This window comes from Oncorhynchus gorbuscha, linkage group LG01 (assembly GCF_021184085.1).
Source record: "Oncorhynchus gorbuscha isolate QuinsamMale2020 ecotype Even-year linkage group LG01, OgorEven_v1.0, whole genome shotgun sequence".
Classification (NCBI taxonomy): Eukaryota; Metazoa; Chordata; class Actinopteri; order Salmoniformes; family Salmonidae; genus Oncorhynchus; species Oncorhynchus gorbuscha.
Genome location: NC_060173.1, coordinates 51965585 through 52237466, shown reverse-complemented (window position 1 = coordinate 52237466; position 271882 = coordinate 51965585). Strand labels below are relative to the sequence as shown.

General features: G+C 43.3%; 10 protein-coding genes and 2 long non-coding RNA genes across 18 annotated transcripts; 2 read left to right on the top strand and 10 right to left on the bottom strand.

The window, feature by feature from the left end:
* Positions 1 to 6112: 6112 nt before the first annotated feature.
* Positions 6113 to 21923, bottom strand: LOC124039719 (creatine kinase U-type, mitochondrial-like). Its single transcript, XM_046355995.1, has 10 exons — positions 21799 to 21923; positions 19462 to 19674; positions 18158 to 18356; positions 17197 to 17292; positions 15930 to 16151; positions 15689 to 15774; positions 11163 to 11286; positions 9695 to 9829; positions 8333 to 8458; positions 6113 to 6918 (listed from the first exon to the last, which is right to left on the bottom strand). The coding sequence occupies exons 2-10, from the start codon at positions 19608 to 19610 to the stop codon at positions 6811 to 6813; spliced, it is 1245 nt and encodes a 414-aa protein (XP_046211951.1). The 5' UTR covers positions 19611 to 19674; positions 21799 to 21923; the 3' UTR covers positions 6113 to 6810.
* A 7685-nt stretch (positions 21924 to 29608) lies between these two features.
* On the bottom strand, positions 29609 to 32676 carry LOC124039754. Of its 2 annotated transcripts, XR_006839630.1 has the most exons (4): positions 32521 to 32676; positions 30268 to 30383; positions 29979 to 30077; positions 29609 to 29834 (listed from the first exon to the last, which is right to left on the bottom strand). It is a non-coding gene; the product is annotated as an uncharacterized LOC124039754 (long non-coding RNA). The 2 variants fall into 2 exon arrangements; XR_006839629.1 differs by having other exon boundaries at positions 29609 to 30077.
* A 37434-nt stretch (positions 32677 to 70110) lies between these two features.
* On the bottom strand, positions 70111 to 71775 carry lg01h11orf96 (linkage group 01 C11orf96 homolog). The gene has a single exon (XM_046323479.1). The coding sequence runs from the start codon at positions 71348 to 71350 to the stop codon at positions 70973 to 70975; it is 378 nt and encodes a 125-aa protein (XP_046179435.1). The 5' UTR covers positions 71351 to 71775; the 3' UTR covers positions 70111 to 70972.
* A 22452-nt stretch (positions 71776 to 94227) lies between these two features.
* Positions 94228 to 114276, bottom strand: alkbh3 (alkB homolog 3, alpha-ketoglutarate dependent dioxygenase). 2 transcript variants are annotated; one of them, XM_046355838.1, is made up of 10 exons: positions 114055 to 114246; positions 113546 to 113657; positions 113181 to 113284; positions 112973 to 113007; positions 112801 to 112848; positions 112432 to 112535; positions 104458 to 104546; positions 103817 to 104026; positions 100608 to 100706; positions 94228 to 95070 (listed from the first exon to the last, which is right to left on the bottom strand). In XM_046355838.1, exons 2-10 carry the CDS (start codon positions 113619 to 113621, stop codon positions 94954 to 94956), a joined length of 882 nt encoding a protein of 293 aa, XP_046211794.1. In that variant the 5' UTR covers positions 113622 to 113657; positions 114055 to 114246; the 3' UTR covers positions 94228 to 94953. The 2 variants fall into 2 exon arrangements, with proteins under 2 accessions (XP_046211794.1, XP_046211802.1); XM_046355846.1 differs by lacking the exon at positions 94228 to 95070 and adding an exon at positions 98039 to 99522 and having other exon boundaries at positions 114055 to 114276.
* Positions 114277 to 122247: 7971 nt separating this feature from the next.
* Positions 122248 to 147861, bottom strand: LOC124039640 (very-long-chain 3-oxoacyl-CoA reductase-A-like). The gene is made up of 11 exons (XM_046355826.1): positions 147553 to 147861; positions 135591 to 135637; positions 134890 to 134965; positions 133027 to 133134; positions 131696 to 131760; positions 131231 to 131275; positions 130489 to 130523; positions 129578 to 129659; positions 127177 to 127242; positions 126671 to 126820; positions 122248 to 123957 (listed from the first exon to the last, which is right to left on the bottom strand). The coding sequence occupies exons 1-11, from the start codon at positions 147728 to 147730 to the stop codon at positions 123802 to 123804; spliced, it is 1008 nt and encodes a 335-aa protein (XP_046211782.1). The 5' UTR covers positions 147731 to 147861; the 3' UTR covers positions 122248 to 123801.
* A 1362-nt stretch (positions 147862 to 149223) lies between these two features.
* Positions 149224 to 180887, bottom strand: LOC124039636. Its single transcript, XR_006839609.1, has 5 exons — positions 180614 to 180887; positions 176967 to 176984; positions 168515 to 168698; positions 162291 to 162403; positions 149224 to 149751 (listed from the first exon to the last, which is right to left on the bottom strand). It is a non-coding gene; the product is annotated as an uncharacterized LOC124039636 (long non-coding RNA).
* A 19713-nt stretch (positions 180888 to 200600) lies between these two features.
* Positions 200601 to 216754, bottom strand: LOC124039586 (apoptosis inhibitor 5-like). Of its 2 annotated transcripts, none has more exons than XM_046355730.1 (14): positions 216435 to 216754; positions 215401 to 215562; positions 215082 to 215175; positions 214346 to 214411; positions 213792 to 213943; positions 209442 to 209648; positions 208814 to 208918; positions 208616 to 208705; positions 208021 to 208205; positions 206255 to 206348; positions 206021 to 206077; positions 205842 to 205921; positions 205302 to 205411; positions 200601 to 201165 (listed from the first exon to the last, which is right to left on the bottom strand). In XM_046355730.1, exons 1-14 carry the CDS (start codon positions 216507 to 216509, stop codon positions 201086 to 201088), a joined length of 1557 nt encoding a protein of 518 aa, XP_046211686.1. In that variant the 5' UTR covers positions 216510 to 216754; the 3' UTR covers positions 200601 to 201085. The 2 variants fall into 2 exon arrangements, with proteins under 2 accessions (XP_046211686.1, XP_046211676.1); XM_046355720.1 differs by having other exon boundaries at positions 205266 to 205411; positions 216435 to 216753.
* A 252-nt stretch (positions 216755 to 217006) lies between these two features.
* On the bottom strand, positions 217007 to 230441 carry LOC124039594 (sorting and assembly machinery component 50 homolog A-like). The gene is made up of 15 exons (XM_046355743.1): positions 230263 to 230441; positions 227451 to 227561; positions 227181 to 227282; positions 226990 to 227077; positions 226745 to 226851; positions 226343 to 226473; positions 226117 to 226204; positions 225732 to 225860; positions 225130 to 225201; positions 224921 to 225007; positions 224630 to 224700; positions 221586 to 221653; positions 221357 to 221503; positions 217765 to 217906; positions 217007 to 217509 (listed from the first exon to the last, which is right to left on the bottom strand). The coding sequence occupies exons 1-15, from the start codon at positions 230344 to 230346 to the stop codon at positions 217464 to 217466; spliced, it is 1473 nt and encodes a 490-aa protein (XP_046211699.1). The 5' UTR covers positions 230347 to 230441; the 3' UTR covers positions 217007 to 217463.
* A 345-nt stretch (positions 230442 to 230786) lies between these two features.
* On the bottom strand, positions 230787 to 232238 carry si:dkey-42p14.3 (EF-hand calcium-binding domain-containing protein 10). 2 transcript variants are annotated; one of them, XM_046355782.1, is made up of 4 exons: positions 232100 to 232238; positions 231337 to 231501; positions 230981 to 231071; positions 230787 to 230850 (listed from the first exon to the last, which is right to left on the bottom strand). In XM_046355782.1, the coding sequence occupies exons 1-4, from the start codon at positions 232200 to 232202 to the stop codon at positions 230808 to 230810; spliced, it is 402 nt and encodes a 133-aa protein (XP_046211738.1). In that variant the 5' UTR covers positions 232203 to 232238; the 3' UTR covers positions 230787 to 230807. The 2 variants fall into 2 exon arrangements, with proteins under 2 accessions (XP_046211738.1, XP_046211749.1); XM_046355793.1 differs by having other exon boundaries at positions 232034 to 232171.
* Positions 232239 to 232314: 76 nt separating this feature from the next.
* lg01h12orf73 (linkage group 01 C12orf73 homolog) lies at positions 232315 to 234139 on the bottom strand. Its single transcript, XM_046355804.1, has 3 exons — positions 233873 to 234139; positions 233294 to 233433; positions 232315 to 233102 (listed from the first exon to the last, which is right to left on the bottom strand). Exons 2-3 carry the CDS (start codon positions 233399 to 233401, stop codon positions 233001 to 233003), a joined length of 210 nt encoding a protein of 69 aa, XP_046211760.1. The 5' UTR covers positions 233402 to 233433; positions 233873 to 234139; the 3' UTR covers positions 232315 to 233000.
* Positions 234140 to 234233: 94 nt separating this feature from the next.
* Positions 234234 to 245504, top strand: LOC124039602 (G/T mismatch-specific thymine DNA glycosylase-like). Of its 3 annotated transcripts, none has more exons than XM_046355754.1 (11): positions 234234 to 234388; positions 234672 to 234742; positions 235527 to 235750; positions 236155 to 236354; positions 236604 to 236673; positions 236965 to 237100; positions 237267 to 237349; positions 237460 to 237554; positions 237818 to 237992; positions 244726 to 244857; positions 245034 to 245504. In XM_046355754.1, the coding sequence occupies exons 2-11, from the start codon at positions 234687 to 234689 to the stop codon at positions 245177 to 245179; spliced, it is 1317 nt and encodes a 438-aa protein (XP_046211710.1). In that variant the 5' UTR covers positions 234234 to 234388; positions 234672 to 234686; the 3' UTR covers positions 245180 to 245504. The 3 variants fall into 3 exon arrangements, with proteins under 3 accessions (XP_046211710.1, XP_046211719.1, XP_046211727.1); XM_046355763.1 differs by having other exon boundaries at positions 234235 to 234388; positions 244726 to 244851; XM_046355771.1 differs by lacking the exon at positions 234672 to 234742 and having other exon boundaries at positions 234344 to 234388.
* A 12930-nt stretch (positions 245505 to 258434) lies between these two features.
* tdg.1 (thymine DNA glycosylase, tandem duplicate 1) lies at positions 258435 to 270904 on the top strand. Its single transcript, XM_046355705.1, has 10 exons — positions 258435 to 258586; positions 263970 to 264139; positions 264368 to 264672; positions 264850 to 264919; positions 265189 to 265324; positions 265490 to 265572; positions 265659 to 265753; positions 266049 to 266220; positions 266478 to 266622; positions 269440 to 270904. Exons 2-9 carry the CDS (start codon positions 264076 to 264078, stop codon positions 266597 to 266599), a joined length of 1047 nt encoding a protein of 348 aa, XP_046211661.1. The 5' UTR covers positions 258435 to 258586; positions 263970 to 264075; the 3' UTR covers positions 266600 to 266622; positions 269440 to 270904.
* The last annotated feature ends 978 nt before the right edge of the window (positions 270905 to 271882 follow it).

Below are 271882 nucleotides of genomic sequence, written 5' to 3'. Positions count from 1 at the left end.
AGACAGATAATATCTCAGTTCGTCATTAATATCAACCATAAAGGAAAAGGGCAAAGTATGAGACTTAATTGTCTAAAGCAGGGATGGAGAGTGAGCTAGTGAGGAAGGCTGCAGTGAGTTTGCTGGTCAATACATATACTGAACATGTAATGGTAATGGTGGCCAGTAAATCAATGAATAAAAATGTAATGTTGACAAATTAAACAAATTGTAGACCTTTAATCTTTTCCAACATGTCAGACGCTTAACTTCAATTAAATACAAAACATTTCATTGTTAACTTTGTCTTTATCCCTGGTTCATTACAGAGCCTCTTCAGTGTAGATGGGGTACAGCATACATTTTCAACAACAAAGGCCGCACTTCCAGTTGGTGTTCTTTACTCTGTTGAACTCTTGTGTCTTCATACCTAGTTACAGCACATGGAACCACCGTTGGCATGCAATACAGTCAATCTAAAACAAAACAAAGCGTAACACGTTATAAATAATATCAAATATCAACGCAGTACGACGAATGACGAATTAGCCATCCATTGTGTTGTATCATAAATTGTCTTACATGCCATCACTGTTGTCAAAAGATTATAAACATGTTAAATAAAGTTACTAACCCAGTCAGTCTTTGAGGCACATCCAGGTTCTTTATCAGTGGCACACATGAAGCAGTTGTTGGCTTTGTTGAACTCTGAAATCATAGGCATGAACTGAACATATGGCTGTCCCACACAACTACATAAAAATAAAGTATTTACATTTACTTTGAATTAAATGTTATTACACACCAGATATTTTTAGCATATCCTCAGCCATTGCTTTTCGCAGTTGCTCCATGTGTTTTTGAAGGTTCAATATCAGTTTGGGAGAGGATGTTGGGGATGTTCTGTGCAACTTCCTTGGCCATCTACACCAAAAAATAAAATAGTGTTTTTGACCAAATTGTCACATAACAACTAACCTGTATGGAAGTCTGTGTGTAGCTGGTGTATAGGAGTCAGGCGCAGGACAGCAGATATGACTAAATAAACATATTTTACTCAACATGAAATAATTTCAATACAAAAACAGAGCCCACAATAACATACCTTCCTAAAATCACTCACAAACAAACATGGGGGATCCGAGTGTTAAATAATGAACAGTTAATTGGGGGATTGAAACCAGGTGTGTAAGACAAAGACAAAACAAATGGAAAATGAAAAGTGGATCGGCGATGGCAAGAAGGCCGGTGACGTCGACCGCCGAACGTCGCCCGAACAAGGAGAGGGACCGACTTCGGTGAAGTCATGACATAACCATTCATTATTGAAAATATAACTATCAAACCTGCATTACAAAGACCCCACAGCTGAAGGTGTCCTGCTGCATGGTGGGAGTTATTTCCCCTCCTTTCCACTTTATGTCCGCCCAGTCGTCTTTTCCATGGCAGGATCTTCTCATTTTGAAGTATTCTCTTTTTTATGTAAATATAATGGAATTATGATTAGTTATAGTCTGTCATAGTTGAAGTGTACCTATGATGAAAATTACAGGCCTCTCTCATCTTTTTAAGTGGGAGAACGTCCACAATTGTTGGCTGACTAAATACTTTTTTGCCCCAATGTATGCAGTTGAGAAATATAATACAATACACAATACAAAAGTCTATATACAGTGTGTGCAAATGAAGTAAGATTAGCGAGGTAAGGCAATAAATAGGCCGTAGTGGTGAAATAATTACAATTTCGCAAATAAACACTGGAGTGACATGTGCAGAAGATGAATGTGCAAGTAGAGATCCTGGGGTGCAAAGGAGAAAAATAATAATAATAACAATATGGGGATGAGGTAGTTGGATGGGCTATTTATAGATGGGCTATTGATAAGGGAATTTATATGTTTAAAGAAATGACTAAAGAATTCCACCCTGAAACATATAAGACTATATTCCAATAATACATGTGTGGGACAAGTTAAGAGGGAGAAATATGTGGAGAAAACAGAGGCTGGTAGACTACACATGATAACTCTGAAAAAGCTGACAACAGGAGGGCCCTTCCAAGGCCTCTCTAATCTAGGGAGGAGAGGAGAGGAGAGTACGGCGAGAAACTGCAAAGGCTGGTAGAAAAGTGATACAACTGTGTGTGTGTGTGTGTGTGTGTGTGTGTGTGTGTGTGTGTGTGTGTGTGTGTGTGTGTGTGTGTGTGTGTGTGTGTGTGTGTGTGTGTGTGTGTGTGTGTGTGTGTGTGTGTGTGTGCATAGAGGGGGTTATAAAGAAGAAGAATTTTGGTTGACTTTAGCGCTCTCATGAATAAACAACAATGAACCTTTTGCAGAATCTGAGTCTTTGCCTAATTCTTATTAACCCTAGCTTTACAACCTAGGGGGAATTGGTCAAAGCTACAGTGATATCATCATTGGGATTGAAAATTCTCGTGACAGCTATGTACAGGTGCAATGATCTGTAAGCTGCTCTGATAGCTGATGCTTAAAGATAGTGAGGGAGATATGAGTCTCCAGCTTCAGTGTTGTTTGCAATTCGTTCCAGTCATTGGCAGCAGAGAACTGGAAGGAAAGGCGGCCAAAGGAGGAATTGGCTTTGGGGGTGACCAGTGAAATATACCTGCTGGAGTGCATGCTACGGGTGGGTGCTGCTATGGTGACCAGTGAGCTGAGATAAGGCGGGGCTTTACCTAGCAAGGACTTATAGATGACCTGGAGCCAGTGGGTTTGGCGACGAATAATGAAGTGAGGGCCAGCCAATGAGAGCATACAGGTTGCTGTGGTGGGTAGTATATGGGGCTTTGGTGACGAAACGGATGGCACTGTGATAGACTGCATCCAATTTGCTGAGTATTTTCCCAGTTAGAAATATTAGGCCATGCATCAAATAACTACTTTCATCAGAAAAATAAACCCTCAAATGCAATATAGCATTTTGTAAGTTATCTGCAGGTGGCTTGTTGGGAACACACTCAAATATCAAGTCATCAGGTTATGTAAACTGCGTTCTAATTCTCAACGTAGAAGGATTTGTCTTAATGTACAGTATATGAAAGTGATGCTATGAAAAGGATTGACTGAAAAATCACTGCCTATTACTGTGATTAAAAATAACTTATGAAACATTGTTTTTCATGAGGCCCACCTGTGCACCTTCCTTTAAGCACCTCTGTTCGAACACCTCTCCTGTCCTTGATCCATTCCACATACAGCCAATTGCAGATCTTTTCAGTGTCCATGTGAAAGATAGTTATTGCGAGGATGGAACATTTGTTGACTTAAACATATTTTTTAACACCCATGTAAAATGAAGGCCTGCAAAGCTTACATATTTAAGTCTAATAGCATGATATGAAAGTAGACAAACATCAGAGTGTGCGATATGAAGGTATAGTCAGTGGAACATTGTTTGAGGTCAGTAGGTCACATGACCAAGGAGCTATTGAAATTCTACATTTTGATAAATTCATGTAAAACCAATGTGAGATGAAAATTGACAAACTAAAGGGTGTGCAATATAGAAGGGTAGTCAGTGGACATTCTGAACCTTGTTTGAAGTTACCAGGTCACATGACCAAGGAGGTATTGAAATTCTAAATTTGGAAAATTTCATGTAAAACCATGTGAGATGAAAATGGACAAATTAAAGGGTGTGCAATGTGTAGGCCCACTGAGTGGACATTCTGAACCTTGTTTGAAGTCACTTAGTCACATGACCAAGGAGCTATTGAAATTTTACATTTAGAAAAATTCATGTAAAAACATGTGAGATGAAAATGGACAAACTAAAGGGTGTGCAATATAGAATGGTAGTCAGTGGACATTCTGGACCTTGTTTGAAGTCACCAGGAGCTATTAAACTTTGAATGTACAAAACGTTTGCACTTTGATTACGCTCCCTAACTAATTCAACTTGGAATACAAGCTGCTGCTCACATTTCCACATGTTTATTAGCTTTGGAAAGCGAAGTAATGTCCAAATCATGAAAATAAGACTTCTGCAATGGTGTGCGCAATTTTTCCAACATCAAGACACTTATTTGGAGTCTGTGACTCTAGTGGTTAGAAAGCTATTGAAGTTTGAAAGCGCGAATATCCGTCGAATATCCAACCTGAAACCTTCTTTACCTCGGTGTATATCTGATAGTCACAGCGAAGCAGGCTAACAGGGCAGTAGAACTCACATTTCAGCGGGTCTTTTTCAGACTGATATTATGACCTGTGACATGGTTGGGGGGAGTGACCCCTGCTTATGTTTTTTCTGCGTAGATGTCGCATAATACGGTGTCAGTTTAGAAGGTCCTCGTCAAAATGTTTGAATTGATCATTAATGTACTTTTGGTCGGAGGTGGTCACACCTGCTGAGGTTGTGATTTCAGGTATTAGGCCAGACACTGTTGATTGCCTCAGTTGTTGGCAAAGAAGTTTACTGGCCAGTTCCTTATACTCATCGTGGTTTTGTATGGATTTTAAGTGAAGGTCCTCTGATAAAATTCCATCTGTAAATCAAATCAAATCAAATTTTATTTGTCACATACACATGGTTAGCAGATGTTAATGCGAGTGTAGCGAAATGCTTGTGCTTCTAGTTCCGACAATGCAGTGATAACCAACAAGTAATCTAACTAACAATTCCAAAACTACTGTCTTATACACAGTGTAAGGGGATAAGGAATATAATGTGATTCTCTCTTTATAGAGGCCTGCTGATGGCGTGGTTGAGTGCCTCTGATCAATGTCGTTTATAAGGTTAGCAAGTTCTGTAATATGCCCTGACCTCTTATTCATGCCGGCGTTATATAATATGATCTGGCCACGTAGGTGTGCTTTCAGCGCTTCCCATAGGGTGTACATTATTGTCTCTGAAAGCCGATTTAACAAGTGACATCAATAAGGGATCATAGCTTTCACCTGGACTCACCTGGTCAGTGTGTGTCATGGAAAGAGCAGGTGTTCTTAATGTTTTGTATACTCAGGCCCTGGTTACATCTTACAACTGGTTACATGTGTTTTATGTGTGTGATCTAATCAAGATGATCCAGATACAACAAGTCCCTGTCTACCTCAAGTAAGTGGTCAGGAAGATAATCAAAATCAGTCATTTTCATGTTCTACACCGGTCTAAAAATGTGGGCACAATTTTAACACAGGTATAAAACAGGACTTCTGTGTGCTATGATGAGTCTGTGCTTTCTGGCTTGTCATTGTTCCCGTGCGTCCTGCAGCTCCACTGAAGGCTTGAGGATTAGTTGGCTGTGCACAGACAAAGCCCCCCTTGGAGTTCCTAGTTCCCGTTCCTCCATAAGGCAGTTGCCATGGCAACGTACCATTTCTCCCTGTGAGACATGGGAGGAGGACCAAGATCTGCAGACTGCAATGTAAAGCTGACGGAGGCGCTTCAAGTAGCTCGGCTGTATTATACAGGGTTCAGTAGGCACCAAACGGAAAAAGAGCGGGAGGAACTGCTTATTTCTGTTCTCCGTTGCAAAATGTTTTGCTATGGTGTCAACAACCCAGATTTCAGTAACACAACATGCCGCTCCAATGCTTTTCAAACGATCACTGGTTGGATAGAGAGAGAGGGATTCTTAAAACCTTGTAATACAAACACTTCAGGGTTTATTTGCAGCTCTGAATAACACAGATGCTGTCGCAATGTCAATGTTCAGCCTTAGGAACAAGACAAATTGTTCCCCTAGTTTTCTAGCACATATTATGTTACAATGTCCAATAGCCTGGCTGGCAGATCTGAAGTCAGTCGTCAGAGACAGTCCTCTTGTTAGAACATCTAGTATCAAAACATGTTATCACTTCTTTACCCGTTTTTAATGAACAAGTCTTAACGATTGTAGTAGTTGTGCAACATTGTGAATGCTACTCAGATTTATGACCTTAAACTGCACGACAGATTGGTTACTATGGCGCCCATCCACTGTAATAAATCACTCAAAGCATTGCTTTCATGATGGGATGAAATCACGCACACGCAGACACACACACACACGCGCGTGCACTTTGAACAGTTACAGGTTGCAATGTGGTCGAGTTCGACACAATTCTATAAGCCTATGGGTCAACAACACACGGGCACGTGACAGGTTTATAATATTAATGACAAATGAGAGAGGAAATGTATTAAAGACATGGTTCCTTTAATAAGATCTGTCCACGAATGACATTCAATGGTGGGCTGTAATGATATTGCTGCTTGATACATACAGTACATCATCGAGCACGGAGCACAGTAGTTTAGCATGAGTTATTATTAGTACGACTTAGTTCAACCCGTGTCTTATTAGAACCTCAGCATACAAACCCCTAAGAAGTATTTTCAGGCCAACATGGTTGTTGTGCTGCATTCAAGTCCATTCAAGTCGTCATCTATCACTACATGGTTACACTCTGGGTGTAGACAGCCACAAATGGATGGATTACACTACCGTAGCAGTGTCAGTATAGCATGTAGCCGTGTTCCTCCACATCCCGATACAGAGGGAAGACGAGGAAGTAGTAGTATCGGACACACAGAGTATAGGACATGCTGTAGTCTAGGTGTAACAGGCCTAGGTGTCAGGTTGGAGGCTGTTAAGTAGAAGGAGTCCCATTGCATATATTTGCATTGGGATTAGAGCTATGGCTATGCACTAGAGCATTCTAAATGTGCATTCCTACCGGAGTGTAACGCTCTTGGAGCATTTGGTGCCATTTTAAATTCGACATCTCAAACAGAGTTGGGACTAAATCTGGACATTACCTATGGCTCTGAATGGGGATGAGACAGACAGGTCGGTAAGAAGAGGTATATCTGGGTCGGAGGGGGTTGGGCGGTCTACTTCTTGAATGGGGGAGGGATTTTGATGTCCTGACCCTTCTCCAGCTTCTTCTCACAGTCGATCAGGTAGTTGACGCCGTCCACCACCGTCTGCACTAGCTGGACCTGATCACAGAGAGAGAGAGAGAGTCAGTGGGCGCGTTGGAGAGAGAGAGAGACGACTGCATCACAGACCGCGCCAGATCTCACAAGATCCAGTTAACACATCAACTAAGCACATCGAATGACATAGGCCGAGCAATGTGATGCCCGACGGCGCAGTCGATGACGTGGCACAGGACCAATGGTTGCTGCAACATCTGCAATGAGGTCAGCCCGGAGTGTTCGAGGTCGACCGCCTTGCAGCAGAATCCCTGATCGACGGTTCATCTTGCATCCCGAATAACTGCCCGTTATGTCGTCCAGGTCAGTGATTCGGATTCTGAGCCCTGCTTAAACCGATAACCTCAATCACGCGGACAGAGACTGTGGACGGTCGAGAGTTGTCTCGCTCTCTCTCTGTTCCTCACCCTCTTACGCTTTTGTTCTCTCTTTCCCGCATTCTTTCACTCACAGACCTTGCATTCCTCACCGATTGGTTCAGGAGAGCTGCAGCGTGTGTGCGCCCCCCCGTACCTGGTTAAAATAATCAACCGCATCGTGATTGGTGTGTGTGTGCGTCTAAATGCAGTGTTCGTGGAGGATCTACAGGTAAGTGCCAAATTTTTAAGGAAACACCGACATAAAGCGTCTTAATAGGGCGTCCGGGCTACCACGGGCCGCCAGAACAGCTTCAATGCGCCTTGACATAGATTGTACAAGTGTCTGGTACTCCGCACACATTGTGGCTCTCCAGGACCCACGCCAGCAGCACACAGTACAGAATAGTCCCATTGTCTTCTTTTATCTATGTCACCAAACCTCGCATGCAGACACAGGCATGACAGCATGACTGGGTACACAAGGGGTTACACAACACACAAACAGAGGCAAGAGGGTCTCGCTCTCTCTTCGAGACACTGTTCAAGCCTTCCAGTACAAGCCATGGCCGCATCTCAGTAGTCTAAAACGGCTTCCTCGCTTGTGTCCTCTCATTTATTATACAGAGCTGTAAAGCAAATGCATTTGTTACTCTTCACCGTATTGTTTCGGCCCACCTTCTCAGATTCTGAATAACAGCGTATGACTTGCCTTCTTAAGCCCTTGGCTCCTAAGGAGCTGAGGCCATCTCAGTCGGTTCCTGGCAAGTTTTTCCAGGTCGTGCCTTAGCTGTAATATCCTCATTTGGGATAATAACTGTTATTGCATTGCCTTGTATTGTAGGCACAGGTAAAGGAGAGGAGTGGAGAGTACGCCATTTTTGACTATTTGAGATGCACCCCGTGGCCGTGTGTGTGTGTGTGTGTGTGTGTGTGTGTGTGTGTGTGTGGTGAATTTTCCCCTAGTACAGATCTAGGATCAGCTTCCCCTTCCCAATCCAAACTGACTCAAGATCAGTGTCTAAGAGAAACTTCACCCTACACTATGTATTCCTTATTACCTCTGACTGGCCCAGTCTGTCCAGGTTGGAGATGTCAAAGGTGCTGCCCACGGCTGCAGTGTCCACTCCTCCGGTACCTCTCTTCTGCAGACGCAGGTTGTCCAGGATCTTTGCGAAGCGGGGGTCCTGCAGTGGGGTCAAAGACACACACTTTTACAGACGCGCCATTGAGAGCATCCTGTCGGACTGTATCGCCGCCTGGTATGGAAACTACACTGCCCTCAACTGCAGAGTTCTCCAGAGGGTGGTGTGGTCTGCCCAACTCATCACCAGGGGGCACACTGTCTTCCCTCCAGGACACCTACAGCACCCAATGTCACAGGAAGGCCAAAAAGATCATCAAGGACACCAACCAGCCGAGCCACGGCCTGTTCACCCCGCTATCATCCAGAAGGCGAGGTCAGTACAGGTGCATCAAAACTGGGGCCGAGAGACTGAAAAACAGCTTCTATCTCAAGGCCATCAGACTGTTAAATAGCCATCACTAGCCGGCCTCCACCCAGTACCCTGCACTGAACTTAAGTCACTAGCCGGCTACCACCCAGTTATTCAACGCTGCACCTGAAGAGGCTGCGGCCCAATGTACATAGACATGGAATCACTGGTCACTTAAATAATGTAACTTTAATAATGTGTTCTACTGTATTTTAGTCAATGCCACTCAGACATTGCCCATCCTAATATTATTTATCTCTTAATTCCATTTTTTATTTATTTTTTACTTGACTTAGATTTGGTGTATTGCTGTGAATTGTTAGATACTACTGCATTGTTGGAGCTAGGAACACAATCATTTCACCACACCCGCATTGACATCTGCTAAATATGTGTATGCGACCAAAACAATTTTGATTTGATTTGATTTTGACGGGGCACAAAAACGTAGGAAATGAAGAGATACTATCTGAAATTGTCCAACAGGAAACCCTCGTTTCCGATGTAAAAACGTTTTGCTAGGGTGTGCCCTCACAAGCACGGACCTGGTGAGCGAGGGGAAAGGGATTTTCAGAAGACAAATGGGCCTTGAATGACTGGCAAGCGGGGATCTTGTTGGTCGCTGGTGTGAGGGTATAAAGGTTTGTGTGTTCGTGAGTGTGTGAATCTGTATAGGGGCCAAAGATGTATTATCTTAGTCAGACGTCTTGTAAAGAAAATGTATCTTGTGTCAAGCTTTTTTAAGTCACAATAGGCAACATTATCTGCCAATGTAGTCAGATAATGTATCTTGGTAAGAAAAAAGTCATTTAAAATGTATTAGCACTCAAAACAAGATAAATAAAGATCTAGGTAAGACCGTTTTTGCCGTGTATATTTGTTGAGGCTCTGAGTAGATATTGCTGTGTGTGTGTGTGTGTGTGTTACCTTGCTGAGCTTGGGCAGATTGACGTGTACTCCAGCGCGGAGCCCAGTGCCCAGGTTGGAGGGGCAGGTGAGGATGTATCCCAGTCTCTCATTCCACATGAACTCCCAGCCTTTCTCCTGGATAAGCCTCTCCACCTAACCAAACATGACATGATGAGATCTTGAGATTAGATGAATACTAGATTGTCATTTGTCTTGCAAACATAGACTGTCGATCAGCAGCCATATAGTGATCGGGTGTGGGTGTGTGTACCTTTGTCTTGTCCAGACATCTATGATCTTCAGAAAACCCAGGTTCTTGTACGCTACCATGTTTTATTGTGGGTCCTTCACATGGAATGTCAACTTTGGGACGTTATATATATATATATATAGTATGTACTTCAGGAAAGTATTCAGGCCCCTTGACTTTTTCCACATGTTGTTACATTACAGCCTTAATCTAAAATGGATTAAAACAAATTAGAATCCACAGCAATCTATACACAATACCCCATAATGACAAAGTGAGGTTTTTAGACATTTTTGCAGACGTATGCATTTTTTAAAGTATTATATATATGGATCCTTTGCTATAAGACACTAAATTGACATCAGGTGCATCCTGTTTCCATTGATCATCCTTGAGATGTTTCTACAACTTGATTGGAGTCCACCTGTGGTAAATTCAATTGATTGGACATAATTTGGAAAGGCACACACCCGTCTATTTAAGGTCCCACAGTTGACATGGCAGAGCTAAAACCAAGCCATGAGGTCGAAGAAATTGTCCTTAGCGCTCCGAGACCGGATTGTGTCAAGGCACAGATCTGCGGAAGGGTACCAAAACATTTCTGCAGCATTGAAGGTCCCCAAGAATGCAGTGGCCTCCATCATTCTTAAATGGAAGAAGTTTGGAACCACCAAGACTCTTCCTAGAGCTGATCGGCCAAACTGAGCAATCGGGGGAGAAGGGCCTTTCCAAACCATGTTCAATCAATTGAATTTACCACAGGTGGACTCCAAGTTGTAGAAACATCTCAAGGATGATCAATGGAAACAGGATGCACCTGAGCTGAATTTAGAGTCTCATAGCAAAGGATCTGAATACTTATGCAAATGAGGTATTTCTGTTTTTTATTTGTCATAAATTTGCAAACATTTTTTAAAACCTAATTTTGCTTCGTCATTATTGGGTGTTATGTGCAGATTGATGAGGAACTGCACTGTACTAATACCTGTGTGTAGTGTCGTCATTGCTACTGTTTGGCTATTGCTACTGTTCAATAACAGTCCTCGCTTTAACAATTTGGCGTCTCCTGCTTCTAATGAGGAACTTGGAAAAATTAGATAAATAACGTGTGTGTGTGTGTGTGTGTGTGTGTGTGTGTGTGTGTGTGTGTGTGTGTGTGTGTGTGTGTGTGTGTGTGTGTGTGTGTGTGTGTGTGTGTGTGTGTGTGTGTGTGTGTGTGTGTGTGTGTGTGTGTACCTCCTTCAGGCCTGTGCAGAAGCGGTCAAACACTCTCTTCATGTTGCCTCCCTTCTCCATAGAAATGACCCTGGTGTGGTCCTCCTCATTGATCCAGATGAGGAAGGTCTTCGTGTTGTTGTGCCTGAGTGGAGATGGTTTAAAAATCACAAAACACTCTCTTAAATCAATACTTCCAATTTACTTTTTGAAATCAACGGATCCCACCGCTGCCACCAGCGTACGTAGACTCGTTTTGGGGGAGCTGAGCTCAACCATTGATATCGATGCTTTTCCTTAATGTTGGGTAAACAAAAAAAAAGAAACACGGTGCTCGGAGCCCTCGTCATAATGGATTGAGTGAGACAAGATCAATATACGACTCAGAGATCATTTTCCTATTCTCCATTGCACCAGCTCGAGTTGATGTCCCGGGTTCCGTTTAACATACATGTAGCTGCTTCATAACTTCATGCACACAACACAGAGGTGATGGTCGCCGTCTACAGTATTGCCATATACGCAGTAATCTCACAGTAATGCATCGTTATGCATACAGTAATGCAATACAATTAAAACATCTCATTGTAATTGCACTGTAATGAATTGCACTCAGTAAAAACAGACTTCCTAAAAACAATTAGAGAAAGTAATGGATCGGTCTGGAGCCAGGAGAGCAGAGGGCAGGATGAAAGGAAGAGGGCCGTCAAACGGAGAGTGAGAGAGGGTGAATTATGAAGGAGAGGAGACGAGTGTGGTATGATGTAGGCACAGAGGGGGGGGGGGGTAAGCTATTTCTGGGCACCAGGCTATTTCTAGACACCGGCTGAAACTCAATTCGGTGAGGGCATTGTCTGCAGGGCCACAGCCAGGTTCTGAGTTTTCAGCGAGGTTTTGGATGGGGGTGAGAGGGGGTTTACTTTCTTATAAACGCAAAGAAAGTCAAAGCTCATTTACTGCGTTTCTATACAATTTACAAACTCTAAAATGTCTTTTGGAGAACAGCAAAAACAAGCAAAAATGACCCCAGCCATTATCACATTGGTTGCTGTACTTCATTCACCTCAGTCAATCTACAAACACATAGCCAATTGTCTTTTCCCACATTTTGTTATGTTGTAGCCTGAATTTAAAATGAATTAAATTGAGATTTTTTTGGTCACTGGCCTATAAACAATACCCCATAATGTAAAAGTGGAGTTATGTTTTTAGACATTTGTACAAATTCATTCAAAAATAAAGATGAAATGTCTTGAGTCAATAAGTACTCAACCCCTTTGTTATGGCAAAGCCTAAATAAGTTCAGGAGTACAAATGTGCTTAACAAGTCACATAATAGGTTGCATGGACTCACTGTGTGCAATAATAGTGTTTAACATGATTTTTGAATGACTATCTCATCTCTTTACGCCACACATACAATTATCTGCAAGGCCCCTCAGTCGGGCAGGTAGCCTAATGGTTAGCGCGTTGGGCCAGTAACCGATAGTTTGCTGGTTTGAATCCTGAGCTGACCTGGTAAAAAAAAAATCTGTTGTTCTGCACCGGAACAAAGCAGTTAACCCACAGTTTCCCGGGAGGCCGTCATTATAAATAAGAATTTGTTCTTAACTGATTTGCCTAGTTAAATAAAGGTTAAATAAAAAAATACATTTTTTTTTTTAAAGCTGTGAATTTCAAACAGATTCAACCATAAAGACCAGGGAGGTTTTCCAATGCCTCGCAAGTGCAGACATTGCATATACCTTATAGCATGGTGAAGTTATTAACACTTCGGATGGTATGTCAATACACCCAGTCACTACAACGATACAGGCGTGCTTTCTAATTCAGTTGCCGGAGAGGCCAATGGTGTCTAAAACAGTTACAGAGTTTATTGGCTGTGACAGGAGAAAACTGAGAATGGGTCAATGACATTGTAGTTACTCCTCAATACTAACCTAATTGACAGAGTGAAAAGAAGGAAGCCTGTACAGAATAAAAAAAAAATTACAAAACATGCATCCTGTTTGCAACAAGGCACTAAAGTAATACTCCTAAAGAAAAATGTGGCAAAGAAACTAACGTTGTGTTCTGAATACAAAGTGGTATGTTTGGGGCAAATCCAATACAACACATTACTGAGTACTACTCTCCATATTTTCAAGCACAGTGGTGGCTGCATCATGTAATGGGTATGCTTGTAATTGTTAAGGACCGGGGAGTTTCAGGATAACAAATGATGGACCAGACACTGGGAGATTAATTGATCTTTTAGCAGGACAATAACATAAAACACAAGGCCAAATCTACACTGGAGTTGCTTACCAGAAAGATGTGACTTAAATATACTCAAAGATCTATGGCAAGACTGGAAAAAACTACCCAGAAAAACTCACAGCTGTAGTCGCTGACAAAGGTGCTTCTACAAAGTATTGACTCAGGGGTGTGAATACTTATGTAAATGAGATATTTCTGTCTTTAATTTTCAATAAATTTGCCAACATTTCTAAAAACATGTTTTCACTGTCATTATGGGGGATTGTGTGTAGATGGGTGAGATTATTTTTTATTTAATTAATCCATTTTGAATTCATGCTGTAACACAACAAAATGTGGAATAAGTCAAGAGGTGTGAATACATTCTGAAGGCACTGTATACAATTAGCCGCTGCTAATTATCTCACACTTACACTGCACTGGGGTTAAAAACTATAATTGACAGAGCGATCTATTGTCAGAAAAAGTATTTTATTAACAAAAAGGTAAACAAATACATTTGCTTTACAGATTCAATTTTTTTGTTGTTGCAGTTTTACAGATAATTTCCTGCAATTCTACACATTTTACCATGCCGTTTACCACGTTAATATGATACCTGAGCAAGAGTGACTAGCTAAAGCAATGGGGGCCCCCTGGAGGTCAGGGCCCCTGGGCATGTGGCCTGCGTGCCCGGTCAGTAATTCAGCCATGATAACTAGAAATGTAGATAGCTGGCTAGACTAACTGGGCTCATTTACCAATTTAAAACATTTGAATTGACTGGTGCAATGGGTTAGTCGAGTGCCTTTCTATAGCTAGCTTTCCATCCAATTGGCAACAGATTTGAATGTGAATATTCTCAAATCCGCATTAAAAACAAGAAGCGTGTTTTCCCCTCCAAAGATGTTTCCGTCAAATTGGCTTGTTGCAGATAAAATGCTGTATGTGGTGAGGTAGTGTACATAAAATAACCTTTTGCATTTTCAACTCTACTGATGGTTTTGCTCACAATTTTTTTTTGCCTTATATGGTAAGTGTGCCCACTCTGGTATTGGTAAGTGCACACACCGCTACCGGCACACTGTTGGCTAGAATGCACCTGTAGCCTACCGGATGAGATTATTATTATTATTATGGACAAAAGAGCGAGATTACTTTTGTTTGTCAAACAGCAGTCAAGCATCGATCATCATGTCACCAGAATAAGACCCTCTATATTTATTGGAAAGGAGCATCAAGATCACCACCTTGCACTTTCACCACCCTGTGAAGTTCATCATCATTTATTGAATCTTATTGCCTAATAAACTGCATTCTTTCCCAACAAATCAGTGGGAGGACCACACAACATGCCACCGTGTGACTCCAACTTCGATAGGATAGTTATTATAGAAATATTTGCGCATGAAAGCGTTTCCACTGACATTTCTCGCATAATTCATTTTACTGATACAAAACAAATCCCACCTTGTGGAGCGTATTTTGTTTTGTAGACATTTGGAAAGTTTACCGAAAAATTTCCTGCAGGCCTGTCATGAAATTGTACTCTACGCGCATAAAAAGGTTGGATGGAAACCTGGTTAGTGAGTGACATATAGCAAGAGAAAAATAGTCCAAATGAAATCAGGAAATCTGTAATCAATTGAGCTGTTTTTGCCCAGGAGATCTCAGTCATGTAATTGTACATTAACTAAGATGTTAGATGTTTGGTGCAGTGTTTCTAAAGTGAACAGAACAAAATGTACATGAAAACTAGTCTTTTCTCATTGAATGACAACAAACACGTAATTAAAGAATCCCTACTGTTAACCAATCACAGCCGAAAGGGTGTAGACTTCATCTACTGAACTGGGACCACCCTCAAGAAAAAAAGAGGTGCTCGAACAGCAAAGAATTTAATTTAAAAAATGCACCAAAACCAACACAAATCTCACAACATTTTGTCAGAATATATGCGCGAACAGTATCAACTGGGAAGCATACAGTAAGCTATAGTAGTACGGTGGCCTCTCGACAAACTTAGAGTTACGTGCCTTGCTCAAGGACACGTCGACAGATTGGTATTCGAACCAGCGACCTTTCGGTTACCCGACCAACACTAACTGCTAGACTACATGCCGCTGATGCACGTTTAAGGCTCAATCTAGAGGAGCTACAAGCTAGTGGGCATTATTTTGCTAGAAGAGTCATGGTGATGTGTAGCATGAACTGTATGCAAATAACTGTGAAACAATCAAATTCAGCCCCCAACTGTTATGACTGTTAATGACCACTAAGGGTCCTATCTATAACTAACAGGTGCTTACCAGATACCGCGTGCGTCTGGCCAATCACGAGCCATCCCCGAACAGGTCAGCAGAGGAGACACGGGTTTGTCAAACAGGAAGTGGTCCTGTGTCAACATGGTAGAGACAGGAAATGCGGTCTTAATGAAAGTGGAGCAATATCAATGTCCCCCCCCAAAAACAAATCCTTGCTATTATTTCCCTTTTCTCACTCTCCTTTATGTCCGTACAACACGTAAAATGGATTGGCCTCTTGACTCACGTCGATGAGCTGCTGCTGCTCCTGGTCTGTCATGTGGGTGAGGCTGTAGTAGGTCCCCGCCAGGTCCCCCTTCAGGCCAGCCAGGGCGTCAACCACCACCCTTTCCACCTCGCGGCGTTCCGCCCGGGTACACGCCGGGGGCAGGCTCAGCCCCCTGATGCTACGGCCCGTCCTGACCCGTGACGACAGCACGTAGCGCTCGTCAAAGTTGCCAGACGTGAGCTGCAAGCGGGGAGAAAAAAAGAAAAAAAAGAATGAATGGCGTCTCGTAAACAGTATCACAACACCAGCATTGATGGGAGGACATTTGTGAATGATCTATGATCCCCAAAGAGCAAAAGGGTTTAAGCCAAGTTAAGACATGATAGTTTCTATATTTTGTTCCCTTAACAAATGATTTGTATGCCATATAATTCATTGTAGCTTATAATATATTCACGTAACATAGCATTCCAGTATGCGCAATGGGATGTACTGCATAATTATATAATATTAGCTGGTATAACTGATTAGTGTAGTGCATTGACTGTATATGAATGGACAAAGACAACGTCACACCATTCATTGCTATGTGACGACTCTATGGCGCATTTGAAGCTCAGGAAGTCTGTTTTTATCTTAGTAAGAAGTCTCATGGCTGGGATTCTCAAGACATAGCATTTGCAGCTTAAGCTACTCCAGGAAGTGCTGTTGCAAGCTGCGACCAGGGGAGTATGACTGCCCCGTCTCATGGAGCACCTCAAGTTGAATGCCGACCGGGGTACTGCAGGCTGCAACTAAGCTATCCTTATAACTTATTCTGTGTGCGATTTTAAAACAATTGGTTCAAGGACATACATCCGGTGTAATAGAAGCAATTATTGATACCATGATTGTCTTCGAATTTGTTCTTTATTTGCATGAAGATCGACCGCGAAGATTGCCATTTTCCCATTCACTACAATAGGGGACCCTGCTTCATTAAATCAACAGCCTCGGTGGGCCTTGAACTTCATGGCTTCAATGAAAGGGGGCAGTCGTTCTCCCCTGGTGTAGTGTCCAGCGAGTGAATCTGTCCACCTTCTAAACGTTAGATAACTTCACTGTCACATCTAGGGTAGCGTCCCAAATGGCATCCGACTCCCTATGTAGTGCACTACTTTTGACCAGGGCCTGCACCCTATTCCCTACGGGGTCTGGTCAAAAGTAGAGCACGATCAAAGGAGTAGGGCGCCATTTGGGACGCAAACCCTATACTGTGGTTTTCAGTGAAGTTGCATCTCTATACCTTGCTGGAGTCCAAGTCGGTGGGATGGGTCATAATCTGAGGGTCGTAGCCATTGTGCCGCTCCTTGATGACTGGGTCAAGGAGGTCTGCAAACACCTGAAACCCCCACATCCACATCAGAGGTCTGACCACATAATATCATCATATAGCCTACAACAGTTGTCACACCTATAAACTGAAAGGATGGGAGTTCTTTAAATGATCATTGTCACTTTATAAACTACTAGACGGGCTTACAGTATAGTATTGCAATGCAGTTGAGTTAAGCAATAAGGCCCGAGGGGGTGTGGTATATGGGCAATGTCCACTCACTGGGCGGGGCACTAATGCACAGTCATAGCCACATGATGAGACAGAATATCATCTGCATACGAGTGAGGAAATAATAATGATATCACTTTCTATTTTGAGAACCTTTCAAGCAATGAGATCCCAAAATGACACGGTCTCCTTTATCCTAAAACCAGCACCCCCGCTGGTGCTGTCGCAGTGGGCCTCAGTCTAAAACAGGACTTGAGGGTTGGATGTGCCTTGTAATAGAATGTGGTCCATGAACCATTGCACTCGCTACTGATCATTTTAGATGCCAAAAGTGTTATATAGGCCACAGGGTAGTCATTCATTCTCAATGTCTCTGAGATAAATGTAGACCATTGACTAAATTGGCTATTTATGGCAAAAGCAATTGCTTTTCTTTGTCGTTAAATATGCTCCACAACTTGACCTTCAACCGTACATTTAAGGGGTGTCTGAAAATGTTACTAGCTGTCAAATCCTTTCTTCCTCCCCGTGCTCATTTCCCCAAATCCTCACCTTCCTCTCAAAGCTCATTGGAGGATGAGGTCCAAAGGGAGGGACTTCGGATCCTCTCCTCCTACTCTTTGAGAGAACAAACACAGCCTACGGCTTCACTACACTGACCTTGAACTACTGCCTCCAAACTAATGCCCCTTGCTCTGACCTCGTATGACTCCTCATCCCCTGCCACCATGCCCACGGTCTTGATGAAGGGGTGCCCGGGGTTGTCCACGCCAGTCTGGATGGCCTGGTCCAGGGAGTACCCGTTGGGCGTGGTCTTGTCCACCAGCTTGGCATAGATGGCTGGGGTCAGGTGGCTGGCCATGCAGTTGTTGTGCTTGCGTAGGTCCGGGTACTCGGCACTGTCAGGACACAGTCAGTCACTCACCCCCCAAAAATTGCTATATCATTGTAACTGAGAAACAACCACAAGGACAGTTTAAAATTCGAAATGAAATTGGAAATGTGCACATGACTAATTAGAGTTCATTATTATGATGCTCCTGAGAATTATAACCTAAGACTCACTGCAAGTCAACACCTACACAGATTTCAATCTATGGCTCTGATTGTTAAGAGATAGCTATAATTATAGGTTGGTTACCTGTGCTTTTCTTTGGCATAGCCTACCACTAGGCTTTTGGTATGTACTGCATGCATGCGCTATTTATACACCTGGCACAGAGCGATGTCTTCGCCAACGACATAACAGTGTATAGTAGCCAAACTTGATACAATCTGGTCACACCAGAAGTTGAGCATTCTTTTTGCAATCTGGTCACACCAGAAGTTGAGCATTCTTTGGAAATGGAATATCCAATCATTCTTAATACACATTATGCAATCAGATTTTCCAGCTGAGCATTTTGTCTACAGCACCTCCACTCGGTGTTGGGTTTGCGCTAGATTGTGCTTATCATTAGGCCTATAAAGTCACAAAAGCAGAGTTTTCCCTGACCCCATGCAGGTCATATAAGGTCGAATCTAGACAATTCCACAATGGTTCAGGAAAAAAACCTGTCTCATCAACAACTCAATTAGAACATATCAATGTGGCCTAGTATTTGTTGGCAAAACATTCCCTCGTGGAACCATGTAGCATTCAGAGAATGATTTAGAAAATATGCATATTTAATTATTTATATCTATATTAATTATTAATCATTAGGCATAAAGAACATGTGGTGCAATATAAATTAAATATATCTCGAGAATAAACTGGTTTAGGTCGGGTTATAAGTTTTACAAATAGGTTAGTTTATGATCGAAAGACTCGAAATGCCACATTCGTCTCCCAGTCGCTGGCATTGCTTTGATAGTCAAATTATTTCATTGAGGTCAGCATATTATTCACGTATTAAGCTACTCTATCTAAATACTTAATGGCAATGTGGCAATACGCTCTCGCACGTTTCATGGCTAAACTGAAAATGTCCATCTATAGCAGTAAAGGGCGTCGTGGTTTACCTGGCGGGGTACACTCTCCGTGCTTGCGCTCCGGCGGTGACATGTTCACGATTGAGCAGAAAGCCCGCTGTCAAAGACCCGGCTCCAATTAATGACAGAATCCTCACATTTCGTTTGGAGGACAACATTCTGGCGAAGTTGTTTGCCATTCTTTTATATCCACAGTTCAAGAGGTAGGGATGGATGAAAGGGAGCCTTGTTGATGCTAAGCGTCTAAAAGGAAAGGATGAAATCAGAGAGAGTGGATGAGTGAGACTGGAATAGACGAGACTGCGTGAATGCTAAGGGGTCCAAGAGAGTACAGCAATAGACGAAGCCGTCTACACTAACGCAGCTGTAGGTTACGCTGTAGTCTGTCTGTATTTCCCCCTCCCATAGGTCTACACACTGGACACATAATTACTTAATTTAGTTGTGGCTAGACGGTGAAAGCAGGGTGCAATGTGCATCTGTGGATTTTTGGATATACTCACGGACAAACGTCCCACAACTACAAGTAACCATGCAATGCGTCATGGATGGGTGTAGTAGGCTTTGGCAAGCGCTATAGTTGAAATTCATGTGAATTTCATTCATGTGAAATTCGAGCAAATCGATAACTCTTGACAATTCCTTAATTGGATTATCAATCAATGTATTGGGGTTTGGGTTTGCGTAATTACCGACCAGTCACCATGTATTGCAGGAACCAAGAGTTTAGAAAGGGGCTGACTTTTACCAGGGATTAAGGACAAGTATAGTGACTACCTTGCCTTTGACATAACTTTTAAAGATGCCTAGAAAAGCACACAGTCCTGTTCAGCTACAGCCTAATTCAACTGAATATATAGGCTATGAAAGGGAATATTAGTACAGTACTCTATTGCCTTAAGCGATCATGTCATGGTATATAAACGGGCTTTATTGAGTGGAGATCCCTCTCAAAACGATCTGCATGGGTAGGTACTTTATGCCATCACGTGGGGGAAAAAAACAAGAGCATTACTGTAGAAAACCAAAGGCATTATTCTGAGGGAGACTTGTAGGAAAGGCTATTTCGTAGGGGATAATTCAGTGATCGAGACATGAAATGAGGAAATAGCAAGCTTACATGGGTTATCTGATCAAAGTTCACAAGAGGAAATGCTGCAAGAGGTGTTTTATATACAGGCCTATTGTAATTCCATTGCAGGATAGATGATTGCATAACATATGCTTTTGCAATATAAAGTTAGTTAGTATTAAAAGAGGAAATGCATGACCAAAAGTGACCAAAAGTATGTGGGCACCTGCTCGTCGAACATTTCATTCCAAAATCATGGGCATTAATATGGAGTTGGTCCCCCCCTTTGCTGCTATAACAGCTTCCACTCTTCTGGGAAGGCTTTCCACTAGATGTTGGAACATTGCTGTGGGGACTTGCTTCCATTCAGCCACAAGAGCATTAGTGAAGTCAATGTCATTGTATGCTGTGGCGTTAAAATGTCCTTTCACTGGCACTAAGGGGACTAGCCCGAACCATGAACAACAGCCCCAGACCATTATTCCACCTCCACCAAACTTTACCTTTGGCACTATGCATTGGGGCAGCAAGCGTTCTCCTGGCATCCGCCAAACCCAGATTCGTCCGTCGGACTGCCAGATGGTGGAGCGTGATTCCTCACTCCAGAGAACGCGTTTCCACTGCTCCAGAGTACAATGGCTTTACACCACTCCGGTCGACTCTTGGCATTACACATGGTGATCTTAGACATGTTCAGCCATGGAAACCCATTTCGTGATGCTTCCAGCGAACAGTAACAGTTCTTGTGCTGGCGTTGCTTCCAGAGGCAGTTTGGAACTCAGCAGTGAGCGTTGCAACTGAGGACAGACAATTGTTACGCCCTACACGCTTCAGCATTCGTCGGTCTTGTTCTGTGAGCTTGTGTGGCTTACCACGTTGAGGCTGAGCTGTTGTTGCTCCTAGACATTTTCACTTCACAACAACAGCGCTAGCAGGGCATACATTTGACAAACTGACTTGTTGGAAAGGTGGCATCCTATCATGTTGCCACGTGGAGTCACTGATCTCTTCAGAAAGGCAATTCTAATGCCAATGTTTGTCTATGGAGATTGCATGGCTACGTGCTCAGTTTCTTTTACACCTGTTAGCGACAGGTGTGGCTGAAATAGCCAAATCTACTAAATATTTAGTGTAACTGCAATAAATAATAATCGTTAAACACAATACAGTGCAGAAACAATTGCAATTGAGTTAACATTCATGGCAAACCAATTCTAAAAATGTGTACATTTATATTTTGGAAGACAATTCTTGTGGCACACTACAGATGTAAAATATATGCAGGATAGTCTCACCTTGTTGCAGTACCCAGGTACTGGATGGCACTGCCTGTTGATGCCTTTGGCTGCCTGGCAGACCTGTGAGAGGCGTGGTGTCTCCTTATCTCCCTTAGAGTGGATTGTGCCTACCAGAGAACCTGATAAGACACATCATGACTAAGAATTTACATGCTCCCCTCCCCCAATACCATAATATCTAACCATATATATATATGGCATATTTAACTCCCAATAACCTTATAGGTATCTTATCATGAATGATTATCCTATTATGCAGATTATTTGGGTTTCAGGTAAGGGTAGATATTATGGTATTGTATGCATAGTGTGTATACATATATATATATATATACACACTGACTGTGCAAAACATAAAGAACACCTGCTCTTTCCATGACAGACTGACCAGGTGAATACAGGTGAAAGCTACAATCCTTCATTGATGTGACTTGTTAAATCTATTTCAATCAGTGTAGATAAAAGGGAGAAGACTGGTTAAATAAGGATTTTTAAGCCTTGACACAATTGAGGCATGGATTGTATATGTGTGCCATTCTGAGGGTGAATGGGAAAGACAAAGTATTAAATTGCCTTTGAACGGGGTATGGTTTGTGTCAAGAACTGCAACGCTGCTGGGTTTTCCACACTCAACAGTTTCCAGTGTGTATCAAGAATGGTCCATCACACAAAGGACATCCAGACAACTTGACACTGTGGGAAGCATTGGAGTCAACATGGTCCAGCATCACTATGAAACACGACACCTTGTAGAGTCCATTAAAAATGAATTAACAAAAACAAATGCGCTCGCTCTCTTTCTCGCCCATCTACACACAATACCCCATAATGACAAAGTGAAAACATGTTTTTAGAAATGTTTGCAAAATATTTAAAAGGAAATACAGAAATATCTAATTGACATAAGTATTGACACCGCTGAGTCAATACTTTGTAGATCACATTTGTAAGTTTTTCTGGGTAAGTTTCTAAGATCTTTCCATACCTGGATTGTGCAACATTTCCCTATTACTATTTTCAAACTTCTTCAAGCTCTATCCAATTGGTTGTTGATCATTGCTAGATAACCATTTTCAGGTCTTGCCATAGATTTTGAGGTAGATTTAAGTCAAAACTGCAACTCGTCTACTCATGAACATTCACTGTCTTGTAAGCAATTCCAGTCTAGACTTGGCATTCTGCTGAAAGGTGAATTCATCTCATCTCCCGGTGTCTGGTCGAAAGCCAACTGAACCAGGTTTTCCTCTAGGATTTTGCCTGTGCTTAGCTCCATTTAGTTTCTTTTTTATCCTGAAAACCTCCCCAGTCCTTAACGATTACAAGCATATCCATAACATGATGCAGCCACCACTATGCTTGAAAATATGGAGAGTAGTACTCAGTAATGTGTTGTATTGGATTTGCCCCAAACATCACACTTTGCATTCAGGACAAAAAGTTAATTGCTTTGCCACATTTTCTGCAGTATTACATTAGTGCCTTGTTGCAAACAGGATGCATGTTTTGGAATATTCTGTACACATGCTTCCAACTACAATATTGTTTGTCCATCCTCAGTTTCTCCTATCACAGCCATTAAACTCTGTAACTGTTTTAAAGTCACCACTGGCCTCATGGTGAAATCCCTGAGTGGTTTCCTTCCTCTCCGGCAACATAGTTTGGAATCAGCACCTGTATCTTAATAGTTACTGAGTGTATTGATATACCATCCTAAGTGTAATTAATAACTTCACCATGCTCAAAAGGGATATTCAATGTCTGCTTTTTTAGTTGTACTAATCTACCAATAGGTGACCTTCTTTGTGAGGCATTAGAAAACCTCTCTGTTCTTTGTGGTTGAATCTGTGTTTGAAATTCACTGCTCTACTGAGGGACCTTACAGATAATTGTATGTGTGGGTTACAGTCCATGTGTCCATGTGACTTGTTAAGCAAATGTTTACTCCTGAACTTATTTAAACTTGCCATAACAAAGGGGCTGAATAACTGCAACTCGGCCTGACACACTAGACCCACTTCAATTTGCTTACTGCCCCAATAGATCCACAGACGATGCAATCGCCATCACACTGCACACTGCCTTATCCCACCTGGACAAGAGGAATACCTATGTAAGAATGCTGTTCATTGACTATATCTCAGCATTCAACACCATAGTACCCTCCAAGCTCATCATTAAGCGCTGGGCCCTGGGTTTGAACCCCGCCCTGTGCAACTGGGTCCTTGGACTTCCTGACGGGCCGCCCCCAGGTGGTGAAGATAGGAAACAACACCTCCACTTCGTTGATCCTCAACACTGGGGACACAAGGGTGCGTGCTCAGCATCCTCTTGTACTCCCTGTTCACCCATGACTGTGGCTACGCACACCTCCAACTCAATCATCAAGTTTGCAGATGACACAACAGTAGTAGGCCTGATTACCAACGATGATGAGACAGCCTACAGCGAGGAGTTGAGAGCCCTGGGAGTGTGGTGCCAGCAAAATAACCTCTTGCCCAACGTCAACAAAACAAAGGAGCCGATTGTGGACTTCAGGAAACAGCAGAGGGAGCACCCCTCTTTCCACATTGACGAGACCGCGGCAGAGAAGGTGGAAAGCTTCAAGTTCCTCAGCATACACATCACTGACAAACTGAAATTGCCCACCCACACAGACAGTGTTGTGAAGAAAGCGCAAAAGCGCCTCTTCAACCTCAGGAGGCTGAAGAAATTTGGCTTGGCACCTAAAACCCTCAAACTTTTACAGACACGCCTGGTATGGAAACTGTACCGCCAACGCATCACCAGTGGCAAACTACCTGCCCTCCAGGACACCTACAGCACCCGATGTCACAAGAAGGCCAAAAAGATCATCAAGGACCACAACCACACGAGCCACTGCCTGTTCACCCCGCTATCATGCAGAAGGCGAGGTCCGTACAGGTTCATCAAAGCTGGGACCGAGAGACTGAAAAACACCTATCTCAAAGCCATTAGACTGTTAAATAAACATCACTAGCACATTAGAGGCTGCTGCCCTATATACATAGACTTGAAACCACTGGCCACTTTAATAAAGTGAAACCAGTCACTTTAATAATGTTTACATATTTTTCATTACTCATCTCATATGTTTATACTGTATTCTATTTTATTCTACTGTATCTTAGTCTATGCCGCTATGACATTGCTCGTCCAAATATTTATATATTCTTAATTCCATTCCTTTACTTTAGATTGTGTGTATTGTTAGATACTACTGTCCTATTTGTCACGCCCTGACCTTAGAGAGCCTTTTATTTCTCTGTTTTTGGTTAGGTCAGGGTGTGATTAGGGTGGGCATTCTATGTTTTCTGTTTCTATGTTTTCTATTTCTTTGTTGTTTTTGCCATGTGTGGTTCCCAATCAGAGGCAGCTGTCTATCGTTGTCTCTAATTGGGGATCATATATAAGTTGTGATTTTCAGTTTGGTTGCCTGACAGAACTGTGCGGTTTTGTTATTTTGTTGCAGTGTTCAGGTAATATTAAAAATCATGAACGTCTACCATGCTGCACCTTGGTCTCCTTCAACCCACCAGCGCCGTTACACTGTTAGAGCTAGAAACACAAGCATTTTGCTATAAAAATCTGCTAAACGCGTGTTTGTGACACCTACAATGTGATTTGATTTGAATACTTCTTGACTCAAGACATTTCAGATTTAATTTCTATAAATAATTTTGAAAAATGTCTAAAAAACATTATTTCACTGATTTGTGGTAATGTGTGTAGGCCAGTGACAAACACATCTCAGTTTAATCCATTTTAAATTCAGGCTGTCACAACACAATACAGTGCAAAAAGTAAATGGGCGTGTACCTTCTGTAGGCACTGTACCACTGATTGTCTGTCGTTTAGGATAATGTGCTTTACAGCTCTGACCTTTGAACAGGATAGTCTAAATCAGAAATCACCCTATCAGGTGCCTTTTATCACATATACTTGCTGATAAGCAAAGGACAATGGAGTTGGCCAGGAAAAACCTGGACACTTTTAAAGCAGTTAGATTTACTGCCTGTTCACTGTGTCCAGTCATGAACCAAAACTGTGATAAAATCATATAACTAGCAGCTTGTTTAAAAAATGGTGTCAGGTACAGACATTTTAACTAGAAATGAACAAAATAAGAGGTTTATGACATAACAGAACTGGTTTGCATGATCAAGCCTTGCCTGAGAACTAAATTATCATTTTAGCTCCCAAACCAGGGGTCACGACTCCATGTGGGGTCAACTGATAAGAAGACGGGGTTTGTGGGAGAATTTCCAAAATCCTGAAGAAATGTTTTTATGGTTGTGCTTGATTCAAAGCTTCTCAAAGTCAGGGGGTGTGGTCAACAGTTTACACCTCTTATACAGTACCAGTCAAAAGTTTGGACACACCTACCCATTCCAGGTTTTTATTTTATTTTAATTATTTTCTACATTGTAGAATAATAGTGGAGACATCAAAACTATGAAATAACACATATGGAATCATGTAGTAATCAAAAAAGTGTTAAACAAATCAAAATATATTTTATATTTGAGATTCTTGAAAGTAGCCACCCTTTACCTTGATGACAGCTTTGCACACTCTTGGCATTCTCTCAACCAGCTTCATGAGGAATGATTTTCCAACCAAAGGCTTTGATTGAGTTCTAATTTGAAAATATGAAGTATCCTTATTCATGTCACTAAGGGAGAGAGAAGAACATTTAGAACATTTACATTCCGTCAAAATATTTTATTGTTAGACATCAGGGATCCTGTGGGGAGGAGTGAGGAATTTGGGGCAGAGGTCAGGTCAGATGAAGTGAGGAAGAACAGATATCACAAAGGTTCTGTCTAGCAACAGAGATGTATTGGCTTTTCAGATGTGTTGGAGACTCAGCATAGGAGAAAGGATTAAATATCAGTACTTGTGTTAACATGTTCTTTGTCTTATGCAGCTGTATGTGGGTGAATAAACTTGGTTTGAGCTTTACTAAGCATCTGTCCATTTTTTATTCTGTTTATTTAGAACCTAACAGCTTCTATCTATGTAATTGTCTGCATCATTTCCAATCCCTCATATATTATTGTTCAAAAACTATATATACACTGAACAAAAATATAAAACTCAACATGCAACAATTTCAAAGATTTTTACTGAGTTACAGTTCATAAAAGGAAATCATTCAATTGAAATAAATGAATTAGGCCCTAATTTATGGATTTCACATGGGCAGTGGCACAGCCATTGGGGGGCATAGGCCTACTCACTGGAGCCAGGCCCATCCACTGGTGAGCCAGGCCTAGCCAATCCGAATTAGTTTTTCCCCACAAAAGGGTTTAATTACAGACATAAATACTCCCTCTTCCTCCTCCCCAGATGATCCCACAGGTGAAGAAGCCATATTTTGCGGCCCTGGGCTGGCGTGGTTACACGTGGTCTGCAGTTGTGAGGCTTGTTGGACGTACTGCCGAATTCTCTAAAACAATGTTGGAGGTATAGAGGAGGTAAAATGATGCTAAGGGTATGGAAATTAACATTAAATTCTCAGCTCTGGTGGACATACCTGCAGCCAGCATGCCAATTGCCTGTCCCCTCAAAACTTAAGGCATCTATGGCATTATGTTGTGTGACAAAACTGCGCCCAGCACAAAGTGCACCTGTGTAATGATCATTCTGTCTACTTAGCTTCTTGAAGTGCCTAATGTTAGCAATTAGCGTTAACTAGCTAATCCTATCCTTGCCATGGTGGACTAGCTAGCATGTCATCACCCATGGGTTCTGGGGAAAAGTCTGACTATATGAACGATGAGCTAACGCAACTAGCTAGCTAAACGTAAACTAAATATCCGTGCCCTGGTGGGATAATATTAGCTAGCATGTCACCACGTGGAAAAGTGTGACTACACGAATGGTGAGCTAACGTTAACTAACTGGCTAGCTAGCTCACAAAGGACTTGTTGGCTCAATGTTTTCCCATAGAAAACACAAATGGTTTTGTTCCACGAGTGCATTTGTTGTACATGATTAACCAAATGACCTGTGAAGTCAGTTATACATGCCAGCAGGGATGGAAATTAAGCTAGCCCGAGGCTAGTACTTTTCAAACTGGGATAGTAGACAATGTGCCCAACTAGCCTGATACAACAGTGAAATGGCTAGTAGAGAATGTGCCAAACTAGCCTGACATAGCAGTGAAATCTTGCCTTTGCAAACATGGCATGCCACAGATTTAGGAAATTAATGTTACCCGGGCAAGTAGAAATTGTGGTCTGCTGGCCGTGCCCAAATCCTTATGTTACATTCCCTACATGTCAGTCCCTTTCAGACGATCCCACTATCACTGTTGGTCCTCCTCAGTGACCTCACGGCTGAGGGTTTTCATTTTCCTCTCGAGAATTATAATCAGAATTACAGTCATATAGCTCATCGCAGTACTTCAACTCTTCGAGCAAATAGTACCCTAGACTGTCCTGATCATCTAGTTGAGCCTTCCAGATATTTCCTCCATCCCAGCAGAAATGTCCCATCGACATAGTAGGATTTTATATGTTGCAGATATACCAGTTTATTTGACCATTACTATAGTCAAGTCTGTGGGTTATGGCATTTCAATATACAGTGGGGCAAAAAAGTATTTAGTCACCCACCAATTGTGCAAGTTCTCCCACTTAAAAAGATGAGAGGCCTGTAATTGTCATCATAGGTACACTTCAACTATGACAGACAAAATGAGAAAAAAAATCCAGAAAATCACAATGTACGATTTTTAATTTATTTATTTGCAAATTATGGTGGAAAATAAGTATTTGGTCAATAATAAAAGTTTATCTCAATACTTTGTTATATACCCTTTGTTGGCAATGACAGAGGTCAAACATTTTCTGTAAGTCTTCACAAGGTTTTCACACACTGTTGCTGGTATTTTGGCCCATTCCTCCATGCAGATCTCCTCTAGAGCAGTGATGTTTTGGGGCTGTTGCTGGGCAACATGGACTTTCAACTCACTCCAAAGATTTTCTATGGGGTTGAGATCTGGAGACTGGCTAGGCCACTCCAGGACCTTGAATTATTATTATTATTAAATGGTTCTTACGAAGCCACTCCTTCGTTGCCCGGGCGGTGTGTTTGGGATCATTGTCATGCTGAAAGGCCCAGCCACGTTTCATCTTCAATGCCCTTGCTGATGGTAGGGTTTGTTACTTTGGTCCCAGCTCTCTGCAGGTCATTCACTAGGTCCCCCCGTGTGGTTCTGGGATTTTTGCTCACCGTTCTTGTGATCATTTTGTCCCCACGGGGTGAGGTCTTGCGTGGAGCCCCAGACCGAGGGAGATTATCAGTAGTCTTGTATGTCTTCCATTTCCTCATATTTGCTCCCACAGTTGATTTCTTCAAACCATGCTGCTTACCTATTGCAGATTCAGTCTTCCCAGCCTGGTGCAGGTCTACAATTTTGTTTCTGGTGTCCTTTGACAGCTCTTTGGTCTTGGCCATAGTGGAGTTTGGAGTGTGACTGTTTGAGGTTGTGGACAGGTGTCTTTTATACTGATAACAAGTTCAAACAGGTGCCATTAATACAGGTAATGAGTGGGGGACAGAGGAGCCTCTTAAAGAAGAAGTTACAGGTCTGTGAGAGCCAAAAATATTGCTTGTTTATAGGTGACCAAATACTTATTTTCCACCATCATTTGCAAATAAATTCATTAAAAATCCTACAATATGATTTTCTGGATTTTTCTTCTCATTTTGTCTGTCATAGTTGAAGTGTATCTATGATGAAAATTACAGGCCTCTCTCATACTTTTAAGTGGGAGAACTTGCACAATTGGTGGCTGACTAAATACTTTTTGCCCCACTGTAGATGTTACCGTTTTAGTAATCAACTTAGCTAGGCTAGTAAAAGTAACTTTTTTTGTGTTGTCTTTCAGATGGGAGGACAGAAAACCCAGTGACAGCACTCGGGTCTGCAGCTGCCATTTTCCAGTGGGAAAATATACCAGGAAAAGGTAGCTCACCCACCATGGCAGAGAGGAAGATCCAGACTGTTGATTGGGGAATGAGAACACACAATGAGGCATGAGGATTGGTTGTTGAGGGACCACTTGTCACACATTGTCCAAGGTGGGTTTGTGTTATGACAAACGGTACATTTTCTGTCCAAATAAAGATGTTGATACGGCACTGACCAAATGACTCTTTTTGTTTTCCAGTCCAACAGGAGTGAATCCCTCAGGCCATCCAGTGCGTGGACATCCTGTACCTGTAGAGATGACAACAGATCGAGCCTGTGGACGGACAGGTCAGTAACTCATCAAATGTGAAACAATATTGTGTACAACAGTGACTTTGAAGAGATATCTGCGCGGTATGTTTGTGTCATGACTTAAGATTGGGCGTTGAGGGACCACTTGTCACGTTGTCAAAAGTTGGTATGTGTTACGATTGGATGGTGATACGGCATTGAAAAATACCTACCATTGACCAAATGTCTCTTTTTGTTTTCCAGTCCAACATGAGTGCATCCCTCAGACCATCCGGTGAATGGGAATCCTGTGTCAGTCTGATCCAGTTGTGGAGACTACAGCACAAGCCTGTGGATGAACAGGTCAGCAACTCAAAATATGATGCAATATTGTGTAAAACAAGGATTTGTAGATGCATAGGCATTTTGATGTTTCAGACATGAGGCGTGACATGCCGAACATCAGGCTCACCCCACGAGAAGCAGTACACGATCAACGTCACCTTCAGCAAGGACCTGTGATGGATGTGATGTCTCTCCCATCCTTAAGCCGGGTGGACACTACACGATTTTGGCCCCGATTTAGCTGTCCCAGACAAGTTTGAGGTTGGAGAAAAAAATCCTCATGTCGTTGCCTACAAAGGGGCGAGCGGCCATCGCCGACATTCATTTTATGCGAGAGGGTCAGAGACGCAATCTGAGGGCTAACGATCTCGCCTTTGTGCTATTCCAGACGGCCCAAACATGTCGGCACAAAATCTACAATGCTCTGTAGTGTGAGATGTGCAACGACAAGTTTTGAGAACGGTGATCAGCAGAGAATAACATCGACGAATGCACGGATACGATGACTGAGTTCATCAGGAAGTGTATAGGAAACGTTATACCCACTGTGACTATTTGAAACCGACCCAAACCAGAAACCGTGGAGAGATGGCAGCACTCGTGCAAAACGGAAAGCGCAAACTGCCGCACTTAACCATGGCAAGGTGACTGGGAATATGGCAGAACACAAAGTAGTGTAGTTATTCCCTCCGTAAGGCAATCAAACAGGCAAGATGTCAGTACAGAGCTAAAGTGGAGTCGCAATTCAACGGCTCAAACAAGAGACGTATGTGGCAGGGTCTACAGTCAATCACGGACTACAAAGAGAAAACCAGCCACGTCGCGGACACCGACGTCTTGCTTCCAGACAAGCAGTGATGTGCAGACTCAGGACAACTGAGCGTTGGAGAAATATGCAGATGTAAAGCGGAGTCCGTCATTTGCTTTCTAACGATCGTGATCTTTTCCATCACACAACCCCTATTTTGCCTTGCCATACAAAAGGGATTGAATACTTTCAGCTTTCATTTTGTATTCATTTGAAAACACGTGTGTCGACTTAATCTATTTTAAATGAAGGCTGTAGAACAACACAGCGTGGAAAAAAGTTGAGGGGTGTGAATACTTTCCGAAGGCCCTGTATCATTTTTTACCTTGTGGGAAATGGGCCTACATGGATAGGGCTAAATTGAAATGATTCTTACAGAATAAATATGAAAATAATATGCTGGATACATTCAGTAACATGATATGAATTTCCCCTGGACAATGCGGGGTAGGTGCAACATAAGAAGAAAATATATACCACGGTTTGTGTGAGAGGAGTAACTGTTGTCTCCAAGTGGCCACATACCTCTGCAAAGTGTGCATTGATCCTAAGTCATTTGGATGCACTTTGATGACTCAAAGAAGAGTTGTCAACTATAAGGTGCTTTTCTTAGCTCTCCTTGCTGTGCTGTTGAGGATCTAAAGCGAGCACACTTGTAGTTGTTTTGGTTGGAACACAACCCTGCATCCCCGCACTCACACAATTACTGCAGTGTTAAGCTTTCGCAATGCATTTCAGGGAAAGTGATCGTAAATTTCGTGAGAATAGAAAGAGGTCACGAGTGTATTCCGGTGCTAGTTTTCTTCACAGTAGACAGTCTCATTTGGTTCAGCACAACGCAGGGTGTAACGACTTGTCATCTTGTAACTGCACATCAAACATAGTGATCAGAAATATTGACACTGTTTTATGACGTGAGTTTTATTCTATGGAAATGTACACATTTGGACTCAAGTGTTTGGCTTGCATGACATCAAAGCGGTATTTATTACAGTCCTCAATGTCTCAGCTTTCAGAATACAGTCTTCTTAATTTATGGCATTTCACTCAGACAACAGAACATTTGCAAAATTTGACCAATTAGCGGTAGTTATGGGGGCAACTTCTTATCGCGCAACGTGCTCAAGGTCAGAACAGCTGTCAGTCAAAACCCATACAGGGTTGTGAAGCGCAGAGCCAGAGCTCTGACGTCATGTATAGTATGTTACTGTACACCCGCTGTGTTCCAAATGAGGCATTTATCAGTGTCCAAATCTGCCATTTTTAACCGAATACAGGTATGAGTGTAAAGGGCTACATCCTGGTTTTAAAAAAAACCACATGTCCAACTCACCTGCCCATCTTTTGCCTGTGCAGCAGGCGATTGGACACCTGCTTGTGAAATGGCGTCTCCATCACCTTTTTGGTCCGGGGGGCATGTCGATCTGAAAAGGGCAGATTTCCTCTGGGTCAACAGTGCTAACAAAACCTTTTCCCTTGTTACTGATGCTATGAGCTCTTGGAATGCCGAAGTATCAGGGAATACATACTGGCGAATAATTAAGTATCAGAGTGTCTCTTTACCGCCACCTTCTGTCGTCTGGGGGCGTTTGCGCTTTAGTCCCTCCACGGCTGAGACAGGCTCCTGGGCATCTTGGCCTTGTTGGAGGGGCAAATGGTCTCCTGGTTGAACAAGTTCCTCCGGAACTTTATGACCTCTATGGACCAAATAAAGTTGTATTGAATGGAATTGGACAATCACAGTATGATGATCTAATAGATGAGATGGAGGATGGCATTGAAATTACTTACCTTGTACAGCCTGCTTTTTTTTGGGGGGGGGGGGGGGGGGGGTTCAGAAGCTGGTTTCTCCACAGCAACACAGAACCTTGGCCCGTTCATAGGACAAACAGAGAGCAATATATGGGTGATTACTAAGATCATACTGTACATCTAGCCAGACAGGACTGTGAATGTAGCCATATTGTTTCTGATGTAGTACTATTGAAGCCATATTTTATTTGATCTGATTTTACAGCTGTTACAGAATACAAAATAAAATCCTGCTTTAGCTCACATCCTTGGCATCTCTATCTGGCGGAGACTCTGGGATGCTTCAGTCATGCTCTGATGGCGAGTCGACTTCCCACTCCTAACACACAACAGAGGTTCGTTAAAGAGGGCTATATCAAATAACATTTTATTTGTCACATACACATGTTTAGCAGATGTTATTGCGGGTGTAGTGAAATGCTTGTGTTTCTAGCTCCAACAGTGCATTAATATCTAAAAGTGTACTAACAACAACAAACACACATTCGTGCACTTCACCAAGGACACACTTGGAACGGCCATTCTGTAAAATCCACACAGCTGCACCACACCAGATAACACCTAGGTGAATGAGCAGAATGCCCCTTTTGGTACCAGAGGCAACTCTCCTTCTCTTTCTGGCGGAGCGGTCGTGTAGCTCCTGAAGTTGCTCCCCGCAGGCGGAGGCCATAATGAGGGAGAGGGGAGGCGAGGAGGGAGAGATGCTATCCATGGCCATTGACTCGTCGCTGAAGAAGTCCGAGGGCAGCACGGCTGACAGGGCGGCGGGCGGCTGCATGCCCAGGCTATGGTAAACATCCACTAGGACCCTAGGGGTGGCTGTCAGGAACCTGTCAGCACACAACCATCTGTTATAACCTTAGAGAACTGCGCTATTCTCCTCATCTCCTTAATCTGCATTCAACCCCAAATGTTAAGTCAGATGTCAATAGAGGGAACTTGATCCGGGGAGGACCTCGTCTTGCAGGAGCCTGGCGAGGAGCACCGGGTCTTTCGTTAGAGAGATTATCCTCGGCATATCAGCCATCTGGGGAGAGGGAAATCAAAGCCTATCAATGACTGTTTTGTTTGGGTCGTGGAGGTAGCTATGATTAGCCGTTAGCGAGTTTCCTACCTCCTCCACCATCTGCTCCACATCCAGTAGTGTCGGCCTGCTGCTCCAAGGGGAGGAGTTGGCACATCTCGAACCTGAGCACCGCCTGCAGCTGGCACCTAATAGACACATCAGTGTTAGTCATGGGCCGGAGCCACACCGGAGTAAAACCGTTTGAAACAGAGAATAACAATGAGCGTTTCTTATTGGACCATTCCAGGTAATCTCTCCCTGTTTCAGTCCGTTTCGTGCTTAATAAACACAACCCTGTATTGATCGGGTATTCAACTCTAAAAGGCGCTGAATGTTTAATCCGACATCTGCATTGGCCGTGCAGCATTTGCAGTTATACGGCCTCTGCAGAAGTCAGGGCATTCATGCTTCTTACGCTTCGTGGAGCAGCGAAGAGCTGTTGGGAAGGAAGGAATTTGTGTTTATACAGGACCTCACTTACGAGCCCCTAACCTAACCACTTTTTTATTGATCGAGTCACTGGTGCTTCCTGCTTTAATTTTCGCTTGTAAACAGGAATCAGGAGGATAGAATTATGGTCGGATTTGCCAAATGAAATACACTTTTGACTACGCTAATCTTTATGAAATATTCTGCCAATGAGTATAGGCCTAAATTATCATCATATTATCATTTTTGCAACAAAAGCTGAATCTGAACCATGAGACTATGGGTGAGCCCTTTGGGTGCAGAACACTGTTGTGTGTTGTTGTGGTGACAGTAGACAGACAGTAATCGGTTCAGTTGAATTATTACAAGAAAATGTTTTTCCGTTTCGATTTCTTTAGGCATTAAATGCACTATGTGGGTTGATTGCTGTAATGACACAATAAAACAATGAATAAAAGTCCCATGATGGTAGTGACTGCCCATTACGGTTGATATTTCTTATTTTACCTGTTAAGTTGACTGAGAACACATTCCATTTACAGCAACGATCTGGGGAATGGTTACAGGGGAGACGAGGGGGGATGAATGAGCCAATTGGAAGCTGGGGATGATTAGGTACTCTTACGATGAGGGCCATGGGATCTTCAGTGACCAGAGTCACTGAAAGACAGTCACTTAACCATAATTTATTCACATTACATTACTTCAATCAAATATTTCAGTTGTGTATATTACATGTTTCATTTGATGACTTTATTATTTCATTCCATGTCATCATCTCATCCCTATAGAGCTGCTGGCTATGCTGTCTGACAAAATCCCTATTTTAGTAGGTCTTCAAAGTAAGTAAGACATTTTATGACTGCTGAATACCAACTATCAATCCCTTAGATCATGTTGAGTCAGACAGATACACTTACGTTGGGTGTTGGGTCCAGCCGTGGCCCTGTCTCCCTAGCCTGGCTCTTCTGGGCCACGTTCAGGCGGGCAACGTTAAGCATCTGTAGCGAGCGGTTCATCGTCTTCATCTTCTGCCTCACCGGAGAGTGCTGGGCGCCACCTGCAGGCGGGTGGGGAGATGTGGAAGGGGAAGATGAACATAGTAACGAGCTTCTCGCCATTGTAGGTTTTGAGCTGTTACACATTTACATTTACATTTAAGTCATTTAGCAGACGCTCTTATCCAGAGCGACTTACAAATTGGACTGATTGCGTATCACAGAAGAATCGAAAGCCAACTGTTTAGATGAGACGCTCACTGATTAGTACAAAAAAGAGGCGTAATTTTATACTTTAGAGCCATGAGCCTTTCATATTGATAAATTCCCAACAGAGCTCACTGCGGGCATAGACCTATCATATGGGGGAAATGCAGCGCCAGTTCTTTACGTTTCTTCTGCGTCTTGTCGCTGTGGACCTGGGATGTAAGTCTCTGATAGAGCTCTGCCAGGCTGCTGACCAGATCCTGCTGAGAGCCCGTCAGCTCATCTCCCTGACCTCCTCGCTTTCACCCTCTGGCACCGCATGGAGCAGCCTAGACGGAGACAGAGAGACAGAGGGAGAGATACACACTGACTTACTGTAGAGAGTAAAAGTTTAGAGGGCAATCTGTGATTGCTACATCCATTTTTGGGCTTTAAATTCATGATTTGGACTTTAAATTCAGTGCATTCAGAAAGTATTCAGACCCTTTCCCCTTTTCCACATTTTGTAACGTTATAGCCTTATTCTAAAATTCATTAAATTACATTTTTTCAAATTACACACAATACCCCTATAATGACAAAGTGAAAACAGATTTTTTTTTAATCTTTGCAAATGTATTACAAATAAAAAACAGAAACACATAAGTATTCAGACCCTTTCCTATGAAGCTCGAAATTGAGCTCAGGTGCATCCTGTTCCCATTGATCATCCTTGAGATGTTACTACAACTTGATTGGAGTCCACCTGTGGTAAATGTGGATTTGGAAAGGCACACACCTGTCTATATTGAAGGTCTCACAGTTGACAGTGCATATCAGAGCAAAAGTCACGAGGTAGAAGGGATTGTCCGTAGAGCTCCGAGACAGGATTGTGTCGAGGCACAGATCTGGGGAAGGGTACCAAAACATTTCTGCACCATTGAAGCTCCCCAAGAGCACAGTGGCCTACCTCATTCTTAAATGGAAGAATTTTGGAACCAACAAGACTCTTCCTAGAGCGGGCAGCCCGGACAAACTGAGCAATCAGGGGAGGGAGTTGAACCAGAACCCGATTGTCGTGACTTTACTTTCATTAATCTGATGACATCCACTAACTACAGTGGGGCAAAAAAGTATTTAGTCAGCCACCAATTGTGCAAGTTCTCCCACTTAGAAATATGAGAGAGGCCTGTAATTTTCATCATAGGTACACTTCAACTATGACAGATAAAATAAAATAAAAAAAATCAAGAAAATCACATTTGACAGAGGTCAAACGTTTTCTGTATGTCTTCACAAGGTTTTCACACACTGTTGCTGGTATTTTGGCCCATTCCTCCATGCAGATCTCCTCTAGAGAAGTGATGTTTTGGGGCTGTTGTTGGGCAACACAGACTTTCAACTCCCTCCAAAGATTTTCTATGGGGTTGAGAAGTGTACCAATGATGAAAATTACAGGCCTCTCTCATATTTTTCAGTGGTAGTACTTGCACAATTGGTGGTTGACTAAATACTTTTTTGCCCCACTTTATGTGTAATTGTTACCCGATTAAATTAATCATGTAACAATGAACTCATTAGGAATTTTGAGCACCACGGAGGAGTTTGTTTAAAGAGCTCGCATCTCCTGAAACGTATTAATCATTACCTCTTATCATCATTCTGAACAGTTGTAACCTCATGTCTCTGCAAAAAAACAGCCTTACTCGTGATTCAGTGCTACACAATTTGGTTTAATTATTTATTTACTAGCTAACTAAATAACACATAATTAACATACTCCCTTTACACGAGCAAAGGTCCCTAGTGGACTGACAAAATATGGCGGCTTGTACGCAACAACATGGAGAGAGAGAAAAAGACACTTATCGCCGATACATTTCAGAACTATTCTCACAGTAATATAATTTGCACATGATCCGCCGCCCATTTTGAATACAAAATCATGAATGTATTGACGTATGAATGCCTTTGTTTGCAGTTTATATCTGTTGGAACCAGGCCTTCTTAGGAAGGATGTGAGTTGGCCTTTCAGCGCCACGCTTGTCAGGCTCTGAGTGTGAAAAAAAGGGTCCGGACCCATCTCTTCTACTGTTGTTCACTCTAGAAGCTAGCCAGCCAGCCGTCGACAGTTCCCATTGGGGTGATGAGAGTAGCATACAGTGATTGTCTGGAAGGTGAGCTTCTCACCTACACCTCGTGTTGATACTCAGCGTTCAGGATTCAGACCACTTTACACGGACAGCTGCTACCTGGCAATGTTCTGATCTCATCTGGGAAGTGAGGTATTTTCTTCACCTCGTGTTTACCATAGGTGGACTCCAAATCTAACCATTTCAAACATGTAGTTCCAGCTTCACATTTCCTGGTCTAATGTTAATTTCATTACCAAGCCTTTTAATGCACTCTGGCCAATAGGTTCCGTCAGTCTGACACTCTCTCTGACCTCACTTGGGGTGTAGCTACTTACTTATGCACAGTTTAAGAGACAGATTCTCTTATACCTCCTAAAATCACATTCCTATCTCAACCAAATTATTTTCATCATTTTTTTCATACTGTATGCACAACGTATTGGATGGAAACTTGACAGATAAAAGGGATATACTTTATAAGTTACAGTATTTCATCCATACAATTTTTAATGACAATTTTTTCATGAAAATAAAAACCAATATGACATAAGTTTTCTATAGCTCCCCACTGACCATTCCCCACCTTCTTATGTTGGAATTATTGTCAAGAATTATTCAAGCACAGATTCAACTACAAAGATCAGGAAGCTTTTCGAAAGCCTCATAAAGAATTGCAGTGATTGGTAGATGGGTAACAATAATATATTTAAGCACGGTCCAGTTAATAGTTATGCTGTGGATGATATATTAAACCACCCAGACAAATCAAAGATGCAGTCGTCCTTCTAAACTGAGCTACAGGACCAGAAGGAAATGTTTAGGGATGTCACCATGAGGCCATTGAAAAGTCAGACAATTAAGACCTGGATGAATAGTCGATACTAATGACGCAGTAGCAAGGTGTCATGACTCTCTCTCCTTGGTGAGAATCAAAGGTGACAGATAGCCATACCTCCCTTTCTCACACATGAAGGGGGGTTGGGCCGGTTTTATTCGTTTTCTTGATCTTCTGATCTTGTGTGAAGATAATGTTCGAAACACTGATCTTTACAGGAAACCTACTGATCATAACAGTTTGTTTGTTGAGGGCTGATAGTTGTCACCCACTTCCCTTGAAAAATAGTTTGCCCTACAGCCAATTCTGTCGAATCAAAAGAATTTGCAAAAAAACAATCAGATTTCGACAGAAATATGGCTGAGACGCAAAAAAAGTTCAAGGAGAGGGTGTACAAAAATTATCAGATTCATATTGCCATTGAGAAAATTCAAAACAAAACGAGACATGACCTTTTTCAAGGTCAGTCTCGCAAAAAGACGCATTCTTGTGTTCTAACTACCCGCTATTCAAAGCGCTCTGAACAAATTAAGGGACTTATTCACAAACATTGGCACATTCTAAAATCCGATGATAGTCTCGGTGTCACGTTCTGACCTTTATTTCCTGTGTTTTGTATTTAGTTAGTATGGTCAGGGCGTGAGTTGGGTGGGCAGTCTATGTTTGTTTTTCTAGGTTTTGGGAATTTCTATGTTTCGGCCTAGTATGGTTCTCAATCAGAGGCAGGTGTCATTAGTTGTCTCTGATTGAGAATCATACTTAGGTAGCCTGGGTTTCACTGTGTGTTTGTGGGTGATTGCTCCCATCTCTGTGATTGCACCAGATAGGACTGTTTTAGGTTTTCTCACGTTTGTTGTTTTTGTTAGTTATCTCGTGTAGTTTCTTTATAAATTAAAGAACATGAATAACCACCATGCTGCTTTTTGGTCCGCTTCTCTTTCACCAGAAAACCCCTACAGAATCACCCACCACAACAGGACCAAGCGGCGTGGTGAAAGGCAGCAGGAGCAGAATCTGGACTACACAACTTGGGAGGAAATAGACAGGTGGGCGGTCGACCCAGGGAGAGTGCCGGAGCCCGCCTGGGATTCGATGGAGCAGTGCGCGGAAGGTTACAGGAGAATGAGGTTGGCGAAGCAAGCACGGCGGTGCTGACGGAAGCCCGAGAGTCAGCCCCAAATATTTCTTGGGGGGTGGCACAGGGGGAGTGTGGCAGAGTCAGGAGTCAGACCTGAGCCAACTCCCCCCGCTTATCGTGAGGAGCCAAGGAGGAGCTCAGAACCAGAGCTGGTGTTGGAGGTGAGCGAAGCAGAGCCTGTGAAGGAGTTAATGGGGAGATTGGAGGAGAGAGATATGAGGGAGTTGCTGTGTTGGTGCATGAGACACGGAATTCGACCCGACGGAGCGTGTCGAGGATTTGATGACACCTGGGTCAGCTCTCCATACTCGTCCTGAGGTGCGTGCTAGTCGGCTGGTGAAGATGGTGCCAGCCTCACGCACCAGGCCTCCTGTGCACCTCCCTAGCCTTGCATGTCCTGTGCCAGCTCAGCGCTACAGTGCGCCTAGCAGTGCTAACCGTGGCGGGCGTGGTACTGGTCAGGCACCGTGCTATGCGGTGGAACGCACGGTGTCCCCAGTACGCGTGCTTAGCCCAGTACGCTACATCTCAGCTCCTCACATCTGCCGGGCTAGACTGAAGATCCAGCCAGGGCGGTTGGTGCCAGCCCTGCTCTCAAGATCTCCAGTACGCCTTCACGGTCCGGTCTATCCGTCACCACCTCCACACACCAGCCCTCCGGTGGCAGCTCCCCGCACCAGGCTTCCTGTGCGTGTCCTCGGCCTAGTACCACCAGTGCCAGCACCACGCATCAGGCCTACAGAGCCTTCTCCTCTCCAGCGTTGCCGGAGTCTCCCGCCTGTCCGGCGCTGCTGCCGGAGTCTCCCGCCTGTCCGGCGCTGCTGCCGGAGTCTCCCGCCTGTCCGGCGCTGCTGCCGGAGTCTCCCGCCTGTCCGGCGCTGCTGCCGGAGCCTCCCGCCTGTCCGGCGCCGCTGCCGGAGCCCCCCGCCTGTCCGGCGCTGCTGCCGGAGTCTCCCGCCTGTCCGGCGCTGCTGCCGGAGCCTCCCGCCTGTCCGGCGCCGCTGCCGGAGCCCCCCGCCTGTCCGGCGCCGCTGCCGGAGCCCCCCGCCTGTCCGGCGCCGCTGCCGGAGCCCCCGCCTGTCCGGCGCCGCTGAGCGCCGCTGCCGGACGGAGCCCCCCCCGCCTGTCCGGCGCCGCTGCCGGACGGAGCCCCCGCCTGTCCGGCGCCGCTGCCGGACGGCGCCCCCCCCCGCCTGTCCGGCGCCGCTGCCGGACGGAGCCCCCGCCTGTCCGGCGCCGCTGCCCCCCTGTGGCAGCTCCACGCACCAGGCTGTCTCTCTGTCTCCTCCCTGCAGGTGCTCCCGCCTGTCCGGCGCCGCTGCCGGAGCGTCCCGCCTGTCCGGCGCCGCTGCCGGAGCGTCCCGCCTGTCCGACGCCGCTGCCGGAGCGTCCCGCCTGTCCGACGCCGCTGCCGGAGCGTCCCGCCTGTCCGGCGCCGCTGCCGGAGCGTCCCGCCTGGTCAAGGTTTTGCGGCCGGAGTCCGCACCTTTGGGGGGGGGTACTGTCACGTTCTGACCTTTATTTCCTGTGTTTTGTATTTAGTTAGTATGGTCAGGGCGTGAGTTGGGTGGGCAGTCTGTTTGTTTTTCTAGGTTTTGGGAATTTCTATGTTTCGTATGGTTCTCAATCAGAGGCAGGTGTCATTAGTTGTCTCTGATTGAGAATCATACTTAGGTAGCCTGGGTTTCACTGTGTGTTTGTGGGTCATTGTTCCTATCTCTGTGATTGCACCAGTTTTAGGTTTGCTCACGTTTGTTGTTTTTGTTAGTTATGTCATGTGTAGTTTCTTTATAAATTAAAGAACATGAATAACCACCATGCTGCTTTTTGGTCCGCTTCTCTTTCACCAGAAAACCCTTACACTCGGTAATGTGTCTTCGGACCTTCCCTTGGTCGTATTCTCGCGGGGCAGAAATCTCAAAGACCAATTGGTACACTCTGATTTACCACCCCAAGATGTTCCTGAACAACGTCTATTTGCGCCACTACTGGATGTAAACTACAGGTGTAATGGCTGTGCTCAATGCAATGGCACTTATAAATGTAGATCCTTCAAACACCCACAAACAGGGAAACAGATCCCAATCAAAAGTGTTATTACGTGCTCCACAAAGGCAGTTATTTCTCTTATAACTTGTCCTTGTGGTAAAAACTATGTGGGTAAAACAAAACGTGAATTAAAAGTGCGGCCCCCATTCTCACCAAGCGGAGATTCCACCACCTGCGTCACTCCCTGGGGCTGAAGACCTGGGACCCGTTCCCCACATCTTTGTCGGCGACGAGGCCTTCCCTTTGAGACCCAACCTCATGAGGCCTTACACTGGATGCCAGCTGCCATTGCCAAAGCCTGTAAGGATCTTTAACAAATAATTTTCGAGAGTGCTTGGTCTTTGCCCCTCAAATGTCGATGCCTGCGTGAAGGCCACATGTGTTCTCCACAACTACCTGCGGAGGTCATTCCAAGAGCCGCTCCGGATGGAGATGGGTACGCCAAATGGTCACATACCTGATGTCACCAGGGCAGGTGCCAACCACACACCCCCAGACAGGCACTCCAGGTGAGGGAGAAGCTGACCACTTACTTCTCATCGCCAGCAGGTGAAGTCCCATGGCAGTATGCCGTGGAGTGAAACGGCTCTTTTAAGAGCCCCCTAACACAAAGGTTATTTTAAGAACCATCCACCGTTGTCCATAAAAAAGCTTTTTTTTTCTCCCAGATTATTTTATGTATCATTGTCTCTCTTCATTTGGAAGTTATATTTAACTGAAATTTGGGAGTAAAAACCACACCTTAATCCCTTTCCTCTCCCATTAACGTCAGTATTATACACACCTGGCATGGTACACCAGGTGAGCGGGAGCACTAATTAAGGTTATACGACATACAGTTAGTATGAAAACAAAGGGAAAGGGTAACCTAGGTAACCTAGGGTCCATACAAATAGTACAGTTTACCACCATGTTCACTGGCCTCACAAAATACAGGTGTCAAAAAACTAATTAGGATGAGAATGTGTTTTTACTTTCATCTGGTCTTAGATCTGCAAAGGTGTTGGGAAAAAAATAAGCAGATTAAGTCTAAATGAGATGTTAATAAACAAATGAAATAACTGACTATGAAAACATTACAATTTAATAAGTATTCAAGTACAGGAAAGAACATGACAGGTACAGTTGAAGTCGGAAGTTTACATACACTTAGGTTGAAGTCATTAAAACTCGTTTTTCAACCACTCCACAAATGTCTTCTTAACAAACTATAGTTTTGGCAAGTCGGTTAGGACATCTACCTTGTGCATGACACAAGTGATTTTTCCAACAATTGTTTACAGACAGATTATTTCACAGTATCACAATTCCAGTGGGTCAGAAGTTTACATACACTAAGTTGACTGTGCCTTTAAACAGCTTGGAAAATTCCAAAAAATTATGTCATGGCTTTAGAAGCTTCTGATAGACTAATTGACATCATTTGAGTCAATTGGAGGTGTACCTGTGGATGTATTTCAAGGCCTACCTTCAAACTCAGTGCCTCTTTGCTTGACATCATGGGAAAATCAAAAGAAATCAGCCAAGACCTCAGGACAAAATTGTAGACCTCCACAAGTCTGGTTCATCCTTGGGAGCAATTTCTAAACGCCTGAAGGTACCACATTCATCTGTGCAAACAATTGTACGCAAGTATAAACACCATGGGACCATTCAACCGTCATACCGCCCCAGGAAGGAAACACGTTCTGTCTCCTAGAGATGAACGTACTTTGGTGCGAATCCCAGAACAACAGCAAAGGACCTTGTGAAGATGCTGGAGGAATCAGGTACAAAAGTATCTATATCCACAGTAAAACGAGTCCTATATCAACGTAACCTGAAAGGCCGCTCAGAAAGGAAGAAGCCACTGCTCCAAAACCGCAATAAAAAAACAGACTATGGTTTGCAACTGCAGATGGAGAAATGTCCTCTGGTCTGATGAAACAAAAATACAACTGTTTGGCCATAATGACCATCGTTATGTTTGGAGGAAAAAGAGGGAGGCTTGCAAGCCAAAGAACACCATCCTAACCGTGAAGCACGTGGGTGGCAGCATCATATTGTGGGGGTGCTTTGCTGCAGGAGCGACTGGTGCACTTCACAAAATAGATGGCATCATGAGGGTAGAAAATTATGTGGATATATTGAAGCAACATCTCAAGACATCAGTCAGGAAGTTAAAGCTTGGTATCAAATGGGTCTTCCAAATGGACAATGACCCCAAGCATACTTCCAAAGTTGTGTCAAAGGTATTGGAGTGGCCATGACAAAGCCCTGATCTCAATCCAATAGAAAATATGTGGACAGAACTGAAAAAGTGTGTGCGAGCAAGGAGGCCTACAAACCTGACTCAGTTACACCATGCTCTGTCAGGAGGAATGGGCCAAAATTCACCCAACTTATTGTGGGAAGCTTGTGGAAGGCTACCTGAAACATTTGACCCAAGTTAAACCATTTAAAGGCAATGCTACCAGATACTATTGAGTGTATGTAAACTTCTGACCCAGTGGGAATGTGATGAAAGAAATAAAAGCTGAAATAAATAATTCTCTCCACTATTATTCTGACATTTCACTTTCTTAAAATAAAGTGGCCACATCCTGTTCAACGAGGTCCTCAGTGATCACTTCCGTGAGGTTCATAACAATCTCAGGTGGTCCGAGATCCAGAGGTGCTTCCTCCATTTCATCATCTTCCATGGCTGCACCGCTGGTGGTCATACTTGTGGATGATGTAGATGTTGTAGAGGGTCTCGCTGTAACGGTGGTGGTCATACTTGTGGATGATGTAGACGTTGTAGAGGGTCTCGCTGCAACGGTGGTGGTCATACTTGTGGATGATGTAGACGTTGTAGAGGGTCTCGCTGCAACGGTGGTGGTCATACTTGTGGATGATGTAGACGTTGTAGAGGGTCTCGCTGCAACGGTGGTGGTCATACTTGTGGATGATGTAGACGTTGTAGAGGGTCTCGCTGCAACGGTGGTGGTCATACTTGTGGATGATGTAGACGTTGTAGAGGGTCTCGCTGCACTGGTGATGGTAGCACTAGTAGATGACAGAGGGTCTCCCTGCACCGGTGGTGGCGATGTGTGTGCATATCTTATGTTATCATTTAGCTCGTTAGTAAATAAATAATCATATCAATTTATGAGGTCTGCATTACATTATTTTCTTCAGGAAGGCAGTGAAGTAGTCAAAAATATAAATAGTAAAGTACAGATACTACTTAAAGTACTTTACACCACTTAAGTACTTTACACCACTGAACCCCAGCTGAAACTGTGCCAGGCAAAGTCGGAATGCGACCCTCTTCTATTAGGACAAAAATGCATGATTCAGAACCGAGTATAGAACGAGACCCAAAACCTGAATGCGCCATACCCCCTTGTCACCGTCCTCATCGCCCATGGGGAAACTGCGCATGCCCGTCCACTTTTTGGACGGGCATGAGACAGGAGGTAAATACCTTCCCCTATACCTGGAGGAACTCTGCTGCAGGGGAGAAAAACTCCATCAAAGGCGCATTCACCACCAATGGTTCACTCTCCCCCGCAGAATCCAAAACCAGGGCTTCAGGCTTCCCCGGACTGAAGTCAGCCAATTCACACTCTGAAAACCCTCCAGAGCCAATCAAGGACAGTATATCATCACCGGAATCCGGACTCTAAACACTACAAGAGAAACCCGGAATGAGCCTCGGCTGAGATGACACCCCTATCAACTCCGACCACCAATCTTCCTCATGAAGACAGCCCGACTCCCAACGGAAGTTGAACCCAGCCGGAGACAGTGGTCACACGAACTGGTCCGAGCAAAGGCCTCCTGAGCGTGTTTCCACCCCTGGCAACATGACAGCACTCATGAATATCTTTCATTTTGTCAAGTTGGTGACCATCGTTGGTCATCCTTCCAAAGTGTGTTGCATGGTCCGTACTGAAGAGCTCAGTGACTTTCAACGTGGCACAGTCATAGGATGCCACCTTTCCAGCAAGTCAATTTTCTGTCCTGCTAGAGCTGCCGCTGGTCAACTGTAAGTGCTGTTATTGTGAGGTGAAAAACTTTGAGGAGCAACAATGGCTCACAGAACGGTGGGTGATATGGGGGTTGGAGACAACGTTTATTTCGACATTACAAAGAAAATATTTTTAAAACAACGGCTGTGTCGACCACTGAGCAACTGTGTCGACCACTGAGCAACGCGAGCATGGGCGAGGGAGCTGAATAGGACCGAGACTAAAGTTGGGGAAAGCTGAGCTTTATGCAAATCATCCGCGATATCGCGAAGTGAGTGACCAATCGATGCTCCCATGGCTATTGGATTAGCTGACAATGGCTGTTGATACATAGCACAATATATCTTGCACCCTGCATGTTAGCACCCTGCATGTTGCCACCTCCTGTGTGGATAGTGAACTGGAAAAGGAAATTATATCCTTTGTAGGAAAGTGGAAAAAACATAATCACAAAATAATACATAAAATACCTTTGCATCAAAACCCATCCCACTCCTTCAGTCACAGTCCAATCCAAATCACATCCCTACACAGCGGCCTCCGACTTCTTGTTAATTTGGCCCGTACAGTTCATCATATGTGCAATAAAAGTAACAAAATCTACAGCTATTTACACTGCCTCCACACAGGAGACCTGCTGGACAGCCCTGATACTTGCTACTGCAACATCCTTCCCCCTTACAGGGCATTTGGGGAAGTCAGGTTTTCTGTTTTTAACAACAACATGTACTTAACAAATTTAAATGTAATATTCAAATGCTGTTTTTATGCTTTTATGCCGTGTTTGTGTATAACATGATGTACACATATGTATGAGCTGTTTTTAATGCAAACGTGGCAACCCTTCCGAAAGAAAATGAGTTTCTCAAGTACCTACAGTGGGGCAAAAAAGTATTTAGTCAGCCACCAATTGTGCTTCGTAAGAAGCATTTCAAGGTCCTGGAGTTGCTTAGCCAGTCTCCAGATCTCAACCCCATAGAAAATCTTTGGAGGGAGTTGAAAGTCCGTGTTGCCCAGCAACAGCCCCAAAACATCACTGCTCTAGAGGAGATCTGCATGGAGGAATGGGCCAAAATACCAGCAACAGTGTGTGAAAACCATGTGAAGACTTACAGAAAACTTTTGACCTCCGTCATTGCGAACAAAGTATTGAGATAAACTTTTGTTATTGATCAAATACTTATTTTCCACCATAATTTGCAAATAAATTAATAAAAAATCCTACAATGTGATTTTCTGGATTTTTTTTCTCATTTTGTCTGTCATAGTTGAAGTGTACCTATGATGAAAATGACAGGCCTCTCTCATCTTTTTAAGTGGGAGAATTTACACAATTGGTGGCTGACTAAATACTTTTTTGCCCCACTGTATGCATATCCCAATGTTGGGATAATTGGCACTTTGTTATATTTAAATAATGTTATTACATTTATATTAAAATATTTATTAATGTGCATAAATATTGAAGGAACATGTTTGTTTACAATGTACAACTTAAAATGTGGAACAGGAATGACATTTACTCTCACGGGTGTCCAAGAATAACTATGGAAACAACGCCCCCAATAGGCCACCCGACCTGAATATAACCTATGGATTACAATAAAAAAGACCCAACTGCTAGGTCAACCCAGCATAAGTGAATAAAAAACAAACTCATGGTTAAATTAACCCATGTTTGGGTAATCAGGTTATTTTCAGGAGGGGTAGCCTATTTGGGGCATGGCTTTCAGATATTTTTATTTTTTTTGCAGTGTGGTTACGTTGGGGTTAAAGTTAGGGTTAGGTTTCAAATCAGATGTTATTAATTTGTGATAGCGCTAGCTAGTGACTACTGCAGAGCTGCCTCCAGAATAAGATTTAAAAATATATATATAATTGCTAACCTGCTGTAAATTTGTAGACTCAAAATGGTACTCCTGAACTCAAGATTTCTTACATCATAACCTCATCTAAAGCTCGGGTCATATGAATGATTATCAATTCACCTCCAGGGGTCAAAAACATCATCTCTCATTCAAATGTTGGCATCATGGAAACAATTACAAGATTGGTACTGTAACATAATGTCAAGTTATTAAATAAATCCTGTGACCTCTAGTCTCTGTTTCTCCATCTTCTAGCCTCCCTATTTAATTCACATTTAGCTTGAAGGGTTTTAATACCCGTTTGTGGCCAAATACAGATCAAGACAGCACTATGTGCCAGTGCTGACTGCTTAGAATAAGTGAGACAGAAATAGACAATGTGCCCTGGCACCAGACAAACACCAGACAGCAAAGCTCTTTTCCCAGCCTCAGTGCTCTTCCAAACAGTAAAAGAAGGGCCTATAATAGGACTGAAAATGTGGGTTGTGTCCCTCTGTTAGACATGTCACATAGTAGTATCAGTCAACAAAATGTGACCAGGTAGGCTATAAGGGTGTACAAGACTACTGAAGCTTAAGGCACATCCACAACCAAATAAGTTAATATCACCCTAGACACAAGCTCTTTCAGGGCTGGTTTCCCGGACAAAGACTAAAAGGGCTCTATTCAATCCATATGGAGGAAGTTCAGCGTTACAGCATTGACATTTAAAGGCAAAATGTCTTCAATTGTTCCGGACGCTAGTGGAGACTGCATTCACGGTAAACGCTGCACATGTCGGCTCATTTGGGAATTACACTTCAGCGATACATATGGTTTAGAGCCCTTAGCCTTAGTCCGGGACTAAACAAGCATTTTCAATGGAGAATCTACATGTTAAGTGATTTTTAGTCCAGGACAGTTTTATATTTAGGATTAATTCCCTCTTCAACAAGGTAAGCAGTGATGTGAGTGTAAGCAGGATTCAAAGAGTTGGCTTTACACAGTGCAGTGTTGTTTGAAGGTTTCATTCCAAGCAGTTGAAAATGCCAAGACTTCATATTTGTTCGTTCCAAACCCACGAAAAGTAGCTGATTGGTTTTGAATGTGTGTCATCACTGTCATGGTCTCGCCATCGCTGTCAGCTGTCTATGAGCAGATGACTGGCAGAGACTGCAGAAGGAAAATAGCTGGTCACTAGAGGCTGTTTTTCCTGTTCTGGCATGCTAAGTGAAGTGTTGAGAGACATTGCATCTCTCTCTCTCTCTCTCGGAAAATTCTCTCTCTCTCTCTCTCGGAAAATTCTCTCTCTCTCTCTCGGAAAATTCTCTGCTTCACTGATTTTTGGCTTTGATCTCAAACTTCATTCAATCCCTCTGGTTGTCCCACCATCCAATCACTGGTCAAATCAGAAACAGACACACTCCATATGGACTTTTGATCATAATTTACATGGGGCTCCCGAGTGGCGCAGGGGTCTAAGGCACTGCATCCCAATCCCTGGTTCGAATCCAGACTGAAAAACATCCGGCCGTGATTGGGAGTCCCACAGGACGGTGCACAATTGGCCCAGCGTCGTCTGGGGCAGGCCGTCATTGTAAGTAAGAATTTTTAACTGACTTGCCTAGTTAAATAAAGGTTATATTTAGAGTCCCTGTACACACATTTGGCACTGTCTATTGTGTCACCAAAATATCAGTTTCATCACAACCAAATGTGATATACATCAGTTGCACAACCTGAGTGTGTACTGGTTCTAAACGTTCCCACAAAGAGAGATGGTCTCTACACAAACAAGGAGCTTTTGGCATTCAAGGATCAATGATTATTGTTGACCTGAGACAGAACAGTTCAGTAACTTATGTATGGTAATTGAGCAATATATATATTTTTCTACTCAAATTTGAAATGCAAATGTCTTCTTTTCAAGCCTTTGAATGCAAACTAAGGTTCCAAGGCCAGTTTAGGTTTGTCTATCATATAGGCAGGTTGGCTGTTTATTAACAAAACCGACACGTGTGCAACTATGGTGCAAAACAGACAGGGTTGGCTTAGATTGTTGACAACATGTAAACTATATAACATCTCCAATGTAAATTGAAAACATAAACACATTTGCACAATTTGCACTTGTTGTCTTTCAAGTACATTGTTACAGTTGTTGGTTAGCTAGCTAGGGAATCTTAGCCATATTCGCATAGACGTGACATCAGTAAAAACACCTCAAAACAAGACATGGTTAAGGCCCTGCATCGCTGTGCGCGCTGTGCCACCAGAGACTCTGTGTCGAGCCCAGGCTCTGTCGCAGCCGGCCACGACCAGGAGGTCCATGGGGCGACGCACAATTGGCCTAGCATCGTCCGGGTTAGGGAGGGGTTGGCCGGTAGGGATATCCTTGTCTCATCGCGCACTAGCGACTCCTGTTACGGGCCGGGCGCAGTGCACCCTGACCAGGTCGCTAGGCGTATGGTGTTTCCTCTGACACATTGGTGCGGCTGGCTTGGATGCGCGCTGTGTTAATAAGAAGCAGTGCTGTTTGTTTGGGTTGTGTTTCGGAGGACGCATGGCTCTCGACCTTCACCTCTCCCGAGCCCGTACGGGAGTTGTAGTGATGAGACAAGACAGTAACGACAAACAATTGGATACCGCAAAATTGGGGGGAAAAGGGGGGGGGGGGGGAGAAGGAAAAAAAAAGACATGGTATCAAGAACAAGATCAAATGAGCTGAAATGAGCAACCGTGAGCTTCCTGTCATTGTTGCTAACTATCTGGCCATCCAGAATCACAACCGACGCCAGACAAGAGAAGCAGGTACGGGGAGTCAGACATTTATTCGGGAACAGACATGGAAGCAAGACAGGAACAGTGTGAGAACACAGGTAACACGAACATGAGACATTTAATCCCGAAGCAGGGAACACAGCTTGGGGACAGACATAGGGAAGGTAATGACACATGTAATTGAGTCCACGTCGAGTCCAATGATTGCTGATGCGGGTGACATGGAGGAGGCAGGTGTGCGTACTGATGGTGGCTTGAGTGCGTAATGCTGGGGATCCTGGCACTGTGCAGGGGGGAGGGTGGGGAGAGCGGGAGCAGGCGTGACACACACAGCTTTTTGCCCCATTGAAGTGAGCACATCGTTTCTGTGACGTTGTCAGCTAACCCGTCTCTATTGTAAACAATTAAGTACCCACTAAACTAGAGACTGCATTTATTAGCCTACTTTAAATATCAATAGATGGGATTATTAATAAGGGGGTTATCAGCAGAAGTGCACATATGGACACCCATGCACACTCTCACCCGAACAATGACAAGAACTCACTTTACATGATAGTGTACAAGCAGTGGGTGGATTTTCAAAGAGGTGCTTTGAAACTACAGTGAAAGAAAATTGTTCCAAAGCAAATATTGAGGTAAAAAATATCCATTAATGTGATTAGGTATTCTACATGAGTGGCTCAACAAAAGGTCTGGTTGGTGTCAGTGCTAGTTGTAGGCTTACGTGCCAAATGGTACCCAATTTCCTACATCACGCACTACTTTGTTTTGACCAGAGCCCTATGGGCCCTGGTCAAAAAGCAGTGCACTAAATAGGGAATAGGTTGCCATTTGGGTAGCAGACATCCAGGTAATTGGGCCAGCTGGGGAACGAGACTAGTTAAGACATGTTTCCAGCCCACTCACAGGCCCTTTTTCTGTGTGTGTGCGTGTCTTCCTTCCTGTCTGACAGTAAAAAATGTACACTGCCCTAAAGAAGGTTGTAGTGTATGTTACCCTGTTATAATGTATCAATTGAACAAAAAATACATTCAGCCAACATAATCATATAAACCTTAGAGAAATGGGGACAGAGTGAAATATCAAGGGCCATTATCTCCAACTTGGTTGATGGGGCGGCAGCGTAGCCTAGTGGTTAGAGCGTTGGACTAGTAACCGGAAGGTTGCAAGTTCAGACCCCGGAGCTGACAAGGTACAAATCTGTTGTTCTGCCCCTGAACAGGCAGTTAACCCACTGTTCCCAGGCTGTCATTGAAAATAAGAATGTGTTCTTAACTGACTTGCCTGGTTAAATAAAGTTAAAATCAAATATAGTTTATAATGATTGTACACTCCGTATGAACAGCATGTGTCAGGTACCAGATGTGGGACCAAGTCATTGCTTTACAAGTAAGTCTCAAGTCATAGCACTCAAGTCCCAATGTCTAGAAAGCCGGTGACGTCGACCGCTGAACATCGCCCGAAGAAGGAGAGGGACCAAGTCGTGACACCCAAGTCAAGTCCCAAGTCAAGACAGGCAAGTCCGAGTCAAGTATCAAGTCAAGTCACCCCCCAATAATCGAGGATGGCTATGGGGCGCAATCGGGCGATGTAGGCTTGCACACAGTCGCCCAACCTTAAAACACACACACACTCTCTCTGTGTGGTTACAGTATTCTGAATTCACCCGCCGACGATCCTCTGTATTGCCACGTACACTTTTTTTAATAGCATCATTTTTAATATCTGGGCTTGGGGGAAGGGTATCAAGTCAGGTCGAGTCATAAGGCTCAAGTCCAAGTTAAGTCACGAGTCACTGGTGTTAAAGTCAAAGTCGAGTTGCAAGTCATCATATTTGTGACTCGAGTCCACACCTCTGTCAGGTACAATCATTATACGTACACCTCGGGAACTGATAGACAAGTAAGATACAGCCATTCAAATCCTGTTACCTCTGATGTCAAGCTCAACAAAGATAGCGGTTGACATGACAGAAATGTTCTGTCTCACTAGTGTTGCACTTATAGAGAGGATTTCTGCTTATTTCCCAAATCCTGGGTAGAATTTCATCTCGTTAAGGACGGAATGACTGTCATCAAACAAACAAACTGTAGGTACGAATTGGAGCCCAAATCACATGTAGCAAATAGCATGACTGTAACGCCGGGTGAGTGAAATGAGTGAGGAGTCAGATGCAGAGAGCGAAATGAACGGGAAAACGCTTTAATGTCCTTCAAATCGTAACAGGTCCAAAACATGGGTGAATGCCCAAAACACTGGCGCTAAACCAACCCAAAACCTAGACGCACATTGGACAGCAAAAAAAACAAAACCAAAACATCACCAAACGTAACAACCAACAAGCTTAAACTTAAATAACACCCTTCCCAAAACCCCAACAAGGAACAGGTGAAAACAATTAGACAAAAACAAACGAAAAGGAAAAAGGGATCGGTGGCAGCTAATAGACCGGCGACGACGACCGCCGAGAGCCACCCGAGCAGGAAGGGGAGACACCTTCGGTGGTATTCATGACAATGACCAAGAGAGTCGTGTTCCTGAGGCATCAAATGAAAGAAAACGGACTAAAATAGGGAGGGACTACCTGAACTTGTCCATTAAGAATGTATCATTTTCGTTTTCTGTTGCAAAAAGTTTTGCTGTGTGACCTAATGTAATCTAAAATGCCCCCAGTTATTTAAAGGAAGTACTAATGAAACTGTAACCTAAACACTGGCACATTTCTCTTGATTTAATATGATGAGGCATGGGGTAAATACGAACTCAAAAAAATCTCCAGATTGCCTTACCCATTATTTGGGTTGTGCCTCAGAGGTGGGTACTGTAGGGGAGAAGGGTTCAATTGAGATTTTTTTTTTACATTCAGCATCACTCCATTAAGGGAAATATGGTTTTATTTCGAAACAAAGATATCTACATATATTTCAGGATGTTGTGTATCCCTGGAAATAATCAGAATTCATGTAAACATTGCAGTAAACATAGCTTGTGTGAAAGAAAAGGGGTCTCTTGGCACAACTTATCCTTGGTATGGAGTTAGTTGAGCCAGGACAGGGTTAAGACAGCTTCAAATTTCTGTACTGAATAAAATATTACCACTACTTAAAAAAAATCTGTGTCTATCTTTATTTCCCAAACACAATTCAACACTGTCACAATAGCTTATTTATTTTGTTGTCTTTTGTCGATAATGCCTTGTATTACGCCTGGGAAGAAAACACTTCAGTTTGCTCAACCATTGGCTCAACTTACCCCAAGGCCAGGGGCTCAACTTACCCCAAGGCAAACATTTGGACTATATTAGCCCAGACAGATACAAGGATGCACTTTCATGCTAGGTTTATGACCTTATATTGAAGCTTATAGAGACCCCAACTGATGTAGAGAACAATCGTTCAATTATCTTCTTTGGTTTAGATACAAACATCATGAAACAATAAATTAATTTGACTTATTTCTTTGAACATAATTTGCTTACCACTTTTTCCATGTGGTTTTTTCCTTTTCCTTCACAGACTCCATGAGATGAATACCTCTTCCTAAATATTTAAAAGTATTCATTTTGTGTATGGTTTCCTAGAAACAAAGGTGTCTCAACTTACCTCTTTGGTTCAACTTACCCGATTCTCCCCTACTGTATGTGAGTTTATGGGCAAATTGAAGTTGGATTCCCTTGAGTGGACAGGTCAGTGAAGAAACATGCTGTTAGCCAAGGCTGATGAGATACAACGGAAGCTTGCAATTATAGGAGTGTTTTATAGTACAACATTTACACATGTATCAGAGAAATGGGTTTGGGGGGAAAGTGGTTCAATTGTAAATAAGAGTCTGTTGTGATGTGTGTGTAGCATGAATGTTCCTGTGTGTGTGTGTGTGTGTGTGTGTGTGTGTGTGTGTGTGTGTGTGTGTGTGTGTGTGTGTGTGTGTGTGTGTGTGTGTGTGTGTGTGTGTGTGTGTGTGTGTGTGTGTGTGTGTGTGTGTGTGTGTGTGTGTGTGTGTGTGTGTGTGTGTGTGTGTGTGTGTGTGTGTGTGTGTGACTTTGACTCTCTCTACTGCAGTCCCATTTATGTGGATCGGGGCATGTTCCCTCCTCTGCTTCCTGAAGTCAACAATCAATTCCTTTGTTTTGCTGATGTTGAGGTTGTTGTCATGGCACCACAATGCCAGTTCACTTACCTCCTCCCTATAGGCTGACTCGTTGTTGTTGGTTATCAGGCCTAGAACCGTGGTGTCTTCAGCAAGCTTGACGATGGAGTTGGTGCCGCAGTCGTATCTGAACAGGGAGTACAGCAGAGAGCCGAGGACACACTGAGTCAGTGTGGAGGAGGTGTTGTTGCCAATCCTCACAGCCTGTGATCTGCCCATCAGGATTCAGTTGCAGAGGGTGTCCAGACCCAGGGCTCTGAGCTTGGAGGGAACAATAGTGCTGAATGCTGAACTGTAGTCAATGAACAGAATTATCACATACTGTAGCTGTTCCTCTTGTCCAGATGTGTTAGGGCCTTGTGAATAGTGATGGAAATGGCATCTTCTGTGGATCAGTTGGAGAGGTAGGTAAATTGGAGTGGGTCCAGTGTGCCTGGCAACAGACAAACAGCAACGCAGGTATAAATGCACAGGAGAAAATGGGGACAAATGGGAGACACCTGGTGGGGGTTGGAGACCAGCACAAGACAGGTGAAACAGATCAGGGTGTGACACCCACAGTTGTGTCAAGTTTGCTGGATTCATTTTGGTGGTGGACCATTCTTGATGCACACAGGAAACTGTTGAGCTTGAAAAACCCAGCAGTGTTGCAGTTCAACCGGTGCACCTGGTACCTACTATCATATATGTACCGTTTGAAGGCACTTAAATCCTTTGGTCTTGCCCATTCACCCTCTGATTAGAACACATACATAATCCATGTCTCAATTGTCTCTCGGCTTAAATATACTTCTTGAAACTGTCTCCTCTCCCTTATCTACACTGATTGAAATGGACCAGAAGCCATGGATTACAGGCAACATCCGCACTGGGCTAAAGGCTAGATCTGCCACTTTCAAGGAGCGGGACTCTAACCCGGAAGCTTATAGGAAATCCTGCTCTGCCGTCAGACGAACCATCAAACAGGCAAAGCGTCAATACAGGACTAAGATCGAATCGTACTACACCGGCTCCGAAACTCGTCGGATGTGGCAGGGCTTGCAAACCATTACTGACTACAAAGAGAAGCACAGCCGAGAGCTGCCCAATGACACAAGCCCACAAGATGAGCTAAACTACTTCTATGCTCGCTTCGAGGAAAATAACACTGAAACATTCACAAGGCCGCAGGGCAAGACGGATTACCAGAACGTATAATATGAGCATGCGCTGACCAACTGGCAAGTGTCTTCATTCACATTTTCAACCTGTCCCTGTCCGAGTATGTAATTCCAACATGTTTTAAGCAGACCACCACAGACCCTGTGCCCAAGAAACGCTAAGGTAATCTGTCTAAAAGACTACTGACCTGCAGCACACACGTCTGTAGCCATGAAGTGCTTTGAAAGTCTGGTCATGGCTCACATCAACACCATTATGGCAGAAACTCTAGACCCACTCCAATTTGCATACCACCCTAACAGATCCACAGATGATGCCATCTCTATTGCACTCCAAACTGCCTTTTCCCACCTGGACAAAAGGAACACCCATGTGAGAATGCTATTCATTGACTACAGCTCAGCGTCCACACCATAGTGCCATCAAAGCTCATAAATAAGCTAAGGACCCTGGGACTAAACACCTCCCTCTGCAACTGGATCCTGGACTTCCTGACGGGCCGCCCCCAGGTGATAAGGGTAAGTAACAACACATCCACCACGCTGATCCTCAACACAGGGGTCCCTCAGGGGTGTGTGCTCAATCCCCTCCTGTACTCCCTGTTCACTCACGACTGCACGGCAAGGCACGACTCCAACGCCATCATTAAGTTTGCCATTAAATTTGCCAATGCCAGTGGTAGGCCTGATCACCGACAACGACTTGACAGCCTATAGGGAGGAGGTCGGAGACCTGGCCAGGTGGTGTCAGGAAAACAATCTCTCCCTCAATGTGATCAAGACAAAGGAGATGATTGTTGACTACAGGAAAAGTAGGACCGAGCATGCCGCATTCTCATCAACGGGCCTGTAGTGGAGCAGGTTGAGAGCTTCAAGTTCCTTGGAGTCCACATCACCAACAAATTAACATGGTCCAAACACACCAAGACAGTCGTGAAGAGGGCATGCCAAAAACCTATTCCTCCTCAGGAGAAAATATTTGGCATGGATCCTCAGATCCTCAAAAGGTTCTATAACTGCACCATCGAGAGCATGGTTGCATCACTGCCTGGTATGGAAACTGCTTGGCCTCTGACCGCAAGGCACTACAGAGGGTAGTGCGTATGGCCCAGTACATCACTGGAGCCAAGCTTCCTGCCATCCAGGACCTCTATACCAGGCGGTGTTAGAGGAAGGCCCTAAAAATGGACAAAGACTCCAGCCACCCTAGTCATAGACTGATCTCTCTGCTACCGCACAGCAAGCGGTGGTGGAGTGACAAGTCTAGGTCCAAGAGGCTTCTCAACAGCTTCTACCTCCAAGCCATAAGAATGACATTTGATTTGATTTACACTGGTTTCACCTAGTCAATCTCTGTCATGTTCTTAATATTTTGTACACTCAGTGTGTCAACTCACCCTCGTTCTCTCACTTGTTGTTTTCAGCCACAGTTTTTGACAACCATCTACCTCCCCACCACCACCAACTATAATAACCTGTCATTGGAACTCCTTTTGCCTAGTGGTGGGGTTTCGAGACAAGCAACCTGTGCAACCAGCCATAGAGCAAACTGTCATTACATCATCTGGCTCCAAGGATCTTCCCTAAGAGACCAGGCCATTCCCCAAACTATTTAATCAAATGTAATATTGCAATCCGTCTTTGTTGTTCATTCGGTTAAGCCTGTACTCGATTGAACTGATATTGGGCTCCCCTGAAAAAGAAGCTGTTTATACCTGGTGCTAATATATGGTTGTCGTCATCCGATCAAGATGATCCAATCACTATTTGATCAAGATGATCTACGTCTACACATGGCATTAAAATGTGTCTCGTCTGTCCACCATGTCTGCATTGTGACCAGGTTTTCCTGGTCCAGATCCGTCTATACTTGGGAGCTATCGATACATAGTGCGTCCCAGACTATCTCCGGAGGAGGTCAAAAATATACGATTATAATCAGTTCGCAGTGTCTTTTTTGATCGTCTACACCTGTCTAAAACATGTGAGCACAATCAGGCTGTGGGCGCAATCAGGTCAAAGGACAAATGTTAGCAGGTATAAATGGGGCTCGGGATTCTTATCTCAATGGGACTCACCTTGACTATCCTTTGGACAAGGCATGGATGCTCAAAAGGCAAAACAATGCAAAAATATTAATAAGCACAGCACAAGCAGAAGTTCTGTGCATGTTGCCTTGTTGTTTACTCCCATTATTGGCACGAGTCTTGTCCCCACCACTCTCTTTCCCTGTGAGACTCCATCTGATCTGGAACTGAAATCTTTATGTAACAGAACAGACTGTTACATAAGAAACGACAGAACAACTAATGATTCCACAGTACTGCCCAGAACAAACAAAAAAAACATTTCATTGGAACACAAACACCTCAAACAAACATTAGGCTTAACAGTTTTTGGAGACATAGGGTGAGATAAAATATTAGTTATACTAGTGTATCTCAATATTCAAGTGGCCAAAATACAGCAGCACAGTGAGGATCACCAACTGTGAAACATCATTAACGATAAGGAAACTGAACATGTTGTTGAGCCGGAATGGTTCCTCATGATCAAAATGTCAGAGGGAGTTAGCATCAGGAGGAATGAAGCGGTGTTGAGTATCAGCCTTGGAGGGAGGTGTTGCCAAAAGCGAAGGGTGGGGGTTGTTTTTTGTAAATCACATTTTTATCACTACTTCCCATCTCCAGGGCAACAGTATAAAAAGTAGGTTGTTGGAGAAGGAGAGTGAGAAAGGAGACATGAACTAGAGTGGCCAATCTGTCACCACGACACGAGCAATGAGAAAAACATGTATCTCTTTCTTGCTCTCCTTCTTTCTCTCCCCTCCATCCCTCCCTTCCCTCAAGTCCTGCCCTCTGATCTGTGAAACAAATGTTTGTTGACTTGCATGGTCTGGTAAAATGAGAAGAACAAGTATGAGATATATGACACCTATAGAAGGTCATGGTAAACACAATGATTAGCCTGTTTTGGGGTTTCTTGGGGGGGCTGGTGGGGTCATTGACTATTTATATGCATCCAGCTGTCTGGAGTGCTGGGTCTGTTTACGACATTACACGAGCAGGGTCACCAAGCAGGCTCACGACCAAATCACACACCATTGGTGTGGAGTGTAATAGATCATGCATGTGCACAAGCATAGAGGTGGATGCACCCATAAACTTACACACACATGCACACACGTGCACATGAGGGTGAGTGAAACAGTTATTCCATCAATCTTCAAATGACGAGAATAGTTGTGTGCAAAAAGGTCTCCACAAATACCATAACACTTCATATTAATGCTCATTTAGGCTTGATTAAATAAGCCTCTACAACATTTTTTGTCTGTCACTACATTTTAGTTGTTGTTTTAGTTGTATAACTCGGAAATAAACATCTACAGTGTATGTCAATAATGATTACTAAGATAATGAGCTATGATCTAGATAGCTAGTTAGCTATCTATAGCCAGACAGTGTATTCCCAATCAAGGTGATGAGGCTGCCTTTGTTAAGACGGCTGTTTCTAGCTTCTAGCTCCTAAGAAACTTTGCAGTATTTTTTTGTGTGTGTTATTTCTTACATTATTAGCCCAGCATTATTTTGGTGTTATTCCATACAGTTGGAAATAACTTTTGGATATCAGAGCAGCGGTAACTCACCAGCATTACGACCAGGAATACGTCCCAAATTGGATCCTTTGTTCGTACCCCCCAGGGCAATTTAACTTATTCCAGAGGCTGCATCAAAACACTGCCGGCAGAGAAGAGGTATTTGGAATGGACTTCTAGTCCGAATCAGGAGGCGTGCACACCATCCATCGCTTCCCAGTATATTACTCGCTAATGTTCAGTCTAAGGTATAAAGTAGATGAGCTCAGGGCGAAGATCTTCTTCCAGCGAGACATCAGGGATTGTGACATACTCTGTTTCACGGAAACATGGCTCTCTCGGGATATACTGTCCCCGTCCATACAGACATCTGGGTTCTCAGTACATCACGCAGACAAGAATAAAGAACTCTCCAGGAAGAAGAAAGGTGGTGTATGTATTTAACCAGGTAGGCTAGTTGAGAACAAGTTCTCATTTGCAACTGCGACCTGGCCAAGATAAAACGTAGCAATTTGACACATACAACAACACAGAGTTACACATGGAATAAACAAAACATACAGTAGAACAAAAGAAAACAAAAAGTCTATATACAGTGAGTGCAAATGAGGTAAGTTAAGGAAATAAATAGGTCATGGTGGCGAAGTAATTACAATATGGCAATTAAACACTGGAATGGTAGATCGACAGAAGATGAATGTGCAGGTAGAGATACTGGGGTGCGAAGGAACAAAATAAATAAATAAATACCAGTATGGGGATGAGGTAGATAGATAGATGGGCTGTTTACAGATAGGCTATGTACAGGTGCAGGTGCAGTGATCTGTAAGCTGCTCTGACAGCTGGTGCTTAAAGCTAGTGAGGGAGAGATGAGTCTCCAGCTCAGTCTTCCAGTCATGGGCAGCAGAGAACTGGAAGGAAAGACGACCAAAGGAGGAATTGGCTTTGGGGGTGACCAGTGATATATATCTGCTGGAGCGCGTGCTATGAGTGGGTGCTGCTATGGTGACCAGTGAGCGGAGATAAGGCGGGGCTTTACCTAGCAGAGACTTGTAGATAACCTGTAGCCAGTGGATTTGGCGACGAGTATGAAGCGAGGGCCAACCAACGAGAGTGTACAGGTCGCAATTGTGGGTAGTGTATGGGGCTTTGGTGACAAAACGGATGGCACTGTGATAGACTGCATCCAGTTTGTTGAGTAGAGTGTTAGAGGCTATTTTATAGGTGACATCATGGAATTAGAGGATCGGTAGGATGGTCAGTTTTACGAGGGTATGTTTGACAGCATGAGTGAAGGATGCTTTGTTGCGATATAGAAAGCCGATTCTAGATTTATTTTTGGATTGGAAATGCTTAATGTGAGTCTGGAAGGAGAGTTTACAGTCTAACCAGACACCCAGGTATTTGTAGTTGTCCACGTATTCTAAGTCAGAGCCGTCCAGAGTAGTGATGCTGGACAGGCGGGCAGGTGCGGGCAGTGATCGATTGAATAGCATGCATTTAGTTTTATTTGCGTTTAAGAGCAGTTGGAGGCCACGGAAGGAGAGTTGTTTTGCATTGAAGCTCGTCTGGAGGTTAGTTAACACAGTGTCCAAGTAGGGGCCAGAGGTATACAGAATGGTGTCGTCTGCGTATAGGTGGATCAGAGAATCACCAGCAGCAAGAGCAACATCATTGATGTATACAGAAAAGAGAGTCGGCCCGAGAATTGAACCCTGTGGCACACCCATAGAGACTGTCAGAAGACCGGACAACAGTCCCTCCGATTTGACACACTAAACTCTATCTGAGAAGTAGTTGGTAAACCAGGTGAGGCAATCATTTGAGAAACCAAGGCTGTCGAGTCTGCCAATAAGAATGTTGTGATTGACAGAGTCGAAAGCCTTGCCAGGTCAATGAATACGGCTGCACAGTGACGTCTCTTATCGATGGCAGTTATGATGTCGTTTAGAACCTTGAGCGTGGCTGAGGTGCACCCATGACCAGCTCTGAAACCAGATTGCATAGCGGAGAAGGTATGGTGGGATTCGAAATGGTCAGTAATTCTTTTGTTAAGTTGGCTTTCGAAGACCTTAGAAAGACAGGGTAGGATAGATGTAGGTCTGTAGCAGTTTGGGTTTAGAGTGTCACCCCCTTTGAAGAGGGGGATGACCACGGCAGCTTTCCAATCAGACGATACGAAAGAGAGGTTGAACAGGCTAGTAATAGGGGTTGCAACAATTTCGGCAGATATTTTTTGAAAGAGAGGGTCCAGATTGTCTAGCCCGGCTGATTTGTAGGGGACCAGATTTTGCAGCTCTTTCAGAACATCAGCTATCTGGATTTTGGTAAAGGAGAAATGGTGGGGGCTTTGGCGGGTTGCTGTGGAGGGTGCCGGGCAGTTGACCGGGGTAGGGGTAGCCAAGTGGAAAGCATGGCCAGCCGTAGAGAAATGCTTATTGAAATTCTCAATTATAGTGGATTTATCAGTGGTGACAGTGTTTCCTAGCCTCAGAGCAGTGGGCAGCTGGGATGAGGTGCTCTTATTCTCCATGGACTTTAGTGTCCCAGAACTTTTTTGAGTTAGTACTACAGGATGCAAATTTCTGTTTGAAAAAGCTTACCTTAGCTTTTCTAACTGCCTGTGTATATTTGTTCCTAACTTCCCTGAAAAGTTGCATATCATGGGGCTATTCGATACTAATGCAGAACGCCACAGGATGTTTTTGTGCTGGTCAAGGGCAGACAGGTCTGGAGTGAACCAAGGACTATATCTATTCCTAGTTCTACATTTTTTTGAGAGGGGCTTGCTTATTTAAGATGGTGAAGAAGGCACTTTTAAAGAATAGCCAGGCATCATCTACTGACGGGATGAGGTCAATGTCATTCAAGGATACCCCGGGCCAGGTCGATTAGAAAGGTCTACTCACAGAAGTGTTTTAGGGAGCATTTGACAGTGATGAGGGGTGGTCATTTGACCGCAGACGGATGCAGGCAACGAGGCAGTGATCGCTGAGATCTTGATTGAAAACAGCAGAGGTGTATTTGGAGGGCGAGTTAGTTAGGACGACATCTATGGGGGTGCCCGTGTTTACTGATTTGGGGTTGAACCTGGTAGGTTCATTGATAATTTGTGTGAGATTGAGGGCATCAAGCTTAGTTTGTAGGATGGCCGGGGTGTTAAGCATGTCCCAGTTTAGGTCACCTAGTAGCACGAGCTCAGAAGATAGATGGGGGGCAATCAATTCACATATGGTATCGAGGGCACAGCTGGGGGCAGCGGGAGGTCTATAGCAAGCGACAACAGTGACAGACTTGTTTCTGGAAAGGTGAATTTTTAGAAGTAGAAGCTTAAATTGTTTGGGTACAGACTTATATAGTAATACAGAACTCTGCAGGCTGTCTCTGCAGTAGATTGCAACACCGCCCCCTTTGGCAGTTCTATCGTGGCGGAAAACGTTATAGTTCGGAATGGAAATGTCAAGATTTTTGGTGGTTTTCCTAAGCCAGGATTCAGACACGGCTAAGACATCTGGGTTGGCAGAGTGTGCTAAAGCAGTGAGTAAAACAAACTTAGGGAGTAGGCTTCTAATGTTAACATGCAAGAAACCAAGGCTATTACGTTTACAGAAGTCAACAAATGAGAGCACCTGTGGGGTGGGAGTGGAGCTAGGCACTGCAGGACCTGGATTAACCTCCACATCACCAGAGGAACAGAGGAGAAGTAGGATAAGGGTACGGCTAAAGACTATACGAACTGGCCGTCTAGCACGTTCAGAACAGAGGAGCAGGTTTCTGGGCACGATAGCATAGATTCAAGGCATAATGTACAGACAAAGGTAAGGTAGGATGTGAGTACATTGGAGGTAAACCTAGGCATTAGATAATGAAGAGAGAGATATAGTCTCTAGAGATGTTTAAACCAGGTGATGTCATCGCATATGTAGGAGGTGGAACAACATGGTTGGTTAAGGCATATTGAGCAGGGCTAGAGACTCTACAGTGAAATAAGACAGTAATCACTAACCAGGACAGTAATGGACAAGGCATATGGATATTAGAGAGAGGCATGCGTAGCCAAGTGAACATATGGGTCCAGTGAGTGGTTGGGCTGGCTGGGGACACAGCGATTCAGACAGTTAGCAGGCCGATGCTAACAAGCTAACAGTTAGTAGGCTGGGGCTAAGCAAGCTAGCAGCTAGTAGACCGGGCAAGCTAGCAGTTATCAGCCCGGGTTAGCAGTTACAGACCGGGCAGGTAAGCTAGCAGTTAGCAGGCCGGGGCCGGAAACTAGTAGTTAGCAGACCGGGGCAAGCTAGCAGTTAGCAGACCGGGTTAGCAAGGGCTGGCAGTTAGAAGACCAGATTAGCAAGCAAGCAGTTAGCAAGGGCTAGCAGTTAGCAGACCGGGCAAGCAAGCTAGCAGTTAGCAGACCAGGTTAGCAAGCAAGCAGATAGCAGGGGGTAGAAAGTTAGCCTTTGGGGGGCGTCGCGATGGGGGTAAGTCTGTTTTTGCCTCTTCGTGCGGTGACGTCGATAGACCAGTCGTGGAATTAGTAGGGTTCCAAGTAGCTCTAGGTAGCTAGCAGGCCTAGCTGGTTAGCATAATGGGCCTTCAGCGGGCGTCGCGCCAGATTATGTCGGTATTCCAGTCGTAGGGGATCTGCGGGGTTCCACCCCCGTACCGTCTATAGAAGAGGTCCGGATATTGTAGCCCAGGAGTATGCTTCGGTGGTAGCCCAGGAGTATTCTTTGGTGGTAGCACAGGAGCCCTGGCCGGGCTAGCTTCAAGCTAATTTGTGCTTGCTCTGGGATGGAAACACTAGCCAGGAGTAGTCATCCGGGATTGCGGTTAGCTAGTTGAGGGGATGTCATAAGGTGAATGCACCAATTTGTAAGTCGCTCTGGATAAGAGCGTCTGCTAAATGACTTAAATGTAAAATGTAAATGTAAATCCAGATTGAAATGTTCAGTTTGCGGTAGGAATCCGGGGATAAAAATAACAAGTCCGTTATGCTCTGGTTAGAGTCACGTTGTTCGAACTGACGAGAGCTTTCCGAGCTGAAGGTTAGCTGATGACCGCTGGCAATGGTTTGCTGACTGATAGCTGGTAGTTAGCTGGCTAGCTTCAGTTGAGGGATTCCAGATCCGAAGTAAATACACTGCTCAAAAAAATAAAGGGAACACTAAAATAACACATCCTAGATCTGAATGAATGAAATATTATTATTAAATACTTTTTCTTTACATAGTTGAATGTGCTGACAACAAAATCACACAAAAATTATCAATGGAAATCAAATTTATCAACCCATGGAGGTCTGGATTTGGAATCACACTCAAAATTAAAGTGAAAACCACACTACAGGCTGATCCAACTTTGATGTAATGTCCTTAAAACAAGTCAAAATTAGGCTCAGTAGTGTGTGTGGCCTCCACGTGCCTGTATGACCTCCCTACAACGCCTGGGCATGCTCCTGATGAGGTGGCGGATGGTCTCCTGAGGGATCTCCTCTCAGACCTGGACTAAAGCATCCGCTAACTCCTGGACAGTCTGTGGTGCAACGTGTCATTGGTGGATGGAGCGAGACATGATGTCCCAGATGTGCTCAACTGGATTCAGGTCTGGGGAACGGGCGGGCCAGTCCATAGCATCAATGCCTTCCTCTTGCAGGAACTGCTGACACACTCCAGCCACATGAGGTCTAGCATTGTCTTGCATTAGGAGGAACCCAGGGCCAACCGCACCAGCATATGGTCTCACAAGGGGTCTGAGGATCTCATCTCACTACCTAATGGCAGTCAGGCTACCTCTGGCGAGCACATGGAGGGCTGTGCGGCCACACAAAGAAATGCCACCCCACACCATGACTGACCCACCGCAAAACCGGTCATGCTGGAGGATGTTGCAGGCAGCAGAACGTTCTCCACGGTGTCTCCAGACTGTCACGTCTGTCACGTGCTCAGTGTGAACCTGCTTTCATCTGTGAAGAGCACAGGGCGCCAGTGGCGAATTTGCCAATCTTGGTGTTCTCTGGCAAATGCCAAACGTCCTGCATAGTGTTGGGCTGTAAGCACAACCCCCATCTGTGGACGTCGGTAGGGTAACAACCCAGCAGCAGGACCGCTACCTCCGGCTTTGTGCAAGGAGGAGCACTGCCAGAGCCCTGCAAAATGACCTCCAGCAGGCCACAAATGTGCATGTGTCTGCTCAAACGGTCAGAAACAGACTCCATGAGGGTGGTAAAAAATAACATAGAGAAACTGAAGTTATTTTGTTTACCCAACCTAAAATACCTCACAGTCAAATGCTGTCCGCATGACTTCCCAAGAGAATTCACTTCAGTTATAGTCACAGCCGTGTATATTCCCCCTCAAGCCGATACCACGACAGCCCTCAAAGAAATTCACTGGACTTTATGCAAACTGGAAACCACATATCTTGATGCTGCAATCCAATGGCTCAGACACGAGACATTTGTGGCAGGGTCTACAGACAATTACGAACTACAAAGGGAAAACCAGCCACTTTGCGGACACTGACATCTTCCATCCGGACAAGCTAAATACCTTCTTCGCCCGCTTTGAGGATAACCCAGTGGCACCAACGTGGCCCACTGCCAAGGACTATGGAGGCCGACATGAGTAAGACATTTAAGCATGTTAACCCTCGCAAGGCTGCCGGCCCAGACGTCATTTCTAGCTGCGTCCTCAGAGCATGCGCAGACCAGCTAGCTGGAGTGTTTACGAACATATTCAATCTCTCGCTATCCCAGTCTGGTGTCCCCACTTGCATCAAAATGTCCGCAATTGTTCCTGTACCAAAGAAAGCAAAGGTAATTGAAGTAAATGACTATCGCCATGTAGCACTCACTTCTGTCATCATGAAATTATTTGAGAAACTAGTAAAGGATCACACCTCTACCTTACCTGATGCCCTAGACCCACTTCAATTTGCTTACCGCCACAATAAATCCACAGACGATGCAATCGCCATCGCACTGCACACCACCCTATCCCATCTGCACAAGAGGGAGACCTATGTAAGATTGCTGTTCATTGACGATTGCTCATCATTCAGCACCATAGTACCCTCCAAGCTCGTGGCCCTGGGTCTGAACCCCGCCCTGTGCAACTGGGTCCTGGACTTCCTGACGGGCCGCCACCAGGTGGTGAAACAACACCTCCACTTTGCTGGTCCTCGACAAAGGGGCCCCACAAGGGTGCGTGCTCAGCCCCCTCCTGTACTCCCTGTTCACCCATGACTGTGTGGCAATGCACGCCTCCAAATAAATCATCAAGTTTGCAGACGACACAACAGTAGTAGGCCTGATTACCAACAATGACGAGACAGCCTACAGAGAGGAGGTGAGAGCCCTGGTGCCAGGAAAATAACCTCTAACTGTCACGTTCTGACCTTTATTTTGTCGTTGTTTAGTATGGTCAGGGTGTGAGTTGGGGTGGGCCGTCTATGTTTGTTTTTCTATGATTTTGGGATTTCTATGTTTCGGCCTAGTATGGTTCTCAATCAGAGGCAGGTGTCATTAGTTGTCTCTGATTGAGAATCATACTTAGGTAGCCTGGGTTTCACTGTTTGTTTGTAGGTGATTGTCTATGTTAGTTGCTTGTGTCAGCACAGTTCTCATTATGGCTTCACGGTCGTTATTCGTTTATTGTTTTGTATAGTTTGTATTCAGTGTTCAGTGCTTTCTTTTATTTAAAAAATCGCCATGAACACATACCACGCTGTATTTTGGTCCGCTTCATACGACGATCGTGACACTAACTCAACAGTAGAGGGAGAACGCCCCTGTCCAAATGGACGGGACGGCAGTGGAGAACGTGGAAAGCTTAAAGTTCCTCGGCGTACACATCACTGACATCACTGGGTGGACCATCTGAAATGGTCCACCCACACAGACAGTGTGGTAAAGAAGGTGCAACAGCACCTCTTCCATCTCAGGAGGCTGAAGAAATTTGGCTTGGCCACTAAAACCCTCACAAACTTTTAGAGATGCACAATTGAGAGCATCCTATCGGCAACTGCACTGCCCGCCACCGTAGGGCTCTCCAGAGGGTGGTGCGATCTACCAAACGCATCCCCGGGGGCTAACTACCTGCCCTCCAGGACACCTACAGCACCCGATGTCACAGGAAGGCCAAAAAGATAATCAAGGACTTCAACCACACGAGCTGTTCACCCCACTATCATCCAGAAGGAGAGGTCAGTACAGGTGCATCAAAGCTGGGACCGAGAGACTGAAAAACAACTTCAATTTCAAGGCCATTAGACTGTTAAATAGCCATCACTCACCGGCTTCCACCCGGTTACATAACCCTGCACCTTAGAGACTGCTGCCCCATATACATAGACTTGGAATTACTTGCCACTTTAATGGAACACTAGTCACTTTAATAATGTTTAAGTAATGTTTACATACTGCTTTACTCATCTCATATGTATATGCTGTATTCTACTGTATATTTGACAAGGGCACTTGTTGTGAACTGTTAGATACTACTGCACTGTTGGAGCTAGGAACACAAGCATTTTGCTACACCTGCAATAATTGGGCTCCCGAGTGGCGCAGCAGTCTAAGGTACTGCATCTCAGTGCTAGAGGCGTCACTACAGACACCTAGTTCAAATCCAGGCTGTATCACAACCGGCTGTGATTAGGAGTCCCATAGGGCGGAGCACAGTTGGCCGGTGTAGGCTGTCATTGTAAACAAAATAAAATTTCTTAACTGACTTGCCAGGTTAAATAAAAACATGTAAAACATATGCTAAATATGTGTATGTCACCAATAAAATGTGATTTGATTTGAAACAGCTGAAACTAGCTAGCTATATGTTTTAGTTGATAAGACTTGTTGGATGACAACACATAATGAACCTTAGCTTGCTAGCTAAGTTGAGCTAACAGGCATTTTGCACTGGTTTTAGTCATCAATCTAGCAAGAGGCAATATTTTATTAATGTTGTAGTGTGTGTGTGTGTGTCCCAACCCCCAGAAAGCTATGACCCTTGGCTTTCACCTGGAATTGTTTATTTATGTCTGAGAGAAAAAACACTTTTCAACACATATGATTTAGTACACAATAAAAGTATAATAAAACATATAAATATGACAATATGATATTTTTTTTAAATGTGTGAATGAATATGCCTAAATATAGTTATAATCTGTTTTAGGAATATCTACCAAAAATATTTCACCTTTTCAATTACTGTACTAAACACATTAGTGATAGTCCAAATCTGTTACATTTGTGAACTTCTAAATAAACATTTGGGCCATTTAACCTCTTGGAACTACCCATCCTGGATCCGGGAGAATTGTCATCAACTACACTAATTAGCATAACGCAACAGTCAAAAAATATTACTAGAAAATATTTATATTCATCAAATCACAAGTGAAATATAGTGAAACACAGCTTAGCCTTTTGTTAATCACCCTGTCATCTCAGATTTTGAAATTATGCTTTACAGCCAAAGCAAGACAAGCGTTTCTGTAAAAACATGAAATAGAGTTCTGATTGTGTTCTCAACAGTACAATACTGAGCATGTGACCTCAGAGATGTGTGAAATTGTACATTAAAATTTGATCACTTTAAACTTTTTCAAATTATGGAATTTTCACAATGCCCTCAAATTACATAATTTCCAAGCATTCCAGAGGAGCAGGCTGACAGGTAGCGGTACCCTGACCAACATATTACTTCAGATCATTTTATGGCGCATTTAGCTGTTGTATAAAGAAAGGTTTGGAAAACAGGGAAGCCTTTTGCCTGTCACTTTTAAGAGTCAGTGGCCCATAACATATAACACGTTTTTGCAAATTCGTAACATATTGTACTTTTTGCTAATGTGTAACATATAGTGTGAATTTTAATTCTTAGCTTAACATAAATGGGTGATGGACATTCACAAATGAATACGTACCGTACGAAACGTAATATATCCTACCAACAGGAGTGTCTTGATTTCCTTACAGAATAATACAAAATGCCCTGAGCCCAGGTTGCGCTAATAGGAATATTCCAAGTTCAGACAGAAGGGGGAATCAGATCGCTATGATCTCCAGGAACTTTATTCGTGGTTTATATTTTCACTTGTTGCATAACTAGTACTGCCTGTTGATGTTTAGGAGGCAGCTACAGTAACTGGAAGATACAAACTGAATATGTTAATATTTTATTTCACCTGGGCGCTTATGTACCCTGGTACTATCTGTAGCTCCCGTCATCTATAGGTCTCCAAGGGACAGCTGAAGGTTTCATGAAAACTCAAGAGGACACTATCCTTCCAGCAGGGTTTTGTTATGGTTTTGCTTGCTGACGCAAGCTGAACATGATTTAAGTGCGTCATGAAGCCAGTGAGCGTGAAGAAGAAGGTCAAGTTCCTCAGTTGAGTGTTTATATATGAACCAGAGGAGTTTGGAACGTGGAGGAAATATGTGCAGAGAGATGTGATTTAAGGATGTGCATTTGCGTGAAAAAAAGCTGTGCACCCGTTGAAAGAGGCTGTATGCAGAACCTTTGATTCTGGGGCTGCTCCTGAGACAAAAGGGGTCCCCTAATTGGACAGAAATATATGCATATCCTATCCTATTCTCTCATGAGGTAATAGATCGATTCCTATTATATCATATGAACCATTCAGCTAACATTCAAACCAAAATGTTATGTAACTAATTAACAACTAACTTCTACATTGTATCTTCAAGTGTTCGCATGTGAGCAAAAGAGAAAACAGGTGGATATCGTTGCAAATATTTATTACACTTGAAGCAAACTAACAAATATGGATGTAAAACAATGTAAAAAAATTATATTCATCTTAGAAATCAAGTGTGACTTTAGAAGTCAAACGAGAACGACAAAATAATATTTGTAGATTTGCTGTTACAAACAAAATAAGAGAATAAATATTTTCACATCTGGAAACGCATGTTTTTGTGAGTGTCATTCGCTAGCTGTGGAGCTTAACATAGAAATAAGAGCAGTGCCAAAACATTGCAAAGTAACTCCTAACTTCAGTTAGCATTGAGTAGCTTTCCATACAGAGTTCAGTCAGTCAAATCTGAATGAGCTGTCTCTTTCAATCATGACTGCACTTGGAGAATCTGTTTGAAGCAGAATACAAAACAAGTACAACATAGAAAAACAACATTGTCCTTTCTTTTATAAAAAAAGGATGGAAAAAGACATTCCACATTTAACACATTTCAAGTTCAAAGCCCCTTCTGGCCTGAAGTCCTCGCCAGTAGAAAAGGAATAGATCTGAAGAAGAATCTCTGAAGTGGTGTATTCAACACTGCATCATAGCTTATATTCTACACTTAGCTTCTCTAAGAGGCGTTAGCAATATAACCAGCCAGTGATATATATTACAGGGTAACGTTCTTTACAAAAATGTGTCATGCATACCGTAGCCACATATATTGGTATGCTAATATATGTGTATGTGGAAACATATTTTCAAGGAGAATGGCCTATATGCACAGGAGTAGCTTGGATATCAGTTCAGTTTAGTTCATTGGGCCCCTGTGTGAAGCAGAAATGGAAGGGAAAGGGGCTTGTGCCAGGCAGGGTGCGTACACTTCTCCACAGGTCCTGCCCGTCAATGGGCAGAGTCAGAGTCACTAGAGTCCAGGCTTTGCTGTGTGGCCGTGGGAGTGCGTCGACCAGTCGTCGGACAGTAGAGCGCCTGCGTGCTCCGGCGAAGGTTCTCCAGGGACTGCAGGAAAGACCGGCGTGCCCTCTCCTCTTCCAGGGGCGAGGCGCCCTCCTCCTCCACCTCGGTGATCTCGGCGAAGGTGACGGGCTGGGTCTTGAAGCGGGCCTCGCGGGCCCGGCGGGGGCGGCTCTTGCCACGGGCGTGCCCCTTGGGGACGGGGAGCTGCTGGGGGAACTCCTCCATGGTCGAGGAGAGAAGATGGGCAGGTAGCATGTGGTGGAAGCCCTGGGTCTCCATGGGCATCTGACGGACAGCAGCCATGTATGGAACACTGGGTGTGAAAGCAGGTGGAAAAAGCAGTTGTTTTGCTCCTTCGTATGCTATTGTCCCACAGTTCTCCCTCTCTCTCTCTCTCTCTCGCTCTCTGGTGCCTCCTCTATTGTCAGATGCTCTTTCTCAGGAAAGACGGTGAAGCAAAGTTCTCTTAACCATACCAAAATCTCCCAAAGTCCTGGATGGTAAAACTCTGTGTCTGTACCAAAGAGCTGCTGTATCAGATGTCGGCCTCTTTTTTCCAATTCTCTAATCTTTGAGTCCTTGTCAGTACTGCAGTGCCTGTGCGAGCGGAGGTTGCTACATATGTCCACTCGTGCTGTAAGCTGTTCCTCCTTGTTGTTATTGTTGTTTCTCTATGTCGCTGTATCTGCCTCAGTCAGCGAGTGCTACTGACACAGACAGCTCCGGCACTGGCTTTTATAGCGTCGTCTCACTACCCACTCAACTTTACTACTCCACCCCCTTCCCTCTCGGGCTCGGTCGTCACTAGTTAACACAGCCGCAATGCCATAATGCCTATTTCTACAATTTCTCTTCTTAAAATCTGATTTTTAAACCTAACCTTAACCCTTACCTTAACCACTCTGCTAACCTTATGCCTAACTTTAACCTTAAATGAAGACCAAAAATAACATGTTTGTTTTCAATCATTTTTACGATAGAACACATTTGACTTTGTGGCTGTATTATCTAGTGGAAACCCTCGATATCTCTCTGTGCCAAAATCAAATCGCTCCTTCTCAGTCATCGTTCCAGCTTCCATAGCAGTTGCCCCGAGTCAGTCTCCCTAAATAGAAGTGAGAGAGGAGTAAGAGAAAGAGGGGTGTGCCGTGTGGTCGAGAGCGAGAGAGAGAAAGATGGATGGGTGGGTGGAGAGTGGGCACGAATGAGAGTAAAGGGAAGACTGAAATAAACCAAAAGATTTAGAGGTTGAGGGTCCTAGAGGGGCATGAGCTGTTACTCTTCCAAATTGTTGGGGGAAACATGTAGCTAGTTACCTGTGCGTATATGTATGCTAACAAGCAAAGATAAACCGTGGCATTAAAGGGCAACTGTACTTCCTGATTTGGCCTCATTTTAGATTTGGTTCATTAAGAAATGCTAGCGGCCATGACTTAGTTGGTTTTGGGAAGTGTTTTGATGTGTGTGTCTCTTGTGTGTGTTCGCAGGTGGGAAGAGTTACACAAATTATTTAGCCAATTAGGTTCAGCCGGCTGGTGTGCGACCGTGGCAAAATTGGTTTGATTTGGATAAAAGCGTCTGCTAAATGGCATATATTATTATATTATTATATTATTTTGGATAGTCTATCTCCGGGTCTAGATTTACCACGCGTTGCGATTGGGTCGCGTTCAGCTGCACTCCAAATTGATGATTACCTTTGGGCACGTGGGCAGGATTGAAACAAACCCAACCTTCATTTACGTTGTGATGCAGTCACGACCACAAAACTCAGTTTTGGACGAGACTGATAAACAAATGATAAATGATCCTATTTACACTTTTTTGGGGTCCATTTTGACTGTAGAATCAATGTTCCTGACTCATATCAATGCCACTTAGGCTGTTTTCTAAATGGGAAGCTAAGATTATGGTCTAATGTTGTTATGGTCTAATGTTGTTATGATCTAATGGTCTAATGGTCTAATGTTGTTATGGTGTTATGGTCTAATGGTGTTATGGTCTAATGGTCTAATGTTGTTATGGTCTAATGGTCTAATGTTGTTATGGTCTAATGGTGTTATGGTCTAATGTTGTTATGATCTAATGGTCTAATGTTGTTATGGTCTAATGGTCTAATGTTGTTATGATCTAATGGTCTAATGGTCTAATGTTGTTATGGTCTAATGGTCTAATGTTGTTATGGTCTAATGGTGTTATGGTCTAATGTTGTTATGATCTAATGGTCTAATGTTGTTATGGTCTAATGTTGTTATGGTCTAATGTTATGGTCTAATGTTGTTATGGTCTAATGTTGTTATGGTCTAATGGTCTAATATTGTTATGGTCTAATGTTGTTATGTTCTAATGTTGTTATGATCTAATGTTGTTATGGTCTAATGGTCTAATGTTGTTATGGTCTAATGGTCTAATGTTCTAATGGTCTAATGTTGTTATGTTCTAATGTTGTTATGTTCTAATGTTGTTATGTTCTAATGTTGTTATGGTCTAATGGTCTAATGTTGTTATGGTCTAATGTTGTTATGATCTAATGGTCTAATGGTCTAATGTTGTTATGGTCTAATGTTGTTATGTTCTAATGTTGTTATGGTCTAATGGTCTAATGTTGTTATGGTCTAATGGTCTAATGTTGTTATGGTCTAATGTTGTTATGATCTAATGGTCTAATGTTGTTATGGTCTAATGGTCTAATGGTGTTATGGTCTAATGGTCTAATGTTGTTATGGTCTAATGGTCTAATGTTGTTATGGTCTAATGTTGTTATGGTCTAATGGTCTAATGTTGTTATGGTCTAATGGTCTAATGTTGTTATGGTCTAATGTTGTTATGTTCTAATGTTGTTATGGTCTAATGGTCTAATGTTGTTATGGTCTAATGTTGTTATGATCTAATGGTCTAATGTTGTTATGGTCTAATGTTGTTATGGTCTAATGGTCTAATGGTGTTATGGTCTAATGGTCTAATGGTGTTATGGTCTAATGGTGTTATGGTCTAATGGTCTAATGTTGTTATGGTCTAATGTTGTTATGGTCTAATGTTGTTATGGTCTAATGTTGTTATGGTCTAATGTTGTTATGGTCTAATGTTGTTATGATCTAATGTTGTTATGGTCTAATGGTCTAATGTTGTTATGGTCTAATGGTCTAATGTTGTTATGATCTAATGTTGTTATGGTCTAATGTTGTTATGGTCTAATGTTGTTATGGTCTAATGTTGTTATGGTCTAATGTTGTTATGGTCTAATGGTCTAATGCTGTTATGATCTAATGGTCTAATGCTGTTATGATCTAATGTTGTTACGATCTAATGTTGTTATGATCTAATTGTCTAATGTTGTTATGGTCTAATGGTCTAATGTTGTTATGATCTAATGGTCTAATGTTGTTATGGTCTAATGTTGTTATGGTCTAATGTTGTTATGGTCTAATGGTCTGATGTTGTTATGATCTAGTGTTGTTATGATCTAGTGTTGTTATGATCTAATGGTCTAATGCTGTTATGGTCTAATGGTCTAATGTTGTTATGGTCTAATGTTGTTATGGTCTAATGGTCTAATGTTGTTATCGTAGAATGTATGCACACATGACTGTAAGTCGCTTTGGATAAAAGCGTCTGCTAAATGGCATATATTATTATTATTATTATTATTATCAATAACTAGGCATCATTGTTTAGACTTTTCCTAGCTTTATGTAAAGTTTGGTGCACTCATTATGGATGGGTGAGCTGTATCTCTTTGCTGGACATAATGCATTCCAATGAGATATCATAGGGTCAATGTACAGGGCAGGTTTCATGTCACATTTCTTGATGTTAACACAATTTATAGAACCATATTGTGTATAATTTTTATCAACATGCATCAGTGAATGATTCTAGAATATTTTCAGTGTTTTAATGCAATATATTTGAAATGGCTCCAAGATCAAGCAATTCGCACAGCATTCTGCATATTTTACCAGCATTCTGGTAATATTTAGTTAAATACATATAATTGACATACGTGGGCCATCATTTTGATGTGTCCTCATTGTAACACACATTTTAAGCCATTATTGGTCTTATTACACCAATTATTTATTCAGCTATGGGCATGCAAAATCATTGCAGTAACTCCACATTAAAGTGAATGGCGACCATCTTGAAAATATATAGCTAAAAAAACATTCTCAATGGGTCTACTTGTTCTGGGAAATGTAGTACAGTTATCATCTAGGGTACCATAAAGCACATCCCAACACTCAATATACCCCAAAATGCGTACATGTATGACCTTTGACCCCCCCCCCCCACCCGCCCACCCAAGGTGGGCCCATAGAGATGTCATTGCCATTTCAATAGTTTCATACCTTAATTTGTGTTGTATTATGAAGTTAATTACATATCAATTACCTTCATTTGAGAAGACTGTTCCCAGATAAAACATATTTAATACCCTCAGTCTTGTTGGCTCAACAAACCGCATAGGGTCATAACATATAATGCAGTGATAACCACATTCAGCTACCTCCGATGATGTTATCATACCAAAATATAACCCACAGAACATGGACCTCAATAAAAATAATGAGACCACCACTCCAAAGCGGACAAATATGTGAAATTTGGCCTTCCGACCCATGGATTAATAGGAACTGGCAGGGTCAGGGACGTCCCTAGGCCCTAGCTGGAAATGTCATTGTTGGCATGGCAACGCAGAGCCAAACACAAGGAGTCCACCAGGCAACACCCAGCGCAGTACATACAGTTGAAGTCGGAAGTTTACATACACCTTCGCCAAATACATTTAAACTCAGTTTTTCAACATTCCTGACATTTAATCCAAGTAAATACTCCCTGTCTTAGATCAGTTAAGATCACTTTTTATTTTAAGAATGTGAAATGTCAGAATAATAGTAGAGAATGATTTATTTAAGCTTTTATTTCCTTCATCACATTCCCAGTGTGTCAGAAGTTTACATACACTCAATTAGTATTTGGTAGGATTGCCTTTAAATTGTTGAACTTGGGTCAACCGTTTCGGGTAGCCTTCCACAGTAAGTTTGGGGAATTTTGGCCCATTCCACTGAGTCAGGTTTGTATTCCTCCTTGCTCCCACACGCTTTTTCAGTTCTGCCCACACATTGTTTATAGGATTGAGATCAGGGCTTTGTGGTGGCCACTCCAATACCTTGACTTTGTTGTCCTTAAGCCTTTTTTCCACAACTTTGGAAGTATGCTTGGGGGTCATTGCCCATTTTGAAGACCCATTTGCGACCAAGCTTTAACCTCCTATTTATTTTTTCTCTTCCTGGTTTTGGAGCAGTGGCTTCTTCCATGCTTTCAGGTTATGTCAATATCGGACTCGTTTTACTGTGGATAAAGATACTTTTGTACCTGTTTACTCCAGCATCTTCACAAGGTCCTTTGCTGTTGTTCTGGGAGTGATTTGCACTTTTCGCACCAAAGTACGTTCATCTCTAGGAGACAGAATGCTTCTCCTTCCTGAGCAGTATGGCGGCTGCGTGGTCCCATGGTGTTTATACTTGCGTACTATTGTTTGTACAGATGAACGTGGTACCTTCAGGTGTTTGGAAATGGCTCCCAATGATGAACCAGACTAGTGGAGGTCTACCATTTATTTTGAGGTATTTGCTGATTTCGTTTGATTTTCCCATGATGTCAAGCAAAGAGACACTGAATTTGAAGGTAGGCCTTGAAATACATCTACAGGTACACCTCCAATTGACTCAAATTATGTCAATTAGCTGATCAGAATCTTCTAAAGCCATGACAACATTTTCTGGAATTTTCCAAGCTGTTTAAAGGCACAGTCAACTTAGTGTATGTAAACTTCTGACCCACTGGAATTGTGATACAGTGAATTATAAGTGAAATAATCTGTCTGTAAACAATTGTTGGAAAATTACTTGCGTCATGCACGAAGTAGCATGTGATTGTAAACTTCCGACTTCAACTGTATTTGCATAGCTGTTGTCATCCCCTTCAGTATTGTCATCTTGACTGTAATGCATAGCGGTAATAACAAAAATTATCTAATGTGTCTGTGGATTTGATACTTGCTATCCGGGATCTTCGGGACGTCCCTAACCCATTGAAGTTTACATTTAAAATGGTTAAGGTAAGGGTTTATGGTTAGGAGTTAGGGTTAGTCTAGGGTATGGACGTCCCAACGATCCCAGATAGCAATAACCCTGTGGATTGAGGCACATCATCTCTGAGGCAGGTTTGTCAGTGCTGCAACAACATTGACCCTTATGGACAGTACATTTACGGCTTTGATGTCATCCTAGGGTTATGGCAATGACGGCAGGTTCTAAAATGGTTTCATCATGTACTGTATTCTTAGGATGAGACCTCAGGAGAATTGGAAGGAGACTAAGTTGCCGTATACCAATACCCTTCACTTAAAACACACATCAGGGGTGTATGTCGATGTAAAGTCGTAAATAAACCCTACACCTCTCAGCTCTATTTTTGGTAACTCAGCAGTAAGGTCATTCCCTCAGCCCACCAGTTGCCATTCAAGTGATATCACACTCACATGACATTCTTGTTTGGCGGTAAAGACCATGTGTGTGCACTTGCGTTTGTGTGTGCATCTGTGTGTGTGTGTGTGTGTGTGCGCAAGTGTGTGCAACTGCATATGATTTACTACTTTTGTATCCACCCATGCTCCTAGACGAATGAGCAGTTTGCACAATGTTGGCCCAGAGACAGGCTTGTTGGGAAAGACTTGAATGTGCCCTCTGTGGCACATTGTTTTTCCTATGATGATCTGGCACATGTCGATGAAGTTTTGTAACGGGGCTGTAAAAACAAGTAGAACGAACGAGAGGAGTCTCGGACTGCTCAATTCTATCTTGAACACAGTTTTGGCTGCGTACACTCGTAGACAGAAGGGTTCTTAGAATGTCACCATAGGAGAACCCTTTTTTGATTCCCGGTAGAACTCTTTTTGGTTTCATGTAGAACCCTCTGTAAAGGATTCGACCTGGAACCAAAAATGATTCTTCCAAGGGTTCTCCTATGGGGAGAGCTGAAGAACCCTTTTAGGTTTCTAGATAGCGTCTTCTTATCTAAGAGCGTAGCTATGAAACCTCATTAATATAATAATATAATATATGCCATTTAGCAGACGCTTTTATCCAAAGCGACTTACAGTCATGTGTGCATACATTCTACGTATGGGTGGTCCCGGGAATCAAACCATTAAAGACGACAAGGTCGTCGGGGCGGATGGAAAACCAATGTCTGTTTTTTAATTCAAGGGTGGGCTTGCCTTTCACTTTCCATTGGGTAGATTAAGTAATGCCAGATGGTTGGAGTACAGCGGTCTATGGGGGAGCAGTGTCACACGGCTCAATAGAGGCGATCCTCAGAGCGGAGGGACTGCAGAGAGGGAGAGGATTGTTTTTCACTCGTTATGTCATGCCAAGGCCGGAGGACAGAGGAGGCTTGTCAATCTGTCTGCGTTTCATAGTAATATATTAGCTACTGTATACAAAAGAGGTCCTTGCTGTATGATAAAAATGTAATGAGCAAATGGTTGCGGAGACGTTAACCTAACGTTGTCAAACTCATGTCAAAAAAGGGAAAGGGCATGCTCAATTATACACTTCACAACGCATCAGTTATCTGCACAAAGATCCAACACTTCTAGATTACGGAGATGTAACTCATAGATCGACAGGTAAGGGTGCTCTCGAGCGGCTAGATGTTCTTTACCATTCGGCCATGAGATTTGCCACCAATGCTCCTTATTGGACACATCACTGCACTCTACACTCCTCTGTAAACTGGTCATCTCTGTATACCTGATGCTAATTTATAAAACCCTCTTAGGCCTCTACTCCCCCCTATCTGAGATATCTACTGCAGCCCTCATCCTCCACATACAACACCCCTAATGCCAGTCACATTCTGTTAAAGCTCCCCAAAGCACACACATCCCTGGGTTGCTCCACTTTTCAGTTCTGTGCAGCTGGGAACAGGCTGAAAAAAAACCTCAAAACTGGACAATTCTATCTCCTTCTCTTCATTCAAAGACTGAATCAAGGACACATTTACTGACTCTTGCTGCTTCGCGTGATGTATTGTTGTCTCTACCTACTTGCCCTCTGACATTTTCAACATGTCTGTAATACCAACCTGTTTCAAACAGACCACCATAGCCTCTGTGCCCAAGAACACGAAGGCATCCTGCCTAAATGACTACAGACCTGTAGCACTCACGTCCGTAGCCATGAAGTGCTTTGAAAGGCTGGTAATGGCTCACATTAACACCATTATCCCAGAAACCCTAGACCCACTCCAATTTGCATACCGCCCAAACAGATCCACAGATGATGCAATCTCTATTGCACTCCACACTGCCCTTTCACACCTCTACAAAAGGAACACCTACGTGAGAATGCTATTCATTGACTACAGCTCAGCGTTCAAAACCATAGTACCCTCAAAGCTCATCACTAAGCTAAATACCCTGGGACTAAACACCTCCCTCCGCAACTGGATCCTGGACTTCCTGACCTGCCGGCCCCAGGTGGTGAGGGTAGGTAGCAACACATCTGCCAAGCTGATCCTCAACACTGGAGTCCCTCAGGGGTGCGTGCTCAGTACCCTCCTGTACTCCCTGTTCACCCAGGTACGACTCCAACACCATCATTAAATTTGCAGATGACACAACAGCGGTAGGCCTGATTACCGACAACGATGAGACAGCCTATAGGGAGGAGGACACAGACCTGGCCAGGTGGTGCCAGAATAACAACTTATCCCTCAACATAACCAAGACTAAGGAGATGATTCGACAGGGCTGTATTTGAGCAGGTTGAGAGTTTCAAGTTCCTTGGTGTCCACATCACCAACAAACTAGAATGGTCCAAACACACCAAGACAGTCGTGAAGAGGGCACGACAAAGCCTATTCCCCCTCAGGAAACTAAAAATATTTGGCATGGGTCCTCAGATCCTCAAAAGGTTCTACAGCTGCAAAATCAAGAACATCCTGACTGGTAGCCTCACCGCCTGGTACGGAAACTGCTCAGCCTCCGACCGCAAGGCACTACAGAGGGTAGTGTGTATGGCCCAATACATCACTTGGGCTAAGATGCCTGCCATCCAGGAAATCTATACCAGGCGATGTCAGAGGAAGGCCCTACCGCACGGCAAGCGGTACCGGAGCGCCAAGTCTAGGATCAAAAGGCTTCTCAACTTTTTTTACCCTCAAGCCATAAGACTCCTGAACAGGTAATCAAATGGCTACCCGGACTATTTGCATTGTGTGACACCCCAACAGCTTTTACGCTGCTGCTACTCTCGGTTGATCAAATATGCAGTCAGTTTAACTATACATTCATGTAAATACTACCTCAATTAGCCTGACTAACCGGTGCCTGTATATAGCCTCTCTACCGTATATAGCCTCTCTACCGTATATAGCCTCTCTACCGTATATAGCCTCTCTACCGTATATAGCCTCTCTACCGTATATAGCCTCTCTACCGTATATAGCCTCTCTACCGTATATAGCCTCTCTACCGTATACAGGCTCTCTACCGTATACAGCCTCTCTACCGTATATAGCCTCTCTACCATATATAGCCTCTCTACCGTATACAGCCTCTCTACCGTATATAGCCTCTCTACCGTATATAGCCTCTCTACCGTATACAGCCTCTCTACCGTATACAGCCTCTCTACCGTATACAGCCTCTCTACCGTATACAGCCTCTCTACCGTATACAGCCTCTCTACCGTATATAGCCTCTCTACCGTATACAGCCTCTCTACCGTATACAGCCTCTCTACCGTATATAGCCTCTCTACCGTATATAGCCTCGCTACCGTATATAGCCTCGCTACCGTATATAGCCTCGCTACTGTATATAGCCTCTCTACCGTATATAGCCTCTCTACCGTATATAGCCTCTCTACCGTATATAGCCTCGCTACCGTATATAGCCTCGCTACTGTATATAGCCTCGCTACTGTATATAGCCTCGCTACTGTATATAGCCTCGCTACTGTATATAGCCTCGCTACTGTATATAGCCTCGCTACTGTTATTTTTCACTGTTCAACTGTTCACCTTTTGATTTAACTTAACAATTGCATTGTTGGTTAGTAAGTAAGCATTTCACTGTATTTGGCGCACGTGACAAATAAACTTTGATTTGATTTGTGCTGTTGTCTGTTCCATGTTGTGTTGCTACTGTGTTGCTGCCATGCTTTGATGTTTTCTAAGGTCTCTCTTTCTGTAGTGTTGAGGTGTATCTTGTCGTGATGCGTGTTTTGTCCTATATTTTTATTTTTAATCCCAGCCCCCGTCCCTGCAGGAGGCCTTTTGGTAGGCCGTCATTGTAAATAAGAATTTTCAATTAATAAAAAATAATAATAATAATATATGCCATTTAGCAGACGCTTTTATCCAAAGCGACTTACAGTCATGTGTGCATACATTCTACGTATGGGTGGTCCCGGGAATCGAACCCACTACCCTGGCGTTACAAGCGCCATGCTCTACCAACTGAGCTACAGAAGGACCAAAATACATTTTGCAACTCCACAGAGAAATCCTATTAGAATGACGTATTCCCATTTTATCAAGAGGCACACAGTCTTTTAAGAGGATCAGACGCAAATCCATCACCACAGATGCCGGATCAAGAATAAATTGTCTGTAAGATCACTTGAGTGCATCTAAGTATGTTATTAGAACGATATCTGAAGGTATTTGTCCCAGCGTGGGAATGTCTCCCCGGCACGGAGCCCTTATCTATAAATAATCTTGTGGATCGCTGGTGTTTTCCAGGGTGAGTCTGATCTCTGAAGGAACTCTTACTCCATAGATGGGCTATATTTTCTTACCCCCTCTCCATCATCCCGCCCCTTTACATGCATTCTACATGGAGCTCACACACGTCGTTTATATACACACACTCATAAGATCGAGGACACACGACCCCACACACACAATGTATGTACTGTACACACACGCTCACATCTTGTGTACAAACACACTCCCTCTCTTTCTTTACTGTGGTGTTATACACACACAAATTCTCCCGCTCTCCTTCCCTTCCTCCCTTTCTTGGTGCCCTGACATTTGCAGGGTTACGATGGCGATGGATGCTGAAATGGTTCTTTAGTTCCACATAAGGGTTATTTGGCATGTAACCATAGCAGAAGCCTTTTTGGTGTTATATAGAACCCCTTTTTGAATGTTCTATAAAGAACCATGCACATACGGGTCTATGTGCATGCGGGTCTAAAATGGAACCTTTATGGTGCTATAAAGAACTCTTTTTAATGGTTCTTTATAGAACCTTTATGGAGAATGGTTATTCATAGAACCATTCTCAAATCGCAGAAGGTTCAACAAAGAACTGTAGAACAGTACAGGGTTATTTTCTCTGCTTAGCCATATGACATTGTTAAAACGGTGGTAGTTATTGAATCAGGTACGTCAGCTCTGGAACAGCTGAGGGTCTCTGAGGAGAGAATTGAGAACCACTGATTTAAACAATTGTTCTCAATTGACACGAGGCCAACATTTTTAACATGTACTGGCAAAACACAACAGATTTGATCAACTGGAATGACTCTCTCACTCCCGGTTGCACAAAAAGACCTGTGAGCAAACAACACTCCAAAATATTCTAGTGAGCCGCCACCCTTATTTTTTAAATTATCAATAAAAGAGGAAATAACTATTTCTGAACTCTAAAGAACCATTGAATTGCTCAAAAATGGTTATTTGGGTCAGTATGGTTCCACATAGAACCATCCCCTTCCCAAAGAACCCGATAGGAACCCATTTTTTTGTGTGTGTATATCGAGAGCTGCTGGGTCAGGAATGTGGCCTGTTCCTCACCTCGGACCAGACCTGTACTATTCTCACTCACACACACAGAAAATCTAATCAAATCCAAATCAAATGTATTTGTCACATACACATGTTTAGCAGATGTTATTGGAGGTGTAGCGAAATGATTGTGTTCCTAGCTCCAACAGTGCAGTAGTATCTAACGATTCACAACAATGCACACATCTAAATGTGATAGAATGGTATTAAGAAATATATATCAATTAGGACGAGCAATGTCGATTGGCATTGACTAAATACAGTACAATACAGTATAAAAGGTGCCTTCAAAAAATATTCAGACCCCTAGACTTTTTCCACATTTTGGTACGTTACAACATTATTCTAAAATTGATTCAATCGTTTTTTCCCCCTCATCAATCTAAACACAATACCCCATGACGACAAAGCAAAGACAGAATTTTGGGCTTCAGGGCTCCTAACCGACCGTGCTATTTTGCTTGTTTTTTTGTGACTTATTTTGTACATAATGTTGCTGCTACCATCTCTTACAACCAAAAAGATCTTCTGGAAATAAGAAATACTCACCTTGAACTGGATGAAGAATTTCTCTTTAATGAGTCGGACGAAAGGGATTTACTCCAGACACCCGAGCAGGCCCTCATCAAAATCAAATCAAATCAAATGTATTTGTCACATACACGTGTTTAGCAGATGTTATTACGGGTGTATCAAAATGCTTGTGCTTCTAGCTCCGAGTGCAGTAATATCAGTAATATCTAACAGTTTCACAATACATACCCCAAAATACACGTACATCTAAGTAAGGAATGGATTAAGAATATATACACTACCGTTCAAAAGTTTGGGGTCACTTGGAAATGTCATTGGTTTTGAAAGCTTCATTAAATTGTACCCCCAAAGCACCAGTCTCAATGTCAACAGTGACGAGACTCCGGGATGCTGGCCTTCTAGGCAGCGTTCCTCTGTCCAGTGTCTGTGTTCTTTTGCCCATCTTAATCTTTTGCTTTTTAATGGCCAGTCTGAGATATGGCTTTTTCTTTGCAATTCTGCCTAGAAGGCCAGTATCCCGGAGTCGCCTTTTCACTGTTGACGTTGAGACTGGTGTTTTACGGGTACTATTCAATGAAGCTGCCCGTTGAGGACTTGTGAGGAATCAGTTTCTCAAACTAGACATTCTAATGTACTTGTCCTTTTGCTCAGTTGTGCACGGGGGCCTCCCACTCCTCTTACTATTCTGGTTAGAGACAGTTTGCGCTGTTCTGTGAAGGGAGTAGTACACAGCGTTGTACCAGATCTTCAGTTTCTTGGCAATTTCTCGCATGGAATAGCTTTTATTTCTCAGAACAAGAATAGACTGACGAGTTTCAGAAGAAAGGTCATTGTTTCTGGCCATTTTGAGCCTGTAATTAAACCCACAACTGCTGATGCTCCAGATACTCAACGAGTCTAAAGGCCAGTTTTATTTCTTCTTTAAAAATAACAGTTTTCAGCTGTGTCAACATAATTGCAAACAGGGTTTTTAGCCTTTTTAAAATGATAAACTTGGATTAGCTGACACAACGTGCCATTGGAACACAGGGGTGATGGTTGCTGATAATGGGCCTCTGTACGCCTATGTACAGTGGGGCAAAAAAGTATTTAGCCACCAATTGTGCAAGTTCTCCCACTTAAAAAGATGAGGCCTGTAATTGTCATCATAGGTACACTTCAACTAAAATCAGGGGGAAAAATCCAGAAAATCACATTGTAGGATTTTTAATGAATTTATTTGCAAATTATGGTGGAAAATAAGTATTTGGTCACCTAAAAACAAGCAAGATTTCTGGCTCTCACAGACCTGTAACTTCTTCTTTAAGAGGCTCCTCTGTCCTCCACTCGTTACCTGTATTAATGGCACCTGTTTGAACTTGTTATCAGTATAAAAGACACCTGTCCACAACCTCAAACAGTCACACTACAAACTCCACTATGGCCAAGACCAAAGAGCTGTCAAAGGACACCAGAAACAAAATTGTAGACCTGCACCAGGCTGGGAAGACTGAATCTGCAATAGGTAAGCAGCTTGGTTTGAAGAAATCAACCGTGGGAGCAATTATTAGGAAATGGAAGACATACAAGACTACTGATAATCTCCCTCGATCTGGGGCTCCACGCAATATCTCACCCCATGGGGTCAAAAATGATCACAAGAACGGTGAGCAAAAATCCCAGAACCACACGGGGGGACCTAGTGAATGACCTGCAGAGAGCTGGGACCAAAGTAACAAAGCCTACCATCAGTAACACACTACGCTGCCAGGGACTCAAATCCTGCAGTGCCAGACGTGTCCCCCTGCTTAAGCCAGTACATGTCCAGGCCCGTCTGAAGTTTGCTAGAGAGCATTTGGATGATCCAGAAGAAGATTGGGAGAATGTCATATGGTCAGATGAAACCAAAATAAAACTTTTTGGTAAAAACTCAACTAGACGTGTTTGGAGGACAAAGAATGCTGAGTTGCATCCAAAGGACACCATACCTACTGTGAAGCATGGGGGTGGAAACATCATGTTTTGGGGCTGTTTTTCTGCAAAGGGACCAGGACGACTGAACCGTGTAATGGAAAGAATGAATGGGGCCATGTATCGTGAGATTTTGAGTGAAAACCTCCTTCCATCAGCAAGGGCATTGAAGATGAAACGTGGCTGGGTCTTTCAGCATGACAATGATCCCAAACACACCGCCCAGGCAACGAAGGAGTGGCTTCGTAAGAAGCATTTCAAGGTCCTGGAGTGGCCTAGCCAGTCTCAGGATCTCAACCCCATAGAAAATTTGGGAGGGAGTTGAAAGTCCGTGTTGCCCAGCAACAGCCCCAAAACATCACCGATCTAGAGGAGATCTGCATGGAGGAATGGGCCAAAATACCAGCAACAGTGTGTGAAAACCTTGAAGACTTACAGAAAACGTTTGACCTCAGTCATTGCCAACAAAGGGTATATAACAAAGTATTGAGAAACTTTTGTTATTGACCAAATACTTATTTTCCACCATAATTTGCAAATAAATTCATTTAAAATCCTACAATGTGATTTTCTGGATGTTTTTTCCTCATTTTGTCTGTCATAGTTGAAGTGTACCTATGATAAATTACAGGCCTCTCTCATATTTTTAAGTGGGAGAACATGCACAATTGGTGCCTGACTAAATACTTTTTTGCCCCACTGTATGTCGATACTCCATACAAAATCTGACATTTCCATCTACAATAGTCTTTTACAACATTAGCAATGTCTACACTGTATTTCTGATCAATTTATGTTATTTTAATGAACAAAAAAATGTTGCTTTTCTTTCAAAAACAAGGCAATTTCTTAGTGACCATACTGTATATGTCAGAGCGGCATTGGACTAAGATAGTGGCATAGTATAGAGTACAGAATATACACATATGAGATGGGTGATGCAATATTTACACACAATTAAAGTGACTAATATACCGTAGAATATTATAGAGTACAGTTTAAACATGAGATGACTAATGCAAGATACGGAGACATTATTAAAGTGGCTAGTGTTTCATTTCCTTAAAGTGGCCAGTGATTCCTAATCTATGTCTATAGGCAGCAGCCTCTGATGTGCTGGAGATGGCTGTTTAACAGTTGGTGGTGTAGTATAGAATACAATACAGTATATACATATGAAATGGGTGATGCAATATGTAAACACAATTTACAATGACTTAAGACACCATAGAATAGTGTGGAGTGCAGTTTATACTTTTGAGATGAGTAATGCTAGATACGGAAACATTATAAAAGTGGCCTGTGATTCCTAATCTATGTCTATAGGCAGCCGCCTCGGATGTGCTAGTGATTGCTGTTTAACAGTCTGATGGCCTTGAGATAGAAGCTGTTTTTCAGTCTCTCGGTCCCAGCTTTGATGCACCCGTACAGACCTCGCCTTCTGGATGATAGCAGGGTGAACAGGCAGTGGCTCGGGTGGTTTATGCCCTTGATGATCTTTTTGGCCTTCCTATGGCATCGGGTGCTGTAGGTGTCCAGGAGGGCGGGAAGTTTGTCCCCGGTAATACATTGGGCAGACTGCACCACCCTCTGGAGAGCTTTGCGGGTGTGGGCGGTGCAGTTGCCGTACCAGGAGGTGATACAGACCGACAGGATGCTCTCAATTGTGCATCTTTAAAAGTTTGAGGGTTTTAGATGTTAAGCCAAATTTATTGAGCCTCCTGAGGTTGATGAGGTGCTGTTGCGCCTTATTCACCACGCTGTCTATGTGGGTGGAGCATTTCAGTTTGTCAGTGATGTGTCTGCCGAGGAACTTGAAGCTTTCCACCTTCTCCATTGCGGTCCCATCGATGTGAATAGGGGGGTGCTCCCTCTGCTGTTTCCTGAAGTCCACGACCACTGCCTTAGTTTTGTTGATGTTGATTGAGAGGTTATTTTACTGGCATCACACTCCAGAGCCCTCACCTCCTCCCTGTAGGCTGTCTCATCATTGTTGGTAATCAAGCCTACTACTGTTGTGTCGTCTGCAAACTTGATGATTGAGTTGGAAGCGTGCTTGTCCACGCAGTCATGGGTGAACAGGGAGTACAGGCAGGGGCTGAGTACGTATTCCTGTGGGGCCCCAGTGTTGAGGATCAGCGAAGAGGATGTGTTGTTTCCTACCTTCACCACCTGGGGGCGGCCCGTCAGGAAGTCCAGGACCCAGTTGAACAGGGCGGGGTTCAGACCCAGGGCCTCGAGCTAGATGATGAGCTTGGAGGGTACTATGGTGTTGAAGGCAGAGCTTTTGTCAATGAACAGGATTTTGAAGTAGGTATTCCTCTTGTCCAGATTGGATAGGGCAGTGTGATGGCGACTGCATCGTCTGTGGATCTATTGGGGCGGTATGCAAATAGAAGTTGGTCTAGGGTGTCAGGTAAGGTGGAAGTGATATGATTCTTAACTAACCTCTCAAAATTCGTGATGACAGAAGTGAGTGCTATGGGGCGATATTCATTTAGTTCAGTTACCTTTGCTTTCTTGGGTACAGTAACAAAGGTGGACATGTTGAAGCAAGTGGGGACAGCAGACTGGGATAGGGAGATATTGAATATGTCCGTGCTCTGAGGATGCTGTTAGGGATGCCGTCTGGGCCGGCAGCCTTTCGAGGTTAACGCGCTTAAATGTCTTACTCACGTCGGCCACGGAGAACGAGAGCCCACAGTCCTTGGGAGCAGGCCGCGTCGGTGGCACTGTGTTATCCTCAAAGCGGGGAGAAGGTGTTTAGTTTAGCGTGTCTGGGAGCAAGACGTCGGTGTCCGCAAAGTGGCTGATTCTCCACTTTGTAATCTGTGATTGTCTGTAGATCCTGCCACAAACATTTCGTATTGAGCCGTTGAATTACGACTCCACTTTATTTCTGTACTGACGTTTTGCCTGTTTGATTGCCTTACGGAGGGAATAACTACACTGATTCTATTTGGCAATATTCCCAGTCACATTGCCATAGTTGAATGTGGTTCGTGCTTTCAGTTTTGTACAAATGCTGCCATTTATCCACAGTTTCTGGTTTGGGTAGGTAAGGGTCACACACACACGGTAGACAAAAGTCTCTGTCTGAACCTGTGTGTGTGTGTTGATGTAGTTTGATGGAAAGGAGTCGTCTGTCTGAGAAATTGTGCCTATCGGTCACTTCGTTCACAGACAGCAAGCCTCTCAGCAAAACACAGCAGGAGCCTGGAGGTCATGACCATGCATACTGCTCACACACACACACACATATCTACACAATGTGTCCCAGTTTCCATCAGCCCATGAATGTGTACTTTTTTTTGAGTGCATTCTATACCCTGTCTCTTATCACACATCAGAGGACATGGTAACTCCCTTGGGGGTGGTTTCCTGGACACAGATTAAATCTAATCCTGGACTAACAAGTATTTTCAATAGAGATTCTGTTTAGAGTTTACTTTTTAATCCAGGACTAGGCTTAAATCGGTGTCCATGAAACTGCCCCTTAGGGTTAAAACTAAAATCTACTAAATCAACTGAACCCCAGACTTCTGGCCTAGCAACTTGTCAATAGATTTTTGCAAATCTTAAGGAACCTGTAAGCAATATGGCGGGAACTCCAAGGCTATTGGAAAGCTAAAATGAGCCATCATCATGTTGCGTAGGGAAGAAAGGGGCCAAGGGTCATGTTCAGTAGACACAAAACGGGAAAAAAAACGCTATGAAGCAAAGTGGGAGGCATAGGCTATCAGTAGGCCCACTTGTCCAAGGAACGCTTGTTTTTGTTTTCCCATTGCAAAACATTTTGCTACAGTGTACCATGATGAACATTACCCTGGACTGCATCTCCTCAGTGCTCTCAGTGTTGCATAGTTGATTGTCAAGGCAACGACAAGTTGGCTAAAGCACGAATATAAATCAGTAAACAATAGCACTTTAGCATAATTCCTGTTTGACGCAAGCCGAAGACCCTATCTTAGAAGCAAACATGAGCCTTATCACGTGAACTGTTTCTAATGAAAAGTAGGCCTTGTTTCTGGGTTCAGAGATTACCTTGTGAGGGACATTTCTGTCCGTGAAGACCAGTGATAGCACAATACACGTCACGGACTACTGTAATAGCATTAACAGTAAAGTCACTGGGCTGCCCACATTAAAAAATACTAGTTTACTATATAATACAACAGTACTTATTCTAGAATTATATAGGAAACTGTAGTATACTATACTACACACTGTGGTATCCCTTGATCATGTGTAGTACTTACTATAGAATGTTGTAGTATACTGTAGAATTTATGGTAAATATTACAGTTTTTAATGTGTATATACACTGCCCATTCCCTTCCCCCATATCCCAATTTCTGCCACTCATAAGAGAGGAACCTACATGCTAAGAATAGACCATATTGTGTTCCCTACAAGTTACAGAAAAGAGCAGAAGCTCTGAACTATTCATTAAGACCCCAGTCCTACTTACCTACAGGTTATGTCGAATGTACTTGTATTGTATAAAGTATTTTAGTATTTCTCCAGTAGGTTTCATGAGGGAGAAAACGTCCACTTCTATGTCAAAGATAAAAAATAAAAATACTACAGTAAATAGTACAGTAACATCCCCAGAAACACAACAGTAAATACTACAATATACTACAATCCGCAAAAACAATTACTATAGCATAAGTTATGTTATTACAGTATTTATACTGTAGTTAACTGTAAATACTGCAGTATACTACAGTAAATACCAGAGTACTACAGTAACATCCACAAAAACACTACAGTGACTACTACAGTATTTATAACATAGTACTCTATAGTATTCTTTTCATGTGGGTGAGTCCAGGCTATTTGGGAATCCAGTGGCTCCCGTGGCTAACACTCGATACCACAAGGACCCATTTCCGGCTTGTAATAACAGGTGTCGGGATCAGGGGCTAGCACACAGCGGCTAACGTAGTAATTATCCGCATGAAGTTTCTGTTCACATGCCAAAAAACCTTTCCAATACCAAGAGGAAACATCGACAAGGAATAGATAAAGCTCAAAAAGCCAGGGAGATACTGGAAGGTAGGGTTTAAAAGTGCTCAAGAGATGAGAAATTGGATTTGTCCCGTTCGAACATAAACATGTCAACTATGTATATAAATGGAATATGTTCCAAAGAATTAAAAAAACAAAAGTGATGCTAAAATAAATATGCTTCAATGTTTGAGCCTATATTAATTTTACATTTACTGTAAGGGGGTGCAATACAATTTGCTGTAAGCCTATATACTTATTTATTTTAGCGTGTCAATAGAGTATAATGGAAATGGAAACAGGAATGGAACGTTTTAGAGATATTACATTTCCTGTCTAGGAACTTTAAAGCCCTTATATAGGGGAGAGTGGGGGTAAGTCATGCCAAAAGGTTAGTTTAGCCACCTTGTTTCTAGGAAACCATACACAAAATGAATCATGTGACCAAATATGTAGGAAGAGGTCATGTCGGCTGTGACGCAATAAACCGCAATTGAATGTATTTTCAAATATATTTATTGTGCTATAGATTTCGTGACGCTTGTTCTAAACCAAAGTAGATTGTTTTTACACTTTCATACATCAGCTTCAATATTAGGTCTTAAAAAACCTAGCATGAACGTGCATCCTTGTAGCTGTGTGGGCTGATATAGTCAAAATGGTTGCTTTGGGATAAATTGTGCCAAGGTTCCATTTGGCTCAACATACCCCATACAAATTATGATTACATTTTTGTCAGTAATATGCATAGTATTTGAGCAGTTTGTCATGCATAAGAACTCAAGATCATGCATTTTTTTTAAAAACGTGACGGTAATGTTTCATTCAGAATATACATTGTAGACGTGGAAAATCTTACCACCAAGGTGGGGATACGCTATGTTTTAAATTCGGACGAATTTGGATACACAACATCCGGAAATGTATGTAGATATCTTTGTTAGAAATTGTATTCTCAAACAAGAGCGGTATACAAGCGCTTTACCCACAAACACTATCCCTATCCATTTGTACACAAGAGTTCCACCTTCAACCTCTCTCTAGGAACAAATAGTCCCACCACCGTGTGGGCTGGCCAGGGTTAGCTCCACACACACACACACACACACACACACACACACACACACACACACACACACACACACACACACACACACACACACACACACACACACACACACACACACACACACACACACCCCTGCTCAACCAAGGGGCTTTAACCTGTTACACAACATCCCCGTGCTAGCCACCCACGCATGTACGTGCTTCACACAGAGCAATTATTCTTCAAGGGATGTTCGTTGCAAAGTGAAGGTGCCAAGGTGGCGCCCACTGAACCCACAGTGTGACTCTCCAAATGTACTGGGTGTCTGTCTGACAGGAGAGCAAACAGAGTACTACCTCTCCTCCTTCTCCTCTCCCTTCCAGGTCAGTCCCAGAGGAATAAAGGGGAGGAGGCACTGGGTAGTGATTTGGGGTGCCACTGCTCATTAAGTGTTTGGGAACACATTATTACCTTCATTAACTGTGTCAACAAATCACGATGGGAGAATAACTCACGGGCGAGGGCCCAGGCCGGGCAGTTTATACTAGAACTGAAACTAGTTTAAACTGAAAAGTCTTAAGTCTCTACACTGGCGGCAACAGTAGCCTAAGAAAGTGAAGCTTCGGATAAGTCACTGCCAATGTGGTTCACCAGTGTCAACACCTTGAAGTTTATCACCCTCATATCATGGTGTTTCTTTTTCTCCTCTCTTTCAAAGCATAAGCAACATATTTTTTCGAAGCAATGTGATGGATGCTAGTGCCTGCAGGACATTGCAGGATTTCACTTGTCCAGATCTTTTCTATCAGTGGCGGAGGAGGAGAGAAGAAAGGGATATGACGCCAGTTTAGATTATTGAGATGCACCCCTCCAACCAGAACACAGGGTTTTGTTCAGTATGCACAAAAGAAAACGGGGTGAAATGAAGATAAGCTGGTTTTCATTTTCCATTGCAAAACAGGTGCCCTAATGAACATGAACCTGGGGTGTATTCATTAGACATCCAACAGAAGAGAACTGACTGAAACGGGGTTGTTGAGACCTGAACTCATTTTCTTTTGCAGAACGCGTTAAAACATTGGGCCCTCATGAACATGGCCCTGGTCTAAAAACTCTGGCACAAGGAGAGCTTCTGTTTGCAATGATGCCGGCAATATATATTGTACTAACACCTATTAATAAATACATCTTCTAATGACCTGAGCTGCTGTGGTATGACTGGATTACGTGCTTTGACATGTTGATGTAACCTAGTAGCCAGAGATTGAGGTCGTGTCTATATATAAACATATAGTAGTGCATCTGCATGGAGAGGTCCATTCAAAACCAAAATTCTCATCAGTCAACCGTAAAATCTCACACACTGTACAAGACTCAACGATATCCTAACAGCAGGCCCGTTCACTTCAAAACACATCATCAGACTGTTTGCTCTTGCTTGCTTTTTGGGCAAGAGGACACTGATATCTTGAACGTGAAACTGTATAAAAAAATATATATATGGACCGAATGCCCCTTTCAGTGTGTTGCAAAAAAGTACATGTATTACTGAGATTTAACAGCTTTCGTTAAATAAATTCAAACTTACGTCCCATTTAATAACATACGTTTCTCTCTCCAACATTCAGGCGCGTGGTCGAAATGAGTATTACCTTACGTACATTTGCATGTCAACACAAATTAACCAGATGGATAACCAAATTAAGAGGAGACATTCTGCTGAGGTTGGGGGTAATGAAATAGGCTACTGTAGTTACAAGGGGAGAGGGGAGCCCTCCATGGTCCACGGTCATGAAGGGGAAACTTTCCCCATGGTACTGAATATACAGGTAACTGCCAAAACAAATGTGTGGTTTGTGAGCTAATTAAGCAATTAACATCCCATCATGCATAGGGTCATGTAAAAAATTGCCCAATTGCCCATTATTTTGGCTACCATTGGTAGAAGAGATCTCAGTGACTTTGAAACAAGGGTCTCAAGAGGAGCATAGGGGGTTTAAAGGGTGTGTGTCTCGGTCACCAGATTTCACCCCAATTGAACACTTATGGGGGATTCTGGAGCAGAACCTGAGACAGGGTTTTCCACCAAAACACCAATTGATGGAACTTCTTGGGGAAGAAAGGCGTTGCATCCCTCCAATTGAGTCCCAGACACTTGTTGAATCTATGCCAAGGCGCATTGAAGCTGTTTCCGCGGCTCGTGGTGGCCCAACACCCTATTAAGACGCTTTGTGTGTGTGTGGAGTGTTTCCTTTATTTTGGCAGCTACCTGTATCACGTTAGTGTGGGGCCGTGACCCTCTCAGTATCAGGTCCAAGCTGTGACGTGTGTGTGAGGAGGACTGAGGCTAATTTATCTCTACATAAAACTTCACAGGCACTCAAATGGGACTTCTACATATCGAGGGTGAGGTGATGGGTGTGATGGCTATAACCATGTAACCACTCGGCCGTTGAATATGATATTATCGCGGTACGAGCTTACTCCAGAACACACTGTTGGGTAGTGTGGTAATGCATTAGTAATGCATTATAAAATGGCCTTGAAAATACACGAAAATGAAATGAAGGCATTTAAAATGAAATGGAATGGAATGAAAAGGTTGCAAACAGAAAGGCAGAACCGCTACCAACGGGTTTCTCCTGCTTATACACGGTGATAATGACAGTGAGAGATCTCTTCAAACGTCTGCAAGCTAACCATTTCACTACAGCCACAATAACGTCTGCTAAATATGTGTATGTGACCAATAAAAAAATAAAAAATGTATGATTCTCTCGCTCTGTTTTTAATTTACCAAACATTCAACACAACAGCTTCATCCTTTAGTGTTACAAAATAAAACGGGGCTATAATTTGGTCAACTTGGCCACTGTAGTTGTTCTTTCACATTTTATATAGCTGGGATGTTCTCTCGAAAGGCTACAAACCAAGGGGTATTAAATTATGACTTGTAATTGTAAATAGAATAACTACTTAAACAAAAGCTAAACGTGACACCAAAGAAATATGAAATAAAAGGCAACCAGGTAGAAAGCCAAAACTCCATATTTTCCTTTTCCTGATTAGTCTTCTCAAATAAATAAATGTGGACAAATTATTCAAACATATATTTTTAACTTCATAAGGCCTTCAGAGAACTTGACCCCCGTGAGTCCAGTCCACCGAAACTATAGGTGTCAAACTAATCCGTTATGGGATATATATTTAAGGCAAAATCTACCGTATGATGCAATGAAACAACAACATTGCTCTCCACATATTTAGTGAGCATAAGTAGACGTTGACAACTCCTCACATATCTTGTCAGGTGGTTTTAAGCTTGTATTTTTTCCTGATGTCAACACTCGTCTTCCTCACTATCCCATAAAGTGTATTTAACGATGTCCATCAAGGGCCGAGGTCATGTCCTCCTCCTCCACACAATCTCCCATTTCTACTCTTTATAGCAGTCCCACCCAGAGTGTGAAGGTGTTTGTGAAGGACAGTGTGTTTAGTGTTGGGGTGGTAGTCTGGCTCTTGGTCTCGGTCCCTCATGCTCTGGGTACATGGTGCGGAAGGTCAGGTTGATGCGAGGCCCTCGGTCGTGGTACTCTTTGGCCACTGAATGCTGTTGAGGACAACAAAAGCATAAAACAGTGCTGTGTATTAGAGAGACGTCACTGAACAGCGTTAGTCAAGTGCCTCCACTATGTTGGTTTTCCCTGTTTTAAACCACCGTCACTTTAAGGAGCCTTCCCATAGCGCAGTTAAGTCCAGAGACAAAACACATGCACACACTGTGTGCAACACAGACAGACAGTACCATCAGTCCTTTGTCCTACTGCTCCTTGGCCTTGTATCAGAGACAGGAGACTATTTAATTCTCTCTCCCTCACACACACACACACAAAATGTCTCACTAGTGACTTGGCAGACATAGTCGCACTTCTCACCTCCAACTTCAACCAAAATCAGATACACTGTTCGTTGTTAATCTACAAACTGTCGCCAGGGAACGAGTCTTGGCGAAGACAACCGCTCAGTCCGGATTTAGACGGGGGGTAAAGAGTTATCGCAGCGGTTACACAACAAGGATCTACGTCCCAGTCTAAATATTTAGTGTCTGTTTCAAACAGATGGCGAATTAACTAAGCGCTGGGTGGTTTTGTGTGAAAAGCAGCTTGAGTAAGTGGGGGGCAAGGTGGGGGGGCCAGACTAACTACGGCAATCCAATGTGTACTTTCCTGAATTCTCTGGGACGGGATTCCTGTCAGATGTTGCCATAAAACGCAGCGGACCTTTTTGTTTGTGTGTCTGAACACGTTTTTTCTCCCGCTCTCTTTAAATGAAGGAGTGGGTCTTTCAAGTGGCACTTCTCTAGGATCCAGTGTTGGGGCCAGGAAACTACGGGAACTGACTGTGGAGCGGGAGAACACGGGGTCCAGCAGGATTGGAAGACTCCACTGTCTTGACAGGATAAATGGCTCCTACCGTCCTAGTGACGGAGACAGACGGTCCGGCGGTGTGATCCGACCCGAAGACACACACAGTCATCCACACATACACCTATGACATCTGCAGATGACCACAGCCAAGTGCGCGCACTCTCACACACACACACACGTTGGTCCCCGAGAGCAAATAAATTGCTATCATTAAATCTCTGTCATTTTTCCTTCCCCATCACGCTCCCTATCAAATCCCTTGGTCTGGCTGTCAATCTGTCTGGGAGCTCTCTGACTTTACTTTCCGTCACACAGCATTCTTTGTGTATAATAGGGAAATGGCATAACCGTAACAGTCCTAAATATGTGCAGTTTGTTATGGGGGCTAGGGTTATAAAACTGCAGACACTGTTCTATCATTTCAGGTCACTGGAAGTGTATGGAGGTAGTCTAGACACCAGGTCTCTCTCTCTCTCTCTCTCTCTCTCTCTCTCTCTCTCAAGAAATCCTTGTCTGATAGAAAAGCTCGGAACGACAGAGCGAGACAGACACAATGTTCTTTACTTTAGAAAAAAGTATTTGCTGTTGTCTGATGACTCATAACCCACTAGGACTAAAGCCTGTTATGACATACCATGTGATTAGATCGCAACACGCACGGTCGCTAGCACTAGCAGTCGGCTAACTGGGTTGTTGTTGTTCCTGGCAAGGTCGATAGAGTATGATTTTGAATACCAAAACACTTCTATTGGCTTAGATCAGTGTTTCTCAACCTTTCTGCGCCAGGGACAGGCAAGCTACACTACCAGTGAAAAGTGTGGACACCTACTCATTCAAGGGTTTCTCTTTATTTTGACTATTTTCTACATTGTGTGAACTATGAAATAACACATATGGAATCAAATCAAAGTATGTTATATTTGAGATTCTTCAAAGTAGCCACCCTTTGGCCTTGGTGACAGCTTTGCAGACTCTCGGAATTCTCTCAGGCAGCTTCATGAGGTAGTCACCTGGAATGCATTTCAATTAACAAGTGTGCCTTAAGCCAATCAGTTGTGTTGTGACAAGGTAGGGGTGACATACAGAAGACAGCCCTATTTGGTTAAAGACCACGTCCATATTATGGCAAGAACAGCTCAAATAAGCAAAGAGAAATGACAGTCCATCATTACTTTAAGACATGAAGGTCAGTCAATACGGAAAATGTCCAGAACTTTTAAAGTTTCTTCAAGTGCAGACGCAAAAACCATCAAGCTCTATGATTAAACTGGCTCTCATGAGGACCGCCACAGGAAAGGAAGACCCAGAGTTACTTCTGCTGCAGAGGATACGTTCATTAGTTACCAGCCTCAGAAATTGCAGCCCAAATAAATGCGTCACAGAGTTCGAGTAGGAGAAATATCTCAATATCAACGGTTCAGAGGAGAATGTGTGAATCAGGCCTTCATGGTCGAATTGCTGCAAAGAAACCACTACTAAAGGACACCAATAAGAAGAAGAGACTTGCTTGGGCCAAGAAACACGAGCAATGGACATTAGACCGGTGGAAATCTGTCCTTTAGTCTGATGAGTCCAAATTTGAGATTTTTGGTTCCAACCACCATGTCTTTGTGAAACTCAGAGTAGGTGAACCGATGATCTCCGCATGTGTGGTTCCCACTGTGAAGCATGTAGGAGGTGTGATGGTGCTTTGCTGGTGAAACTGTCAGTGATTTATTTAGAATTCAAGGCACACTTACCCAGCATGGCTACCACAGCATTCTGCAGCAATACACCATCCCATCTGGTTTGCGTTTTTCAACAGGACAATGACCCATCTCACCTCTAAGAGCTATTTGACCAAGGAGAGTGATGGAGTGCTGCATCAGATGATGTGGCCTCCACAATCACCCGACCTCAATCCAATTGAGATGGTTGGGATGAGCTGGACTGCAGAGTGAAGGATCAGCAGCCTACAAGTGCTCAGCATATGTGGGAACTCCTTCAAGGCTTTTGGAAAAGCATTGCAGCTTAAGCTGGTTGAGAGAATGCCAAGAGTGTGCAAAGCTATCATCAAGGCAAAGGGCAGAGCTACTTTGAAGAATATGAAATATAAAATATACTTTGATTTGTGTAACACTTTTTTGGTTACAAACGTAGAAAAAGAGTAAAAAATAATGAAAAACCCTGTAATGAGTAGGTGTGTCAAATTCTGACTGGTACTGTACATGTTCGGTCATTTGTTCTTGGGGGACCATGATCTATAAATGAACATGAGCTTTAAAGCTAGCTAACTCAATTGTCAATATGTATTTGTGAAATGTAAATTGTGAATAAGAAATATCCCTAATAAATATAAACTCACTTTTACATTAATGTGTGTAACTTGACAACAAAATGTAATATATATATATATATATTTAATGTGTATATTGGTACTGTGTGGTTGGAGATATGTACTGAGTATATTGGTACTGTGTGGTTGGAGATATGTACTATACACACACATATATACCCACACAATGCAAAAATTACTTTTGTTTTCTGTTTTTAAATGTTTTCCATTGCGTGGCCTAATGAACACGACCTGGTGTTGTTGGGGCGTGTCCCTGTGTTTAATTGGCCTGGCTTACCTGCAAGTCATCCTGTGTGGGACACACAAGTTAAAAATATTGGAAACACTTGAGTAAATGACGGATACAAAGTATATTGAAAGCAGTTGCTTTCACACAGGTGTGGTCACGGAGTTATTTAAGCAATTTACATCCCATCATGCTTAGGGTCATGTATAAAAATGATGGGCAGGCCATTATTTTTGGCTCCCCACATAAGAAGACAATGCTCACATCCAACGGGCATGAGTGGAACAATGGTTTGATGAGCTGGGGACAGTAAGACAGAGACTGGGTTTTTGGGGACTACGACAGCTGATTTTTGAGGGCAAGGTTTTAATCATAAAAGCTGTGATTTTACCTGTGCTTTTATTAATCAGTTCTGTTTTTATCCCCCCCCGAAGGAGTATTTTAGCCCTGGAGCGGATGCTGTTCTACTTTCTGTGGGGAAGCAAGTGGGAGAGGCTGAGGAGGGAGGTGGTCAAGAGGCCCAGGTCCAAGGGGGGGAAAGGCTTGCCTGACCTCTACTTGTTCCTGGGCAGCCGCTACACAGCGTTACATCTGACTCTGGCCACCTCCCCGGTCAATAACAAGACACAGGCCCTCGCACGGTTCTGGCTGGGATCTTACCTCAGGACTCTGAGGCTGATCCCAGTCGACCTGCGAGCCCCAGTCTCTTTCATGCTCCCCACCCACTACGTCCAGCTCCAGAAATTTTTAAGACATTTCAAACTGGAAAAGGAAGCAGTCACGGTTTTAACTAAACACCGCTCTCTTCTCTCTCTTGTGCAGGAACGGGAACCAGTGTGTCCAGTGCGCGGGCTCGCTATAGGCGAGCCCACAACGGTCTGGCGCAACGTGGCCCATCCTGCACTCCTGAATCGGCATCGGGACCTGTCCTGGATGGTCGCCCACGAGATCCTCCCGGTCAGGGCCGTTATGCACTCACGGGGCATGGCGAGGACATCCGCGTGCCCCCGACCGGGCTGCGGCCAAGATGAGTCGGTGAGGCACATGCTCTGGGAGTGCAGAGCCGCCAGGGACCTGTGGAAGGAAGCAGGCCCCCTGATTACATCGTGTCTACCAGCAGGAGAGGACCTAACACCTCAGCTCGTGCTGTACGGGGTGGGCCGAAGGCCCATTCCACCGAAGGCCTTCACCAAGCTCTGGCCCACCCTCACGTGCCTGAAGGAAGCACTGTGGTCCTCCCGTAACCTGCTGGTAGCAAAAAGCGTAGAGACCACCCCCCAGGCAGTGGCCATGGTAGCCACGGAAGCCCTGGGGTGGTACGAACGGAAGGGGGCCTCGACCCCAGGCGAAGGGTCCCCCACAACACCCTAGGTCCCGGCGGCCACGGCCTGACAGCGCTGCGGCGCCTAGGGCGATGCGCCTAGGGGAGGGATCTCCTCTGGGCCCCGAAGGACGGGACGATGGTCTATTCGGGAAAGCAGGATGAGGCGAGTTTGATAAGGACTCACCCCGCTCCTGTACAAGTGATTGAAGACAGCCTTTTAACAAAGTGACTTTTTAACATGTTTTTCATGCCTTAAAAATGTTTTACCTTTGTTAGATCATCAGCACACATTTTAAATGGCTTTTACAGATTTGATGTTTTTACAAAGAAAGTACTTTTATTTATGGTTGTTTTCATTGATTTTAACAACATGTACTTTAACAAATTTAAATGTAACTGTCAAATGCTGTGTTTTATGCTTTGTTGCCGTTTTTATGTGTGTAAATGATGTAAAAAATGTATGAGCTGTTTTTAAAGGAATTGTGTCAATAAAACATTTCCAAAAGAAAAAATGGTTTGATGAGCATGAAAACAATGTTAACCATATGCCATGGCCATGCCGGCTCAGTCACCAGATCTCAACCCAATTTAACACTTATGGGAGATCCTGGAGCAGCGCCTGAGACAGCGTATTCCACCACCATCAACAAAACACCAAATGACAGGATTCCTCGTGGTAGAATGGTGTCACATCCCTCCAATAGAGTACCAGACACTGTCAGTTTGTGGTGGCCCAACGCCCTATTAAGACACTATGTTAGTTTCCTTTATTTTGGCAGTTACCTGTAGATGGTGTAGTTAGGGTGTGTCCCTGTATTTGATTAGCCGGGCTTACCTGCCAGTCATCCTGAGTGGCTCCTTCCATCATCAGGAGAGTGCCGTGAGTTAGAGGGATCCGCAGCCTCTCCACATAAGTGTAATCCCCGTCCTCCTCCTGACACACACACACGAGTACACAAACACACACAAATACTGAGTCAAGGGTACAAACTATCACCACATATCACCTCTGTATACTTACACAACTAGCACAGTTCATCTACATTACGATGGAGGAGTGTTACCACCTAGTTAGAAAGTAGCTGAATATAAACACTGATGTACCCACATGAAAATAAATACTACGGTATATTACAGTAAATACTAACAGTATTAACTGCAGTGTCTTTGGGGACTAAAGACTTAAGTCAGGCAAAAATATTAGAGTTAATACTGTTAGTGTTCTGTAGTATTTACAGTTAACTATATTGTAAATACTGTAGTAAAAGAACTGTATTGTATACTAAAGTAATTAATGTAGTGTTTTCATGGATTGTGGCGGATTGTAGTATACTGTAGTATTTACTATAGTGTTTTTGTTTTATTATCTTTGACATTGAAGTGCAGGCTTTCTCCTTGAGGAAACTTGGAGTAAGAGTAAAAGAGCAAATGTTTCATAACTTGTCGGTAGGACTGGAGTCTGAGCGTCTGTTCTTTACTGTAACCTGTAGGGAACGCAATATATGGTCTATACTTGGCATGTAGGTTTCTCAACTATGGGTGGCACAAATTGGGATATGCGGGAGGGGAATGGGCAGGGTACCTTATATGCAAATTAAACACGGTAGTATTTACTATAGTTAAAGTGTTGTGATTTGCGGACATTACTCAAGTACATCATACTTGAGTAAAAATAAAAATAACTTAACAGAAAATGTACTTAAGTAAAAGTCACCCAGTAAAATACTACTTGAGTAAATCTAAAAGTATTTGGTTTTAAATATACTGAAGTACAAAAAGTAAATAAATTGCTAAAATATACTTAAGTATCAAAAGTAAAAATACTTCAAATTACCTATATTAGGCAAACAAGACGGCACCATTTACTTTTTATAAATGTAAATTTACGGACAGCTAGTGGCACACTAACATGCTGACCAAACAAGACGTGCGCCCTCGTGCACCATTGCGCGCACGTTGATTTTGTTCACCCACACCAGAAGCTATCAGAACACACAGATTGAAATATCAAAAACTTTGAACCAATTCTACTAATTTGGCGACAGGTCAAAAAGCATTAAACATTTATGGCAATTTAGCTAGCTAGCTTGCTGTTGCTAGCTAATTTGTCCTGGTATATAAACATTGGGTTGTTATTTGACCTGACATTAACAAGGTCCTCAACTCCGACAATTAATCCACAGATAAAACGGGAAACCGAATTCGTTTCTCGTCATCTCTCCTCCTTCCTTCAGGCTTCTTTCTCATTCTTTGGACTTTATATGGCGGTTGGCAACCATATTTACAGCATTACTACAACTGACCGGAGTGTAGACCTAAGTTCATCTTTCAATCACCCACATGGGTATATGCTCCTAAAAAAACAATGAGGAGATGAGAGGCTAGACTTGCAGCGCGTTGTGCATCACAAATGGAACCAATTTATTTTTTAGCGCCTGGCCACGCAGACGCTCGCTGAGGCGCATGAGCAGTGGGAGTGCAATGAATAACGTACGTGTAAATGTATTTTGCAACGCTCGCGTATGGCCAGCATGTAACACTCGGGATGACCAGGGATATTCGCTTGATAAGTGTGTGAATTAGACCATTTTCCTGTCTTGCTAAGCATTCAAAATGTAACGAGTACTTTTGGGTGTCAGGGAAAATGTATGGAGTAAAAAGTACATTATTTCGGAATTTAGTGAAGTAAAAGTAGTCAAATATAAATAGTAAAGTACAGATACCCTAAAAAATGACTTAAGCAGTACTGTAAAGTCTTTTTACTTAAGTGCTTTACACCACTGATCATTTTACACTAAAACTGTAGTATTATACAGTAAACTAGTATTTTTTAAATTTGGGTAATAACATTGTATGGACAAGACTGGCAGACTACTTTCATATAGGTCTTTTTCTGGTTCAAAAGGTGGCTTGGGGTGGTGGGCGTTGAGACCATTTTAGAGGCACCCATTGTGGTGGTGGAGAGACATTTGTGCATTTTTATGGCAATTTCCTGCAATTCTACACATTTATCCATGAAGCAGAAAAGATTTTTGCAGTTTAAAGCTCATTTCCTGCAATACTACACATCTTACATTTAAAACTATGCATTTGTCATGGCTAATATCATGTCATTTTGCTCAAACATAAAATGAATACTGCTAAATGGTTTAGGGAATGTCTTGTTCTCCGTGACTGTCTAATTTCTATTTTGGTAATTGTTAGTTCTCAAAGATTATATTACTTTAAAAAAATATAGGTCCATTATCTTTTAAACATACTTTCTATCTAGTTTTAGTCATTTACACTGAAAGTGTTTTTCCATCCCCCCCAAAATAAATAAAAAATTTTGACACTGTTTGGACTAAGGCTACCCAAAAAAAGACTTGGGCAGCCTGCCCAAGGATGGAAATGGCAGAAGAATCACCGCTCATACGTGAACCCCTGTGAGTACTTTCCATTTCCATAGGGGGTACTTGGGAAGACCCATAGGAACATAGGCCTACTGGTAAAATCAACATATGAGGTATTTCGGGGGTACTCCAAACAGAGCGAAACCTCATCCCTACATGATTGTAACCCGTCCCTCTGTCTCTCCTCCAGTCTAACAGGTGTTGACTGCTTGTGGAGGCTGAACACTCATGTCCACCAGGCTGAGGGAGGCGATGGTGGGCCTTATATCCTCTGTCTCTCCCATCCCTCCATCTCCCTCCACACTCATGTCCCCCAGGCTGAGTGAGGTGATGGTGGGCCTTATATCCTCTGTCTCTCCCATCCCTCCATCTCCCTCCACACTCATGTCCCCCAGGCTGAGTGAGGTGATGGTGGGCCTTATATTCCCTGTCTCTCCCATCCCTCCATCTCCCTCCACCCTCATGTCCCCCAGGCTGAGTGAGGCAATGGTGGGCCTTATATTCCCTGTCTCTCCCATCCCTCCATCATCATGTCCCCCAGGCTGAGTGAGGCGATGGTGGGCCTTATATCCCCTGTCTCTCCCATCTCCCTCCACCCTCATGTCCCCTGCCTGTCTCTCATCCCCCCTCTCCCCCATGATCCCAGTCTTACCGGTGCAGGCTGCTTGCGGAGGCTGAACACCCTCATGTCTCCCAGACTGAGGGAGGCGATGGTGGGCCGGGTGCCCAGCGCAGCCTCATCGTCACTGTGCCAGCCGATGCTGTCTTTGCAGTTCCTATACAGGTTACACATCAGCGAGTTGAAACGGTGGCCACTCGCCTTCTCTACGGCGCAGCGCAGGGTGACCAGCAGCGGGTGCCACTGAGAGAGAGAGAGAGAGAGAGAGAGGGAGAGAAGGGCGAAAAGGGAGAACAAGGTTATGCACCGCGGCTCATGTTAGATATTAATAGTGCCCTTTTTTCCAACAGTGTTTCACCATGTTCACTGATTATTTATATGCTTAGCATTTCTTAGGGAGGTAGTAGGGGATAGGGAATAAGTATATAGATAAGCTGCTGTTGTGTGAGCAGTACTAGTGTACACATTGGCAGAGGAGAGTAAAAAGGAGGAACAAGAAGAGTGAGGTAGAGTGAACGCAAGAGTCCGAGAGAAATGGTAAAGCGCAAAAGTGGTTGAGGTGAAGGGGAAATACATGAGGAAATGGTCAAATCTCTTTTACAAGCAGGCACAATGCTCGTTCAATTCAGCTCCACTTTTCCAGTCATGCAGCAGGAGGTGCGGATATACCATACCTGTGCGTTGGCCTCCAGAGTAGAGTGGGCATACGTGTAAGGGAGTTCTCCATACCAGCAGGTTAACCTGGGCTCCTCGTAGGCCTCACCTATACAACACAGTGACCAATACAGTTACACTGCATGAATAACCTGTGTTCTTGAATAGACCCTAGTGATAGAAGCACATTGTCTGTACATACTGAGGTGCAGGCGCGCACGCACGCACACACACACACACACACACACACACACACACAAAACCACTTACTGTAGTGCATGTACATTGCACACACACAGAAATTAGTTGACTCAATAGATCTGGGCGGTCAGGGCCAAGTGAATCATCTCTAAACTGGTACTAAATTTGGCAATTTGACAAAAATGAGAAATCATGACTAGTTGGAGCTCTGTCAGGGACAAGAATAAATAGTGTAGTGATATAAAGTTGAACACATATGGACAGTAAACAACAAAACTGTATTTCAGGTCCCAGTAATGTCATTGTAAATGGTGATGTATACTTAAATATATACAGCACCAGTCAAAAGTTGACACCTACTCATTCCAGGGTTTTCCCTTATTTTTTACTATTTTCTACATTGTAGAATACTAGTAAAGACATCAAAACAATAAAATAACACATATGGAAATCATGTAGTAACCAAAAAAAGTGTTTAACAAAGCAAAATATATTTTATATATTTGAGATTCTTCAAAGTAGCCACCCTTTGCCTTGATGACAGCTTTGCACACTCTTGGCATTCTCTCAACCAGCTTCATGAGGTAGTCACCTGGAATGCATTTCAATTAATAGGTGTGCCTTAATTTGTGAAATTTCTTTCCTTCTTAATGCATTTAAGCCAATCAGTTGTGTTGTGACAAGAAGACAGAAGACCTATTTGGTAAATGACCAGGTCTATATTATGGCAAGAACAGCTCAAAAAAGCAAAGAGAAACGACAGTCCATCATTAGTTTAAGACATTAAGGTCAGTCAATGTGGAAAATTTGATGAAACTCTCTCTCATGAGGACCTCCACAGGAAAGGAAGACCCAGAGTTACCTCTAATGAACATATCCTCTGCAGCAGAGTTAACTGCATCTTAGATTACAGCCCAAATAAATGCGTCACAGAGTTCAAGTAATAGACACATTTCAAAATCAACTGTTCAGAGGAGAATGCGTGAATCAGGCCTTCATGGTCGAATTGCTGCAAAGAAACCACTACTAAAGGACACCAATAATAAGAAGAGACTTGCTTGGGCCAAAAAACAAGAGCAAAGACATTAGACAGGTGGAAATCTGTCCTTTAGTCTGATGAGTCCAAATTTGAGATTTTTGGTTCCAACCGCCATGTCTTTGTGAGACGCAGAGTAGGTGAACCGATGATCTCCGCATGTGTGGTTCCCATTGTGAAGCATGGAAGAAGTGGTGTGATGGTTTTGGGGTGGTTTGCTGGTGACACTGTCAGTGATTTATTTATAATTCAAGCCACACTTAACCATCATGGCTACCACAGCATTCTGCAGTGAGACGCCATCCCATCTGGTTTGCGCTTAGTGGGACTATCATTGTTTTTCAACCGGACAATGTCCCAAAACACACATCTAGGATGTGTAAGGGCTATTTGACCAAGGAGAGTGATGGAGTGCTGCATCAGATGACGTGGCCTCCACAATCACCCGACCTCAATTCAATTGAGATGGTTTGGGATGAGTTGGACTGCAGAGTGAAGGAAAAGCAGCCAAAAAGTGCTCAGCATATGTGGGAACTCCTTCAAGACTGTTGGAAAAGCATTCCTCATGAAGCTGGTTGAGAGAATGCCAAGAGTGTGCAAAGCTGTCAAGGCAAAGGGTGGCTACTTTGAAGGATATCAAATATAAAATATATTTTGATTTGTTTAACATATTTATTGGTAACCACATTATTCCATATGTTGTTTCATCATTTTGATTTCTTCACTATTATTCTACAATGTAGAAAATGGTAAAAATAAAGATAAAATCTTGAATGAGTAGGTGTCCAAACTTGTGACTGATACTGTGTGTGTGTTTGAGAAATGACCAAAAAACATAATTTGCATCCATATTTGGTAGTGTGTGGGCAAAGTAATGTGGTCATTGTTCTAAGTGCCTTCCACTGCTTTGTTTTACTCCAAGGGAGACATTTTCATAAACTATTCTGTACCATGAAATAGCCACCCCAAATGTGGTAAACCTGCAGTTCCCAGGTCATCTTTATAAAACCTTGCTCCATCGCTCTTTTCTATGGAAGCAAGCACTATTACATTTCTCAAAGAGCTCCATTTGGGCATTTCATAAAAGAAAACAGTCACAAAGCCAAAACGTTGTCCCACTGGTCCTCAAGTTGAGACTTCACAGTTCATACATTAGGCCCAAAGCAAATATTTAGACATGACTTCATTTATTATTGCTAAAAACAAAACCTTTCACTGTACCCATAAAAAATATGATATCAGGACAAGAATAAACAAAACTCTAGTTGGTCATGGGCTGAAACCCAAATTGCACCCTATTCCGTTCACAGTGCACTACTTTTGAACAGGGCCCATATGGTTCCAGTAGCAGTGCGTGGGTAAATTCATTCGGGAAGCCAAGCCAGGAAAAAAAGCCATATTACAACCGGTGTGTTGTGATAATTGCATTGTTTGCTCTATTACCCGTTAGTTTATACACCACCGTGATATTTCCTGAACAAAAATATGAATCCAACTTCAAATCAAAGTTTGTCACGTACGCCAAATACAACAGGTGTAGATCTTACAGTGAAATGCTTACTTACAGGCTCTAACCAATAGTGTAGAGGAAAAAAAGTTTGTGTGTGTGTGTGTGTGTGTAGGTAAGTAAAGAAATAAAACAGTAAAAAGACATTTGAGAAAAAAAAGTAGCAAGGCTTTATACCTGTTAGTCAGGCTTATTGAGGTAGTATGTACATGTAAGTATCGTTAAAGTGACTATGGATATATGATGAACAGAGAGTAGCAGAATCGTAAAAAGAGGGGTTGGCGGGTGGTGGGACACAATGCAGATAGCATGGTTAGCCAATGTGTGGGAGCACTGGTTGTCCGGGCCAATTTAGTTAGTATGTACATGAATGTATAGTTAAAGTGACTATCCATATAAGATTTACAGAGAGTAGCAGCAGCGTAAGAGGGGTTGGGGGAGGCACACAATGCAAATAGTCTGGGTAACCATTTGGTTACCTGTTCAGGAGTCTTATGGCTTGGGGGTGAAAACTGTTGAGAAGCCTTTTTGTCCTAGACTTGACACTCCGGTACCGCTTGCCATGCGGTAGTAGAGAGAACATTCTATGACTGGGTTGGCTGGGGTCTTTGACAATTTTTAGGGCCTTCCTCTGACACCGCCTGGTGTAGAGGTCCTGGATGGCAGGCAGCTTTGCCCCAGTGATGTACTGGGCAGTACGCACTACCCTCTGAAGTGCCTTGCGGTCGGAGGCCGAGCAATTGCCGTACCAGGCAGTGATGCAACCGGTCAGGACACTCAATGTTGCAGCTGTAGAACCTTTTGAGGATCTCAGGACCCATGCCAAATCTTTAGTTTCCTGAGGGGGAATAGGCTTTGTCGTGCCCTCTTCACAACTGTCTTGGTGTGTTTGGACCAATCTAGTTTGTTGTTGATGTGGACACCAAGGAATTTGAAGCTCTCAACCTGCTCCACTACAGCCATGGCGATGAAAATGGGGATGTGCTCGGTGCTCCTTTTCTTGTAGTCCACAATAATCTCCTTGGTCTTGGTTACATTGAGGGATAGGTTGTTATTCTGGCACCACCCGGCCAGGTCTCTGACCTCCTCCCTATAGGCTGTCTCGTCGTTGTCGGTGATCAGGCTCTTGTGTCATCAGCAAACTTAATGATGGTGTTGGAGTCGTGCCTGGCCATGCAGTCGTGGGTGAACAGGGAGTACAGGAGTGGACTGAGCACGCACCCCTGGGGAGTTCCAGTGTTGAGGATCAGTGTGGCAGATGTGTTGCTACCTACCCTCACCACCTGGGGGTGGCCTGTCAAGAAGTCCAGGATCCAGTTGCAGAGGGAGGTGTTTAGTCCCAGGATCCTTAGCTTGGTGATGAGCTTTGAGGGTACTATGGTGTTGAACTCTGAGCTGTAGTCAATGAAGTCATTCTCACACCGGTGTTCCTTTTGTCCAGGTGGGAAAAGGCAGTGTGGAGTGCAATAGAGATTGCATCATCTGTGGATCTGTTTGGGCGGTATGCAAATTGGAGTGGGTCTAGGGTTTCTGGGATAATAGTGTTGATGTGAGCCATTACCAGCCTTTCAAAGCACTTCATGGCTACGGACGTGAGTGCTACGGATCTGTAGTCATTTGGGCAGGTTGCCTTTGTGTTCTTGGGCACAGGGACTATGGTGGTCTGCTTGAAGCCTGTTGGTATTACAGACTCAATCAGGGACATGTTGAAAATGTCAGTAAAGACAGCTGCCAGTTAGTCAGCACATGCCTGGAGCACACATCCTGGTAATCCGTCTGTCCCCGCAGCCTTGTGTATTAGTCTTACTCACGTCGGCTACGGAGAGCATGATCACACAGTCGTCCGGAACAGCTGATGCTCTCATGCATGCCGCAACAATTTCAATGATTTTACTGAGTTACAATTCATACAAGAAAAAGCCTTAATCTATGGATTTCACATGACTGGGCAGGGGGCATGCCAATTGCATGCTCCCTCAAAACTTGAGACGTCTGTGGCATTGTGTTGTGACAAAATTGCACATTTTAGAGTGGCCTTTTATTGTCCCCAGCACAAGGTGCGCTGGTGTAATGATCATGGCGTTCAATCAGCTTCTTGATATGCCACACCTGTCAGGTGGTTGGATTATCTTGGCAAAGGAGAAATGCTCACTAACAGGGATAAACAAATTTGTGCACAACATTTTTGAGAAATAAGCTTTTGGGACTTTTTATTTCAGCTCGTGAAACATGGGACCAACACTTTACATGTTGCGTTTAGATTTTTGATCAGTATAAGTGTAACCGGTGTAAAGGGCTAACTAGTTAGCATGGCGCCCAAGTTGTGTTTCAATTGGTGACGTTACTCGCTCTGAGTCCTTGAAGTAGTCGTTTCCCTTGCTCTGCAAGGACCGCGGCTTTTGTGGAGCGATAGGTAACGATGCTTTGCGGGAGGCAGTTGAGGATGTGAGAAAATGGTCCCTGGTTCAAGCCCAGGCTGGGGCGAGGAGCGGGACGGAAGCAACATTGTTACATAAGGGCGAGACAACTAGAAGACAGTCACAGTAGGCAGTATAAATTCAACCACACGCTTGTTTCATCACAAAACCTGAGAGCAACATCTATCCGGTGAAGTCCACAAAGCAAATATTGAATGTAACAAACGGTTACATGACCTACAGCATGGTCAACAATTGAATGTTTTCAACATTTTCGGACTACTAAACAACTATTGATTTAGAACCATTGCAGAATTACTGCAAGTCGCAAAAAAAAACAGGACTGCTGCCGCAAACGTCTTTCCTCACCATTTCAACATCATCCAATCACCTATGCTTAATCTAATACTGTGACAACTTAAAGATACAAAAAACAAATTGTCTAATCAACTTAAGCTAATTATCATGTGGCTGTCCATAATACCGTTTTCAAATTAAATGTGTGCACGTGCATGTATGTGTGTGTGTATGTATGTATGCATGCATTCAAGTAGAAAAAAACATGTCACCCTACTTGTAGACTGAGGAACGCCAATGCCATTGTCCTCTTTCAAGTTAGCAAAACGGTCTATGACTCTGTATAGAGTAGCCTACACGAGTTTTGTTTTTGTTGACCTAGACTACGCTACTTAGCTAAAAGGCTTTGACGATGAGCCAGCTACTTAATGTGAGCCTACAATGTACATCTAGTTACATATTGAACTTCCATCCTCTCAGGGTAGGGGCAGATTTTAGCTAGCTAGCCACCGGAGAACGATACAATGAGATGCAACACTTCACGTTGTTTCTGTCAATGACGTTTTACTTTTGATGTGATTGGTGTGAAGCCAAACCCAAACTGGCTTCCCTTGATACTTTCTTTTGGTGCACTCAGTTTTGAGCTCACTCAGTTCATCTCAACGCTGATTGGCTTTTCTTTTATATTTTGTTTTTATCAAGGGAGGCCAAATGCTCACTGGCTTCCATTGCTATTGAATTTAAAGCTATGGGCAGCAACAATGTCATACACAGAGCAACTTAAAATCATTTATTATTTCTTTCTTTCTTGGTCAAATTTTGGGGAAAGCCTGGCTTCCCTTGGCATCCTAGCAAAAAGGCTTGCAGATGGCAAGAGTCATTTCCATCTTACCATCCAAAAGCATTGTATGCAGCCAGCAATACACTCGTATCCCCGTGGACCAATTCGTACCTTAAACATTTCCTCCTTAACTAGATTTAATAGCGAGAAGGCAGTTATAACAAACAGGGAAAATCTGCATAACTTTCTTTATGAAACACAATTTTCCACCACCACGGAAAATTCCATGGCAATTTCCACCAAAATGCATTGGAGTGCTAGTACCGGATGTTGCTTATCACATTCAGCCAATCAAGTTGCAGCAGTCTGTTGTTTACCCCCTGGCTGTACACAGGGCGCAACATCGGGATGTAGCATTAGCCACTAGCAAGGTGGCGGAAAATTGTGTTTCATAAAGAAAAGTATGCATATTTTCCAAATTCTTCTAGCCATTAACTCTAGTTAAGGAGGAAATCGACACCTTGGCAGCCTGACTGGAGAATGTTTTAGGATACAAATGTATTGCCAGCTGCATGGAATGTGTTTGGACGGTAAGACAAAACCCTCCATACCAGATCAATATCGCCATCTGCCAGCCTTTGGATTATTGGCATCCATGAATACACGCCACTAAGGCTCTGGTCAAAAGTATTGCACTCTTTAGGGAATAGGGCGCTATTTGGAACACAATCTTAGTCATGTAGAGCCTATTTAGAGTCTTGCTTGAGTAGGAAAAAGTGAGTCAATGTGCAGAAAGTCTAAAGAGGAGTGGGTGTATGTGTGTGCATATAGTGTGTGTGTGTGTGTAGTATGTGTGTGCAAATAGTGTGTGTGTGTGCATATAGTGTGTGTGTGTGTGTGTGTGTAACAGTAGCACCCCCTCTATTTCCTCTTGAACCTAGATGTCACAATTGACTCGTGTTGACACAATGTGAGGGGCAGTGGCTGGGCCATGTTCTTCCTACATATGCTTGTTGGGCTTAATGGTTTTGAGTCATGCGCCTCCTTCGCGTTGTTGTCGTCTGCTACTGTGTCTTGCTCAATGATGGAACGTGGCTGGATTCAATCCAACAGAGACCAATAGGGAATCTGATGCAACTTCATTCAGGGCTGGGTTCCAAGTCCACTTAAATGGTCCTTCCTTGTCTCTTTTCCTTCTGTGACCTATGGTTGGAAAAGACTTGTCCTGATCCAGTCCTTCCGTCATGTGGTGAAAATGGGAAGGAACGGTGGGTAAAGGCGGCTATGTAGATAACTATAGTTTTGGTTGGGCAATGAATAGCACGTTAGCTTGAGAATAGGACGTGTTGTCAAGATTGAATCCCGGATCAGCAGTACAGGGATGGTCGATCTTACATTGATACCAAACGTTCCATGACAATAATTTTATTTTTCCTTTATTTAACCAGGGAAGTCAGTTAAGAACAAATTCGTATTTTCAATGACGGCCTAGGAACAGTGGGTTAACTGCCTGTTCAGGGACAGAACGACAGATTTGTACCTTGTCAACTCAGGGTTTGAACTTGCAACCTTCCGGTTACTAGTCCAACGCTCTAACCACTAGGCTACCCTGCCGCCCCAACATTCTAATTGGGAGAAACTTCCAATGCCAACATGGCACCCATAAAAATAAAAAATTCAGTTTGCTCACATCTATAGGCTGAGTGTACAGTATTGGTCTGTGGTCTATCCTTGGGGACATGATTGTCGACCTACCTTGTCTGTAGTTAGTCTTTTGAGACCAAGGCAGCTCTGCTAGCAGTTTACTGAAGGCCCAGTCAGCCTCCTCTGGTGGTAGGAACCCATGGATCAGCCTCAGTCTGGGGGGGTAGAGAATTGTTGAATGGGGAAGCATACGGGTTAAGTGGGTGGAAGGCAGTAGCTGACTGAGATTCTGGGTTGTGTTCAGTAGACACAAATGGAAGGAAACAGTTTGAAATGGAGAGGTATTGTCTGAACCAAACATTTAAAAAGCACATTTTGATTTTCCATTGTGAAGCGTTTTGCTACGGTGTTCCCCTGTTGTCATTTATATGGTTGACCCAATGTCTATTTGACCTCCTTATGCATTAGATTAGAACTCACCTTGACACTCCTGATGGACCATGGCTGATCTCATAATCACCCCCCATTCTGTGGAACAGGAGCATGTGTAAAGAATTGTTGTTATATTTCCACTAGGCGTAACCATTTTTCAATTTGGGGTTGTTTTAATGACGTAGAGTAGAGAAGATGACTGTTTGATCAAGTTACTCACTCCATCACCTTCTCCATAGGGACATCTCTGACTGGCTGAGCAAGGGAAAGAAAGAAAGAAAGGGAAATGTATTAGTTGATCCTTGTCAGCCAAGGCCGATTTAATCTCTTGTCAATGGCGACACCTCAAATCAAAAACTTCTTCTCTATGAAAATATCTATTTATTAATATAATTAACACAATAACGCCCAATACTCCTTTTTTTAACCTTAGCGGGCTGTTGATACTCAAACATCCGCTGTCCCACTCCCCAACCAGCAGGTGGTGGATTGGCACTTGGTATCACAACAGTGCTGGAATTGGGAATTGCTCCTGCCAAAGAAAATGTATATGCTTCCATATGACCATTTAAAAACATGTATATTACCATGGATGTAATTCTCAAATGACAGTAGGAGAGTTGGACTTGTTTTCACAAAGTGTCTCAGAGTAGGAGAGCTGCCCCACCACCCATATAATCTTTCTTAATCATTAACATCTGAAAGGTAAAAACTGATCCTAGCCCAGCCTATTCCGAATCGCTTTGTGAATATGGGCCCTGGTCTAATTTAGTCTGCATGGCAGAGAGAAAACCTGTTGGACGTGGTTGTTTGGGCAGTGGTTTGGCCCAAGAGCCCTGGACCCTTGCACGCTGACGTTTATCCGACATCACATCAAGATGAGGACACCGATTGGAGGTCTGAAACTGGTCGAAACAAGCAGTCACATTTAGTTCGCATATACTGCCACACAGAGGCCAACTTTGTGTAACAACATCAAACTGCATGTTCACTGAGGCCAGCAAGCTGGTTGTGCTTAAATGCATTTCAAAAGTCATGTCGAATTCTGTTCCAATAACACAATGTAAAATAAAAAGGCATAGCATAAATTACATTATTTTATCAGCCACCAAGCTAACGTTACAATATAGCAAGCTAAGCGAATAGCAGCATTTGTGGCAACCCATTTGGAGTCCAATAGCTTGGTAACGTTACTTATAGTGCTAATTTACAGAGTGAAATGTATCACTAGATCAGTACATGGACTATGGTCTCCAACATATTTTGGTATTAAATATCACCTTCTTGCTTGTTGTTACTTACCAACAGGATTAGAACAATTTAAAAGCTAGCTATCCACATATCAAATTTGACAGCTCTACCCTGTGTTACTCGAAAAAAAATCCCCCTGAAACTTCGACAAAATTTAACGGTTCCTATTTAGTTACGCAATCCTCAACGGTCCAACAATTGTACAGTGTAGTCCCAAAATAAGTAGTATTATCTATTTCAAGCTGCAGATGTTATATCATATATATCACATGTATATATTAGTGCAAATTTAACGCCATGTCTTGTGTCATCAACCTTTTCCCCATCTGAATGTGACGTTGCGAGGCTGTTGCTCAGTAGGTTGGTTCATATGTCCATCAGATAATGAAATGTCCCACTTGAAAGCCTGACTTGAACTAGGTGCCGGTACTCAGCTCCATTGAGCTCCTGGGCAGATGTCTCTCCAATCTGTCTCCACTCGTATCTCAGGTTTCACTGAGCCTATTTCACTGAGCCTATTGACTTAAAATCAAATCAAATTGTATTCGTGACATGCTTCGTAAACAACAGGTGTAGACTAACAGTGAAATTCTTACTTACGGGCCCTTCCCAATAATTCAGATTAACCAAAAAATTGAAATAGTATAAAAATAGAAAAATAATAACACAAGGAATAAATACACAATGAGTAACTATAACCTGGCTATATACACAGGGTACCGGTACCTAATCAAATTCAATAGCTCGGAAAGTGGGGGAAAAAACACATTAAAAAAACACATCAAATCTGTCACAGCAAGGTTATTGAAACGCTCAGAACGTCAACTGACTATTTCATTGTTGATTCCCCCACCCCTTTTTATTTATGAAATACTCTTGAGTCATGAAAGTTCACTTTTCCACAAATCCTATTGGCTTGTTTCTTATTTTACTGGAGGAGCCCTTTACATGAAATAGTTTTGGGAACCTCTTCCCCATCAGAGTCCTAAAGACCACTAGGCAAGCTACCCTGCTGCCTTAAAAGCAGCACAATCAGCCTTCATCTCTGCCATGATTGACAGTAACATACCATCAACCACCATTTCAACCCTGCAATCTCATGCTCTCCTGCAGCCTCATCTTTGCAGTGCAATTATGTCTCAGATTTTTTCAAGAAAAAGATTGACACCATCAGTCACATGCAGCGTCCCGCAGGGGTCAGCCCTGGAGTCTATCTTGTTTTTAATTGACATGCTATGCCCCCTCTTGGGCAAATGCTCAGAGGTTATGACATCAACATTCACTGCTACGTTGACGATACCCAGGTTTAAATGAACAGCAAACCGGACACCCAAAGGTGTTAGATGGGGTTGAAGTCAGGGCCCTGTGCAGGCCAGTCATGTTCTTCCCCACCGATCTCGACAAACCGTTTCTGTATGGACCTCGCTTTGTGCATGTGGGCATTGTCATGCTGAAACAGGAAAAGGCCTTCCCCAAACTGTTTCCACAAAGTTGGAAGCACAGAATTGTCTAGAATGTCATTGTATCCTGTAGTGTTAAGATTTACCTTCACTGGAAATAAGGGGCCTAGCCCAAACCATAAAAAACAGCACCAGACCATTATTCTTCCTCCACCAAACTTTACAGTTGGCACTATGCATTCGGGCAGGTAGCATTCTTCTGGCACCTGCCAAACCCAGATTTGTCTGTTGGCCTGCCAGATGATGAAGTGTGATTCATTACTCCAGAGAATGCATTTCCACTGCTCCAGAGTCCAATGGCAGTGAGATTTACACCACTCCAGCCGATGCTTGGCATTGCGCGTAGTGAACTTAGGCTTGTGTGCGGCTGCTAGGCCATGGAGACACATTTCATGAAGCTCCTGATGAACAGTTATTGTGCTGACGTTGCTTCCAGAGGCAGTTTGGAATGCGGTAGTGAGTGTTGCAACCGAGGACAGACAATTTTTACAGGCTACGCGTTTCAGCAGTCTGCGGTCCCGTTCTGTGAACTTGTGTGGCCAACCACTTCGCGGCTGAGTCGCTGTTGCTCCTAGATGTTTTCACTTCACAATAACAGCACTTACCGTTGACCGGGGCAGCTCTTGCAGGGCAGAAATTTGACGAACTGACTTGTTGGAAAGGTGGCATCCTATGACAGTGCCATGTTGAAAGTCCCTGAGCTCTTCAGTAAGGCCATTCTACTGCCAGTGTTTGTCTATGGAGATTGTGTGGCTGGTGGCACAATTTTATACACCTGTCAGCAGCGGGTGTGGCTGAAGTAGCTGACTCCACTCATTTGAAGCGGTGTCCTCATACTTTTGTCTATGTAGTGTATCTGGACAAGAGGAACACTTATGTGAGAATGTTGTTTACTGACTACCGTTCAGCATTCAACACTATCGTTCCCTCCAAGCTCAGAGCCCTGGGTATGGACACCACCCTTTGCAACTCGACCCTTGACTTCCAGATGGGCAGACCACAGGCTGTGAGGATTGGCAAAACCCCCTCCATACTGACCTAACACAGGAGTATGTCCTCAGTCCTTTACTGTACTCCCTGTTCACCCACTCCATCATGTTCTGACGACATCATGGTTGTAGGCCTGATAACCAACAACTATACCCAACAACTAACAAACGTTTGTTTACATTCGAATTTCAATAGCTCCTTGGTCACTTGACTCAAACAAGGTCCAGAATGTCCACTGACTACCCTTCTATGTTGCACACCCTTTATTTTGTCAATTTTCATCTCACATGTTTTGACATGAATTTTTCTAAATGTAAAATTTCAACAGCTCCTTGGTCATGTGACCTACTGATCTCAAACAAGGTTCAGAATGTCCACTGACTATACCCTGACTATACCTACACTCTGATGTTTGTCTACTTACATATCATGCTATTAGACTTAAATCTGTAAGCTTTGCAGGCCTTCATTTCACATGGGTATTAAAAACAAATTGACGTTAACAAATGTTCCATCCTCGCAATAACTATCTTTCACATGGACACTGAAAAGATTCGCAATTGGCTGTATGTGGAATGGATCAAGGACAGGAGAGGTGTTCGAACAGAGGTGCTTAAAGGAAGGCGCACAGGTGGGCCTCATGAAAAACAATGGTTCATAAGTTATTTTTAATCACAGTAATAGGCAGTGATTTGTAAGTCAGATTGATGAGCATGATCCTTTTCATAGCATCACTTTCATATACTGTACATGAAGACAAATCCTTCTACTTTGAGAATTATAAAGCAGTTTCCATAACCTGATAATGACTTGATATTTGAGTGTGTTCACAACAAGCCTCCTGTAGACAACTTGCAAAATGCAATAGTGCATTTGACAGTTCGTTTTTCGGATTAAAGTAGTTATTTGATGCATGGCCTACTATTTCTAACTGGGAAAATAGACTCCTACGTCTTTTGTGAGTCAAATCCGTTTTCCAAAATGTATTTAGGTGCATTTTTGTGAAGAGGTATGAGGGTTGTGATATGGGTCATTTAATGGTCAAATCCATTAAGGGATCAATACATTTCTATATTGCTTCCCCAGTATCTGCATGAACCATCAGGCCAAGTGTTTTTGGTGAAGGAGGAATCGGAACACGCTGCACTCAAATTCAGGTCTTAGTTATTCCATGGTACTGGATCTAATACATATTAGCATTTTACATACATTCATAAGTGTAATGATTTTTTATTACATACTGTGAAAAACTCTCTTGGCTGCTGGCTCTGTCACTTTCAGACATGCGCAGAGCAAACTGAAAGGGGAACGGTAACTCTTGACTTGAACCACAGGGGTTCTCTGTAAAGAGAGAGTAATCCAAAAGGCACAGACACACCCCTTGACTTTCAGTTGGCACCGTTGACCTGTATGTATTCTCTCCTGATTGGCTCTGTGGTGCTCTGTGGTGCTCTGTGGTGCACAGTCTGGCAGTCTAACGAAAGTGCCAGAGGTATGAGGAGAGACATCCTCCTTTGTATTTATGACAACAAATATTTCCTAGCACTTTGGATCCTATTATTGGACAGTTAGAAGACACAATGCATTAATGCAAAACATAAATAAATACTAATTACTGTCCATGAGTAACCTCAACCTTGTGGTTCAATGAATGTTTGGGCCAATAAAGTGCCAACTCAATTCTACCACTGCCTAGTCTCTCATGCCCCTATGAACGGGGACACAGGGAAATGGTTTTTAATCTAAACCAGTCCTTTTTTACTGGAGGACACTAACCCCTATTTGGGGCTCTTTTCTTGACACACAGTAGCAGTTAACCAGATAAGAAGTCAAGAAGATCAAAAAGTAGATTGTTGTAAGAGTGTATTACATCCTGTGCTGGCCCCATTGTCATATCCATTCTGCATTCTGAGTGGTAAAATCACAGCTGAATAATGTCTCTCTGTATGTGTATACATTTTCCGCCAAGACAGAACTGCCAAAGGGGGTGGAGTTGCAGTAGATACAGCCGGCAGACTTCTGTCATGCTATCCAGGTCTGTCCCCAAACAGTTTGAGCTTCTACTTTTAAAAATCCACCTTTCCAGAAATAAATCTCTCACTGTTGCCGCTTGATACAGACCCCCCTCAGCCCCCAGCTGTGCCCTGGACACCATATGTGAATAAATTGCCCCCCATTTATCTTCAGAGTTTGTACTGTTAGGTGACCTAAACTGGGATATGCTTAACAACCCGGCCCTCCTACAATCTAAGCTAGATGCCCTCAATCTCACCCAAATTATCATGGAACCTACCAGGTACAATCCCAAATCCGTAAACTTGGGCACCCTCATAGATATCATCCTGACCAACCTGTCCCCTAAATACACCTCTGCTGTCTTCAACCAGGATCTCAGCGATCACTGCCTCATTGCCTGCATCTGTAATGGGTCCGCGGTCAAACGACCACCCCTCATCACAGTCAAACGCTCCCTAAAACACTTCAGCAAGTAGGCCTTTCTAATCGACCTGGCCTTGGTATCCTAGAAAGATATTGGCCTCATTCCGTCTGTAGAGGATGCCTGGTTATTCTTTAAAAGTGCTTTCCTCACCATCTTAAATAAGCATGCCCCATTCAAAAAAAATTGAACCAGGAACAGATATAGCCCTTGGTTCCCTCCAGACCTGACTGCCCTTGACCAGCACAAAAACACCCTGTGCCGTACTGCATTAGCATCGAATAGCCCCCGCGATATGCAACTTTTCAGGGAAGTTAGGACCTTATCGGCAGACTCAACAGCCTTGGTTTCTCAAATGACTGCCTCGCCTGGTTCACCAACTACTTCTCAGATAGAGTTCAGTTTGTCAAATCGGAGGGCCTGTTGTCCAGACCTCTGGCAGTCTCTTTGGGGGTGCCACAGGGTTCAATTCTCGGGTCGACTCTTTTCTCTGTATACATCAATGATGTCGCTCTTGCGGCTGGTGATTCTCTGATCCACCTCTGCGCAGACGACACCATTGTGTATACTTCTGGCCCTTCTTTGGACACTGTGTTAACTAACCATACAACTCTCCTTTCGTGGCTTCCAACTGCTCTTAAATGCAAGTAAAACTAAATGCATGCTCTTCAACCGATCGCTGCCCGCACCTGCCCGCCCGCCTAGCATTACTTCTCTGGATGGTTCTGACTTAGAATATGTGGACAACTACAAATACCTAGGTGCCTGGCTAGACTGTAAACTCTCCTTCCAGACTCATATTAAACATCTCCAATCCCAAATTGAATCTAGAACCGGCTTCCTATTTCGCAACAAAGCATTCTTCACTCATGCTGCCAAACATACTCTCGTAAAACTGACTATCCTACCGATCCTTGACTTTGGCGATGTAATTTACAAAATAGCCTCCAACACTCTACTCTACTCTACTCTGCAAATTGGATGAGTCTTTCACAGTGCCATTCGTTTCGTCACCAAAGCCCAATATACTACCCACCACTGCGACCTGTATGCTCTTGTTGGCTGGCCCTCGCTTGATATTCATCGTCAAACACCCTGGCTTCAGGTCATCTATAAGTCCTTGCTAGGTAAAGCCCGGCCTTATCTCAGCTCACTGGTCACCATAGCAGCACCCACCCATAGAACTCGCTCCAGCAGGTATATTTCACTGGTCACCCCCAGGGAAAATAAGTACTTAGAACTACCAATTATTATAAATATTAAATAAAAGTGTAAACACTGGACTGAATCCCCTAATTGTCAAACTAATATTAATGTACAACAATATGGAAGAGACATAACTATAGGTTACGCAATATGGGTGTATATCCACTGCACACTTCTTGGGTGTGTAATTGACATGACCAAGGAGCTGTTGAAATTTAAAACTATGAAAAATGTACGTTACACTGCTTGATTTTACAGCACACAAACAAGAGTGTGCAATATAAAAGGGCACATTCTGCACCATGTTTGAAGTCAGTAACTATTTAAATTTTACATATTGAAAAATGAATGTAAAGTCATGTGAGATTAAAATTGAAAAACTAAAGGGTGTGCAATGTGAAGGCCCACTGAGTGGACATTCTGAACCTTGTTTGAAGTCACTAGGTCACATGACCACTAGGTCACTATTGAAATTTAAAAATGTAAATAAATAATTTAATAGTGTGAGATGTAAATCGACCAACAATAAGTTTGCAGTGTATCTATACCATCTGGTTAGCTCGAACCAGTTTTGAAAATTTTAGGAGTAATGGTTAAATATCTATTGAAATTCGATCCTTTTGATTTGTCACCATGCTGACGGTCCCCAACTGCTGTTGGTGGACGTAAGACTACAGGCGAATATCCGTCAAATATCCAACCTGAAACTGTCTTACCTCGGTCTAATCCACCGCCATTTACGTCAGTCATACCATTTATTTGTTGCTTTGAGAAGGAACCTGCAGGTAAGCGTTTCTTTGGACGATTAATCCCATGCGGACAATTAATAAAACTTGGGTGGGGGTCCGAAATGGCACCCTGTTGGGATAAATCTTACCAGTGTCTTTGGCTATGCCGGATTAAGTGATATTACATGCTATTCTATAAAATAATTTTATCCGCAATTAATATTACCTGATTGAGCTAATCATGTAAATGTAATTAACTAGAGTCGGGACACCACGAAATAATATTTATAGAGCTGTTATCTTCAGAATAAACTCTTAAAGGCCTAGTAATATTTTACACCAATAGCAGTCAATATTAATCGTCATCTTAATTCAGTCTCATCTGAAAGTTGTAAATTCTTGGTTATCTGCACAAACCCTGGCTAACAAGTTGAATCAGCAATACAAAATGGGGTTTAATTATTTATTTACTAAATACCTAACTAATCACACAGAATAACATATACACATAATTAATCAATTTGATTACAAATTACGCCATAAAGGAAAACGTCCCTAGCGGGCGGAACAGGTATGACAGCTTGTTTCACAAAAGGGGCTGGGTTTTTGTGAAAGAGCGGGAAGATTGATGAACAAAGGGTGAAGCTGGGCTATCTTAAATACAATATCTTATGCATTTGAAATTACCGCCCATTTGGAAAAGGAAAATGCAATAAATATTTACTCTGAGCTGCACTTCAGTAGGTTGGTGGTAGATGGAAGGCCGTGTTGCCAAACCTGGTCCTTTGAAGAATGTCTCTGGTTGTCAATTGGATACGTTGTAGTAAAATTGTGAGAAAGATGATATACTCTGTCTGTTCCTTCCTAATCCTCGTTTGCAGCAACTGTTGCTAACTCAACGGCTAGTAGGTATCACTTCTGTGAATAAGAGTTCAACGTTCATACCATTCGCAAACCAAAGCTCACGCTGATGTTGGTTTCGTTCTGTAGTTATCTGAACCATTCTGACATCGGACCGTTGTCCCCACATCCTCGGAACAGGTTACATTGTCTTCAAGGCTTTATATAGGAAGGGAGAGGGCGTGTTTGAAAAGTTATAGCCCATGTCCCTTCACAGGGGCAGGCCACTGAGCAGAAAAAAATATATATATATTTTTATACCATCATGAATAATTTCATATTCAAACGTTTAAATTGAACAATTCCATGTGAATCCGATGTGTAGACTTTCCACTGTAGAATTTGTCATCTTATCATTGATGAGAATGTCTCAGATGATATCATATTCATTAAGTACCACTGCATATGTTCAATACATTTTTGCAAATGTAACATCAGTAGGGTAGAGAGGAAAAGGGGTGGAGTTATTGGACTGTCATAAACCTACCCCCAGGCCAACGTCATGACACCATTAAGGAACAGCCAACATTGAATTCTCTTTATTTTGTAAACAGCATAGTTCTAGTTCATTAATATTTAGAAAGCAAGTCAGGGAGGAAATAAAACAGACCACATTCTTTATTGTACAGAATTTCTCAAGTAGAAAGTTCAGATTAACTCGTACAGGTGCAAAGCAGCAAGAGTGACAGAGTACATTGCAATTCCAAAATTCCTGATAAACTGGTCTAGTTCCACACCTGAGAAATCTTCATAAGGCACCATGGTTAAAGTCTGGACATTGGTCAGAACAAGTCATACAGAGATCCAAGTCAAACATAGACCAACACCCAGACAAACAGTTGTGTATGTTGTTGAAGTCCCTCACCACTCCAAAAAGGCTATTGTGCACAATATATAGTATACAATCTTTGGCAGTAGTCTGAGCCTGTACGGCAATTGTATAGCATTAGCTTGCAATAGAACTACTTGAATGTGAAAGACTCCCTCTCATTGGACGTGATCAATGCCAGCATGAGCTGGAAGGCATGTGGATAAGAATGACATTAAGAAAAAAAAAAGTAAATTAAAGTTTAGACAACTGGAAAAAGAGAAATGGATCAGTGCAACAAATCCCACCATTATTATAATTTTTTTAAATACACAAAAAACGTAAATAGAGTGATCGCTTGTAAACTTCAGGCACAGCCAATGCGTTTACTGCGCGAAGTACCTGAAGATGTGCCTGCGGCTTGGTTTTACGTACATGTATAAAAATATATATATAAAAAAAACTAATTTGGCCCGCCACCATTCTGCTTACAACAGCAGAGTCAACAAAAATCACCCTGTTTAAAGGTCCAATGAAGAAGTCTCAATATCAAATATGTTTTGGGTAACAAGTAAATTGTGATTGTTAATTAAAATGGTCAAAAATAGTATAGGGCAATTGCTCAAGCAATGATTTTGCTAGGACTGTCTGGGAGTAGTCAGAGCGAGGAAGGGACTGAAAATTAGCGGTTATTGGCAGAAAGGTTTGGAACGCTTTCTTATTGGTCTATTAACTAATTTACTGCATGGTGACGTAGAAGACAAACTCCATACCACCAAAAGAGGCTGAAGTTCAGGCGGTCTTTTCAAACAGCATTTACACTAAAAGGGCATTTTCATTAACACAATTTCACAGTATTATTCCATCCTCAGTGTGGAAACTAATATAAAAAAGGAAAAAAAAATCACATTTGACTGCACTTGGCCTTTAAAGGTTCTTCTCTACAATCATTTTTTGTCACATAGAAAAATAACTATTCCCTGTGCTGAGAGCAGAGTATGTATTTGTCGCAGCCACTGTTAGAGCTGCCGTTTTGGTTAGAGACGTTGTCGCTGAACCACTTCATTCAAAAGGACGTGTCATGTGGCGGCAATATGGGCTCCAAGGAAGAAATCTGTTAGCGTCAACATACAAAAAGATCCTCAAAAACACACCCGTGAATCATTCGACATTACTAACTAATAGACAGAGTCAGGGCTAGTCAGTGGTTGTATGGTAGTTCTATGGTCAGCTTCCGTTCTGTTATATGGGGGGGGGGGGGGGGTGTTCTTATTCGCTCTTCAGCCTGTCACTCTTCCCGTTACTCTGGTTGGCCAGCTCCCTCAGCTTTCTCCTCTTCAGGTAGCCAGTACGCTGGGCTCTGTTCATCCTTGCCCCAAAGTAAATGACCAGGTTAATGGGCACCAGGACAGTGGTCAGCCAGCCCTGAGGACACACGGCCAAAAGGTCAGAGGTTAGTTGGCACTCAGTGTGGACATAAACACATTGAGGGAGTATTCACTATTCAGTGATGCGGAATTAGTCGCTTCTACATGACAAAAATATATAAAATAGGTCAGGTCTACACATCACATTTCTAAAACGGAAAGTTTGGCACCAAACGGAAGAACAACGACTGAAAAGGGAGGGACTACGTGGGGTGTATCCAGTTAGGGGTCTTTCACACCAAATTGGTTTGATGTGTTTTTTCCAGAACTCTGGTGCGGTTACCCCCTTGGGTATGCGGTTCGCTGTAGGTGAGAACACAGTCCGGACTAAACATTGTTTTTTTCCCCCCACCCCCGAGTTGCACAACTACTATTGGTTGTTTTGACGGCAAGCATTTGATGAAATGCATGCAGCGTCATAACTCGAGATCTCTGAAACATTGTGCGTAGCAGAACATTTATGAGCGCATCCGACGCAGATTAGGGGAGACGGGGTCACACTGTTTTAACGGCTATTGCGCCGGTTTCTCCTGCATGTCGCTGGAAGACCAAAGGGAAAATATGAAGGTTCGGACACAAGTGACGCTTGATGATAATCCTACTGTAAACAGATTTTTAACTTGATAACACTTGTCCAATAAATAAATGACCTGCATGGACACCCCCCCCCTCCCTCCCTTAGGAGATGAAGACCGTCGCAAACAGTGGCAAAACGTTCTGCAACTTATTGGACAAATTCAGGTAAGTCCCTCCAGGTTTTGTTCCATTTGGCTTACCATTTACTTCCTAGTGAATACACCCCTGGATTTGTCCAACCAGACATTTTTGTTTTCAAAGTCCTCCTCCCCTCCCCCCCCTCCTCCCTCTCTGCAGATGACTTCGTCAACCATTTTGAAAAGGTCGACGACATCCGATCCTCGTTTGCTAAGTCAAACGACACCGCTGGTTCTGCTCACACTGCCCTACCCTGTGCTCTGACCTCTTTCTCCCCTCTCTCTCCAGATGAAATCTCGCGTCTTGTGACGGCCGGCCGCCCAACCATCTGCCCGCTCGACCCTATCCCCTCTCTTCTCCAGACCATTTCCGGAGACCTTCTCCCTTACCTCACCTCGCTCATCAACTTATCCCTGACCGCTGGCTACGTCCCTTCCGTCTTCAAGAGAGCGAGAGTTGCACCCCTTCTGAAAAAACCTAAACTCGATCCCTCAGATGTCAACAACTACAGACCAGTATCCCTTCTTTCTTTTCTCTCCAAAACTCTTGAACGTGCCGTCCTTGGTCAGCTCTCCCGCTATCTCTCTCAGAATGACCTTGATCCAAATCAGTCAGGTTAAGACTAGTCATTCAACTGAGACTGCTCTTCTCTGTATCACGGAGGCGCTCCGCACCGCTAAAGCTAACTCTCTCTCCTCTCTCATCCTTCTAGACCTATCGGCTGCTTTAGATACTGTGAACCATCAGATCCTCCTCCACCCTCTCCGAGTTGGGCATCTCCGGCGCGGCCCACGCTTGGATTGCGTCCTACCTGACAGGTCGCGCCTACCAGGTGGCGTGGCAAGAATCTGTCTCCTCACCACGCGCTCTCACCACTGGTGTCCCCCAGGGCTCTGTTCTAGGCCCTCTCCTATTCTCGCTATACACCAAGTCACTTGGCTCTGTCATAACCTCACATGGTCTCTCCTATCATTGCTATGCAGACGACACACAATTAATCTTCTCCTTTCCCCCTTCTGATGACCAGGTGGCGAATCGCATCTCTGCATGTCTGGCAGACATATCAGTGTGGATGACGGATCACCACCTCAAGCTGAACTTCGGCAAGACGGAGCTGCTCTTCCTCCCGGGAAGGACTGCCCGTTCCATGATCTCGCCATCACGGTTGACAACTCCATTGTGTCCTCCCAGAGCGCTAAGAACCTTGGCGTGATCCTGGACAACACCCTGTCGTTCTCAACTAACATCAAGGCGGTGGCCCGTTCCTGTAGGTTCATGCTCTACAACATCCGCAGAGTACGACCCTGCCTCACACAGGAAGCGGCGCAGGTCCTAATCCAGGCACTTGTCATCTCCCGTCTGGATTACTGCAACTCGCTGTTGGCTGGGCTCCCTGCCTGTGCCATTAAACCCCTACAACTCATCCAGAACGCCGCAGCCCGTCTAGTGTTCAACCTTCCCAAGTTCTCTCACGTCACCCCCGCTCCTCCGCTCTCTCCACTGGCTTCCAGTTGAAGCTCGCATCCGCTACAAGACCATGGTGCTTGCCTACGGAGCTGTGGGGAACAGCACCTCAGTACCTCCAGGCTCTGATCAGGCCCTACACCCAAATAAGGGCACTGCGTTCATCCACCTCTGGCCTGCTCGCCTCCCTACCACTGAGGAAGTACAGTTACCGCTCAGCCCAGTCAAAACTGTTCGCTGCTCTGGCTCCAATGGTGGAACAAACTCCCTCACGACGCCAGGACAGCGATCACCACCTTCCGGAGACACCTGAAACCCCACCTCTTTAAGGAATACCTAGGATAGGATAAAGTAATCCTTCTCACCCCCCCCCCCCTTAAAATATTTAGATGCACTATTGTGAAGTGGCTGTTCCACTGGATGTCATAAGGTGAATGCACCAATTTGTAAGTCGCTCTGGATAAGAGCGTCTGCTAAATAACTTAAATGTAAATGTAAATGTAAAACCAGGGAGATGAGCGGTGGAGCCGTACCATGACTGCGTGGGGGAAGTAGCCGTTGGTCTGGTCCTGCAGTCCGATGGTTGTCAGCTCAGCAGCCACATAGCGCTCCGGGGTGGGCTTGTCCAAGGTGGGCTTCCTGATACGGGTCATCTTGGTCGCCACAAAGAAGGGCAGCACGCTCTGGAGGACAGAAGTTGGCTTAAAAATTAAACAATTTATAAAAACACGGCAAATGTAGCCACGTTAAAAAGAGACGAGTGACAGAGGTAAACAGCCTTGTAGCGTGAGCCACAAAAACAGAGGCATGACGGTAGGGTTCTGTGCTGAAGAGCAGTCAGGAAGAAGCCACGAACTGGAAAGCAACTAGTAGCGAACAGCACCGTGTTCAGTACACAAAACATTGCTGAACTTCGCAGATAAAATGCCAGAGAAGCAGGTTCGTTTTCTGTTTTTTTTTAACATAATACAAGTATCTGAACGGTGGCCAACATTGTGTCCTGCTGAATGTGGCCCAGGTGAACAGGCTAAGTACTCACCTGGACAATGATTCCCTTTGCCTTATACTCCTCCTGAAGTCCCCGGGAGAAGAAGTCTACAAAAGCCTAAAAGGAGCAAACAAGAAATACTGACCATTACACCTACGAGAGAAAGTGCTTCCCCTACTGAACTGTAAGACTGGGATAACCAAAAAAAATAACAATTTATTTTTTAACCACAGCTTTGCCATCATTTCTATATGTAACAAATCCTACTATGGAAAATAGTCCTGCAGTATGAGGATGGGCACCACAGGAGGTTGGTGGCACCTTAATTGGAGAGAACAGGCTTGTGGTAACAGCTGGAGTGGAATAGTATCAAATAAGTCAAAAACCATTGCTCCCGTGATTGATGCCATTCTATCAGTTCTGGACATTATAAGCAGTCCTCCCCTCAGCAGCCTCCTGTGATGGGCACCAATAACACCATTTGTATTGTGCTTTTCTATACAAGTAACAAAGTGCTTCACATCATTAAATAAAATAAATACTAACAAAAAGAAAAAAAAGTGTGAGAAGTACCAATTAAAATCTATAGAAAACAGGGTGTTTCCAGGGCGGATTTGCAATAAATGTGCAAGCCTGACCACCTCTGGGAGATCATTCCAAAGTCTAGGGACCCAAATTGAAAATGCCCAGTCACCTTTGTTTTCAACCTAGACTTTGGAACGGTTAGTGCTTTACAGGGGACCTCAGGCTATGTTTTGGCTCCTACAGGAGAGAAGTTCTGCAATGTAGGTTGGGGTCTAAACCAAATCTAGCCTTAAACTTCATTTTTATATAACATACACACAAAAACAAAATGAGAAAGTGACTGGCAGCCAGTGTAGAGCAGCTAAAAAAAAGAAAGCTTTTAAGTGTGATGTCACATTTCCTGGTGCCAGGTAAAAGCAGTACTGCAACATTGTGAAATAACTGGGTGGAGTGATTTCTGACAGATGGGTACACAAAGATTTACAGTAATCTAGGCGTGAGGAAATAAAAACCATGCATAACTTCCTCCAAAATCAGTCAGACTTGACTTATATTTCTTAGACGTTAAAAAGCAGGACCGGACCGGTCTAGAGCAACACAACAGAGTCACACCCACCTCTCCAGCTGGTCAACAAGGACGTTATGATCAATAGTGTCAAACACAGCACAGAGATCCGAAAGAACCTAGAAGAGAGCATCTACCAGCAGAGACTGGTCATTATTACAGACTTCCAATAAAGCCGTTTCCGTGCTAGGACGTGAGCGGAAGCCTGGCTTCATACTCAAATTACTTGAAAAACAACTAACATCTTGGATAAATAAAGGAAGCTAAGAGAGGAGTCTATAATTATTCAGGGAAGGGGGGGGCTGGGCATTTTAATTAAGGAGAGGTCAGACCAGAGCAATTTTAAAATCTGTCTGGAAAAGAGCCAGAGGTCAGGGAGCTATTTACAATAGACAGAATGCTGGGGCCAAAAGTAATAACATCTAGTGGTCTAGTAGTGATCACACCCAAGGGACAGGTCTTCAGTATCAAGGAGGGACTCAAAGAATCTGCGCAAAGGAGCACAAAGGAAGCAGTAGACAGTCAGGGTAGTTGTCGCAATTGCCTCATGACCAGAAACACTATGGGGCCCAGCTACTTTCAATATAGGATCTTAACTTTTCTGTAAAGAATCAAAAACAGTTTGAAGAGATCAGGGGATGCAGGCATGTCATTGTTGTGTGTAAGACACAATAGTCTTCCACAGAATTGGATTGTGGAAGTACTCAGTTCAGCGAAGTAGTTCACCCTTGCCTCTTCAACAGCAACAACGTAACTTCCCAAATCCTTAATTAGCTCAGAATACTTGGAAGTTAGCAGGTCTTCCATTTACATTCAGCGTTTCGAGTTACTTTTTAAAGCACGAGCGTGGCCATTTAACCAGGGTAAGCCACAGGCAGACAATTTTTGGGGGTTGGGGGGGATTATATCTGGTGGCTAGATAGCTAGTATTAGAGTTTGAGGTCAGGCTAGTGTGGAAGGCAGCCGGCGCATGGGAGAGAGAATCTGTAGAGTTCAAAAAGTACTGGCACTGAAAACCATTTTTAAAAAAAGGAATAACCTAAGGAGGCCCGAGATGAAAACAGGAACTGAATCCATCCTCAAAAGAGCAAGGTGATATGTAAAAAATAAAATAGAAATTATTTAAAGCATAAGTTTCAGCTTTGCCTTCATCAGTGCTGTACCATATCTGCTGCCACAGAGTCTGAAGTCAGCAGACATGTTACCAAAGCTGTTCCACCAAATCAGTGTGAAGACAAACTGAAATCAGTGGTAGGGGACAGAAAGGCATACTCAGACATTGACTAGCAGTTGTGCAGTTAAACGATGCAATGTATACAAAATGTGTGCATTTATGTGTGGAGGTCTAAGACTGGCACTTGCCTTGGAAGAGGAGTACACAGTCAGAAGAGGGACAGGGTACATGCCACTGGCAGAGGAGATGTTGAGGACCACACCTTTGGACCTGATACCACAAAAACCAAAAGGGAATTAGAAGTTGTTTTTTTCCTGCCATGAAGTGCCAAAAGAGCCTCCTGTCCATCACAAGAGTACAAGCAGCCTAGTGCCACTGTAGACTGCCATACACACACACTAATCAGTCGCTGTGCGGGTTGCCATGGCAGCGGCTTGCTTACGCATTTAGCACTCCGGTTGCTGCAGTGATGTAGTGATAAAGGGGTTGGTTTGCCCCTCACGGCACCAAATGTGCCCCGCCTTCCCATTGGCGCAGAGAGCCCATGTGATTCGTCAGAGCCAATCGGAAGAGGGTGCACTTTGTGTGAATTGAAAAGCAGCTGGTCAGATCGGGGAACAAAGGGATAGAAAGAAGCAGGGTAGGAAGGCATTCTCTGTATAACACTGTTGAACTCATGTCCTGAACATTTGAAGCCCATGTCTTCATTTCATGGTCATTCTAAAAAATAAAATTTTAAAAAATGGAGAACATTTAGGCTTTTCTCATGTAAGTTCCAGCGTTAGGACAGCCTTGGTGCCAGCCTGTTCCTTTATGAAAAAGGAACAGCAAGCAGTGGGATGATAGCTGAACAGACTGGTACCCAAAATAAAATTCGGTCTACAAAGGATTTGATTTAGTGTTTGTAGTTTTACAGTGCAGCACAGCTTTGTCATGTGGATGAGCGTGTAACACCCTTTTTTTAACGATTTACATCCGAGACAACCTTTTTGACCAGTCAGACACACTTGAACAGACTATCAATAGCATCAAAAATAAATAAAAAGTTATTGTTCATTTATAATGTGGCAATAGCACTTAAAGAAAAACACAAACTCACCTCTCCACCATTCTGGGTAGAACTAAACGAGTCATCTGAAACAGGAGCAGGGAAAGAAAGGTTAACTCCTGAACAAACAGTTCGATTAACACCTGACAAAACAGCATGGTCAGGAAGCACACGTGAAATAAGTCAAACAGGACACAATTTTATGTAAATATTCAACTTCAAGACAAATGTCCATTTCGATGGATGCTAACACGAACTATACATAGTTTCATTCTTTAAAAATAAAATACTGAAGTGGCAAGGGAATGAAGTCACACAGGACCAGCGAGGAAGTTCACATTACCGCTAGATTCCAACCAGCGGCATTATGGGAGATGTATAGCACACCGGTACATTTCAGCCGCGTAGGAGGCAAGGGCGAGCGAGAGAAGGAACGAGAGAAATCGGGGTAAGAAATGGTGGTGCGTGGGTGGTGAACACAGACAGCGTTGGTGTAGTTCACCGTTGCTCTGGGAACCACAGGTAGCACGGCAGCAACGGTGGCGGAGAGGAAAGAGGATGAAGAGGAAGCATGAAAGATGGGACGCCCATCGACATGCCACCTGCGCCACTGTACGGTTGACACATTGTAACACTGAACTTTGCCGCAGACCGACTAAAGTGCACACAACCTGTGCAATAAAAATAAAATAGATATTCATCTAGTTTTTCAGCTATGGTATAGACATGCATAGCTGGCCCGTGGTATAGATTTATACACACAGAACTGCTACAGAAGCAAGAGAACTCTTACCTGGCAAACGGAGGTCATGTTGACATTGATCATGTTGGTGATGAACTACAAGAAAAAGAACAAAGATCTTTGACACCTACTCTCCCCTCTTAACTCCAAATGCAAGTGCTTGCTACACAAAGTACAGCTAGGAACTTTGGCAATGTTAAACAGGCAGCCCTGTTCAATATTGATATTTTGCCCAATTACTGGTTAAAAATAAATAAAACGATGAGCCGATTGTTCAAAAGAACAATTACTGAATTTTGCTGCCTGTGTAAAACACAGCCTAATTGACACTCAATTGGTTTCGAAGAAGTCTCAAGTAACATGTCCCTCAACTACACTGTTGAGGGACATGTTACTGTTCCACTGGATGTCATAAGGTGAATGCACCAATTTGTAAGTCGCTCTGGATAAGAGCGTCTGCTAAATGACTTAAATATAAATGTAAATGTACACAGAATTAACTCCAGAGAAACTCACATTGTCCAGGTCAGGAATATGCAGGAAGTACTCAGGGTAGGGATAGGATATCCCCACATTATTCACTGTAAAATAAAAATAGAAGCCAACGAGGCAATTGTTACTGCAAATAAGAAAATTCTAACTGATGGCGTTACACTTCTGAACCACCAGGAGGCAACAGGACCTCAGAGAGCCAAGCATTCCATTTAAATATAGATTTTTTTTTTTTTAACGGGGCATATAGCCGCACCTTAGAAACTGGAAGAGCAAGCCAAGCAGCACATGAACTTATATGCCCTCAAAGAATTACCTGAATGCGAGTCACACCAAGAATGTGGACAGGCATCACTTTCTGTACGAACACATCCTAATAAAAACGCCTGAGGTAATTAAAATGACAGTAGTAGGCGGCTAATTGTAAATGACGACACTGCCCCAATAGCATACCACTCATATTGCTTTGGCTTCGTGTCTCCCAGGTAACTCCAGGGTTAGAACTCAAGACTGACTGTGGAATGTGTTGCGGTGTTAAGCAAAACGCTAACATGCATTCCACAACACGTTGTCAGTGTTCTGGAAATGTACTTAAAAGAATTGCAACAATGACAGAATTTTACACACTTCTGCACGATTATGGACAAATAAAAGCTCAATGGCAATAGTGTGTGCAAGCAAGAGTAGTTTCTCAGTGGTGATTATGAGACCGATGACAGTATGGCCTTGGCAGGGGAAGGATGTCATTGTAAATAAGAATGTTAACAGACTTGACTAGTTAAATAAATAATGAGTTTGTGGGTGAAATGTACAAAACATTAGGAACACCTGCTCTTTCCATGACAGACTGACCAGGTGAAAGCCATGATCCCCAATTGATGTCACCTGTTAAATCCACTTCAGTGTAGATAAAGGAGAGGAGACAGGTTAAATAAGGATTTCAAAGCCTTGAGACATGGATTGTGTATGTCTGCCATTCAGAGGGTGAATGTGCATGACAAAATATTGTATTGCCTTTGAACAGGGTATGGTAGTAGGTGCCATGCACACTGGTTAGAACTCCGCTTCGTTTTTCACGCTCAGTTTCCTGTGCGTCAAGAACGGACCACCACCCAACTGTTGGAAGCATTGGAGTCAACATGGGCCAGCATACCTACGGAAAGCTTGAGACACCTTGTAGAGTCCATACCCGGACAAATTGAGGCTGTGCCGAGGGCAAAAGGGAGTACAACTCAATCCTAGGAAGGTGTTCCTAACGTTTTGTACACTCAGTCTAAAGAGAGGATAGTGTAGTGTGGGGACAAGTGGTATACACAGCCACACGTTGACGAAGGCCCGACCAAAGGAACACCTACCCAGGACTCCGATCTCCAGTCCAGCCAGTCCAGCCTCGATCTTGGGGTAGATGTCCGACAGGCCAAAGTCCACGGCGATGGTCTTGGTCTCCACCTTGTACTGTGTCTCTATGGACAAGAGGCAAATAAAGAAGATTACACTCAGCAGTCACCCCATAAAAACAGATGGTACCCTTTTCAACAAAAATTCCATTGAAAAATGAGCAGTAAAAAGACAACTTCTCAAACAGGAGAGGGCGCCGTGTACCCACTAATAAAACCTGAAAACGCCCGACGCTCTCCTTCCATCGATATGCCTCCTGCAATTAGTATGTATAAAAAAACGTGTTTGTCTTTTTTCCCCCAAGAGGGGAAAAAAAAAATCCCAGGATGTGCCACTCAGAGAGGATACGCAGGCAAGCGTTACCACTGCTGGATAGGCTTGAAATTTCCACAAGACAGTAGAGAAGTCTAGTGGAGAGATACAAGGCTGGGCTGGAATATCCCCATGAATCGACACACCCTATTCATGAAGCTATATTTAGCTCGTGACATTCTTTTTTTTATATCCTCAAAGCGTCAAAGAATGTGGGGGAAAAAAAAAAGTTGGAATTAGTCACAGGGTTTGTTATGGGGATTGGGGCTGCCAGATTAAATAAGTTTGGGTTACCAGGTTCATTGTGAGCCAATTGAAGAAAAAAAGGTGACTAGAGTTACAGAAAAGGGATAGTTTGTTGGCACAGTGATTGGGGATGCCAGATTTGGGGGGGGTTAAGTTGCCAGGCTGATTGAGCGGGAGGAGTGCCAGCGGTTTGGAACCTTGAGCCCTGCACGTGACAACCCATCAGCCCACTCAATCGTCAGCACGACAGGGGACATCGCACCTAAGGTGAAGGCTTAGGAGACCAGAATCCAGTCGCTTTTACGGTTGCATTATCGGAAGGACAGAATGTCGAAGATTAGGGTGCCATTTCCCAAAATAAAAGGAGCATTCATTCAAACGCAGTGAGGAAACGAGACCACTGCACTTACGCAACCAAAAAATTTGTCATTTAAAATGAACACACTGACTAAAAGCGAGTTCCGGTATCATTTATACATTTAATATACGGCACCTGAGAAACAAAATTGCACAGCACTGAGAATTTCAGAGTCTTCAGCTCAACTAAATATACAGCCAACTCCACACCCCAAAAGTGAAGATAAGGGCTCCACCCAGCACAACCAGAAGAGGACTGGCCACCCCTCATAGCCTGGTTCCTCTAAGTTCTTCCTCGGTTCCGGCCTTTCTTGGGTGTTTTTCCTAGCCGCCGTGCTTCTACACCTGCATTGCTTGCCGTTTGGGGTTTTAGGCTGGGTTTCTGTACAGCACTTTGAGATATCAGCTGATGTAAGAAGGGCTTTATAAATACATTTGACTGATGGATGAGTGAAGGGCTAAGGGAATGGGGACAGACATGCGTCAAGGCAGGCCTGCCTATTTGGACATCCTCAACTTCCAGGCATTCCTGGAGGTGCGTGTGCGTATCCCAGTGTCGACATACACAGGCTAGCCTTTTAGAGAGGGCTGGAGAAGCTTTTTACAGTGGCCATATTTTGTACATCAGCAGACGTAGAGAGTTGGCTGACGAGGCACACACTATACTCCACCAATTAGCATGTCCAGACGGAAAGGGTCACACCTTTTGCTTTTAACACCTTTAAGTAGGCAAGTCAGTTAAGGAAAAAAATCTTATTTTCAATGACTGCCTAGGAACAGTGGGTTACCCTCCTTGTTCAGGGGCAGAACCACAGATTTACCTTGTCAGCTCGGGGGTTTGAACTTGCAACCTTTCGTTTACTAGTCCCACGCGCTAACCTCTAGGCTACCTGCTGCCCACTTACCAAGCTGCCTGGCGACATCATCCAGCTTGTCCTGGGAGCGACTGATGAGAATCATGGCGAACCCTTTACGGGCGAGCTGAGAAAGGGGAGCAAGACAGATGGGATGAGTAGACTGGAACAGTACACCACAATCACTGAAGACTATATTGAAACAGGGAACTCTACGGTTCTTTAAAAAAAAAAAAAGAGGGACTTACTAGATTCCTATTGAACCATGTCACGGTTACCTCGGCCAACTACGGTCTTGACCGAGCCTTCACTACTGCCCTAAAGACATGCATGGCCCATTGACAAGGGTGCTCCAACTCAGCATGGAATGGCGTGAGGAGCTGAGTGGTAGCCTTGTTACCACCGCTCTTGTTCTTCCATCCTCGTGGAGACGGGAAATCACCCAACGTCCCCACAAGGATAGTAAAACAAGAAATTCTTCCGGGTGGGAACATTACCCAGAAGGACAAAGGCTATTTTTAGCTTAGGGGTTAGGTTTAGCGTGAGGGTTACAATTAAGGTCAGGTGTAAGGGAAAATAGGATTGACTGGAAATCTTAGGTCCCCACAAGGACAGAAAAAAAACAAGTGTGGGTGCGTGCAAGAATCCTTTTAAAAGAATAGACCTGGAAGAGCCCCCACTACCATGGCCTGTGCGTCACTAAGCTTTTCCAATGGAGGAAATTAAATAAAGGGGTCATGCAGGAAACTCACCTCCTCCGCATAGACTTTACCGATGCCGTCTGTGGCTCCCGTCACAACTGGAGAAAGAAAAGAAAGAAATCAGTACTCATGGTTGCATGTTTCGTACAGTCGTTTTGGACCGATGCCTCGACTGAGCATTCAACTCAATACATCGTCAATGAGAGCCGATGAAGATGGTCCAAAGTGCATTACAGAGACTTGGAAATACAATGCCATTCAAAAAAGAGAAAAACAAAATGACTAGGAAAAACATTGATGTCACCAGATGACGTTAGCTAGCTAGGATTGAGGGGAGGCCACCAGATTTTAGCTAACCAATGTTACCATTGCTATCCATTTTTGACTAACTTTGCTCGCTAGTGACAACATTTCCATCTGTCTAAAGTAGAGTTCACATGCTGCTGGCAAAGTCGTTTCCTACTAAATATATGACTACTTTGGCAATGTCATCGTATTTCCAGGCACTATAGTGGAATTCAGACAGTCATTCTGGACAGAGGCGATCACCACTTTGGTGCCAACGAGGGCAGCTTGAGAACGTTCATAACGGCATAACGCTACAGAGTGACAGACGTGCAACCTATGAATAGGTTCAGTTTTGAAAAAATTGCAGCCTGGCTCCAAGTCACTAGATAACAGTGTATAACGCTAACATGTAGTGGGGAATATACAATATATTGGGGGTCCAACATAAAGTAACACACAAGTGTCATGTCATTTCTGTCAAGGCTTTCAAAGAAACCAATTGCAGAGAAAATTATAGTCTTAACCGAAATCATGACACCTTCATTTCTGGTCAGACTGCTTCTTTGGGGGATGCAAACAGCAACACAGTACTGTAGCCTTCACGGGTGACCGGATAGCAAACAGTAAAAACAAATGACAAAAAACAAATCAGCTGAGATGCACCCAACAACCTTGTTCATCCATTATCATGTGGTACAGAATAAAAACGTAAATCTAAATGTGACCATTAAGCTAAAACTACATTTTAAAACAAGGCCTCACGACAATGCTCTTTTACAGTTGGCTGAAGAGTTCCATTCAAAGTGGTTGCAAGAGACTAGACAGTGGCGGTAAAGGAGGATGGCTAGGAGGTAAAGGAGGATGGCTAGGAGGTACAAGGAGTCCGGACGGATGTTCCCTGTCATTCTCGGCTCGCTTTGTCAAGACGTTGTACAGCTATTTTTAGCCAGCCTTCTGCCCATCACCCCTATTCCATGCCTGAACAATCAGTCTCACACACCACTCTTGCTAACACTAACCAAAGCACCCAAATACAGGATTTTTAGGGTGGGTAGCTAAGTGGGCACCAATACGTACTATTCCCCCAGCACAAACCATTGTGCACTATGAAATAGCACATAGAAACCAACCCAGGGTTGATGAAAAGATTGACAGGTAGTAGCCATTCTCTGGCACAAAGCTGGAGGGGGAAACAAGGAGAGGGAGGGGAGGAATGATGACGAACAAGGAGCACGAGAGAAAGGAGGGGAGGGAGGACAGGGATCCTAGGGGCGGCTAAAAATAGAAACAGAGGAAAATAACGAGTGAAAGGAGGGAGAAGAAAGAGAGTGCAGTCAAAAGTGGAGACAGAAGCAGATTGTTTTTTTCCCCCCGCCCATCTTAAGAATGAAACACTCCTTGGCAGAAAAGCCTCAATGGGCAACAGACTGTGGCATCAGGCTGAGACTGTACACTCCCCTGTACAAGGGGCTACATGCAGAGTATGGCCAGGCTAAAGATGACAGTATACCAACACATCCCTCAAGAGAAATGCCATAGTGAGCTTCTGTACATGAGCAACAGAGGAGCTGTATGCTAGATAGTGAACCACGCAGTTGGTCGTGAGATCTATGCCGGATTAGGAATACACCAGGAGAGTGCATGATGCCTACACAAATTACACGTGTAATTTCATCTGAGTTTTTTTTTTTTTTTAAATGGTCGCACATGGTTTTGTGAACGCAACCGCATAGGTTCATTATGACACGGGCAGTGTTGTCAGGACTGGAAGTTCCTGCACTCAAGGAATCCTTGAACTTCCTCCCCCGCCCTGCTTCACCCGAGACTTGACCCAAAGTTCAGAGCACATACACCTAACTCAACAACACATTCTCTTTCGGGGAACAACGACCATACAGTCCCATGGATTGGTTGGATGAACCAACAAAACCAGATGGACAGAAAAAGAGAACGGAATGGGCCGGGGGGGGTAGGAGAGGTTCTGAATCTGCACCGACTGCATTCCACGGAGATATTAACATGTGGAACAAAGGGTATGCAACTCACTAGAAGTTAAATGCCGATGGAATCCCACAGGAACTGTAGGGCACATGTTTGTTTTCTCCTCCACCTGTCAGGGGATGAGTAGTGTCTGTACACTCAAGTGCATTACCGCTTACACTTTCACCACTGCGGGTTCTCATGGTCGCCGGAATATAGTGTGTTCCTGTGGGACTAGGAGACGGGAGACTGAGGGATGGGAGAGGGGTATTAACAAGACACAGGGTGAGTGGGAGGGAGTGCAATTGGTTGCATACCACGCCATCTGCCTACAGGAACGGTGAAGAGGAGAGAGGAGACGATGGGGCAATGGGAATATGAACTGGGGTTTGAACCCTGATTCCACCTCCACAAAAAATAATAATAATGTAAAAGACCATTGCTGATTCAAGTTAGTCAGATGGTTTCGCAGCTCAGTATGAAATGTAGCCGCTTCACGCCTCCCTTCTGCAACTCCTGAAGGGCTACACCGCTCCCTCATATCATAGGAGAACCATGTGCCCTCAAACTCATTTTGGCAAGGATGAGAAAAGGACAAATAAAAAAAATTTGGCAAGTGAATATCGTAATTCATGGTACCCGCACTGTATATGTGGCACGTCAGGATCATTATTCCCTATGAAGTGCACTACTTTTCAACTAGGGCCCAAAATAGGACTCAAACGTAGTGTACTATATAGGGAATAGGGGGCCAGATCATATGCATCCAGACTTGACATCCCGTCATCCCCATTGTGTTGTGCGCTACATCTACAATGACAGCCAATGTTAAGACTTGCAATTACTCATGCCAACCAAAATACTCTGATATGTAACAGAAACTAAATAAAATAGATTCAACTCAAATCTGTTAAGATCCTGGAATATATATATATTTTTTTATAAATAAACATACCACCCATTCAGTCAACATTTCCACACATTAGATCCGGAAAGGAACATTGTGTCCCTAATTTCCCCATTGTTAAATTCACACAGAGCAGGATTTTAAAATTACCCTCACGCGAGTGGAGCATTTACGGTCAGTGACGGCTGCAGACAGGAAAGAGCTACGCGAGCAGGCACACAAGTGACACCACAGCGACTGATGTGCCTAACACGGGGGGCTGGGGGGTCCTTTTTTTATGAACTCAAGCAACTTAAAATAAGGCACTAATCTATGGATTTCAAATTACTGGGGCAGGGCTGCAGACCACTTGGGAACCAGGCACAGCCAATCAGAATTGTAATTTCTACCCACAAAAGGGCTTTATTACAGACAGAAATAGTCCTCAGCACCCTCTGGTTACACTTGGTCTGTAGTGGAGGCCGGTTGGACATGCTGCCAAATTCTTTACAAACAAGGTTGAAGGCAACTTATGGTAGAGAATTAACCATTAAATCCTCTGGCAACAGTTCTGGTGGACATTCCTGCAGTCAGCATACAAATTGCACACTGACAAAATTACACATTTTAGAGTGGCCTTTTATTTTCCCCAGCACAAGGTAATGATCATGTTTTTTTCCCAGCTCATTAAAAACATTGAACCAACACTTTACATGTTGCGTTAATATTGTGTTCAGTGTAGAATGTCTCAGAGGCTCTGATGTGTCACTCCCATCTCCATATATTTACGACAATAACACATTTTCAATGCCATTTTGGTTAAGTTATCCCCTGGTGGGGGGGGGGGCTTAAATTGCACTCGGCGCTACACATCACGTAGCTGCTGCATATCGACGTTCCCACCTCAGAGGCACAGTGGAGCTGCCCCTGCCTGTCTCATACTCAATATTCATATTGAGGGCTAAAAAAAGGAGCACGAGTTAAAAATAGCAGCGAGGAGCCGAGCGCAGCCTCGTCTGGTTCTCGCCTGCCTGCCGCAGCACCTGAATACCAACAAGGAATGAATGGACAGAGGGGGTGGGGGGGGGACACACCAGTTATGGCTAAAAACGGGGTCTACTCTGCAATGCATCCCAAAAGTACAGAACGGCATTGGAGCAATCATGCTTATTTCAGCATCCTATTGCAGCACCGTTCATGGCTGTATATAATATAGCGCTGCAGCTCCAGAAAAACTGCGCAAATCAAAATGGGTGCCAAACTAAAAGTGGATCTCCATCCGTCACTAAAGCCCCAATGAACATTCGTGGAGAGGACGCGGTCTTAGTGTTGCCCCTCTCCTTTCATCAGGAGCGGTTAAGTCATTTGTCGTACCCCCGCCCCTCCTATCAACGAGCCAGCCCTCCCCTGGCAAAGAAAGGTGTGGTAGGGAGGCGGGCTGCAGTAGAAAACCCAACGCGACCACTATCCCTGCCTTTACCCACCTCAAACAAGTTGCTTTAAGTAGCAGAAAAAGCTGCAAGTCACGTGGGCAAAAAGTCGACAGCTACTGCTTTATGAGCCGAGCAAAAATAAATATACTTCGAGCCGCCCACGACCAAATATAGCGTCTATATTTGTGTACAGTGTGTAAAAAATTGCCTTCCAGTCACATGCTTGTTACCTTTCTTCATATCCCCCGTGAGAAGTTGCGATAACTTACTAAAATAAATAAAGAAATTAATTCCTTCCATCTCAATGGGCAATAAACTGCCGCAGATATGAATTTGATGACCAGAACAGGCTTTCCTTTACAACAGTGTAACTATGAATCACAGTGGCGGTCAGTGCAGTTTAGGATGCGCGATAGGACGATTATTTTTTTCATGAGCATGGCTTTATGTCCATTACAGCATGTTGGATGACTATCATTCATATTCCAGTCACCCAGTTCAATGTAACATCGATAGGTTTAGGCTACTATATGATACTCAAAATGTTACCTATACCCATCATAACGTTGCGATAACCTAGCCTATTAATGAAAGTTTACAACGTAGGTGCACACAGGTCGAGATTAACCTTGTGCGAGACTGACATTCAATACGGCTTTTCACAATCTTGAATGCATCAAACTTGTAATCATTAGTCCAGTGGCAAACAAGAGTTTCTATTGGACAAATTCAGGTATTTTTTTATCCCCATTTAATTTCACATTTAAGAAAAAAAAGGAAAAACAAAAATCAGTAGAATGAACACACCCCTGATCATAGCAGCCACGTTGTATTCATTCTAGCCTCCTCACATCCAATAAGGTCTTGGTTATGAAACATAGTGGAGACAATACTCCTCGTCGACAGTGTGTAAAGCTCTGCAGTTAGCACTTTTGCCAAGGAGGTAATCAATAACCCAAACTCAACTGTAGAGCTTCACAACGTCAATGCAGGTCTTTAAAGCCTTCCGTCAACGCTGAGCAAATCTACACAAGTTTCTCAGACAACCAAGACATCATAGGAAGTCTTTGCAAGAGGAGAATTGGGTTAGGGTTCAGAGTTACTGCCTAGGGATGTGCCGATTACAAAACCCAAGAACTCAACTGAAAGAGCCTGGGCTTTAAGGAAGTTCATTTATGATGCAATACAATCACAGGTGTTATCACATTGTGTTGTGCATGCAAATGCACCGATTGGTTCTGGGCATGTTGCGCTACCAAAATCAACAAAAACATTGTGCAGTTCTATGCAGTGAATAGTATTCAATTCACCGCATTACAACTATACTGCTACGGTGGGCTCTCCTAACTTGGTGAAATGTACTTCATGCACCTGTGCCCTTAAGCACTAACGCCACCCATTACTAAAATAAAAAAAGGTGGAATTTATTTTAGCCTAATTTAACTAGGCAAGTCAGTTAACACATTCTTATTTTCAATGACGGCCTAGGAAGTGGGTTAACTGCCTTGTAAAAATCTGTCGTTCTGCCCCTGAACCTTGTCAGCTCGGGGATTCGATTTTGCAACCTTCCAGTTACTAGTCCAACGCTCTAACCACTAGGCTACCTGCCGAAAAAATAAAAAAACCTGGCATTAAACAAAAGGAATTTGAAAACAGCAGGTTTACACCAGTCTCATTCATACACGTACCGACTGGTCTGAACAAGTGGACTGGAATAGCAGTATTTGTTTGATTGCATTTATTTTTTTGAGACTAAGTGCAAACATGGGCTATTTAAAAATATAGTTTAAAGAAACCGATGGAACTTCCTTTTCTAACAAATAAAGTAACACGAGTCGTGACAGCGGAGCGAGAAGTGGGGGGCTCGCAGAGGGCAAGAAATTAATGAGAAATTGATAGGCAGAAGGATAGAACAAGAGATGAGAAAGGCTGGCTAGGGAAGGAGTGACCGGGGCTTGAAATTAAGCGCTACAGCTTTCTCTACCCAGCAGCCCCGGCTGCAGCACGTGTCACAGCGCGTGTTCGTCACATGAAACGCAACGCTGCTCTCCCTCCCGTCTCCAACCATCCACCCCTCCCATTTATAACACTAGGGGGAAGCACATTCACAAACATAGATGGAGCTGCTGACCCTTCCTCAGTGACCGGCACATTTCATCCATATACAGTACCAGCCAAAAGTTGAAACCTACTTAAGGGGTTTTATTTTTACATTGTAGAATAGATGGGCACATCAAAACATGTGGAAAAAGTGTAAGATAAATAAAAATATATTTTATATTCTTCTAAAGTAGCCATCCTTTGCCTTGACGACAGCTTTGCACCCTTGAATTTTTCCTTAACGCATTTCAGCCAATCAGTAGTGTTGTGACAAGGTAGGTGTGGTATACAGAAGATATTCCTATTTGGTTAAAGACCAAGTCCATATTATGGCAAGAACAGCTCAAATAAGCAAAGAGAAACGACAGTCCATCATTCCGTCAAGATAGTAAAGTCAATCAATCCGGAAAATTAAACAACGTTTCTTCAAGTGCAGGTGCAAAAACAATCAAGCGCTTTGATAAAACTGTCTCTCATGAGGGCCGCCATAGGAAAGGAACACGCACAGTAACCTCTGCTGCAGGAGGATAAGTTCATTAGTTACCAGCCTCAGAAATTGCAGGCCAAATAAATGCTTTACAGAGTTCAAGTAACAGACAAACTGTTAAGAGGCATGAATCAGGACTTCATTTATTTTTTTAAACCTTTATTTAACTATGCAAGTCAGTTGAGGACAAATTCTTATTTACAATGACGGCCTAGGAACAGAGGGTTAACTGTCTTGTTCAGGGGCAGAAAGACAGATTTTTACCTTGTCAGCGCGGGGATTTGATCTTGCAACCTTTTGTTTACTAGTCCAACACTAACCACTAGTGTGCCGCCCCCAAATGGTCAAATTTCTGCAAAGAACCCACTACGACAAGACACCAAGAAGGAGACTTGCTTGGGCCAAGAAATGCAAGCAATGGACATAAGACTGGTGGAGATACGTCCTTTGGTCGGAGTAGTCTAAATTTGATATTTTTGTTTTCAACTGCCATGGCTGTGTGAGACGCAGAGTAGGTGAACAGATGATCTCCGCATGTGTGGTTCCCACCATGAAGCCTAGTGCTTTGCTTGTGTGATAGTGCTTTGCTGGTGACACATTCTGTGATTTATTTAGAACTCAAGACACTTAACCAGCATGGCTACCACAGCATTCTGCAGCGATATGCCATCCAATCTGGTTTACGCCTAGTGGGACTATAAGACAATGACCCAACACAACTCCAGGCTGTTTAAGGGCTATTTGACCAAGAAAGAGAGTGATCGAGTGCTTTATCAGATGACCTGGCCTCCACAATCCCCCGACCTCAACCCAAATGAGATGGTGTGGGATGAGTTGGACTGCAGCGTAAAGACAAAGCAGCCAACAAGTGCTCAGCATATGTGGGAACGCCTTCAAGACTGTTGGAAAAGCATTCCAGGTGAAGCTGGTTGAGTGTATGCCAAGAGTGTAAAGCGGTCCAAGGCAGAGGGTGGCTACATTGAAGAATCTCAAATATATTTTGATTTGTTTAACACTTTAAAAAAAAGTTACTACATGATTCCATGCGTTATTTCATAGTTAATGTCTCCACTATTATTCTACAATTTAGAGACGAAAAACCCTTGAATGAGTAGGTGTCCAAACTTTTGACTGGATGTGCATGTTCCTTACAATGAATGAAACACAGCACCTATTCATGACAAGTACACCAACTGAAAACCTTTGACATGACACTTTCCAACAACTTTCCCTTTATCAAAAGACAAATTTCCGCACAGCCTTAAGCTGTTGCCATGACAGTCATAACCAAAGTAAAAAGGGTCCTTTACATTCCGGAATAACTGACCAGTCTTCCATGTCACGCCGACACCAACCCCTGAATGGCTACACCCATCCCTTATAATATGTAACCATTCCAATCGATGAATAAACTCATTCAGCGATAGGGGATAAGATAACGGGATAAGACGAGCTAGAGGTTGTGTGACAAGTTGCTTGTCAAATGCCCTGTGGGAAGTCTCTGCCCCTCAACGGCTGAAACACAGCGCAGAGAACCTAGTGGGCCTAACGTTGAATCCAATGTCAATGACCTTTTCAGGAGCCACATCCTAAGAATAACCTTTCAAAGTCTCCTACACGTAGCGTCATCCGTTCGGTTAGATTTACAGAGGCAAAACCCCCTTCCCCCTAAAATCTTACTCCTTGGTTTGATCCATGCCTCTAAAAAAGGAATTAGATGCTTCTGTACTGCCCCCCCCCCCCCTCACACATGCAATATATATCATCTGCAACACACTGGTAACCTTATGCAAGATGTGCTGCTATGTGAACTAATGAAGAGGTGGGGAGAATTTCTACAAGACAGACCGGTGGAGTCTAGAAATAACTTATTTACGTCTCAAATAAATTTTAAAAAGTAGGGATCACTGAGCTCTATGAAAAGTATATTCATCCTACAGAATATCTTGGTCATTTCTAAAACACCCTCAACTATAAAAATTTTCCCCAAACCACAATGTCACATTTTTGGATATAAATCTGTTACTTATATATGCGTAGATCACTTGAATTTCATAACTATTGGAGGACACTACATACCACATAAGATGTTATCGTTAAGCAAGAGCTTTAGTCTTTTACAGACAATGGATAAGGCAGGAAAACAAGAGGGGATGCCTCCTTGAGTCAGGCAGGGTGTATGACTCCAAACCTACCCCCAGGGGTCCCCTCCACTCAGGGAACACAACAGCGTCGCTGGAGCATCCAAAGGAACACCAGTGAAATTCTTGCAAATCCCGTAAATCAAGTATGTGCACAAGAGATGTAGCCAATGTACTGGCAGGCTACAGCGCGACACATATGAAGGTTGAAAAAGGGGGCATAAAACAGAATGGAGATTTGAGAAAGTCTCCTTTAATGAATTTCTTCACTGGTGACCTTTTAGTAATACTCTCAGGCCTGTATCCCAGAACCAGATTAAGCCTAGTCCTGGACAACAAGTGTGCAATTGAAAAATCGTGTTTTTGCAAATGTACTTTTAAGCCAGCTGTATGCATATTGCAAGACATGGCATATCCAAAATGTGACGGTCCCGTTCTGTGAGCTTGTGTGGCCTACCACGTCGCAACTGAGCAGTTGTTGCTCTGTGGCCTACCACTTCGCGGCGGAGCTGTTGTTGCTCCTAGATGTTACCACTTCACAATAACAGCCCTTACAGTTTGACCGGGGTAGAAGGGCAGAAATGTGACGAACTGACTTGTTGGAAAGGTGGCATCCTAAGACAGTGCTATGTTTAAAGTCACTGAGCTCTTCAGTACTGCCAATGTTGGTCTATGGAGATCACATGGCTGTGTGCTCAATTTTATACACCTGTCAGAAGAGGGTGTGGCTGAAATAGCCAAATCCACTCATTTGAAGGAGTGTCCACATAATTAACCTAAGTGTGAAGACATAATTTACAAAAGTGTATGAATACACCTTTTTAGTCCAGGACTTCTGTCCGAGAAACCTGGTCCAAGATCAGTTCGTGTGATTTAAACAATGACCATATGAGTTGGCAAGAGAGCACAAACAGATGTGGGATCAGGCTATAAGAGAAGAGGCTGTAAAGTGACTTGAGAGTGAGCGAGCATGCATGCGTGGTAAACCTGGCTGCCAGACCTGTGCTTCAGGATCAGGAACCAGTTTCTCCATGCTCTGGGGCATTGTCACCGCCAACCGCTGTGCATACTCTAGGGACTGACATTGGAAATTAATGTGAGAAGAGACAAGTCAGACTGGTACTCCTATGACTGTTGGTTTCAGGGTGAGGCATGCATATTTCACAAGAACAAAAAATACCAAGGTAGCACTTTAAACAAAAAAATAGCACCCCCACAAAAAACATGAAATAAATCCAATTATCAGTCAGAAATTATGAATTATAACAGTATATAGTGATGTGGGCTAGCAGCATGCCGAACCTCAGAATGTGCAACAATAAATTCGGAGATGGGCTGCAAGGGTTATATAAATGGTTACATTCAAGCGACCAGTCAACGTGAGCGCCAAGACGTGATTTTGGGAACGTGTCGCAATCTATGACAAGGCAATGACCGATCACATAGCTAGAGCGCCGATGTACACTGGTACCCCGACGCATATAAACCAAGAGAACATCAAACTATGCCATTACGCATTCAATAAGCATTCCACCAATGCGACACATGTTGGAATCCTTCATCTAACGCACATGACCTTCATTTTAAACAAAATAAACAAAGCCATCAAACCCCAGAAACAACTTCAGACAAACGTACGTCGTGATGCAGAGATAAAAGCGTAGCATTAAAAACAATACACTGTCATCATTTTGGATAAGAGAACGTAAAGGATGGTATGGGGGGCGCTCGGAAAATTGCGCAGCAAGACGAGAACGCGCTTTTGCTCTAGACGCAGCAGTATTCTCTTAAGACAAGACTGGATAACTGGGTCAAGATAGGCCAAGGCTATTTCAACGAGACTAGGCTACACATTATGCAAAGGCACGAAACTAAAATGTCTTAACAGCGAATTTACTCGTATTTGACCAGGACGGCGACAGAAGCCCCTAGTTTGAACAAAAATAAATAAACTTGAAAAAAACACAGGATACGAGTTACACCAAATACAGCTGGCTGCTTAGAATGTGGGAAACTCAATTCAATTTCAAGCTAATTAGATATCGAAAAATTAAGATCAATCCATTTGATAACCCATTTTAGGTAGCCTATTAATTGCGTAAACAAAAAACATATGGCAACAATGCACGCATGACCAAAATATAGCCTGGGGTATATTATAAACTGTTGAATAACCTATGAACGTTAACATTACAGAGAGGAATCTATATTTGGGGTAAATCGAAATATAGGTCACGTCTTAATTGGGCGCATATATATATATATATATATCTCTCAGGTGGATGGGCTAATTTCGTTCACTGTGCCGCTGGATGAATTCTCACCCACATATTACCTATCGCTAAATGAGCGCACAACCTGCGGAATTTGGTTTGTAGTTTCTGTACTGGACATCTTCATCCTTTCGAATGGACGGCGAAAAACAATGCTGGTTCGGGGTCTGGAACTTCGGGTGCTGAAGTGCGGCTGTTGCACACTGCCAATAAACGTGATCTTGTTAACCTGTTAGGGCGTTTACGCGATAATCCTGATACGCAACTTAACTTTCTAAAGTCGGTGATACGTCAAATATGATGAGAATGCAGTATTTTCGTTGATGTATAATAAAGTTTGACTAAATAGCCTAATTTTTAAATGTTCTTGTCGAGCTCAAGCCTTCGTGACTTTTTGTCGTAAGGAATCCATGTGACCAACTCACCTGCCCATTTGCCCAGTTTCGGCGAGAGCAACTGGCCATTTCCCCAGACCCAAATCCGAAAACCTTGGAGGAGTCGGTGGAGCACCCACAAAGACAGTGAGGCCACGGTGAATGCGCCGACCCAGAAGAGTGGCGTCTCGGCCACAGGAAGCATGTCCTCCACGTTCAACGAATACATGACAGCTGTTTTTCAGTGACTCTGTGGAGACCTCAAATTTAGGCAATGTGCTCTAATTTCAAGACACAATGTGCGAATCCCTTTATAAGGAGGTTGTAGCATCACACTCCCACAACACTAGTCTATCCTGATTTAAACACACACCCACCACCTACTCTATAGCCTGCCTGCAAACCCACCTCTGCTCGTGATTGGTTACAACAGCTGTCTAACAATAGAAACGTCCCACCCTTTGGTGAATTTACATGCCAATCCCCAAGACTCCATTCCCATTCATGCATTGGGCGCATTCGTTTTCCATGTCCCGGTGCTCCGGGTAAAAGAGAGTATGTACATTATAGACGATTCCACTGGTCTCCATTGGTCTCCATTCCCCTGAGGCACAGGGCCATGCAAAACAAACGTGCCCAGTGTTCTTTATGAAGCAGGGTGGCTCAAATGTGGTCCTAGGTGAGGAGCGATTGGGCATACAATACGGAAACTTCTCTTCCGAGCCTTTCATTGGTTCCTGTTGTAACAGGTTTTTCAGGTTTAGTCAGGATTATGAAACCCTCCAAACCCACGTGTTCCAAAAAAAAACTGCCCACACCACTTTATGAATGGAAGGATGCTCCGATTGGTGGAACAATAATCTATCCACCCGCCTCCCGGAGAGTTTTGGGAAAGACGTCATTCGATTACGAAATCAGCTCGCACCCTTCTAAACATGACTCATTCACCCATTTTAAGCACCCTGATAACATTATATTGACAATTACAACAAGTGATGGGACACACCACACTGATAAACGCTTATATGCGCCCTAAAACAGAACAAACACATGCGCCCGTTTTTTTTGCTTACAAAAAAAGCATGTACCCCCAAAAAACTACAAACCCCATATGGCCATTTAATTATATTCTCACGATTCGCGAGACAGTTTACCCTAGTACGAGAAGACGAAACGAAGCGAGATTGTTTACTCCATCCAAAATCTGTACACGAAAATAAGACCACGAAGTGAGGAACATTTGTATGGAGGTCAATGAGAGAGTGCCGAATTTGGTCAACAAACAACATATCTGCTAATTTGCTGCATGAGGCTTATTTGATTGAATATATGTTTTGTAATTGTCAGGTTGTTATGAATGCACTGATATAAGTGAGAATGTTTCGGCGACTTTGGTTGAAAGCCTTTATATCGGAGTAGTACCTGTTGTTCACAAGCGACATCTGCCCTCTCAATGGATAGAATGGTCCCACATGTTCTCGCCTCCAGCTTGCCTTCCATCTTTCAGGACATGTATATCTCCATTGTTAGTGCGGTCACTCGATTATCTTGTCAATATAATATAAATTCTTTGCCATGGTACATTTCCCAAACACGGAAGAAAGAGATGGGAGGATGTGTGATTAACGGGGGGAAAGGTGTTTCCCCTTACATAAACACAGAGACCGTCAGTGGATGTCTTAATACTTTATTCCATCGCACTGTACATTTGTGAACCACACGACTCGAACAGGATTGTTAAGAGAATATGCGTCTCCTTGGCGGGATGACACGACTCGAGAGTTGGGCATTGTTTATGTTAAACGCATTAGCTTGTAATCCAGACAGAAAGTCTCACAACAGTCTAGCCTAGGCTGCTTTTGTCTTCAAGACACCCCCTCCAAAATTGGTAGTTCATTAAAACGGAGGCTATTCTTTTCATCCTGCTTAGATGACCAGGCGTATGAATAGGATGCCATTTAACGTGGCCAACTACAGTGTTATCTTATAAAGGTCCTTCAGAATTCATCTATAAATGAAAGACAGCAAAGAGCCAAATAAACACACCAATCATGTATTTTGACAGGATATTTCAGCATTTGAGATTTTATGAAGAGACGTTCCAAAAGCATCAAATGAATACAGCAATTCCATGTGTACATATTAGGATCTAAATACATGGATATATTCAGCACATTTCATATGTTACGTCCATCTGTACGAGTTGCACCTGTAGTTGTTCAAATTGCTCTCAGATCCCACCACAAACATCTGAAAAACAGTCATTCAAAGTAATACTTAATGACACCGCAGCCAAAAATAGAGGATTTAAAAAATAAAAATAGAAGAGAAATCAACAATTCATCAGCCCATTCACACACTCATATTCTGAATGATTTAAAACAGCAACAACCTCAATGCTGAAAATATGCGACAGCTTCTCAATCTCCAGCAAAGAAGTATACATATTTACCCAGCTATAACACAACATAACTCACAGCTGTCATTATCAGCCATGATTTCAAATATGACCATTTGTAAATGAAATAAAAACAGCAGCAAATTGTACAGATTCTTCACGACTGTGGAGCTTCTCTAAACAACCGACAGCTTCTTTTGGTACAAAAAAACATATTCTCTTTTGGAGAACATGTTGGCAACATGTCATTTTTCAACGGATCATCACGTCTGAAATTAGAGACAAGCATGTATTCACACATACCTATAGGCAAACACACACATCGATTATACATAAACACAAAGTGTTCCCAGTAACACATACAAAATATGGAAGTTACTGAAATTGCAATATCTCCTTTGAGGGGAAATATAAACAAAAGAGCATTGTGCAGTTGGAATGGGACAAACCCATTCAGAATTATAGAAAATATATGGACTCTCATCTTGACAATATTCTGAAACTCCTGGGTGTTGCATACATTTCCACTGAAACACACAGCCCTAGAAACACACACTCCCCTAGTATCGATACATTCAAGTGTGCCCATAGCCCATCCACATAATTGCTGACGAGGTGTCTGACAATGAAAACTGGACTGCAACTTTCCCTCATTTATGTCCAGTGCATATAACTTTGCACCCATTCTTTTTTATCACATGTGCATGTTTATCTCTGTTCTGCACTAAAAGTCCACATTTGACATTTGTTATATGCCAATCAATAATTTCCTTGATGTGTATGTGTTTAAAATAGCTTCCCACAGTCATACGAAGAGCGCTACATTTCAGCACCACCGTTCATTGGACAGCGACACTCGTCAACAGTCTCCACCTCGGCCACTCACACGTTCCCAGACTTCGAAACGTTTCCTCGATATCAATGCAGTTGTTTATAGAAAAAAAATCTAACTTTTTTGGGGTTCCAAAGACCGGTATGCACAAAATATGCACAGGGCCTGCATTTTTTTCGAGCTCTTCACTGCTACCACGTGCTGCACGTGCTTTAAAATTATATTTCAATTTACAGACCTGCACTTCAAGTATCGGATCAATTCTAACCTGGTCACACAATGAAACTGCCATTGGCTACCGAATTGCTCTAATATTTCACAACTTTTGAAACAGGCTTACAAAATATTAAAGTGGTAGTTGTACACCATCCTTTGTGTAGGAGTAATGAACAAAAGACTGGTGTCCTGACAAACGTCTGCAACATCTGTCACAGTACCACACACGCAGGGTTTTCAAATAGGCTACCACAAAACCGCCTGCTCCTTCACAAACGAGTAAACCGCGTTCTAACTGAGAAGAATAGCAATACTCTACAGATCCCAAGCATAGTCTTCTTGTCATGTAGGTTGCTGTGTGTATCAATCATTTCAGTTCTAACTTTATCAAACACTTCTGAAACTAACAATCTACTGGGCACACACTGGTTGAATCAACGTCGTTTTCACGTCATTTCAATTAAATGAAGTGGAATAGACGTCTGTGCCAAGTGGGAAGCAATTTACTATTGTCATACTATTACTGCACAGAACAAATGGCATTTTATGTGAAATTAACGTATTTTTATCCTCTTAAAAATTACAGTATGGTGATAATACACACACACACACACACACACACACACACACACACACACACACACACACACACACACACACACACACACACACACACACACACACACACACACACACACACACACACACACACACACACACACACACACACACACACACACAGAATAATTGTATAATTATAATAACTTTATAAAACAATCCCAAACAAACTAACCATTTTCTATTGTTTTAGTTTTACTACATAATTAAAGTCAATCTGAAAAATGACAGTACAATGATAATATTTGTGTGGTCAAATCAAATCACTAAACAAGGTCGTACATAAAGGCCACATGATTTTGCTAGCAAAAAAAAGTCTAACTGTCTACTGCTAAAATCGATTCCATTTCTTCAAATATTTTTCTAGCAAGATATTCATGCACACCCTTTTACAAGTATAGTCCCTTTCACAGACTCCTCTTACACACTGTACACTGTCACACACACACTCTCTTCAAACACACACGCACCCTTTCACAGACTCCTCTTACACACTGTATACTCGCACACACACACTCTTCAAACACACACGCTCCCTTTCACAGACTCCTCTTACACACTTTATACTCGCACACACACTTCCTTTCACAGACTCCTCTTACACACTGTACACTGTCACACACACACTCTCTTCAAACACACACGCACCCTTTCACAGACTCCTCTTACACACTGTATACTGTCACACACACACTCTCTTCAAAACACACACACTCCCCTTCAGACTCCTCTTACACACTGTATACTGTCACACACACACTCTCTTCAAAACACACACACTCCCCTTCACAGACTCCTCTTACACACTGTATACTCGCACACACACACTCCCTTTCACAGACTCCTATTACACACGGTATACTGTCACACACACACTCTTCAAACACACACACACACTCTTCTTACACACTGTATACTGTCACACACACTCTTCAAACACACACACTCTTCAAACACACAAACTCCTTTTACACACAGTATACTGTCACACACTCCTCTTACACACACACTCTATTCAAACACACACACTCCCTTTCACATACTCCTCTTACACACGGTATACTGTCACACACACACACTCCCTTTCACAGACTCCTCTTACACACTGTATACTGTCACACACACACCCCTTTCACAGACTCCTCTTACACGCTGTATACTGTCACACACACTGTCTTCTAACACACACACTCCCTTTCACAGACTCCTCTTACACACTGTATACTGTCACACACACTGTCTTCTAACACACACACTCCCTTTCACAGACTCCTCTTACACACAGTATACTCTCACACACACATCCCTTTTACCGACTCCTCTTACACACTGTATACTGTCACACACACACACTATTCAAACACACACACACACACTATTCAAACACACACACACACTTTTCTCCCACACTGAATATTATTTGAGTGTTCAAAGGACATTTGTGTATTCTAGTAATCAAATCATAAATTATCTGCATCAAAATTGACTTCCTAATATGTGCTGGACATAGCCTATATATTAATAGCCTAATATACACTACCAGTCAAAAGTATGGACACACCTACTCATTGAAGGGTTTTCTTTATTTTGACTATTTTCCACATTGTAGAATAATAGTGAAGATGTGAAAACTATGAAATAACACATAAGGAATCATGCAATAACCAAAAAAGTGTAACAAATCTAAATATATTTAATATTTTAGATTCTTCAAAGAAGCCACCATTTGCCTTGATGACAGCTTTGCACACTCTTGGTATTCTCTCAACCAGCTTCACCTGGAATGTTTTTCCAACAGTTCTTGAAATTTTCCGCATTGACTGACCTTCATGTCTTAAAGTAATGATGGACTGTCTTTTATCTTTGCTTATTTGAGCTGTTCTTGCCATAATATGGACTTGGTCTTTTACCAAATATGGCTATCTTCTGTTTACCACCCCTACCCTGTCACAACACAACTGATTGGCTCAAACACATTAAGAAGGAAAGAAATTCCACTTTTAACAAGGCACACCTGTTAATTGAAATGCATTCCAGGTGACTACCTCATGAATCTGGTTGAGAGAATGCAAGGAGTGTGCAACGCTGTCATCAAGGGTGGGTACTTTGAAGAATCTCAAATATAACATATATTGTGATTCGTTTAACACTTTTTTGGTTACTACATGATTCCATATGTGTTATTTCATAGTTTTGATCTCTTCACTATTATTCTACAATGTATAACATAGTCAAAATAAAGAAAAAAACTTGAATGAGTAGGCATGTCCAAACGTTTGACTGGTACTGTATATATTTTTTAAGTATACTCATATGTCAAAAGACATATGGAGTTACAGTATTAACATTCAGAATGTTATCTGTACGTTTACGGACAATCAAATTGTACAATTGTGTTTCATCCCGTGGTTATAGCATAGACAAGGGCCATGTCCCAAACAGCACCCTATTCCCTTTATTTGTGAACGACTTTTAACCAGAGCCCCACGGGATGTACACCGGGGATTTATTACCTGTGTTTTCCTCTGTTGGGAGAGTGACAGGTGTGTCTCTGATTTGGTCCAGGTTCATCGGAATGGCCAGTTGAAAAGGACACACACACACACACACACACTTCTCCTGTAACGCAAACAAACATACATTTTGTATTTCAGCCCCTCCAGGATACCGAGGCTGTCTGACAAAATGGGTGTCGCTAGAATAACGTGTTGTGTCCTCCGTTTCTTTCCGCCTCTCACCGGAAGACAAAACAAATCCACAGCCATTTACTCGCGGTAAAAGCCATGCATCTTTTCCAGCACACTCACGGCGTCTCTCCCTTTCACACACTTCATAAACCTTGTATACACACTCCTCTTACACACACACACACACACACACACACACACACACACACACACACACACACACACACACACACACACACACACACACACACACACACACACACACACACACACACACACACACACACACACACACACACACACACACACACACAATTGTCTTTAAATGTTGGAGTAAAAAAAAAATGTCCACCTCAACAACAGCAATATAAGCATCCAATAACTGGTCCTAATAGATATTTCACGTGTGCTAAAAAAACAAACATTTTTTTCCCCTCTCACATCAAATGAACAATGGGATACTTCACAAATGGGACAGGAAGCTTGACGACTCTTCGTTATTTTTTTCCTGTTCTAAGAATGCTTTCTGTTATAACCTCTTTACCAAACTTGATATGTTTTAGAGGGACTAGGAGGACAAGAGCTTTAAATCAATTAACAATTCACTAGAGCTACCTACTGTAATACAGTATTTGGACGAATTTGTGCATTTTCTGTTAAGAACATATATGATGTATAGTTGTACATGTGTGGCTTCCTATCTGTACTTACAGTAACTTATATCTGTACTTACAGTAACTTATATCTGTACTTACAGTAACTTATATTTGTACTTACAGTAACTTATATCTGTACTTACAGTAACTTATATCTGTACTTACATTAACTTATATCTGGACTTACAGTAACTTATATCTGGACTTACAGTAACTTATATCTGGACTTACAGTAACTTATATCTGGACTTACAGTAACTTATCAAACAAAGCATTTGAAATATAAACCGTTTTTCCCGACGTAAAGTCAGGACCACCACAATACATGCGTGATTTTCTTGTTCACAGATAGCAACATTTTATGAGAACTGGAGCAACAGGAAATGACGGAATCTGATGGCAAAATGTCTGCACAATGGTAGAAATGTGCGTCGTACCGTCACGGGATGCTGTGTCCAAATCAAAAGGTGGCACATACACCTGTCTGCCTGGACCACATTGGAACCGTTATTTTAACCATGTTCATTTTAGTCCGTTTCATCGCAATGCATGTTGGGAAAGACGCTCCTTTTTGCCACGTTTTATACCACGCTGGTTGACACCGACACACAGCCAGCATATATGAAAGGTAAAAAAGGGAAGATTTTAGCACATCAACTCAGTGATAAAAGAAACATTTACTGTTTATGTAAATATATAATGAAAGTTCACATATCATAAGAATCCCTTCCCTGTTTTTCAGGCGTATGCGTGCGTCACTTTCAGCACTAGGAAACACACTCACACACTCCACAATCATGAACACAATGATCCGTGCACACTGCGTGTGTGTGTGTGTGTGTGTGTTTGTGAACCTCATTCTAACACCCTTCTACCCGTCTCTCTGTACAAACTGTCCTCTTCAGCATACACACCGAAACCATACAGTGTCACCCCACTCTCCAACCCTACCCCAAATACATCACCACCCTTACCACCCATATATATATATAGAGAGAGAGAGGGTGGCGGTCGTTACCTACTTATACCCCCTCTCTGTAACTTTCGGGACTCTTCTCCTTCTATTCGATCCCCGGCTGCTTTCGTCCTTCTCTTCTTCCTTTCTTCTCTCAGGACAGACACATCCCTCTGTGTCCCCACTCCCCCCCCCCCCAATTTACGAAATCATGTCTTTTACAAATCTCCTACGAAAACACAAGATAAAAAGACAGAGAGCATAAGACTCTGCTCATAACAATGGGAGTAATGCACCTTTTTTTTGTGGACAAATACAGTGCAAAGGACACACACACACACACGTGTCAAAACAATCCAGACACAAGCGTGTGCCGTCCGGCCCTCCAAGCATTTTTTAACGTCTCCTATCTCAAGAAACTGATATACACACAAGTTCCAGATTGGTGAACACTATTTCTCCTGAACCATTTGGGCATGACATGCTGTCTTAAAGCACTCTTCTGTGCCTTGACGTTACATTTTCATTCAAAATACCCTGTGAAACGGAGATACAAATTCAAGGGAAAAACAGGAATGTTACCAGGAAAGTAACAGGAAAGTTAGCCGGAGTTTTGCGAACCTAGAAAGGCCCCACATGTGGTGCTGTGTCACACTCCGTTTGACATTACTTACAAGGAACTGTGTCATCGGCCCGAGCGGAGCACGTTACATGGGGGTACAGTAATTAACGGAGCACCATTCTGTTCGTGTCCAGGTAGGGGGAGTGGTGCTCCTCTTCGGGGCAGGACTCTGACTGTGGGTGTCACAGTCATAACAGCCCCCAGACATCTCTGGACAGGCTGTTTACTGTTCCTGAATGTGTTACTTCGGTGGGGAGGACACACACACACTCAAATGCATAAACACAAGCACACACACACAAACAAACACACAAAATGGCTGCCATGCTCCATCAAGAAGGGTGCTGTTGAAAGGAGTCCCCATACCACAATATAAGGTACAGTGAGACTGGATAAAATGTTCTATATCAGTGAAATTATTGCTATTTGTTTCACTATACCAACAGCTTTAAAAAGGAATGCCCCTCTTTGTAACACACTGTACTTTCCACGTTCCAACAAGTTTGTCATTCTTCAAACCAAAGTAACAAGGCTTTAAGTTTGTTAAAGTATTATTGTTTGTTGACATATTTGGACGTGATAAAACGCGACATGGTAGCGATTCCTATTAGGTAACCTGGCACATTTAGCCCTATGCTAACCTGGCCAGGTGGCCGTGATTAGTTCCTCTAACAAGTTCACACGTGTAGAATAACCCGGTGACTGCACAGACGCACTCTGGTATTGTTTACGGGTGACCACATCCATCTGGTGAGAACAGAGACCTTCGGGGCAGTCCACGCACACACACTCATCACACCCATCACACACACTCATCACACACATTCATCACGCACGCACACTCATCACGCACGCACACTCATCACGCACGCACACTCATCACACACGCACACTCATCACACACGCACACACACACACACAACACACACATACTCATCACACACATCACACACATCACACACAACAACACACACACACACACACACACTCATCACACACACACTCATCACACACACACTCATCGCACACACTAATCACAAATCACATCACACACTCATCACACACCACACACACACACACATCGCACACTCATCGCACACTCATCGCACACTCATCACACACTCATCACACACTCATCACACACACTGTTCATTGAAATTGTTTACAGCTCCAATTTACCTTTGGTCTCCTAAAAAATGTATGTCCCCTTTTGTTTTTAGTTTACAAGCTACTTTCCAGAAACAGCTTCCAGTCAGAAAACCTGTCACTCATGTCTGTGTCTTTGTTTTTAAAAAGTACAACAACAAAAAAACAGGACTTTGACATTCAGCGTTTCCTTCTCGGTTTCTGGAGACTAAAAGGCAAATGTACTATTTCCCAGACTGAGATTAAGCCTATTCCTGGATAATTAAAAGCAAAAAATATTCTTTGAAGAATCTCCATTGATATTGTTTAGTCCAGGACTTGGCTTAATCTGTCCATGAAACCGTCCCTAAGAGTTTGTATCTATACTGTTATCTTTTACAGAAGGGAAACAAAACTAACGGCGATCATTTGCTTCATTGGTAGTTTACCGTAGTCAAATATTTATCCTCCCCCACCCCTACCCCCCCTATAACTCTTCCCCAAGTCGTTGCTGCTGGAGAATGTGTTCGCATTTAAAACCTTCATCAACCCAGCATGAACTGTCAATCATTAGAATAGTACAAATAGTTAAAAACCGTATAGCGATCCGGTGCAGACCTACAAAGTAACTATTTGAAAAGGTTCAAATACCTGAGAAAGTTATATACAGTCAACATTGTAATTAAGAGAGTGCACTGTTGTGTTTAGTGTATATATTTATTTGATCTTTATTTAACTAGGCAAGTCAGTTAAGAACAAATTCTTATTTTCAATGACGGCCTAGGAACAGTGGGTTAACTGCCTGTTCAGGGGTAGAATGACAGATTTGTACCTTGTCAACTCAGGGGTTTGAACTTGCAACCTTGCGATTACTAGTCCAACGCTCTAACCACTAGGCTACCCTGCGTGTATGTTCTTGTCTATGCTTGATTCTGTGTAAGAAGGCCACAATAACTAACATCTAACTGCATACATCTACAGTACGACCAGAATCATATCAGTCAATGGTTCCACTTGAACGACTTACAGGGACTTTTTTAAAAAGGGACGCGAACTCAAAATGACAATCCTGTGTTTTCGTGTTTGCACAGAGCCACAACCAAAATGTCCCCGCACGGACAATAAAGTCATCTTAACTTTACAACCCGATTAACGAAAGTGGTTCAAATAGTTGAAAACCATTAGAAAGCCAGCAGGCACAGCAATTACATTTACATTTACATTTAAGTCATTTAGCAGACGCTCTTATCCAGAGCGACTTACAAATTGCTAACAATGGATCAAATATAGAAACCCTTTTCAAAATGTGTAGACAAATACATGATTTGGAATGGTTCAAATGGTTCAAATGGTTCAAATAGATCCCAAGGAACTGTTTTTTTTTTTTTTTTTTTTACAAACCTTCCTTCGCATCCAATTGTCTTTTCTTCCCTCGCCTCTCGGAATCTAAAATCTTCCCCCAACTCATTTGTTTCTCCTTCCGCTTGCTTTTCCGTTGTGTTTTGCCCTCTCTATATTTGCCTCTATTCTCATCTCATTTATTTGCATCTCATCGCACCTCTGTACATCCTGGTTTTGTAGACAACAGACGCTTACTTGACGTTTGAACAAAACTACGTTGATCCGTTCGCGGTGGAATGGTAAGAGCATCGATATACTGCTTTGACACCACCTTCGCAGACAGACACATACGCTCACTCTAAAGGATGCATCTGTTGGGGTGTCATGTGTTCTGTACAGGCCTAATACACACACAGGATCCGGGAGCAACTAAGACGACTTGTTTGGACAAGTGTACAAACCTGCCCAGTAATAACGATTCTTCCTATGGCTGCAACAGAACTTGTCAAGCTCAGTGAAAGAGAAAAAGTAACATGTTTTTTTTTTGGTGGTTGAGAGAAAAAGTAACATCTTTTTTTTGGTGGTTGAGAGAAAAAGGTAACATGTTTTTTTTGGTGGTTGAGAGAAAAGGTAAATGCATTTTTTTTATAGGACTGTTTGCTTTGTTAGCTTCAGCTATGGACTAATTGCAGGTTGAATAATGCTGTAATCTACAGAGTTTTGCACATGACTATTACTGCAACAATGTTGACCACATTTCTTTGTGTTATCATGCTGTATATACAGACGAGCAATAGAGAAATACACTCTTGATATTGGTTAAGCACAAAGATACAAAGGAAACCAATTTCAACAACCACTACAATGGTTAAAAACCCTTCTAAACTTCTACAACGTATTCTTTTCTGTCAGAACAATTGTCTTCGATAGATATTAGATATACTTCTAGTTTCAGCTTCAATGGTCAGTCTTGAATTTGATCCTGTTTCCAAAAAAAAAAAAAAAGAAGGATTTCATCTGTGATTCAATTGTACATTTATTGTATCCAATGAAATTATGTACTTAAATAAAAGCTCTCAAACCTTTTAGAAATAATTGGTCATTTTCAGGTCGCTTTTTATTATGACATATTTCCTTATAACAGCATGAGAAACAGCTGGTTGCTCATTTTCTTGTGATTTGAACGAGTCCATATCACACACGTTTGTCGTCTCAATTTACTGTACATAGTACTCCTCAACTGAGGCTAGCTGTATTTTAATACCACACAACCCTTTAGTAATACAAGTAAGTCAACTGGCATGAGTATTTTTCTTTCTGTTTTGGAAAATGAAAACCTAACACTGCAATCTCGAAAAGGAATTACACACCTACAGTATAAATCAAGATACTTTCAGAGTATTTGGGCAATATCTTCTGTAGCACTGGTCAAATTCATAACTAACATTGTCACCCCAAAAGGTGACAGAACAATGTAGTTCTTTCAATTAGCACTCTCTTAAATGGTTTATTTTCAATACAGTCGTCTTCTCAGAAATATTACTCTATAGATTAGATATAATTTCGTGATTTGTTTTGCTAAAAATGTATTTCTGCAGCAATGAATACTTAAACTATACTCAAATCAGAATGGATAAATACGTTCTGTTTTGAACCTCATGGTGTGTGTGTGTGTGTGTGTGTGTGTCCAAGAGAGAGAAAGTGTGTGAGTGATAGAGTGAGTCATCGTGTGCGAACATAAGGGGCGTCGTCATAACTGAGAACTTACAAATGAATGTGCGTATGCCCGGCATATGTACGTTTCTGAGCCTGCGTGTGTGTGTGTGTGTGTGAAAGTCAAGACGTTCACTTCTGTGTCCACGTGTGAGTGTGTGTCAGATCCATCTATGTCAGAGGCTCCATAGAGGGTTAGAGTTAACCCCTAACCCCCCTCCCAAAGTACCCCCCCCCCCTCCAGGAGGCTGAGTCATCCCTCAGCCTGCCCCATTTTCCACAACCGCCTTACAACGACGGGCTCCTCTCCTTCCGTCAGAGATGTGAGAGAGAAAGGGAGAGATGGAGGGCCGGGTGAATGGCAGCTGCCAGCCTGGTACAGAAAAGTGCCCCGTGTTTTAGTTTGACCTAGAACTCACTTTCCACTAAAGCAACTATCAACCACCCTAGCATATGCATGGATAATGTGAAACGACGTGACGTCTTCCTTTTAGCTCCTAACTGTCTGCGACAGGAAACAAAAATTAGCTTTTGCTATTTGGAAGAATCCAAGGGTGTATTCACAAGGAACCAAATGGAACCGAAGCTGAAAACGTTTGTTTTTATTGCAAAAACGTTCCCGTTGAAAAAAAAAAACGTTTTGCTACGGTGTAGGACTAATTAATACACCTCAGGTAGCCCCTCCCATCTTTCAGTCTATTGTCTTCCCTTTGGTGACAAATGAACACAGGTTCAGTATAGGCTGGGCACACACAGGAAGTGGATCATGATTGAGTGCTTTCACACTCACTCAACCAGGTGACAAGTGTACAGTGTGGAGGAGTAGTGAACTACTAATTTAACTGCATTTTGCAGTAGCTTGGTGGTAGTTTATTAACTAAATTCAACTTTTGCTATTGTTTTCAGTAGTTTTTATTTATTTAATTGCCACGTAGCAGTGTAGCGAACTACTGGAACTACACACTACTTTTTTTTGCAAAAAGAAAAGAAATAGAACTGAAGTAGGTAAGAATTTCCTTTCTTTTTCAGCATCAGACCTTCCCAATTCTCCCTTGAAACATAGTTTTTGTGTTTAATAGGCACATTCTGTTAACGTATGACCTCAAAGTGATCTGCCCTTGCAATTTGTACTCCATGACGTTTCAGATCATTTTCCAAGAAGCAGTGTGGATGTCGTGAACTATTTTCCCAAAGTAACTTGAGTTCATATTCTTTTTCTTAAATGTGGCTTCAGTGTAGCTTAACTTCTGTCAGTGTGAAGTAAACGGTAGCTTGGTAAACAATATTTTCACAGTAGCTTCGCCAACACCGCAAGTGTAACAGTAATAGTCTGAGCCGCCGTGCTGCATTGTAAGAGTACTAGAAACAGGGATCTTTTTTTGGGTGGAACCTTTTCACTGATAGCAGCAAGCACAGTTGCATTGCAAGACGATTGGAACCTACACTGGGGCATCATCTAAGATACGTTAAATTCCAAGGTATGGAACAGTACAAATAACGCTCCTTCTGCAAAATACATCCCTCCTATTTGTCCGTTTCAGAACAGCAACATTTGAGGGAAATGGCTTCATTTTTTGGGACTTTTTGTAATTCTTTGAAATGTGTGTGCAGCTATAGTGATCACACCTTAATCAGAAGCAGCCGGGAAGAGGTGGGGGAGGGGGGGTGGGGCAGTAAGGCATCGTAGAGTCATTCACGGCGTCACTCAGGACTCCCTCTGTCACAGAGTCAGGGAGGCTCTGGCAATAGGAAGGAAAAAGAGAAAGAGGGGGAAAGTGTGAAAGATGAAGAGAGAATGGGAGACAGAATGAGAAGGGGGGAGAGAGGGGAAGAAAAGAAGACAGAATAACAGCAGGCTCAGAGACAGTTTCTACCTACAAGCCATCAGACTGCTGAACACTTGATCTGGACTGACCACCTGCTCTGGTTCTCCACACCTTGGCACACATGCACTCACTCATTCACTCACGCCCACACGGACACACATTCATGCTACACACACAAACATCACAACTGCTGCTACAAGACTCTTATCTACTATTTCTAATACTGCACAATTTAAACACTCCCTCCTTCCCTGATACATGTGTAAATATTGGACTATAAATGGTTTCTTCCTGAATTATACGTATGCTAAAATGTTTATTCTATTCTACTGAGCCATTTACTTTATGTTAGTATTCTTACCTTTTATTATTTATTATTATTGTTGCATTGTTGAAAAGGGACCTGCAGGTAAGCATTCCGTACACCATGTGTATCCTGTATAGTCGTGGCCAAAAGATTTGAGAATGACACAAATATTAATTTCCAGAAAGTTTGCTGCTTCAGTATCTTTAGATATTTCTGTCAGTGGAATAGTGAAGTATAATTACAAGCATTTCATAAGTGTCAAAGGCTTTTATTGACAATTACATGAAGTTGATGCAAAGAGTCAATATTTGCAGTGTTGACCCTTCTTTTTCAAGACCTCTGCAATCCGCCCTGGCGTGCTGTCAATTCACTTCTGGGCCACATTCTGACTGATTGCAGCCCATTCTTGAGGATTGACAACAAGTTCTCAATAGGATTAAGGTCTGGGACGTTTCCTCGCCATGGACCCAACATATCGATGTTTTGTTCCCCAAGCCACTTAGTTATCTCTTTTGCCTTATGGCAAGGTGCTCCATCATGCTGGAAAAGGCATTGTTTGTCACCAAACTGTTCCTGGATGGTTGGGAGAAGTTGCTCTCGGAGGATGTGTTGGTACCATTCTTTATTCATGGCTGTGTTCTTAGGCAAAATTGTGAGTGAGCCCATTCCCTTTGCTGAGAAGCAACCCTGCACTTGAACGGTTTCAGGATGCTTTACTGTTGGCATGACACAGGATTTTTTTCCGGATGCCCCAAACAATCGAAAAGGGGATTAATCAGAGAAAATGACTTTACCCCAGTCCTCAGCAGTCCAAACCCTGTACCTTTAGCAGAATATCAGTCTGTCCCTGATGTTTTTCCTGGAGAGAAGTGGCTTCTTTGCTGCACTTCTTGACACCAGGCCATCCTCCAAAAGTCTTCGCCTCACTGTGCGTGCAGATGCACTCACACATGCCTGCTGTCATTCCTGAGCAAGCCCTGTAGTGATGGTGCCCCGATCCCACATCTGAATCAACTTTAGGAGACGGTCCTAGCGCTTGCTGGACTTTCTTGGGTGCCCTGAAGCCTTCTTCACAACAATTGAACCGCTCTCCTTGAAGTTCTTGATGATCCGTTGATTTAGGTGCAATCTTCCTGGCAGTAATATCCTTGCCTGTGAAGCCCTTGTTGTGCAAAGTAATGATGACGGCACGTGTTTCCTTGCAGGTAACCATGGTTGACAGAGGAAGAACAATGATTCCAACCACCACCCTCCTTTTGAAGCTTGCAGTCTGTTATTCAAACTCAATCAGCATGACAGAGATCTCCAGCCTTGTCATTGTCAACACTCTGTGTTAACGAGAGAATAACTGACATGATGCCAGCTGGTCCATTTATGGCATGGCTGAAATGCAGTGGAAATGTTTTTGGGGGATTCAGTTCATTTGCATGGCAAAGAGGGACTTTGCAATTAATTGCAATTAATCTAATCACTCTTCATAACTTTCTGGGGTATATGCAAATTGCCATCATGCAAACTGAGGCAGCAGACTTTGTGAAAATGAATACTTGTATCATTCTCAAAACTTTTGGCCACGACTGATGAACTTGAAAAAGAAAGAGAGAGAGAGAGAACGAGGGAGAAAGAAGCGGCGAGAGCGAGAGAATGAGAGCGAGAGAGAGAGAGAGAGAGAGAGAGAGAGAGAGTAAGTACAGAAAAGTACAGAAAAGAAGAGAGGAAGGGAAAGGAGAGAAAAGTGAGAGAAAACAGTCAGAGAAAGACAGAGAGAAACAAGTTGTGGCCAGCTCTAATTCTGCCTGTAAGATATAACACCAGGCTCTTGACAGAATAGTGTTGGTTCATTACTGTGTCAATGTACACACTCACAGTACAATGAACATCGTCATGACACTAGCTATAATCATGAGTGAACAGCGCGTGAACAGAGCGTGAACATGCACATGAATATGAACGTTAACAGTGAATGTGAACGACCCCTACACACAACCTTAAAGAGGAACAGTTTGTAAAATAGAGAGGCCATTGCCTCAGCTCAGCATAAGACAGACATGGAAAGGAGCATGAACTTCTGACTAGAAGACAGCCCTCATCACCAGTCATAGTACGTATATCATAAAAAGTTAATTGTGTCTATAGGGCCACGGTCTGATGTGACTAAGTAAAAGGTCTGATGGCAACAACAACAACAAAAATGACATGCAAACAGGGGGTATTAAAGATTCAGCACCGCACGAGTGGACAGCGACGGAATCGGCATCCCAAAGTTCAGCACCACATGACGATGGACACCGACTATCTCAGGTGCAGCCACTCCCCACTGAGAGAATCTCTAGAAATAAATCCAGGAAGGCCTAAAGAGGAAGTGAGGAACTATTTGAGGTTCAACACCACTCAAGTCAAAAGAGATGGGTCATTGACTAATATGGACATTAAAAAAAATCACGTCTTGAAGCCTTGGCCAAATCACAATCAATGAGTAGATTGATGTCCATTCAGTGTCCTGCGGCTTGGAAAGAAAACTCGTTTGAGGACACTACCTGTTGATTGTACCTGTTCAGAGGTAGAATACCCTCCTGTTCAGTCTATAACCCACTGTGCTCTTTTGTATTCAAGGGAACTTTAACTATAGCTTAACTGAGAAGTTAACAGGTCTCCATCATGTGTTAAGAGGAAGCCCCACTGTTCTCTCCTGTCCAAAAGTGGTCCATTCCATTCAAACTCTGATTGGCTTCACAAGTATGCAATATGTAACCATCTCCTGAAAAAAAGCATTCACTTGCTAGACATTAATAGGCCTCTGAACACCCCCCCCCCCCCCACACACACACACACACAATACAACATCCTTTACAAATAAATGGAATACAAGTCACTATCATCTTACAAGGGTTGAGTTCTTCTCATTAATGAGACTGGTATTAAACTACAATAATTACAACCACAAAGAACAGGACCTAAAGCCTTTGACACTACTAAATATCTGTGTGGCCCACAGCACAGAGGCTGTATAGTCCTTTGTGTATTAAAGCCCAGCTACAGTGTGTGTGTGTGTGTGTGTGTGTGTGTGTGTGTGTGTGTGTGTGTGTGTGTGTGTGTGTGTGTGTGTGTGTGTGTGTGTGTGTGTGTGTGTGTGTGTGTGTGTGTGTGTGTGTGTGTGTGTGTGTGTGTGTGTGTGTGTGTGTGTGAGTGAGTGTGTGTGTGAGTGAGTGAGTGAGTGAGTGAGTGAGTGAGTGAGTGAGTGAGTGAGTGAGTGAGTGAGTGAGTGAGTGAGTGAGTGAGTGAGTGAGTGAGTGAGTGAGTGAGTGCGCACCTACATGTACATATGCATACCTTATGTTCATGTGAGTAGAACACGTTTCCCCTAAAAATAAACAAAGACATTTGGAATGAGGGAAAAAAAGAAGAAGAAGCTGTGTAATGATACGAGTCACGACAGAACTGAGTGATGACGTTCTTCCATTCAAGAGGAGAGGTCCCCATTCTTATCTCTGTTTAGATGGCTAGACAGTCGTCTCACCCCTTTTGGCTAACAAAGCAGGCATCTGGAGGACAAAAACAGGTATTTCTAGATGTTGTGACCTATACGGTTGTATTGAATATAGAAAGAGGTTATTTATGTCCTAGATGGAAAATGCAACAATATATCAAATGACAAGTTCTGGTCTATTGTAGTTTAGGCTAAAACAAAATGGAGGCATCATTTTTGTGAGTGGAAGTTTTTGATTGTGTGCTCATTTCATTTTTTTTGTTGCATTTGATAGGCCCTATTCATCTCTCTTGCACAATGAACACACTGAATCAGTGACAAAGGTTGAACGTTCTAAATATCCGCGAATGGTTCGTGCTTTTCGTAATAACAGGAAGCTCAAGGAGGCATTGTTCAACCTGGCTGTTTCCTAAACCCATACATACTGCTTCCTAACGTCACGTATCTCTCACAGAGACAATAGGAAAATGCATCCTGAATAACAAATGCTGTACTAGTCATACAAATCTCACTATTAACCGGTAGATTTGAGGGACACACCTTGATAAGCCCAGCCCAGAGGTTTTACCACAAGCTCACAGTCTTTGAGACCTAAACCTTAGTAGTCATAAATGAACAAACCCAGTGGGCATAATTTGACACATGACGTCTTGATAACGTTGTTTTCTTGTTGTAAACTGGTTGTCTGGTTGAGAAGACGTTATATAAACCAGATTACAACAAACAGGTCTCTGTTACAAACAGGTAAAGACTAATCATGACAAAATCAAGGCTTCATGGGAAAGACTTCATATGTTGGTTGATATCTAGTCAGATAATCAGAAAACAAGCATAAAAAGGAGTATTTTTCCGGTTGCTAAAAATACACTTACAAAATGATTTTACAACCAGCATAGAATCTGACCGTAAAAGACATCATAGCAACAGTTTTGCTTTCTGGGAAACATCTGGAGACAAGTGTTCAAAATGAAGCGAATTCCCCAAAGTAGTCTGAACATTGAAGAGTTCTGCTTGTCACGCTCTGAACAAAGACGGGAGTTGCATGGTCACCATTTTCCACACCTTTACACGTAACTACATGTGCACTGTATTTGGTGAACTACACTGTATTCTACTGAATTTAGTCCTCTGTGCAGGTCAATAAGTCTGACTCTAGAAGTGCTTGATTGACCGACATTTTGACCAGATTTCAAACTGGATATATGATCATAACCAGTTATCAAATGGTGTATCCCAAATGGTGCACAATTCCCCATAGAGCCCTATGGGCCCTGGTCAAAAAGTAATAGGGAATATGGTGGTATTTGGGAGGCAAACCCACGACTATTATTTTGGCGCAACAGTTGCTCCACTATAGACTTGCTATTCCTTAACAAAGCCCACAGCTCCACCTCTCCTTCTCGTTATCTCTGCGTTCAGACATCCTACACTGCTAATGGCATGGTGCAAGCCGTCAGAGAAACGCACTTAAAAAAAACATTGCAAAGCAAACTCTTCAGAAATACAGTTTTCATACATGTCAATCAAGTGTGTAGGTCCAAGATATCATTTCGAGACTGACGTTTCCCCTCGGTGAAGATCTAGGGCCCGTGGGGGGGGGAAATGCACGACTGACCCAAGACCAGTGTTTAGGAACAACTTCACCCTGCACCTCTCATGCATCCCCTCATTGGCCCTCCTTCTCATGACTCAATACATGTCCTCCTTATTTTCGGTGATATTCACTAACTGAATAAACATGTAAGGCAATTGGCCCATAAACGTTGTGTGGTAGACAGAGAGATATATAGAATATATGTATTGTTTTGTTTCCATGATGTAGAACACAGTACTAACACACATTACCCACCAAAACACAATTATTATTTTTTTAAAGTAGGGTCAGACAGGCCTATATGGAAACTATAAATAGGCATACACATGCCTACAGACCAGTAAAATGAGGCATATATTGCCTACCCCTCACACATGCAATGGAATAGGTCAAACCTCGACAAAAACAAGTGTCTTTGTTGCATTGACGTCTGTTAAATTGATAAAGTATGTTTCTCACAAAGGACTGCAATGATTGGCCATCTTGATGCCAAATGAATGGGCGGTCAACTTCTGCTCACGTGCACAGCGGTGAAAATGCCCGACCATAAACAAAATGCAATTTCAAAGGGAAGTGATTTTTGTTTGACGTCATCTTTCCAGATGCCTCTGTTAACACTCTCGGGTTAACAATTACCTTGCGCTGAACACGAGAGAGGAAGGACCAAGAGGTGGTGATTTTAGTGGTCCACGGGTGATAGGCCGGCTCCCTTTCTCAATGGAGATGATGAAATCTCAATCGAGTCGACGTTTCTGGCCAGGATGTCACATGGCGCTCAAGCCCTTCACGGTCAAGTTATCGTGACTACTTCTTCCCTCACCTGCAGAAAACAAAAAGACAGAGGTATCATTATGTCTGTAAGATTGATAGAGCATTGCCATTAAAAGTGTACTACATAATTGGGTGGAAGAGGGGCGTCCCGTGCGCACAAATACAGAGTCCTCGAAAAGATGTGGAGCGGGAATGAAGGCCCTACGTCACCGACGCCCACTGAAACATCCTCAAATCACACTAATTCAAATGACTGCCTCGAAAGGTTTTAAAACATGTAAACGTAGCCTTGTCGTTTGCCCACATCTCTCGTTCGAATCTCTTCCGAGACACCGTTTAACAATTGTTAGAGAATAAAAGTATGCATAGTTAGACCTAGGCTTTGTCCATCCATACTGCACCACGCAACAAACAGAAAATCTACAAAACAAGACATCTATATTTGGGCTATGGCATTGGCATTTATTGCATGCAGTTGTGTCCAAATACAAAAACAAGCAATAGGTGGCTTTACTTATCGGAAACGCACGTTACAGCACTCATACAATACCATGCAAAACAGTGGTTTTGTCTCCACTGTCAAGTTTTAACCATTGTATGCTGCTTTCTAATATAGGCCTATGACTACTTGTTACTCTTTAGTCACGGGGTGTTGAGGGTTTTTACAGCATTAGTGAATTGTCAGCTGTGTCCTCAACCTGAGTGCCAAAAGGTGACATGAACCTTAATTGATGATGATTATTTAGAGACTTGACGAACTTGAGCTGCAGAGTGACCGAGTGTGACGCCACTGAAATCGGGCTGATCAATAACAAAGGCCCGTGACGCTGTCCGTGGTGCTGAAAAGTTGAAGGGACGGAGTGGAGTGCACATTGTTAACTTAAAAGTGCTTAAAAGTTACGCGGGTGTAAAGGTTATGCAAGTTGGGACTCCCCTACACGAAACAATTCTGCTGTTTTTATAAATAATCCGCCTTTATTTACCTCGCAAAACAAAACATAGTAAAAAAAAACTTTGACCTCCAGAGATAATCACAGGGTGGAAATCCCACATCTTATATATTGGAATGTTACACTCTAAGCTTCAGCTGAGTTTGTAGGCATGTCGCTATAGGTCAGAGATGCTTGTCCATTGATAAAGCCAAGGAGATATGTCATTCACCTCGAGAGGAGAAGTAGACCGCAATGACTTCTGTAGCCTAAGCGAACTGCACGCACTATTTTTACCACAGTCACTTTACATTCGTGTATGTGACAATAAAACACACACACATACATATACATATATTTATATTTTCTTTCCTGGCAAAATCACTGATACGTTATATTTCTATGGGCAGCCTATAACAGGGCGTGGTTTTAATCGTTTGTTTTTATTTGTTGTATTCTTTTGATGATCGATTTTTCTCACTTTGAATAGCAACTATGTCCACGTGACCAACATTTACGCCAGCGGTCACCGTAAGTGAGCAGTTATGCCCAGGATTGCAATGCTATAGCAAACACCTGACTGTAGGGATTAGTAGCCAAATGTATTTCATTAAAGAAGCAAATACTATTCCCACATTCATGTAAATGCCCCTGAAACGGTTGCACTGATGCTAATGGCCGGGTATACCCTAAACTCAGGGACAATATACAGTAGTCTCCGTAATTATTGGGACAGTGAAGCATTTTTCTTATTTTGTCTCTATACTCCAAAAGTTTTGTATTTGAAATCAAACAGTGCAGACTGTCAGCTTTAATTTGAAGGTATTTTTAGTTCGAAATTATAGTACTTTTTTAATAGCCCCCCATTATAGGGCACCAAAAGTATTAGGACAAATTCACGTATATGTGTATTAAGGTAGTCAAACGTTTAGTATTTGGTCCCTTATTCCTAGCACGTAATGATTACACCAAGCTCGTGACTCGACACACTTGTTGGATGCATTTGCAGTTTGTTTTGGTTGTGTTTCAGATTATTTTGTGCCCAATAGAAATGAATGGTAAATAATGTATTGTGTCATTTTGCAGTCACTTTTATTCATTCGGGACTATCCGTAATCACAGTAGCATCATAGTGTTTACAAACATATTCCATTCTTATTTGTAATAAAAATGACTGCAAAATGTCACAATACATTATTTACCATTCATTTCTATTGGCCAAAACTGCAAATGCATCCAACAAATATGTAGAGTGACAGCTTGATGTAATCATTGCGTCCTAGGAATATTGGACCAAATACGAAACTTTTGAATTATTTAATACACATGTAGGCCTAAGTGAATTTGTCCAAATACTTTTGGTCCCCTAAAATGGGGGGACTATGCACAAAAAGTGCTGTAATTTCTAAACGGTTCACCCTTTATGGATAGAAATTCCCTCAAATCATAGCTGATACTTCATCCTTATAGTCATTGTACCACTTCAAATAAAACGTGCTAGAGTTCATAGCCAGAAGAATACAAAATGCTTCACTGTCCCACTGTTCACTGACTGTAGTATAGGGCAACATAGTATCATTAAGCTACCGGTATAGATATGCTTTTTAACTTTGCTTTTCGGGTGTAAATCGTATTGTGTCATCACTGCACTATTTTATTCTATCGAACTGGACAAGGAGTCAAAAACTGGGAGTTCTGTTTTCATGGTTTTGCTTATGTGCACACGCGTGATGGACACGAACGACACTCCATGCTTTTGGAAACAAACTCGAGGAATATGTCGGAGTTCGTCAACTGATCAAATTAGTGTTCCCAATCAACTTTTCTCTCTCTCTTACGTGGGCCAAATATAGAAGGACGTGCTCTATGCTTTAAGTTTGATGAAAGGGGTAATGGTGGGCGATGCTCGAGGGTGAATAGGCTATATCATAACATTAGGGAGAAAAACGTGTCCGTGTGTGCGCGTGAGAGAGAGAGAAAGAGAAAGGAAGAGCGATAAAGAGAAAGGAAGAGAGAGAAAGTGACAGCAGGCTGAATAAAGCATTTCAGTCTCTCTGTTGTCTTAGAGAACGGCCGCACACACAGCACGGCTCGTTCTCTCTCTCACACATTCACACGCTCTCGCTGCATGGTCATGTCTCATATATTCACACACATATGTGTGTGTGCGTGTTCAATTCCCGCCACACTTAACTATTTGGAGATTGGAACATTTAAATAAATGTTGTATTTCCCAAGTGCAAGAAGGGCAAAGAGGTCCAAGTTCCCTCACCCCTCCTCCCCTCCCACTGTCTCCGAATGGAATCACTCTGTTTCCCCACGTGCAACTTGTTCATTCCGAGGGTGTCCCTTTGTTTAGACTTATTCTGCGTCTCAAATTATATCCTATTACCTATATAATGCAATAATAGTACACTATATAGGGAATAGGGTACCATTTGGGCCCCAGATTTATTCATCAGCAGGGCGTTCTGTGTAATGCCGAGGGGACTATGCACCGATCTTGTGGATTTGGGGGGTGGGGCGCTATATGGACTGATTGGTATCACATTACTCCAAGTTGAGTCCAAAACATTTTCGGAAACTCTGGAGCCGAGAAATCTTTTAAGTATCCCCGGGGTTGGGAGACAAACCAAAGTTTAGAAATGGGACCTAAGCCTAACGATACAAACACATACAAAATAAATTACAATTAGCACTTAACAATTATATCAATACTAAAATCTGAATAAAAATAAGTATGGAAATAGTATGAATAATAATTGTAGTAAAATGATCATGTGAAAAAGCTTTTTTTTTTAATCCACGAAGCCTGCTTGCAAGACGTCTTGCGATGTGACTCGGCGAATGCGCCCTCCGCAAATGCTTTTTGGGGTAAGGGCTTCCCAGCTTGTTAGTTATGTACAGCAAGCCCAGACCGCAAAAAGATTCGCGAAGGACTGATCGGCTTCTGCCTCTACGTCCTGTCGAGTGTCCATGAGGCTTAAGTGACATCAAGAAAGACCGCTTCCATCGCCAATCCCGGATTGGGTCCATTCAGCCATCGGCAACCCGAGGCAATTGTGTGTCTCCAACTCAATCACACACTACGAGGCGAGAAATATGGTTTCCAAGCGAAGCTACATACGAATGCCAACGCTACTGCTTTCTACCGCTGTCCATGGTCCTAAATCGCATTGCTTCTCTGTAGTTGAATTTCTCCCCGACATCCCCTCGAAATTATTCCTACTCCCTCTCACTCACTCCCTCTCTCTTTCGAATATAATTTGGTCTAAATGCACAAATGTTTAAGACAGTGTGGTCATTTAGGCTCCGAGCATCGGAAGCAGCACTGTTTTAGTTGTTATTATGGTTCTATAGATATGTATACATATATACAAAAAAACATATTCCCCTCGTTCATGAAGTCTCCTGGAGAACTAGCTCGCTCTAACCGCTCGAACCGTCTGGGTAAGGCGGGAGCAAGCAGTAATCTGCTAGCAATAAATATAGAGCAGCGAGGGACCTTATTGGAGCAAACGAAAACTCGTCATCGACCAATCCGTGTTTTGCTCATATAGGGGCCCCCCTTTTTGAAAAAAAAGAAAAAAAAGAAAGGGAAACCAAATTGTGTTCTAGCTGGCAAAAGTGACTTGATAAATGCGAGCGAATAGGGTTATGTGCACAGAACATTTGGGTGGATTTATTATATCGATTGATTGATTCTCGAGTTGTGCATGTATTGCAGCTTGGCTACGGCTATGCATGTGGGAGATACACATATCGGATCACAATGAATTATATTGAGATTAAAATGACGAAAGAATAAACGACAACTGGTTCGCTGGTTAAATCCTTACTGCATTACAACACGTCATGTTAATACAATTGTATATAGGCTGGACATGAACCATTTTGAAACGCTAGTATAAATACGGCCCCCTGAACGCATGTAAACCAATCGTGGGAAAGCGCGGTGCCTCGTCCACGCGATAACAACAACATGACAAGCATCTGAAGCGATTCTATTGCATGACCAGCGAGAGTTCACTGGAGGATACCACCAATAGTGACGACACGGGGGGTCTCGGAACACACTTGTTGTCAAAGTGCCACGTGTCAAAGATTCCAAATTACAGCGCTATATATTGCAATAAATGCCATGCAGAACGAAAATTAAAAGGCACCTACACAGTAGCATTAGCAGGAGTCGGAACAAAACACTTGAGTGATAGTGATAACAAGTCAATGAGAACAATAGTCACCCAGCCCAATTATCAAACTCTGCACACACCAATAGTTAAACAACCTTTAATAAACGTCATTCATTAAAAGATGAATCGGGGGAAAGCTACAGAATAGTAGAAGTCTACTTACCCTTGAGGTTATTTAGTCAGTGTTTTTAGACCCCATCATTGTTTTGGAGAGAGAAATACCACCGGAGGCCCGGTATACCTACTCCCCCCTTGGAACTGGAAAAGTTACTGTACCGAGTAGGAGGTCGGGTTCACGAGCTATATCTGGATCCTCCCTCCTCAATGTGTGTCTCGTTTTTATCCCAAACCAACCCCCCTCCTCCTCTTTCCCTCTTTCTCCTTCCACCCCCACTATCCTTGTAACTCTTCGCCTGCATTCAAGTTGGTGCCAGGATCAGTAAAGGAAGGTAAAGGAACGAAGCAGTATTCAGGGGAACAGCAATGCAAATGTTTTGTTTTTTTAAACGTTTCCCAATCCCCATTTGTCGCCCTGTTGTGGATTTTTATTGGGTGGTCTTTTCATTTGCGACCGTCTCTACAGTCAGTCACGACCCCCACACACACACACACACCCCTCCCCTCCTTCATTCTGCACTGCACTACACTGCACAGTGACTGCCTCTCCTGACGCAGCCAGCGCGCGCATTACTCACTTTAGCAGTCACGACTCAAGAATCCGTGTAGTTTCCACTGAAATTATACGGCCCCGGCATTTAATTATTGAGGGAAGGAGATCTGGCCCTATCTGGTGCTTCGTTTGGCAAAAGGAAGGTTAAAAAGCGGAGTTTTTTTGAAAGGTGGAGGTAATATAGCAGGTGAATGGTTCCACAGTCTATCACAACACGAGCCAGCCATTGAAGATTTATTTTTCATGACAACGTGGATGTCGTGTACTGCATCTCTTCTCCCGCGGCGAAAAGAACGCTATATATAGACTTGTGGAGAAAAGTCGTGCGAGGACTGTAGCTATGAGTGAGTGAGCATGATTATTGTGTGGCGTGAACGAAACTGCAGGCAGATACGAGCGTTGTTTGAATTCGATTCAACATTTTGACATGCGAGTCGTCGCTTACTTTATTTTATACATTATCACGAAGTTGGCTCTGATTGCCTCGATATCCCACTGGGCAAAAACTGGTTGAATCAACATTTTTTCCACGCCATTTCAACACAGACAATCTATGTGATGACGTTTAATTAACGTGGAAAAGTAATTGGATTTTCAATAAATCGTCAATGTAAGGGCATTTCGTCTTTTTTTCACCCAACTTCTAACCTAAATCCAATGTCATGATGAAATTGTTTGTTGATTTGACGTTGAATTCACGTCAGTTGACAACTCAACCAAATGTAAATCAAAACTAGGCGTTGAACTGGTGTCTGTGCTCAGAGGGATGACACTATCGTAATTGGATGGGTGATTCCTTGCCCATTTGGCAGCCCAATATCTTGTTGTGGAAACATCAATATAGACCCCCCCCACACACACACACACACACACACACACAACATACATTAGGAACACGTGCTCTTTCCATGACAGTCTGACCAGGTGAATCCAGGTGAAAGCTATGATCCCTTATTGATGTCACTTGTTAAATCCACTTCAATCAGTGTAGATGAAGGGGAGGAGACAGGTTAAATAATGATTATTAAGCGTTGAGACAACTGAGACATGGATTGTGTGTGTGTGCCATTCAAAAGGTGAATGGGCAAGGCAAAATATTTAAGTGCCTTTGAACAACGTCTGGTAGTAGGTACCAGGCGCACTGATTTGAGTGCGTCAAGAATTGCAACGCTGCTGGGAATGGTCCACCACCCAAAGGACATCCAGGCAACTTGACACAACTGTGGGGAAAATTGTAGCCAACATGGGCCAGCATCCCGGTGGAACTCTTTCGAAACCTTGTAGAGTCCATGCCCCGACGAAATTAAGATGTTCTGAGGTCAAAAGGGAGTGCCACTCAATATTAGGAAGGTGTTCCTAATGTTTTGTACACGTAGAGAATAGCGCTGCCTCCCATCTCTTCCCAACGAGGTTGTACTTGTCATGAAGTCATCCATATCCGATTCAAAAGCAGCATAGCCGAAAAGCAGCAATGAAACGCGTATGGTGATTGGCGGTTTGGCCAGCAGTAGTTAGTTAAGCCATATGAAAACTTTCACATTGCTTTATGCAAAGGAACAAAATGACTGGGGATGCTGCAGAGGATGGTTTTACAGTGAAATAAATACAATCGATCATAGCATACGGTATAGCCAAATATACTGACGATAGAAATGGATGACGTGGGCAGAAGGGTAATCCAAGTCTATCTGCCTATAGCCTCCCTGTCTGTGCCTGTACATCATCTGGTAAAACTGTTCAAACGACGCAGGCGGGAAATCGGTAGTTTCAGGTATTACCCTTGAAGTAAAGGACTCAGCCTCCGATAACGCTCCGTGAAAGAGCAAACGTTTTCAGGCTATCATTCATTGAAATTACATTGTTTTTTTGTGTCATATTCAAGACAGTTTTCTCTCTAAACGCGCTTGCCTATGGTTTGGTGAATCACGGAACGCTCCCCAGTGCCATTCGATGTATTTTCAGCACCATTACTGCTGGACAGCTACTGGGTTTCCCCCAAGTACGTGCAACGTTTCGGGATAGTGCTGCTCCCCCTTTCCTAGGTGCTCGTTTTCTTCCTCTTCAACCCCCTCCCCATTCCTGTCTTTATGCCTCCTCTTTTTTAAATAAAAAACAAGGACAAATTAGTGCCCATTTAGCGCTCATTAGAGAAGGGTTTTCCCTTGCAAGCGTATGGTTTTTGCGGGAGGAATGAGATGTGAAAAGAGACTCAACAGCGCCAACAAACAAAGGAGTTTTCACTTATTTATCATTGCGGCGATTCCCTTTCTTTAGAGAAAGGTGCATGGTTTCATTTGAATGTTGTCCAAAAACTACAAAAACATGCCGATGTATCCAAGTCAAGACCAGGAATGATGGCATTTTTCTGTTACTGCACTGTGAGCTAAATGTGATGGGAAGCACGACAAGACACGACAAGACACGACAAGACACGACAGCAGACACGCACCGGAACATGCAAAAAGGACACACAGAGAAACTACATTGAATTAAAAAAAACATTGCACGTGCAAAGTATCACTTACCTTAGCAGGGACCCCTTGCTGAAACGAGGGAAAGAAACATCAAATGCATTTAGAATTCATACATGAACATGTTTTACAGAAACAGAGGCAAATTCAATTGGATATGACCAGATATTCAGTCCATGGTTAATATAGCCTAAATCATGGCACGTCCAAGTTTTCAGGGTCGCCTTCCTTTTTATACAAGTGATACCCTCCGTCTATTTCTGGCGCACGATCAAACCCTGCTGCTATTTTTAGGTGGCAGTAAGGGGGGAAAAACACTCACAAAGGCATCGCTCAGGGACGTTACGTGTAGTGCATGTAATGTACATTATTTTGCCTCTCCAACTCTGCACAAAAGCCCCCTCCCCGTATCTCAAAGCACAGTACTTTACTCCACCAATATCCCTCTCACGCTTTCTTTTCATATATTATTATTATCGGTATTTGACTGCGCCGTGCTCTCGCTCAGCTCATCGAAGCCTTCTCGCTCGTGTGTATCCATGCAACTTTCGTTGAACAATTCACTACGCAGCTGTTGGTTGGTTTGCAATTCACAAAATAGCCTACATACGAAATGGAATAGGTACCTTCACATAATAGGGATAACCCCACGTTATCCCAGTGGTTTTTGTCTAAAAAAAAACAACGAATAATTAAAAGCTTGCTGACCAGAGAGAATAAAAGCCGTATTTTTTTTGTGAGGGGCTGCGTCAGTTACCAGGCATTGACGTCACGTTTAGATTCTCCCCACTTTACAGATATGGCCTACAGCGCCTGATTAAAGACGCTGCTTTTGGTTTGGAGAATAAAATGGTAGGGGAAACAGCCTATGCGTCTCAAATAGCTCCTTAGTATGAATGAACTATTCTGGAATCTCCTTCTCTCAATCTCCAGCTCCACTGTTTATCATGCGCTTTTCTCGTCTACTGGATTGGTATGAACTGTAGTCTTGAGGCTTGGTTCCCATCCGTGTATTTTCTAGGCAAACATTCTAGCGGAGCTAGTGAGAATAACAATGCGATCTCTACGTGAACTGGCTCCTCTGTTCGCCGCTGCCCGTACCCACGCGCCAGACTCGCTCACCCACTGCATCGTCAGCGCAAGCACAAGGACACCAATACGACGGATACAACCTATACACACACCCTAGACATAAATAGTCACTCTCGCTCTAAATAGTCTCTCTCGTATCCTTACACCCCCCCCCCCCACACACACACACCTCTCTCTACAATCTACGTCCCCTATAATTCCTTCCCTTACTCTCCTCTCCCGGGTTCATCCTGACGTCCTGCCAGTATCCCGCGTGGAAAGTCACGAGACCAGTGTGTGTGTGTGTGTGTCTGCCCAGAGATTGGCGGTTATCCTCGAAAAATCATCTCAGATTAAAAAAAGGGTTGCCCCTATCGCAGCGGTAGATGCTATTTATATCGCGTATTGGCTTGTATTATTATAATACAAGCCAATACTGTATGTCCACTTGATGCTGCAGGTTTTACCCCGCTGTGGAGTGCAAGTTAGGGCAACCCCTGACACTAAGGGCGAGGGGTGAGGTGAGATGGGGCTTTTGGATAGCTATAGAAATGCAATTCCTAACTAGAAACCTTATGATCATAAACGACTCTTACAGATATCCGTTCTCTAAACTGTTGAACTCTATGCCATCTGTAATGCTGTTTGAAGTTTCCCCCTTCCCTCATCTCTTCCATCCCTCCATCCCTCCATCTCTCTGTCTTTCAGCCGTCTTTGCTGCAGCTGCAATCTTTCAATCAGTAAACCAGCAACAAATATCAATGAGCGGGTCTATCAGTGAAGCGCTCTGAGTTCGCCGCACGATGTCGCCACACTCAGCCCGAGACCTCTCCTTCCAATCCCCCCTCTGGAGAATGGACTTCTGCTTGTTGCAATGGACCTTTCTCTCGGTTTAATGAAAATGTCAGCTGGAGAATTTGTTTTTGAAGAACCAGTGATTCCCTGACCCTGAGCGCTGCCCGACCCGGCCACCCGCCAAATGCCAGACAATGCACGGTGGGGGCGTGACGTGTCCTGCTTGTTGGTTATCCAAAGCAACCAGCTGACGACGGACCACAGCACACACACACACACACGGGCATTTTTCTTACCTGAGACAGCTGTAAGAATACAGTCTCCCACCCCTACTTCTCACACAATTGACACCAAATTAATGATACAAAGCCCTGTAGAAAGAAAACAATTTATGCAGGCTAGCTCCTCCCTTAAGGAACTGTACTCTTTGAATTATGTATACTGCATAGAAATCTATTTTTACAGGATCTTATCAATGCGCCAGCCCAGGTGTATAGTCAAACGTTTGCCTAAAATAGCTAAACTCACATTTTTGTATGTTGAGCTATTCTAGCTATTCTTCTTCAAATCTTGGAAACGCCCTATGTTGAAAATTGTTATCACAGACATTTCATATGGCGTTTTTTTTAAATCTGCCTTCTTCCTGAAGTTATCTACACTCAATGTTCATTTCAGTTGGAGCCACGTGACACCTAGTTCATAACAAGTTGTTCAACTTTTCAGTTTGTGTTCCTATATGGGTTTTAAAAGCTAATTCAATTAACCTCCCTTAGCACGGTGACGCTGTCCGTGGTGCTGAAAAGGTAAAACGGCGCAAACAAAGCACTTTGTCAAAACCGATGTGAGAATGGCGGCACCGTTGCGCTGACCATGGGTCTGAGAAGTTAAGCGGCGCAAAGGCTTTGCGTTAAACGGAGCTCCTGCACCATATAGTTTACTGCGCATGTCTTCTTCATTATCCATAAGCGAGTAGACCTATAGCCTATATTGACCAATTGCAATTTAGTTGTTTCTTTGTCATCATAACAAGACGTATAGGTCCTTTTCATTTGCCTTTAGGACACGCATACAGTCTAGCTAAATAATTGCACGAATACTTCTTTTCACACGCTACAAGGCAACGTGGGTCAACAAAATAATATGTGACCGACCTACGCAACTTCTAAGGTAAACTAAACGGTCAAATAACCCCGTCTATGTAATTCGGATGACTTGCATCAGCGGGATATACAACAAGTGCTCACTGACCGTATTATCAAAGTGTAGTAGCGTAGCCTACAAAAAAGTGCATACCTCTTAGCTCCTGAATCAACTTTACAGCTTTGTCTATTATGCACCGTGTGCGGAGCTGCCATGGACAGCTATAGGCTATGTGCCATGCTCTCTGTTACTAGGCATCCCAGCAGAGTAGCGGGCTAAGCCGAGGAACCCCGGCACGTGAATACGCCTACGCATTAGCTCAGCCCGCACGGTCTACGACTCACAGTGTTTATTGCGGATCTCTCCCAAAGTGCAGAACTCACAGTAACTCTGAACAACATATCCACGGTCCATATAGCCACAGTGTTAGTTATCATAGCCTAAACGATAGATTTGCACATGCATGTGTTCAGATGCATCAGATTTCAGGCTTTGTAGCCTAGGCTAAAACATCTGTCCATGTAGGATATCAGTGCAAAGGCTACATAAAATAGCATGCCTCAAGATTATGCTGAACTAAAGTCTCATCATAACTGCGTGTAGTAGGCTACCCTGGTTGCCAGGGTTAAACGAGACAACTTCCCGCACCTCTGGGTTTAGTCACGATTCCCTCTGGTACAAAAGAAAGCGCTTACCTGTGTGAGAAGTCTTGTCTGTTTGTGCTCGAGCAGTCTACAAAAGGGATTCGTCTGAATGAGATGCTTTATGAGACAAAGAAAGGGAAAGAGTTCTAGGTCGGTGCCCAAAAGCAGGACGGCGAAAGGGGGTGACGCCGTGCGCGTCGTTTCAGTTCTCTATCTGGGGCGAACATATCTGGTGTTGTTCTTATTCAGGAACAGAGCGCGCGGACGGGAACACCGGGTTGAGCGCGAAAACCAACTGATGAAAGAAGCCCGCCAAAAATCGGGGTAATTTTAATCATCATCATAGGCTATGCGACGCGCACCGCAATAAATGTGAATGACTAGGGAGCAGGGAAGTATGAATGATCCGTGCAACATGTGATATTGTGATGCAGATCGACTTATATCCCGCTCCATTCACAGTGTTAGACGACCAGGTCCAACCAGCTCTCACAGCAATTGAGTCGAAGAACGAAGTTTGGTGTGAAGGGAATGATAGCCTATCAATAGGCAATCATTCTTATAATGGCTATACCATGGGCAACCTAACGGGTTTACCGCGGAGACTCGTTCCCGTGTATTGGGAGACAACTAAATTAGTTCACACGCAGCCACACGGTAGCCTCAGCCCGCCAGTCCGCTTCGCCAGTGTGCTATTGACCTGCATTGACGTCATTGCGTCATTGGGTAGGCATATCCCTGAGCAAGACTGACTTTCAAAAAAAGTATCGAATGAATTCAGTTGGCAAGGGGAGAGGGGCGAAATGGGTGGCATTTGGGTGAAGGGGAGAGAAATTGGGTAAATGTTGGGTGGTTTATGTTTTCATTTAACGCTTTTTAACCCTTCGTGCTGCAAGGCAACTCAGACCCAGGAGACAGGTAGGCAGGCAGGCCTGCAGGCGGGTTTGCCAGACAGACTACAGCCTACACACAAGAACAAGTAGCCTCAAAGACGGACGTACTACAGGTTGCTGCTGCCTTGATGAGAGCTGAGCTGGGCGTCACATCTGTATATAAAGTAGGGGAGCCTTTGTTGATGATGATGTGATGTATAATCTAAAAGCAAACTACAAAATCCATTCGCATATAGCTTTTCGTTGAGATTATATACCGTAGATATACATTATAGATATTACTTAGCTGCAATTCATTCACCAACTTGACGTCATTGTGTGATTCTCTCTCAGATCGTGTAGGGGAGGCAGGGTTCTTAATCTCATCCAGACTGCAGCTTGTCAAGTAAAAACCTGGAAGCCCCAGCCCCCTACCTGCCAACGATTCTGATTTAGTTTGCCCAAGGGCTGCAAAATTCCGACAACTTCCAAGGAATCTTCCAAACAGGATTTCTGAAAAACCTGGAAATTTGTGAACAAAAATAATTATATCATAGTGAGAATTTGCACCATTATTATGTTGTTCTCAACAGTTTTGTTACAGACAAATTGTTGCGCTGTCCAACGCTAGGCTCCTATGCGTGTTGAGACAAACGGTAAATCCCGGCTCCAGTAAGGCTACTGTATCACTTTAATACGTAACCATTCACCACATGAGCATACCCTACACAACAACCTCTAAATATTTATGAACTAACCAAACTACAAATAGGCTGATATTAGCGAAATATGAACATTGGAAAGTCACATTGTACGTCCCAAAAGGCATCTTATTCCCTACACAGAGGACTACTTTTAACCAAAGCCCTATGGGCCCAGGTCAAACTTAATGCACTACGTAGGGAATATGATGCTATTGTGACGTAGTCATACGCCTCACCGCAGGAGTGTCTGAAAACTTTCAAGTATCACCAAGTGGGCCCTGGTTAAAAGCGGTGCACTAGGGAATAGGGTGCTTTCTGAGACGTAGTCATACATCTCACCTCAAGAGTGTGAGGTACCCGCCACAAGTGTCACTCATTTCGCTCCTTTATCATTTCCCCCTCTGCCCGCAGGGAGTTGAGATCAGCACATTTCGGATCCCGCAGAATGTTACACATCACCCTTTAGGATCATATTTCGTAGAATTGCCAAGAGAATCGTGCCTATGGGTCACCCATTACTGTATGTCTGGGTGAAAGGCTATGAGCGACTCGGTCCGGTGCTGAAACGCTAAGGGTTAGAGTAGACTTGGCCTACTTCAATGGGATATGATAGCTCCTGTTTGAGATGAAATCATTGGGGTGAATGAGATTTTCCTTTTTGCCTAAAGCAAATGATTCCTTGTGTGACATTGTCAAGTAAAATATGAACTAATAGGCTATACAGCAAAGGCCGATAAACGGTCAATACTCAAACATGGAGAATTACATGAAGTATTAAAAACACATTTCAGATATGATACGCGGTGTTTTTATTTACCTGAATTAGGCCTATATCATGAAATCTAAGAACAAATTACCAAGGGTGACAGGCCTATATGAGTGTTTTTGGCGTAAAGCAAATGTGTTCGTCATCCTTGCCTTTCCAGAGCTCGAGGGAAGACTTGATGTGTGATAGGGGGCCAGCGAGCAGAGATGGATCATAAGACGTCATCGGGAACCATCAGGAGCCAAGCAGCAGCAGCACTCAGGGTTCAGAGCCAAGGCTGTCTGGAGAGAACGATTCAGGAGATGACTAAGAACCACCGACCATGGAAACAGAGTGCTGTCCTCCTCTATGAAAACATAAACAAACCAGCCACCGCACCTCCCGTTTAAACTCTCTCGCCATCATAACGGAAGCATGACTTGATAAATAAATGTAAATACGGCCGCCATCTAAAAAACGGTTGGATTTTAAAGTATGTCAATAATACATGGTTTCCATTGACATGATAAAAAAAAAGCTATCCAAAACATTTGCCTTATGGGTTTGCCCCCGCGTCTCCCACATGTGACGGTGTGTATACACGGCTGCTTTTCATTTGTTTGCTGTCCCTCCCATCTGCCTTCGGGTTTCCATTCCATCTCGTATTGGGAGACGCATAGTCGTTCTAGGAAACGGACAATGTTTTTTTTTTTTACTATGTGTGGGGGGGGGGTTGTTTGAATTTCAAACTCAGATTAAGGATCCCTTTCCTCCCCTCCCCGATTCCTGCCTGTTTATTTTTCCATCTCTCCAGCCTAAATGATGTCAATGGAAGCTGAGCTATAGGAGCTATTTATAGAACCCCCCCCCCCTCACCATCACGTGGTTCAGAGCTGCTGCACAATAACCACCTCAAGAGAAGAGTCTGCATGAATAGAGGCGGTGGATATTTATCAACGGACGGGTGCCCTGTCATTGTCACATTTACCCGCTGCGCAACACCCGTTTTTTAAAAGTGCGTGGGTGTTTTTGCGAGTGGGTGGGTGTTTCTTTCTTCATTTACCCGAAACCTTTATTTGCAATATCGCCCCCGCAAACGTGTAGCTAGCTAGCTGCCTGCAACTCGCACTCATTGACAGGGAATGCACACACACACTCTCACATTGGGTTAATTCATTCATACCTTCACCCAGTCATTCACATAATTTCCCCCGAGTTCCCCGAATGGATAGAGTCATGAATTTGGGAATGCACTTGTTCTGCTGATGAGTATAGTTTGCAGTATAGCGCTGGTTGTTTTAAAATATATATATAAATCAAACACCCGCATCTTCGAGGACACAAAGTACACAGTGTTCCCTCGTTATGAGTGTTTGGATCCTTTCATGCATAGACCACATAGCATGGTGGTGCTTCTTCTCTTATCACTCCCCCCAACCCCCTCCAACCGGTTTCCGTCTCTCGCCGTTCACATGCTATGTTACATAACGAGGCTTTAAGTCTCCCTCCCATCACAAATAAAGTCACGGTTTACTGCACAAGCGTCTTCGATTGAGAACTTAAGTCTATTTTTATTGGCTTTGTATTTCTGCAATGTGTCAGGTAATACAAAATATACTAGAACCCCCACAGAGCTTTCAAACACAAATCATTTGTGTGAGATATATATACACACATATATATATATATGTGTATATATCAATATCATACAGTAGCCTATATCCATCGTTGGTCAGCTAGAGCACCAACACTACAACAAAACATTGATGATTTAACCGAGACCTTTGTCAGAAATACTTAACATAAGGAGAGTAAATCCCTTCTAGATACGCATATGGTCGCAGTATTTACGCATATGGTCGCAGTATTTACGCATATGGTCGCAGTATTTACGCATATGGTCGCAGTATTTACGCATATGGTCGCAGTATTTACGCATATGGTCGCAGTATTTACGCATATGGTCGCAGTATTTACGCAATGTTGCATGTTTTTGTTTTGTGCTCAATCTCGGTTATAATTCGAACATTGATGTGTTCACGTGGGATGGGACATCTACGGGGTCATAAAGCACGCACGAATCGTGTTCAACACATGGCGAGGTTGATATTTATAGCAAGCTGTGTATATTCACTACAGTCACACGTGTAGCAGCACTCCTGCTGAAGTTGACAATGCTAGCGCTCACTGGCTGCTATATTTAGCATGCCTAGCAGTGCTGTTACTATTCCCAGCATTGTACATGCGGGGGCGGGCAGTGTTCTTTTATGAAAGGGAAGAAGAATAAAACGTTTTTGTTCACAATTGATGTATTTATTTCTGTGTGTTGGTAAGTCCCTGCCCTGGTGTCTTGTCTGCATTTGCAAACTGCTGCATAGCTACGTTAATCACATCCGCATCGATCACTAGAATCTGCCCATGGTGGTGAACTGTACAAGGCCCCTCTCGGAACTTGTAAAACTATGGCGAGATCTTGCTAAACGATGCATTTATCTGGACAGGTCACGCAGCCTACAAACATAAGGATATTCAAGGTACCCTTGTTGCACACGGGTCCTCTAAGGATAAAGACTGGGATTCGATAAGAAGTTGCGTTTTGGGATTGAATGCCTTTATGATCTGAGGCTTTAGAAGGCAGGAGGTACTGTTGTTACTCCAGGACCGTTTCCATAAAAACCTATCAGAGTAGGACTGCTGATCTAGGATCAGATCCACCTTGTCCATTTTATCTTATTCATTGTGATCTAAAAGACAAAACTGATCCTAGATCAGCACTCCTACTCTGAGACGCTGGATTTACATACGGCCCCAGGTACGTGACGTAGAGTTTTTGGGAGCAATAGAGCTCTATTGGGGTTCGACATCATATTGTCTACCACCATCAATACAGGCAGGTCCACCAATAGAGGCCAGATACGTGTCACCATTTGAGAATGATCATTGAGTTTCTCTACGTCTTTAGGACTCACCTGGTTCTCCTGCTCTCTCCTCATGTTGACTACTTACTGAGGAACCGTATCAGCGCTCAGTCTTTCTCATCCTCTGCTTTTGTCTTCCACTCCTGGTGTTGCTGCCACCCACTCCTTCCCCACCTCCTGGTTATTTTCGGCTGTGTTTGTGCGCGTGCGCGCCAGGCTCCGGATGGCTGGTTTGGGAAATACCTGGGTCACGATCAATCAGGGGGAGGTTTAGCTAAGAGCATGTCTCCCCCTACTGCCTAGAAAAGAGTATTGCATGCACACACATATGGTAGTTTTGTCGGTGCATACAGTACGTCAAAGCAAACACACATCGCAGGAGGTTGGTGACTCCTTATTAATTGGGGAGAATGGGCTCGTGGTAATGACTGGAATGGAATTAGTGGAATGGTATCAAATCCATCAAACACATGGTTTCCGTGTGATTGGTGCCATTCCATTTACTCCGTTCCAGCCATTAAAATGAGCCGTCCTCCCCCTCAGCAGCCTCCACTGACACACAATATACAAAACACCCCCTTTTGCCCTCAGAACAGCTTCAGTTCATTGGGTTATGGACTCCACAAGATGCTGGCCCATGATGACTCCAATGCTTCCCAAAGTTGTGTCAAATTGGCTGGACGTCCTTTGGGTGGTGGACCATTCCTGAAACAAATGGGAAACTGTTGAGCGTGAAAAACTCACCAGCGTTGCAGTTCTTGACACAAAACGGTGCGACTGGAACCTACTACCATATCTAGTTCAAAGGCACTTAAATCTTTGGTCTTGCCCATTCACCCTCTGAATGGCACACATAAACAATCCATGAAGTCAAAGTGGCTTGTAAGACAAGAGAACCCAGGAGACAATGGTTGCATCCCAAGTAGCAGCCTATTCCCTATTTAGTGAACTCAGTATTGCCAAGAGTATGGCAGCGGTAACTTGTGCAACTCAAACGGCCCGAGACTAATAGACTGAGTGAACACATCCAATCAGAGGACTCTTCTTTGTATTGGTCCAACCCATGTCATGACATAGTCATATTGCCCTTAAGTGAATCTTCAGGATGAGTCTCCCCCGCCATAGATCTGCATTTACTGACACCTACACCAATGCATGATAATGTCAGCCAAGAAGGTCATGATGTTCTGTCTCCACTTGACAAACAGGGATTCTCTCTGCCAGACAACCAGGGCCGTGTTCAACATGGCACAACGTTGCGCAACATTTAATTGGGTTGTTCTGAACGACCAGTTGAAGAGCGTTGTGATGATGGTGCCTCAGAGGGTGACTGTGTGCTGTGTATTGCACTGCTTGTGTGAGCTGCTGCACACATTTTGGGATTTCAAAAGGCCACGCTCATATGGATCAGTTCACACCCCGCTACACCCACAAAATGGGAGCAGCGTTGGAGAACAGTGTACGCAGCTTGGGGGAAAACGTTTTGTTCAATTGACACTGTTGCGAAATGTAGCAAAACGTTTCACGAACTGAACACGCCCCGAGTTTCAAAGCTTCTCTTTACCAGATCACAGTGGTCTTAGAGTGGGATGGAATCTGTTCTGCAACGCAAAGAGAAACAGAAAGACATCATGAAGCTCAAATGACTAGTTTGTACTGTAGTTCTGATCTAGGATCAGTTTGTCATTTTAGGTCATAATGGATATAATTAGGGGGTACCTGATCCTGGATCAGCACTCCAACTTTGAGATGCTTTATGCTTTAGCCCTGGACAAAAATATTGCACTTAATAGGGAATCGGACGCAATTTGGAAAAAAGCCTCACCTCGCAATTAAAGATTCATCAATGAGAAATAACCGCAGACTAGAAATCCCAAAAGCTTAAACTGTCCAGCTAAAATCTCACTTTTAAAAGTTCATACTCTGTTAACTCATGCCCAAATAATGTGATTTACTCATCTTATACTCATATTTGTGGCCAAAACTTAAACTTAATAATGCTTGATATTTCCTCATAGAACATGATGTCATGTTGGCTCATTGGCTAAACTGGCCAATCAGCGGTCTAGTCAGATGAATATTTTTAATGACCAGAATACCCTTGAGGTACACCTACACAATTCCAACACAGAAAACAGAAAATCCGCTTTGAAAATATTGAAATTTAATATTTTAAAAAGTAAAATTACATCACTCATATTGTAATTAATTCTAGGTTATATTTCATAGAAATCTGGAAACACAGAAAAGTTACTTTAAAAATAGTTTGGTAGGTATGTTTACTTTCAGATTGATATCATCATCACTGTCATTTGCTCACGTGAGTTTGATAAGACTCACGTGAGCAAATGACAGTGATGATAGGGGTCCGCAGGCAAATTTCTACCGCATGTAACAGAGAGAGAGCCAAGTTTGGTCTCAATCAAAATAAACAAGAAGGGACTTTATTCAGGAGACTATTAATGATACTGCTTGCCTTTCGCAAGCAGTCTTTCTCTTTACTGAAAAACAAACAATCTATTAATATAAAGAGGTGAAGTGAAACTACCATCCGATTCAGACACACACACACACACACACACACACACACACACACACACACACACACACACACACACACACACACACACACACACACACACACACACACACACACACACACACACACACACACACACACACACACACACGTCCCTACATGCAGACCTGTAGCTCCCACTGTGAGCCTGTGTGTGTGTGTGTGTGTGTGTGTGTGTGTGTGTGTGTGTGTGTGTGTGTGTGTGTGTGTGTGTGTGTGTGTGTGTGTGTGTGTGTGTGTGTGTGTGTGTGTGTGTGTCGAGCCAAGCCAGCATGTGTGCGATGAGTGAGTGAGGGAGAGAGTGAGTTGGGGCTCCATCTGGGTGTGTAAAATAAAAAGCTTTCTAAACAAGGCAGGTGCTATTTTTATCTCCTTCAATTATTGAGTGCCGATTCTACACTCCCTACTTCAAAGCAGCCCCCCCCCCCTCCCCCAGTCCTAACGCTGGGGGAGCTGGAGGGAAGGAGGGAGGGGGAAAAGAGGGAAGGAGAGAGAGAAAGAATGGGATGGGTTCCCAAGGCAGGGGTGAGAATGGGCCCTCGGTGCTCTGATCCAAAGTAGTGCACTATATAGGGATTAGGGTGCCATTTGGGAGGCACAAAGAGGAGGGAGAAAGACAAAAACAGAAGAGCGTCCAAGCAAACCTGGGAGCAGACTCAGCAGGTAAGGGGAAAAGAGAGAGGAGGGGGTGTCAGGGAGAGAAAATGAGTTAAGGTGAAACGGGGAGGAGGGGACAGACAGAGAGGGAGACGGGGGAGTGTCGAGGACAGGAGCATACAGGTGTCTATGCTGTCTTTTTCCACTTGTCCTTCAATCACCTAGGGTTTCCAAAATACATCTTACACAGACATTTCTCTTTCCGACCACACACCGAAACACATACATTTACTTACGATCTAGCAGTCTGGCCTGCCTGTGCTTAGAAACATCCATGCTGTGGGACAAGACATGGCATTGAATACTGAACTGTAATGCATTCTGCCAGTGTGTGTGACGCCATATGATTCTGTCCACTCTACTCAACAAGTCCTCGGAGAGGCCCTGCCATGCGGTGTGGTTCGGTTGAGTCCTTGTCAACAGCCATTTCATCTCGCCCTCCGCGAGTGTCCGTTCTCTCCTAGCCAGTGTCCAAGGTGCTGAAGATAAGGATTAAAGGCTGCTTGTGAGGCGGAGGTCTTCAGGATTATCAGCAATCAAAGCACAATGTTTGTTCCCACCTTGAGATAGGGGTCACAGTAATACACTACATATACACAAAAGTAAGTGGACACCCCTTCACAGTAGTGAATGTGTCTATTCCAGCCGCACCCGTTGGTGACTGGTGTATAAAATCGAGCACACAGCCATGCAGTCTCCATAAACAAACATTGGCAGTAGAATGGACTTTTTAAATTTCACCTTTATTTAACCAGGTAGGCCAGTTGAGAACAAGTTCTCATTTACAACTGCCACCTGGCCAAGATAAAGCAAAGCATTGTGACAATAAACAACAACACAGAGTTACACGTGGGATAAACATAAGTACAGTCAATAACAAAATAGAAGAATCCATATACAATGTGTGCAAATGGTGTAAGGAGACAAGGCAGTAAATAGGCCATAGTAGCGAAGTAATTACAATTTAGCAAATTAACACTGGAGTGACAGATGTGCAGATGATGATGTGCAAGTAGAAATACTGGTGTGCAAAACAGAAAAAAAGTCAATAAAAACAATATGGGGATGAGGTAGGTAGTTGGATGGGCTATTTACAGATGGGCTGTGTACAGCTGCAGCGATCGGTAAACTGCTCAGATAGCTGATGCTTAAAGTTAGTGAGGGAGATAAGTGTTTCCAACTTCAGTGATTTTTGCAATTCGTTCCAGTCATTGGCAGCAGAGAACTGGAAGGACAGGCGACCAAAGGAGGAGTTGGCTTTGGGGATGACCAGTGAGATATACCTGCTGGAGAGCGTGCTATGGGTGGGTGTTGTTATGTGACCAGTGAGCTGAGATAAGGCGGAGCTGTACCTAGCAAATACTTATAGATGACCTGGAGCCAGTGGGTCTGGCGAAGAATATGTAGCGAGGGCCAGCCGACGAGAGCATACAGGTCACAGTGGTGGCTGGTACAGTATATGGGGCTTTGGTGACAAAACGGATTGCACTGTGATAGGCTACATCCAAATTACTGATTAGAGTGTTGGAGGCTATTTTGAAAATGACAACGCCGAAGTCGAGGATTGGTAGGATAGTCAGTTTTACGAGGGTATGTTTCGCCCCGTGAGTGAAGGAGGCTTTGTTGCGAAATAGGAAGCCGATTCTAGAATTCATTTTGGATTGAAGATGCTTAATATGAGTCTGGAAGGAGAGTTTACAGTCTAGCCAGACACCTAGGTATTTGTAGTTGTCCACATATTCTAATTCAGAACCGTTCAGAGTGGTGATGCTAGGCGGGCGGGCAGGTGCGGGCAGCCATCGGTTGAAGAGCATGCATTTAGTTTTACTAGCATTTAAGAGCAGTTGGAGGCCACAGAAGGAGTGTTGTCTGCGTAGAGGTGGATCAAGGAATCACCCGCAGCAAGAAATACATTTTCTTGATTAATGAATCATCATTGATATATACAGAGAAAAGAGTCGGCCCGAGAATTGAACACTGTGGTACCCCCATAGAGACTGCCAGAGGCCCGGACAACAAGCCCTCCAATTTGACACACTGAACTCTATCTGAGAAGTAGTTGGTGAACCTGGTGAGGCATTCATTTGAGAAACCAGGGCTGTTGAGTCTGCCGATAAGAATACGGTGATTGACAGAGTCGAAAGCCTTGGCCAGGTCGATGAAGACGGCTGCACAGTACTGTCTTTTATCGATGACGGTTATGATATCGTTTAGTACCTTGAGCGTGGCTGAGGTGCACCCATGACCAGCTCGGTAACCGGATTGCACAGCGGAGAAGGTACAGCGGGATTCTAGATGGTCAGTGATCTGTTTGTTAACATGGCTTTTGGAGACATTAGAAAGGCAGGGCAGGATGGATATAGGTCTGTAACAGTTTGGGTCTAGGGTATCACCACCTTTGAAGAGGGGGATGACCGCAGCAGCTTTCCAATCCTTAGGAATCTCGGACACGAAAGCCCTTCTTACATCAGCTGATGTCACAAAGTGCTGTACAGAAACGCAGCCTAAAACCCCAAACAGCAAGCAATGCAGGTTTAGAAGCACGGGGGCTAGGAAAAACTCCATAGAAAGGCCAGAACCTAGGACGAAACCTAGAGAGGAACCAGGCTATGAGGGGTGGACAGTCCTCTTCTGGCTGTGCCGGGTGGAGATTATAACAGAACATGGCCAAGATGTTCAAATGTGCATAGATAACCAGCAGGGTCAAATAATAATAATCAGAGTGGTTGTTGGTGCAACAGGTCACTTAAATGTCAGTTGGCTTAACATAGCCTATCATTCAGAGTATCTTTACCGCTCATGCTGACTTTAGAGAGTTGAAAACAGCAGGTCTGGGACAGGTAGCACATCCGGTGAACAGGTTAGGATGCCATAGCCGCAGGCAGAACAGTTGAAACTGGAGCAGCAGCACAGCCAGGTGGACTGGGGACAGCAAGAAGTCATCAGGCCAGGTAGTCCTGAGGCATGGTCCTAGGGCTCAGATCCTCTGAGAGAAAGAAATAAAGTAAGAAAGAAAGAGAGAAAGAAAGAGAGAAAGAGAGAATTAGAGAGAGCATACTTAAATTCACACAGGACACCGCAAAAGACAGGAGAAATACTCCAGATATAACAGCCCCCCGACACAGCAGCATAAATACTGGAGGCTGAGACAGGAGGGGTCGGGAGACACTGTGGCCCCATCCGATGACACCCCCGGACAGGGCCAAACAGGCAGGATATAACCCCACCCACTTTGCCAAAGCACAGCCCCCACACCACTGAGGGATATCTTCAACCATCAACTTACCATCCTGAGACAAGGCCGAGTATAGCCCCATCTCTGCCACAGCACAACCCAAGGGGGGGCGCCAAGCCGTACAGGAAGATCACGTCAGTGACTCAACCCACTCAAGTGACGCACCCATCCAAGGGAAAAGCTCCAGTAAGCCAGTGACTCAACCCCTGTAATAGGGTTAGAGGCAGAGAATCCCAGTGGAGAGAGGGGAACCGACCAGGCAGAGACAGCAAGGGCGGTTCGTTGCTCCAGTGCCTTTCCGTTCACCTTCACACTCCTAGGCCACACTTCGCTCAATCATAGGACCTACTGAAGAGATGAGTCTTTAATAAAGACTTAAAGGTTGAGACCAAGTCTGCGTCTCTCACATGGATAGGCAGACCATTCCATTAAAATGGAGCTCTATAGGAGAAAGCCCTACCTCCAGCTGTTTGCTTAGAAATTATAGGGACAGTAAGGAGGCATGCGTCTTGTGACTGTAGCGTACGTGTAGGTACAGTTGAAGTCAGAAGTTTACATACACCATAGCCAAATAATTCCTGACATTTAATTAGAGTAAAGATTCCCTGTCTTATGGCAGCTAAGATCACCACTTTATTTTAAGTATGTGAAATATCAGAATAATAGTAGAGATAATGATTTATTTAAACTTTTAATTCTTTCATCACATTCCCAGTGGGTCAGAAGTTTACATACACTCAATTAGTATTTGGTAGCATTGCCTTTAAAATGTTTAACTTGGGTCAAACGTTTCAGGTAGCCTTCCACAAGCTTCCCACAATAAGTTGAGTGCATTTTGGCCCATTCCTCCTGACAGAGCTGGTTGGTATTCCTCCTTGCTTGCACATGCTTTTTCAGTTCTGACGACAAATCTTTCTATAGAATTGAGGTCAGGGCTTTGTGGGGACCACTCCAATACCTTGACTTTGTTGTCTTTAAGCCATTTTTACGCAACTTTGGAAGTATGCTTGGGGTCATTGTTATTTGGAAGACCCATTTGCGACAAAGCTTTAACTTCCTGACTGATGTCTTGAGATGTTGCTTCAATATATACCCACATAATTGTCCCTAATCATGATGCCATCTATTTTGTGAAGTGCACCAGTCCCTCCTGCAGCACAGCACCCCCACAACATGATGCTGCCATCCCCGTGCTTCACAGTTGGGATGGTGTTCTTCGGCTTGCAAGCGACCCCCTTTTGCCTCCAAACATAACAATGGTCATTATGGCCAAATAGTTCTATTTTTGTTTCATCAGACCAGAGGACATTTCTCCAAAAAGTACAATCTTTGTCCCCATGTGCAGTTGCAAACTGTAGTCTGGCTTTTTTATGGCGGATTTTGGAGCAGTGGCTTCTTCCATGCTGAGCGGCCTTTCAGGTTATGTTGATAAGGTACAAATCTGTCGTTCTGCCCCTGAACAGGGAGTTAACCCACTGTTCCTAGGCCGTCATTGAAAATAAGAATTTGTTCTTAACTGACTTGCCTAGTTAAATAAAGGTAAAATAAATTTAAAAAATATAGAACTCGTTTTACTGTGGATATAGATACTTTTGTTCCTGTTTCCTACAGCATCTTCACAAGGTCCTTTGCTGTTGTTCTGGGATAGATTTGCACTTTTCGGAACCAAAGTACATTCATCTCTAGGAGACAGAACGCTTCTCCTTCCTGAGGGGTATGACGGCTGTGTGGTCCCATGGTGTTTATACTTGCGTACTATTGTTTGTACAGATGAATGTGGTGCCTTCAGGCGTTTGGAAATTGCTCCTAAGGATGAACCAGACTTGTGGAGGTCTACAATTATTTTTCTGAGGTCTTGGCTGATATCTTTTGATTTTCCCATGATGTCAAGCAAAGAAGCACTGAGTTTGAAAGTAGGCCTTGAAATACATCCATAGGTACACCTCCAATTTACTCAAATGATGTCAATTAGCCTATCAGAAGCTTCTAAAGCCATGACATAATTTTCTGGAATTTTCCAAGCTGTTTAAAGGCACAGTCAACTTAATATATGTAAACTTCTGACCCACTGGAATTGTGATACAGTGAATTAAAAGTGAAATAATCTGTCTGTAAACATTTGTTGGAAAAATTACTTGTGTCATGCACACATTAGACGTCCTAACCGACTTCCCAAAACTATAGTTTAATAACAAGAAATTTGTGGAGTGGTTGAAAAACAAGTTTTAATGACTCCAACCTAAGTGTATGTAAACTTCCAACTTCAACTGTTTGTATGGCAGGACCAAATCGGAAAGATAGGTAGGAGCAAGCCCATGTAATGCTTTGTAGGTTAGCAGTAAAACCTTGAAATCAGCCCTTGCCTTAACAGGAAGCCAGTGTAGAGAGGCTAGCACTGGAGTAATATGATCACATTTTTGGGTTCTCGTCAAGATTCTAGCAGCCGTGTTTAGCACTAACTGAAGTTTAGTGCTTTATCCAGAAAGTAGAGCATTGCAGTAGTCTAACCTAGAAGCGACAAAAGCATGGATACGTTTTTCTGCATCATTTTTGGACAGAAAGTTTCGGATTTTTGCAATGTTAAGTAGATGGAAAAAAAGCTGTCCTTGAAACAGTCTTGATAAGTTTGTCAAAAGAGAGATCAGGGTCCGGAGTAACGCCGAGGTCATTCACAGTTTTATTTGAGACGACTGTACAACCACCAATATGAATTGTCAGATCCAACAGAATATCTCTTTGTTTCTTGGGACCTAGAATAAGCATCTCTGTTTTGTCCGAGTTTAAAAGTATTGCCACCATCCCCTTCGATATGTCTGAAACACAGGCTTTCACAGGGAGGGCAATTTTGGGGCTTCACCATGTTTCATCGAAATGTACAGCTGTCTGTCATCCGCAAAGCAGGTCCTTCTGTAGCTCAGTTGGTAGAGCATGGCGCTTGTAACGCCAGGGTAGTGGGTTCAATCCCCGGGACCACCCATACGTAGAATGTATGCACACATGACTGTAAGTCGCTTTGGATAAAAGCGTCTGCTAAATGGCATATATATATTATATATTATGAAAGTTAACATTATGTTTCCGAATGACATCACAAAGAGGTAAAATACACTGCTCAAAAAAATAAAGGGAACACTTAAACAACACAATGTAACTCCAAGTCAATCACACTTCTGTGAAATCAAACTGTCCCCTTAGGAAGCAACACTGATTGGCAATACATTTCACATGCTGTTGTGCAAATGGAATAGACAACAGGTGGAAATTATAGGCAATTAGCAAGACACCCCCAATAAAGGAGCGGTTCTGCAGATGTTGTTTTGGTCACTTTTGAATGCTGGCGGTGCTTTCACTCTAGTGGTAGCATGAGACGGAGTCTACAACCCACACAAGTGGCTCAGGTAGTGCAGCTCATCCAGGATGGCACATCAATGCGAGCTGTGGCAAGAAGGTTTGCTGTGTCTGTCAGCGTAGTGTCCACAGTATGGAGGCGCTACCAGGAGACAGGCCAGTACATCAGGAGACGTGGAGGAGGCCGTAGTAGGGCAACAACACAGCAGCAGGACCGCTACCTCCGCCTTTGTGCAAGGAGGAGCAGGAGGAGCACTGCCAGAGCTATGCAAAATGACCTCCAGCAGGCCACAAATGTGCATGTGTCTGCTCAAACGGTCAGAAACAGACTCCATGGGGGTTGTGCTTACAGCCTAACACTGTGCAGGACGTTTGGCATTTGCCACAGAACACCAAGATGGGCAAATTCGTCACTGTGCTCTTCACAGTTGAAAGCAGGTTCACACTGAGCACATGTGACAGACGTGACAGTCTGGAGACGCCGTGGAGAACGTTCTGCTGCCTGCAACATCCTCCAGCATGACCGGTTTGGCGGTGGGTCAGTCATGGTGTGGGGTGGCATTTCTTTGGGGGGCCGCACAGCCCTCCATGTGCTCGCCAGAGGTAGCCTGACTGCCATTAGGTACCGAGATGAGATCCTCAGACCCCTTGTGAGACCATATACTGGTGCGGTTGGCCCTGGGTTCCTCCTAATGCAAGACAATGCTAGACCTCATGTGGCTGGAGTGTGTCAGCAGTTCCTGCAAGAGGAAGGCATTGATGGTATGGACTGGCCCGCCCGTTCCCCAGACCTGAATCCAATTGAGCACATCTGGGACATCATGTCTCGCTCCATCCACCAACGCCACGTTGCACCACAGACTGTCCAGCAGTTGGCGGATGCTTTAGTCCAGGTCTGGGAGGAAATCCCTCAGGAGACCATCCGCCACCTCATCAGGAGCATGCCAAGGCGTTGTAGGGAGGTCACACAGGCACGTGGAGGCCACACACACTACTGAGCCTCATTTTGACTTGTTTTAAGGACATTACATCAAAGTTGGATCAGCCTGTAGTGTGGTTTTCCACTTTAATTTTGAGTGTGACTCCAAATCCAGACCTCCATGGGATGATACATTTGATTTCCATTGATCATTTTTGTGTGATTTTGTTGTCAGCACATTCAACTATGTAAAGAAAAAAGTATTTAATAAAAATATTTCATTCATTCAGATCTAGGATGTGTTATTTTAGTGTTCACTTAATTTTTTTGAGCAGTGTATATAGTGAAAACAATAGTGGTCCTAAAACAGAGTCTTGAGGAACACTGAAATTTAAAGTTGATTTGTCAGAGAACAAACCATCCACAGAGACAAACTGATATCTTTCCGACAGATAAGATCTAAACCAGGCCAGAACTTGTCCGTGTAGACCAATTTGGGTTTCTAGTCTCTCCAGAAGAATGTGGTGATCGATGTTATGAAAAACAGGCTACTAATAGAGGTTGCAAAATGGAAGCGGATAATTTTAGAAAGAGAAGGTCCAGATTGTCTAGCCCAGCTGATTTGTACGGGTCCAGGTTTTGCAGTTCTTTCAGAACATCTGCTATCTGGATACTGGATATCTGGATACAATACTATTCATCTCTGTGGTTTTTGTTATTGCAAACTATGTTTGCATTTTTCGTGGTGGGCGTGCTATGTTCCCCAGTTTCTGTGTTGTAGTTTGTGTATTTGTGAGTGTGTTGCAGAAAATGGCTTTCTGAAATTCTCCCCAAACAGCTGATTGGTCAGCACCATTCATGATTGGAGAGCTGACCCCACCCCCTCGTCAGGACGCAGCTGTCTTCAATTACCAAATCCTGCTGAAGCTATATAAACCAGTGTTCTGTTGCTCAGAAAGGAGATGATTGCTGACAGAGAGGAGGCTGATGACTATATCATGTTGGTTGTTGCTGAGAGATTTGGTATGTTCTGGGTTAGTTGTTGCTGGGAGCAGCTTTGGTATGTTCTGTGTTAGTTTGTTCCTCAGTCAGATGGCTCTTATTTGATATCCTGTGTTTCTCTTTTTTGAATGGTTTAATATTCTGTTTCATTTGTTCCCAGGGGGGAAGGGACCTAGGGAGTGCTTAGGCAAAAGGCCCGCGGGCATACATATGCCCGTAGTATATTCACTGTCTAGGCACACTAGGTAAGACCTGGGCGGACCACTCCCTGTATTTTGGTTAGGACACCAGGTGGTGCTAAGGTAAGTAGTGGGTAGGCAGGTAAGATAGGAGAGGGGGCTTTGACATTTACTTTCTTTGCTTTTTTTCTGTCCAGCCCCCTTTCCCCCATATTACTAGGAATATATTCCTTCACACGGTATATTCTCTGCCTTTTGTCATCCTTACTCGCACCTACAGTCCCATATCTCTTTTAAGTTGTAGCGGGGTGTTGCGTTCCCTCTTCCTAGAGGCGTGCATAACAAACTATTTGTATACATCATAGCACCACGGTGAGGAATGGGTAAGGGACAATTTCACCTCATAACTGCAAAATTTCACTGTTTGCTGTAGACCTGAGGATTGGTTAGGTGAAAGCAATATTTCCACAGTGAATTTTAAGGCGGGATGAAGAAATACCATAATATTGTCTATACGCTCCAGAGTGGCACAGGTCTAAGGCACTGAATCGCGGTGCTTGAGGGATCACTAGACACTGTTTGGAAACCCATGAGGCGTCGCACAATTGGCCCAGTGTCATCCAGGTTAGGGAAGGGTTTCCTTGTCTCATGGAGCTCTAGTGACGCCTTGTAGCAGACCGGGCACCTGCAAGCTGACTTCGGTCCACCAGCTGGACAGTGTTTCCTCCGATCCTTTGGTGCGGCTGGCTTAAGGGGTTAAGCGAGCAGTATGTCAAGAAGCAGTGTGGCTTGGCAGAGTCACGTTTCAGAGGACGCATGGCTCAGACCTTCCCCTCTCCCGAGTCCGTAACGTAGCTGCAGTGATGGGACAAGACTGTAACTACCAATTTGATTGATATGTAAAAAAAGGGATCTGTTATATTATCAGATCTACAGCAAACAGTGGTCATGATACTTTCATCCTCCTTTGACAGCAAAGTAATTTGGTTCACTCATTCACTAAGCAAATCCTAGCAAGTGAAGCTCATCTTAAGAAAAGGAAATAAGGGGTGTGTTCAGTTGGTTGAAAAAAGTGTTGCTACATTTTACAACAGTACATACCAAACATGTTTTCCCAAAATGGTGCAAATACCAGGAACTCTGAGGTTAGCCAATCTAGCTAAATCCCATCTGGTGTAACCATGATGTTTGGTAACCATTACTGGGAATTCCAGGTTAGGTAGTGTTTGGTGTAACACAATCTTTGACTAACCTTAGCGATACTGTCCTCGATTCGTGGAAAAATATCCTCATAAAATGTGTCTAGTTGAAGGTCCCTTTGAATTTAGAAAATGCTCCTTTATTAAAATACATTTCTTGCTCAATGTGTACACTGCCATCTTGTCTTCCAAGTCTTCTCACATTGAGACAGGTGGGTGTCCACCCCAAAGTGCTGCATGTCATGAGACACCTGCCTTGGCTACTAGCTACTCAAACGTTAGACATGTTCATGTTTTGTGCCTACATGAAAAAATCCCACAATTTTGAATGTTTCACACATCCGTGTGGCTTTATGGAAAAAATGAGGTTCAACCATGTAAATTAATCGTACAACATTTTTAACCCAGAGGCTTATGGATTTGTCAAATAGCAGTAATGTGGGCTACCATTATCATTCTAGGTGGCGCACACTGCTAAGGCAGTGGGGCGGCAGGTAGCCTAGTGGTTAGAACCGTAAGGTTTCTAGATCGAGTCCCCGAGCTGACAAGATAACCTGTTCTGCCCCTGAACAAGGCAGTTATACCACTGTTGCTAGGCCGTCATTGTAAATAAGAATGTTCTAAACTGACTTGCCTATTTCAAGTCGGGACACTTTAACCATGTTTTTGAGCCTCGCCCTCAAGCTTTTTTTTTTTGTAAAAAATAAACACTTGCGACGAAGTGGATCCTCGCCAGGAGAGGGCATAATCACCTTATGGGTAGGCTCCACCATGCTTTTGCCTCCCCTGGCCTGGAAGCCGAGGCTACATATGGAATTAAGGGGGTCAATTGGGTTCATGAATTGAGGTGTCCCATATGCATTAGCAAGTTAACGCAGACACTATGAATGAATGGTTATATTGTTGATTGGAGTTTGATAGTAACCTAAAGTAAAGGATCAGTTAGATGAATACTGCCATCTGTAGGATGATATACTATACTACTACCGGGCACTTTAACGCTCATCCTCGAGGCATAACGCATATGACAGCAGGTGATAAGATTGCATATAAAGCATTGTAATCCTACATTTAGGAGTACCCGTCCATGTAATATAGCCAATGCAATATGATTATTAGGCAACAGCAGTGTTTGTGTACCAAGGCTGAAAGAGGTAGTACCTTATTAAATGTATTAGTCTTCTGTAGGCTACGTCCCTATTTCCACACACGAACACAACATACGCAAATCCACATTTCAAAGGGGAGGGAATAACGTGCGATTCGAACCCTTTGCCACAATCTGCGTCAATTACTTTCCTAGGTCACTTTACAGAGAGCAATTTGACCAGTCAGTCAAATACACGTGATAGTGAACGTGCAGTTGGACTGAGGTATGAACAAGTATTGGAAGTCCAAGTAAATCTGCGATTTTAATTGGCTGAAATACATTGAGCCGGAAAACCTTTAAAATGGTTGCTTATGTTCATGGGGGCAAGTATGGCCGCCCCCATGTCCTCAATCTGCCATGTCTGGTTTGAATGACAACCTATGTGCAATTAATAACCATCTGTACTATTGGGCATCACAACCTATTTTGTGGAGGAAATAAATCTAGTTTTACTAACAAGACAGAATACATCGAAAACCAATGTAACGGTCTTATTTTAACAAGGTGTTACACAAACAAAAGGGTCAAGGTGTTGAGACTTCAATACAAGTTTATGATAAAATTCTGATAAACTTCATTATCGATCAATACAAAGTAGGGAAGAGAGTAGGCCAATCCAAATGAAAGAATGCATTAGTCACCATTTTGTAAAACAAATTAATTTTCCGACATGACTAAAATATCAAATCAGGTACAACTTGGCAGTCTGGTTCCACAAAAATACATTCACAATGATAAAAAAACCCACGCTGATCTACTTGAACAACCGCTTCGTCGGGGAACAGTGTCGGGGAGTAGAAACGACAGGTAGAAAAGTCTGAAGCCCGGTCGTCTTGAAGTAGATTTACTTTGAAGGGAAACAACAGCAAACAAAAAAAACAACTTCCACAGGCGTTTGGAGCCAAAGAAAAATATAACAAGTGGACACAAGTTGAGGAGCAGTGGTCGTGGAGACCACCTCAGTTACGGCAGGGATTCTGATGTGCTGCAGTTCAGTGTGTATGTGAGACTGTGGACTCAGTAGATTCGGCCTCGGCTCCTGCCTCCCCTGCCTCCGAAGCCTCGCCCCCGGCCTCCCCTGAAGCCTCCGCGCTGCTCTGGAATCACAACAGACATGAGGTCAGTATGAGGACTCATTAGGGCCAGGAGTTTTTCCACACTGCTTGACCTGGCCAGGAAAGACTGGGCCCTAGTTTGAGTAATTTAGCATGTTTGAGGGGAGAAAACACAATGGCAATGTGGTATGTCTCAAACAGCCTATTAAAAGTAAGAAATAAATTGGGTTACATGGTCAGGGGAAAAGAAAACTACCACCCAGACTCAATGTATTGAAGCTAAATGGCACAGCACAGGCATTTCTCAATATCAAATCCTTTCTGGGTAACAATTAAATACCTTACTGTAATAGTTCTCCACAACTAGTCAAAAAGAAAAATAACTTTCTCAAGCAAGAATTTTGCTAGGACCGAGGGAGTTCTATTAACCTGAGGTGAGGTGCACCGTCTATGGGCTGTGACATGAATGGGCAAAAGTGGTGACGCTGCGTTTTCAGGGTACGAGGTAGAGGGCAAACCGGATGTCATTGTTTTCAATGAGAGCACGACGGTAAATGCCGTTGAGGCTGGTGGTGAATGTCATCAGCTGCCAAGGTAGACGGGACTCGCCCGCCCGAGTTCAAATATTTCAACGTTTGACATCTTCATGAGCATCGTTTTCAACCGGATGTTGATTTGCACGGTTTTGTTTACTGAAATCACCATAGCAACGGATACCACCACGCTGGCTTGCTTTTGCCGTCATCAACTTTCTAATCCACTATGCCGACTGGTATGACTTTTTTTTGCGTCCCTAGTCTAAACGCTGCATGAGGGAGGAGCGCCCTTCTCAAATCGAACAGGAATCTGCGCAGTTCCGTCATATTGTCAACAAGGTGGATCATCCAGAAACATACAGTAGCAGTCATAAGTTTGGACACACTTATTCAAGTGTTTATTTTTAATTTGACAATTTTCTACACTGTAGAATAATAGTGAAGACATCAACTATTAAATAACACATATGGAATCAGTAAGCAAAAAAAAAACTGTTAAATGAAAATATGTTATATTTGAGTTTCTTCAAATAGCCACCCTTTGCCTTGACAGCTTTGAACACTCTTGGCATTCCCTCAACCAGCTTCACCTGGAATGCTTTTCAAACAGTCTTGAAGGAGTTCCCACATATGCTGAGCACTTGTTGGCTGCTTTTCCTTCACTCCGCGGTCCAACTCATCCCAAACCATCTCAATTGGGTTAAGGTCAGGTGATTGTGGAGGCCAGGTCAATTGATTCAGCACCGCAGCACTCTCCTTCTTGGTAAAATAGCCCTTACACAGCTTGGATGCGTGTTGGGTCATTGTTCTGTTGAAAAACAAATGATAGCCCCACAAAGCCCAGACGGGATGGTGTATCGCTGCAGAATGCTGTAGTAGCCATGCTGGTTAAGTGTGACTTGAATTTTTAACAAATCACAGACAGTGTCACCAGCAAAGCACCCCCACACCACCTCCTCCACGAAGGGAACATGCTTCACTACCCCTGCGTCTCACGAAGACACATCGGTTGGAACTAAATATATTAAAATTGGACTCAAACCAAAGGAGATATTTCCACCAGTCTAATGTCCATTACTTGTGTTTCTTGGCCCAAGCAAGTGTTTCCTTCTTTTTGGCGTCCTTTAGTAGTGGTTTCTATGCAGCAATTCGACAATGAAGGCCTGATTCACAGTCTCCTATTAACAGTTGATATGTGTCTGTTACTTGAACTCTGTGAAACACTTATTTGGGCTGCAATTTCTGAGTCAGGTAACTCCAAATGAACTTATCCTTTGCAGCAGAGCTAACTCGGGGTTTTTATTTTCCTGTGGCGGTCCTCATGAGAGCCAGTTTCATCATAGAGCTTGGTTTGTGAGACTGCACGTCAAAAGTTCTCGAAATGTTCCGGATTGACTGACCTTCATGTCTTAATGTAATGATGGATTGTCATTTCTCTTCGCTTATTTGAGCTGTTCTTGCCATAATATGGACTTGGTCTTTTACCAAATAGGGCCATCTTCTGTATACCACCAGAACTGATTGGCTCAAACACATTGAGGAAAGAAATTCCACAAAATAACTTGACACACCTGTTAATTGAAATGCATTCCAGGTGACTACCTCATGAGGCTGGTTGAGAGAATGCCAAGACTGTGCAAAGCGGTCATCAAGGCAAAGGGTGGCTACTAAGAATAATCTCAAATATAAAATATATTTTGATTTGTTTCACACTTTTTTGGTTACTACATGATTCCATGGGTGTTATTTCATAGTTTTGATGTCTTCACTATTATTCTACAATGTAGAAAAAAGTAAAATAAATAAAAATCCTGGAGTAGGCGTGTCCAAACGTTTTAATTGGGAAGGCCGTTGATCAAAGGCAATCACTTTTGCATGCGAATCCTACTCATTACCACAAGTGCTCAATCTCGTCCACGTCACTTGTTGAGACAGCTTTACTGGTGCCTTTGAATGGAGCACCTGGCTCCGTTCCAAAACAAATGCTATCACTTAACATGGTGCAAACTGCTCCCACCAGGGTAAACCCAGGCCAGATAATCCAATCCCCTCACTGTCTGGGAGTGGTCTGCTTGAGGGGCCTAATGGGAGGGATGGGTAACCTGAAATCTCTGCCAATAATGGATAGTTTTGCAACTCTAAATCCTAAATTTGGAACTACTAAATCCAATAACAAATAGAGCGGTAACTTGGGTGATTTATACTTGAATAACTTATCTATTGATGGATTCTGGGTTCTGACTCCTAAAACTTGGAATAGGATTCATTATCAGGTATCCTATTGAAATATTGAGTGCTATGGGCGAGAGCAGCTATTCCCGAACTGGGGTACAGCAAATAAAATGTGATTACATTTAAAATAAATAAATAATTTATAACATTTTAAAATGATGTTTTTTAAGTACTGGACAGCTTTGTGACATCAAATGTACTTTGGTGGTCGCGATGGGTTGGTGTCTGTACTGATGGCGCAAAAGCCATGACAGGGAGACATAGTGGAGTGGTAACGCACGTGCCAGCAGTTGCTCCCAACACCACTTGGGTAGACTGCAGCATCCACCGATTTCCATCATTGAATGATTTTTTGTGTGCAAATTAACTCAAGTTTATGGACAATGTCAAATGTGATAATCAGAAACCGCTAGATTTCTGGATTGAGCTGTGCTCAGATAACAACGCGATTTGCCAAGGCAGGATTAAGACACGGATGCCCTTTGTAACCACGCACCTATGTGAGAGTGGATTCTCGGCCCTACCTAGCATGAAAATGTAATACAGGCACAGATTGTGTGGGGAAAATGTCAGACTCTCTCCAATACAACCCTGCAGAGTTATGTGCATCCTTTCAAGCACACCCTTCTCATTAACCTGTGGTGAGTTATTCACAATTTGATGAACAAAATGTTATGTAATATGGCTAAATAAAAGAGCAAAATTCTTGATTATTATTATTATTTGTGCACTGGTCCTGTAAGAGCTCTTTGTCACTTCCCACGAGCCGGGTTGTGACAAACTCACATTCTTATGTTTAATAAATGTATTTAATAAATGTATCATTTAGTGTGTGTGGTAGGCTTACAATGATGGCAAAAAACAACATTTGAGAGTGCGCTGACCACGGTGCTATAGGGGGTACGCAGCAGGAAGGTTGAATGTTTGAAGTGGTACGAGACTATAAAAAGTTTGGGAACCACTGGTATAGAGTGTCTATAGACACTGTCTATAGAGTTCCCCAAAAGGCCACTATATGTCCTCTGGTAAACTTAAAAGAAACTTGAAAGTCACCAAAATTCTAGTCATTTACTGGTCAACTGAAAGGTTCGAGTAATATACCCTCCCTTTGCAACTCTAGGCACAATGTAAGGTGGAAGTGAACAATATCCACCACACACACACACACACACACACACACACACAAACTGGATAGAAAAAGTAGGCACCAAACATGTTTATAGTTCAGTAAATGACTCTCATACCCAGAGTGATTAAGTTACACCAAGTGCAGTCGACTAAGGTAGGTGATACCAAACGACAAACGAGAAAACACAGATACAATGTCCGTGCAACGGTCTATTGTTTAACATGCTACCCAAGTGCCACCCTCACCGTTGGTGAAGTTGCCAATGGTGGCGCTGTACTTGCCGCTGGGGGGGTTGTATATCTGTCGTGCATTCCTTCGGGGCAGCGGGGGGGACAGAAGCTTTTTCATGGTACTGCCCGTGCCCATCTCCTCCCCAGATGGGCGCTTCAGACTGTGATGGGCACAAAGGGCAAAGGTCACAGAGGTCAGTTGGGGGTTATAACGCTAACACTAATGTTGTGTTTGCAGTCTTGTCTGACTAGGTGCTTGTACTGAGAAGTTTGTAGTTTCCTTACATTGATGTAGGCGGGTCAGTTCAACCATGAATTAACATTAAAACGGACATTGTACTCAAACATCAACGTTTGTCAGATGTTTCCCCACACCATCCACAAAATCTGGACACTACATGGTACTCATAACTTTCATTTTTTTAGATTGCGGAAAAGAGATGGATTTACACAAGATAGTTTGGGATGTGAACTCAAGACTACTTCTGAGGTCTGAACATTCTGGATTTTAGAGTGTAAGGTTAATAACACTCCTTTAGAAACTAGGTGTTCTCGGTCACCAGATAACCCGTGACAACATGAGAGGCTTACGCTACAGCCTCAGCCTTCTGGACAGGCCTCCAGGACAGAGTGACCGTGCTCTTGTACGACGGTGGGTTGTGGAAGAGATCCTGCAGAGAAAGGGGAACAGTAATGAGAATGTAAGAGACGCAACTAGCTACATAGGGACGGAACCCAGTGTTTTAACACATCGAATATGAACGTCTCACCTTGATCAGAACGTTGATGTTGTTAGTGATCTTCAGAGCCACCACTTTGATCTTGTTCTAAGAGGGATGACAACACAACTATTACACTAGAACAGAAAGACAGCACGGTTAACAAGGTCTAGAGACCTCCTGATTGAATCTGCGCGATTCTTTGCGGCTCGTGAGATACCGTCAAGAGGAAACATGGCATGTTCTCGTTCAGAGAGCCAAAACAGCCAGTGAGACGATACATACCTCATCGGTCTTCAGTGCATCTCCCGTCTTGCCTTGAAGGGCTACTCGCAGCTGGCGAATGTATACCTGCAGCCCCCTGGCAAAGTACTGTAACCTGAAGATGGGAGAGAAGACAAAGTAGAGTTAAAGTGACTGAAGAAAGAAACAAGATGACTAACATTACTGGCATCCAGACTCTACAGTGGAGACCAGGGCCTAAAATGTACTTTGTGGTCCACCAGACACGTTGGCAGGTAGATTAAATACAATTACCAGCCAAAATATTTGACCCCCATATTTACATGAAAACATTTTTTAAAACACCTGATCATGTTTTGTAATGTCTCTAATACAATAAATGTATTAGTAATAAGTAATGCGGAATATTGCTCAATTTAATTTTTTGTGACCAGAGTTTTAGTCAAAATAGAGAAACCGTTCAGCTACTCCTTGAAGGGCTGGGGGTTACCGTGGTAACGGGGCTGAGATTTGGGATCTGAATAGGCTAGGGCGTCTATTCGACATCATTTGAAGCAGCAGAAACAAGCCAATGTTGAAAAACAGCAGCTTGTGAACAAAAAGTTAAATTGCCAAGAAACACAAAGACACTTTACAGTGTGGCTGACCCCATTTAGTTGACAGGCGGTTGGTCGGCCGAGATTTCTTCAGTAGAGCGGAAGCAAAAAAGACATTTTTATAATCTATAAATACATTTAAATCGCATGGATTGCCACTTTTTCCTAGACTATGTTGCTACGTGCAAGTTAAACCCACATATTGGTGTTGAGCACAATGCCATGGAGGAAGCAGCAGAATGAGGTGAGAAAACAGCCCTTGCCTTGCCTAAGTGAGGAGAGAGGAAACCAACGTAACTAGGTCTATAAATTAATAGCCTAACTGTTAAACGGGCCTGGCTTCGTAAATCATCAATATGTCTACAGAAAGAAGACAGATCCTGCATCTGTTTGAGTGTTTGTTTAATAGCCTACTGATTCCGTGACCACCAAGCCTCGCGCAACATGTGAACTAAACAATTGTTTTTCATATTTGCTTTGCTGTAATAAAGACTTTACACTTTTGTTAGAACAGCCTCAAAGGTATTATTGATTAAAAAAACATGTTAAACTGACCCTATTTAATGCAACCCTTGCTGTTAATAGCTTACAAAGCAGCATACAACTGACTCAAACAATTGGAAATTATAACTCATCCATAGCGTTAAAATGCATCTCAAGTGCAATTGCACTGTTCAGGGGTGTATTTAGGACATACTGCGGATCGCTAAAATATCTTCACGATTATGATCACACTTCCTTGACTGAAACATTATGGCGACACTATAGGAAAGAAAGGTTTAGAAACTTGGGAACCAAGCTCGAGTTATCAGTGTGACCCTACCACACAGACATGTTGATATACTATTGTCACGCCTAAAATAAAAACCTCCAGGCTTCAGTCATAAGTCAATTTATTGGGAAAAAAATGTATAATTACAGGGGGCAGTTTGGAGAAAAAAAACGATCCCGTCCAAATCGTCCTTCTGGAACGACGGTCATTCTGGAGTAAATGACATAACTAACCCTCTCTACGAGTAATACTAGTCCCGGGCATGCGATGCATACATGCATCACTTAAAGAAAGCAAGGGTTGAGGGAATAGGGAATGTTTCTCCTAAACAAATTAAGGATTTCAGTAAAATAACTTTTACGCCAGAAATGGCTGTAAATATGTTGCAGATTCAGCCAGGCAGACAGCACGATAAGCACTGATGATCTGTAGCCTCCTACCTGATCTTGAAGTCTTTGAGGCGCTCTGCATTTATCTTGTCGATGAGGAAGTCGGGCAGCTTCTTGCCCAGCTGGTGGAAGCTGAAGAGAAGACACTCCACATAGCTGAACTGCAGCTTGGGTTCCTCGCTCATCGTGTTCTCGCCGTTCTCACCCTCCGCCTCTGGGGGAAGCGGCATGAACTCCTAGACACGGGGAGGAAGGGGTTGATCAGTTTGTCTTATACCAGCCAAGACCAGTCAAGGACAACACGGACCACAGCAAACATTGGCCGGGCACAACAGAGCACCTAGTGGATGTTGACGAACGGTGGCGATTCAACATGTAGGATCTTCAGTAAACAAAAAAGAAAATGACGCCCAATGTTCTGTGCTAAGAGGCGATAGGACGGCCACTCGTTGCTTTTAGCGGTCGTTGGCACGGTCCGTTTTGGCCATTTGCCTTTTACCAGTCTAAAGAAACCAGATTAACGTGTTCTGGTCAACTCCAAACCACTATCCCTCAATCGTGACACATCTGAAGGTACTAGAGGGGTATGCAGTACTGTGAAAGCACATTGAAGTCCCTTAGAAGGCTGAGCTAGGCTGTTACTTACCAGCAGCTTCTCAAACAGCATGAGGAGGTTGGCCTCCACCTTCTCCATGTCCCCACAGAATGGACTCATCTCAGCAAGCAGCTTTAGCACCTACACACACAACACATGTCAATGCTATTATCCTGGCATGTTGGAGCCAACATGGAGGACTAGTTGCCTGAACAATGTATGGTCGGTACAGGGGAGGCCGGTACTGACCTCCTGCTGAATGTCCAGCTCTGCCACGGGACTTGTCAGGGTACTGAGGTTGGGCAGGACGTGGTCACAGAAGTAGGTCACAAAGCGGGAAGAATGGACATTTTTCTGGAAGGGTAAAAAAAGGTTGAAGTCTCTAAGAGGTGGGTGGGGATTGTCTACTTGATGTGGTTGGTCAAATCAGTTCAGAACCTCGACCAACAAACATGCAGAAATAGGAATGAAGTAACAATGGGAGGTAACGGCACAAACAAACACTGAAACGCAGCATTCTCATTACGAGAGTAATTAGCCATTGGATAACAATTGACAGGAAGTGTGTTTGGTGATACCGTGTGTGTGGTGTGTGAGATTGCAGTTCTCAGTTGGTAAAAGTGTGGAGCTAGCAATGCCAAGGTTGTGGGTTCAAGTCCCACAGGGGGCACACACAAAAATAGTATGCACTCTCTATAAGTCCCTAAGTGAAGTATATTATTATGACTTGGCCTGTGTGTGTGTGCTATAACACACACAGAAAAGACAGGCAGGGCCTGGCACGTGTGTTATAATGCGTGTGTGTTGGGAGTGTACGGATCATTCACAGCGAAGAGGGGCCTGGCCTGGCCCGTCAGCTTGTGTATGCATCACTCACGGAGAAGAGGGGCAGGGCCTGGCGCGTGCACTGCAGCAAGCGGTCCACGGTGTCGGGGTCAGCGGGGTTCAGCGCCTGCTCCAGGAAGGCCTGCTCCACCACCAGCTCCACCAGCTGCTGCCGCCCGTTCACCGTCTGCAGGCCCTTCAGCGCCATCAGGATGCGCATCAGCAGCACAAACTCCTCCCCTGTCACATCCTCCAGCACCTGGGGTTGGAGGGGGAAGGGTTCAGAGGTCAATGTGGGTCAGAGGTCAACGTGGGACAGAGGGCTGAGAAGTTCAGTGGGCACAATGCAAAAACAACTAAAACAGGGAGGGACTATATGGAATCAACCAATAAGAAAGTAATTCTCGCTTGCAAGACATTTGCTACATTGTGCCCTAATGAACATGATCAATGAGTCAATGTTAGGCTGACCAGTTACAAATAAGATAATTGTGTAGTTTAGAGCGTGTAGTCTTAGAGTGATTATCTTAATTTACCGAGGTTAGCTAGCCAGCTATTTGTCGTCCTTAACGTAGGAGACACTGCCAACAGCTAGCCAACGTCTACTGAATAGAACTTCCGCACTCAACAACCCGGTCGCATTCCGCTTCGCTCCACAGGTAGTATCACATTTTTAATTTCATTTCATTACAGCACAACGGTTTGATTTGTTTGATCGTAGCTAGCTACATAGCTAGCTACATAGCCGTCTGTGTATCAAAGATAATTGTGTAGTCTAGAGCGATTTTCTAGGTTAGCTAGCCAGCTATTGTCGTTCTTTTAACGCAACGTAACGTAATCAACACTGCTAGCTAGCCAGCTAGCCCCCGAATAGCAGCACTGTAGAAACTATTACACTCAACGGAACGACTTGATTAGTGTAGTGTCAACAACGCAGCCACTGCCAGCTAGCCTACAAAGTCAACAACGCAGCCACTGCCAGCTAGCCTACTTCAGCAGTACTGTATCATTTTAATCATTTTAGTCAATAAGATTCTTGCTACGTAAGCTTAACTTTCTGAACATTCGAGACGTGTAGTCCACTTGTCATTCCAATCTCCTTGCATTAGCGCAGCCTCTTCTGTAGCCTGTCAACTATGTGTCTGTCTATCCCTGTTCTCTCCTCTCTGCACAGACCATACAAACGCTCCACACCGCGTGGCCGCTGCCACCCTAATCTGGTGGTCCCAGCACGCACGACCCACGTGGAGTTCCAGGTCTCCGGTAGCCTCTGGAACTGCCGATCTGCAGCCAACAAGGCAGAGTTCATCTCAGCCTATGCCTCCCTCCAGTCCCTCGACTTCTTGGCACTGACAGAAACATGGATCACCACAGATAACACTGCTACTCCTACTGCTCTCTCTTCGTCCGCCCACGTGTTCTCGCACACCCTGAGAGCTTCTGGTCAGCGGGGTGGTGGCATCGGGATCCTAATCTCTCCCAAGTGGTCATTCTCTCTTTCTCCCCTTACCCATCTGTCTATCGCCTCCTTTGAATTTCATGCTGTCACAGTTACCAGCCCTTTCAAGCTTAACATCCTTATCATTTATCGCCCTCCAGGTCCCCTCGGAGAGGTCATCAATGAGCTTGATGCCTTGATAAGCTCCTTTCCTGAGGACGGCTCACCTCTCACAGTTCTGGGCGACTTTAACCTCCCCACGTCTACCTTTGACTCATTCCTCTCTGCCTCCTTCTTTCCACTCCTCTCCTCTTTTGACCTCACCCTCTCACCTTCCCCCCCTACTCACAAGGCAGGCAATACGCTCGACCTCATCTTTACTAGATGCTGTTCTTCCACTAACCTCATTGCAACTCCCCTCCAAGTCTCCGACCACTACCTTGCATCCTTTTCCCTCTCGCTCTCATCCAACACTTCCCACACTGCCCCTACTCTGATGGTATCGCGCCGTCCCAACCTTCGCTCTCTCCCCCCGCTACCCTCTCCTCTTCCATCCGATCATCTCTTCCCTCTGCTCAAACCTTCTCCAACCCATCTCCTGATTCTGCCTCCTCAACCCTCCTATCCTCCCTTTCTGCATCCTTTGACTCTCTATGTCCCCTATCTTCCAGGCCGGCTCGGTCCTCCCCTCCCGCTCCGTGGCTTGACGACTCATTGCGAGCTCATAGAACAGGGCTCCGGGCAGCCGAGCGGAAATGGAGGAAAACTCGCCTCCCTGCGGACCTGGCATCCTTTCACTCCCTCCTCTCTACATTTTCCTCCTCTGTCTCTGCTGCTAAAGCCACTTTCTACCACTCTAAATTCAAAGCATCTGCCTCTAACCCTAGGAAGCTCTTTGCCACCTTCTCCTCCCTCCTGAATCTCCTCCCTCTCTGCAGATGACTTCGCCAACCATTTTGAAAAGAAGGTCGACGACATCCGATCCTCGTTTGCTAAGTCAAACGACACCGCTGGTTCTGCTCACACTGCCCTACCCTGTGCTCTGACCTCTTTCTCCCCTCTCTCTCCAGATGAAATCTCGCGTCTTGTGACGGCCGGCCGCCCAACAACCTGCCCGCTCGACCCTATCCCCTCCTCTCTTCTCCAGACCATTTCCGGAGACCTTCTCCCTTACCTCACCTCGCTCATCAACTTATCCTTGACCGCTGGCTACGTCCCTTCCGTCTTCAAGAGAGCGAGAGTTGCACCCCTTCTGAAAAAACCTACACTCGATCCCTCCGATGTCAACAACTACAGACCAGTATCCCTTCTTTCTTTTCTCTCCAAAACTCTTGAACGTGCCGTCCTTGGTCAGCTCTCCCGCTATCTCTCTCAGAATGACCTTCTTGATCCAAATCAGTCAGGTTTCAAGACTAGTCATTCAACTGAGACGGCTCTTCTCTGTATCACGGAGGTGCTCCGCACCGCTAAAGCTAACTCTCTCTCCTCTGCTCTCATCCTTCTAGACCTATCGGCTGCCTTCGATACTGTGAACCATCAGATCCTCCTCTCCACCCTCTCCGAGTTGGGCATCTCCGGCGCGGCCTACGCTTGGATTGCGTCCTACCCGACAGGTCGCTCCTACCAGGTGGCGTGGCGAGAATCTGTCTCCTCACCACGCGCTCTCACCACTGGTGTCCCCCAGGGCTCTGTTCTAGGCCCTCTCCTATTCTCGCTATACACCAAGTCACTTGGCTCTGTCATAACCTCACACGGTCTCTCCTATCATTGCTACGCAGACGACACACAATTAATCTTCTCCTTTCCCCCTTCTGATGACCAGGTGGCGAATCGCATCTCTGCATGTCTGGCAGACATATCAGTGTGGATGACGGATCACCACCTCAAGCTGAACTTCGGCAAGACTGAGCTGCTCTTCCTCCCGGGGAAGGACTGCCCGTTCCATGATCTCGCCATCACGGTTGACAACTCCATTGTGTCCTCCTCCCAGAGCGCTAAGAACCTTGGCGTGATCCTGGACAACACCCTGTCGTTCTCAACTAACATCAAGGCGGTGGCCCGTTCCTGTAGGTTCATGCTCTACAACATCCGCAGAGTACGACCCTGCCTCACACAGGAAGCGGCGCAGGTCCTAATCCAGGCACTTGTCATCTCCCGTCTGGATTACTGCAACTCGCTGTTGGCTGGGCTCCCTGCCTGTGCCATTAAACCCCTACAACTCATCCAGAACGCCGCAGCCCGTCTAGTGTTCAACCTTCCCAAGTTCTCTCACGTCACCCCGCTCCTCCGCTCTCTCCACTGGCTTCCAGTTGAAGCTCGCATCCGCTACAAGACCATGGTGCTTGCCTACGGAGCTGTGAGGGGAACGGCACCTCAGTACCTCCAGGCTCTGATCAGGCCCTACACCCAAATAAGGGCACTGCGTTCATCCACCTCTGGCCTGCTCGCCTCCCTACCACTGAGGAAGTTCAGTTCCCGCTCAGCCCAGTCAAAACTGTTCGCTGCTCTGGCTCCCCAATGGTGGAACAAACTCCCTCACGACGCCAGGACAGCGGAGTCAATCACCACCTTCCGGAGACACCTGAAACCCCACCTCTTTAAGGAATACCTAGGATAGGATAAAGTAATCCTTCTCACCCCCCCCCTTAAAATATTTAGATGCACTATTGTAAAATGGCTGTTAAACTGGATGTCATAAGGTGAATGCACCAATTTGTAAGTCGCTCTGGATAAGAGCGTCTGCTAAATGACTTAAATGTAAATGTAAATACATCCAACACACAACTAGATTACAGATCCTTCCTATGGAGATCTTGTATTCAGTTAGCCAATATTAGTAATAAAAACACATTCTACTTCAGCCCTTTCATAAAGTGCTCTACTAACCAGCCCCCAGAATGGAGTGTATCACTCCAGGTGATTCACTTTGATAGCTGTACAAAAGCAGAGAGATATGGAACAGACCTTCTTTGTCTCAGTGAACACATAGTCCTCCACCTCCTTGGTCATGGTGTCCTCGGGCAGTGTCTTCAGCTTGATGGAGAGGAACTTGATGGCCCTCTCCCTCACTATGTCCTCCCCCTGCAGGATCTGAGAGAAGAGGCCTCGCAGGGTAGCTGAGGCAAAGTGGAGATACAGGTTGGCTAGACAAAGTACTTAGAGGCTATACAGAACTTGTGCCTTGGGAGGGGGCTCTTGAGCCAAAGGGGGAATAAGAAGCATGTTATGCTCACATCAACAAAACATCTTATAACTCTAATCCAATACCAATTAACCCCCTTCATTTGGGATTGAGGCCTGCCAAATCTCTCTTAAAGCGTTATGCGAGGTTCTACACAACAGATCACGTGGAGTAAAGCCAGCATCCGGTATGAAAACATCTGAAAAACAGTTTTCTTCGTAGAGTCTTGCACGAATACATGAAAACGAGCCACATTATCCTGCTTGTTCACTTGTTAAGTTGTCCGTCTTCTCACAATTGAAAGCCAATTCAAGCATGAGAGAAAAGAGACGCTTACCCTTTGCGTCCATCTTGAAGATCGAGACCAGCGCTGTGTTCACTTGACTGAATTCAGCCGAATCATCTGTAAGCACCAACGTAGAAGAGAGTATAACAATTTGTCCATCACTGTCACAGAGAGCACATATCTTCTATTGACACAAACTACACCGTAGCATACATAATGTCCCATTAGGGGATGGAATGTAGGAGCATCAAAGCAGAGGGGTTGACCCAGGAATGGCAAGGTGAGTGGGAGAGAGAGGAGAGGGGGAGGCAGTGTCTCTATCCAGAAGTCTGCGAGGAAGGTCAGTAGGCATTTGTGGAGCAACAGGGGGATGGGGTTCTGTTGTGAAGGCTGAGGTTGGGCCATTGTGGATTGGGAAGTGTGTTATTGCTAGTGGGGAAACACCCAGGTGGGAAGTGTGAGGAATGTGGAGAGGTAGAGAATGTGAAGCATGTCCTGTTATATTGCTGAGGATAGGAGGACTTTTTTCTGTGAGCTGGCCAAGTTGGGCGTAACCAAATTTTCACTTGTAACAACTTTGGGTTCAAATGACAGGCAGAGTGAAATACCAAGGACGTTGTGGATTCTCCATTCCATTGGCCTGCACCTACGGGTGTGAGACTATTAGATAATGGAATGTGTCATTTGAACGCCAACCTGAGAAAGGCAGCAATACGGAATACAGCGTCTTTCCTGGGAAACATACAAGAATTAGTAGTCTAGGTGGGTTAGCTCAAGAGTACTGTACCGGTCTGGAGAAGCTGGGTGAGGATATCTGCTACCCTGACGATGTTCTCCCCGGCTGCGAAACGGGGGAGCTCTTTGATGGCTTGCCTCCGAATCTACAGGAGGAAGGAAGAAGAAAAACAAACAGGTAAAAAATAGAGTGCGACTACTCCGACCAGGCATTATACAAATACACTTCGACATCGATTGATTTCTCAAATCTAACTTTGTTTATGATTCAAGTGTGTATAGTGGTATATGCATGTTATGTTTTGTCAACTCCATTGTGCACAATGGTATTTTCCAAATGGAAATGATAGTCCCACTGATAAAATCCTTACAGAGACATCTTCATCCTCACAAAGGTCAAGCTGAGCATTGATTGCCGCATCTGCCAGCTCTGGGAAACTGCTGAAGAATTTGGGAATGAACTGTGCAGCCAAGCGCTTCTCCTTGGCACCCCCTTTCACGCCATCAAGGATCACCTGATAGGCATATTTGTGCTAGAGAAGAGATGGAAAAAATGTATACATTCACACGCTTGTAATACATGACCACTGTACAACATGAATTTCAAAAGCTTCCAGTGATTGTCAAAATTGTTCAGTAGAGGACTAGAAAACAGAGTTCTGCCAAAGATGCAAGCAATCTTTGACGACATTGGCATAATGGTTAGCTAGTTGCCAGCAGTAGTAACTAGCGCTGGATGTTGGCGGCATCTTATTTGAGAGGGACGAACTCGTGGTAATGGCTGGAGCGGAATGGTATCAAATACATCGAAAACACATGGTTTCCATGCGTTTGAGGCCATGCCATTCGCTCCGGCAATTATTATATGCCGTCCTCCCCTCAACTGCCTCCTGAGCCAGTTAGCCTTTGAGTTTTACATTGTAAATCTTACCAACGTGACAAGTGGCCAGAGTCATGGCATAAGTACGTTTTCGGCAGCAGCTGTGCGTGAGAATCAACTCATATTTTATTAATTTTTTATTTCACCTTTATTTAACCATATTGGCCAGCTACAGTACTCAGTTAGCTACCACCTAAAGCCGTCGTTAAAGTTGTTCGCACATAACTAACTACTGTAGCTAGCGGAGTTCCATGGCCGAAATAGCTGACAAGCTAAACTAAAAACGCCGGGAAACGTTCACTGAAATGAAGCAGGATTAACGTTAGCTAACGCTACAAAGCTAGCTAGGCCCCTTTTAACTAGTTAGCAAGCTAACGCTAGTTAGCATGTCCAGACAATGCGGGCTATGTAGCCAATACGTTGGCCTAACTTTCACATTTAGCTTCCACTGCTGATATACCGGATATGAAAAGGTGCCTATTCTGGAAGATATTTCAATTAGCTAGCCAGTCATCTGATGCTTACCTGGCCCAGGTCCTCTGGTTTAGCATCGGCAAGGATGCCATAGTTACGATACAGCTCCTCGATAGTGACCGCCATCAGCGTGCGTCGGACTGTTTGTTGTCGAGATGAGAACGTCACCAACAATATTCCACAGATATGACTTTCAATTCGTCACCTTTCGTACAGAATTTCTCCAAAAGTAAACAACACTACGTTCTGGTAGTACGGTGTGTCGGAAAAGGGGATGGGGAGAGGAAATTTCTAGTAAGCTCGCTGTGAACTAAACCCCGCTGTCCGTTCCTTTGCTTCCAAAATTAACATCAGGAAGAACGTTAATGCGCATGGGCCCGCTTCAACAACATCAACGTTCTGCAATGTTAATCTTCATCATATTCCTTAAAATACTGTTGTTTTCATTTTACGAGTGCTGAGTGAAGTAATCAATTTGAAAGCAGTGATGGAAAACACATATCCTATACATAAAGTAGGGATACTGGCCCGTTCATTTACATAATTATTTATTGGCACAGCTCCTTTTTATTTTATTAACCAGGCAAGTCAGTTACGAAGAAATTCTTATTTACAATGACGGCCTAGGGACAGTGGGCTAGCTGCCTTGTTCAGGGTAGAACGACAGATTTGTTTTACCTTGTCAGCTCGGGGATTCGATCTAAACAAATGCCATGCAAAATCAAGCGGAAGGTAGGTCAATGCCATAGAAAGACGCATACTCGTGTGGTTTTTGAATACCTGTAGAGGGGATAATAATTTATTACCTAACATAATAATCCAGACCACATAATCTGACTCATGATATAGGCACTCATGGCTGATATGCCTCTTTTGGCTTCCACATCTTGGAGCACTGGTGGCTCCAGTCATTCATTAGTACTGGAGGAAAACCTCCATTGTTGCCTCGTCCATTATACAATAGTTAGGTTGTGGTATCCATTGCATTCCCAGCAACCTTCGGTGTGCTGCAAGGGTCCTGGCGTCTCACTTACTAAAACCAATTAAACAAACTCATGTAGTCCTCAATTCAGCAAGACATCACAGGAATCGGACTCCAGCTCCAAACTGAAACCCGTTGCATATCCTAAACAAAAAGACTTAAGTGTTATTTTTAACAGTAACTCAATACCATTTTCACAATATTGAGCCAAACTGATCAAAGCCGAGCTGTACTGGGCTGGCCTAGTTATGCATCCACCGTAATTGCTGAAACCATGCTGGAAAGGACAACACGGTTCGAGTCGGCCTTAGTTTGAATCAGGCATAAAAGTGTACTGCTCATCTATATACTATCTATCATGCCATGGTTTGACAACAGAATGGGCAGATATTAGGCTACCTGTCTCCACTCTGGACGCCCGTGGGAATGCAATAGTTGAGCTCCAGCCGGGCGATGTTTCCGAGTCGCAGCACAATTCCCGCTCCGTAAGACCAGCGGATACACTCTGCCAGTTTCCTCAGGTGTGCTTGAGGCCCGTCACCTACAGGAAAACACAGCCTGAGTAAACCTAGAGCAGGGGTTCCCAAACTTTCCCCCTCAGGCTCCCCTTCCAGCATTGAGGAACATCCCCCCTGCTCCACGTCTATTTCTATGGGCACAAGCACGGTTCATGACACAGCCTGTTCACATCCCTCTTGTTGGCGGAGATTACATTTTGCAGGTTTAAAGCTCACTTCCCACAATTCTACACATTTTGTCATGAGGTGCAGATAATATTTTGCGGTTTTAAAGCGAATCGTTTGGCAATTCTATCTATGTCTAATGTGTATTCATGTGATATGAGTGACTCAAACATTACACCACAATCTACGGGCTAGAAAAACATAGCTGAAAAAAAAAACATTTTGATCTGGACATTTCTGACAAGTTATAAGTAGCTCTCTAAGGTATGCAATGACTGACATGACCAGAGAACAACTGATGCACTACCCAATCTCGAAATTGCACATTGTGCATTCTACTGCGACAACTTTTAAGAGTAGGTTGAAAGCCGAACTGAGTTGCCCTAGGGAGCGCGCCCCACAGTATGGGAACCACTAAGCTGGAGGACTGAAAAGCGCAGAGGATTCTCTTTCCCTGTATAAAGTCGCAGAACAGACCATTGTGCAATCAACTTTCATTTCTAGCTAGCAGGGAAGTTAGCTATCACCATTGTGACCTCAAAGCTCATCACTAAGCTAAGGACCCTGCGACTATACACCTCCCTCTGCAACTGGATCCTGGATCCTTCCAGGTGGTAAGGGTAGGCAACAACACATCTGCCACGCTGATCCTCAACACTGGGGCCCCTCGGGTGCGTGCTTAGTCCCCTCCTGTACTCCCTGTTCACCAACGACTGTGTGGCCAAGCATGACTCCTACACCATCATTACGTTTGTTGACGACACAACAGTGGTAGGCCTGATCACCGACAACTATGAGACAGTCTACAGGGAGGAGGTCAGAGACTGCCAGGACAGCAACCTCTCAATGTGAGCAAGAGAAAGTAGCTGATTGTTGACTATAGGAAAAGGAGGGCCAAACAGGCCACTATTAACATTGATGGGACTGAAGTGGAGCAGGTCGAGTTTCAATTTCCTTGGTGTCCACTTCATCAACCAACTATCATGGTCAAAACACACAGACAGTCGAAAAAAAGAGGGCACAACAACACCTTTTCCCCCTCAGTTGACAGAAAATTTGGGTCCCCAGATCCTCAAAAAGTTCTACAGCTGCACCATCGAGAGCATCCTGACCGGTTGCATCACCGCCTGGTATGGCAACTGCTCGGCCTCTGACCGGAAGGCGCTACAGAGGGTAGTGCTTACGCCCAGTACATCACTCGGGCCAAGCTTCCTGACATCCAGGACCGATATACTAGGCGGTGCCAGAGGAAGGAAAGCGGTACCAGAGCGCCAAGTCTAGGACCAAAAGGTTCCTTAACAGCTTCTACACCCCCAAGCCATAATATTGCTGAACAACTAATCAAATGACCAGCCGGACTATTTACAGCTACTCGATGTTTAATATCTATGCATAGTCACTTTACAAATTACCTTGATTAACCTGTACCCCTGCACATTGACTCAGTACCCCCTGAATAATGCCTCGTTATTGTTATGTACATTTCTTGTTACTTTTTTATATACACTGCTAAAAAAATAAAGGGAACACTAAAATAACACATCCTAGATCTGAATGAATGAAATATTCTTATTAAATACTTTTTTCTTTACATAGTTGAATGTGCTGACAACAAAATTACACAAAAATTATCAATGGAAATCTGGATTTGGAGTCACACTCAAAATTAAAGTGGAAAACCACACTACAGGCTGATCCAACTGATGGAATGTCCTTAAAACAAGTGAAAATGAGGCTCAGTAGTGTGTGTGGCCTCCACGTGCCTGTATGACCTCCCTACAACGCCTGGGCATGCTCCTGATGAGGTGGCGGATGGTCTCCTGAGGGATCTCCTCCCAGACCTGGACTAAAGCATCTGCTAACTCCTGGACAGTCTGTGGTGCAACATGGCATTGGTGGATGGAGCGAGACATGATGTCTCAGATGTGCTCAATTGGATTCATGTTTGGGGAACTGGCGGGCCAGTCCATACCATCAATGCCTTCCTCTTGCAGGAACTGCTGACACACTCCAGCCATATGAGGTCTAGCATTGTCTTGCATTAGGAGGAACCCAGGGCCAACCGCACCAGCATATGGTTTCACAAGGGGTCTGAGGATCTCATCTCGGTACCTAATGACAGTCAGGCTACCTCTGGCGAGCACATGGAGGGCTGTGCGCCCACACAAAGAAATGACTGACCCACCGCCAAACCGGTCATGCTGGAGGATGTTGCAGGCAGCAGAACGTTCTCCACGGCGTCTCCAGACTGTCACATGTGCTCAGTGTGAACCTGCTTTCATCTGTGAAGAGCACAAGGCGCCAGTGGCGAATTTGCCAATCTTGGTGTTCTCTGGCAAATGCCAAACGTCCTGCACGGTGTTGGGCTGTAAGCACAACCCCCACCTGTGGACGTCGGGCCCTCATACCACCCTCATGGAGTCTGTTTCTGACCTTTTGAGCAGACACATGCACATTTATGACCTGCTGGAGGTAATTTTGCAGGGCTCTGGCAGTGCTCCTCCTGCTCCTCCTTGCACAAAGGCGGAGGTAGCGGTCCTGCTGCTGGGTTGTTGCCCTCCTACGGCCTCCTCCACGTCTCCTGATGTACTGGCCGGTCTCCTGGTAGCGCCTCCTTATTTTGCCTGGATGCTCTGGACACTACGCTGACAGACACAGCAAACTTTCTTGCCACAGCTTGCATTGATGTGCCATCCTGGATGAGCTGCACTACCTGAGCCACTTGTGTGGGTTGTAGACTCAGTCTCATGCTACCACTAGAGTGAAAGCACCGTCAGCATTCAAAAGTGACCAGAACATCAGCCAGGAAGTATAGGAACTGAGAAGTGGTCTGTGGACACCACCTGCAGAACCACTCCATTTTTGGGGGTGTCTTGCTAATTGCCTATAATTTCCACCTGTTGTCTATTCCATTTGCACAACAGCATGTGAAATTTATTGTCAATCAGTGTTGCTTCCTAAGTGGACAGTTTGATTTCACAGAAGTGTGATTGACTTGGAGTTAGATTGTGTTGTTTAAGTGTTCCCTTTATTTTTTTTGCAGTGTATTTTTTTATTTTTAGGAAATATTTTATTAACTATTTCTTAAACTGCATTGTTGGTTATAAGGGCTTGCAAGTAATAATTTCACACCTGTTGTATTTGGCACATGACAAATAACATTTGATTTGCTTATTTAAAAAAATGTTGCTTATTAACAGATGGTGCCACTCCTTCCAATATAATGCTGATTGAGTCCTGCAGATTTCTAATACGGATGAATTTGAACAACATTGATTGTGGGGTGAATTACATCTTTAAACACCCACCATAGTTGAGGTTACACAGGTTCCCGGCATTGAGGAAGAAGTGGATCCTGAAGAGGTCTCCGAATCCCCCTTTGCCTGGATGGAAGGGCAGCGGAGTATACAGGTGGACGGCTCCAGCCCAATACACCTCACCTCCCAGGTAGTCACCTGTCATGCCAACAATAAAACCACACACGTGATGTGAGAATGTAACCTAAATCGGACTTGATTGAAATGGATAACATCTCACCTTCACTCTGAGGGCCGATGCTGTACATACTGAAGCCCCTGACACTAGTAGGACCACCGAGATAGAACCTAAGAGACGAATAGGTCAGAAATCGAATCAAATTGTATTTGTCACATGCTTCGTCAACAACAGGTGTAGACTAACAGTGAAAATGCTTACGGGCCCTTCCCACAATGCAAAGAGGGGAAAAAAAGAGAAATAATAGAAAAACAATAACCCAAGGAATAAATAAACAATGAGTAATGATAACTTGGCTATATACACGGGGTACCAGTACCGAGTTGATGTGCAAGGGGTATGAGGTAATTGAGGTAGATACCGTATATATAGGTAGGGATAAAGTGACTAGGCAACAGGATAGATAAGAAACAGTAACAGCAGCGTATGTGATGAGTCAAAAGAGTTCGTGCAAAACGGGTCAATGCAGATAGTTAAATAGTTAACCAATAGCTACTTGGACAAACTATTTAGCAGTCTTATGGCTTGGGGGTAGAAGCTGTTCAGGGTCCTGTTGGTTCCAAGACTTGGTGCATCGGTGCCGCTTGCTGGGCGCTAGAAGAGAGAACAGTCTATGACTTGGGTGGCTGGAGTCTGACAATTCTTGGGTGGCTGGAGTCTGACACTGCCTAGAATAGAGGTCCTGGATGGCAGGGAGCCCGGCCCCAGTGATGAACTAGGCCGTACGCACTACCCTCTGTAGCGCCTTGCGGTCGGGTGCCGAGCAGTTGCAGGTAGAAACCATTGAAGGGTCAAGAAACAACATGGTATACAGAAAATGTGGCAGGCCACATTAAAACCGTCTCGCGGGCCAAGTTTGACACCTGCCGTGGATATTCATACTGACAGAGACTTTGTCATTTCCTTAAACAATCGTCTATATTTAATATCGATTAATTATTGCAATAATGAAAGTAGTCAACCGAGTAGCCTAACTTTTGAGCAAATGCAGAGTACTATGAAGTGCTGTGAAAAATTATTTGCCCCCTTGCCGATTTCTTGTTTTTTTTTGCACATTTGTCACACTTAAATGTTTCAGATCATCAAACAAATGTAAATATTACACAAAGATAACCCAAGTTAAACACAAAATGCAGTTAAGTGATGATTTGATTTATTAAGGGAAAAAAGCTATCCGAACCTTCATGGCCCTATGTGGCAAAGTAATTGCTCCCCCTTGTTAAAGCATTCATTTACTATGGTTGATCACATTTTTTGGAAAGCCGAGTTCAATTTCACTAGTCACACCCAGACCTGATTACTGCCAGACCTGTTGAATCAAGAAATCACTTAAATAGAACCTGTCTGACAAGGTGAAGTAGCCAAAAGATCTCATAAAGCAAGACATCATGCCGCGATCCAAAGAAATTCAGGAACAGATGTAGATGTCAATTACTTTGTTTCTCCAGTCTGGAAAGGGTTACAAAGCCATTTATAAAGCTTTGGGACTCCAGCGAACCACGTTGAGAGCCATTATCCACAAATGGAGAAAATTTGGAACAGTGGTGAAACTTCACAGGAGTGGCCGGCCTACCAAAATTACCCCAAGAGAGCAGCGACGACTCATCCAAGAGGTCACAAAAGAACCCACAACAACATCTAAAGAACTGCAGGCCTCACTTGCCTCAGTTAAGGTCAGTGTGCATGACTCAACCATAAGAAAGATACTGGGCAAAAATGGCATCCATGGCCCGAGTTCCAAGGCGAAAACTACTGCTGACCAAAAAGAACAAAGGCTCATCTCACTTTCAGCAAAAAACATCTTGATGATCCCCAAGATTTTTGAGAAAATATTCTGTGGACTGACGAGACAAAAGTTGAACTTTTTGGAAGGTGTGCTTCCCATTACATCTGGCGTAAAAATAACACAGCATTTCAGAAAAAGAGCATCATACCAACAGTCAAATATGGTGGTGGTAGTGTGATGGTCTGGGGCTGCTTCAGGACCTGGACGACTTGCTGTGATTGATGGAATCATGAATTCTGCACTCTACCAAAAAATCCTGAAGGAGAATGTCCGGCCATCAGTTCATGACCTCAAGCTGAAGCGCATTTGGGTTCTGCAGCAGGACAATGATCCCAAAACACACCAGCAAGTCCACCTCTGAATTGGCTTTAAAAAAAAAAAAAATGAAGGTGTTGGAATGACCTAGTCAAAGTTCGGACTTGAATCCGATTGAGATACTGTGGCATGACCTTAAAGGTGGTTCATGCTCAAACCCTCCAATGCGGCTGAATTAAAACAATTCTGAAAAGAAGGGTGGGCCAAAATTCCTCCACAGCGATGTGAAAAACTCATTGCCAGTTATCGCAAATGCTTTGATTGCAGTTGTTGCTGCTGAGGGTGGCACAACCAGTTATTAGGTTTAGGGGGCAATTACTTTGTCACATAGGGCCATGAAGATTGATAGCTTTTTCCCCCTTAATAAATAAAATCATCACTTAAAAACTGAATTTTGTGTTTACTTGGGTTATCTTTATGTAATATTCAAATTAGTTTGATGATCTGAAACATTTAAGTGTGACAAATGTGCAAAGAAAACAAGAAATCAGGGAGGGGGCAAATAGCTATATACAGTGCTGTGAAAAAGTGACACTAACAATGCTCAGTCACGGTTGGTTCCACCCCCTTCATGCAGATTTGGGGCATCATAAGCCACTCTGGGTTCATCCGGTCGTCATCTGCACAGGGTGGTTGTCTTAACCCCACCCTGGCTTAGTTTCCCAGACGCAAGAATGATTTTGAGACAATGAGGGATTGTTCTACTCCTAAGCTATCCCTACTAAAACACATTCTTGTCTATGCACTGCAGTCTTAACTCATTTGTCAGCTCAAGCCATCTCTAGTGACCATACGCCCAGATTAGCTGCAGGGAACTAGAGCGGAGACCATAAAAACACAGCATTATCAGGACAGAAATGTCTTCCCATACGTTACGTATTCATTGCTAACTATTAATTTCCAACAAATCAGGTAAACACATTTTTCTCTCACACACCCCTGGTTTTTCATTGATGGCATTGTGGAATAGAGAGTATTGTCTTACCTGTCAGCAATGCAAGTTGGCTTATCTCCAATGGGCAGGAGGCATCCCCCCCAGAGAGATGCAGACAGGACCTGGAAGACAGAGGAAGAGGTCTCAACAAAAGTGCTCTCCCACTTGCTCTTTTATCTCAACCTGTCCACAACCATTTTTCAACCCTCCATCAACAAGCTGTTGGTTATAACTTGTGTTTACTGTAAAGGTGACTTACTATTCCAACTAGAGATCCATGTGTGTAACTCAAGTTCACACGCAAATTTCTCCCTGATCAATAAAAACAATTCAGGTTCTCACCGAGTCCCAGAAGAGACGTCTGTTAAACTGGAACTCAAAGTCCTCCTTCAGGAAGCTGGCATCTCCTCCAGTGTATCCTGACAACTCCTGCAAAACCACAGCGATGCATCGGCTGAATGTGTTGTCGGTACAAAATGGTTTGGGAAGTGGTTTAAATAGGAAATCATCCCTGGCTGCAACACCGGGTCAGGTAATGTCAACCCACACACCTGGTTGATCTTTAGCAAGGCTCCCCTCCTGGGAAGGATTGCAGAGTTTCTGGTGTCGATGACCATGGAGTGCTGCGATCGCAAAGGAGAGGAGACATGATGAAAAGTATTGTCTCAAATGTCTCAATGAGTCGAATCCTAACTGGAGATTTTGACAACACCAATGCAAGTTATACACAAAAACCCACATTTAGTGTACAGATCTCAAAATAGGATTTGAGTCCAAATGTATTATCACGATTAGGCAAGAATGCCTTCTCATCTTGATCACCAGAGGCATGGAATGGTCTACAATCCATGCTTCATCTAGATATGTTAGTGCCACTGAATGAATTAAACATTTTGATGGGAGACTCTGTTTCAGAGGGGTGTAAATGCTTTTTTAAAGGCTGGATCATGTTGTTGAATTGTTTGTATTGTTGTATGTTTTTAATCCTGTAATGTATTGATTGTTGCTGCCTTCTTGGCCAGGTCTCCCTTGAAAAAGAGACACTGGGTCTCAATGGGCTTTTCCTGGTTAAATATATCTATTTTTAGTGTTTTATCCCTATTATTAAAGGTAGCTGTGTGAGGATTGTGAAGTGGAACTGAAGTCCCGGTACCGAGAGTGATGACTTGAGGGAGTGGCCGCTCTCCTCCCGGACTGCAAACGATGCGGTACGCTCCAGACAGCCCAGCTCTCGCCACACCCCCTCCCACTTCAGGGTGTGGTTGGTCTTCCAGAGAGGGAACTGTTTGTATGCAAAATAGAAAGGGAGAAACCCAGAGAGGATCAAGCATTTGCAAAAGCATTACCGGCAGGATGAAAATGAATAGAAAAATAGCTGAGAAATTCCATTCTACTCCTATTAGTTAGCGTAACAGCAGCAAAAATGAAACAATCACCTTGGTTGTTTCACACAGAGTCCAGAGGGAAACACAGAGCACAGGAGTATGCCAAATGAGAACTTGTACAATAATGATAGATGAATGGAAAATTATCTTTACACTGAACTCTGTGGAGACACCGTGATCAGTCTCTCTCAGCGAGCTCCATGGAAATTGGCCTGCAACTTTGTACAAGTTGACAGCGAAACTGCAACAGCCAGAGAAAGTCAATTAGATTGATCCCAAACAAAAAGAGCTCAGGGAAATACCGCATAAACAACAACACAATTCACTGTTTTTGAAGCATTGCTAATGATGGAATTTGCAGCTTTGTTTTGTCTCATACCTGCGCTCAAAGTGGCCAGGTTGGGGCTTGAAGAACGACAGCCCGTAGGAAGTCTCTTTGGTGCCGTAGGAGACCTGGAAGGTGAGCTTTTCTGCAGAACCGAAGACATTGGGCAGCTTGAGACCAAGAACCTAAAGTAGGAGGCAGGTAAACTAGTAAAAACGGAGGATGGAACCTCAATTGCACTTGTAATCACCACCATGGCTCACCCTAAATGAATCTTTCCTCAAGTTCTGGTATCCGCTCTCCTCACTTCCTTCTCAAAAGGCATTGGAGAAGCTCCTAGGGGAGGGATCTTGGACCTTCTCCTCCAATACGGTTGAGAAGGAGGCGAGGCGATAGGACGTGAGGAATGAATTGAAACGATGCATTGAATAGAGCCCATCACTCAGGAGTCCTCACCATGCAGCCTTCGTTATTTCCAACCATGGTGTTATAGCTACCAGTCATGCGTCTCAGCTCAGTCACATCAAATGTCACATCTAGTCCATTAGGCAGAGCATCCACCCCTGAAAGGAAGTATCGTTTTTGTTGTTGTTTTGAGTGCTTTACCTACTTTCCCATTGATTTTAGTCCCTTCCAAAGTAAAATACAACATTTTGAACAGACACTGTGATCAGAATAGATCTCCTTTTTAACCACAGTACCTTGTGAGGTATCGATGACAACATCCACTTGTCTGAAGATACCGAGACGCAGGAGCTTCTGTCTGGCTTCGTGGGCTCTCCTCATGACCTAGAACAAACAGAAAACAAAGTCGATCCTACTTTTGCTATAGTCTCTATACAGACTCCACGTGAATAAACATGGTCTGTACTGTACTGATAGATTCACTCACATCAATCAAGTTCTTGGCACGGAAGACATCAGCAATCTCGTATGTTAAGCAATCCTCCTTGGTTCTTCCGAGACCATCTATGTGTACACGCTGGACTATGACCTACAGGGAAAATACATCAAATGTTATAATCAGCAGTGACAGCCAACTATGTAAAAGGTAACTTTTACATTCAACCACACAGTAATTCTTATGGATTAAGTCACAACTTGAGTCAATGCGGTTTTCATTCAGGACTGAGTGAAAAAAAAAATGGAAAAAAACCCATACATCTTTGTTTTCAAGGACCTCTTGTTTTGACTCCTGCTCCATATCTGGCCTCTCAATGTCATCTGCATGGAACCCCAGCTCAGGTCCCTGCATTGGTAGAGGATCAAGACTCTGCAACACAACAGATTTAGTGATGAAAACGATGACTTATCAGGCTATATCTTCAATATTAAAGCTGTCTGTACAAAACGCAGTCGCTGAACAGGTATTTGGGTAGATGTTGTGTTTTGGTCATTATGAAAAAGTACGAGTTCATTTCAATATTTTTATGATGGAGTAGTGGCCCTCAAGCCACTACTCTACTACCATATACAGTTGAAGTCGGGAATTTACATACAGCCAAATACATTTTAAACTCAGGTTTTCACCATTCCTGAAATTTAATCGGAGTAAAAAATTCCCTGTCTTAGGTCAGTTAGGATCACCACTTTAAGAATGTGAAACGTCAGAATAATAGCAAAGAAAATTATTTCTTTCAGATTTTATTTCTTTCATTATATTCCCAGTGGGTTAGAGGTTTACATACACTCAGATAGTATTTTGTAGCATTGCCTTTAAATTGTTTAACTTGGGTCAAATGTTTCAGGTAGCCTTCCACAAGCATCCCACAATAAGTTGGGTGAATTTTGGCCCATTCCTCCTGACAGAGCTGATGTAACTGAGTCAGGTTTGTAGGCCTCCTTGCTCACACACCTTTCAGTTCTGCCCACAAATTTTCTATAGGATTGAGGTCAGGGCTTTGTGATGACCACTCCAATACCTTGACTTTGTTGTCCTTAAGCCATTTTGCCACAACTTTGGAAGTATGCTTGGGGTCATTGTCCATTTGGAAGACCCATTTGCGACCAAGCTATAACTTTCTGACTGACGTCTTGAGATGTTGCTTCAATATATCCACATTATTTTTTTCCTCCCTCATGATTCCATCTATTTTGTGAAGTGCACCAGTCCCTCCTGCAGCAAAGCACCCCCACAACATGATGTTGCCACCTCCGTGCTTCACGGTTGGGATGGTGCTCTTCAGCTTGCAAGCGTACCCCTTTTTCCTCCAAACATAACAATGGTCCTTATGGCCAAACAGTTCTATTTTTGTTTCATCAGACCAGAGGATATTTCTCCAAAAAGTCCCCATGTGCAGTGCAGTTGCAAACCGTAGTCTGTTTTTTTATGGTAGTTTTGGAGCAGTGGCTTCTTCCTTGCTGAGTGGCCTTTCAGGTTATGTCTATATAAGACTTGTTTTACTGTGGATATAGATACTTTTCTACCAGTTTCCTCCAGCATCTTCACAAGGTCCTTTGCTGTTGTTCTGGGATAGATCTGCACTTTTCGCACCAAAGTACGTTCATCTCTAGGAGACAGAACACGTCTCCTTCCTTAGCGGTATGACGACTGCGTGGTCTAATGGTGTTTATACATGCGTACTATTGTTTGTACAGATGAACATGGTTCCTTCAAGCATTTGGAAATTCCTCCCAAGGATGAACCAGACTTGTGGAGGTCTCCCATTTTTTTAATGAAGTCTTTCTTGGCTGATTTCTTTTGATTTTCCCATGATGTCAAGCAAAGAGGCACTGAGTTTGAAGGTAGGCCTTGAAATACATCCACAGGTACACCTCCAATTGACTCAAATGATGTCAAATAGCCTATCAGAAGCTTCTAAAGCCATGACATCATTTTCTGGAATTTACCAAGCTTTTTAATGGCACAATCACCTTAGTGTATGTAAACTTCTGACCCAGTGGAATTGTGATACAGTGTATTATAAGTTAAATAATCTGTCTGTAAACAATTGTTGGAAAGATTACTTGTGTCATGCACAAAGTAGATGTCCTCACCGACTTGCCAAAACTATAGTTTGTTAACAAGACATTTGTGGAGTGTTTGAAAAACGAGTTTTAATGACTCCAACCTAAGTGTATGTAAACTTCTGACTTCAACTGTATCTCCAACCCAAAATCCATGTGTATAGTGGGTATGTTATCATGTGTGTGTGTGTCTCTTCACAGTGCCTGCTGTTCCATAAAGTGTATTTGTATCAGTTTTTTAAAATCAGATTTTACTGCTTGCATGTGTTATTTGATGTGGAATAGAGTTCCATGTCGTAATAGCTCTATGTAGTACTGTGCGCCTCCCATAGTCTGTTCTGGATTTGGGGACTGTGAAGAGACCTCTGCTGGAATGTCTTGTGGGGTATGCATTACATGGGTGTCTGAGCTGTGTGCTAATAGTTTAAATAGACCGCACAGTGCATTCAACATGTCAATACTTCTGACATAAACAAGTAGTGATTAAGTCAATCTCTACTTTGAGCCTGGAGAGATTGACATGCATATCAACGTTAGCTCTCCGTGTAAGGACCAGTCGTGCTGACCTGTTCTGTTCTTTCCTTTCCTTCATTCTTTGTGGCATCTGATCACAAGACTGGTATTTACAAGTCACATTCTTCAAAATATCATTAGTTGAATTCACTGGAAATTTCAGCTTGTTGTTTAAAGCATCTAATAATGCAAATGATTAATGCACCCCCATGCATATGATCTGTGTCCTCACGATTTCAGATCAGTGGCTGTAGTGCGCACAATACACGAGCAACGTTCACCAGTGCTGTTGTTACAACTATGCAGCATTTGATCATGTTAATTTCCTTCACTTTCTGACAAGGTATGGACAGTTCGTGTTTCTGGAGTTTAGCTAGTTGGCAAGCTGTCTAAATGGACCCCTTTCGCTTTGCGTGCTGACTACGCTAGCTACTCCGGTTACTGTACTCAGAGGTCATGCGTTCACCCTTTGCATTTTAAGCAGTTATCCTTACCCTCGCGTGGACGGTTTCCATGATTACGTCTAGAATGTACCGTACATCAAATGCTGGTGTTAATTTTAAGAAATGAAGGGACATTTAATTCACACTCGTCTCAAGAGAAATATAGCTTCATGGACGCCATGACACCACGCCCCCTTATCCACCCTGGGGGTGTTCAAGATGTCAACGTTTCACAATATATTGCAGAACTAAAGAAAAATTGCAAACAGTTGCTTACTATAAACACAAAACAATAGTGTACACATAAAACCTCTTGATAACTGAAGCGTTGCTGAGTTAACATATAATAACATGTACTTGGATTTGTGTAGGACTTTTGGAACGGGTGCATGCCCATTAATGTATGGTGGACAATCCGAGACAACTTGCATTCAAGACTGTGACCATACTGGGTTCAGACAACACACATCTGACTGTAATAACTAATCCAATTTGACCATTACTTTCATTATTATGAAGAGTTCATATAGCCATCATAGACATATAATTCACAATATCACACACTCAGAGTGATGGGACAGAGATCTCCAATTTTATTAAGATATAAACGTTGCTGAGCTTCTCTGTAAGCCCTCCTTCCTGTAAAAAAAAATATAGAAAAAAATGACAAAGATAATCACTTCACACAGTGTCTCAAAATAACAAACATTTTATCCACTGAATTAATATTTGTCTTATGTTTGACTTAAAAGAGATCCATAGATCTTACGCCTCTCTCTTGAAGGTCTCGTGAGATATCTTGTCCTTGGCCACACCTTCAGGACACGCATTAAACTTCTCAATCCCCAAAGTGGTTAGTGCTGCGAAACAGAATCATACATAGTATGTTGAATGAGTGTTTCCTTGGGGGTGATGGAGAGGCATAAACATTGGGTTGTGGTATAGTATTATTAGATTTATAGGCTTAGACTTATATAGGCTGAGTCCTCGGTATTCCCTTGGTATGCCCCCTACTTGTTTTTGATACACTTATCTGATACAGTAGGTACCTCACTGTCCTATCTCCTCCAAATTATTTCTCGGCCATTGCCTCGCAAATGTGCAAATGGCCCATTTCTGACTCACCCTCCTTGTACTGAACAAAAGTGATGTGCCCTTGGTTGATAGGGTCCAAGATGCCCAAAACGGCATCCAGGTTTGTGTCGTTGAACAGGCTTGGGCAATCCAGTGACCGCATTTTGGATACTCTCAGTTGTTCAAGCTGTGTGATCAGGAACTCGTTTGGTCTCTCTGTAGTAGAAACAGCACAGATGATGGGGAAAAAGACGTATGTCATGCGTTGCCTGCCCTGCTAGGTAGGCTATGTCATAGGAATGATCCTCCTGTTTTGCAGTAGATCACACATTGTCTCTGTACCGGTACCCCCTGTATATGGCCTCGCTATTATTTTACTGCTGCTAAATTATTTTTTACTTAACGCTTTATTCTTTTTTTTACTTCTCAAAGCATTGTTGGTTAAGGGCTTTTAAGTAAGCATTTCACTGTAAGGTCTACTACATCTGTATTCGGCGCAAATACAATTTGATTTGACTTTAACCTGACCTTATATCTCAACCATTTTCTTTTGCAAACTAGTGTGAAACAGATCATGAAAAACAACACTATAGTATAAGAAAGAATACAAAATACGAGATTTGGGGAGGGGGGGTTTAATGACTAACGTTGCCAAAGAGGATGCTAGTGATGAGATTATGATAACCCTCCTTCCTAACGTTAGTCAAGCAGTCAGTGCAGTTAGCGTTAGCACAGCAGGCTAGCTTACCTTTTACTTCAGCCACCACACAAGATGGGAAGAAAATGTTAACAAATGATGAAAAATAAGTCTAACCTGGTCTGTAAAAGAAGAGCATGCTTGTTAAATTATCCATGAGTTCGATAATTTTGTGTCTTCTAAGATAATCTGCAGCCTCTTGCTCTCTTGGTGTCGCCATTCTTCTGAAAAGTATATGTAGCTAGCTACATTGGTTGCTATGGATACGCCAAATCGTTTGACGCTCCTCCTCGTCTAGCGCTCCGAATGATCAAAATCAGAATGATAAACGATCAGAATAATTTCAAAGTTTATTCATTAATAAATAATGAAATTCAGATTTGGATATATCTATATTTGTTGTTGTTGCGTGGGGACCCAACATAAGTCTATTAAAAGCATAAACACAAACATTTGATTCACATCTGTTGATTAAAAACCCAATGAACAGTTACATACATACAGTATCTGACATACTCATACTAGTCTGCGCAGAAGTTACATGAGTGATCCATCAGACAACATGGTTAAAACTTGAGCTCACTTTGCTATGGCTCTCGCATCAAGAACAGCAAAAGGGTGTCTGCTCTGCAAGTTGTCCCATACTCAAGACCTCATGAGTTCTCCATGACAATAGGTTCGATAAATGCAATTGTAGGCTCCTGACCTAAATGTAAATAAGAACTTGTTATTAACTAACTTGCCTAGTTAAATAAAGGTTCCATTTCTTGTTATAGTCTGAGGAGCCTGAAGCGCCATCCAGCCATGTGAACACATCATTGCCTGGAGTAACTTTGAATAGAATTGGCACACGTCAATTTATACCACATCCATTTCATAACAAATGTGATACGCACATGTCCATCCAACTTTTCTTATTCACATTTGTCCCTTTGTGGTTTTTAAACATGTGCAATATGTACAAGGATTGCTCTAGAGTTAGATACTGTACAAAAATGTAATCAGTCAACGGAAAGGGTCACTGTCTTTGGGCAGCAACGGCAGCAGCCTCTTCTCTGGCTTTAAATCCCAGCAGTTCAGTCCTCAATTCACCAGGTTTGGGAGGGATTTCTGGAATAGTCTGGCAAAGGGAAATAAAAAAGGTGCATGCATTACATTGGAGTATCAGCAACATTACAAGCAATGCATTTATGATCTTATGAGCAAGTACACAAAAAACACAAGACCATGTGGACCCTTCAGTTTACGATACACGTGGTCATATAATGAAAAAGCAAAATGGGGGAAGGATGAGTTTGTTTCCATGCTTACCAGATCGGGTCTGTAGTACTGATGGACAACCTCTGCTCCAACAAACATAGATAGTACACTGGCACCAAACATCCTCAGGTACCGAGGCCATGACACACCAGCAGGCATCTTCACATCCGCCAAGAGGACCGATCAGTTACCTATACAGGGGAGAGACAGACAGTGGTATAGTGGTAGTCATTAGCAGAACGATTTGGATTGGTTCCAGGTGGGTGGGCTATTGTGCTAACCCTAACCCAGTACCCCAACATCATCATTGTATTGAATAATCAACACAACATGCTAAGGCGTTGTAGTAGGGTACATTCATGACTTTCAATAATCACAGCCACAGGAAACACAGTTTACATGTTAAACACAGATTTTCTGACATTACATGGCACGTCAACGGGGATCCATTGCCATACTGCTACAGTAGTTCCAAGTCTCCAAAATCTCTTATATCTCAATCCTTAGCTAGCTATGTCACTTAGCATATGTAACGTTACCTAGCTAGCCAAGTAGCTAGCCAGCTAGCAGTAGATATTTTGTCTCTCATACCAACCAAAATAAACACTCGCACTCAGCTATTGACATTACCTTGCTCTATTCTGAAACAGACAAAAGGCGAGTTTGAAAAACGGTCGTTTTCCAACAGAAATCTATTTATCATTGAAGCACATCGGCAGGTCACTTAACGTAACAGCTCTGCTAACACAGCCTTCTTCTTTTTTAGAATGTTATGTTACCGCTGTGGGTAATATTGGCGCGCTACTGCCACCTATCTCGTTCCGTTTTCGAGAGATGGAATCTTTAGTTGTGAAATTCTGAAACTACTTTTTCCATTCTGGTAAAAAGCGTAATGTGCCTACAGTGTGTAGATAAGCTACATTTAAATATAATGGGTTAATGGCACAAAAAGCCAAGTTGATGTGAGCCCAAATCCATACTCCAACCCAGTAGGTGGCGACAATGCAAATACTTTTGCTAAGAACAAGCCAACAAACTGAAGACAGATCCCCCCCAATGTTCCTAAATGGTCTTTGTTTTGGGTGCATTGATCGCCCTCATTCGGTGCATTTGCTGAAAAGGGAATTGTAAACATATGTATAACAGGTATGTCTATACACACCATATTTTATTAGTTACGCTAGCACGTTTATATACCCTCCTCACAATTTTCCAGAAAGCTTTTTTTTAGTATAGTAGACTGTGTAGCTAGAATGAATGTTGGTTGTCCGTAGCCCTTCCTACCACCAGACGTCTTTGTGGTGCTATGATAACAATCCGTTTGCCAAATCTAAAGACCTACAGCTTGTCAATACTCCTACTGTGGTAACTTAGAGCGTAAAGGCATATCATTGTAGCTAACAGCAACATGAATGTTAATTTATTTAAGTAAATCCTCGTAAAGATGGAAGAAAAGCAGTATACGTCACTGACGGTTCCTACGGATTACCTCCAACAGTGGTGAGTTGTCCTCCGAATGTATTGGTGTTGGAGGGTTTGCTTAAAATACAATTGTTGTGGAGTGTCAGTGCAGTCTATATCATGATGAAATAAATAGCATTTTGTAACAACTGACAACAGTTACTATTGTCGAGGCCTACACTAGGCAATGTTTAATTGTCATCACAAACACATTCAGAAAAAAAAGCATGCTTCTTATTGCAACACTACTTTTAAAATTAAGAAGCAATAATGGTCCTGTATAGACGGACAGACAGGCAGGAATTCAGAAAAACAGACCGACAAAAACAAAGACATCTCTCTACATGTTACATGATCAAATGTAAGATTTGCAATGAAAAGAAAAAACGGTAATTGAAAGTGTATATGCAAAGTTACTCTGTTGATGCAGAGTATGAGGCAACGTGTCATTGATAGGCCATTTACTAAAGTAGTCCTAGACCTTAAAAAATATGCTTTATTAAAACATGGTCATTAATAGCACACATCCATATCAAATGATTTGCCCATAAGTAGGGCCATACGTAATTTTTTTCTGACCAGAAAACGACATGTCAAACCAATGTGTGTGTGAAAAATGTATTCTTTGAAGGCTGCTAATCATTGATGTAAACTCATTCTCAGATCCTAGGAGCATGAACAATTCCTCTATGGGCCCTCCCATCGTTGGTGCGCCATTTGTTTGTCATCAGTTTCGTCTCGTGTCGGGACAAATCCCATGAAGACAAAAGAAGATAGTGTCACCCCAGTCTGCCTCTTGTCCTGTTGTCTTCTCGACCTGTAGGTACCAGTCCACCCAGCAGCACCCCCAAGCTCAACATGTGATGCAGTACCATAACACAGGTCATATGGGCCATTACATGGAGGGATCCAGAGAGGACCGGGTCATGACAGAGCTGTCGGTCCATCAGGAGCTCCCAGTCCACCAAGAGCTGGACTTCCATCATGACTTCCTCGGCCATCAAGAGCCAATTGTCCAACATCATCAGCCTGTGGATACATCACAAGGTATGTGATTACTGCCCCTCCCCCTACTTAGCCATGCAATCTACCATGTTTGCTTGGTAAATATTTGTACAGCTCGATTTGCCACTCTTTGCTCTCTTTCCTCCACATACCGTAAACACATTTCCACCAGTCCCCATCTCCCTGGTATTAACATGAATTCACCCATCCTCTTGCAGTGCTGTTCCTGTAATCAATTGGTCAATCAATTCAATTATGTTTGTCTCGCACCATTCGCAGAATTAGTGGGCATGTTTGAGACTACATTGCAGTTGGACTGCACAGGATCACTGATCTAGAAATCACCTTGCTTCCCAGATAGGCACTCATTATGTGATCAAGATAAGCGATTCTGCAAATGGCCTGAAACAGATTCACCTCAAACGTGTTCATTTTCTTTCTTTTAGCTCCAATGCCAGGAAAGAGAAAGAGAGGTAGGCCTCCCAAACAGAAGCCGGGGGAGGGCCAACCGCAGGAGGAACACGATCAGGCAGAAGCTCTGAAGAAAGCCAAAAGGACCCTTAACCGCTTCAATGGCATGTCAGTGGATGAGGTCATGGCCAAAACCCTGCCAGACATTATTGACCACAACCTCGACATTTTGATAGTGAGTTTTAACGTCATTCAACGAGTGACATTTTCGGAGTGGGAATGTCGAGTAGGACTTTTGATGTGAAGTTTGGTTACATTTTGCTTTGTGTACCATTTTCCCCTAATGATAGCCCGTGGATCAAACGCAAATGTTAATTAGATTAAAGCTATGAATTGTGTGAATCTCAAAAATTACTTTTTTTTTTCTTTAAAAAAAATCTCTAGCATGTTGCAATAATAAGGTATTGTATTATCCCTTTCTCAGATTGGTATCAATCCAGGACTATTGTCAGCCTACAAGGGACGACATTACCCAAACCCAGGAAATCATTTTTGTACGTTTCACTCAGTATTCTTTTTTTCACTTCTATTTCCATATATCCAGAATACTGTAATATGACACTGACTGCTTGATCAGGGTCATGTTTATTGGGGCACACCGTAGCAAAACGGTGTGCAATGGAAAACAAAAGCTAGCTGTTCTTGTTGGACAAGTTCAGATAGTACCTCCCTGCTTAACTCATTTGAGACAGCTTTCTTCCTTTTTGTACCTAAGTGAGCACGGCCCACATTATTAGTAACATTACGATGAAAGTGATTGAGCTTGTTCTTGTTTCGGAACTTAGGGAAATGCCTGTTCCTCTCTGGTCTTACTGATGAGCAACTCAACCACATGCACGATCAAAACTTACCGGAGAAGTATGGCATTGGCTTTACCAACATGGTGGAGAGGACAACGCCAGGAAGCAAAGACCTCTCAAGGTGTCAAACCCCCTTTTTTCAAATGTATAGTTATTGTCAAATGTATGTTATTTAACATGCCATCACAGTAATATGTATAGTAATAAAACTACCTTGCATGATGTGTTTTCTCTTCAGTTTAGAATTGCCATCATGGTAAATTGGCTAACTGTTGCTATTTCTACAGCAAAGAGTTTCGTGAAGGAGGCCATCAATTGGTAGAGAAGCTGAAGAAATACAAACCGCTAATTGCAGCTTTCAATGGAAAATGTGAGAACATTTGAGGATATCAGTAATTAGAATTGTATTTTTTTAATGCTGCCTTTTACACTTAACTTACTATTAAAAACGATATTCATTGCATTGCTCTTCTTTGGCAGGTATTTACGAAATTTTCAGCAAAGAGATCTTTGGAGTGAAGGCAAAGAAACTCGAGTTTGGCTTACAGCCGTACACAATCCCAGAAACCGAAACGGTAAGTAGTTTTACCAAAATAGAAAGAAGTCGCAAATGTTTGTATTTTGATGTTTGTAGCCATTCTCTCATTGGCTGTTCCTCTAATTGGCTCGTCTTACTGTTGTTTTGGGGTCTGTTCAAGAGGGTGCGGCGTTTTAGAATATTCAGATAGAAATATATTGTGTGTCGATCAAGTTTAGTGTTTGTGAGTCATGTCGGCTCTACACATTACATTCCTACCTGCAATGTTGCGAACGTTTTCACTCATTAAATACACCCCAGGTGTGCTATTTGATGCCATCGTCAAGCCCCCGCTGTGCCCAGTTCCCCCGCGCTCAGGACAAGGTTCACTTCTACATCAAGCTGAAGGAGCTACGGGACAAGATCAAGGGTGTGGCCTCAGTCGCCCGTGAGGTGCAAGAGACAGAGTACCACTTCGACTTGGGACTTGCCAAAGGTAACTGAATTAGTCTCCCTTTGCCACACTTAAAAGTCTCGTTCATTTGGCTATTTCAGAACGAACGTGTGAAAGCTGGATACTGAATCTCTTATACACTGCATCAGAAAGTATACAAACCCCTTGATTTATTCCACATTTTTGTTGTTACAGGCAGAAATCACAATGGATTACATGTATACAGTACCAGTCAAAAGTTTGGACACACCTACTCATTCCAGGGTTTTTCTTCATTTTTACTATTTTCTACGATGTACAATAATAGTGAAGACATGAAAACTATGAAATAACACATATGGATGTATGAATGTAGTAACCAAAAAAGTGTTAAGACAAATCCAAATATAGCCACCCTTTGCCTTGATGACAGCTTTGCACACTCTTGGCATTCTCAAAACCAGCTTCACCTGGAATGCTTTTCCAACAGTCTTGAAGGAGTTCCCACATATGCTGAGCACTTGTTGGCTGCTTTTCCTTCACTTTGAAGTCCAACTCATCCCAAACCATCTCAATTGGGTTGAGGTCGGGTAATTGTGGAGCCCAGGTCATTTGATGCAGCACTCCATCACTCTCCTTGGTCAAATAGCCCTTACACAGTCTGGAGGCGAGTTGCGTCATTGTCCTGTTGAAAAGCAAATGATTGTCCCACTAAGTGCAAACCAGATGGAATGGCGTATCGCTACAGAATGCTTGTGGTAGCCATGTTGGTTAAGTGTACCTTGAATGCTAAATGAATCACCAACAGTGTCACCAGCAAAACACCATCACACCTCCCCCTCCATGCTTAACGGTGGGAACCACATATGCGGACATCATCCGTTAACCTACTCTGCATCTCAAAGACAGCGGTTGGAACCCAAAATCTCAAATTTGGACTCATCAGACCAAAGGACAGATTTCCACCGGTCTAATGTCCATTGATCGTGTTTTTTGGCCCAAGCAAGTCTCTTCTTCTTATTGGTGTCCTTTAGTAGTGGTTTCTTTGAAGCAATTTGACCATGAAGGCCTGATTTACGCAGTCTCCTCTGAACAATTGATGTTGAGATGGTGTCTGTTCTTTGAACTCAGAAGCATTTATTTGGGCTACAATCTGAAGTGTAGTTAACTCTAATAAACGTATCCTCTACAGCAGAGGTAACTCTGGGTCACTTGAAGAAACTTTCAAAGTTCTTGACATTTTCTGGATTGACTGACCTTCATGTCTTAAAGTAATGATGGACTGTCGTTTTTCTTTGCTTATTTAAGCTGTTCTTGCCATAATATGGACTTGGTCTTTTACCAAATAGGTAAAATCTTCTGTATACCACCCCTACCTTGTCACAACACCACTGATTGGCTCAAATGCATGAAGAAGGAAATAAAGGCACACCTGTTAATTGAAATGCATTCCAGGTGACTACCTCATGAAGCTGGTTGAGAGAATGCCTAGTGTGCAAAGCTGTCATCAAGGCAGAGGGTGGCTACATTGAAGAATCTCAAATATAAAATATGTTGATTTGTTTAACACTTTTGTTGGTTACTACATGATTCCGTATGTGTTATTTCATAGTTTCGATGTCTTCACTTATTGTTCTACAATGTAAAAATAAAGTAAAATCCTGGAATGAGTACAACATTTTAATTGGTGCTGTGTGTGTATATATACATTATCTTCACACAATAGCCCCTACTGACAAAGTGAAAACATGTTTAGGCATTTATATTGAAAATTAAATGCAGAATTTTCTTTCTGTAAATATTTACACCCCTGAGTCAATACATGTTAGAATTAACTTTGGCAGTCTTCCTGAGTAAGTCTCTTAAGAGCTTTGCACATCTGGATTGTACAATTATTTGCACATTCTTTTAAACATTTCTCAAGCTCTGTCAAGTTGGTTGTTGACCATTGCTAGACAGCCATTTTCAAGTCTTACCATAGATTTTCAAGCAGATTTAAGTCAAAACTGCAACTATGCCACTCAGGAACATTCAATGCGGTCTTGGTAAGCAACTCCAGTGAATATTTGATCTTGTGTTTTATGTTATTGTCCTGCTGAAACGTGAATATGTTTCCCGGTGTCTGTTGGAAATCCAACTTAACCAGCTTTTCCTCTAGGATTTTGTCTGTGCTTTGCTCCATTCTGTCTCTTTTTTTTAATCCTGAAAAACTCCCCAGTCCTTAACGATTACAAGCATACCCATAGCATGATGCACCCGTCACCATGCTTGAAAATATGAAGAGTGGTACTCCGTGATGTGTTGTGTTGTATATGCCCCAACAGTTTAGCAATGTCTAACAATTCACAACAATACACACATCTAAAGTAAAAGAATGGAGTTAATAAATACATCAATATTAGGACGAGCAATGTCAGTGGCATTAACTAAAATACAGTAGATTAGAATACAGCATGTACATATGAAATGAGTAAAGCGTTATGTAAACATTTGACCAGTGATTCTATGTATATACCCTAGCAGACTAAGGTGCAGGGTTGAGTAGCCGGGTGGTAGACTGCTATTTAACAGTCTGATGGCTTTGAGATAGAAGCTGTTTTTCAGACTCTCGGTCCCAGCTTTGATGTACCTGTACTGACCTCGCCTTCTGTATGGTAGTGGGGTGAACAGGCTGTGGATCGTGTGGTTGATGTCCTTGATCTTTTTTGGCCTTCCTGTGCTGTAGTTGTCTTGGAGGGCAGGCAGTGTGCCCTCGGTGATGCGTTTGGCAGACTGCGCCACCCTCTGGAGAGCCCTGCGGTTGAGGTCGGCGCAGTTGCCGTATCAGGCGGTGATATAGCCCAACAGGCTCTCAATTGTTCATCTGTAAAAGTTTGTGAGGGTCTTAGTGGCCAAGCCAAATTTCATTAGCCTCCTGAGGTTGAAGAGACGCTGTTGCGCCTTCTTTACCACACTGTGTGGGTGGACCATTTCAGATTGTCAATGATGTGTACGCAAAGGAACTTGAAGCTTTTCACCTTCTCCACTGAGGTCCCGTCGATGTGGATAGGGGGGTGCTCCCTCTGCTGTTTCCTGAAGTCCATGATCATCTCCTTTCTTTGTGTTGAGAGAGAGGTTATTTTCCTGGCACCACTCCGCCAGGGCCCTCACCTCCTCCCTGTAGGCTTTCTCGTCATTGGTGGTAATCAAGCCTACCACTGCAGTGTCGTCTGCAAACTTGATGATTGAGTTTGAGGCATGCGTGGCCACGCAGTCATGGGTGAACAGGGAGTACAGGAGGGGGCTGCGCATTCACCCTTGTGGGGCCCGTGTGTTGAGGATCAGCAAAGTGAAGGTGTTGTTTCCTAGCTTCATCACCTGGGGGCGGCCCGTCAGGAAGTCCAGGACCCAGTTGCACAGGGCGGGGTTCAGACCCAGGGCCCTGAGCTTAATGAGCTTGGAGGGTAGTATGGTGCTGAATGATGAGCAATAGTCAATGAACAGTATTCTTACATAGGTATTACTCTTATCCACATGGGATAGGGAGGTATGCAGTGCAATGGCAATTGCATAGTATGTGGATCTATTGGGTAGTGTAAGGTAGAGGTGACATGATCTTTAACTAGCCTTTCAAATTACTTCGTGATGACAGAAGTGAGTGCTACGGGGCGATATTCATTTAGTTCAGTTACCTTTGTTTTCTTGGGTACTGGAACAATGGTGGCCATATTGAAGCATGTGGGGACAGCAGACTGGGATAGGGTGAGATTGAATATGTCCGTAAACACTCCAGCCAGCTGGTCTGCGCTGTCTCTGAGGACGCTGCTTGGGATGCCGTCTGGGCTGGCAGCCTTGCGAGGGTTAACATGTTTAAATGTCTTACTCACATTGGGCTCTGAGAACGAGAGCCCGCAGTCCTTGGGAGCGGTCCGCGTCGGGGACACTGTGTTATGGTCAAAGCGGGTCGAAGGAGGTGTTTAGCTTGTCCGGGAGCAAGACGTCAGTGTCTGTGACGTGGCTAATGTTCCCTCTGTAGTCCGTGTTTGGCTGTAGACCCTGCCACATACGTTTCATGTCAGAGCTGTTGAATTGCGACTCCACTGTACTGACGTTTTGCCTTTTCAATTGTTTTACGGAGGGAATAACTACACTTTTTATTCAGCTTTATTGACTTGCCTAGTTAAATAAAGATCAAATAAATTCCCAGTCTCCTTGCCATGGTTAAATGCAGTGGTTTGCACTTTCAGTTTTGCGTGAATGCTGCCAACTATCCACGGTTTCTGGTTTGGGTAGGTTTTAATAGTCACAGTGAGAACAACATCTGCTATTCACGTGTCAGTGTATGCATCGATGTTATTCTCTGAACATATCCCAGTCCACGTTATCAAAACAATCTTGAAGCATGGATTCCGATTGGTCAGACCAGCGTTGAATATACCTTAGCATGGACACTTCCTGTTTGAGTTTCTGCATATAGGAAGGGAGGAGCAAAATGGACTCAACTCCGGAGAGTTAGTTATTACTGTCTGCACAATGTACTGAGAATCCAGCTGCCTGTATGGATGGGTACAGTATATCTGGAGAGAGCCATGATTCTGTGAAACAGAGTATGTTACAGTCCCTGATGTCTCTCTGGAAGGAGATTCTCGCCCTGAGCTCGTCTACTTTATTGTCCAGAGACTGAAGATTAGCGAGTAATATACTTGGAAGCGGTGGATGGTGTGCATGTCTCCAGAGTCTGATTAGAAGTCCACTCCGAATACCTCTTCTCCGCCGGCGATGTCTTGGAGCAGCCTCTGGGATAAGTTAAATTGCCCTGGGGGGTTACGAACTAAGGATCCAATTCAGGAAAGTCATTCCTTGTAATGCTGGGGAGTTACCGCTGCTCTGATATCCAAAAGTTATTTCCGGCTGTATGTAACAATACAAAGTTCTTGGGCAAATAATGTAAGAAATAACCCAACCTGGCCAAACACTCCCCTAACCCGGACAACGCTGGGCCTGTTGTGTGCTGCCCTCTGGGACTCCCGATCACGGCTGGTTGTGACACAGCCTAGGAACAAACCAGGGTCTGTAGTGACGCCTCTTAGACCGCTGCGCCACTCGGGAGGCCCCTTTTCACTCTGTAATTTAGGTTAGTATTGTGGAGAAACTACAATGTTGTTGATCCATCTTCAGTTTTTTCCTATCACAGCCATTAAATTCTGTAACTGTTTTAAAGTCACCATTGGCCTTGTGGTAAATTTCCCTAATCGGTTTCCTTCCTTTCCGGCAACTGACTTAAGAAGGACGCCTGTATCATTGTAGTGACTGGGTGTGTATATATACACCATCCAAAGTGTAATTAATATCTTCACCATGCTCAAAGTGATATTCAATTTCTGCTTTTTTTCCCCCTTTACCATCTACCAATAGGTGCCCTTCTTTGCGAGGTATTGGAAAACCTCCCTGGTCTGTGTTTTGAAATTCGCTGCTTGACTGAGACCTTACATGTGAGGGGTACAGAGATGAGGTAGTCAATTAAAAGTCATGTTAAACACTATTATTGCACACTGTGAGTCCATGCAACCTATGTGACTTGTTATGCCAATTTTTACTCCTGAATGTATTTAGGCTTGCCATAAAAGGGGTTGAATACTTATGGACTCAAGACATAATCTATTAATTAAAAAAATTAAAAAATAAATGTTAAAAATTCAAAAAACATAATTCCACTGACATTATGGGGCATTGTGTGTAGGCCAGTGACACAATCTCAATTCAATCCATGTTAAATTCAGGCTGTAACACAACAAAATGTGGGGGAAGTCAAGGGGTGTGAATACTTTCTGAAGGCACTATATACACTGAATATAATGTCATTGATAAGTAGGGGGTCCAATCAAAAACACATATTTTGAACAATGGGTGACATATGTTCATTGTGTAGATAACCCTCCAAGAAAAACAATGGTCCAAACATCAGGTCTCTATCATAAACTGTGTAAAAGTTGTTGGAGTGTTTACCCTTGTAATATGGTCAGAATTAGGGTGACAAAATCCATGGCAGTGGAAAAAGTGGTCGCGTCAGCTACGCTGAATTCTATGCTAGAATTAAGGCAACTGGCTATGAGACAGGCTCACTTTCCCATTGAACTCATGTTTCTTCTTGAATCCGCAGGACATAAAACAATATAGAGATAGGATTTTGAGTCATAACATGGTGTATTTTAGTATACTTTATATAGTTCTTTTTCAAGGAGTTCTCACAGAAACAAGCGTATCTTTGCGAAATGTCAACGGAGCTTCGAGCGAATACCAAGCTGATTTTCAAAAGCCTTTTACATTAATTCAGCTCATGTCATGCTAATTTTACTTTCTGCGACCCACGGAAACTACTTAAGACAACGACCACAAATGTGTAAAATCCTCAAAAGTTCTGAAAAACCTGCATGGCTGTCAGAGCTCTGTGTTTATTATCGGATCTATTATCTTTCAAAGTCCAACTTTTTAGATAATGTTTATTATATGCTAGAGAAAGATCCCACTGAACGATTCAGAACATGAATAATCATTTGTCTTGCTAAAATGTATTTTTGATAACATAAGTGAAATTTCATCACCAAAGCGCCTTTTCACCCACTCTGGGCACAGTGGGTGGACACCCTTGCATAATGAATATGACTGATATGAAGATAATCATACCCTTCATGTTACGCAAATTATATTCAGTCGTTTGGTGTGCACGCAAAGGAGAAATGAATGTCATCCGTTTGTCAAGGCAGTTCAGAGTGTTGAAGATGAGTAACCTTGTATTTCCTGTATCACTGCGCTACAGAGGATGCTAAGAGGATGGCCATCAAGGAAGAGCAGGTGGATCCGGAGTACGAGAACTGCGGTGGGGCGTCCCAGGATGCAAAGCAAAGCACCAGCTACTGCAACATTTCCTCCACCAAAGAGACCGGTGAGAGTAGGTTTCTGAAGACCAGAGTGCTTGTGTAAACTTTCGTTAGTTAACCTGTGCTGATCGAAAAGTAGACCCGAAAGATGAGACAAGTTAGCATCACTAGTCGTACAGGTTTTAAGTTTGTTAATCTAAAATGACATTTGTAATGAATATATTCTCTTTTTTTTTGCTTCTTTCAGGAATGCCCAGTAAGGACCAAGCTACGGCAATGAGCCACATGCCATACGACCAGTGGATGACACAGTCGTTTGCGGACCAGATACCGGACATTAGCTGTAACAGTAGCAATGTAGCTCAACCTCAGTTGGGAGCAGAAACCTTTTGAAGAAGGTCCCACAAGAAGAGTCATTGGGTCACACCGTTTGAGGCATCATAATGCATGCGTCACACTAGAAGGAAGACTGAGGGGAAATGGCCCATCTTGACTGGACTCCCATTTTCAAATCCTCTTTAAAACACAGGCCATTTTTTTTTCTTAATTTTGTAACTATTTATTGCATTTCATACAGCATGTGTCCAGTGTCTTATTTTTATATTTTTAAAGAATGGGAATTTTGTCGTATATCTCACTTGTGGAAGTGTAATTGTGCTCTGGAATTTTCAAGTTTGTTATTACCGAGATATTAAATCAGTTGTAAAACTGACAGTTATGTTTGTGTGATCGCAGAACTTATTGATGTACATTGTTCATGACTCATTAGGGCACACCGTATCAAAACCTATGGCAACGGGACACGAAAACAAGCGTTCCTTTTGTTGAGATATTCGGATAGTTACCTCCCCGTTTGCTTCCGTTTTCTGTTCAGTGACTTCAACTGCTGAAAGGTTTGAAGAAAACAGAACAACGTGGATGAACTAAAATGTTAAGTTTAAAAAATATATTTTTACATTTTTTAACCGTACCTTGTGCCCTAATGACCATGATCCTAATTTCCATCTTCTGGATTCACGGCCACCTTGTCAGCAGTTCCAGCAGGCCTCTCAAGGCCTTTTTGCACACAGACAGTTTCAGTTGCTCAAGATCAGGTGAAGGCAGCCTCAGTTTCCTCCTTGTGACGGATGTTTATGGCGTTTGTATCACTCATTTTAATACTGACCCATATATTTCACTTCAGCAGAGCTGCAAAGTAATTGCCAAATAAATGAGACCGGCGACTTACAATTTCACATGCGAAAGTGTTAATGCACCCAGAATTGAATCATGCCTTTCATTAAACAGAAATTAGCATGTCTTACCGTAACCAAAATGGTTAGGTGGAGGTGTTTATAATTTACATGGATTGTAGCTTTATTTTTTTATGTGACTAGGCAAGTCAGTTAAGAACAAATTCTTATTTACAATGATGGCCTACTGGGGAACAGTGGGTTAACTGCCTTGTTCAGAGTACAGAACGACAGATTTTGACCTTGTCAGCTCAGGGATTCGATCCAGCAACCTTTCGGTTTACTGGCCCAACGCTCTAACCGCAAGGCTACCTGCAGCTGAGTCAAGCTTTCCTGACACACCTGTGAAAAACATTCTGGCTACATCATGTCAATCAGTCTATAAAGTGTATGGCGAGTGGACGAATTCTAATCATGGATTATGAGTGTGTTTCATCTTTGAAATCTTGCTCCCTGTAACTCAGTCTTGTTTTGAGGCTACACTTTGTTGTGTAATTGAGTATTTATATTGACCCATTAAGAAAATATAGATTATCCCATTCATACCTAAAAGCCTGGCCTGAATGAATGCTGGACTTACCTGGTGTTGATGGTGATGTTGGGTTTAAAATCTTCAATATCAAACACAAATGGTAGACATGGGTAAGTTCAGTTGTTCTAATACGCTATTGTAATACTGTTGTAATTGCATAGTTTTTATTTCACAGCCACAAGTGGAATAGGGATTGTCCATATTCCTATAGAGGACCACAGTGTGAGTCATAATACCCATAAAACCTAGCGGTCAAACAAGGAAAGGGTTCTAATCGTTTTTCCACTATTCATTTTTCCCATAGGGTTTTTTTGAAACACTTAAAATAAGGGATGTGTTTTGTGTAAGGCTTACCCTGGCGTGACATTTTGATAAGTGGAAATCTCTCTTGGACCACCAGGTGACATCAATAGACGCCTGTATTTACCCCCCAAAAATGAAACGCTAATTAGCTGTTAATGTGGCTATCATAAAGAACTACAAATGCCATGATCGAGATGAGACTGCCGAATTGAGGCAAAGGTAAGAATTTCTGGATTACGATGTAATGTTAGCTAAATTGAGTAATTCATAAATTGGCTAAATTTCTTGGAATGGACAATTCTGTGAAATGTCTTGTGCAAGTTTTAAATTACTACAATACCTGTTAGCAAAAGTGTCAGCTGGAGATGACATGCAGGAGCTTGCAGGGATTTGTATTCTTGCATGATGTCTACTTTGATGCTAATTAGCATTTTTTAATCAAAGTAAATAGAGATGAACATATTGATAAAAATCACCTTGTCCGAGAGAAATTTACATTGGTTTTCAAAACGTCACACCAGAGTAAGGCTACACGAAACACAGCCCTTATTTGAAGTGATACTAAAATTCCCTATGGGAAAAATGAATGGTGGAAAAAACGATTGGAACCATTTCCCTGTTTGACCACTAGGTTTTATGGGTATTATGACACCATTGTGGGGCTCTATTGTGTAACAAATCTTTCAACACAATGCAAAACATGGCTAAAGTAGTAAAGAAACATGTTAATGCAATGTTGTTACTACACACACACAAATGTGGTGGGGTTCTTTGAGGGTGATGTGTAACCATTTTTCAGGTAGGGTGCTTAAGTGGTTTATGGTTATGTTGTCAAAGGTTGACCACCTCTTTTATCAATGCCAGTTCTGCAATCTTTGTAAGAGCACGTTACAATTATGGGTCTACAGTGCATTTTACAGTAAATTAATGGAAGTTAGTAGTCTGTAAGTTGCTGTGAATTTTGGTTTACCTAACTGGCAACTAGCTATCAGTAGGGCTGGGTGACATGGCTAATAAATGATCACGATATATATATTTTTTTCATTCGATGACAATAATTATCACAATATTAATCAAATAAATAATGTTTAAAAAGGTGCATATCTGCTTCAGACTCTCTATTGGGGGTTAGTAATTACCTCAACAATTATTGATTTATCGCCCAGCCTTAGCTATCAGTGTCAAAAAGCTATCCAAATTCATAGTAACTTAATAACCAGTAACTGCTAGTAACTTATCTGCAACTAGCTGCCATTAATTTACTGTACTTTCACTGAACTTGACTGATTACAAGATAGCTTAACATTAGCTGACAACTACTAATCATTCTTTGTGGTGAGTACAATTGAGACTCAGCCTCCCTCACCAGACCTCAACATTTTGGTTGAGAGCCAACTGACCTTCCCGTCACACCAACAAGTCAGTGAGCATGACAGGGATCAGCCACAGTAAGTTACTGTGAATTTTACAATAACTACTTGCAGCAAGCTGACAGAACTTCCATTAAGTTACTAGAAAATGCACAGTAACCTCTTAACAGTGCAGCTCTTGATTGTCACAGGCTCTTACAAAGCATGTAGAACTGGGAGTGGACAAAGGAGGTGCTCAACCTTCATTAACATAACACTAAAACCACTTAAACTGGTACACACTACCACTAACGGTTGCCACAAATACACTATATATACACAAGTGTTTGGACACCCCTTCAAATGAGTGGATTCGGATAATTCAGCCACACCTGTTGCTGACAGGTGTATAACATCGAGTACACAGCCATGCAATCTCCATAGACAAACATTGGCAGTAAAATGGCCTTACTGAAGAGCTCAGTGACTTTCAAAGTCGTACAGTCATAGGATGCCACCTTTCCAACAAGTCAGTTCGTCATATTTCTGCCCTGCTAGAGCTGCCCCGTCAACTGTAAGTGCTGTTATTGTGACATGGAAAAGTCTAGGAGCAACAACGGCTCAGCCGCGAAGTGGTAGGCCACACAAGCTCACAGAATGGGACCGCCAAGTGCTGAAACACGCAGCGCGTAAAAATCGTCTGTCCTCATTTGCAACACTCACAACCGAATTCCAAACTGCTTCAGGAAGCAACGTCAGCACAAGAACTGTTCGTCGGGAGCATCATGAAATGGGTTTCCATGGCCGAGCAGCCGCACACAAGCCTAAGATCACCGTGTGCAATGCCAAGCATCGGCTGGAGGGGTGTAATGCTGACCGCCATTGAACTCTGGAGCAGTGGAAACACGTTCTCTGGAGTAATGAATCACGCTTCACCGTCTGGCAGTCCAACGGACAAATCTGGGTTTGGCGGATGCCAGGAGAACGCTACCTGCAGCAAAGCATAGTGCCAACTGTACATTTTGGTGGAGGAATAATGGTCTGGGGCTGTTTTTCATAGTTCGGGCTTGGCCCTTTTAGTTCCAGTGAAGGGAAATCTTGACTGGCCCGCACAGAGCCCGACCTCAACCCTATCGAACACCTTTGGGATGAATTGGAACACCGACTGCAAGCCAGGCCTAATCGCCCAACATCAGAGCACGACCTCACTAATGCTCATGGCTGAATAGAAGCAAGTCCCCACAGCAATGTTCCAACATCTGGTGGAAAGCCTTCCCAGAAGAGTGGAAGCTGTTATAGCAGCAAAGGGGGGACCAACTCCATATTAATGCCCATGATTTTGGAATGAGATGTTCGACGAGTAGGTGACCAAAAGTATAACATATTTTAGAACATGCGCCCAAGTATGCTAATGAGCCCCTGTTTATTCTCGCTTCTCTTCCTCGCGAAGAGCATCTCTACTCTAGCGCTTATATTGGATCCCTGGTTTCTGGCTTAACGGCTCACAAGTGAACCATTAAAAATATCGCTGCAGGGCGTAGGTCTTAGGACTCTGTCGAGAGGTTGGGTACTAACCATTGTGTTCCTCACAATGGCCAGTGCTATCCCGTCCCAGGACGAACCTAGCCCATCACTCAAACCCCCCACGTTCTAGTGCTTGCAGTTCCATGATTGCGGGAAAGATTCCCACCCTATATGCATCAATTCCTTGGATTAGGAACACGCCCAAGAGGTGCTCAAGGACCCGGAGTCAAGAGAGCAGGTCTGAAAAGGAGGGTTAAATGGGCTTCTATCTCGATAGCCCCTCTTGCCTCCGAGTCAACAGCGATAGCTGAGGCTCAGCTCTCCGCATCAGAGCCCAGTTGGGCCGAGATCATGTATAACCTAAACTCCCCCCTCCTCACTGTCTGACGACATAAGAACCGATTTGCCTAGTTAAATAAAGGTTAAATAAAAAGGAAGACGAGGATGACAATGGGATTAATCTTATGGATATCCTTGAGATAGCGCAGGTAATGGGGATGACCCCAGCCTGGAAATGAGCAACAAGGAGGAAGCCTCTCACGACATGTTACTATCGACACCAGCGCCTCACTCCCTGGGAAGGCGGAACACTTTACTGCCTCCGTTTTTCAGAGGACTTACAAGCCCTCAGCCCAAGCAAGAGCTTCTAATGAGACCTTTTTATTGTTAGCATGTCAGGCTTAGCAACTGTACTCAAGACACCCTAGACCCAGATGCTTGGGAGGTTATTTGGCCATTGGCCCAGTTTTATTGCAAGGAATTATAAATCGGTCAAACACAGGCTAGGGCTGGGTCATAAACTACACCCTGTCCCTTTCTTCACTGGGGAGAATCACTGAGGACAGGGAAGGAACGACCATCTACCTCTCAGCATAACATCTATGATTCATCCTCTTTGAATAAACCAATTGTCCTCCCCCTGATTTGCTTTGGGGTCTGTGTTTTTAAAGAATAACATCAACTGCTAACACTCCCGTAGTGCCATCCAAGGCTGTGGTCGTATCATGAGCCTAGCGGTGTTGGGAGAAAGGGCTAAGCTTATCAAGCCTAACAGACAAAGAACAAGTGGATCTCCTGGATGCCCCAGTGAAACCCAAGGAGTTGTTCGGGTCCAACGTCGATGCCATGCGGCAGAAGTGTGGCGTGCAAAAGCGAAGCTCGTGGCAGCCTGTTGGTTCCTGCGTCTCGCCCCAGCCCACAACCGTTTCTACAGGTTATAGAAAAGAGCAGAAGCTCTGAACTCTCCGCTCAGAACCTAGTCCTACTTATCTAAAGGTTATGGAAAAGATAATAAAACCAAAGCACTTTAGTAAATATTACTGTCCACAAAAACACTAGAGTAAATACTACAGTATACCGTAGCACAGTCCGCAAAAACACTAGAGTAAATATTACAGTATACCGTAGCACAGTCCGCAAAAACACTACAGTAAATACTACAGTATACCGTGTGTAGAGGTGGCAGGCGATCTGAAGATGAGGTGTGGTTTATTTGGGGCGTGGCTTTCAATTTGTTCTTTTTAGCCACGGCCCAGAGTGAATGTCATTCCAGGTAATCTGTTCTGTTGTATTCACCATGCAGAACTGTACTGCCAACACTGAATCTGTAATGATACTTATGTAGTATGTAGTAGTTAGAAGCCTCTACTCAACAATCATGCCATTTATCTGGGATTTACAAAGGCCATAGTTTTTGTAAAGCTCACCTGCAAAAGCCCTTGGAAAGTGGAGGCCTACCTATCTTTAAACAGCAGTACTGGGGTGTGAATGCCAAGGCGTTAACTCACTGGCGATTTGGGTTTCCCTGATGTGTTAGACGCTGATGCCATCCTGTGGCTAAGTATGGAAGTCTATACCACAATAAATACCTATCTTATAAAAATATATATATATATATTTAACCTTTATTTCACTTTACTTAAGGCCATGTTTTTCTCCAAAGCAGAGTGCCCAAACAAATTAACAGGCAACAACTTTGTTTTGAAAATATTCTTTAAGAATTCTAAACCAGATTAAGCATGTATATAAGGTGCCTGATACCTCTGTATACACCCCGATATGCTTAAATCTTTATTTGGTTCCATCTCAGGATTATAAGGTGTTTGTTGAATGGAAGAAAGGGCTGGCCTCAATTGAAGACCTATACTAGACTGTTGGGGAGTAGTGAACTACGTGAAGTTCAACCAGTAATTGAACTACATGTTGCAGCAGCTTGGTGGTAGTTGAATTCAATGCACTTTGTTGCCATGTAGCAGTGTAGTTAACTACTGGAACTAGACACAGTACTTTTTTTGCAAAAAAGAAAAGAAAATGTGTGAAGTAGGCAAGATGTTTTTTCAGCATCTGTCCTGCCTAATTCTCGCTTGAAACACTTCTTGTTTTAAATAGGCTAAATGACACATTCTGCTACCAGTCTATGCAGTCTATGACAATTGGTAGTCTATGGCATTTTAGATTTAGATATAATTTATCACAAAGTAGTTTTGTAGTTAACTACCTTTTCAAAGTAACTTTAGTTTGGTAAACTATATTATTTTAAAAGAGTAGCTTTAGTGTAGCTTAATGAGCTGACAGAGCCCACCTCCCCAGAAACATATGATCTTTGGCTTTCACCTAGAATTGTTTATTGATGACAACAACAACAAAACACTTTCCAACCCATATGATCTAGTACACAATAAAAGTATAAAAATACATATACAAATGTGATGGTATGATTTTAAAAAATGCGAATGAATAAACCTTTTAAAACTTTATAGTATGTCCATATATAATTATAATCTGTTTTAGGAACATCTACCCAAGTATTTCACCTTCTTTATTAATTAACCAAACATATACTTAACAAAAATCTAAACACAACATGCAAAGTGTTGGTCCCATGTTTCATGAGTTGAAATAAAATATCCCAGAAATGTTCCATACGCACAAAAAGCTTGTTTCTCTCAAATGTTGTGCACAAATTTATTTTCATCCCGGTTAGTGCACCTTGTGCTGTGGACAATAAAAGGCTACTCTAAAATGTGCAATTTTGTCACACAACACAATGCCACAGATTGAGGGAGCGTGCAATTGGCATGCTGACTGCAGGAATGTCCACCAGAACTGTTGCCAGTATTTTAATGTTCATTTCTCTACCATAAGCCGCCCCAAGGTAGTTTTAGATAATTTACTAATATGTCCAACCAGCCTCAAAACCACAGGCCACATGTAACCATGCCAGCCCAGGACCTCCACATTCGGATTCTTCACCTGCGGAATCGTCTGAGACCACCCACCTGGACAGTTGATGAAACTGAGGAGTATTTCTGTCTGTAATAAAGCCCTTTGTGGGGAAAAACTCATTCTGATTGTCTGGGCCTGGCTTCTCAATGGGAGCCGGGCCACTGGATGTGCCCCTGCCCAGTCATGTGAAATCCATAGATTAGGGTTTAATGAATTTATTTCAATCGACTGATTTCCATTTATTAACTCTAACTTAGTAAAATCCTTGAAATATTTGCATGTTGAGTTTATATTTTTGTAAAAGCATTAGTGATAGTCAAAATCTGTTAAATTTGTGAATGTCTAAATCAACATTTGGACCATTTAAACAGTGTGCATCCCACCTATAGACAAGGGGACCATGTTTTTGATGTTCTAAGCATATGCAATGTGTCTGCCAACAACATAAAACAAATGTTTGACTTCCACAAAAAAATCCTTCTTAACTCATTTTATTCTTTATCATAGAGCTTTAAAAGTTATGTATTTAGATCTGCCTGCTCGAGACAAATTCAGTGATTGCTTTGCCATGTCTGTGCCCTGAAGCAGTTGAGCTGGATAAATGTTTTTCTAAAGGACTGCCCCTTTTAAGTAAAGTTGCAGTGAAGTGATATAAATGGATGTAATGATGCAGCCGACCACCAGAGGGAGGCAAATGCACGTTTATTCATCAGAGGACATTGACACGGTCCTAGGAAGGTCTGGATGGCAGTCTTCTGACATAAAAGGGTGGGAAATCAATCAAATATGTAATGTAAACATATACATATTTTTACAAGTAATTCCAGTACCTGATTTCGGGGACTGTCAGCTTATTAGCTTAACTTGTTACAGAGTGAAGTAATTGGTAGCTTGGTAAACTATATTTCAGAGTAGCTTCCCCAACAGCAATTTGCATCATGTAACTAGTGAAAGAACACATTTGAACTCTAAGTCAGACACTATGTAAAGGGAAAATTCCAAACTTTGAAACCCTCACTGTGCAATGCTCATTTTATGACTTGTTACAGAGCCCTCCCAACTCAAAACACGTAGTCTCCCAGTTTATATCCTTTTTTTTCTCCAAATATACAGAGGGCTCTACTAGTCATTTTAAGGAGACCTGGGAGGAAGAGTTGATGATATCTGGGCAGAAGCCCTGTCTAGAATGAACTCTTGTTCCATCCATGACAGGTATCAATTGGTACAATAATGTAATGCAGACTTCTTTTACTGCAAAAACAAACAACTTAGAATCTACCCTCAGGTTTCCCCAATGTGTGGCAGATGTAAAACCCCAGAGGGCTCATTGACTCATCTTTTTTTGGCTAAGCCCACTTCTAAATGACTTCTGGTTGAATTAATATTAGGCAGCAGTTGTAAAGTGCCAAACAGGTTTTGGCAAACAGCTTGATGTTGATGTTGTTGACATAGCAAGGGCAATTGACCGTCTGGCTGAGTAGAATGCTTAAGTACAGTGTCATAATGCGTCGAAAGAGCCTATTCATTTAATATTATAAACTGTGCTTAGTGCTCTGAATGGCTGAAAGTCGTTTTATATCAGACCGCATACCATGAGTATGACAAAAAAAGTACTATTTACTGTTCTAATTACGTCAGCAACCATTTTATAATAGCAATAAGGCACCTCCGGTTTTGTGGTATATGGCCAAATGACCACGGCTAAGGGCTGTATCCAGGCACTAAGAACAGCCTGTACCATACCCTCAATGGCCTTATTGCTTAAATATAGGCTAAGATTGTTAGGTTGAATACTATGACTCGGGGTGTTAGTTTTGTGAATAAATAACATTTGAATGGTCAGCAACTAGAGAGACCAGAATTTTACATTCCCAAGTTTATTGCACATATCAGCATGGATGTAGTCCTGCCATAGTGCAGGTGAGGGGCGCTCCCTCACTTTTTTCAATTTGAGAACGCTGGTAAAAAGTATTTCTGGGAAATTAATCATGATAAATTCTCAAATTCTATTTTAATTCCCACATAAATTGCATGACAATTATAGAATGACAAAGTAAACAAATATTTCTGTATACATCAATGATGTTGCTCTTGCTGCTGGTGATTCTCTGATCCACCTCTACGCAGACGACATCATTCTGTATACTTCTGGCCCCTGCTTGGACACTGTGTTAACTAACCTCCAGACGAGCTTCAATGCCATACAACTCTCCTTCCGTGGCCTCCAACCGCTCTTAAATGCAAGTAAAACTAAATGCATGCTATTCAATCGATCGCTGCCCGCACCTGTTCGCCCGTCCAGCATCACTACTCTGGACGGCTCTGACTTAGAATACGTGGACAACAACAAATACCTGGGTGTCTGGTTAGACTGTAAACTCTCCTTCCAGACACATTAAGCATCTCCAATCCAAAATTAAATCTAGAATCGGCTTCCAATATCGCAACAAAGCGTCCTTCACTCATGCTGCCAAACATACCCTCGTAAAACTGACCATCCTACCGATCCTCGACTTCGGTGATGTCATCTGTAAAATAGCCTCCAACACTCTACTCAACAAACTGGATGCAGTCTATCACAGTGCCATGCGTTTTGTCACCAAAGCCCCATACACTACCCACCATTGCGACCTGTACGCTCTCGTTGGTTGGCCCTCGCTTCATACTCATCGCCAAACCCACTGGCTACAGATTATCTACAAGTCTTTGCTAGGTAAAGCCCCACCTTATCTCAGCTCACATAGCAGCACCCACTCGTAGCACGCGCTCCAGCAGGTATATCTCACTGGTCACCCCCAAAGCCAATTCCTCATTTGGTCGTCTTTCCTTCCAGTTCTCTGCTGCCCATGAATGGAAGGAAATGCAAAAATCTCTGAAGCTGGAGACTCACATCTCCCTCACTAGCTTTAAGCACCAGCTGTCAGAGCAGCTTACAGATCACTGCACCTGTACATAGCCCATCTGTAAACAGCCCATCTATCTACCTACCTCATCCCCATACTGGTATTTATTTAGCTCCTTTGCACCCCAGTATCTCTACCTGCACATTCATCTTCTGCCGATCTACCATTCCAGTGTTTAATTGCTGTATTGTAATTACTTCGCCACCATGGCCTATTTATTTCCTTAACTTACCTCATTTGCACTCACTGTATATAGACTTTTTGTTTTCTTTTGACTGTATGTTTTGTTTATTCCATGTGTAACTCTGTGTTGTTGTATGTGTCGAATTGCTACGCTTTATCTTGGCTAGGTCGCAGTTGCAAATGAGAACTTGTTCTCAACTAGCCTACCTGGTTAAATAAAGGTAAAATAAATAAAAATGCAGGCAATAGCAGCCTATATGTAGGTAAATGGTGGTTTCTTCTCCATCTTCTCCCAATGCAGAGCACGAATGATGAATAACTGTGCAGAGGCCCATAGGTTGGATGATTCACCACTTTGAGCGGGGCAAATCTGACATAAGAAATGCTAGACAGAACTCCAGGGGTTGCTAAAACTGCTGTCCTCAAAACAGTTTCTTATCGATTTGGGGCTCATGTAAGATGCACTTGAACTCACCCTACTGTTCCGAGTGCTTAGCTTATGGAAACGTACCACTATTGCAAATCAAATCAAATCACATTTTATTTGTCACATACACATGGTTAGCAGATGTTAATGCGAGTGTAGCGAAATGCTTGTGCTTCTAGTTCCGACAATGCAGTAATAACCAACAAGTAATCTAACTAACAATTCCAAAACTACTGTTTTATACACAGTGTAAGGGGATAAAGAATATGTACATAAAGATATATGAATGAGTGATGGTACAGAGCAGCATAGGCAAGATACAGTAGATGGTATCGAGTACAGTATATACATATGAGATGAGTATGTAAACAAAGTGGCATAGTTAAAGTGGCTAGTGATACATGTATTACATAAGGATGCAGTCGATGATATAGAGTACAGTATATACGTATGCATATGCGATGAATAATGTAGGGTATGTAACATTATATTAGGTAGCATTGTTTAAAGTGGCTAGTGATATATTTTACATCATTTCCCATCAATTCCCATTATTAAAGTGGCTGGAGTTGAGTCAGTGTCAGTGTGTTGGCAGCAGCCACTCAATGTTAGTGGTGGCTGTTTAACAGTCTGATGGCCTTGAGATAGAAGCTGTTTTTCAGTCTCTCGGTCCCAGCTTTGATGCACCTGTACTGACCTCGCCTTCTGGATGATAGCGGGGTGAACAGGCAGTGGCTCGGGTGGTTGTTGTCCTTGATGATCTTTATGGCCTTCCTGTAACATCGGGTGGTGTAGGTGTTCTGGAGGGCAGGTAGTTTGCCCCCGGTGATGCGTTGTGCAGACCTCACAACCCTCTGGAGAGCCTTACGGTTGTGGGCGGAGCAGTTGCCGTACCAGGCGGTGATACAGCCCGCCAGGATGCTCTCGATTGTGCATCTGTAGAAGTTTGTGAGTGCTTTTGGTGACAAGCCAAATTTCTTCAGCCTCCTGAGGTTGAAGAGGCGCTGCTGCGCCTTCTTCACGATGCTGTCTGTGTGAGTGGACCAATTCAGTTTGTCTGTGATGTGTATGCCGAGGAACTTAAAACTTACTACCACAATCATCTACCTTAGTTTTGTTGACGTTGAGTGTGAGGTTATTTTGGATATGTAGAAAAACTAATCTATCACACGAACCTTATCACACCAAAGATATCTAGGATCCAAATTCACCACGTGTATGCCTTGATGTTCATATAACTCTTATACAGTATATGACCATGGTGCCGTCCTTTCAGCACCACGATTTGAATGGCGCTCAAATCACTTAAAATAACCCTCATCTGTTGCCTACGCCTAATGCCTATTCATCACTTATTGTTATTATTATTACAAATAGAAGATTATAACTTCTCACAATGGTGTTCATTTAGTAAAGTTAGATAAAAGCTCAATCAAATCAATGTCTTGCAAGATCACAATGATTAATTAGTATTAAACAGAACCGAATATAACAGCATATATGCCTACTGTAGCATAGTAGGCCTATAAGTAACGCCAAAAACACCTCGGTCATTTATTTTCTCGAGCTGAATAAGGAGCTTTTCTTTTCTCATGTGGCCAACACTCAAAGGCGCGTGCCACTAAGCAGGACAAAATAGGCCCACCAGAAAGGCTTATAAATTTGTTACCACCATCTGCTTTAATTCGCTCACGAAACAGCAATACAAGAAAAACTAAAAGCATATTCTCATGGCGCGAACTCATATTAAACGGCGACCTTGCCTGCTTGCAGGGTTGAAAAACCACCTCGCGAGTTTAAAAGTCCGTAGAGCAAACCAACGCTGATAAGGGGGGGTGTGTGGCTTGGGTTATGTATATTTTTTTCAGTTCATATTATAGTGAGCATGAATCCCGGATGTCAATATAAATGTTCGTTATACATCCACGAAAAGTTGACGTATTATTTCAGGAGAAGAACGTTTTTACTTTGTTTCCCTATTAATAATGTTGGTATAGTCCCATGTCAAAGTTGACGTGCATCTCTTTCTTTGTTGCTTGCTCTAGCAAGTCCAAAGGGAAATTGATAGAGTACAATCGTTTTCAAGAAAAATAATAAACACATTCAACCATATCTGTAAGAGGTATGTATGCATTTGGTCAATTAACGTTACATACGATTTGTATTCATTGGACAGCGAACCGGCTCATTGCTAGTTAGCAAGTCATTCATCCATGCTATTTAGCGGAATAGCTAACCAAGCTAGTTAGCATAGCTATATTAGCCAGCTTACGTTAGGTATCCATAATGGCTTAGATTTTGATTGAAAGTACACTATAGACGAAGTAGGGGTAGAATGTGTGATTGTTTAATTTGTTGACAAACAAGTTACTAACGCGACACTAGTCTAGCACAAATTGATCCTTTTGACTTTTCTCCCTGACACTTGCTAGCTGACGTATTCATCCTACACAATGCCAGACAATGACCAGGAAATGTGCTATATCCAAATCAGAATAATAATAATGTCAATATGAATATTGATCAGACTAACAAAGTAAATCCACCATAAAGAAAAGAACCGCTGTGTGGATGACTGCTTGTCCCCTCAAAATATTTCCAACAGTGTTGAGTTCTGCCACATTCATCTGTACAAACAATAGTACGCATGTATAAACACTATGGGACCAAACAGCCGTCATACCGCTCAAGAAGGAGATGCGTTCTGTTTTTTTAAAGATGAACATACTTTGGTGCGAAAAGTGCAAATCAATCCCAGAACAACAGCAAAGGACTTTGTGAAGGTGCTGGAGGAAACGGGTGCAAAAGTATTTATATCCACAGTAAAAACGAGTCCTATATCGACATAACCTGAAAGGCCGCTCAGCAAGGAAGAAGCCACTGCTCCAAAACAGCCATAAAAAAAGCTAGGCTATGGTTTGAAACTGCACATTGGGACAAAGATTGTACTTTTTGGAGAAATGTCCTCTGGTCTGATGAAATAGAAATATAACTGTTTGGCCATAATGACCATCATTATGTTTGGAGGAAAAAGAGGAGGCTTGCAAGCTGAAGAACATCATCCCAACCCTCCAACCGTGAAGCACAGGGGTGGCAGCATCATGTTGTGGGGGTGCTTTGCTGCAGGAGGGACTGGTGCACTACACAAAATGGATGGCATCATGAGGATGGAAAATTATGTGGATATATTAAAGCTTGGTCGCAAATGGGTCTTCCAAATGGACAATCACCCCAAGCATACTTCCAAAGTTGTGGCAAAATGGCTTAAGGACAACAAAGTCAAGGTATTGGAGTGGCCATCACAAAGCCCTGACCTCAAACCTATAGAAAATGTGTGGGCAGAACTGTTAAGGTGTGTGCAAGCAAGGAGGCCTACACACCTGACTCAGTTACACCAGCTCTGTCAGTAGGAATGGGCCAAAATTCACCCAACTTATTGTGGGAAGCTTGTGGAAGGCTACCAGAAACATTTGACCCAAGTTAAACAATTTAAAGGCAATGCTACCAAATACTAATTGAGTGCGTGTAAACTTCTGACCCACTGGGAATGTGATGAAATAAATAAAAGCTAAAATATATCATTCTCTACTATCATTCTGAGATTTTACATTCTTAAAATAAACTGACCTAAGACAGGGAACTTCTACTAGGATTATGTCAGAAATTGTAAAACTGAGTTTAAATGTATTTGGCTACGGTGTGTGTAAACGTCCGACTTCAACTGGACATACATACATACATACATACATACATACATACATACATACATACATACATACATACATACATACATACATACATACATACATACATACATACATACATACATACATACATACATACATACATACATACATACATGCATATACAAACACACAAGTATGTGGACACCCCTTCAAATTAGTGGATTTTGGCTATTGCAGCCACACCCGTTGCTGATAGGTGTATACAATTGAGCACACAGCCATGCAATCTCCATTGGCAGTAGAATGGCCTTACTGAAGAGCTCAGTGATTTTTAACGTGGCACCGTCATAGGATGCCACCTTTCCAACAATTCAGTTCGTCAAACTTCTGCCCTGCTAGAGCTGCTCCGGTCAACTGTAAGTGCTGTTATTGTGAAGGGGAAACATCAGGGAGCAACATCAGCTCGGACGCTAAGTGGTAGGCCATTCAAGCTCACAGAATGGGACAACTGAATGCTGAAGCGCCTGTACTCGGTTGCAACACTCACTGTCGAGTTCCAAACTGCCTCTGTAAGCAACCTCAGCACACGAACTGTTCATCGGGAACTTCTTGAAATGGGTTTCCATGGCCAAGCAGCCGCACACAAGCTTAAGATCACCATGCTCGTTGACTGGAGTGGTGTAAAGCTCACCTCCATTGGACTCTGGAGCAGTGGTAACGTGTTCTCTGGTGTGATTAATCCCGTTTCACTATCTGGCAGTCCGATGGACAAATCTGGGTTTGGCGGATGCCAGGAGAACTCTACCTGCCCGAATGCACAGTGCCAACTGGACATTTTGATGGAGGAGGAATAATGGTCTGGGGCAGTTTTTCATGGTTCGGGTTAGGCCCCTTAGTTCCAGGGAAGGGAATCTTAACGCTGCTGCATACAATGACATTCTTGACTATTTTGTGATTCCAACTTTGTGGCAGCAGTTTGGGGAAGGCCCTTTCCTGTTTCAGCATGACAATGCCCCCGTGCACAAAGAGGTCCATACAGAAATGGTTTGACGGCCGGTGTGAAGAAATTGACTGGCCTGTTCAGAGCCCTGACCAGAGCCCTGACCTCAAACGCCCAACATCAGTGCCTGATCTCAATAGTCCCCGCAGCAATATTCCAACATCCTGTGGAAAGCCTTCCCAGAATGAGATGTTTGATGAGCAGGTGTCCACATACTTTTGGTCGTGTGTGTGTGTGTCTGTGTACACACAATGCATTTGGAAAGTATTCAGACCCCTTGACTTTTCCACATTTTCCTATGCTACAGCTTTATTCTATAATTTTTTTTCTCAATCTACACACAATAACCCATAATGACAACACAACAGGATTTTAGATAATAAAACATGTCAAAACTGTATTCAGGCCCTTTACTCAGTACTTTGTTGAAGCACCATTGGCAGCCATTATAGCCTCGTGTCTTCTTGGGTATGACGTTACAAACTTGGCACACCTTTGTTCAGGGAGTTTTTCCCATTCTTTGCAGATCCTCTCAAGCTCTTTCAGGTTGGATGGGAAGTGTCGCTGCACAGCTATTTTCAAGTCTCTCGAGATGTTGGACCAGGTTAAAGTCAATGTTCTGGCTGGGCTGCTCAAGGACATTCAGAGACTTGTCCCGAAGCCACTTCTGCGTTGTCTTGGCTGTGTGCTTAGGGTCGTTGTTCTGTTGGAAGGTGAACCTTTGCCCCAGTCTGAGGTCCTGTGCGTCCTCTGGAGCAGGTTTTCATCAAGGATCTCTCTGTGGCCTCCCGAGTGGCCTAGTGGTCTAAGGCATTGCATTGCATTGCTAGCTGTGCCACTAGAGATCCTGGTTCGAGTCCAGGCTCTGTCGCAGCCGGCCGCGACAGGGAGACCCATGGGGCGGCGCACAATTGGCCCAGCGTCGTCCGGGTTAGAGGAGGGTTTGGCCGTCGGGGATGTACTTGTCCCATCGTGCACCATTGCATTTCTGTTCAAAAATTTGTATCAAGACTGCCCAAATGTGCCTAATTTGTTTATTAATAACTTTTTATGTTCAAAATTGTGCATTCTCCTCAAACTATAGCATGGTATTCTTTCACTGTAATATCTACTGTAAATTGGACAGTGCCGTTAGATTAACAAGAATTTAAGCTTTCTGCCAATATCAGATATGTCTATGTCCTCGGAAACGTTCTTGTTACTTACAACCTCATACTAATCGCATTAGCCTCCGTTAGCTCAACCGTCCCGCAGGGGACCCACCAATCCTGAAGAAGTTTTCAACCATCAAGTGCTATGATGAAACTGGCTCTCATGAGGACTGCCACAGGAAAGGAAGACCCAGAGTTACCTCTGCTGCAGAGGATAAGTTCATTAGAGTTACCCGCCTCAGAAATTGCAGTCCAAATAAATGCTTCACAGAGTTCAAGTAACAGACACACCTCAACATCAACTGTTCAGAGGAGACTGCGTGAATCGGGACTTCATGGTCGAATTGCTGCAAGGAAACCACTACTAAAGGATAAGAAGAAGAGACTTGCTTGGGCCAAGAAACACAAGCAATGGACATTCTGGTACCTTTTGAAGTTTCTGAATCTGTCCTGGAGGGTATGATGTTTATTTTATTTTATTTCACCTTTATTTAACCAGGTAGGCAAGTTGAGAACAAGTTCTCATTTACAATTGCGACCTGGCCAAGATAAAGCAAAGCAGTTCGACAGATACAACGACACAGAGTTACACATGGAGTAAAACAAACATACAGTCAATAATACAGTATAAACAAGTCTATATACAATGTGAGCAAATTAGGTGAGAAGGGAGGTAAAGGCAAAAAAGGCCATGGTGGCAAAGTAAATACAATATAGCAAGTAAAACACTGGAATGGTAGTTTTGCAATGGAAGAATGTGCAAAGTAGAAATAAAAATAATGGGGTGCAAAGGAGCAAAATTAAATAAAAAATTAAATACTGTACTGGTTTTACAGGTGTCACTACAGCTTTCCCCAAACTCAGTCATCAAGGCAAAGGGTGGCTACTTAAAAATAAAAAAAATCTAAAGTACAAATATATACGAATATATTTTTTCACCAAGGGGTGTACGTTTAGGGTTTTGCCCTAACAATGCACGGTTGATTCAAATGATCAAAGGTTAATGATTAGTTGCCTATTTGAATCAGCTGTGTAGTACTTGGGCAAAAACCAAAACTTTGGTCCCGAGGACCGGCTACAGGAAACCCTGTACTAGAATATACACTGAGTATACAAAACATTACAGACCAATCAGGTGAATCCAAGTGAAAGCTATGATCCCTTATTAGCTATGATCCCTTATTGATGTCACTTGTTAAATCCACTTCAACCCAGTGTAGATGAAGGGGAGGAGACGGGTTAAATAAGGATTTTTAAGTCTTGAGACAGTTGAGACATTGGTTGTGTGTGCCATTCAGAGGGTGCCTTTTGAACGGGGTATGGTAGTAAGTGCCAGGCGCACCGGTTTGTGTCAAGAACTGCAATATTGCTGGGTTTTTCCACGCTCAACAGTTTCCCGCGTGTATCAAGAATGGTCCACCACCCAAAGGACATCCAGCGAACTTGACACAACTGTGGGAAGCATTGGAGTCAACATGGGCCAGCATCCCTGTGGAACGCTTTCAACACCTTGTAGAGTCGGCATGACTTATTGAGGCAGTTCTGAGAGAGAGGTGGGGGGATTTCAACGCAATACTAGGAAGGTGTTCCTAATGTTTGGCATAGTCAGTGTATTTCAGTTATATAATTAACAATGTGGGTCTTTTTTTTTTGTCTTCCTTTTTTCAGGATTCAGTCTACTCAACAGCTTCAAGCTCTACAGGGGCAGTAGCCGGGCATCAACCACCATCACAGTCCTCACCCTCACTACACAGAGGGACCAAGACAGAGGGTCATGGCTCATATGGTTGTCAGTCATGAGCCCATGGCACTGCAAGAGCCCGCCAACATAGCGAAAGGTACCCTGGTTCTTTATTCCCGCAGAGCTGTATTCAATAACAGACATGAGCCTTAATGTATTTCTGATGGATTTAAAGTTGATTAATTTGTGGGCGAAGTGTTCTTTGATGCATTTCCCCACAGATTTAAAAACAAATGCTTCATCGAACCAATCAGTGTTCCTGTGACAGTCGAGGCTAGTGTGAAGGTTCACAGCAAGGTGATTGGAAGATCTCTCCCTCTTGCAGCTCCAGCAAAAAAGCGAGGGAGAACGGCACAACCAAAGGAACCCAAGCCACCCAAAATGCCCAAGGCCAAACCGGGACCCAAGGCCAAACCGGGACCCAAGGCCAAACCGGGACCCAAGGCCAAACCGGGACCCAAGCCCAAGAAAGGCAAGGAGGGTCAAGAGGCAGACGGCACGCAGGAGAAAATAGACAAGACCTTCAAGAAGGTCAAGAAGAAAAGGGACCGCTTCAAAGGCATGACTGAGGATGAGGTCATGAGTAGAACTCTGACCGACATCCTTGACTACAACCTGGACTATGTTATCGTGAGTTCACCGCTTTTGTCGCTTTGTGCCAGACATTTTTTGATGTGCGCCAGACAATGGAGCTACTCGATTTATCCAATGAGAAATGCTTATTTTCGTTTTCAGCTGCAAAATGTTCTGTCTTGTGTGCTCTAATGAGAAAAAACCGTAGTATAAAATGCAACTTTTTTGTTCTAGATTGGAATCAACCCAGGTCTCGTGGCAGCCTATGTTGGACGATGGTTCCCTGGCCATGGAAACCATTTCTGTAAGTTGCTTTGCGTATTTATTCAGTCTCTTCCTTTGAAAACATCATAAATCTTCCTTCTCAGTATTTCTTTTGTCTGCTCTTTCATGACCCTAACACCATTTATGAATCAAATAAATTGCTAAACTTTACATTCAAGTCAATGTTATGTTACTCATGCCAAATAGGATGATGCAGTTGTACGCTTAGTGCGCAGAGAATACAGATTTTCACCCCAATTTCAGAAAAATAATGGTACAATGAATTTAATGAGTAGTTATCCTCTTCAGGGAAGTGCCTGTTCTTGTCCGGATTCACTGATGAGCAGCTTAACCACATGAGCGACACCAGCCTGCCAGAGAAATATAAAATCGGCTTCACCAACATGGTGGCAAGGACAACGCCTGGAAGCAAGGACCTGTCAACGTAAGCTTAGGAAGAACATAATAAAATACCTAAAGTCAGTCTGCAATGTGCTGAAAAAAGAGTGGGAGGATGCAGAGACATTTGTCTCGAACAGTGGCCACATAGCAAGCTGAATTAACATAGATGGAATACAATGTTTGACTCAAATCTTCTGTTTCTTCACAGCAAAGAGCTACGTGAGGGCGCCTTAATTCTTGTTGAGAAGCTGAAAAAGTACAAGCCCCTCATAGCTGTTTTCAATGGAAAATGTACGTAGCTACACATCCCTGCTAAATAGGAGAAATTCCAGTGGCCAGAACTTTCTTTCTTTCTTTGACATTCTGTTTATTTTCAGGTATCTATGAAATGTTCTGCAGAGAGATGTTTGGTAAAAAGCCCAAGAAGCTTGACTTTGGTCTGCAGCCACACAAGATACCGGACTGTGAAGTGGTAAGGGCTCTGCTACCTGGTAGTGTATGTTGTTGTGGTGCTCCAGATACTGTATTTCATGATGAATGGAGGATGAAGAAATGGAAGTGTTGAAAGAAGGTGTACTTCCTGGATCAAGCGCTTTCTCACAATAACTGATCCAAATGTCACCGTTTTGACTAAAGATTCAAATCGAACAAAACAGTTGAGGGTCTTTGAAATTGTTCACATTTAACTATGATCATTGAGCATACGGTGGCAGTACCGTGCCATTTCCCCTTTGAAATGACATGTAACCCTGCCCTCGCCCATACAGGCATTGTATCTGATGCCCTCGTCGAGTGCCCGCTGCGCCCAGTTTCCCCGTGCCCAGGACAAAGTGCACTTCTACATCAAGCTGAGGGAATTGAGGGACCAGCTCAGGGGCGTGGCCCGATCTGAGGAGATTCAGGAGTTGGAGTACAGCTTTGACCTGGGACTGGCCAAAGGTAAGAGAACGTGCTGCAGGCAGTGCTATAATGACTATTCAAACAGGAACATTATTGACCTAATTAATATAAAATGTACATTTATTATGATGCGGTACAATGTGACATTTCATTTTGAAGAATGAAATGAAAACCCATCACGGCCCTGTCCCATCTCATGGTCTCAAGGTAGTCATAGTCACCTGAAAGAGCTGATTTCAAAATGACAAAAAAAAAAAAGTCATGAATTGAATTGTGTGTTTTTCTCCCCGTTGCAGAGGACGCTAAGAGGATGGCGATCAAGGAAGAGGCGTACGACCCAGGCTACGAGGCCGCCTTCGGCGGAGCATATGGAGAGGGCGGGCCCGGGCCTGAGGAGGGCCAGAGCAACGGTCACTAACTTCTCGTTGGCTGGAAACACAGGTCAGCACCATACAAATAGAATGAGCAGTAACTATATCAACTGTGGTCTTAAAAAGTGGTAGTTAACCCAAATTACAAAAGTACTTCCGCATCCTCACCTTGTAGTGAGTCTAGGCGCCACGAGGTATCGTGATCCAAGCACTGGATTTGCATCGAATTCCTCGTCTCCTGACACTGCTACAGATTTAAAGGGGCTGGATAGGTGGGAATAATATGGCGTAAATTACATCCAGCCTATCAAAAGGCATATTTTGCGTATTCCTATCCAATCCCTCCAGATGTACGGGAGTGGCTAGGGGTGGGTTTGGAATGCAGGGTGTGTCATAAATCCTAGCGGTCAAACAGGGAAATGGTTCCAATCGTTATTCCACCGTTCATTTTCCCCAAAGGGGATTTCTGAGGTGGAAAAATGCACCCCTTGGGATCCCCAGGACAGAGTTTGGGAAACGCCGAACTACAGCCAGAGGATGGGTACATACATGACGGACACATTGTTGTTTTGCAGTACTCATAGAGATTTACACGGTTATCAAAACATCACGCCAGGGTAAGCCTACACGAAACAGCCATTATTTGTGTTTCTAAAAACCCCTATGGGAAAAATGAATGGTGGGTAAATGATTGGGACCATATCCCAGTTTGACTGCTAGGTTTTATGGGTATTATGACTCATACTGTGGTACTCTATTGCTGATGGCATGGCCAAAGATGTAGGAGACTGAATGGGGTTTTGAAACCAATTACCTAGACTATAGAATATTTTTTACCAAAGCTATGTCTAGGGGTCCTAGCTAACTAACTGGGCTATAACCTGATATTAATGTGTGCATTAAGCATTAAAATAAGCGATTTTAAGCTGACCGGTGTTGTATTTAGGACACACGTACTTACCAGGGTCCAGGGTGAGCTCTGTCTGGACTCTGTAGTCAGTCAGCCCAAGCAGGTCATAGTTGTTCAATTATGACAAAAATAATTATAATATACACAAAAAGAATCAAGAAGGCATGCCAGTACTGCAGCGCCAGCTGTGCCATCAGAGACTCTGGGTTCGCGCCCAGGCTCTGTCGTAACCGGCCGCGACCGGGAGGTCCGTGGGGCGACGCCCGGCCTAGCGTCGTCCGGGTTAGGGAGGGCTTGGTCGGTAGGGATGTCCTTGTCTCATCGCGCACCAGCGACTCCTGTGGCGGGACAGGCGCAGTGCGCGCTAACCAAGGTTGCCAGGTACACGGTGTTTCCTCTGGCACATTGATGCGGCTGGCTTCCGGGTTGGATGTGCGCTGTGTTAAGAAGCAGTGCGGCTGGTTGGGTTGTGTATCAGAGGACACATGACTTTCAACCTTCGTCTCTCCCGAGCCCGTACGGGAGTTGTAGCGATGAGACAAGATAGTAGCTACAACAACAATTGGATACCACGAAATTGGGGAGAGAAAAAAAGAAGAAAAGAAAAAAAAGAAGGCATGCCAAAACTAAAGTCCTACTCCGTACACCTCTCACCTGCTGATCACTAACTTATCATGCCTTGCTGGCACAGTCAGTACCAGGCCCGGTTGCTGCTGTCCCCTATGGATGGGATGTGTACTGTCTAGCTATGGCCTAAACCCATAAGTTCAATCCCAATAACCTCCACTTAGCCCTCCCCTTGTTTTCGAGTGTCCCTCGGTGGTAGAGTGTCCTTCAAAACAGAGCAACCAGTGGTAGGGAGAGAAATAACCCTATGAAATGGGAAATCACTTGTGAACAGCGGAAGTGGCCAAAGGATAGTCTACGACGCAACTCATTGATGTCGAGCCTTGTGTTTTTGACAATGCCTGTACTGGGGGCAGTAATAGGTTCGATCTCCGGGACCACCCATACGTAGAATGTATGCACACATGACTGTAAGTCGCTTTGGATAAAAGCGTCTGCTAAATGGCATATATATATATATATATATATATATATATATATATATATATATAATAGTTTTCCTTCTATTTCTCATGCAACAAATACGTACTTATCATATGAACAATATATGAGAACTGCAAAACAACAATGTGTCTGTCATGTACCCATCCTCTGGCCTGGGGACCCCAAGGAGTGCACGTATAGGGTTTTGTAAATAAGAATTTGTTCCTAACCGACTTGCCTAGATAAATAAAGGTTAAATATATTTAAAAGAATTGTGCCCCAAAGCCTGTTTTAGCATGGGCAGCGCCATTGAGGACTTTTACAATTTTTCCTATGGGTTAAGGAAGGATCACATAATTCCATCCAGGTCATCAGGAGAAATCAGCCAATGAGCAAACATTCCATAACCGCAGGTGGCAGTGAGTAAATCACCAACTTTGGCTTTACACATGTTCAGACAACATACTCCAGGTGGCAGTATGCACCTATTCAGTTTGTTTAGACTCAGAAGAAGAATAAATGGATTACTTTAAAATAGAGGAAGCCCTAAATTGGTGCTGCCCATGCTATCGCAGAAGCCATAATAGCACGGATACAAAGAAGCCCGATCTTTCGACCTCCAAGCCTCAAACACTTGACTACCTGTTCCAATTTTTCTTATTTATCCTTTATTTAACTAGGCAAGTCATTTAAGAACAAATTCTTATTTACAATGACGGCCTAGGAACAGTGGGTTAACTGCCTTGCTCAGGGGCAGAACAACAGATTTGTACCTTGTCAGCTTGGGGGATTCGATCTAGCAACCTTCCGGTTACAAGTCCAACGCTCTAACCACGAGGCTACCTGCCGCACCTAACAATGGGCTCGAGGTAGCGTGCCCAAATTTCCTCACCTCAGAGCTTTAAAGGCTTTTTGTTCTAATTTCAGACGCTGCCGAGAAGGCAAACACTTACCAACCTCCTACGGCTGCCACCACCACCACAGAAGGACAACTCCCAGACAGACAGTGGATGAGGCAGTCTTTCACTGATCAGATTAGACATGGGTGGCTCTAAAGAACCACAGGCATGGGTGGGCAACGTATAAGAAAGGGTAAATGGCTCCTAACGAGCCCTATCTATTCGTGCACAGACCTCAAAGCCGCACATCCTTTACCCTCCCTTCAACAAGAAGCTGCACCTCTGTTTGAAGACAGAAATTATAGTTTTTAGTGTTTTGTATTTGTATTTTTTTTGCCATTTTTGGAATATACACTTGACTAGTTGATAGATGGAATTGTCTAAATTTATAATTTTTTAAGTATTTGAGGAATATGAGCTTTTAAAAAAAAATCTGGTTTTGTTATACTGTGTGTGTGTGTTTGATTGCCCACAAGGCAGTCCTTTTTAAATATGTGAAATCAGGGACTTGACACTTTGTTTTAATACCGTACTTTGCCACAGGCGGGCACAGTAGGTGTAAGAAAAGCATGCATACTGTATTGGTTACTGCTCTGACAGTACAAATGGTTCTAAATCATGCTTTTACACACGTGTCAGAGAGTCCCAAATAAACATGTGACAAAACACATACAGTAAGATGACACTGTAAGTAATGCATTGTGAAGTTTAAGATGAGCTAGTACTCTACTTTTAAAAGTTCTGTACCTTGAGGAGAATGAACTAGACACAAGGTCAAAAAGTGATTCCACTGAGGGATGTTTTAGTAATGTCTTTACAAGCCTTTTATCATGGAGTTGCAATACTCAAGATGGGTGCTATATATTTTTTATTTTACTTTGTTATGTTTAGTATGTTTCTGAAAATGTTGTTTATAAAATTATGGGGATTTTCTATTTTACTTGGCATTTGTTTTTTGTTTTTGACTTTGCAGCCTTAAAAGAAACATCAGGTGTGTTGGTAATATTGTTTTTATAAGAGTTCTGAAGGTGTGTTTGTTGAAAACCTTGCCTCTAGCCTTCGTTCTTGTCTTCTGTTGCATCCTGAGTGACTAAACGCTGGGACGTGTTCATAATTTAAAAATGTTCTTTTAACGTTTTTCAATTATTTGAAACAGATACAAAAACTGCGTTTCGGACATAATGTCCCTTCCGGGTTTCAACCATTTTTTCCCCCCATTTGGTGCCTACTGAACACGATCCTGTTCTTTCTTAAAATCGTTTCATGCTGTACATTACAATATACTCTTTGCACACATTCTTACTTCTGAGATACTACTCATGATCCCTCTGGGCAAATGTATGGATGCACGCTGAGAAGTGTTGTCATAGTACCTTATTTTATGTGTACAGTTCATTTGGAAAGTATTCAGACCCCTTCACTTATTCCACATTTTGTTATGTTACTGCCTTATTCTAAAATGGATTAAATAAATGTTTTTCCTCATCAATCTACACACAACACACCATAATGATGAAGAAAAAAATGTTTTTTATAAACCGAATTACCTTATTTACTTAAGTATTCAGACTATTGATTGGAGTCCACCTTTTGTAAATTCAATTGATTGGAAAGGCACACGCCTGTCTATATAAGGTCCCACAGTTGACAGTGAATGTCAGAGCAAAAACCAAGCCATGAGGTCGAAGGAATTGTCCGTAGATCTCCGAGACGGGATTGTGTCAAGGCACAGATCTGGGGATGGGTACCAAAACATTTCTGCAGCATTGAAGGTCCCCATGAACACTGGCCTCCATAATTATTAAATGGAAGAAGTTTGAAACCACCAAGACTCTTCCTAGAGCTGGCCGCCCAGCCAAACTGGGCAATCGGGGGAGAAGGGCCTTGGTCAGGGAGGTGACCATGAACCCAAGAGTTTCTCTGTTGAGATGGGAGAACCTTCCAGAAGGACAACCATCTCTGCAGCACTCCACCAATCAGCCCTTTATGTTAGCGGGGCCAGACAGAAGCCACTTCTCAGTAAAAGGCACATGACAGCCTACGTGGAGTTTGCCAAAAGGCACCTAAAGACTCTGACCATGAGAAACAAGATACTCTGGTCTGATGAAACCAAGATTGAACTCTTTGGCCTGAATGCCAAGCGTCACGTCTGGAGGAAACCTGGCACCATCCCTATGGTCAAGCATGGTGGTAGCAGCATCATGCTGTGGGGATTCTTTTCATCGGAATGGACTGGGAGACTAGTCAGCATCGAGGGAAAGATGAACACAGCAAAGTACAGCAAGATCCTTAATGAAAACCTGCTCCAGAGTGCTCAGGACCTCAGATTGGGTCGAAGATTCACCTTCCAACAGGACAACGACCCTATGCACACAGCCAATACAATGCAGGAGTGGCTTTGGTACAAGTCTCTGAATGTCCTTGAGTGGCCCAACCAGAGACCGGACTTGAACCCAATCGAACATCGAGGC

What these genes read in the sequence shown, in the direction of transcription:
- lg01h12orf73 (XM_046355804.1), bottom strand. Translation starts at nt 233,401, where the DNA reads ATGCCTGCTGGTGTGTCATGGCCTCGGTACCTGAGGATGTTTGGTGCC. An exon ending in AGTACTACAGACCCGATCTG is followed by an intron (nt 233,103 to 233,293) that starts GTAAGCATGGAA and finishes TCCCTTTGCCAG; the next exon opens with ACTATTCCAGAAATCCCTCC.
- LOC124039594 (XM_046355743.1), bottom strand. Translation starts at nt 230,346, where the DNA reads ATGTCCCTTCATTTCTTAAAATTAACACCAGCATTTGATGTACGGTAC. An exon ending in TGGAAACCGTCCACGCGAGG is followed by an intron (nt 227,562 to 230,262) that starts GTAAGGATAACT and finishes GTTGTGTTGCAG; the next exon opens with AGTCTTGATCCTCTACCAAT. An exon ending in CATCGGCCCTCAGAGTGAAG is followed by an intron (nt 221,504 to 221,585) that starts GTGAGATGTTAT and finishes TTGGCATGACAG; the next exon opens with GTGACTACCTGGGAGGTGAG.
- LOC124039602 (XM_046355754.1), top strand. Translation starts at nt 234,687, where the DNA reads ATGGAAGAAAAGCAGTATACGTCACTGACGGTTCCTACGGATTACCTC. An exon ending in TGCAGCTTTCAATGGAAAAT is followed by an intron (nt 237,350 to 237,459) that starts GTGAGAACATTT and finishes CTTCTTTGGCAG; the next exon opens with GTATTTACGAAATTTTCAGC. An exon ending in CACCAAAGAGACCGGTGAGA is followed by an intron (nt 244,858 to 245,033) that starts GTAGGTTTCTGA and finishes TGCTTCTTTCAG; the next exon opens with GAATGCCCAGTAAGGACCAA.
- lg01h11orf96 (XM_046323479.1), bottom strand. Translation starts at nt 71,350, where the DNA reads ATGGCTGCTGTCCGTCAGATGCCCATGGAGACCCAGGGCTTCCACCAC.
- LOC124039586 (XM_046355720.1), bottom strand. Translation starts at nt 216,509, where the DNA reads ATGGCGGTCACTATCGAGGAGCTGTATCGTAACTATGGCATCCTTGCC. An exon ending in TGCTGTTTGAGAAGCTGCTG is followed by an intron (nt 208,206 to 208,615) that starts GTAAGTAACAGC and finishes CCCCGTGTCTAG; the next exon opens with GAGTTCATGCCGCTTCCCCC. An exon ending in ATGCACTGAAGACCGATGAG is followed by an intron (nt 206,078 to 206,254) that starts GTATGTATCGTC and finishes CATCCCTCTTAG; the next exon opens with AACAAGATCAAAGTGGTGGC.
- LOC124039640 (XM_046355826.1), bottom strand. Translation starts at nt 147,730, where the DNA reads ATGTATTCGTTGAACGTGGAGGACATGCTTCCTGTGGCCGAGACGCCA. An exon ending in ATATTCCTGACCTGGACAAT is followed by an intron (nt 131,276 to 131,695) that starts GTGAGTTTCTCT and finishes TTTTTCTTGTAG; the next exon opens with TTCATCACCAACATGATCAA. An exon ending in CTGTGTACTCCTCTTCCAAG is followed by an intron (nt 127,243 to 129,577) that starts GCAAGTGCCAGT and finishes TGCTCCTTTTAG; the next exon opens with GCTTTTGTAGACTTCTTCTC.
- LOC124039719 (XM_046355995.1), bottom strand. Translation starts at nt 19,610, where the DNA reads ATGGCAAACAACTTCGCCAGAATGTTGTCCTCCAAACGAAATGTGAGG. An exon ending in AGCAGCAGCAGCTCATCGAC is followed by an intron (nt 15,775 to 15,929) that starts GTGAGTCAAGAG and finishes ATGTTGACACAG; the next exon opens with GACCACTTCCTGTTTGACAA. An exon ending in ACAGACTGGGCCAGTCAGAG is followed by an intron (nt 6,919 to 8,332) that starts GTAATAAGGAAT and finishes CTCTGTGATCAG; the next exon opens with GTCCAGCTAGTGCAGACGGT.
- si:dkey-42p14.3 (XM_046355782.1), bottom strand. Translation starts at nt 232,202, where the DNA reads ATGGCGACACCAAGAGAGCAAGAGGCTGCAGATTATCTTAGAAGACAC. An exon ending in TTTTGTTCAGTACAAGGAGG is followed by an intron (nt 231,072 to 231,336) that starts GTGAGTCAGAAA and finishes TCTGTTTCGCAG; the next exon opens with CACTAACCACTTTGGGGATT. An exon ending in GAGACCTTCAAGAGAGAGGC is followed by an intron (nt 230,851 to 230,980) that starts GTAAGATCTATG and finishes TTTTTTTTACAG; the next exon opens with GAAGGAGGGCTTACAGAGAA.
- tdg.1 (XM_046355705.1), top strand. Translation starts at nt 264,076, where the DNA reads ATGGCTCATATGGTTGTCAGTCATGAGCCCATGGCACTGCAAGAGCCC. An exon ending in ACAACCTGGACTATGTTATC is followed by an intron (nt 264,673 to 264,849) that starts GTGAGTTCACCG and finishes TTTTTGTTCTAG; the next exon opens with ATTGGAATCAACCCAGGTCT. An exon ending in TGGCCATGGAAACCATTTCT is followed by an intron (nt 264,920 to 265,188) that starts GTAAGTTGCTTT and finishes TATCCTCTTCAG; the next exon opens with GGAAGTGCCTGTTCTTGTCC.
- alkbh3 (XM_046355838.1), bottom strand. Translation starts at nt 113,621, where the DNA reads ATGTCGGATAAACGTCAGCGTGCAAGGGTCCAGGGCTCTTGGGCCAAA. An exon ending in AAAGACTAACTACAGACAAG is followed by an intron (nt 104,547 to 112,431) that starts GTAGGTCGACAA and finishes TGTGTTGTATAG; the next exon opens with GTGAGGCCTACGAGGAGCCC. An exon ending in TCCGCAAGCAGCCTGCACCG is followed by an intron (nt 100,707 to 103,816) that starts GTAAGACTGGGA and finishes TGTGTGTGTCAG; the next exon opens with GAGGAGGACGGGGATTACAC.